Source organism: Oncorhynchus keta, chromosome 8, assembly GCF_023373465.1.
Source record: "Oncorhynchus keta strain PuntledgeMale-10-30-2019 chromosome 8, Oket_V2, whole genome shotgun sequence".
NCBI classification, from domain to species: domain Eukaryota; kingdom Metazoa; phylum Chordata; class Actinopteri; order Salmoniformes; family Salmonidae; genus Oncorhynchus; species Oncorhynchus keta.
This window is the reverse complement of record NC_068428.1, coordinates 15039455-15302789: the sequence shown is the minus strand read 5'-3', so window position 1 is coordinate 15302789 and position 263335 is coordinate 15039455. Positions and strand designations below refer to the sequence as shown.

At 42.7% G+C, this 263335-nt stretch overlaps 3 protein-coding genes across 18 annotated transcripts; all 3 read left to right on the top strand.

Moving 5' to 3' along the window:
- The first annotated feature begins 37636 nt into the window (after positions 1-37636).
- On the top strand, positions 37637-211179 carry nkain2 (sodium/potassium transporting ATPase interacting 2). 3 transcript variants are annotated; one of them, XM_035774794.2, is made up of 7 exons: positions 37640-38801; positions 119458-119595; positions 124682-124762; positions 176655-176858; positions 195774-195834; positions 206672-206753; positions 208622-211179. In XM_035774794.2, exons 1-7 carry the CDS (start codon positions 38748-38750, stop codon positions 208629-208631), a joined length of 630 nt encoding a protein of 209 aa, XP_035630687.1. In that variant the 5' UTR covers positions 37640-38747; the 3' UTR covers positions 208632-211179. The 3 variants fall into 3 exon arrangements, with proteins under 3 accessions (XP_035630689.1, XP_035630687.1, XP_035630688.1); XM_035774795.2 differs by having other exon boundaries at positions 37644-38801; positions 176658-176858; XM_035774796.2 differs by lacking the exon at positions 208622-211179 and having other exon boundaries at positions 37637-38801; positions 206672-206757.
- A 2357-nt stretch (positions 211180-213536) lies between these two features.
- Positions 213537-237962, top strand: rnf217 (ring finger protein 217). Its single transcript, XM_035774793.2, has 6 exons — positions 213537-214783; positions 229176-229397; positions 229730-229894; positions 230921-231122; positions 232325-232396; positions 233612-237962. Exons 1-6 carry the CDS (start codon positions 213872-213874, stop codon positions 233686-233688), a joined length of 1650 nt encoding a protein of 549 aa, XP_035630686.1. The 5' UTR covers positions 213537-213871; the 3' UTR covers positions 233689-237962.
- A 3910-nt stretch (positions 237963-241872) lies between these two features.
- Positions 241873-260936, top strand: tpd52l1 (tpd52 like 1). 14 transcript variants are annotated; one of them, XM_035774780.2, is made up of 11 exons: positions 241873-242084; positions 243390-243449; positions 244191-244217; positions 251642-251757; positions 252476-252624; positions 254282-254383; positions 255662-255676; positions 256241-256255; positions 256439-256477; positions 258994-259054; positions 259592-260936. In XM_035774780.2, the coding sequence occupies exons 1-11, from the start codon at positions 242066-242068 to the stop codon at positions 259721-259723; spliced, it is 735 nt and encodes a 244-aa protein (XP_035630673.1). In that variant the 5' UTR covers positions 241873-242065; the 3' UTR covers positions 259724-260936. The 14 variants fall into 14 exon arrangements, with proteins under 14 accessions (XP_035630673.1, XP_035630678.1, XP_035630681.1 ...); XM_035774785.2 differs by lacking the exon at positions 243390-243449 and having other exon boundaries at positions 241874-242084; XM_035774779.2 differs by lacking the exons at positions 241873-242084; positions 243390-243449 and adding an exon at positions 242832-242928 and having other exon boundaries at positions 259595-260936.
- Positions 260937-263335: the final 2399 nt, after the last annotated feature.

Here is a 263335-nt window from a genome sequence, read left to right as displayed (position 1 = left end):
AGAACTATAAATCATGTACTGGTAGTGATAGACCCCAACTGTATAGCCTTTTGGTATGACTTCATGCCTACAGAGATCACGCAAGTCTATCTAGGTCATTATTTTCACAGCTCAATCCGTGTTAGAGCATAATATAATATAAACTCTGTCTAATGAAAGACGGAAAAACACAAAGTACACTAAACAAACGTGACTGCTATTAAAATTGAATGCAAACATGCAACATCACATAGACAATAACCCACAAACCCAAACTGGCAAATGGCAACCTAAATAGGTTCCCCAATCAGAGACAACGATAAACAGCTGCCTCTGATTGGGAACCAATCCAGGCCACCATAGACCTACAATATGCCTAGACTAGAAACACACACCTAGACATACAAAACCCTAGATGAGACAAAAAAAACACATACCACCCTCGTCACACCCTGACCTAACCAAAATATATTTAAAAAACAAAGAATACTCAGGTCAGGGCATGACAGATGCAAACATTGCAAACATGGAAAGATAGCAGTAAACCCCCCCAAAAAATGAAAAGCTAGAAGTGAGGCTAATAATAAAATGGTGTATGAACTGATCTTGAAATTACTTTACGAGCAAACCTCTCAATGAATGATTTAGAGTGGCATATCAGGCTAATAATATAGAACTGAGAATTATATTAGCCCAGAGCTACTTTACAAGCAAACCCCTCAATGACTGATGAGCGACAGAACCAATAAGCTACCTGAACATTTGAGATCAAGCGAATACAAGTAGCGAAAGGCAGATGTGTTTAGATCTGGACGGTACAATAAAGACACTGCATCATTTCAGTGCTTTCTGTCAAGATGCATGGAATTTACTCTGAGATGCGATCGTTAAAGGACAAAGCAAAGAGCTTGCCATCGTACCATAAATATGTAAGGCACTAAAAGTCCTTCTGTTGATCAGCGTGTTATTACTAACCTAGCATTGTGCGAAGCCCCAGCAATGAGATACTCACAAGTCTTCAAGGGAAAGAAAACTACATCTAATGGCAGCTAGAAAGAGACACATTACCTTCTACTGCTGTTTAAATTGTAAGCACTGTTTACTTCCACATTCATTCGCTTTTCTGAGTTTGTGTGGATGAAGCATAATGTTAGACACACCTAACTGATCAAGTAAAATGTCATCTGGAGCTCTGCTGCTAATGTAGTCATTAATACTTAATGGCAGCAGGCCTCAAGTGCAGGAACTACTCACGTTAAATGACCATTATAGAGAAAGGGGTAAAGACAAGGTGATACAAAAGCAACTGTTGATTTACAATTGACACCACAATGACATCTAATTATGTTGTTGTGCATTAGCATAGCAGACACACCAAAAAATGCTCCAAATGTGTTGGGCCACAGTTTGGCTATGTCAAACCAAATCATTATTTTGTCCTGTCAGCTTTAAGTGGCCATCTGGATTCACGCTGCAAGAAAGCAACAACCAAGCTTAGCGCTACAGGGATAATATCTGAAAACACAAAGGGCCAACTGCGCTCTCAGACAACAATAAGGCTATGGATCTACTGTAATCATTCTGTAGAAATGACTGTGTATCACATAACACTGCAAATAAAACCAAGGGGAAGTAGGCCTTTGTTTGAAAAGCAAGCTGATTTGATGGAGTTTGCCAGAATATAAACACTTTCAACAATCAGATTGAGAGGGTTATAAAATGTGGGCTGATGCATTTTCAGCTTTATGACAATTCTTTCCAATATCTTTCAATGTACAGGCCTTTTTGAAGACTGTGCCCTACAGGTCCTCAGGCTGGAGCTCAACATATGGTTAACATACACTATATATACAAAAGTATGTGGACACATCGTCAAATTAGGTCTATCGGCTATTTCAGCCACACTCTTTGCTGACAGGTGTATAAAATCAGGCACACAGTCATGCAATCTCCATAGACAAACATTGTCAGTAGAATGGCCTTACTGAAGAGCTTGGAGACTTTGAAAGTGGCACCGTCATAGGATGCCACCTTTCCGACAAGTCAGTTCATCAAATTTCTGCCCTACTAAAGCTACCACGGTCAACTGTAAGTGCTGTTATTGTGAATTATACAACGGTTGGGTCTAATCCTGAATGCTGATTGGTTAAAAGCACATTCCAGCCGGTGTCTATTCCACAAGTTACCACAGGCTAAATCTATGATGTTAAAATACCTATTTACTCTGTTCCATCTGACTGCGCAATCCACTGTCTCATCAGCCCAGCCAGGCAATTTATAAACTTGATTTCCACTATAAAAAGCATCTAGACATTATCTCACATTTCTTTAGACTAACATTTATTTTTCAACATCGGAGATTTGTATAAACTTTGCTGTCTGTCTCTCCGATATTTGCAACATTGTTTCAATATTCAAATTCAATCTCCAGCTGTCCCATAGTAATGAACGAGTTGGGACAAGACAGACAGGCAGGCAGCGTTTCTCAGACAGTCGAAATCATGAATCAGCTGGCATCATTTTTTTGGAGATACATAAAGAAATGTCAATTCAAAAAAGGTAAAACTAAACGAAGTGCAGCTAGTTTGCAGTCTTTCCAGCTTCAGTTTGAATTGTGTTGTTAGATGTGTTGTTGGCTAGCTCCTCTGAACAACAGTGTCCTGACGAGTGAGCACATTTTCTATGCCAGGCAAGATCGTGCCTCATTAGCTCATTGTTATGGAAGTATCCAAATAAATGTCACTAGAAAACAGCTTAAACAAATGCAAATACAACTAATTTGCTGTTATTCTGGCTTTTTAATGTGACTGTAAGTTAGCGATAGTTGGCTAGCAAGCAAGCAATGGATAAGAGCATTTAGAATTAACAACTGGGTTGCATCCATAGATACAGAACAAAGAGACTGAATGACTGGGTCGCGTCTCTGGCAACCTATAGAACGAACAACCAGCCGGCTTGGGTAACAACCCTAGATTTGTGTCGGGACTATATCTTGTGGAAGGAGGAAATAGTATGAATAAATGAATATGTAAATCATTATTTAAATATGTTGGTAACCAGTTGTATAAAAGTGATAATGCCCTCGAAACCGGTGTTTGTAGGATATATTGGCATGGTTTGCCTAACAATACCAGCTTCAAGGGCATTATCACTGAAGTAGAAACCTCTAGGAACAACAATGGCTCAGCCGCAAAGTGGTAGGCCACACAAGCTCACAGAACGGAACCACCGAGTGCTGAAGCGCGTAGCACGTAAAAATCATCTGTCCTCGATTGCAATACTCACTACTGAGTTCCAAACTGCCTCTGGAAGCAATGTCAGCACTATAACTGTTAAATGACATTCTGTGCTTCCAACTTTGTGGCAACAATTTGGGGAAGGCCCTTTCCTGTTTGAGCAAGACAGTGCCCCCATGCACAAAGCAAGGTCCATACAGAAATGGTTTGTCAAGATTTGTGTGTAAGAACTTGACTGACCTACACAGATTCCTAACCTCAACCCCATCAAACACCTTGGGATGAATTGGATAGCTGACTGGCCGTGCAGTGTATTATGTCCACGGCAGGGGCTTTTATCAAGTCATGCTCAGAATACAAAGTGCACATTCACTTGATGTACGCCTGACAGAATATGGTTTCTAACGGCTACAGGTAGAAAGACTAAGCTCAGATCACATTCAAATGGGTGAGTGCGACGATCTATTCTTTGGTTTGATGTATTCTTTATTCTTGTTCCTCAGGTGACGCTTACCCAGAATAATTAATGTGCCTCATGCTTGTCTCACTCTAATGTTGTTACCTCGCTATGCAGGTCTCGTTCACAGGAGTAATCCATAAAATCCTGTCCTCGGAGCCAAGGGAATATCAATAGTGACTCAACTGGGATTTCAACCATAGCCCCCTCGGGTGCTGCCTGCTCGATCACAGCCAGTCCATCACACTAAAGGCTACAATAAAACAGCAACTCCAAATACAATTCAAGAGATTGGGATCATAAGGTTCTATTTGCATTTTTGTCAAAGTGTAGTTATTGACATAGCCTTGTTCTCTTCAATGTTCTCTACCTATATTGTACACTAAATACCCCATTTGTGTTGTTTTAAAAGGAATACAAGCTCAAATTGCTGACATCATTCAAAAGAATGAGGGTTTGGAACTTTAAAGCTTTTTGCAGATAGAAACGAAAGGTTCCAAGCTCTCGATTTGCAGATGGAAACATAGTCCCGGGCTCTCGATTTGGCAAAAAGACCCCTTTCGAAGGCCAAAAATCTATAGTCAGTGATAATTACGCATGAATACAATTATCTGGCCGGCATGGTACACCATCTCTCTCACTCTCTCTCTCCTCCTGACCAGTGCTGAGAAAGGTGACCCAGGGTTGTGCTAATTTACAGGCAGTGGACACCCCAAAAGACTGCTGATGTCAGCCACATAACGTTATAGTTACACTACAACATGCTTAGTAATAGTCTGTATGTGTCCCTGTGTTGAGATGGTATCAAATCAAATCAAATCAAATGTTATTTGTCACATACACATGGTTAGCAGATGTTAATGCGAGTGTAGCGAAATGCTTGTGCGTCTAGTTCCGACAATGCAGTGATAACCAACAAGTAATCTAACTAACAATTCCAAAACTACTGTCTTATACACAGTGTAAGGGGATAAAGAATATGTACATAAGGATATATGAATGAGTGATGGTACAGGGCAGCATACAGTAGATGGTATGGAGTACAGTATATACATATGAGATGAGTATGTAGACAAAGTAAACAAAGTGGCATAGTTAAAGTGGGGAGTGATACATGTATTACATAAGGATGCAGTCGGTGATATAGAGTACAGTATATACGTATGCATATGAGATGAATAATGTAGGGTAAGTAACATTATATAAGGTAGCATTGTTTAAAGTGGCTAGTGATATATTTACATCATTTCCCATCAATTCCCATTATTAAAGTGGCTGGAGTTGGGTCAGTGTCAATGACAGTGTGTTGGCAGCAGCCACTCAATGTTAGTGGTGGCTGTTTAACAGTCTGATGGCCTTGAGATAGAAGCTGTTTTTCAGTCTCTCGGTCCCAGCTTTGATGCACCTGTACTGACCTCGCCTTCTGGATGATAGCGGGGTGAACAGGCAGTGGCTCGGGTGGTTGATGTCCTTGATGATCTTTATGGCCTTCCTGTAACATCGGGTGGTGTAGGTGTCCTGGAGGGCAGGTAGTTTGCCCCGGTGATGCGTTGTGCAGACCTCACTACCCTCTGGAGAGCCTTACGGTTGAGGGCGGAGCAGTTGCTGTACCAGGCGGTGATACAGCCCGCCAGGATGCTCTCGATTGTGCATCTGTAGAAGTTTGTGAGTGCTTTTGGTGACAAGCCAAATTTCTTCAGCCTCCTGAGGTTGAAGAGGCGCTGCTGCGCCTTCTTCACGACGCTGTCAGTGTGAGTGGACCAATTCAGTTTGTCTGTGATGTGTATGCCGAGGGAACTTAAAACTTGCTACCCTTTCCACTACTGTTCCATCGATGTGGATAGGGGGGTGTTCCCTCTGCTGTTTCCTGAAGTCCACAATCATCTCATTAGTTTTGTTGACGTTGAGTGTGAGGTTATTTTCCTGACACCATACTCCGAGGGCCCTCACCTCCTCCCTGTAGGCCATCTCGTCGTTGTTGGTAATCAAACCTACCACTGTTGTGTCGTCCGCAAACTTGATGATTGAGTTGGAGGCGTGCGTGGCCACGCAGTCGCGTCAATTAAGGACCTCTACATTACTAGTGGTAGTACATTTAGTACATGATAGTACATTGTACGGCACCTGCACCCTTTTCTTTATTATAAAAACCAGCAGTTCAAAGGAGCCATATAAACGATGTCAGGATGTAAAACGCTGCCGGTTTTCACCCTCCTTCATGCCAAGTACCACAACTTCTCCACGGAGTTGAGAGCAGATGAGATTTTTTTAAAGTTAACTTAAAAAATGTACGTTCTTAAACCCTTACCGTGTACCTATGTTTGCCCTCTGTTTGTGCGTGCCTTTCTTTGTTTGCAGACATCCGTACTTTTTTATAAAACGTTAATCAAATACAACTATTGACTGTTTCCTCATTGCTGTTACTCTATGATGGCAACTCGGCACGAACGCGCATGTGCCAATTGAATCTCAACAAGGAAACAGTCGGGTGGATGTATTTGATTAACGTTTTATTAAAAAGTATGGATTTCAGTACACATTGAAAGGCACGCAACAACAGAAGACAAACGTATATACACAGTAAGGATTTAAATGCCAATGTTTAAGTAGCGACACATAGCGACTCAAAGGAGTTCTTCACTCAACTCCGTGGAGGAGATGAGGTACTTGGCTACCCGCCTTCCATCTCTTTGGGAGCTTTCAATGGGGAGGAAGGTTTCCCTCAGGGCAGGGAGATCCTGCTGCTGCTCAAAACATCCAGTTGCATGAAATACACTACAGTCGCAATGTAAACAAGGTTATTATTCCTGAGATGTGCAGACGTGACAACTCTGGGCTAATTGCTGAGGGTGTGCATACAGTGTTATTAATGATGTCACAAGCTGGTGATGACGAGAGGAGAGAGAGAGAGAGAGAGAGAGAGAGAGAGAGAGAGAGAGAGAGAGAGAGAGAGAGAGAGAGAGAAACAGAACCACAGATATGTGAGTAGTAACCAAGCTGTCAAACCAGGTGTAGTACCAGGCTGTTCTCATATCCCACCGGATGAGGAATGTCATTTGGGGGTGAAAACAAACCGATTTCCCCATTCATCGCTTCATGTGTGGTGTGTGTCTCCTCCATGTTCATCAGCCTCATCGCCTTGAGACAGAACATCAGGGTGGTGCTGTTAAGGAGATGGAGTATGCTGATCTCATCTCACACTGCCCTCAATGTTGCTGCTGCTGCTGCTGCCTGCAACAACACACAGGCTGGGAATAATAAGGCCATGTTAGGCTGGTTTCCACAGTCACCACGTTCTGTCTGTGGGCTGCTTCCATTTGGCCATCAGCCTGCATGTCCCAAGGGTTTATGGCTGCTGAAGTCAAACCAAACCCAGCTTTCCTATAACACCTGCTACCATCCAGATTCTCACTGAGTGGGTGATAGTGTGACTGTCGAGAGTGGCAAAGTAAACATACATTCACACATGCAGACCCACACACAAACGCATGCATGCAATATAAACGCAGTGTATCTGTATAGGCCTAACTGACCATTTCTGCCAAGGACTTGATCCAGGTAGGCCATTTAAAAGGCACTTCAATTTTAGGCATGAGTGCAGCTAGGCCCAATAATGGACCAAAAGAGCCTAACGTTACACCTTAGAGTCCAAAGGACCTTACATGTTCTGTTGAAAGGCGAATTAGCTTTGGCAGTTTTACAGGCTTTGGTTTTTCCATTTATATTTTGAGGTTGAACAGTAGCACGTGGGGCTCACCGATTGGTGTCACCTTGTTAGTCAGTATGTGTTACACCAGTGCTGGCTTGTCCATCTCGTTAGTTGGAAGGTGTTTCACCTGTGCTGACCTAGGTGATATTTAAGAGTGGCTGGCCCAGTGCTCCAGTTGTCTTGAGAGATGTGGAGGGTTAACACTTTTAGTTAGGGCTCCCTATTTGAGTTCTAGAAGAACAATCTGATGATCTTCCATATTTATGTTTTGCTCTGTTTTTTGGTTTGCTTCCTGTCGTTAAGATTGGTTTGGGTTTTTCTTTTGTTTGCTTTATCTTGGGAAAAATGTATGGTGGGTGTCTTTTAGGTACCAGTTGTTGTTGCTAGTCAACTTTCAGTGGACACCCCCATGAGTGTCTTCCAGAACCCCTCCTAAAACCCAGCCTGTTTCGTTTTGGTTCTCATTGCAGTAGAAGCTGCTGAGGGGAGGACGGCTCATAATAATGGCTGGAAAGGAGCAAATGGAATGGCATCTAACACATGGAATCCATGTTTGATGTGTTTGATGTCATTCTACTCATTACATTCCAGCCATTACCGAGAGCCCATTCTCAATTAAGGTGCCACCAACCTCGTGTGTCAGTGACACTTTGTTAGTTCCCCCTTCTGGTTGGGCGCCATTTTTTGTTCTTCTTGCCAGGGAACGTAACAGGCTGCAAAAACAGCCAAATACTCCATCTAAATGTGACTCGATTCTCAATTGCGGTATGGTTCTAGATACACAAAGCCCTCTACTTTCATATCAAATCAAAAATAATTGGACAATGTACAGTGTTAATGTTTTAATTGGTTTTAACACAGTTGCTGCTGACAGTATTTTTCAGTGACATGTTTGTGGCATTCGTCTTCCGTTTACACACAAGTGTTCGAGAGACACAGAGAGCCGATTAGCCTCTGTCTTCTGTCTGTTTCCCGTAAACAAGCACTGTAATATGGCTGTATGAGAACCATAACCCTATAAAAGATGCGTAGTGATTTAAAGTATTTTTTTCTTCTGTCTATGGTGTTAAGAATTAACAAAAATTCAGGAGAGAGGACCAGACTTGAATGCAATAGTTGCCTTGAACGCAGCTCCCTACTTAAGTGGTAATGTCCTCGGAGCTGGTGTTTTGAGGATTTATTGGCACGTGCCATTATATTCTCCAAACACTGTCTTTGAGGGTATTATCACTTTTACACAACCGGTTACCAACATATTCATATAATGATTTACATATTTTCATTAAAAACTTTAATTTTGGGGCCTCCCAAGTGGTGCAGCGGTCTAAGGCACTGTACTGTAGTGCTAGAGGTGTTACTACAGACCTGGGTTCATTCCTGGGCTGTACCAAAACCGGCCGTGGCCGGGAGTCTCATAGGATGGCACACAATTGGGCCAGCATCCATTACAGCAGTGGCTCATCCCCTCCACCAGTGACAAACTCCATCTTTGCCTACAGTCCCACTGGTCCTGTGACCGCCACCGCTGCAGTGCCTCACATTCCTCTCTGCCAGCGACAACATCTCAGCCAGCTATATGTTCCTGCTCCTCCAACTGTGGCTCTGCCCCTGTTCCTCACAGCTGTGACCTCTCAGTTCAGTGAGCCAATTGCCTCAATGTTCCAGTTTTCACTGCCCGCCCTGGCCTCCGGCTCACCAATTCCCCACGACGGCCACCCTGGCTCTTCCTCCACTTCCCGTCTATTCTCTTCCTCGCTTCGCCATTAGGTCCAATAAAGTCCCGCTGGCCATGTGACCACTGCTGATCCTCATTTTCTACCTACATCCCTTTTCATTATGTCAGATATTACTATCGTCGACAAATATATCTTCACCATCAAGCACAGTAAACTGATCAGTTTAGCAGAATCACAAGTCTACCGGTTCCAGCTATCTAACCTCAGCCCTTACCAACCACTCACCTACTTCCTACAGCTCAGACAATCTCAACATGCCTTTCTATCCGATCCACTGTTCATAACTAAATCTGGTTTCATCGCCTCACCAATGTTCCATTCCCATCTGAGACAAATACTGTCACTGTATGGCAATCATGTTGATCAATTCTCCTGACCTGCCCTTCCGAGTGGTGCCGTGGTCTAAGGCATTGCAGTGCTTGAGGCGTCACTACAGACCCAGGTTCGATCCCAGGCTGTGCCACAACCAGCCGTGCCCAGGAGTCCTATAGGGTAGCGCACAATTGGCCCAGCGTTGTCCGGGTTAGGGGAGGGTTTGGCCTGGGGGGGGGCTTTACTTGGCTCATTGCGCTCTAGCGACTCCTTGTGGCAGGCCGGGCGCCTGCAGGCTGACTTGCGGATGTCAGTTGAACACTGTTTCCTCCGACACATTGGTGCTTCCGGTTTAAGCGGGCAGGAGTTGAGAAGCTCGGTCTGGCGGGTCATGTTTCGGGAGGACGCATGACTCGACCTTCGCCTCTACTGAGCCCGTTGGGGAGTTGTAGTGATGAGACAAGATTGCAATTGAATATCATGAAAAAGGGGGTAAAATATAGAAAAAAAACTATTAATAAATTAATTGATCAGTAAATAAAAATGTGTTTGTGCATGTGAGAGTTGGGCTATATGGAAGAGATTACTGAGTAGTTTTGTTCATCAGGCTGACCCCCAGTCTTTGCTTGAAGTCACTGAGGGATGATATTCTGGCAATGTGAAGATAAGAATTCCAGAGTATGGTACCTCTTTATCTGATAGAAAATTGACTATGTGAGGTGTGGAAATGGGGAGGGTGAATGTTATTGCAGTGTCTTGAGTTGTATAGCTGTATTTCAGAATGAACCTGAAAAATTCCATTGAAGGGCTTAGGTCAACTGTCTGGAAGGTATGAGTATTAATAGACGAAGGTGCATAATTGGTGTACATTAATGTCATAAATAGACAAGGTATTGAGTTTCCTAAACAAAGATGCAGCTGGAGCTAGGTAATTACAGGAGGTAGCTAGTCTTGTACATTTATTTTGTATGAGGAGTAATTTGTGTAGATAGGAGGCATATGTACTGGCCCAGACAATATTACAGTAAATGTAGCTATAGTGTATATAGTTAGGAAGCAAGCCTGATGAACCAAACCACAAATCTTTCTGATACCAACAGATTTCATAACTTTGCTTCAGGCAAATTGATATGATCTTTCCAGGATAACTTTTCCTCAATTAAAATTCTGAGGAATCTAATGGTTGTGACTTGTTCCATTTCATTCCTACCAATTGAAATTCTGCCTCTTTTATTTTACAATATTTATTATTTATTACTTATTCTTACTAGTGAAAACAATAAAGTTGCATTTAAAAAAAAAAAACATTTTAAAGAATTTGTTTATCCGGAACTAGTCAGAAAATTTGCCTGAGTTGTCTTTATTAATAAGTGAATTAACAATTTTTTGGTGATTAAAATCAAATTGTTAACATCAGCTAAAAGAATGGGAAGTACTGTACAGTCGAAGACAGTAGCAATGTAAGTGATATAAATGAGGGATAACAAATGTCCAATTATCAAACCCTGTGGCACGTCACAGGATATTTTGGCCCTGGTAGATGCACAGCCATTTGCATAAACAAATTGTTCTCTATCATAAACATCACTATATAACCAATTATATGTATAATCATGAAAAATGTCATTTAGTTTAGAAAATCATATTTAATGATCAACCATATCAAACACTTTGGATAAATAAATACAAATGCCAAGAGTGTAATCATTGTGGTTCAGGGCTGTAGAGATTTTATCCACAAGTTGCAAAAGATGGTGTTCTTGGGGTTGTACTCATTGTTCTTCTTCCTCCAAATATGGCGAGTGGAGTTTAGACCAAAAAACTATATTTTTGTCTCATCAGACCCCATGACCTTCTCCCATTCCTCCTCTGGATCATCCAGATGGTCATTGGCAAACTTCAGATGGGCCTGGCCATGCGCTGGCTTGAGCAGGGGGACCTTGCGTGCGCTGCAGGATTTTAATCCATGACGGCGTAGTGTGTTACTAATGGTTTTCTTTGAGACTGTGGTACCAGCTCTGTTCAGGTTATTGACCAGGTCCTGCCATGAAGTTCTGGGCTGATCCCTCACCTTCCTCATGATCATTGATGCCCCACGAGGTGAGATCTTGCATGGAGCCCCAGACCGAGGGTGATTGACCGTCATCTTGAACTTCTTCCATTTTCTAATAATTGCGCCAACAGTTGTTGCCTTCTCACCAAGCTGCTTGCCTATTGTCCTGTAGCCCATCCCAGCCTTGTGCAGGTCTACAATTTTATCCCTGATAAATACTTGTTCTCCCCACTGTACCTCCATCACCTCCATTAATTCAGAAGGATCAAACTGAAGCAGAGAAGGGAAATGTCAATCAGGTTTTCTTAAATATTTATTTGACAGAGGAACCCACATTTGCAAAAAAGTTATTAAATTCATGTGACATAACATCAGGATTGCTATAGATCTTATTTTCAACAAACTATACATTGAGATGGGATAGTTGTAGATACCTTTTTCTTATTCAACAGTCGATTGATGATTTTCCAAGTTGTCTTTATATTATTTAAGGATATGTATTTTGATATCCGAAGCAGGTGAGTAAATTTGGTTCTTATAGTTTTTTGTAATTTGCAGAATACAGGAGAGAGGAGATTTGTGAGGTTTTTTTTTACTTAAGATTTTGAGACCGATTGTAAACCAATGTTTCCAGAACCCTTCTGCTGCCCTTCTTTGTGATTTCACTAAGGGAATGTCACGATTGTTGAAATGAGTGGACCAAGGTGCGTAGAGTTCTGATACTCCAGATCCTCAACTAGTCTAAAGAAGTCTAGTTTTATTGCTTCTTTAATCAGAACAACAGTTTTCAGCTGTACTAACATAATTGCAAAGGGGTTTTCTAATGATCAATTAGCCTTTTAAAATGATAAACTTGGATTAGCTCACACAATGTGCCATTGAAACACAGGAGTGATGGTTGCTGATAATGGGTCTCTGTATGCCTACAGTATGTAGATATTCCATTACAAATCAGCTGTTTCCTGCTACAATAGTCATTTACAACATTCTGAACATGTTTAGGTTATTTTAACGGACAAAAAAAATTTGCTTTTCTTTCAAAAACAAGGAAATGTCTAAGTGACCGGTAGTGTACGATAGTGTACTTCTGTTATAGTCTCCCACCATAATGATTTGATCGTTTGTTGCCTCTAAGTTCAATATATTGGTATAAATATTTGACCTGGACCATATAGATTAATGAGCCAAATCTGTTTTTCATCCACTTTAATTTTCAAAGGGATCCTGATAGATCAACATTCTTGTTAATTAATATCATCACACCTTTTCAGTTCCTTTGTCCATGACAGAAAATTATTTCACCACCCATTACTTTTTCCGTGCGTTTCGTGTAAACAGCATATGTTATATTCCTTTTTATTTTTGTCACGACTTCCGCCGAAGTCGATCCCACTCCTCGTTCAGGCGGCTTTCGGCGGTGGACGTCAGGGCCTTCTAGCCATCGCCGATCCACTTTTCATTTTCCTTTTGTTTTGTCTTTGTTTTACACACCTGGTTTAAATTCCCCAATTACTTGTTCATTATTTAACCCTCTGTTCCCCCATGTTTGTTTGTGAGTAATTGTTTATTGTATTGTGGTCCATATTTGTGACCTTGTATTTATACGACGTGTATTGTTATATTATTGAGTAAAATTGCTTTCACTACTCATATCTGCTGTCCACCAGCTACACGCAGACACATTACAATTTTAGCCATATAAAGACGGATCTTTTTTTTAAAATAATATGCTAAGCTGTTACAATTATAACTGGCTATACTTACCATAACTAGATACTATTCTCAGTCTAAATTGACCATAATACATGATAATGGAATCAGATTGAAAATGTATTGTCAAATTCCTTTCACACTAATTCTCTATTATCCTCAGTCAAAGTGGATTTTCACTAATCTACACATTGACATAGAATAGATTATTATTTTGTGCATGTTCATTTATACAGTATATTCAATATGTCTGTCCCCCCTATGCAAATAGTTTGGGTATCCATTTGATTAGCTGTTGTTTTATATACATAGCCTCAGGTCCCATAACACACAAATGAAATTCGTGGTGCTTTTAATAACCATTTTATCACCTGTTTGAAAGAATAGTTTCTGAAAATACCTATAGTTCCACTAGAGAGAGTTATTTATTCACCTCTAAACAGATAGTAGAGAATGATTCACTTCCAGGAACTCTTTTTTTTCTAATTTGAATCAGCTTTCTGCCCCTCTCATTGTTGAAACTTTGAACCACATTTTCATTTAACAATTGCTTCTGGTGCTATCTCTAAGATCTGGACGGCGGCGCATGTCCTCCTCCTCCTCCAGGGATCCTTCTGACCTAGATAACAATCGCTCAATTTCTAAACTATCTTGCCTTGCAAAAATATTAAAATCACTGGCAAATGCTCAGCTAAGAACTTTTAAAACTTAAAATTACTGTATATTCTTAATGTGCACCAGTCTAGTTTTAGACCTAGACATAGCACGGTTTAAGCAGCTACGCTTGTCTTAAAGAATGTGTTAATTTGCTTAGATCATAGGAATCACTGTGCTGCCATATTTATAGACCTAGCCAAGGCCTTTGATACTGTCGACCATCCCCTACTCATTCAAAGGTTGTCTGAAACGGGCCTCGACCAGGCGTCTTGCAAGTGGTTTGGGAACTATCTCTCAGACAGTGCACAAGTTGTGCTTTCTGATGGTGTTAAGTTACCTCGCTATTACTAAAGGTGTCCCAGAGGGGTCAATTTTGGGACCTGTCCTCTTTACTATTTATATGGGTAATAATGGTCTATCTGCAAAAACCGGACACTTATGTACACTATTCCCTTACTGCAATCAGATTTTGCTGCTTTGCAGAAAGCCCTTGTTGATTTAAAATTGGTACTAAATGCAGGACAAACTAAATGTATGTTTTCTAAATCTCGTAGAAGTATTTCAGATAGTTATACACATTTATGCATTGGATGGTTCTCTCGTCGAGCGCATTCTTGCCTATAAATATCTGGGCTTTTGGATTGACAAAAAAAAAAGACATATGGATGAGCTAGTTAAGAAGTTGAGATTTAAAGGAGGCTTCTTTTATAGAACTACATCAAGCCTCTCCCTGAACAGCAGGAAACAGGTTGTACAGGCAACGTTCCTGCCAGCTCTTGATTATGGTGACACCATTTATTAGAATGCAGCAGCCACTACTCTAAAACCTGTGGATGCAGTGGACATTAGCGCGCTTCACTTTATCACAGGTGACAGCTTTAATACTCATCACTGTATCCTTTATCAGAAGGTCGGCTGGACCTTTCTGAATTCCCATAGATCACTTCATTTCTCCCTTTTTGTTTCCAAAGTTCTCCTGCACAAGCTTCCAATATGTCTCACTTTCTCTGTTAAAGTATAAATATTTGAGGCACTATTCCTGCTCACAGGGTTGATTAACTCACAGGTCCCTCATGTCTCTACCAAGCTAGGTAAATCAGCCTTTAGTTTTAACGCCCCCCCATGTTCTGAATAATTTACCATCCTTATTACATCTTGATTCCCCGGTGCCAATTTGGCAGTTTAGAATGCTGATGAGGAATGAATTCACTTAGGTTTGTGAGCGTTTTGGTTGATTGCAATAATTTATTTGTGTTGTTGAAATGTAGTGTATTAGTTTCCTTTTTGTTGTTGCTGTTTTATTGAATCATCATGCTGATTTGTGAATTGTTTGTTCTCAGGGCGCGATTTAGAATGAGACCCTGGTCTCAAATTGGGCATCCCTGAATATGATTATTTTATTTTATTTAACCTTTATTTAACTAGGTAAGTGAGATAAAAACAAATGTATATTTAAAATGACAGCCTACCCCAGCCAAACCCTCCCCGTACCCAGACGACGCTGGGCCAATTGTGCGCCACCATATGGGACTCCTGATCACGGCTGGTTGTGATACAGTCCGGGATTGAACCCGGGTCTGTAGTAACAACCCTAGCAGTGTGATGCAGTGACTTAGACCGCTGCACAAATTGAGAGGCCCTCAACAACAACAAAAAAACATGTGCCAAAGGTGGAGACGTTAGGATTTTTATGGACAGGGCCTAACTAGACTGGCCCAATAACCACGTCTTAGAGATATCCTTTATTTGGACAGGCCACTTGCGCCAATGACGAATGCCCTAACCAGAGAAAATGTAGCCCCTCCTCCTTGGGCATTTGAGTAGATCTGAAAAAACTTGATAGGTGGAAGGCTGTAAACAATAGGGTGAATGCACCTTGAAGTAAATCTCAGCTCTGTTGAAAGTACACTCAAGAAACACTTCTATCGATAATAGCGATTCAGGAGTATCATTCAAACGGGTTAACATGCCCAACCAACATTAGACAGCTATACTGAATGCCCTTAGATCGCTGAAATAAGTAAATCAATTCAAATCAATTATGGAAATGGCCAGACTAACTGATACAAACACGGACACGGTGGCGCACCATGAATCAAGAGGTTGTGAATTAAAATCACAGGTGAGGACTGTTGAATACTAATTACTGTATAAATTAGCATGCACACTGTAGTCATGTATGTCAAAGTGTGTAAAATATGTACAATGAAAACACTATGTTTAAAAGCACTGTGTGCAAGTATCCCTAACCTTGCCGACAGACAAAAAGCTTGGAATGGATCAGTGTTTCACGAAGCAGGGCTTTGATTCACTCTGCAACAGTAGAAAGGCGTGATGTGTAGTGAAACCCTTTTTGGTTTCTGGAACATTCTTTTTGTCCCTTCAAGCGTTGTCCTGACAACTGATGAAACGTGTGTAGAACATTCATATCATACATTCTGAAAACACGGCAACCATGTTCTGTGTATGTTTGGTGGGATGTTGATCGAATATTCTCCCAACCCACAGAAAACCGGAAACATTCATGTTCATGCAGCGTTCCATGAAACATGTCGAGAACATGAATATGGTATATTCTGAGAACGTGGCAACCATGTTCTTGGCATGTTTTGTTTGACACTAAGAGATTGTTCACCTAACTAAAACCAAAACATGCTAGAAAGGTTCTCAGAAGGTTTATGCTCAATAGAATGTTCCCCTAACCAACGGAAAAACTGGTCACTCAAACATTAGGTGAACATTTCGGCTAATATTACGAAAATGTTCTCTCTCCCTAGAATTGTTAGCGAGGTAGAGGTTGCTTTATGTTTAATTTAATATAGTTTATCTTGTTTGTGTTCTTCTCGTGCTTCCACTGGCCAGTCATGTGCTCCGCTGTGGGTCCCAAAGTGCACCCGAATGAGCCAGTATTAGTGACAAAGGTGACATTGCAGCCCGCAATTCGTGCGTTCCTGCATAGGGGGTGTTCAAACTCTTTATGCTTCTATTGGTCCATTTTGAAGCTAGGACTGTACGCTACTAAGTTAGCCTTCCGTTATCACATTATAAACACCACCCTATAAATACTGATGAGGTAACGTTATAATCATTACTAACGATTATAACGTTACTTCGTGAGCACAGCATCATGTCTCTCCTTTTCCTTTACTATTAGCAAGCATGTGAAATGTCATTTGCCTGTTAACTTCATCCTATCATCATGACAGACTAAGGCAATTTCACCACACTTGCTGATTAACCTATGGGCTCACTCATGCAATAATCACTTTCCTTTATTTCAAGCAATGGGCATTAATCTAGGGGAGAATTTATATGTTAACTGCCTTGTTCAGGGGCAGAACGCCAGTTTTGTACCTTGTCAGCTCGGGATTTGAACTTGCAACCTTTCGGTTACTAGTCCAACACTCCAACCACTAGGCTACGCTGTGCTTCGGTAAAGTAGGTGGGGTTATTTCTCCTGTCTCATCCGGTGTCCTGTGTGAATTTAAGTATGCTCCCTCTAATTCTCTCTCTTTATCTCTCTTTCTCCTTCTCTCTCTCTCTTTTCTCGGAGGACCTGAGCCCTAGGACCATGCCTCAGGACTACCTGGCCTGATGACTCCTTGCTATCCCCAGTCCACCTGGTCATGCTGCTGCTCCAGTTTCAACTGTTCTGCCTGTGGCTATGGAACCCTGACCTGTTCACTGGATGTGCTACCTTGTTCCGGACCTGCTGTTTTGGACTCTCACTCTACCACACCTGCTGTTTCTAACTCTGAATGATCGGCTATGATAAGCCAACTGACATTTACTCCTGAGGTGCTGACCTTTTGCACCCTCTACAACCATTGTGATTATTATTATCTGACCCTGCTGGTCATCTATGAACATTTGAACATCTTGGCCATGTACTGTTATAATCTCCACCCAGCACAACCAGAAGAAGACTGGCCACCCCTCAGAGCCTGGTTCCTCTCTAGGTTTCTTCCTAGGTTCCGGCTTTTCTATTTAGTTTTTCCTAGCCACCATGCTTCTACATCTGCATTGCTTGCTGTTTGGGGTTTTAGGCTGGGTTTCTGTACAGCACTTTAAGACATCGGCTGATGTAAAAATGGCTTTAGAAATACATTTGATTGATTGACTGTCATGCAGATCTGTCCCAGAACTTTAAAGGGAGGACAAGCTGGGGCGAAGGACATGGTGTACTAGCTAGCTGCACGCTCCACTCGTCGGTTTTGTTTAGAATCAGGCCCAAGTGCTGCTAATTTGTGAATATTGTTGTTATGAGTAGGCCTAGTTTATGAATGCTTTAAATTAGCAATTATATATTACGGTATTGTGACCCAGTTTGCATCCTTTTACATGTGCAATTAGATTGGTCCCCTTAGATAGTGGGCAAGTTGGTAGGCTCCAGAAGACCTTCTCTCTCACTAGAATTGTTAGCTGGGTAGAGGTTTTCTGTATGTTTCATTTCATTTAGTTAAATGTTGGATCCATCAGAACTTAGTCAGATCGAGAATATAAAGGGTTCTGAGCTTTGATCAACGCTGGGAGTAGCCTAATATTTAGATGTTGACCCGTAATTGATTTTCTTTATTGTGTACTACTGTGTATATATTTAAAGAAAGATACATAAAAAATACCTAGGTCTGGACTTCGCTGACTTCATACAGTATGTAGTTAGGGCCATACACTGTACACAGTTAACAACACATTTGCGGTGTCCATCTTCAGTTCACACGCAGGTGTTTTGAGAAGAAGATAGCTAATTAGCACAGATAGTCGACTCTGTCTTCCGTTTGTTTTCTGTTACAAAATTCTCTCGTTGAGTTTAAAGATATGTTCATGTTTTGAGCAAGTGTTGGGCTCTTAACAAAACACCCCCGTCCAGAATAGGCACTTAATGTAGCATCAATGAACTCAACTCAGATATAAACCTTGAATGACACACCTGTCTCGATCAATGAGAAGATTTGAAATAGGCAAAATGGCGGCGTAAATATTATTGGATTACTTTATGGAGCATGTATTTTTATTTAAAAAAGTACATTTAATAATGGAGCATTTTCTCAATTCAAACAAAGCAACTGCAACTTGCCATATAAGTTTTGAAGACAGTCATTTTCTGGGATGGCAGGTAGCCTAGTTGTTAGAACTTTGGGCCAGTAACTGAAAGGTTGCAAGATCAAATCCAAGAGCTAACAAGGTAAGAATCTGTCGTTCTCCCCCTGAACAAGGCGGTTAACCCACTGTTCCTAGGCCGTCATTGTAAATAAGAATTTGTTCCTGTTACTCCTACCCCCTACTTTTTCGAACATTCTGTTAAAAATCGCGCAACATTTCAGCGCCCTGCTACTCATGCCAGGAATATAGTATATGCATATGATTAGTATGTGTGGATATAAAACACTCAGACGTTTATAAAACTGGTTAAATCACGGCTGTGACTATAACAGAACGTGCGTTTCATCGAAAAGCGCAGGAAAATCTGATCACTGAAAATGCGAAAATATATCCATGCGCCACTAGAACCCATTGTTGAATGTGAACCACATTAAATGGGGCCGAGGTTGCAATACCTACAGCTTCCACACGATGTCAACAGTCTTGTCATTTGCCTACGCTTTGTTTCTTGGTCAAACAGACACAAGGTAGCGCCTTTCTTCCGGTCTCCGACCGGATATTTTGGTTGAGATTTACCCGGACATTATTTCCAGACGTACAGCTATAGAATATACATCGCCTCGTGATCAATTTGATCGCTTATTAACGTTTACTAATACCTAAAGTTGCATTACAAAAGTATTTCGAAGTGTTTTGTGAAAGTTTATCGTCGACTTTTTTAATTTTAAAAAATTACGTTACGTTATAAAACGCTATTTTTTTTCTTGATCACAGTCTTCATAGATCGATATCTAGGCTATATATGGACCGATTTAATAAAAAAAAAAGACCCAATAGTGATGTTTATGGGACATCTAGGAGTGCCAACAAAGAAGATGGTCAAAGGTAATGAATGTTTTATATTTTATTTGTGCGTTTTGTGTAGCGCCGACTATGTTAATTATTTTGTTTACGTCCCCTGCGGGTCTTTTGGGGTGTTACATGCTATCAGATAATAGCCTCTCATGCTTTCGCCGAAAAGCATTTTAAAAATCTGACTTGTTGCCTGGATTCACAACGAGTGTAGCTTTAATTCAGTACCCTGCATGTGTATTTTAATGAACGTTTGAGTTTTAACGAGTGCTATTAGCATTTAGCGTAGCGCATTTGCATTTCCAGATGTCTAGATGGGACGCCTGCGTGTCGGGTAGAAGCAAGAGGTTAACTGACTTGCCTAGTTAAATTAAGTTTAAAATAATTGTTGGGTATTAACAAGTGAAGTTTGGTCAAATGTTCTGCGCTACAGCTTTACAGTACCTAGGTAATAACGCCTATCAGCCAGCTGGTACAGAAGTAATGGTCTGACTAGGCAATATTTTTTAATACACTGTAGCTAATTGAGATGGAAAAAACTGTGATGGAAAGAACTGGATGGATTAGATACGCCTAAACCACAAGGGGGCACTCGGCCACCCAATGAGGCGCTTTCTTATTAAAATATGAATTATTGCGCCACCCCACCGAAGGCATTGTTATTTAATTTAATTGGTTCATTATGTGAGTGTCTAATCAGCCCACAGCATTGCTCCTAATGGAATCACAGGTAGGCAGAGTATAGCATTATTATGCCGCTGATGCCAAATGCCAAATCCATGCATGAAGCCAATGTAGGTCACCCATATACAGGAGTTATCTTAAGTTGCCCAAGGTTATTATTAACTCTGTAACTCATCTACTTTTTGGTTTGATGTCTGTATGAAAGTGAAAGTAATGGATGGAAAGAAAATGTGGGTAGCCCACTGCCCTATTCTTTGCCTAGAAATTGTGGTCCAACCATTTTCTTTCTGTCAGTTATTTATGGACAAAGATTTTGGTAGTTGTCCATGTTTGTTTTACCATAATCTAAAGCCGGTCTCCGCAGGAGGCAGCCCCTCAATTAATAAATAAAGAATTTTCCGTCTTGGACATTAAAGACCATAAAATCACCAGGAAATTCTGTATAGCTCCCTACCTTGTCACAACACAACTGATTGTATCAAATGCATTAAGAAGGAGAGAAATTCCACAAATTAACTTTTAAGAAGGCACACCTGTTAATTGAAATGCATTCCAGGTGACTACCTCATGAAGCTGCTTGAGAGAATGCCAAGAGTGTGCAAAGGATGGCTACTTGAAGAATCTCAAATATAAAATATATTTTGAATTGTTTAACACTTTTTTGGTTACTACATGATTTCCTATGTGTTATTTAATAGTTTTGATGTCTTCACTATTATTCTACAATGTAGAAAATAATACAAATAAATAGAAATCCTTGAATGAGTAGGTGTTCTAAAACTTTTGACCGGTGGTGTATATCTGTTTGGGATTCTTGCGGTCAATTCGAGGTCAACAGATTATTTATAACTAGTTCTGGCCCCCTGACCATCCACTCAAGGAAAAATCGGCCTATGACTGAGGGTAATAGGGGTCCCCTGGCCTAAAGTGTGATGGTAAGCCTTCCCACATAACAGGCTACTTCCCATAATTAGGTGATTGGAAGTTTTCCTTCCAGTTTTCTCTTTCAAAAATAATTTTAGGCACTCTATGAAGAGCAGATAGCAGATATCTCCCACTCCATAATGATTTGGTATTGTCAATTATAATGAACCAGCAACCGTTTACTGGCACGCAAAACATAGACATAAGGTGTTGTGCAAATGTTAAGAGATTATGCAAATTCAACTGACACCTTCAGGTTTGACAATTAAACCAGCACTGCAAGCATCAGTGATACTCACACAGCATTGGAAAACAATCTGATTGCCAGGCGGCTGATTTGCTATGCAAAGCTTGTACTGGATACTTTTCTTAAAGCATTTATTTGCTCTCTGGATATTGGAATACACAGCTAACATTGTGTTTATGTGTTCTATTACAGATGGATACATGAAAAGGAAGCCTTATGGTCCACAGTAAGTAACATGTTTAGAATAGATAATACTCTACAGTGGTTCCTAAACTTTTTAGTCCCGTACCCCTTCAAACATTCAACCTCCAGCTGCGTACCCGCTCTAGCACTAGGGTCAGCGCACTCTCGAATGTTGTTTTTTTGCCATCATTGTAAACCTGCCACACACACTATACGATACATTTATTAAACACAAGAATTAGTTTTTTTCACAACCCGGTTTGTGGGAAGTGACAAAGAGCTCTCATAGTACCAGGGCACAACAAATAATAATCAATAATTTTGCTCTTTATTTTGCCATCTTACATATAAAACTTTATTTGTTCAGCAAAAATTGTGAATACCTCACCACAGGTTAATGAGAAGGGTGTGCTTGAAAGGATGCACATTACTCTGCAATGTTGGGTTGTATTGGAGAGAGTCTGTCTTACACACAGTCTGTGCTTGTATTTAGTTTTCATGCTAGTAAGGGCTGAGAATCCACTCTCACATAGGTACTGGTTGCAAAGGGCATCAGTGTCTTAACAGCCAGTTTGCCAAGGCAGGATACTCTGAGCGCAGCCCAATCCAGAAATTTGACAGTGGCTTCTGATTAAATTACATTTTCACAGAACTGCTTGTTGCAATTTCGATGAGGCTCACTTGTTCTGATATCGGTAAGGACTGGAGGCAGGGCATGAAAGGGATAATGAATCATGTTGTTTGTGTCCGTTTCGGGAAAGTACTTGCGTAATTGCGCACCCAACTCACTCAAGTGCTTCGCTATATCACATTCTACAGATGCACAATTGATAGCATCCTGGCGGGCTGTATCACCGCCTGGTACGACAACTGCTCCGCCCACAACCGTAAGGCTCTCCAGAGGGTAGTGAGATCTGCACAACGCATCACCGGGGGCAAACTACCTGCCCTCCAGGACACCTACACCACCCAATGTCACAGGAAGGCCATAAAGATCATCAAGGACAACAACCACCCGAGCCACTGCCTGTTCACCCCGCTATCATCCAGAAGGCGAGGTCAGTACAGGTGCATCAAAGCTGGGACCGAGAAACTGAAAAACAGCTTCTATCTCAAGGCCATCAGACTGTTAAACAGCCACCACTAACATTGAGTGGCTGCTGCCAACACACTGACTCAACTCCAGCCACTTTAATAATGGGAATTGATGGAAAATGATGTAAAATATATCACTAGCCACTTTAAACAATGCTACCTAATATAATGTTTACATACCCTACATTATTCATCTCATATGTATCCTTATATACTGTACTCTATATCATCTACTGCATCTTTATGTAATTCATGTATCACTAGCCACTTTAACTATGGCACTTTGTTTACATACTCATCTCATATGTATATACTGTACTCGATACCATTTACTGTATCTTGCCTATGCCGCTCTGTACCATCACTCATTCATATATCTTTATGTACATATTCTTTATCCCCTTACACTTGTGTCTATAAGGTAGTAGTTTTGAAATGGTTAGATAGATTACTTGTTGGTTATTACTGCATTGTCGGAACTAGAAGCACAAGCATTTCGCTACACTCGCATTAACATCTGCTAACCATGTGTATGTGACAAATCAAATTTGATTTGACATTGTCCATAAACTTGAGTTCATTTGCACACAAAAAATAATACAATGATGGAAAGACCTGTGTGTTGTCCTTGTGAATGTAGAAAGAGAAGAGCTACAACTTCTTAATCATAGACTCAATTTTGTTCCGCACATTTAATATAGGAGAGTCCCTGTAATCCTAGATTCAGAACATTCAGGCGAGAAAACTATGGTCAGTAAAGAAAACTTTAAGCTTGTCTCTCAATTAAAAAAAATGTGTCAATACTTTGCCCCTTGATAACCACAGCAACTTCTTGTTGTAAAAGCGTTACATGGTCGCTGCACATATCATTGCATAGTGCAGAAAATACATGAGAGTTCAGGGGGCCTTGCTTTAACAAAGTTAACCATTTTCACTGTAGTGTCCAAAATGTCTTTCAAGCAGTCAGGCAGCAAGAGCCTCTCTGTGGATGCTGCAGTGTGCCCAAGTGGCGTTGGGAGCAACTGCTTACACGCGCGTTACCACTCCACTATGTCTCCCTGTCATGGCTTTTGCGCCCTCAGTACAAAAACCAACACATCTTGACCATCAAAGTCCATTTGATGTCACAAAGCTGTCCAGTACTTTAAAATGATCCTCTCCTGTTGTCCTGGTTTTCAATGGTTTGCAGAAGAGGATGTCTTCCTTAATTGACCCCAGAAAAACGTAAAGGACATATACCAGGAGTTGTGCCAGGCCCGCCACGTCTGTTGACTCATCCAGCTGTAATGCATAGAATTCACTGGCTTGTATGCAAAGCAGTAATCGTTTCAAAACATCTCCTGCCATGTCACTGATGCGTCGTGAAACAGTGTTGTTTGACGAAGACCATGTGTAGCTCCCTTCAGTAACCACGAGCACAACCGTTCCTTGATTTTAACTGGCGGCTTTATTCTGTAGTTTTAGTCAGAATTATCACCTTCCGTGAGAACTATAAAGTAAATGAAAAATACAGTTAAGCACACTCTTACAACCTTATCTTACGAGTGAATTATTAGCTTGGTATAACTCTGAAGTTCTTACATACATAACAGTTTAACTGGCGTTATAACGGGTTCAGATTAAACACATGAATAAAGGAAAAAATACCTCATTGGCTGCTTATTACAGAAGGGAGGAAATCAAACTTCACACTTATTATTCCTAGCATGAATTCACACTTCATCATAACATACACTCTTCAACCTTTATGAACTACACCCGATGACATGAAAACTTAGCTAACGCAGCGCAGGATTGCCTTCCCTCCAAAAGTGTGTTGCTACAATAAGGATCCCCGTTACAACAGTATTAGCTACGTAGTTGACAACTACTCTAAACTGGAACTCGTCTGATGCGACACACCACAGTACACCAAGCGCTCTCTCCATGTGTGGTTCACCCAGAGCCATATCCAGGTCTTTGGCACCCTTGGCACGTTCTTCCTTGGGAATTGTGGCTATAACTTCCTTGCTGTTAGAGATAAACTTGTGCAACCAAAGTTTGCCGATGCTTTAAAGCTCTCTTGCTTCTTTCACCAGCTGGGCCGCTTCAGCTTCAGACGATACGCTCGTCAACCCATCATCAACATAAAAGTTCCTTTCTATGAACTGGATAGACTTCTCGCTGAAGCTTCCTCGTCCTTCAGCAGCAAGATGTTTGAGGCCATAGTTGGCGCAACCAGGAGATGAAGCTGCGCCGAACAAGTGGACCTTCATAAGATACACTGAGGGTTGAGACTCTAGATCTCCGTTCTCCCACCAAAGGAACCGTAGATAATCTTGGTCTTCTGCTTTCACATGAAACTGGTGGAACATGCACTCTGCGTCACACATGATTGCAACTGGACACTTACGAAAACGACAAAGGACGCCCAGCAATGTGTTTGTCAACTCTGGACCGGTAAGGAGATGATCATTCAAGGACGTCTCTCGAAACTTAGCTGAGCAGTCAAAGACGACGTGTATCTTCCCAGGCTTTTGTGGGTGATAAACCCCATGGTGCGGGATGTACCATGCTGGATGCTTGTTAATTTCCTCTTTAGAGACCTTCTCAAGTTATAGTCTCTTCCATGAATGCTGTGTAGTCCTTGTAGTACTGCTTGTCTCTCCTTGGCCTCCTTTCCAGGCACTTGAGTCGGTGAACTGCACATGTTTTATTGTTCGGCAGATTTGGTCTTTCTTCCTTAAACGGCAGCGGCATCTCATAATGTCCATTGTCCTTACGTCTGATGCCCTCTTTCATTTTCTTCAGGAACCGGATATCCTCTTGAGATATGAGGTCCTCTTCTGCAGCTCTCCCGTTGAAGTCAGATTGAAGCGTCTTGATAATGTCCAGTGTTGTGATTACCTCTCTTACATGTGTTCTACAAACATAGTGTACTTGATTTGTGAGGTTGGAAGAAGATTGAAGGCTTGGCATCACCTGTCTAACGATAACCCGATGACTCACTCCAATAGGGTCGCCATAGTCGATACATGGATTTCCATAGCCGACTATGCTCCAGCCAAGATCTGTTCTCTGAGCAAAAGGCTGATTTCCCTTACCAGACACAATTTCTCTTGGAAGGAGAGCCTGGGAGCAGTTGTAGCCAATTAAGAGACCGACATCACAGCTCTGTTGAGGAGCAATCTCCTCTGCAATGTGTTCAAGATGAGACCATGCTCTTGCAGTCTCTGGAGTAGGAATATGATCTCTGTTTGCAGGAAAAAACTCTCTCGAGTAGGTCGTTGGCAGAGGGATTTTCTTCTCCAAGTAAAACCCTCTAACCTGCAAACCAGACAGCTTCTGGCAGGGCACAATGGTATTCCTTGAAGCCATTGTAGAGAGTTTCAGTTGGACTGGCTCCTTCCTTGTATTGAGAGCCTTTGTTGTCTCTTCAAGGATAAAAGTGGTGTCGCTCTGGGTGTCAAGAAGTGCATACACAAGAACTTCATGATCTGGCTCACTTGTGGTTGACACCCATACTGGAATGATTGTGGAGGTGTGAGTGTTGTTAATGTCCCTTACGACTCTGTTAGATATGGCCTCACTTGACGCTCTTGTCCCCTTATCTCGTGGGGGCGCTGTCTTCCTATCCCTTAACCTTTCTTTAGTATGATCTTCGTGCAGGCAGGATGGATGCCTCCTCTGACACGTGTCGCAGGTGTTCCTGTTATCACAATCTTTCGATCGATGCCCAGGCCTTAAACAGCCAAAGCACAATTTATTCTCTTGAACAAACTTCTGTTGCTCTGCGGTGGGCTTATCCATGAACTTCCAGCATTTGTGGAGACTGTGACCTGACTTCTCACAGAAGACACAACTAGTAACAGTATCTTTCTCATCAGAGTTAATTGCTAATACCCTTGCTCCGGGGTTTTGAATCCTTGGCGTCTTAAGTTTCCAATTTTCACTTGGTTTCAAAGCACGAAGGGATGTTACAGGATTGCAAGCAGAATCTTGGCTTCTCTCGTGAGAAACTTCATAAACTGACTGAAGCTAGGAAAGATCTCTGTTTCTTCTAAGATGTCTGTGACCTTTCTATTCCATCTTGAAGTTAGCCAATCTGGAAGTTTAGTGAGGATCTTTTGGTTTTCATTACAGTCATTAAGCACCTCCAGGCCCTTATTCTGAGACATAGCAGCTTCACAGCTGCGAAGAAAGTCTACAAGGTCTCTAAGTTCAAGACTGTCCTTGGATCCTATCGTAGGCCATGCATTGAGCTTATCTCTGAAAGACTTGGCGATGAAGAATTTGTTTCTGTACCTTTCTTCAAGAATGGTCCAAGCAGCATGCTAGGCTGATTCTGTTCCTAACATAAAGTAACTTTCGATGGCTTTCTTGGCAGGCCCACCGACATATTTTCTTAAGTAATATATCTTCTCAGTTGTTGGTATGTTCTTCCTGTCTATCAGAGTCTGAAAAGAGACCTTCCAGTCAGTGTACAAGAGAGGTTCTCCATTGAATGTTACTGGTTCTGGTATGGGGAGGCGGCTTTCACTGATTGCTTCCGCTAGTAACCTGAACATGGTCTTGGTGCCATCTTCTTGCCACAACATGTTGTGGTGAGAGACTGTGAAATGAGCCACTTCTGTGCATGACTTCTTTCACAGATTTGCAGTTAGAGAGTAGTTCTCTCTTCTCGTCCTCTGAGTTTTCATCTTGCTCATACACTTGCATTCGCGCCTTGGCAGGATTTAGTTTCTTGAGCACTTCTAGGCGCTCTAACTCTCTACGCTTGTCTTCTAGCGTCCTTCGTCTGGCAGCATTTTCTACCTCTAACTTGACTCGCAGCCTAGCTTCTTCTAAGCTGCGTTTCACAGCCTCAGCTTCTTGCTCCGCTGTCCTCTTCTTATCTTCATCTTCGAGTCTCTGAAGCTCTTCTAGTTGGCGTTCTTGCTTAACCATTACTTCTAAAGCTGCTTGGTTAGCAGCAACTTCCGCCGCAGCCTCTTGTCTCTTGACAGATGACACGCTTGAGCGTCTGGAGTTGACGTTTGAGTTACTTTGAGACTGGGAGGAAGCACTTGAGGGCTGATAGTTGAGACTTACATTACATTTACATTTAAGTCATTTCGCAGACGCTCTTATCCAGAGCGACTTACAAATTGGTGCATTCACCTTATTACATCCAGTGGAACAGCCACTTTACAATAGTGCATCTAAATCTTTTAAGGGGGGTGAGAAGGATTACTTTATCCTATCCTAGGTATTCCTTAAAGAGGTGGGGTTTCAGGTGTCTCCGGAAGGTGGTGATTGACTCCGCTGTCCTGGCGTCGTGAGGGAGTGTGTTCCACCATTGGGGAGCCAGAGCAGCGAACAGTTTTGACTGGGCTGAGCGGGAACTGTACTTCCTCAGTGTTAGGGAGGCGAGCAGGCCAGAGGTGGATGAACGCAGTGCCCTTGTTTGGGTGTAGGGCCTGATCAGAGCCTGGAGGTACTGAGGTGCCGTTCCCCTCACAGCTCCGTAGGCAAGCACCATGGTCTTGTAGCGGATGCGAGCTTCAACTGGAAGCCAGTGGAGAGAGCGGAGGAGCGGGGTGACGTGAGAGAACTTGGGAAGGTTGAACACCAGACGGGCTGCGGCGTTCTGGATGAGTTGTAGGGGTTTAATGGCACAGGCAGGGAGCCCAGCCAACAGCGAGTTGCAGTAATCCAGACGGGAGATGACAAGTGCCTGGATTAGGACCTGCGCCGCTTCCTGTGTGAGGCAGGGTCGTACTCTGCGGATGTTGTAGAGCATGAACCTACAGGAACGGGCCACCGCCTTGATGTTAGTTGAGAACGACAGGGTGTTGTCCAGGATCACGCCAAGGTTCTTAGCGCTCTGGGAGGAGGACACAATGGAGTTGTCAACCGTGATGGCGAGATCATGGAACGGGCAGTCCTTCCCGGGACGAAGAGCAGCTCCGTCTTGCCGAGGTTCAGCTTGAGGTGGTGATCCGTCATCCACACTGATATGTCTGCCAGACATGCAGAGATGCGATTCGCCACCTGGTCATCAGAAGGGGGAAAGGAGAAGATTAATTGTGTGTCGTCTGCATAGCAATGATAGGAGAGACCATGTGAGGTTATGACAGAGCCAAGTGACTTGGTGTATAGCGAGAATAGGAGAGGGCCTAGAACAGAGCCCTGGGGACACCAGTGGTGAGAGCGCGTGGTGAGGAGACAGATTCTCGCCACGCCACCTGGTAGGAGCGACCTGTCAGGTAGGATGCAATCCAAGCGTGGGCCACGCTGGAGATGCCCAACTCGGAGAGGGTGGAGAGGAGGATCTGATGGTTCACAGTATCGAAGGCAGCCGATAGGTCTAGAAGGATGAGAGCAGAGGAGAGAGAGTTAGCTTTAGCAGTGCGGAGCGCCTCCGTGATACAGAGAAGAGCAGTCTCAGTTGAATGACTAGTCTTGAAACCTGACTGATTTGGATCAAGAAGGTCATTCTGAGAGAGATAGCGGGAGAGCTGGCCAAGGACGGCACGTTCAAGAGTTTTGGAGAGAAAAGAAAGAAGGGATACTGGTCTGTAGTTGTTGACATCGGAGGGATCGAGTGTAGGTTTTTTCAGAAGGGGTGCAACTCTCGCTCTCTTGAAGACGGAAGGGACGTAGCCAGCGGTCAGGGATGAGTTGATGAGCGAGGTGAGGTAAGGGAGAAGGTCTCCGGAAATGGTCTGGAGAAGAGAGGAGGGGATAGGGTCGAGCGGGCAGGTTGTTGGGCGGCCGGCCGTCACAAGAAGCGAGATTTCATCTGAGAGAGAGGGGAGAAAGAGGTCAGAGCACAGGGTAGGGCAGTGTGAGCAGAACCAGCGGTGTCGTTTGACTTAGCAAACGAGGATCGGATGTCGTCGACCTTCTTTTCAAAATGGTTGACGAAGTCATCTGCAGAGAGGGAGGAGAGGGGGAGGAGGATTCAGGAGGGAGGAGAAGGTGGCAAAGAGCTTCCTAGGGTTAGAGGCAGATGCTTGGAATTTAGAGTGGTAGAAAGTGGCTTTAGCAGCAGAGACAGAGGAGGAAAATGTAGAGAGGAGGGAGTGAAAGGATGCCAGGTCCGCAGGGAGGCGAGTTTTCCTCCATTTCCGCTCGGCTGCCCGGAGCCCTGTTCTGTGAGCTCGCAATGAGTCGTCGAGCCACGGAGCGGGAGGGGAGGACCGAGCCGGCCTGGAAGATAGGGGACATAGAGAGTCAAAGGATGCAGAAAGGGAGGAGCGGAGGGTTGAGGAGGCAGAATCAGGAGATAGGTTGGAGAAGGTTTGAGCAGAGGGAAGAGATGATAGGATGGAAGAGGAGAGAGTAGCGGGGGAGAGAGAGCGAAGGTTGGGACGGCGCGATACCATCCGAGTAGGGGCAGTGTGGGAAGTGTTGGATGAGAGCGAGAGGGAAAAGGATACAAGGTAGTGGTCGGAGACTTGGAGGAGTTGCAATGAGGTTAGTGGAAGAACAGCATCTAGTAAAGATGAGGTCGAGCGTATTGCCTGCCTTGTGAGTAGGGGGAAGGTGAGAGGGTGAGGTCAAAAGAGGAGAGGAGTGGAAAGAAGGAGGCAGAGAGGAATGAGTCAAAGGTAGACGTGGGGAGGTTAAAGTCGCCCAGAACTGTGAGAGGTGAGCCGTCCTCAGGAAAGGAGCTTATCAAGACATCAAGCTCATTGATGAACTCTCCGAGGGGACCTGGAGGGCGATAAATGATAAGGATGTTAAGCTTGAAAGGGCTGGTAACTGTGACAGCATGAAATTCAAAGGAGGCGATAGACAGATGGGTAAGGGGAGAAAGAGAGAATGACCACTTGGGAGAGATGAGGATCCCGGTGCCACCACCCCGCTGACCAGAAGCTCTCGGGGTGTGCGAGAACACGTGGGCGGACGAAGAGAGAGCAGTAGGAGTAGCAGTGTTATCTGTGGTGATCCATGTTTCCGTCAGTGCCAAGAAGTCGAGGGACTGGAGGGAGGCATAGGCTGAGATGAACTCTGCCTTGTTGGCCGCAGATCGGCAGTTCCAGAGGCTACCGGAGACCTGGAACTCCACGTGGGTCGTGCGCGCTGGGACCACCAGATTAGGGTGGCCGCGGCCACGCGGTGTGGAGCGTTTGTATGGTCTGTGCAGAGAGGAGAGAACAGGGATAGACAGACACATAGTTGACAGGCTACAGAAGAGGCTACGCTAATGCAAGGAGATTGGAATGACAAGTGGACTTACACGTCTCGAATGTTCAGAAAGTTAAGCTTACGTAGCAAGAATCTTATTGACTAAAATGATTAAAATGATACAGTACTGCTGAAGTAGGCTAGCTGGCAGTGGCTGCGTTGTTGACTTTGTAGGCTAGCTGGCAGTGGCTGCGTTGTTGACACTACACTAATCAAGTCGTTCCGTTGAGTGTAATAGTTTCTACAGTGCTGCTATTCGGGGCTAGCTGGCTAGCTAGCAGTGTTGATTACGTTACGTTGCGTTAAAAGAACGACAATAGCTGGCTAGCTAACCTAGAAAATCGCTCTAGACTACACAATTATCTTTGATACACAGACGGCTATGTAGCTAGCTCTGTAGCTAGCTACGATCAAACAAATCAAACTGTTGTGCTGTAATGAAATGAAACGAAAATGTGATACTACCTGAGGAGCGAAGCGGAATGCGACCGGGTTGTTGAGTGCGGAAGTTCTATTCAGTAGACGTTGGCTAGCTGTTGTCTAGCTAGCAGTGTCTCCTACGTTAAGGACGACAAATAGCTGGCTAGCTAACCTCGGTAAATTAAGATAATCACTCTAAGACTACACGCTCTAAACTACACAATTATCTTGGATACGAAGACAGCAAAGACAACTATGTAGCTAGCTAACACTACACTAATCAAGTCGTTCAGTTGAGTGTAATAGTTTCTACAGTGCTGCTATTCGGTAGACGGTGGACGTTTGCTAGCTGGCGGGCAGATAGCAGTGTAGACTACGTTAGGACGACGAAATACGAAGTTGCAATAGAAGTGCTGACTGTTTCACTTTGTTGTCCTCTTTCTTTTCCTTTTTCTTCTGTCCTTCTTTTGTCCTTATTTTGTCTTCCTTTCTTCTGTTAACTAGATATTTGTTGTTGTTATTCTTTGTACGCTAGCTAGCTTCTTCCAGGAGAGTCCCTAGCAACTGCTTAGCAACAAGTAAACAATTCTGCTAGCAATTCAGCTAGCTAAGATAACTGTACAATTTTATGAAAAATAGTTAATTTTTCAAAAGCCTGTCTTTTTTGGTTTGTTCCTTGTTTTGTCTTCTATTGAGTCTTGCAGTTTTCTCTTGATTTTTTCGATGTACTTCACTCTAAAAAAACATTTAAATCTCAATATATACAGGAGCTCATTTTTCAGCAGCTGCTCAATTTAGAACTCCGGAACTTGACTTATGTGAGAGTTCGGACATGCACAAGGAATTGCTGTCCTTCCAGTGCAACTCTATCTGGTTACTTTGACCTCATTCCCTGCCTTTTAAATGCCACCTTACAGTCTTGATAATAGACATTGTAACTGCTTCACAAGTATCAACTCTGCGTCGTATATCGTTGTCGGGAATGTCGATTTGAAGCAAATTTACATAGACAAGGTTTAGCTCTGTAGAGGTATGGCTAATCTTGTTTAAGAGGTCTTCTAGTAGGTCTTCAGAGCAACAGCCTGTCAGTGACAGTTTTGCTTCCTTTACCAGAGCCTTCCACTTCTCATAGCTGACCCTGAAACGATGTTCGAGCTGTCTCCACCTTTCATCGCGCAGTTCTCTGCCCTTTTCAGTTAACCTGCGGACCCTCTCACCTTTTCGTGGCTCTTGTTGTGCTCTCATTAGCAGCCTCTGTATCATCATTCACTGGCGAAAAAGGAAGGGAGGAAGGAAGGGAGGGAGGGAGGAAATCAAACTTCACACGTATTATTCCTGGCATGAATTCACACTTCATCCTAACATACACTCTTCAACCTTTATGAACTACACCCGATGACATGAAAACTTAGCTAACGCAGCGCAGGATTGCCTTCCCTCCAAAAGTGTGTTACGACAATAAGGATCCCCGTTACAACAGTATTAGCTACGTAGTTCCGCTTGTATTATCATTTCCCCCGCACAGCGGACACATAAACAATTCAAACAAAAGACAACGACATAACCTGTAAGTCTAACTGTCAGTTACACCATGTCTGTATAGTTTTTTTAGCTTTTCTCCCAGCATTGTCCCAGCCATATCCGCGGCAACATGAAGAATGAAGTCCTCCACAATAGTATAGGGCTTGCCTGTCCTAGCCACTCGGTAGCTCACAATATAAGACGCTTCTAGCCCCTTCTTACGAATGGTATCTGTTACTTTTATACATGTCTTACTACTCTACATTTGTCTTAATTCTCGCTCAAAAAAGTCCTGTGGCTTATTTTTCAAATTGGCAGGTTTTGTCTCTAAATGTCTACGGAAGAGTGAAGGTTTCATCAAGTTGTGAGATAGTACTTTTGCACATATACCACAGAGGCTGAGGAAAGGCACTACTACCAATATAAGTGAACCGCAAATCAATGTAGTGCTCATCATATTTGCGCCTCTTCGATGGTCCAACATCCTCCCTGTCTGTTGTTCGGTGCTTTCCCGGGTATGGGTGCAGTAGCTCTTCGGCTGCATCAGATTCACAACGCTCAGTGTCCATGCTAGCTAGGCTAACAACAAATGTAGAATTACTTATGCTATAGCATTGGATTTGCTCGTGGAAGCAGAACAACTTGTGTCGTCGACAGGTGCAGGTGTAGTACTGCTGGTAGTAGCAGTACTACCAGTAGAGCTGGTATGTGTCTCTATGGACCTGGGCCTTACTTTTTTTAACCATTTATACATTTTTGCGCAAACGGAATGAGCAGCAGCTACGTTTGGCTACATACGGACCGTTAGTGGAATTCCAGCGAGAGAGTAACGGTTAATGTGATTGGATGTTAATTATTTGACTAGGCTACCTGTATTTGACATTGTGTTGTTATTTCGCTGAACTCTAGGTGGTTTCATTTTATTTTTGGGAGTAAAATGTGGCTACTCAGGTGAGAAAAACACCTCACCCAAATGTATAGCCTCGTTGGAAAATATAAATGGATTGTTTGAAAATGTGAAGATTAAAATATATATATAATATCTATTACATTATTATGATTTATTTTAATTTGAATCACATTTAAAAATTGTATTGAACCTTTATTTAACTAGGCAAGTCAGTTAAGAACAAATTCTTATTTACAATGACGGCCTACTAGGGAACAGTGGGTTAACTGCCTTGTTCAGGGGCAGAACAACAGATTGTTGTCAGCTCGGGGATTCGATCTAGCAACCTTCCTGTTACTAGTCCAATGCTCTAACAACTAGGCTACCTGCTGCCCCAATTTTTGCGTACCCCCGACGGCGTTGCGCGTACCCGTATCCCAGTTTGGGAATACCTGTCCTACAACAATAGGATCCCTAGCCCCTATATAGAATTCGACTACACACCATAAACCTTAAAGATGGTGTGATGTGGTAGCCTACATCCTCTGGCCTGTTTGAAATGCACTAGGCTAGTTTATACGCATCCCAGATCGACCTTTTCCTAGAAGAGATTAGACGTGGTATGTCAGACATTTTCATTTTTTTATATATATTGAAAAGAAGCGATTTCATTTCAGACAAAATTCAATATAGGCCTATCAGGTCACGTGAAGCATCTGAAAGAGCCCAAAGTTGAATGCATGAAAGAGGGAGGAGAGCATGTGTTTAGTGCTTTGCTGGAGCACTTCATTCATTTTTTAAATGATCAATATTTCTATGTACAGCACTTTCAGATGCCCGCTCATCGTTCATTTCAAACACTGAAACGGTTGGCACAAGAACACCAAAGCAGAATTAAAACAAGAAAGCAATATCTGATACAAACTGCACTTTAGCCACATATCTGGCTATTAAAAAACAAAGGAGGAGATGATTCCACAGACCTCAAATAACTTTAAAGTCATAAACAAAATCAGAGAGTTAAACAGTATTTTTGCCCATGGTAATAGATTGATTTTAATGCAGTGGATTCAAGGATAATTTAAAACTGATATTTGGTTTCATTTACTGTTTTATTTTTCATTGTATTATAACTTTAGGGCGTTTAAGATGTGTATTTCTCTTTTCGAAGGACGACACCGAGGACAAAACATACAATATACATACCATGAGCCCATATGGACTGGGTACCTTTGTGTGTATGTATTCTCTGTAAGACACTGAAATAATCAAATCAATCATGCGACCAGGTGGAGCCTGATTTCCAGCAACACTGCAGCTGATTGTCAAGTATCCACACATAGTACCTGGCATCGTTCTGAGTGACAGCTGGGTCTGTGTCACTCTCCCTGAATCTCAAGTTCACTGAAGGTGAAAACCTCAATGTTGAAAGGTAGATAGCTTTATCGCACCTCTAAATTAAGTCAAAGTCAAAAAGTTCAATCAATGCTGTCTGGGCTTAGTGAGGCTTTACAAAGGTGGACAGTCACATGCTTTACTGCCAGTTAATGTAGCCATTAACACTTCTCCGGAGACACGGACTGCTTCATTAGACTGACCAAACAAGATATGATGATCTGTTACATAGAAAGGGCATTGAGGATAATGAGATGCCGCATGTTGATTATAAATCTCTATTGCACTCCACACTGCCATTTGCCACTTGGAAAAAAGGAATGCCTACATGAGAATGCTGTTCATTGACTACAGCTCAGCTCAACATCATAGTGCCCTCCAAGCTTATCACTAAACTAAGGATCCTGGAAATGAACACCTCCCTCTGCAATTGTATTCTGGACTTCCTAACAGGACACCTCTAGGTGGTGAGGGTGGGCAATAACAAATCTGTCACGCTGACCCTCAACATGGGTGCCCCTCAGGGGTGTGTGCTTAGTCCCCTTCTATACTCCCTGTTCACCCATGCATGACAACAACACCGTCATTATGTTTGCAGACGACACGACGGTGGTAGGCCTAATCTCCAACAACAATGAGGCCCAGTACATCACAGGGGCCAAACTCCCTGCCATCCAGGACCTCTATACCAGGCGGTGTCATGGGAAGGCCCTAATACTTGTCAGACTCCAGCCACCCAAGTCATATCTGCAACTGTACGGTCAGCGGTACCAGTGCACTAAGTCTGGAACCAACAGGACCCTGAACAGCTTCTACCCCCAATCCATATACTCTTAAATAGTTATTTAAATAGTTAAACAACTAGCTATATGCATTGACCGTTTTTGCTCTAACGTTTTTTGACTCATCACATACGCTGCTGCTTCTGTTTATTATCTGTCCCTTTATTCCTAGTTATATGTACATACAGTATCTACCTCAATTACCTCATGACCCTGCACATCAACTCGGTACGGGTACCCCTTGTAATAGCCAGTATATCATTACTCATTATCATTACTGTTATTATTTGTATTATTACATGTTTTACTTTTCTATTATTTCTCTATTTTCTTTCTTTCTGAATTGTTGGGAAGGGCCTGCAAATAAGCATTCCACTGTTAGTCCACACCTGTTGTTTACGAAGGATGTGATGAATAAAATTGATTTGAAAAGCCAATCCAAGCTCAGCTATCTCCATTTTTGTTGGCCTCTTTGTATACCTTACAACACTATTTCTCTTTCCCATCGGGTTGTCTCAAATTGTTTATGACAACCATTCACAGCATTTCATGTCACAGTGTTTCAGTGACAGAGCCGAAGTGTACCAGCAGCAGCCATCTGGCTGAGACAGATAAGTAGTAAACACATTCCCATCCTTCTCTATATCTCTGTATGTATCAGTTTCAGGGGTTATTCAAGGACAACGATTTTGAGATTACACTGGACGAGATATGCCAGTCTTCCATTTCTCTCTAAAAATCATTCCAAGGGGGATGTATGGATGCCACTAGTCATTACCCCTAGGATATCAGGCAGTAAATACATGATACTGTCAGTCAAGATTACCAAGATAATTAAGCCATGTCATAAACACAGTGTGTGTGTGTGTGTGTGTGTGTGTGTGTGTGTGTGTGTGTGTGTGTGTGTGTGTGTGTGTGTGTGTGTGTGTGTGTGTGTGTGTGTGTGTGTGTGTGTGTGTGTGTGTGTGTGTGTGTGTGTGTGTGTGTGTGTGTGTGTGTGTGTGTGTGTGTGTGTGTGAGAGAGAGAGAGAGAAATATATGGCAGGATGGCTGTCCTTGCCAATGTAAAGACATGCTGGGGGGAGAGTACACAATATGGGGGGAGAACAGGACATTTTTCAGTACAGTTTACTCCTTTGTGCATGTTATCAAAGGCCACTTTGGATTATATGTGATGGCTCAGTTGGTTGGAACAGCATGTCCTTGGATGAAAGTGTCTGATAAAATAAGTTGGCCTATTATTATCGCCTATATTATCACAAATGAAGGGTGGCATATGCCTATGCCATTTATTTGTCTTCGGTCAATGACCTTTTAATTTAATTGACTTTTCGTTCTGGATGACTGACTGTCCATCATTGTGGCTCTAAATCCAATCCACCTATGATTTACAGGTGATGATTCAAATTATAATCACCTCAACTCCCTGCCATTGACTCCCACTGCGAATCGGAGCAGAGGGCTAATCCAGTGTATTCAGTGATGGCCAAGCCGTCAGCTGCGCTCTATATCGCATCTCTCTGGCTCATCGTGAGAAAGGAACCCAGCCTCTTCCCTGTGGTGAATAACACTGCGTGCGGTTCATTCATTCTGGAGCGTCATATGGTGGGGCTGGCGACCGTGCAACTTGCACCGCGTCTCTCTTTCGTCTCTCTTTTTACTGGGCTGTGCTACAGACCATATATCCAGTATATGACAGTCATGCTCTGTGTGTAAGCGAAACATGTTTTATTTCCAACAGGGGACAATTATCGGTTTTGAAATCCAGGCAACTGAGGATGCACAGGGCTGCTGAGGAGGATAGTAGTAGGACTCTGTTCAGCTCCACCGGTTTCAGACAACGACGGGAATTCTCATATTCGCGGTATGCCTCCTATTGAGAGAGAGTAAAGCAGGGAAAGAAAATAACGTCTGACCACATTGGATTCTACACTGTCCCTTTGACTTTCTGTGTGAAAACTAAATGGTGCTAGTTAGTTGCACACTAGTACCCGAACAACCCGATAGTGGAGGGAGGAGCGATGAGAAGAACCCCATCGCCGTATACAACACTGGCTTGCTTTGTTTCTCAGCAAAGGACCCTTTCAGAAATAGGCTGATACTGTTAATTTCTTCAAGTGGCACTGTGTTTGCCTAATGCCGACTGGCACTTTATTCTGGACCATATACAGTATGATCGAACATTAATTGTAAACGTTTTTCAGATTCTTTAATTCTAGTTTATGGATTATCCATGGACTGATCATTCAGACGTATAATAACCAGATCAAAATACTACTAATTAAGAACTGACCGACTTTCTGAATTTTGAACATCCGGACATGTAATTCAAACTATTCCAGTATTTGTTGAAATAGGATTATCAAATTGTTGAACCAATCATAATTGTCTTCATCTATTTCTGCTTGGATACCCGTCGATTGTAATATAAACAAAAGTAAATACGGAGGGGAGTTAATGGGTATGTCAACAAGACTACAGCTTTGACTGAAAACCATCTGGAATTGTGGAATTGGACCTCCTGAAACGTACTCTGCTGTAAAGTGCGGTCACGTCATTGCAACTGCCCAGGCCAACAGCGCAGATATTTGGGGATTTGAGAGTTACAGTGACCCACGTGGAGCAGAGATCCAAAGTGGACAGTACACCATGGGTTGTTGCAGTGGCAGATGCACGCTGGCCTTTATATGTGGCATGCAATTGGTGAGTTCATGATCTTAATGATTTCATGCATAATGGATTTCTCTTAGGGCAGGCTGGTCTCATAGACTCGACGTAACATAGTATACAGGAGACTCAAATAATTATGATATGTTACCTATGGTATAGTTACATAAGGCAGAGGGTTACTTAAAGGAATACTTTGGGATTTTGGCAACGAGGCCCTTTATCTACTTCCCCAGAGGCAGATTAACTAGTGGATACAATTTGTATATTTCTGCGTCCAGTATGAAGGAAGTGAGAGGTAGTTTCACAAGCTAATAATAACTTGCATTAGCGCAATGACTTGAAGTCTATGGGTAACACTTTAAGGCAAACACGAAAGGAGAGTGGTTTATCAGGGTGGATGGGTAAGCATATAACACTATTGTCTAGCAATCCAAAGGTTGCATGTTTGAATTTCATCACAGACAACTTTAGCATTTTAGCTCATTTGCAAATTTGCAGCTGCTTATGACTTTTTAGCTACTTTTTCAACTACTTAGCATGTGAGCTAACCATTATCTGCCCTTTAACCTAACTCCTAACCCTAACCTTAACCCTAACCCCTAGCCTAGCTAACGTTATCCCCCTAGCTAACATTAGCCACAATACATTGGAATTGTTTTTGAAGAAAATTGTGTACTGGGCACATGAAGAAAATCATTAGGTGGACACAACATTTTATTTTATTTGTGTGCCTGACATGAATTTCGAATAAGTCATTTCTGTTTATTTCACGATAATCTGTGATCGTGATCATTTCAACACACTATCAAGGAGAAAAAAATGGTCCAGCGTGGGAGTCTCAAGGAAAAAAATGCCATGGCTGTTTCTTGGTCCCAGTTCGACCCCGGCAAGAGGCATATACTCGGCTAGTTCCCTCTCCAAAAAAATACAGCCACACCCTCAATAGTCCACTTCACTTGACATCAGCCACTGAATCTGATTAACTTCTCCAGGTAACTTTGGCAAAGCAGAATACAGCATCAGTTCCAGTAGCCTACATTTGAGTTGTTGATGACAGCATTATCAGCTGCATCCCATCTAATTCCACATTATTCCTGCAGCCTTCTGTAATAAAACCTCAACATGACTCAAGGCGTTAGGCATTTCTAAATGTGACTATGGAAGGGAGCCATTTACAAAAACACCCCAGCCCCTCCATTTCACCATGCTTCCCTGGCATCAGCCCCCAGTGGTACAGCTGGTAAGGAGCCTCTTGTGCGTGTAGTCAGTGAGCACCGGGAGGAGCAGTGTGAACGCAAACCTTTGTGTAATTCAACACTCCAAATGATCCTATTCCCATTCTCCTCTGAGTTGTGATGATCAAATGATCCGCTTGAACTCTGAATTGTGGATTCGGTCGTACTAGGCCACTGGCGATTTTTCCAGTTATTGATTTAGCACAGAGGAGTTGACTTTTAGGATGGCATACCCTGCCGTAGGCTGTAGTGAAGTGACCATCTAGTACCCTCATGCATCTCCCAAAAGCAACCTGGACTCAGGGGTAGCGTAACATAGTCAACGAAAATTCAGGACTCTCAAATTAGTAAAATATGTTAAGTTGGTATTAATATGTGGATGTCCATCGTAAATTCTGTATGATATGTTATGCATTACAATTCATACAAAATGGTACGAAGTATACATGATATGTATGATATGTTACAAATTCAATTGAGGTGGTTAACATTAACTAGGCTAAGGGTTAAGGTTAGGGTTAATGTTAGAGCTAGGGGATAAAATAAAATGTTATTCATCACATGCTTCGTAAACAACAGATGTAGACAAACAGTGAAATGCTTACTCACAGGCCTTTCCCAACAATGTAGAGAGAAAGAACAGAAAAAGAATATAAAAGTAAAACGTGTAATAATAAAACGTATAATAAATACACAATGAGTAACGATAACTTGGCTTTATACACAGGGTACCAGTGCATAAGTTGATGTGCAAGTGTATGAGGTAATTGAGGTAGATATGTACATATAACTAGGAATAAAGTGACAGATAATAAACAGTAACAGTTGTGTATGTGACGACAGAAAAAAGTTTGTGCAAAAAGGGTCAATGTCCAGGTAGCTATTTGATTAAAGGGATACTTTGGGATTTTGGCAATGAGGCCCTTTATCTACTCAACCAGAGTCAAATGAACTCATGGACACCATTTTTTATATCTCTGTGTCCAGTATGAAGGAAGTTAAAGGTAGTTTTGCGAGCCAATTCCATCTAGCGTTGACTGGAAATGACTCATCCGCCACCAATGTAAGTAGTTGCAACATACAGTACCAGTCAAAGTTTGGACACACCTACTCATTGCAGGGTTTTTATTTATTAGTACTATTTCCTACATTGTAGAATAATAGTGAAGACATCAAAACTATAGAATAACACATATGGAGTCAGGTAGTAACCAAAAAAGTGTTAAACAAATCTAAATATATTTGAGATTCGTCACAGTAGCCACCCTTTGCCTTGTTGACAGCTTTGCACACTCTTGGCATTCTCTCAACCAGCTTCATGAGGTAGTCACATGGATTGCATTTCAATTAACAGGTGTGCGCCTTGTTAAAAGTTCATTTGTGGAATCTCATTCCTTCTTAATGTGTTTGAGTCAATCAGTTGTGCTGTGATGGAAGGCAGGGGTGGTATACAGAAGATAGCCTTATTTGGTAAAATACCAAGTCCATATTATGGCAATAACAGCTCAAATAACAAAGAGAAACAACAGTCCATCATTACTTTAAGACATGAAGGTCAGTAAATGAAGGTCAGAACAATTCAAGAACTTTTAAAGTTTCTTCAAGTGCAGTCTCAAAAACCATCAGTGCTATGATGAAACTGGCTCTCATGAGGACCGCCACAGGAGAGGAAGATCCATAGTTACCTCTGCTGCAGAGGATAAGTTAATTAGAGTTAACTGCACCTCAGAGGAGACTGTGTGAATCAGGCCTTCATGGTCGAATTGTTTAAAAGACATCACTGCTGAAGGTACTAATAAGAAGAAGAGACTTGCTTGGGCCAAGAAACACAAGCAATGGACATTAGACCAGTGGAAATCTGTCCTTTGGTCTGATTTGTCCAAATGTGAGATTTTTGGTTCCAACCGCCATGTCTTTGTGATAGGCAGAGTAGGTGAACGGATGATCTACGCATTTGTGGTTCCCACCGTGAAGCATGGACGAGGAAATGTGATGGTGTGGGGATGCTTTGCTGGTCACAATGTCTGTAATTTATTTAGAATTCAAGGCACACTTAACTAGCATTACTACCACTGCATTCTGCAGCGATACTCCATCCCATCTGGTTTGCGCTTAGTGGGACTATCATTTTTCAACAGCACAATGATCCAACACACCTCCAGGTTGTATAAGGGTTATTTGACCAAGGTGAGTGATGGAGTGCTGCATCAGATGACCTGGTGTCCACAATCCCCTGACCTCAACCCGATTGAGATGGTTTGGACCGCAGAGTGAAGGAAAAGCAGCCAACAAGTGCTCAGCATAAGTGGGAACTCATTCAAGACTGTTGGAAAGGCATTCCTCATGAAGCTGGTTGAGAGAATGCCAAGAGTGTACAAAGCTGTCATCAAGGAAAAGGGGTGGCTACTTTGAAGAATCTCAAATATAAACAAATCAAAATATATTTTAACAATTTTTGTTTATTACATGATTGCATGTGTTATTTCATAGCTTTGATGTCATCACTATTTTTCTACAATGTAGAAACTAGTTTTTTATTTTTATATATCTGGCATGTTTAGGTGTGTCCAAACTTTTGACTGGTACTGTATATATTTGATCAAACATTGAACAAAACACAAATGGCAAAACAAACAGACCAAAAAATAAATCATGAGGAACAAGGTTTTGAAATGACTGTCTTGTATCTAGGAGTTATCAGAAAGCTCAGGAAATAATATTTAATCCCTTTTTTTATTTGGTCCTGTGACACTTGGGGTCGTAGAACAAAACAGAGAACACTACCCCTTTCCATAGTGGGGTCATATTAGTTTGTATCCCAAACCGTTCAGACTTTTTTCATGAGAAGGCCGATTTTTGGGATGTCTCCTAGTCTGACAAACAGTGCTGTAGCTCTGCCACTTTCCACCGCAGACATAGGCGGGTCCGGTGGATTGAGACACAGCCCAAGCAGATATCTCTAGCTTAAACAGACGGCTTTTGATCGGGATGTTTTTATTATTTTAATTAGATTGACATATGGGTGCATCAATCGACTCTAGGGTTTTTAAAGTAACCTAATGCCTTCATCTGTGATTGAAATGCCGGGAACACAAAAAACGTGTGGTGGAGGGGAATATTGTTTTGTGTGTATCTGTCACGAATTTCGCATATGTAATTTGTGTCTATTTCACGATAATTTGTGATAGTAGGTTGGATCATTTTGAGTGAAAAACACAAGTTAGACATGCCGACTCAGCTATGAATGGATCAGTCCATTTGGTATTTGCCCGAAATGCCAGATGGCCTGTCCACCCTTGGCCTCTTGTTTCACTACTCTTATGAGGATGTCTCTTCAATTAAAAATGGTTAATTGTTCACTTTCAAACATAGCCCTTGCCAACAACATTAAATAGTATCTGCCTGATAGTTTTCATTAAAACACTCATTGCTATACTATAGCCTACTCAGCCAAATGCAGGTTAGATTTCAAGGAACCAGATTATATTCATGGTCAAGGCAAGCTTCTTTGAGCTTCATGGTCCATTGTCATTATTTTGGAGATCAGCCTCCATATGAAACTATAGGCCCTATTATAACAAAGTGTTGCATGAGTAGGCTACTATCTCTCATTCCATGTATGTCACAATGTGTCCTATAGACTACAGTGACTCACTGTCACTTAACTGATAGTAGATGGTGGTGACCATGTCACCACCATCCACCAGCTGGTACATATGATGAATCACCCTTGCGTGATGGGTCACATGACATTTGCCAAGTCTTGTTCAGCACACCCCTTAAGAATGTGCAGATGGCTATTTTGTGTGTACAGTATGTGTGTGTGTGTGTACACATTAGTGATGCATGAGTTGACTCATATACCGCAGCCCCCGTGGTTATTTCCGCAGGGCGGGCATTTTTAGAGTCATGATGGGTGGGTGGGTTGAATAAAGAGAAAACAATACCTTTAAAAAATCCATAAATGTATCATTCTTGTGCAATTTATATTTTTTTTAAACAATTTTCTTAAATTATGTTAAGCTATCTGGCATTAGTGTGTAAGCCTATGCTTTAAGGCATAACTGTATGCGTGCCAAATAGCCTACACGCCAATTGCCAAATGCTTTTGGGAAGGGCAGAAAAAGTTAATGTTCGATCCACGGAGGCAAAAAGAACGATGTCTGAGTTTAATTCGATAAGAGAAAAGCTGTGAAATGGAGAGTTGAACAGGAAAGTCATGTTTGGGAAAGATTTGGTGAAGTGCTAAAATAGGATGATAGCAGCAGGATATGTTCTATGTTATATTTGAGCCGCTATACAACTTTGACAGTCACAAGAAGGGGACATCAAATACTGTAAGCCTATCAAATACTGTAAGCCCATGGCACGTCAAGGGAACTGTTGCCTAGTGTTCAGATGGGTTGAATGGAAAGTGAACTCTGGACACTGACTGTAGGTCTATAACCTCTCAAGTAGCCTTAATATTAACTCCTGCAGAATTAATATTTTTTTGCAGTTAAATTATAACAGGGATAAGAGTGGAAAAATATAATTGATTTCTTTTATAATAATAATAATAATAATAATAATATATGCCATTTAGCTGACGCTTTTATCCAAAACGACTTACAGTCATGTGTGCATACATTCTACGTATGGGTGGTCCCGGGAATCGAACCCACTACCCTGGCATTACAAGCGCCATGCTCTACCAACTGAGCCACAGAAGGACCACACTTTTAGCATCTTGAGAGAATGTGAACATGCAATTAGATACCATCTGTAGAGGCGCTGTCTTTATCAACATCATAAAAGCTGATCGTATTTCAACCACAAAATATGCATCGAAGCCAAACTGAAATCTTATCAGAAACGTGTTTGGTCGTTTTAACAGCTTTCTATTTCCTTTCAACCAGTCATTTGCAACTGATGTCATTTGGAAATTTTGCACTGAAAATCTTCTCAGTTTTTTTTTGTTATTGCATTTTATCCCCGGTCCCTGAAAGAAGCAGAGATGACAGAGAACATTACTGATGTTAACTAGGTTGAAGAATACATTCTATTGATTTATAACATTATTCTGGTGAGCAAGGGTTTATTTGGTCTTCTACGGCAACATATAATGACTGAAAAGAAACTGCATGTATCTAATTATAGACAAGTTACCCCCCAAAAATGATAGGCAGAAACATATAGAAATCAGGCAAACATTATTCCGCCGTCTCTGACTGTAGTCCACATCCCATTTTCTATATTAGCTGGTTAGGGTTGGGTGCGTGCCTCAGATTTTCATCTGAGGATGGGTTATTAGCAATTGTGGGCGGGTGAACAAACAGCCGACCCGAGCAGTAGTGTACATGTCTTATAGCCGGGAGGCAGTTAGAGAGACTCAGCCGAGGCGCAGTGGGCGAAGCCACCCCCTGAAGTCTGTTAATTACAACTCCCAGTCTTCCTAGCTGGAGACCTAGCATTCGGTCTGCTCTGGTCACATTGTTAGCAGACGGCTGTACTTTTACAGAACATGATAAGCCACCTCCTTTCAAAAAGGCTTTTAGGCTTCTCTTAGCACCGACTATGTTGGTTGTAGTGGAAAAAGTCTGCCTATGTGTAACTTAAAGATTATTTATACTTTTCGCATGTTCTGAAGAATAATATAGGCAGTAGGCCCCACAGACACTGTTCTGCACAATGATTGGTGTTTGAAGAAGGAGATAGTTTGAGAAGATACCACAGGACAGCTGTGTCTGAGAGCCCACACTGGAGTTGTTCTGATCGCATGTCCAGCCTCACCCACAGATACCCCTGTGATCAATGAGCTCTCATGCACACAGCGCTGGAGATAACCTTTCCCAATCCCCCTGACTGCATACAGCCAGACACAGCCTGCTTGCTCCCCAACACGGATCCATCAGTATTTCAAAGCACTGCTGCGGTGTCATAAAGCTGGAGTAGGAATGCATCCTCATCCACTGGGCCGCTTTTTAGCAGCGGCTACATTTAGTGTTTCGTTAATGCTCTGAAGCAGCAGCTGGAATTTTTAAACACTTGTGGGCATGCTCTCTAATTTCCTCCCAGAAAATGTTTCCTCCAGTCGTTAGGAAAGCCCTGTTAGGCTTATTTCATCATCTGTGCTTTTCCCTTTACCTCGAGCTGACTGCTTGACCTTGGCTGATGTCAGAACTTGTAAACAGTTTTGTAAACCATTTTATGTGTATTGATTTAGAATAGGAATTATGCACCAAAACAGTAGGCTACGTAAGTATTGCAATATTTATGCATGCGCCTTGATTAGACCATTTGAACGTAACAGTTTATCATACTCGGCCTTTCAAGCATTACCTCTCACTTAGTAGATTTGGAAACACAACACTCAAACAACCCAGAACAAATGCTCTCGTGCTCTCAAAGTGACTTCAAATGGACAATGTGTCACCCAACAATATGATCCATGCTAAATAACCATGACGAAAATCTTTTAAAAGTGTTAATAAACTCAGCTGCGTTTTTCATTTTGTTTGTGCTTCAAACCGTGTTTCAGAATGGATGTTAATTTGATGCTAATTCCCACAGAAGACTGAGCAAGGATTAAAAAGAGATTGTGCTGTTCAAGTGTATGACATTTACCAATTTATGAAAAATAAAGAAGACCTGTTAATGTTTTTTCTAATCATGACATAATGCAGGGATTATTTACCTCTTTTGATCCTGCCTTTGATCCTCTCAGATATGATTCATTTTTCATTCACTACCCCATCGCGTGCACATTGAATTGCCATATAGTTTACGGGATATTTCCTCTACCACGAGGCTATTTTTGAGAACACTCAAGTTGGCTTCACACTACATCAGTTATCACTATTAATGTCACATTGCTGGTATGTTCCAGTGAAAATAGCTTCGCATTAGTTTGTTTTCATATGTGATAGTACTTGAACACAGGGGCGTAACTTTCACTGGGGACGAGGGGGGCACATGTCTCCCCCACATTCTGAAATACATTTTTTGTCCTCCCCCGCCCAGTTTTATCATTGGTATGAGATACAAAACGAGGCAATGATGGGCTTTAGGACCATGGGGACGCCTCCAAGCAGTCGGGTAGGCTGTTTGGAATATTTATCCGGCTAGATAAAAATACATAGATATATATTATGTTCCCCCACTTCTAAAACCAAAGTTGCATCCCTGCTTGAACATATGACTAGACTCTGTCGAAGACTCTTGGGCCTTATTTTCAGTGGTATTGTTAACAAACACACCCCCATAAAGAAAATTAGAATTAAAAACAGGTTCAGCCCCTGGTTTGACCGTGATCTTGAAGAATTACACCACCTCAAGAATTGCATTTGGCGAATGGCTCGGCACACGCATACTCAGGTTGACTGGCTTTCAAATCCAATCAAACTGTATTTGCTACATGCGCCGAATACAACAAGTGTAGACTTTACCGTGTAATGCTTACTTAGCCCTTAACCAACAGTGCAGCCCTTAACCAACAGTGCAGTTCAAGAAGAAGAAAATATTTATTTAAGTAGACTAAAATAAAAAGTAACAATAAAAAGTAACACAATAAGAATAACAATAACGAGGCTATATACAGGGGGCACCGGTACCGAGTCAGTGTGCAGGGGTACAGGCTAGTTGAGGTAATCTGTACATGTAGATGGGGGTGAAGTGGCTATAGGTAACAAACAAACAGCGAGTAACAGCAGTGTACAAGGGGGGTGTCAGTGAAAATTGTCCGGAGGCAAATTTTATAAATTGTTCAGCAGCGCCTTACCGTTTGGCTTGGAGTTAGAAGCTGTTGAGGAGCCTGTAGGTCCTAGACTTGGCGCTCCGGTACCGCTTGCCATGCCGTAGCACAGAAAACAGTCTATAACTTGACTGGAGTCTCTGACAATGTTATGGGCTTTCCTCTGATACCGCCTATTATATAGGTTTTGGATGGCAGGAAGCTTGGCCCCAGTGATGTACTGGGCCGTTCGCACGACCCTCTGTTGCGTCTTACCGATGCCGAGCAGTTTACATACCAGGCGGTGATGCAACCGGTCAGTATGCTCTCGATGGTGCAGCTGTAGAACCTTTTGAGGATCTGCGGGCCCATGCCAAATCTTTTCAGTCTCCTGATGGGAAAAAGGTTTTGTCATGCCCTCTTCACGACTGTCTTGGTATGTTGCCATGATTGCCATGATAGTTCGTTGGTGATGTGGACACCAAGGAACTTGAAATTATCGACCCGCTCCACAACAGCCCCGTCGATGTTAATGGGTGCCTGTCCGGCCTGCCTTTTCCTGTAGTCCATGATCAGCTCCTCTGTCTTGCTCACATTGAGGGAGAGGTTGTTGTCCTGGCACCACACTGCTAGTTCTCTGACTTCCTCCCTATAGGCCGTCTCATCGTTGTCAGTGATCAGGCCTACCACTGTTGGGTCGTCAGCAAACTTAATGATGGTGTTGGAGTCTTGTTTGGCCACACAGTCGTGGGTGAACAGGGAATACACGAGGGGACTAAGTACAACCCCTGAGGGGCCTCAGTGTTAAGGATCAGCATGGCAGACATATTTTTGCCTACTTTTACCACCTGGGGGCGGCCCGTCAGGAAGTCCAGGATCCAGTTGCAGAGGGAGGTGTTTAGTCCCAGCGTCCTTAGCTCAGTGATGAGCTTCGTGGGCACTATGTTTTTAAAAAAAACTGAGCTGTAGTTAATGAACAGCATTCTCACATAGGTGTTCATTTTGTCCAGGTTAGAAATGGAAGTGTGCAGTGAATGTTTGTGAATGTTGATCTGTTTAAAGGTTTTGTTCACATCGGCTACCGAGAGCGTTATGGCACAGTCATCCAGAAGAGCTGGTGCTCTGTGCATGCTTCAGTGTTGCTTGCATCGAAGCGAACATAAAAGGCATTTAGCTCATCTGGTAGGTTCGCGTCACTTGGCAGCTCGCGTCTGGGTTTCCCTTTGTAGTCCGTAATAGTTTTCAAGCCCTGCCACATCCGACGAGAGGCAGAGCCGGTGTAGTAGGATTCAATCAAATTCCTGTATTGACGCTTTGCTTGTTTGAGGGCATTTCGTTCAAGTAAATGAGAAATAAGTGCACTCTTTGGCTATCTGTAAGGCCAAAGTTATTTACTTTAAGGAGCAGTTCTCTCTCTGTGGGTTTAACCCCACAAAGTTCTGGAAAACAGTTAAAGACCCAGAGAATAAATCCTCCTCTTCACAGCTGCCCATATCCTTTAATGCTCTTTAATCACCACTTCATTAAGTCAGGATTCCAATTTGACTCAGCCATGCCTCCTTTCCCGTCCAACATCTACTCATCTCCTGCCCCTTCTAAGCGACTATCCCCGATGCCTCTCCCTCTTTTTCCCCTGCCCCGCTACAAAGTTTCTCCCTGCAGACAGTCACTGACTCTGAAGTGCTAAAGGAGCCCCTGAAACTTGACCCCAATAAACATCTGGGTCAGATGGTTTAGACCCTTTCTTCTTTAAGGTTGCTGCCCCTATCATCGTCAAGCCAATCTACAACCTTTTTAACCTGTCTCTCCTTTCTGGGGAGGTTCCCATTGCTTGGAAGGCAGCCACGGTTCGTCCTTTATTTAAAGGGGGAGATAAAGCTGATCCTAACTGTTATAGGCCTGTTTCTATTTTGCCCTGTTTATCAAGTGTTGGAAAAACTTGTCAATAATCAACTGACTGTCTTTCTTGTAGTCTATAGTATTCTCTTGGGTATGCAATCTGGTTTCTGCTCAGGTTATGGATGTCTCACTGCAACCTTAAAGGTCCTCAATGACGTCGCCATTGCCCTTGATTCTAAGCAATATGGTGCTTCTATTGTTATTAACTTGTCCAAAGCTTTTGATACGGTAGACCATTCCATTCTTGTTGGCCGGCTAAGGAGTATTTGTGTCTCTGAGGGGTCTTTGGGCTGGTTCGCTAACTGCCTCTCAAAGAGTGCAGTGTATGAAGTCAGAAAAGCTGCTGTCTCAGACACTGCCTGTCAGCAAAGGAGTACCCCAAGGCTCGATCCTAGGCCCTACACTCTTCTCAATTTACATCAGCAACATAGCTCAGGCAGTAGGAAGCTCTCTCATCCATTTATATGCTGATGATATAGTCTTACACTCGGCTGGCCCCTCCCCGGGTTTTGTGTTAAATGCTCTACAGCAAAGCTTTCTTAGTGTCCAACAAGCTTTCTCTACCCCCTAAACCTTGTTCTGAACACCTCCAAAACAAAAGTCATGTGGTTTGGTAAGAAGAATGCCCCTCATCCCTCAGGTGTTATTACTGCCTCTGAGGGTTTAGAGCTTGAGGTAGTCACCTCATACATGTACTTGGGAGTATGACTGTCCTTCTCTCAGCACATCAAAGCTGCAGGCTAAAGTTAAATCTAGACTTGGTTTCCTCTATTGTAATCACTTCTCTTTCACCCCACCTGCCAAACTAACCCTGATTAGATGACCATCCTACCCAAGCTAGATTACGGAGACACACTTTATAGATCGGCAGGTAAGGGTGCTCTCGAGCGGCTAGATGTTCTTTACCATTCGACCATCAGATATGCCACGAATGCTCCTTATAGGACACATCACTGCACCCTATACTCCTCTGTAAACTGGTCATCTCTGTATACCCGTCACAAGACCCACAGGTGGATGCTTATTTATAAAACCCTCTTAGGCCTCACTCCCCCTATCTAAGATATCTACTGCAGCCCTCATCCTCACCATACAACACCTGTTCTTCCAGTCACATTATGTGAAAGGTCCCCAAAGCACACACTTCCCTGGGTCGCTCGTCTTTTCAGTTCGCTGCAGCTAGCGACTGGAACGAGCTGCAACAAACACTCAAACTGGACAGTTTTATCTCAATCTCTTAATTCAAAGACTCCTATATTTATATTGTATTTATTTGTCATTTTTAATCCCAGGCCCCCATCCCCACAAGAGGCCTTTTGCCTTTTGGTAGGCCGTCATTGTAAATCAGAATTTGTTCTTAACCAACTTGCCTAGTTAAATAAAGGTCAAATAGAAATAAAATGTAAATGAATGTTAAAATGTGAAATATGCTAGCTCCTCATCCTACCCCCTAGTGGTGTTGCCAGGTTTCTGTAGGAGCAGAGACAGCAGATCAATTTGAATAGGGTTCCTCACTGGGGTAAGTCAGCCAGGTTCCCCAGCTCTTATTGTACCATTGTTATCTGAGAGTGGTAGCTAAGCACTGCCATGGCTCATCAGCGTCGGTGTCAGGAAGGCTAGGCATTAACAATTGAAGTCAAGCTTCTGTGTTAGGCATGGAACCAATACACGAGAACACGACAACTCATCCCCCTCGTTTGTGTTGCTTCTGATGGTCTCATTGTTGTATGTTGTTCAAACAGCAGTGTGCAGCGGTGGTGCGGTGGCTGCTGGGAGAAGCAGTCTGCTGACCTGCTGGTTGCGGCTTTGGACCTTTATAAAGATAATTGGCCTTATGTTCTCTGGGTCCAGCTTTTATATCAGTGAATGTTAACTGTGTGCCCCACCCCTAGAGAAGCCTGCAGGCTGAACAAAGACAGCTGGGTAGGCTGTGAGTGTCATGAATCAAAACACTATAAATACATTTGTATTGAAAGCTGCAAACTGTCCAGAGCACTCTTCCTATACTATTCTTACATCTGATATAGCGGACATGAAAGCTGGGCTATGTTTGTAGTAATAAGATGTAATTTCCTGACTGATGTTGGCTGCTTGCAGCTGGGCTCCGTGTGGCTGCTAGATATGGGAGGTCTGAACCTCTGCTCTTGACTGAGCCGTTGCTCTCGGTGGAGGAGATGGTGAGCAGGAGACCTGCTCATTTACATACTCTCCAATTACATTAATGCACTGTACATCGTAAGTACACTATGTTTCCACGTATTATGTAAAACAATTTATATCTTTCATATCAGTGCATCATTACTACAGTATTTAGGTATTATCGTATTTTCCTTAGGGAATGATGTTCTAATTAAACTGACACTAAGTCAAAGTAAGGAAGGGAAAGAACCAACAATAGGCTAATTGAATCCAGACTAAAAAGCCTAGAGGTACAAAAACAAGGACAAAAAAAAAAAAAAGTTTAAATGCTACCCATTCAATTTTTTTCTTCTTGAATTATGTCCCAAGTGGTTATGATTCCAGAGAACAATTAGAGTGTTATTGACCAGGTTTAAATTGCATTTCTGAAAGAGCTGTAGTTAGTTAGTTCTGGGCAGTTTGCTGTGGATCATTGAAGCAGGACAGGGAAACAATTGGGAATATGTATTTAGACTGATATTGTGAACTAATTGTTTGGGAAAATAGTAAATTGACATGTATTTATTCGCCTGTCAACACATGTACACCTCTGAATAATTAATCTGGAGAAATGTATGCACTTCACATCATATGTAATGAACTCATCGTGTTGATGCTCTGTAAGGGTATCACTACTCTATCCACGACTCAAAGCCCACAGGATAAGCTATGTGATGTCACTTACCTCCACATCCTCTGCACTACCGATTTATTAAACGTATGCTATGCTAATCTGGCACAAAAGGTTTCTGCCACTAGTCAAAATGTCATATTTTTGTTAAGAGTATGCCCACTTTCAGCGATTACCATAAAACGTTCATCCTGACAACGTGATCCAAAAGCAAACATCAGGTGGTATCACTACAGAGCAGAGAGGAGATGCATCTACAGTACAAAATGGACACGGCCTCAAACATAACAGGTTTAGTGTAGAGTGTCGTTGAATTTCAAAATCAGATTGCCGATTCACTCTAGAGATGGGGAAAACGTCTGTGGAATGACTGGCATTAATGGTCCAAATTCCTCAGCTCAGGGTCCATATCTGTCTTCTGCTCTGCAGTCCCAGTCCTGCCAACAGTACACTTATATGATATTAAGGAATATGGCGCTGCAGTGGCTGCACATGAATCATTGCATTGTGTATCTGATAAGTTTGCCCTGTAATCCATTTTATACATTCAAACCTGTCATGGAGATTAGCCAAGCAAGGTTCACTGTTAGGATGTGTTTTTCTCTGCATTTCTGTTTGAATGTCTTTCATGTCTTTAGGGATAGCACCTGTTAAATCTATCCACTGGTACAGTACAGTAGGTGGTTGCTGTCATGTTTTTCTGGTTGTTTTTCTCACAATTGTAACATGGTAGGCCAGCTGGATTTATGCATTTGGCTTCCAACATAGTAAAGCTTTAAATTAGGCCCTGATAACAAAGCATTGCTGGTTCCAATTGTGGAAATAAGCATGTTGTGCGACAGCATTTTCACTAGCAAAAATCTGTCAACAGCTAAAAAGTTGCCATCAACTGGTTTGGAACATGACTTTAGGTTTCCAGCATTGACAGATGGCGGAATAAGTTGTTGGGCCAAATTCTCTCTCAATATTTACTGCCTTAGCTTGCAAAACCCCCTGCATTTATCCAAATGGAGATTTCTGTTTTGCCTGGTTTGTTTTTTATTGTTTATCCCTGAAGGTGAAAAACCTATTGTTCCAAGTGAACCAATATGCTTCTTAGCAGATCGAAGGATAATTTATTTATGTAGAAATATATGTGAGTAACTGCAGAGTGGTGCCATATGTTTCATTAGGTTGTATTGTCTTATGAGACTACTAAACTGTATCCTGATGCTATAAGTAGTACCACCACAAACCATAATATAATGCAATAACAAACCTTGATTAGATTCTAACACAGGTTATTGCAATGCATTATTTTCCTCCATGCAGTCTTATCAGATCCAGACACATCTACTCATCCTTTACACTCATATTGCTGAGGGAAACTATTACACTGTAAAAAAAAAAAAAAAAAAAAAAAAAACTCTGCTACTGTCTCCACTACCTGTTCTGATTTGATTGAATCCATCCCTTCTGCACAAATTATAGAGATTATATAATGTTAGCGGAGCGGTGGCTTGTTTCTCAGCATTGGTTTTCAGCCTCTCTAGTGACTGAGGGAATTGTCAGATAGCTGTATATTCAGTCATAAAGATGAAGGTAAAATATTGTTTGTAGCTTGAGTGATGGCAGGTACGTGTCACAGAAAGCTGCCTGTCTAGTAAGGAAATTCCTTGACGTGGGGAAGAGCAAAATGAATTATCTCCCTGTATTGCCACGGATATCTTATAAGGCAGAAACATTTAATGACTCTTCAACATGTTATAAATCATTCAAATCTTAAAAGGTAGACTTAATGAAATGACGTTGCCACTAGAGGCACCGCAGATATTGCGACGAGTGAGATGCAAGACTTTGCTCCCACACAGTCACACACAGTATCCGCTCGTGTGCATGGGTTTGCTTTACAATGTTAGAGCTTGGTATCGGGACCAAAACAGTGGGGGAGTTTAGCCTTGCGCTTCAAAGCTCTTAGTCGTTGTGGAAATTGACCCACTCTACTGTTTCCTTTCTGCACCTACCTGTATGTCATATCGCTGAGTCTACCTTTTTAACAAGACCAATACATATGAGTGCTGTGAAGGTGTGTGGGGGAAATCTCTTTACTCTTGAAAGTTTATGCCCATTGCTTTTAACCCCCAGTATTCCATTAACCTCTCCTCTTAGCCCTGTCTATCTTTTTGACAGGAGGTATGCCTTCAGTACATACAAGGACACTGAGATGAACCCATTGCTGCTGTCTGTTTGTTTGGGTAATTGTCCATTGAGCTGAAGTATAAAAAATGACAGTGTATCTTAGCAACAGAAGGTACCAGGTAAGAATTGCAGGAAGTACAATGTGTATAACTGCAGAGGTATTTAAATTGGACTCCAAACTTCTGACACCTCGACACGCTACATTTCTAAAACGTCCAGCTTTGTCTGACAACAACAGTGCGAGTTGGATAATAACTTTTGAATAAACTAAATGCAGTCTGCCAACCGAAGATGTTACTCAGGGTTTTTTGTCTCCTGCTCAATCACTTTCCAGCAATTTGTCAGCCATTTGTCAGAACCCTGTAAAACGCAATGAAAACATGTAGCTCAGTAGAGTGGATATGAGGCCACGAGGCATGTGAGAGGCAGTTGTAGAGATATGAGGGTAGGCCTGAGTGGCCACAGGTCTGAAGGCACATCAGAGGCATTCTGCGGGTTAATTATGGAAGGCCTGGGGGTCAACAGAGCTAGCCGCTGAATGGGAATGCTAGGCAAGTGGACGACTGATTAAGGCCAGGCTGAGATCAGTAAACATGGCGATGTGGATGGCAACGTCCACGGCTCTGAGGGCAGCTCGCTTTAAAGGGGGTTTAACCTCAGCGATGAGCCGTGAATGCAGGGATGTATGGCAGTCGCCATGTCTCTGTGAGGACCCGCCTGCCTGTATAATGACAGGGCTGGATTTGATAGGTTCACAGTTTTGTGGTGATTGGTTCAGTGATGCTTAAGAACAACGACAACTGACTGTTTAAGAGATGAGGAGTCTGTACCAGGTTGACATGTAAAACAATGTCGTCGATTGATACTTTTCATTGTTATTCTGACAGAAAGCTGTTATTTGGTGACAAAAAGTTAATGGAATTATTAGACTATTATTTTATTTTCACAGCTTCAAGCTCAAATTGTTGCCTATGAATTTTCTCCAGAAAGCAGTGTTTCCAAACTTTACAATCTAATAATAAACAGCTTGGTCACCATGAAATATGAATACTTGTACCCATAATGCCTCTGTTAAATCCCTAGTTGGGAGGGAAGGAGTTGTTCTCTCTGACTGCAGCGGTAAAACACTGAGTGTACAATCCCACTGAGACGAAAACAAAGATGCTTATATGAAACAAGACATGTCGGGGGAGATGAGGAAGAATCAAACCATGTACCTGTAACTTTTTGTCATTGCACCACTTTCTGTGTGTGTGCGCGCGCAAGAGGGAATAGTACTCTGCGTTCTTTGTATGAGTGAAATCATTAGTATAACTCAAGGCGTTGCTTGCTGGAACTTGGCTTGTGAGAGTTGTCACTTACTACCAAGATATTATAATGACACATGGTGATGACATTCTCAAACAACAGCCCCAGACAGCCTGGGGATGTAGTCTTGTTATCCTGCTCCTCTCACTAAGATTACAGATAATGTCTGTCTGTCTGTGACAGTACCAAGCTAGATTAGTCTTCCTCTTGTGTACCTCTGTGGTTGTTTAAAACTGATGTATGACAGCCAATCTCCAGCTGGAGATGAGGAAGCCCAAGGCCCCATGACTGCCTCTGTGTCCTTACTGTGCCCCAGAACAGAAGCAGGGCTCTTTGTGTCATGTGGCCCTCATAACGTCTGCTGTGGAAATTCTGTCAATATGGTGGTGGAGTGGTTGGCTCTGTACTGTAGCCTGCCAATTATTATGTGTTTTCCAGCACATTGGCTTCCTTCTTCTATATCGTTTTAGCTGCGATCTGTTCTCCTGCGCAGCAAGCAGATTATGTACTGTACTGTATGAATTTATTTATTTAGCCTTATTATGTTACACCTGCCCTCTATTGCTAGTCCCTCTGTAATCTGATTCTGTTCTTTTTCCTGCTGTTGAATTGTTTTAACACTGGGGCTGACCTACACACCACATACAGTGTACAATTTCAGCCAGCAACTACACTGAACAAAAATATAAATACAACACGGAACCATTTCAAAGATTTTACTGAGCTACAGTGTCACGCCCTGGTCGAAGTATTTTGTGTTTTTCTTTATGTATTTGGTCAGGCCAGGGTGTGACATGGGTTTTTGTATGTGGTGTGTAGCTTAGTGGGATTGTAGCTTATTGGGGTGTTCTAGGAGAGTCTATGGCTGTCTGAAGTGGTTCTCAATCAGAGGCAGGTGTTTATCGTTGTCTCTGATTGGGAGCCATATTTAGGCAGCCATATTCTCTGGTTGTAATTGTGGGTGATTGTCCTGAGTGTCTTGATGTCCTTAGGCTGTGTTAGTTTGCACCAGTTAAGGCTGTTTCGGTTTTCACTACGTTTATTGTTTTGTAGAGTTCTTGTTTTGGATTCGTGTTACGTTGTGTAAATAAACATGGATCACAATATACGCGCTGCAGTTTGGTCCAACTCTCCTTCACCATTAGAAAACCGTGACATACAGTTCATATAAGGAAATCAGTCAATAATTTCTAAATGAATTAGACCCTAATATTTGGATTTCAAATGACTGGGAATACAGACATGCATCTGGTCACAGATACCTTAAAAGAAAGGTAAGGGCATGGATCAGAACTTAATCAGGTTGTTGATTGTGACCTGTGGAATGTTGTCCCACTCCTTTTCAATGGCTGTCCATAGTTGCCGGACATTGGCGGGAACTGGAACACACTGTCGTACACATCGATCCAGAGCATTCCAAACGTGCTCAATTGATGACATGTCTGGTGACTGTGCAGGTCATGGAAGAACTTGGACATTTCTAGCTTCCAGGAATTGCCCACCGGAGTCAGTTACGACGCAGAACTGCAGTCAGGTCAAAACCCTGGTGAGGACGACGGCACGCAAATGAGCTGGCCTGAGACGGTTTCTGACAGTTTGTGCTGAAATTCTTTGGTTTTACAAACCCACAGCTGTTTCATCAGCTGGCCGGGTGGTTGGTCTTAGACGATCCCACAGGTGAAGAGGCCGGATGCGGAGGTCCTGGGCTGGCGTGGTTCCACACGGTCTGCGGTTGTGAGGCCGGTTGGATGCACTGCCAATGCTTATGGTAGAGAAATGAACATTCAATTCTCTGGAAACAGCTCTGGTAGACATTCCTGAAATCTGCATGCCAATTGCACACTCTCTCAAAACTTGAGACATCTGTAATATAGTGTTGTGTGACATAACTGAGAATTAAGCCTTTTGTTCGTACGGAACATTTATTTTATTTCAGCTCATGAAACATGGGTACAACGTTTTACATGTTGTGTTTATATTTTTGTTCAGATGTCCAATCCCCATACCATATTTTTATGAATGATGGAAGTGGCAGTAAAGAGTGGGCCAACTGGGCACTGTCACACCTGTCAGTGACCCCTGGCCCAGATGCAGGGCTAGGGTCTGGGATGGGGCCAGTTAATCAGGGTCAGCCATCATATCAGTTTATCTGCCAGTCACCTGGGTCACATCCTGAGTTGGCTTCACTTTAGCCCTGAGGTCCTAGTGCTGGTCGTGTCTGGACCCAATGTCTCACATATGTCCCACATAATGCCACTCTGCTTTGACATTACTTTGTAAATGGAATATCAGATGTTCATTTTATAATATCATGAGCTTACCTGGAAGTGTCCCCTTCAATTACAAATAATGTTAGGTGCTCTTTCCCAGCATTACAGTATGTGGAGGAATGATGAAATGGTTTCAGTGCTTGGCTGCTTTGAGGGCATTAATGAAGCCCCGGAATCCTGACCAGCCCCTGACTGGAAAAAACTTCTGGACATCAGAAAAGCGATTACTCACTGCAGAGTGGAATAAACTTTTTCCTTTAACCTCTCTGGGATATGTGGGACAGCCAAAGAGAGGAGTCACAAAAAGCAGAAATAGAGATAAAATTCATCACTAAACTTTGATGATCTTCATCAGATGACACTCGATAAAGTCCATCATTTATGTCCAAATACCTCCTTTTTGTTTGCGCGTTTAATACACAATCTAAACTCACAAGGCGTGGGCAAGTCCAGGCGAAAGTTCAGACGAAAATACATATTACAGTTTGTAGAAACATGTCAAACGAAGTATAGAATCAATCTTTTGGATGTTTTTATCATAAATCTTCAATAATGTTTCAACCGTAGAATTACTTTGTCTGTAAAAATGCAATGGAACGCACGTGAGTGTGCGTGATCAGCTCATGGCACTCTGCCAGAGCCCTGACTCATTCAGCTCTCATTCCCCCCTCCTTCCCAGTAGAAGCATCAAACAAGGTTCTAAAGACTGCTGGCATCTAGTGGAAGCCTTAGGAAGTGCAATATGATGCAATTGAAAAACTACAAACCTCAGATTTCCCACTTGCCATATGAGTTCCGCTATACTCACGGACATCATTCAAACAGTTTTAGAAACTTCAGGGTGTTTTCTACCCAAATCTACTAATAATATGCATATATTAGCAACTGGTCCTGAGTAGCAGGCAGTTTACTCTGGGCACCTTATTCATCCAAGCTACTCAATACTGCCCCCCAGTTCCAAAGAAGTTAACAAGTCCGATGAGAAGGATATCCTGCTTTCACTGGAACAGGCCCAGATCCACGCCTTTTGCGTGAAGAAAAGACACTGGAAAAGGGGGCGCAGAAATTCCTTTTATGCTTGCTTTGAGGCAAGCAACACTGAAGCATGCATGAGAGCACTAGCTGTTCTGGATGACTGTGTGATAACTCTCTCGGTAGCTGATGTGAACAAAACCTTTAAACAGGTCAACATTCACAAAGCCACTGGGCCAGACGGATGACCAGGACGTGTGCTCAAAGCATGCACGGTCCAACTGTCAAGTGTCTTCACTCACATGTTCAACCTCTCCCTGAACAAGTCAGTAATACCTACATGTTTCAATTAGACCACCATAGTCCCTGTACCCAAGGAAGTGAAGGTAACCTGCTTAAAGCATGCATGAGAGCACCGCCTGGTACGGCAACTGCTCCGCCCACAACCGTAAGGCTCTCCAGAGGGTAGTGAGGTCTGCACAACGCATCACCGGGGGAATGGGAAATTATGTCAAATATATCACTAGCCACTTTAAACAATGCTACCTAATATAATGTTTACATACCCTACATTATTCATCTCATATGTATACGTATATACTGTACTCTATATCATCTACTGCATCTTTATGTAATACATGTATCACTAGCCACTTTAACTATGCCACTTTGTTTACATACTCATCTCATATGTATATACTGTACTCGATACCATCTACTGCATCTTGCCTATGCCGCTCTGTACCATCACTCATTCATATATCTTTATGTACATATTCTTTATCCCCTTACACTTGTGTGTATAAGACAGTAGTTTTGGAATTGTTAGTTAGATTACTTGTTGGTTATTACTGCATTGTCGGAACTAGAAGCACAAGCATTTCGCTACACTCACATTAACATCTGCTAACCATGTGTATGTGACAAATAAAATTAGACTTTTGATTTGATTTTAAATGATTACTGCCCCGTGGCACTCACGTCAGTTGCCATGAAGTGCTTAGAAAGGCTGGTGATGGCTCACATCAACAGCATCCTCCTGGACACCCTCGATCCACTCCAATTCGCATACCGCCCCAACAGATTCACAGATGACATAATCTCAATCGCACTCCACAATGCCCTTTCTCAACTGGACAAAAGGAACACCTATGTGAGAATGCTGTTCATTGACTACAGCTTTCCCCGTCAGGAGACTGAAAAGACTTGGCATTCGTCCCAAGATCCTCATAAGGTTCTACAGCTGCACCATCGAGAGCATCCTGACCGGTTGCATCACCGCCTGGTATGGCAACTGCTCGGCATCTGACCGTAAGGTGCTACAGAGGGTCATGCGAACGGACCAGTACATCACTGGGGCCAAGCTTTCTGCCATCCTGGACCTATGTAATAGGCGGTGTCAGAGGAAAGTCCACAAAATTGTCAGAGACTCCAGTCACCCAAGTTATGGACGGTTTTCTCTGCTACCGCACAGCAAGCGGTACCGGAGCGCCAAGTCTAGGACCAACAGGCTCCTCAACAGCTTCTATTCTATCCCCAAGCCATTAGACTGCTGAACAATTCAGAAATTTCGCCACTGGACAATTTACTTTGAACCCCCCTTGTGCACTGCTGCTACTCGGTGTTTGTTTGTTACCTATGTATAGTCACATCGCATAGTCACCTAAATGTACAGACTACCTCAACTAACCTGTACCCCTACACACTGACTCGGTACCGGTGCCCCCTGTATATAGCCTCGTTACTCTTATTCTTATTGTGTTACTTCTTATTATTACTTTTTATTTTAGCCTACTTGGTAAATATTTTCTTCTTCGTGAACTGCACTGTTGGTTAAGGGCTTGTAAGTAAGCATTTCACGGTAAAGTCTACACTTGTTGTATTCGGCACATGTGGCAAAAAAAGTTTGATTTGCTTTTGATTTGATTTGATCATGCCAAGTCTTCCAAAATAAATCTACAGGGTTCCATCAAAGCAGATTTCATTGACAGGGATTTGGCTATATTTCTGCCCAGAAGTCCATCAAAGAGCTGCAGAGTCAGTCCTAGCTGTCATTGTGATGTGAGGTGATTTTTATGCAGGGGTTATGGGGATTGGAGGATTGGTTACTCCGTGCTCACTGTCACTGATCATATGCTAAATGTGCTTTAGGCCATTGCCAGGAGGCCTCGTTATCGCAGGGAGAAAATGTGATTATATTTTAGAGCACAGGACGGAAATCTTCCTCTGAATATATTAACGGCATTAGATACACTTTTCACCCAAGCAAATGAAATTAATTTGAGCCAAGCAACTGTCTTTGGGCTCCGACAGAGGTAAGAGTTACAAATTGATTGTTATTGTTTCGGAGAGGCAGAAATGCGAGGGACAGTGGCGAAACAATAAATACCGGATGACTAGGGAGTTCTGAATATAAAACAGATTTATAAAGACACGTACTTTATAATTGTCAGTATTTTGGTCTTGTTCCAACCTCTTTTTATTTTGTTTTATGATCCCATCAGACTTTTAGACTTTCTAGAACCAGTAAAAATAAGCAATTTCCACCCCAACTCAATACAGCCCCCTTGGGCCAGAGGCTGTGTTTCTGTCACATCACCCAGTTCTGTGTCCTGTGGCCAAAGTGGTCATGTGTTTAGTGTTCCTGTCATGCTCTTGCTCAAACCCCCCTCCTGCTGTGGGCTCCTGAGGCATTTTCTACCATGTGTGGCTGAGAGCCTTAGCTCACTGTGGCTGTACACTGACTGTCCAAAACATTAAGAACCCCCATCCCCCCTCCCTTTCCCCTCAGAACAGCCTAAAGGTGTCTGGAGCGTTCCACAAAGATGCTGGCCCATGTTGACTCCAATTCCTCCCACAGTTGTGTCAAGTTGGCTGGATGTCCTTTGGGTGGTGGACAATTTATGATACACACGGGAAACTGTTGAGCGTGAAAACCCCATCAGCGTTGCAGTTCTTGACGCACTCAAACCGGTGCACCAGGCAGCTACTACCATACCCTGTTCAAAGGCACTCAAATCTTTTGTTTTGCCTGTTCACCCTCTGAATGACACACATACACAATCCATGTCTCAAGAGTCTCAAGGCTTAAAAATCCTTCTTTAACCAGTCTCGTCCCCTTCATCTACACAGATTGAAGTGGATTTAACAGGTGACATCCTTAAGGGATCATACTGTAGCTTTCGCCTGGTCACTCTGTAATGTTTTGTACACTCAGTGTATATCGGCAACACAAATGCACCTGACAAACACCTCCCCTATGTTCCAGGCTGACTTCAGTCTTTTGTGATGGCAGTTTTTCTGTGGCTGCAAGCAAAGCAAGCCCAGTGGTGAAGTGATTGCTGTTGATCCATAAATATAATTTCCTGAATGCCTTTGGGTTACCATTTGCTGCATGTGTGGTAGGCTGATTGTGTTGGAAGTGAATGAGACTCTCCAACGACCGCCTACATCACATGGCTATCTGGATCACGATGGTGACCTTGGGAGAAAAGGAGCTGTCTGATGGTCAGGAATGATGGATTTCCTCATGCCTACGACACACAAACACCCACTCGCGCGCACATGCACAAACACATGCACAGGAACGCGCATGCACACTCGCACTCTGTCTCTCTCTCTCTCGATCACTCTCTTTTTCCCTCCATCTCTTTCTCTATCATATTTTATCTCCAGAGGAAAATACCCAGAGTAGAAGCTGGTGCTTGGACAAAATAATCAAAGGATTTTGATCTGAGGAAAATGTAATGCCATTCTTATTCATGCATTTCAGTTATGTACTGCCTGAGCTCTTCGATTCACCCATAAACCACAGTATTGTCTTTGTTCCCATTAACCCCACCCCACACATGCACACACCCCACAAACCCAACCACAACCATTGGCATATAATGGAGGAGAATTCATTAGTGTGTCTGGGTTGAGGATGGAGTCCAGCAGCGGAGCATTGTGGTGCTTAAAGGTGCTGAAGAGGCTAATGAGATGTGGAGGCAGTCTGGATTAAACAGCCATTCTGTTTTAATAGGAAAGGCCATTGGTATTGGCTAGAATTATTTTTTCCCTGAGCTAGCTCCATGCTAGCTGCTGCCAGTCTACAGGAAAAGAGGAATATAAATCTCAACATGCTAATAGCCTTAGCATTAGGATGGGGTTTATTAAACCCACCGAACCTTTCCCCCATGCTTCACTGTCAGAGTCATAAAGGGCATTGTTGCCCACTGAGAAGTCACGAGGAGCCGATCGATAAGCACACAGTGCATGGAGTTTTTAGAGACACTCTGGCTTACGAGGAACCTAGGATGGATCTGGCTGGGGAGAGTTGGGGCAGGAGTTCCACATGGATTGGAAAGTGTAATGGAGCCAGCGATCGCTCCTTAAGCTTCATCCGTCCTGTGGGGGCTGAGGGAGGGAGTTTAGAGCTGTGGCCATGCTGCTGAAAGGCTCAGCTCCTCTCCTATCCTGTGCTCACAGGATGCTGTGGGAATGGAATCCCAGGCAGCAAATAACTTGGCTTGGGATGAGCCCTGTAATGTGTGTGAAGACCATGATCCTGTATTAAAATATTTCTGGGTCTTTTTTCTCTTGTTATTTATTGGTGTCTCTCCTAACTAATTCAGACATCATTTGTGGTATGTTGCTTGTAAAGAAAATTAGGCGACGTTTGTATGATCTTCTTTCAAACAATACATTTCTGCCACTTTCTTGCCACATATACGTGCATCCAATGTGTAGCTGGCACCGGGGAGTGGTGGGAGTAAGAAACATTTAACTTTGACAGGTAGCCTAGTGGTTGGAGCGTTGGTCTAGTAACTGAAAGGTTGCAAGATCGGGATGGCAAGGTAAAAATATGTCGTTCTGCACCTGAACAAGGCAGTTAACCCACTGTTCCTAGGCCATCATTGAAAATAAGAATTTGTTCTTAACTGACTTGCCTAGTTAAATAAAGATCAAATAAAATAAAAAATAAATGAAATTTTCCCACCTTAGGGGAAAATTGGGGAGTTCTCATAGATCACCAGCAGAAAAAGTCTCCATTTATGAGTTGCTTATGAGTACATTTCACACTACTTTTGGATTATAATTGGATCGTAAGGCTGGAATGAATGTCCTGCTTAATATAATGTTTGTGTCATCTTTGCAAATAAACTACATGATACTTAAAAAACACTTCAACTTCAACCAGTAGAATGGCTAGCTTTGCTGCAGTCCATGTGAATGAGCGTTAGCATTCTAGCTAACAACTGCTGCATTCAGAATAGGTATTTTGCAACAATTACAACAAAATATAAACTTATCGACCGCTCAAGCAGTAATCAAAACAACATTTTAACCTTATGAGAACCCCCTAAAAGTGTTTTTGTTTAGAAGTAATAACTCTGTAAATCTAGGCTAAATGGAATAGGCACAGGTGGCAAAAAACCTTTGTTTCAAATCAAAATGTATTTGTCATGTACACAGATTAGCAGATGTTAAAGCATCAAGTAGCCCAGTGGATAGAGTGTTGGACTAGTAACCGAAAGTTTCCAAGATCAAATCCCCAAGCTGACATGGTCAAATCTGTTGTTCTGCCTATGAACAAGGCAGTTAACCCACTGTTTCAAGGCTGTCATTGAAAATAAGAATTTGTTCATAACTGACTTACCTAGTAAAATGAATACATTTTTTAAAAGCAGGTACACCGAAATAAGCTATTTTTTGCTCACCATACTTGTAAATCACTTGTAAGTAATTACCTTGTAATGTGCTTATTCTCCTGTTATGATTAATAAAAAGTTGGCTACAGTTATCAAAATGTTGTCAGATATGTTCTGGTAATTATCTGAGCTGGCAGGGCAGCTAGATAGCTAGCTAACAAGCTAGCAATGAACCAAAACATTGTCTAGTTTTTTTTAGTTGCCTGGCTTACTAAACTGACATATCCTAAATACATCTTCAAACAGATGGGTTTTTTGGTGCAATAAACAGAGCAGGTAACGTTGCTATTTGGACCAGGCTGATGCCATGTCATGCAGACTGACGTTTTTGTGTTCATACCGTTTCATAGTAAGACATTTGACGTCGGGCCACAATAGAATGTTCATGATTTAATGTCGTCTAAAGCTGGTGAGATGAAAGGCAATGTTTACACTGAGGCGTAGGCAAAAACTTGAAAGAAAATACAGAAAATAACATTATGGTGGAAATAAATGTCCTGCGTCTGTTACCGGCTAGACCTTTCAGATATAAAGAAAGGGCGAGATAAAGAAGATGGCATGGTAAAGATGGCAGGTTTTTGTCTCGGTATAAAGGGGATATCTGACGAGGACGGTTTAATTTCCTGCAAAGTGGATTGATATACCGTATTTCATAGATGGATTTCTAAAAAAAACAGCCATTAAAAAGTTTGTCTTTAACCGACTACATTTTTAAGAAAAGGAACCTCTCACTCACGCACACATGCACGCCCACATACACCCACACACCTTCTGTCTCCTATTACAATCATAGGCTGTGCATTTTTTTATGATCTGACAGAACCCCATCCATCTTATTTACTGCCAGCTAATGCAAATGAGAGGTGAATGTTATTTAATATGCTGGTTTTGCAAGACTCATCACATCCTGCTGGAGGAGGACGTTGGAGATGTCATGTATTCTTCACAGGAGTAGCAACTTCTCCTGTGACACCTATCCTAAGTGTAGGTGCTTCACAATGCCACCCCATGTCTCCAACTCTCCATGCCTCAGAGAGTGCTTCACAACGCTAGCAACTGTAATTCATTTTGTCCCCTGCCATCCTCCCATCCTGGTGCCCTTGGGATCAGTGCAGGAGTTACACATCCTTTCAGCAGATATAGCTGTTGCACTCCAACACAATGTATATATATATATATATATATATATATATATATATATATACCAAAAACAGAGAGATGACATACTGATGTATATGTATTTATATATTTATATCCCCCCTGAGGACAGTATCACATTGCAGGGTAATGGCCTTTGGGACCTGCAACAATAGTTTCCCGAGTGTGACTATTGAAGTGATCGATGCCTCCGTGTGGCCATTGATCTTACCTAAGGTTGTCTCTAATTATGCAGCGTGTCACCCTAGTATTACATTATGTTGATGAGACGTAACATAAAATCCCACCCTCGCTGTGTTTCTTTCCGATGCTAATCGCTCCATGTTCCTTGGGTGTGCTTCGTCATACATATATATATATGCATGTGAAGTGTGTTTTATACATCGCTGCATGCTGTATTTCATTCATAAATATGTATAGATGCAAATAGCCACATGCTACATGTATCTCTGATGGTACTACTGCACATCAAAAGGCTCAGCTAAATTGGGCTTTTGAAAAATCATGGCCTGTTCAGGTTAACTTACAAGTCAACAGGAAGGAGTAATGATACTGTGTGAATTACCTGGGACTTGACTTGTATAGGACAACGGCTGTGGTTGAGATGTATAACATTACAGTGAGACCGATATGCACTATTAGCTACTAAAAAAAGGGCTGAATAGGAAAATGATGGAACAAAACTTTGAATGATGATGAGAAATGAAATGGTTATAATTTGGCTTCATTTCAGTCTTTGAAGAAAAATTGGACTTGATTTCTGCTTGAATATGCAGGTGATGTATTTACAATGAGACTGTCATTTATTAGCATTGTATTCAATGGCAGTGGATCAGACACATTTCATGAAACAATGGCCATTGTGAAGAATGCATAGTGCAGATGACTCAAGAGTTAGAATTTATTTTTTATTTTATCAGAATGATAAATGACTGTCTCAGTACCTTCATTTGTATTCTGGGGTGAGTAAACCTGCAATAACTTTTCATCGTGAAATGGGACTTTTCTCTCTCGTCTATAACTTTAAGGCACCCTAAATGATATGTGGCCATACTGATAAAATACTAATACTTCACGCATAGCCCTTGATCTGTTTTAAGTGACATTACTGCACTTCAGTACAGGATTTCCCTCAAAAACCTATCCAATTAATCAGAATAGTGTTGCCTATAGGCTGCCTTTGTTTATACTGTGGGTAGATACAGGACCTCCTAGTATTGACCTTTGTTCTTTTCTAGACCCCTGACCTCTCAAAAGGAAACGCACAATGCGGTCATTTTACGTTAATCCATAGTCCATCTCAGGACCTCAATGAGCAACCTGTGATTGGAGGAATCCAGTCCAAGGCTAGAATGTGCTGGTAAAGCAAATCAGGGGATGTTATTCTTCAGCGTCCTCTCCTCCTGACAAAACTCCATTCACCTTGTGAATTATTAGCAGGCTGTTCAATAATCTATGCACGTCCTCCTGGCTAACCAGCCTAAAATCCAGGTTCAGAGGAATTCAGCTGATTTCCCCCAGTCATCCATGACTGGTGATTAAGTTGTAAAATCTAGAGGTATTCATTATTGAGCAGCATAGGTCACGGTGAGAAGCATTTTATAGATTCAGACGGCTGTCATACTGTCAGAAAAAAATGTGATGTGAGGAAATTATTGTGTTGTTAAAATGAATTATTTAAAGACCACAGAGACCCAACAGTGGCAGAATGCAGGTTGCGTTTGAAACATTCTACTGGGGGGGTAGCGTTTGTCATTTTCCAAGCTAGAGAGTGCCGAAATTTTTCCTGAGTAGAAAACGCTGCTCATGATTAATGGGACTATTGCAGTATGCCTATTTTTCTAGTAAATGTATTTACTGTATATTTAGTGTATATTACTGTGGTTTACTCAAATAATTTCCAAGGGTTGCTTGACGTTAGGCATTTCTATATGAGAGTATAATGGAGGTTATAATGTCCCTTTAGTTAGTTGATTGGTATTAAGTATTTTTGTTTAAATCAGTGCTCTAGATATGACATAAGTAGTACTGAGATACAGACCAAGAGCATCTGTATCAGTCTCTTCATCTGTTAAGCTCTCAATGAAGACATGTTGCTCCTTGTTGAGCCTGGCAGTACATCGGACCATACTTAATCATTTTTTGATATCCAATTGGTAGTTACAGTCCTGTCCCATTACTGCAACTCCCCTGCGAACTTGGGAGAGGCGAAGGAAACACGACCCTGTCAAGCCGCACTGCTTCTTGACACACTGCTCGCTTAACCGGCAAGCTAGCCACACCAATGTGTCGGAGGAAACACCGTCCAGCTGTCGACCGAAGTCAGCTTGCAGGCGCCCGGCCTGGCACAAGGAGTCGCTAGAGCGCAATAGGACAAGGAAATCCCGGGCCGGCCAAACCCTCCACTAACCCGGATGACGCTGGGCCAATTGTATGCCGCCTCACGGGTCTCCCAGTCACGGCTGGCTGTGAAACATATTCATCTCTGATGTCAATCTGTGTGGTACACAGTTGACAAAGAGCAAACACGCTGAACATTAAACCTTTGTGAACTGTGTTGGCCCGAGACATCAGCTGACTGTCAACCCCACCATTAGAGGTTTAAGGATAAAATCAATGGGGAAGCCAAGCCATATTACAACCAGTGTTTTGATAAATGCATTGTTTTCTCTATAACCCGTTAGTTCATACAACAGTGATATATATATATAAGGCTTAGACAACAAGAAGACAACAGTCACACAGTGAGCAGAATAAATTCAACCACACTTTTGTTTAATCACAAAACCGGAGAGCTTTGCTTTGTTATAGTTATAGAAAGCAAATTGATATAGAACCACAGAGAGTTACAGCAATCCGCAAAGAAAACAGGAGCTACCTCCCCTATTTCAGCACCATTACTACTTCAACATGATCAAATCAGCTATGCTTACAGTAACAAATTAAAGTTACCAAAAAACGATTTAGTCTAATCAGTGTAAGCTAAATATCATGTGGCTGTCCATGGTACTGATTTATGTGTGCAAGATGTGTGTGTGTGTGTGTGTGTGTGTGTGTGTGTGTGTGTGTGTGTGTGTGCGTGTGCGTGTGTGCGTGCGTGCGTGCGTGCGTGCGTGCGTGCGTGCGCATGTAGAAAAAAACGTGTTGACTCACCATACTCGTAGAGCAACACCATGCCATCCTTCTCTCTCTTATGTTGTCAATCATACAGTTTACACCCTTTTAGTTTTTGTTGTCCTAGACAAGGCTACCTGGTTAAAATACTTGCTTGGCTAACTTCCTTTCATTGGCAACGATGAGCCAACTAGTTAACGTTAGCCTGTGGTACTACATCTAATGTTAGCTAGCTACATATGGAAGTTCCCTAGTCTCTGGCTGGCCAGGACCACAATCAGTGGCGACCCGTCATCCAGGGCAGGTCATTTTTTGTTAATACGTATTACATATCAGTTTGCAAACAATGTATAAAAAAAATCTTTGAGATAATAAAGCCACATACAAGCATGGTCTCTTTATTGCTTTCTTGAGTAAAGCAGCTCCAAAAGGCAGGCGTTTCAGCCTAGCTCAGTGCTTTCTGTGGTGGTAGGGAAGCCAGCGGGAAAAACGGAGAGTAGGGGTTGGTAATGTTCTCTAGTTGCGCCGTGATTGGTTCAGCGTTCTGTCACTCATGGGGACACTACGCCACCAAAACATCTACGGGGAGAGCTTGAAAATGCAAGCCCCTTGGGTGTTGCCATAGAGTTACATTAGAAGTGCCCACCCAAGAAGGCTCAAGGTCATTGGCCACAGATAAAATGACGTCAAATCACGTTATATCTACCGCAGCTTTGATTGGACTGATCATGTCAACATCATACTTTCAAAATCTTAGCTAACAAGCTAGACAAGTAGTCATGTCATCATCATGAATCACGTTGACAATCTACTGGAAAATCCATTTCATATGAAGAGAAATTATCGATAAAACGTATCGGTGCTCATCGACCGTTGGACATAAACATTACATAAAAAGTTGGAAATTGCAAATTCAACAATGGGTGGTTTGGAAGGAATCAGTGGCTAACTGCAAGCGTTGCAAAGCAATCACCAACCTGATATTCAGTGAAGTGGCTCCAACTGGGAAAACAAGTTTTGTACGGTCATCCAACTCGGATTTCCAAGTCGGGAACTCAACCTAGTTTTTTTCCCCGAGTTCCCAGTTGTCTTGACAGCACCATAAATCCAGAGAATGCCAGACGTTGATGACAAAGTTTGATGCCAAAATGTGTCCATAAGGACCGCTGTGCCACCTTCCTGTTCAAGTGGGCACAGCACATCAAGGTGAGTCCAAAAATGTCTTGTATGGTGCTGCATAAATTATGTAATATGCCTGGGAGATACAGTTGAAATCGGAAATTTACATACACCTTAGCCAAATACATTTATACTCAGTTTTTCACAATTCCTGACATTTAATCCAAGTAAAAATTCCCCGTTTTAGGTCAGTTAGGATCACCACTTTATTTTAAGAATGTGACATGTCAGAATAATAGCCGAGAGAATGATTTATCACAACTTGGAAGACCCATTTAAAGGCATAGTCAACTTAGTGTATGTAAACTTCTGACCCACTGAAATTGTAATACAGTGAATTCTAAGTGTAACAATCTGTCTGTAAACAATTGTTGGAAAAATTACTTCTGTCATGCACAAAGTAGATGTCCTAACCGAACTATAGTTTGTTAGCATATTTCAACCCTCAACCCTTTGATGAGCTACTTTTGTTTGCACTCCAATATATCCCATAAAAATCACAAGTGGTCCTTTTGTTCGATCAATTCTGTCCATATATATCCAAAATGTCCATTTATAAAGCGCATTTGATCCAGAAAAAACGTCACTACAAAATATTTCAAAAGTTGCCTATAAACTTGCCAAAATATTTCAAACTACTTTTGTAATACAACTGTAGGTATTTTTAAACGTTAACAATCGATCAAATTGTAGACTGGGCAATCTGTGTTCAATACAGGAATGAAAACAAACCAGCGCTACTTTTCACGTCTTGCGCAACTCACAAAAGTGTTACCCAGGTCCTAGTTGGCCTACTTCTTCATTGCACAGAGGAATAACCTAAACCAAATTCCAAAGACTGGTGACATCCAGTGAAAGCGGTAGGAACTGAAAATAGAAAGAAAGAAATATCCCTTGGCAATGACAAATCAGGGAACAGAGAGAGGCAAACAGTTAGTCCTTGGGGTTTTGCCTGCTACAGAAGTTCTGTTATACTAACAGACATGATTCAAACAGAAACTTCAGAGTGTTTTCTATGCATATCTACAAATAATATGCATATCTTATATTCTTGGCATGAGTAGCAGGAAGTTGAAATTGGGCACGCTATTCATCCAAAAGTGAAAATTCTGCCCCCTAGCCCCAAGAGGTTTTAACAAGAAATGTTAACAAGAAATGTTTGGAGTGGTTGAAAAATTAGTTTTAATGACTCCAACCTAAGTGTATGTAAACTTCCGACTTCAACTGTATGTACAGTATACTGCAGCTAAGAAAGTAATACTAAGTGTAATTTGTGAAGTAAGCTGTTAGTAGCACATGTGCCTCACCTACGTCTGTTGCGGTGATCGTATTACCGACCCACCGGCAGTCACGAGTCATGAAAGCTCTGATGCTGCTGCTGGTTATTAGTTGCCTACCAAACTTGTTAACTCAAATCAAATTATATTTGTCACATACGTCGAATACAACAGGTGTAGTAGACCTTACCGTGAAATGCTTACTTACGAGCCCTTAACCAACAATGCAGTTCAAGAAATAGAGTTAAGAAAATATTTACTAAATAATCTAAAGTAAAAAAATTGAATATAAAAGTAACACAATAAATAACGAGTCTATATACAGGGGGTACGGGTACCGAGTCTATGTGTACAGGTTAGTCAAGGTAATTTGGAATGTGACTCAGCATAGATAATAAACAGCGAGTAGCAGCGGTGTGGAAAGAAAGGGGGGGGGGTGGGGTTGACTGGAGTCTTTGACAATTTTTTAGGACCTTCCTCTAGGACCTTCTTCTTCCTACTATATAGATCCTGGATGTCAGGAAGCTTGGCCCCAGTGATGTACTGGGCCGTACGCACTACCCTCTGTTGGTCCTTATGGCCAGATGCCATAAGGCGGTGATGCAACCGGTCAGGATGCTCTCAATGGAGAAGCTGTAGAACTTTTTGAGGATCTGGGGACCCATGCCAAGTCTTTTCAGTCTCCCGAGGGGGAAAGGTGTTGTCGTGCCCTCTTCAAAACTGTTTTGGTGTGTTTGGACCATGATAGTTCATTGGTGATGTGGACACCAAGGAACTTGAAACTCTCGACCCGCTTGAGATTGCGTTATCTGTGGATCTGTTGGGATGGTATGCGAATTGGAGTGGGTCTAGGGTTTCTGGAATGGTGGTGTTGATGTGAGCCATGACCAGCCTTTCAAAGCACTTCATGGCTACCGACGTGAGTGCTACGGGGCGGTAATCATTTAGGCAGGTTACCTTTGCTTTCTTGGGCACAGGGACTGTGGTGGTCTGTTTGAAACATGTAGGTATTACAGACTCGATCAGGAAGAGGTTGAAAATGTCAGTGAAGACACTTGCCAGTTGATACGCACATGCTTTGAGTACACGTTCTGGTAATCCGACTGGCCCCGCGGTTTTGTGAATGTTGACCTGTTTAAAGGTCTTGCTCACATCAGCTATGGAGAGCGTGATCACACTGTCGGCCGGAACGGCTCACGTCACTGGGCAGCTCACAGCTTGGTTTCCCTTTGTAGTCCATAATAGTTTTCAAGCCTTGCCACATTTGATGACCATCAGAGCCAGTGTAGTAGGATTAAAACCTAGTCCTGTATTGACGCTTTGCCTATTTGATGGTTCGTCTGAGGGCATCGCACGATTTCTTATAACCGTCTGGATTATTGTCCTGCTCCTTGAAAGCGGCAGCTGCCTGGTACTCAGCACTCTGTTGTCCCTCTAATCACTCTGACGTCAATTCAAATGTATTCAAAATTCTAATCAAACACTTGAGCTCATGTTGTGCAACATTTCTATAGGCTGCTAATAAAAATACTAGGATCCCATCAGTTTTCTATAGGCTAGGCCTACTATATTGATTTCTCAACGTTCCTAGTATTAAGCACATTGCTTATTTTTACAAATGGAGTATAGCCTACCTTGCTGGCATGAAAATAAACCATGGGGAAAAGCGTTCACTATTTTCCTTCATTCACTATCGTTTGTATTTATTTGTACCACTTTTTCTCCCCAATTGGTAATTACAGTCTTGTCTCATCGCTGCAACTCCTGTACGGACTTGGGAGAGGCGAAGGTCGAGAGCCGTGCATCCTCCGAAACACGACCCAGCCAAGCCGGACTGCTTCTTGACAAAATGCCCACTTAACCCGTACACCTGGTGACCGTGTCAGCGTGCATGCACCCAGCCTGCCACAGGATTTGCTAGAGCACGATGGGACAAGTACATCCCAGCCAGTCAAACCCTCCCCTAACCCAGGCGATGCTCGTCCAATTGTGCTGCGCCCCATGGGTCTCCCGGTAGCGGTCGGCTGTGACAGAGACTGAACTTCAACCAGGATCTCTAGTGGCACAGCTAGCACTGCAATGCAGTGCCTTAAATCACTGCGCCACTCAGGAGGCCCCCTCCTTTGGCTATTTAAGTGCATAGATGACGATACAGGTGCATGATAATGGTCCATTCTAAATCAAAACAAATGTCACACATATTATTTAGTATATTTATAGACAAGATTAATGGGGACAATATTAGCCTATCACTTGTGAATTATATATTATCCCTTGTGAATGATGCCCAGTATAAGAAGCAAAGCCTTTTTTGCAACTTTTTTCAAATCATAGTCGCACACCTCATGTCGCCTAGCCCATAGGCCCATCTGTTTTACAAAGGTTTGTATCACAACTTAAGTGACCAAATAACCTATTAAAATTAAGCACATTAATCCGCTTTACAAGGGGTGTAGAGCCTAACTGGCATATATAAGCAGCATGTGAGTTTCAAGTTTGGGGAAGATAATTTTCACCATAAAAATGCACATTTATAATAAAAGCATAACATGCATAATTGCATTTGCGGTCACTTTTGATAATGGGGTTTTCCGCTAATGGAAAATTTGCGCTTATAGCCTACTACCATGTGCGCATTGCTGCGCTTATAATGTGAGGAAATAGCCTAATAGTCAACATTTTAAGCTAAATGTTCTGATCTGTTGCAGCAGCCACATTACATAAAAACATTTTTGATGCCAGTGGTTGTATTAATTTGGGATCTATCACATCCCATAACTGTCCCAGGCTACGTTTGGAATATTTATTTCTCGCACACTATAGAATAGGTTGACTTTTATACTATGGGGGATAGTAGATTGACATATGCTTTTGCCGTTTGTTACTCATCTTGTTGGCTGACGAAAAGTAAATGTGGACAGTTCTTCCAATATCTTTAATATGCACCTCGAAATTGGATAAGGACACATGCAGTTGCGTCCCCGATGTGTCTGTCTTCACTTGTGGCCTGTGAGAAAGACCTGATCACATGACAGAGAACCATGTGAGTGATAGACGCTTCGGATTGTGCAGCACACTCAGGTAGAAGGCCACAATGCAGCACTCGGGCCACATAATGCATGTTTTTTTTTAGGGTGCATTAAGGCCACACAGGGGATGCCGCCGTGTAATTTGAGGCATTATCAAGTGCTTGTCAAATTGTGAATGAGAGACTATTCGTGTGTGTACATTCTGCTCAAAAAAAGCTAAGCAGAGCTCATGCCTTTCAAGCAACTTTTTTCAAATCATCATTAGAGTCTCATCATGCAGCCTTACAATGTATTAAAAATCAAAACATATAGCCCAACATTTGTAAAACAACTAAAGTTCCATTAATGCCTCTAAATTAAGCATTTAGGAGTACATATTAACCACTCAACACAGAATAGCCGCATGTACGCACTCCCTCAAATCTTTTGGAGAAAATATTTTATTTTGATTTTATTCAGCTCTGTTCAATTGTATTCTTTATACTATAAAATAATATAAAATAATGCCACGGAATTATAAGCAAATCTTGTCTGCTAAATGAACTAGTGTAGCCCACTGCCATTTGGCATAGCCACATCAGGATCTAACATAAGGACAACTCAGAGTATGCTATTATTTTCTTCATACAGTATCATGCTTCTTTAGACCTGTCTAAAATAAACAATACATTTATTGTGAAGGTGTAGGCTATATTACATGGATTTATTAGACCTTTTAAAATGGCTTGTAGGCTATGTGTGGAAGCCAGGAGATGCTAAATGTGTTTATGTTAATTAACGGTCAATTACCGTGAGACCAACCGATATTTGCTTGATAATCACCAGCTAATAATTTGGTCCCTTTTCCCCTCATAACTTAGCCTACTGTTCTGACTTGGTGGTGCACATGTAGCCTATAGCCTGTTTTAGCCAAGTTGTAACGGCTGTCGTCGGTGGAAGAAGGTGAGGACCAAGGTGCAGCGTGGTAAGTGTTCATGATTTTTAATATGATCAAAACTGAACACTAAACAAAATAACAATTAGGAAGAACGAACAAACGAAACAGTCCTGTCTAGTGATGACACACAAAACAGAAAATAAACCCCCATGAAACACAAGTGGAAAAAGGCCACCTAAGTATGATTCTCAATCAGAGACAACTAACGACACCTGCCTCTGATTGAGAACCATAGCAGGCCAAACTCAAAAACCAACCTAGAAAAACACACATAGACTGCCCACCCCAACTCACGCCCTGACCATACTAAAACAAAGACAAAACAAAGGAACTAAGGTCAGAACGTGATACAAATATAATCATTGAATATTGTAAGAACTTTCATTGTCTGCTTATATGCCCCCTTTATTTAGCCTACAGTTCTGACTTGGTGTACAGGGAGAATACTGTAAGAATGACCTATGTTCTGAATTCTGTCGCTGTACATTTCAAAAGTGTTGAACAAATAGTTATATTGACTACGTCTGTCCTAGCTCGCTCATTGTCTGAAACAAAATTATGGATTGCCTCATCGTCCCCATCTCAATTGTCAGTAGAAGCCACAGTCGTTTAAGCAAGTCAGCCATATAAGATATGTTTTTTTAAAGGCAGCAAATGAGGCTGAAGGAACTGTTTCGACGGGCAAGGCTCTGCTGATAGCCAGGTGTGGAAGTGGTAAGGTAAGGATTCACTCCATGGTGCTGAAAAGAAAGCTCTGCTATTGGGACAGCTTGATGTAGGCCCTAACAGTTTGTGTGCACCGTTTGTCACCGTTATAGTGCAATTAATGTATTGTTTAGTGTTAGTGTTGTGTTGTGTAGTGACATTGCTGGCATGCATCTAAAACAAACTGACCACAATGTATGTTTGATCAGAATCGCTGTTATTGGCCAGTACGAAGAATTAAGTAAAACTATGAGTCCAAATCCCTTCTCCATCCATGGCTAATGTAGGAAAGGGACAATTTTAGCTAGCTAGCTACCTAGCCACTGGACGACAACGACACAACGAGATGCAACAGTTCAAGTTTTTTCTGTAAATTACGTTTAGCTTTTGATGTGATGTGATTGGTGTGAATCCAAATCCAAATTGGTTTCCCTTGAAACTATTTTTGGGGGCACCAGGACCATTCACAGTTGAGCTAAATCAGTTTAGCTCAACTCTGATTGGCTGTTCTTTTTTTATCAAGGGAGGCCAAACGCTTGCTGGCTTCCCTTGCTTTTGAATTCAATGCTACATGCGGAAACCATGTCATACTATTTTGTCCAGACAGCATCAGATACATGGGCTATACATACTGAGACAGAGGGTCGCTTTTCGCTCGCTCTGATGCTTTCTCTGGCGAGATACATTCAGCCACTTGCAAATTGAAGGAAAATGATACAACAGAGAAACGCAAGAAAAATTATTTAAGACGTTTTCTTTAAGAAATATATTGTACATTTTTGGGGAGAAGCCTGGCTTCCCTTGGCCTCCTTGAATATATGCCACTGCAACCCCCCATCCATCCACCACTGTCCTCCATCCTACCACAGTTCAAGCCCAATGGGGCCCAGATAGTTCACTGCTCCCTCAGCCACCGCCGACAGTAGAGCCTGTCAAGATGCACTGGAACTCTGGAAATTAAAGTGTGAGAGGTGACGTGTGGCAGGAGATATTGGCTGACAGAGGAAGAGAGGGGAGAGGAGAACGTGTTGCTGTAAGGGAGGAGATTGAGACAGAATGGGAGCTGGGGATGGAGGGACGTGGAGGTCAAGCATGAGAGAAGGGGGGAGAGTGCCAGTGGAGGAAGGAGAGAGCAAGAAAGAATTAGAAAGAGGATTGGTGAGGGAGAGAAAGAGCGACGGTGAAGTGGTGTTAAGGGAGAATGAGAAGGGGAAGAACGGGGGTGTGGAGGCGACTGAGAGGCAGGATAAGCCCAGCACAGCTCAGGTATTGACGACACTTGACTGCTGGAGGGTGGCTGGAAATAAGACAAACTGTCCCTCGCTGTCAGGCCTTCAACCCTGATTGATCTGTTATCTCTTCTTGCAATTTATTTCTCACCAGGCCTGTACGTGTATGTGTGTGTGGGTGTGTGTATTCTTCTGTCTCTGTTTGGGTGTATGGGGGTCTGGCTGTGTTTTGAGGGGGGTCATTCTTTCCTTAAGCTGCAAAGGGGAGATAGTTGGCAGACACTGCGGTGCGTCTCAGTTCCAGATTAATATGTCTGGTCTTCTCTGTAAAAGGGGGGGAGTGTTAGCAAAGACCCCGATCGATCGCTTCGAAAAAGATCTGCCATGTCACACTGTCTGACAATGGCCTCCCTACTCCTCTACACAGCCCACAACACCACTGCAGATAGCTGACGTTAACAAATAGCAACATCTTCAGTAAGATCAGATCCAACAGTGTTTAATCGGCCACCACTCTAATGTTAAGTGCCCGAAACAGGGCAGGAGTGTGGAATTAACTGACAACAGCCCAAGTTTGATCGCTGTATTAAAAATTCATTAATCAATCAGAGATCCCCCCCCAACAACAAAAAACAACCAAATGTAAGCTTAGCTCAGCACAGTCTCCCATTTAAAATAATGAAGTGTTCTAAGAAATGTCTTATTATTTACTTATTTGTTTACGTAGGGAGGTGTGTGGGGGAGGAGGGGAAGTCTGAGTGATTCTGTCTGACTCTGGAAGACGATGCTGAAGTTTCTCTTTTTGTGCGGGAGCAATATCTTAAGTAGTGTGAGACTTGAAGTGGTCGAGCTTTCTCTCTCTGAGATGGATGAAAGTGGCTCATAAATTGCATTAGTGCAAAAGCACATAGAGGGACTGTGCCAGATGTCATTTGAGCTTAGAGGGTCACAAACGCTACAGTCGGTTGTGCCTGGATTTATGCATATAAGCATCCTGGGAAAATCCATTCCTTCTCTGAACCAAGTTCCTGGAAGTTTTCTTTACAGTTTTTGAAAGATATCCGTTGTTTAAGACTGTCCGCGCGTGGATAAAATAAATCAGCTTTTAATTTCTCTGAAATTGTTATGTTAAATGACTAGCTTGTCATTACTTTAAAAGGACTTTTGAATTGTAGATAACACAACAGACAGTCGCTTTCTACCCCTTTTCTCCCTTATCTTCTAAAATAACAATTATTAGGCATCAGGCTGAGGAAATAGACTGGCTACCGAGGTCACACATCAACTAAAATGAAAAGTAATCAAAAGTTGTTTCCTCTTGAAAGGAGCAGTAGGCTATGACTTTTATTAGCTGTCCTTAGTTTCACCACGGCATTGTCGCTGACAATCAGCGGGAAATAACACTGATAAGGCAGCACGTGGACTGAACACCCAATTTCTACAATTTCTACATCCATTTCAGAAATGATCAGAGAATAACCGGCAGATCTGTCAGGGTTAGAGGAGCAGATTGAAATACATGGACTCAGTCCCTTTAGGTCAGCTCAGATTGAGTTGGAAGGAAGAACACCAGGTGGATGGCCTTTCTCTCCATTTATCACTTTCTCTCTAGCATTTCTGCTTGCTAGGAAGCGGTTTTACAATGATGAATAGTTTGCATCATGGGACCACTCTCTGACCTCTCCTCCATTGGCTCTTATCATTATGGCTTGTTTACATAACACACAATCACGCATATAGCAACTCTCCCCCCTTCCACTGCTCAGATATTAAATAGTCTGAAGACAATTCTCTCACACTGAGAACAGGCGAAACACACTTTTTTGTATTTTTATAACCAGGATGTTTGTGCCCACAAATATCCTTTGAGCAGAGAAACCAACAACATCAAACGAGTGTCGTGAGACAAAATGGATGACCTTGGAATAAACATTGGCTCTGCAAGACTTCATTAGGCTATGTTCTTTTGTTCTGTGGTGGCTAGACTGTCTGTTTGTCCGTGTCACTGTTATGGAGACAAGTCTCAACACCATTATTAAGAAGACAAGTCAGAATGCTGGCTTTTAGGCTTTAAAAGCCCCAATTAGTTGTAATTACACACAGAGAACATTCAACCAGTTGGAAATCCAAGTATCAACAACAGGAAATTGTTGACATTGAAAGACAACAATTACATAGCATGTGTGGTAGTTTTAAGGGGATTTAAATTGTGTTCTTTGTTCTGCTTCAAACATGAATGGTTAAAACTACCTTCTGACTCTCTCTCAACTATTCTATTCTGCTCTCTATCTGTCTCTCATACCCCAACTCCATGACTAGGCTGTCAAGGTCTTTTAGACGGAAAGCTATCTTTGCCACCTTGCTCACCACAGATACAAATCAAACACGTGGACTTCAAAAGTTCAAAACCATCCAGTGACCACTTTAACCCCACCATCATTTTTATTAATGCTCCAGATGTAAATGGCTGATATTTTCAGGTTGCCCCTCAGCCCCTGCCCCTGGAATACAGAGCACCATGGTATCAGCCACTTCATTCTGCCGTGTTGCCATGATTTCTAAAAGGGGGAGATAAGCCAAGAGCGGCCAATTTCCTTCCCAGTATGGGAGAGGTTTATTGATGGAGTGGACTGGGCTAATGTTTTTAGCCTTCTGGGTGTCCATCTGTGAGCATTTTTCCAGTGTCATCACCACTCTGTTTAAGTAGCTCCAATGGCTTCCTCGGGCAGAATGGAGACAATACCTGCTATTTATCATGCAGAAATTCAATTTCGGCCCTGCGATTCTCCTCATAAAAGAGTTTCCAATCCATATATCAACCATTTAGTTGTCTGTTTTCATGAGCGGGAAATCATTTGTGTGCATTTTATTTATTGGGAGGGGTTCCGCCAGTGGGTAGGGGTGAGAAATAGCACGAAAACTGATTAACCAGTGAGAAAAAACAGCCAGGGCAAGACAAGAAACCCAGTTAATGCTGCACAAGAAGCAGTTTGTCTCCTATTATTCCTGCAATGGGTGTATTAGTATTCCTTTGTGCCATGTGTACGAGGGAAGAAAGGGCATATGCTTCATGCTTTACATTTGCTTTAATAATAACTTGTTCATGCTTCATCATTTAAGCCTAAAACCAGACCGCTGTTAACAAACTGCCAATTACAACAAATGAGACATGCTCAATCAAACCATCACACCACAGCCTTGTTGTCTGTTCTCTCCCCCCCCGTTCTACCCCACACACACACACACACCGCCACAGCCACATCGGGATTCACCAGCCTTACACTGGGTAATGATCACTAACAAATAGTCGCCCTATGAGGAGAAGGGATTTGTCATTTCCTCCATCTCTCCAATTTCCCTGGTTTGTGTTTTACTTCAGTTTTTGTTTTTGTTTTTGTTTTTTACCCATTTACCCATACAGCTTTGTAAATTCTACACACATTCTACATACATGGCACTTTTTAAATGTTCTATGTCTACAGTAGTTACATAGCAAGAATATAGTTTTTTGATATACATTACATCTGGATAGATACTTAAACACATACAGTATACATTATATAGAACATGAGCTTTTAAACCCCCCCTCAGCTATTCTCAGTCTCTCACCTATCTCCGTAAACCCCCCTCTTATGATATCCATGTACCATGACCACTCACTGGCCAGTGCATTAGGTACACCCCCCATTCACGAAAATGTATAGCCCCTTCCCACAGCGAGTCACGTGGCTTGCTATGTAAAGTAGGCAGACAGGCATCAAGGCATTCAGTTACTGAACGTTAGAATGGGCCAAACGGGTGACCTAAGCGACTTTGAGCGTGGTATGATCGTCGGTGCCAGGCGCGCCGGATCCAGTATCTAAGAAACAAATGCCCTCCTGGGTTTTTCCCGCTCAACAGTTTCTAGGGTTTACCAAGAACTGTGAGACAAACAAAAAACATCCAGTCAGCGGCAGTGCTGTGGGCAAAAACAGCTCATTGATAATTGTATTGTATTTTTCAACTTTGCTGTGATGGTTCACATACATTCGGAACCTTTCTAACCTTTCTCGTATCTACAGATTGCAATTTAAAGATGAATATTTCTACTAAAAGTGTTATTATAGTGTTGATTGACTATGGCTTTCCAAATCTCCCAACAGTGCTATTTGCAGGGTTCATTTTTGGTAAATGTTGTGATTTTTTTCAGCCACTCCTGAACCTTTGACCAGAAACAAGCTACGTACATAGGGCCAATTCCAGAATAAATGATCTAATGATTCTGTCTCTGAGATGGTTGTGTGCCCCATATATATAACATTCGGTTGGTGGCAAGAATTTTTCATAATCATTTAAATGTAAAAAAAAAAGTTTTGAATCAGTTCATAAACCATGTGCCATGGAATCAGCACATTACAAATCTCTTCAACTGTTTTTCAACCTGTATGGCGCCGCTGTGAACATTTCTGGTCCTCAAATGAAACTTGTATGTTTTTCTATTTATTACAATAATCTTTTTTATAAAGAGAAGACAAACAAATTCCCTATCTGCTCTCCCTTCCACGTGCCTCCATTTTTGTGGTAATGATGCAATCAGTTGGATGTAATCTTGGATAGAGCAAACATTGGTATATATCTGTTATGCACGTGAGGACCCAAAAGCGGTTTAACAAATACAGAGTCCTTTAATGTCAAAACACAGGGAAGACATAGATCCTCTTCAGATGTATATAATGGCAAAATAGACAACCCGCAGAGAGGGCGACAAATGAATCATAAAGTCCTTCTGATAATTACAGAAGAGTCCCCTTCTTAGCAGCAGAGGAGAATAGCTGGGTTAGAGTCCCCTTCTTAGCAGCAGAGGAGAATAGCTGGGTGAGCGGCGACAGACTGCTGGTCTCTCTGGGTAGGCGCGGGTCGTAGAGGACAGAGGTACCTGATCACACGTAGCATCAGATGAACAGGTAGATTCCGACAGGACGGGACAAGGGTGAAGCAAACAAGACGATAGTTTGGTTCTGGCATGAGAAACTCAAACGAGAATCTGACAAAGACAGAAGCAGGAACAGAGAGAGAAATAGAGACCTAATCAGAGGGAAAAAGGGAACAGGTGGGAAAAGGGTGAACGAGGTAGTTAGAGAAGATGAGGAACAGCTGGGGGAAGGAGAGGAAGAGAAGGTAACCTAATACGACCAGCAGAGGGAGGAGAAAGAACAGGAACAAGACATAATTTGACAATACATGACAATATCTTTGTTAAGTGCACGCGACGTACAATAACTGTCACGGACGTCCTCCTCTTCATCTGAAGAGGAGAGGCGAGATGGATCGGAGGACCAAAATGCGGCGTGGTATGTGTTCATCATTAATTTTAATAAAGAAAACACTGAACACTGAAACCCTATACAAAAACAATAAACGAAATGACAACCGTGAAGCTAATGCGAACTGCGCTGAAACAAGCAATCAACATAGACAATCACCCACAAACAAACAGTGCAACTCAGGCTACCTAAGTATGATTCTCAATCAGAGACAACTAATGACACCTGCCTCTGATTGAGAACCATACTAGGCCGAAACATAGAAATCCCCAAATCATAGAAAAACAAACATAGACTGCCCACCCCAACTCACGCCCTGACCATACTAAATAAACACAAAACAAAGGAAATAAATGTCAGGACGTGACAATAACTCCACCTTTCCCATTCAAAATATCATTAACAAAGATAATTCCTTTTTTATCAATTAGTATTCTTGAGTTTAACTGTGATATTTGTTGTAATGTTTGTTCTGTCTTTTATGGGAGATGAAACTGTAAATGCAACTGGCATTGATTGTATGGTTTATTTTAGTAAAGGACGATATTTTGAAAATGGTTCCATTTTATAATTTACAAAGTGAGAGGTTGCAATTTGGACCTGCCCGGCAGCTCCGACTTTGTTTACATAAGACAGGACGTTGTGCATTTTTTTACTTGACAAATACTGCACCAAGCACCTTAGTTAGATGTACAATTCTGCAACAAAAACATCCCCGGCAAAAACGTCCAAATTAATTACAGATTTCTTAAGTTATCGTAGATTCATTCTGGGGATTGTGAGGAAGTGAAATAGGCTTCCATGTCTACAGTGTCTCATGGGGGACAAACATTATTAACCAAACATGGAATCGGTCAGGAAACACACTTCCAAGACTGAAATCTCGTTCTTCAAATAAGCAACAGAAAAACACACTTGCCAATCGGCGTTTTCAGTGGCTCTTTAAAAATGATTGGTTCAAGTACTTGTCTTATATTGTCTCCAATGTATCATCCATTTAAAAAAAGCCTGTCTGATCAGGATGAATTACATCAGACAACATCTTTTTAATTGTATGCGGTAAGCACTTTGCTAGGATTTTTGCATCACACACTGAGTACATAACACTGAGTATATTGAAAAAGGTTTGATATAGCTCAACTGGTATGCCATTCCAGCCCTGGAGTTTTCCCTGGCTTTAATTGCATCAAGTTGTTCCTCCTCTGCAATATTTCCATCATACAAATATTTCTGTATAGCTGTTAATTTTATTCTATTATTAGGAAGAAATTCCTTACAGTTAACTTTAGTTAGTGGAAATGGACTGAAAAGAGAACATACACTTAAAGTATTTTGCTTCCTCTTTCAAAAAACATTTTTCTTAATTATGGATGACTCCGTCATTTGTAGCAAGTTTCTGTAAATTGACTGGTTGGACAACATGTCAGGTCTTGCTGTAAGAGCGCTGATAGATTGGAGGATGTCCTCCAGAGGTTGTCATAACTACTCCGTAAGTTGGTGGAAGAGGTGAGAAGCATGAGCCTCCTAAATTTTGTCAATGTACCCAGAGGAGGATGGAAGCGAGCTGTCCTCTGGATACACCATGGTGCTATCCTACAGAGTGCTGCTGAGGCAATTGTATACATGTTTTAATTAATTATTTGGTCACATGGGAATATATTTAGTATAGTTTAGGATAACTTTTTTGAATGTTTAACAATAAAAATACAAAATAAATGAAATTCCCTGAGGAGGATGGTCTCCCCATCCTCCTCCGAGGAGCCTCCACTGATCTCACTAGGTCAGGATTTTAAGCCTCCATATGTTCACTAGTTCTAATGTATCCTTGATATTCAGAAATACCCTAAGTGCACGAGGGTGATCATTTGTAGTGTGATTTTCTTTGCTGTCAATTGGGGTACATATTATAATCTCCCACTATATGAAGATTCATTTTTTGGTTTGTGAGCTCGGTAGATTATTATATTTATATTAGAGGAATTGTGAATCATCATTATTTGGACTGTGTAGATTAATGAGTCAAATATGTTTATGGTCCAAAAGCATATTTAAATGGATCCACCTTCCTTAAGGATCTGTTTGGACAGTTTGCATATTTGGATCAATCTTTATACTATTAATATCACCCATTTTGAGTTTCTTTGGCCATTTATTTGTATTTGTATTTTTTTTTCACCTTTATTTAACCAGGTAGGCTAGTTGAGAACAAGTTCTCATTTACAACTGCGACTTGGCCAAGATGAAGCAAAGCAGTGCGACAGAAACAACAACACAGAGTTACACATGGAATAAACAAGCGTACAGTCAATAACACAATAGAAAAAAAAGAAAGTCTATATAGTGTGTGCAAATGGCATGAGGAGGTAAGGCAATAAATAGGCCATAGTAGCAAAGTAATTACAATTTAGCAGATTAACACTGGAGCGATAGATGAGCAGATGATGATGAGCTATTTACAGATGGACTATGTACAGCTGCAGCGATCGGTTAGCTGCTCAGATAGCTGATGTTTCAAGTTAGAGAGGGAAATGTAAGTCTCCAGCTTCAGCGATTTTTGCAATTTGTTCCAGTCATTGGCAGCAAAGAACTGAAAGGAAAGGCGGCCAAATGAGGTGTTGACTTTGGGGATGACCAGTGACCATATACCTGCTGGAGCGTGTGCTACGGGTGGGTGTTGTTATCGTGACCAGTGAGCTGAGATAAGGTGGAGATTTACCTAGCATAGACTTATAGATCACCTGGAGTCAGTGGGTCTGGCGATAAATATGTAGCGAGGGCCAGCCGACAAGAGCATACAGGTCGCAATAGTGGGTGGTATAAGGTGCTTTGGTAACAAAATGGATGGCACTGTGATAGACTACATCCAATTTCCTGAGTAGAGTATTGGAAGCTATTTTGTAGATGACATCACCGAAGTCGAGGATTGGTAGAATAGTCAGTTTTACGAGGGTAAGTTTGGCGGCTTGAGTGAAGGAGGCTTTGTTGCGAAATAGAAAGCCGATTCTATATTTGATTTGACATGACATAAATATATTCCTTCCTCCCAGTCCTTTTTCCACAATACAATGGATATTATATTTTTTCTCTTTTCGCCAGGTAAAAAAAAAAAGTGATCTGCTAAGCCATTACAATTACAACTCGCGATACCTATTTCCACACTTATCATAATAATACACAAGTTTCAGTTATACTTACCATAATATATGTTTGTCAACTTGTATTTTGGCCGCCATTGATGATTAAATGTCAATATAGCTGCACCATAATATTTGCACTGTTAAGCACACTAAGCAACTTGTGAGAACCTCCAATTGTCCTCCACCTGCTAAAACCTCCCCTCATATCTGGGAGGACTGTTGTCCTTGATACCATCAGACAACCTCCCTGACCCATGACGTGACTTTGCGTCCTAAGCACACCTTTGACCCCCGATTGGCGTAGCCCAGAGGGAAACATGGGCTGTCCCAGGACAACCTAATTCATTACTGCCACCCTTCACTCGCCCATTCAAAGGCAAATAGGTCTATTGCCTGTCTATGAGGGGGCTTTTTGAAATAATAACTAGCCATATAACATTTGAACATTTGAACTTCTGGCGCCGACAGAGATGGCCGCCTCGCTTCGCGTTCCTAGGAAACTATGCAGTTTTTTGTTTTTTTTACGTGTTATTTCTTACATTAGTACCCCAGGTCATCTTAGGTTTCATTACATACAGTCGTGAAGAACTACTGAATATAAGTATAAGATCAGCGTCAACTCACCATCAGTACGACCAAGAATATGATTTTCGCGACGCGGATCCTGTGTTCTGCCTTTCAAACAGGACAACGGAATGGATCCCATGCGGCGACCCAAAAAAACAACTCCGAAAAAGCGGGAAACGAGGCGGTCTTCTGGTCAGACTCCGGAGACGGGCACATCGTGCACCACTCCCTAGCATTCTTCTCGCCAATGTCCAGTCTCTTGACAACAAGGTTGATGAAATCCGAGCAAGGGTAGCATTCCAGAGGGACATCAGAGACTGTAACGTTCTTTGCTTCACAGAAACATGGCTCACTGGAGAGACGCAATCGGAGGCGGTGCAGCCAGCGGGTTTCTCCACGCATCGCGCCGACAGAAACAAATATCTTTCTGGTAAGAAGAGGGGCGGAGGCGTATGCCTTATGGCTAACGAGACATCGTGTGATGAAAGAAACATACAGGAACTCAAATCCTTCTGTTCACCTGATTTAGAATTCCTCACAATCAAATGTCGACCACATTATCTACCAAGAGAATTCTCTTCGATTATAATCACAGCCGTATATACCCCCCCAGCAGACACATCGATGGCTCTGAACGAACTTTATTTGACTCTTTGCAAACTGGAATCCATTTATCCGGAGGCTATCGATTGCGCAACCAGGGGTGGAAAAACCTTGGATCATTGTTATTCTAACTTCTGCGACGCATATAAGGCCCTGCCCCGCCCTCCTTTCTGAAAAGCTGACCACGACTCCATTTTGTTGTTCCCTGCCTACAGACAGAAACTAAAAAAAGAAGCTCCCACGCTGAGGTCTGTCCAACGCTGGTCCGACCAAGCTGACTCAACACTCCAAGACTGCTTCCATCACGTGGACTGGGATATGTTTCGTATTGCGTCAGATAACAACATTGACGAATACACTGATTCGGTGTGCGAGTTCATTAGAACGTGCGTTGAAGATGTCGTTCCCATAGCAACGATTAAAACATTCCCTAACCAGAAACCGTGGATTGATGGCAGCATTCGTGTGAAACTGAAAGCGCGAACCACTGCTTTTAATCAGGGCAAGGTGACTGGTAACATGACCGAATACAAACAGTGCAGCTATTCCCTCAAGGCTATCAAACAAGCTAAGCGTCAGTACAGAGACAAAGTAGAATCTCAATTCAACGGCACACACACAAGAGGCATGTGGCAGGGTCTACAGTCAATCACGGACTACAAGAAGAAAACCAGCCCAGTCACGGACCAGGATGTATTGCTCCCACACAGACTAAATCACTTTTCTTCCCGCTTTGAGGACAATAGAGTGCCACTGACACGGCCTGCAATGGAAACATGCGGACTCTCCTTCACTGCAGCTGAGGTGAGTAAGACATTTAAACGTGTTAACCCTCGCAAGGCTGCAGGCCCAGACGGCATCCCCAGCCGCGTCTTCAGAGCATGCGCAGACCAGTTGGCCGGTGTGTTTACGGACATATTCAATCAATCCACATACCAGTCTGCTGCTCCCACATGCTTCAAGAGGGCCACCATTGTTCCTGTTCCCAATAAAGCTAAGGTAACTGAGCTAAACAACTACCGCCCCGTAGCACTCACTTCCGTCATCATGAAGTGCTTTGAGAGACTAGTCAAGGACCATATCACCTCCACCCTACCTGACACCCTAGACCCACTCCAATTTGCTTACCGCCCAAATAGGTCCACAGACGATGCAATCTCAACCACACTGCACACTGCCCTAACCCATCTGGACAAGAGGAATACCTATGTGAGAATGCTGTTCATCGACTACAGCTCGGCATTCAACACCATAGTACACTCCAAGCTTGTCATCAAGCTCGAGACCCTGGGTCTCGACCCCGCCCTGTGCAACTGGGTACTGGACTTCCTGACGGGCCGCCCCCAGGTGGTGAGTGTAGGCAACTACATCTCCACCCCACTGATCCCCAACACTGGGGCCCCACAAGGGTGCGTTCTGAGCCCTCTCCTGTACTCCCTGTTCACCCACGACTGCGTGGCCACGCACCCGTCCAACTCAATCATCAAGTTTGCGGACGACACAACAGTGGTAGGCTTGATTACCAACAACGACGAGACGGCCTACAGGGAGGAGGTGAGGGCCCTTGGAGTGTGGTGTCAGGAAAATAACCTCACACTCAACGTCAACAAAACTAAGGAGATGAATGTGGACTTCAGGAAACAGCAGAGGGAACACCCCCCTATCCACATCGATGGAACAGTAGTGGAGAGGGTAGCAAGTTTTAAGTTCCTCGGCATACACATCACAGACAAACTGAATTGGTCCACTCACACAGACAGCATTGTGAAGAAGGCGCAGCAGCGCCTCTTCATCCTCAGGAGGCTGAAGAAATTTGGCTTGTCACCAAAAGCACTCACAAACTTCTACAGATGCACAATCGAGAGCATCCTGGCGGGCTGTATCACCGCCTGGTACGGCAACTGCTCCGCCCACAACCGTAAGGCTCTCCAGAGGGTAGTGAGGTCTGCACAACGCATCACCGGGGGCAAACTACCTGCCCTCCAGGACACCTACACCACCCGATGTTACAGGAAGGCCATAAAGATCATCAAGGACAACAACCACCCGAGCCACTGCCTGTTCACCCCGCTATCATCCAGAAGGCGAGGTCAGTACAGGAGCATCAAAGCTGGGACCGAGAGACTGAAAAACAGCTTCTATCTCAAGGCCATCAGACTGTTAAACAGCCACCACTAACATTGAGTGCCAACACACTGACACTGACACTGACTCAACTCCAGCCACTTTAATAATGGGAATTTATGGGAAATTATGTCAAATATATCACTAGCTACTTTAAACAATGCTACCTTATATAATGTTACATACCCTACATTATTCATCTCATATGCATACGTATATACTGTACTCTATATCATCTACTGCATCCTTATGTTATACATGTATCACTAGCAACTTTTACTATGCCACTTTGTTTACATACTCATCTCATATGTATATACTGTACTCGATACCATCTATTGTATCTTGCCTATGCTGCTCTGTGCCATCACACATTCATATATCTTTATGTACATATTCTTTATCCCCTTACACTGTGTATAAGACAGTAGTTTTGGAATTGTTAGTTAGATTACTTGTTGGTTATTACTGCATTGTCGGAACTAGAAGCACAAGCATTTCGCTACACTCGCATTAACATCTGCTAACCATGTCTATGTGACAAATAAAATGAGATTTGATTTGATTTGATTTGAGATAAAAACGGGAGAAAAAAACAAACAAAAAAGAAAATTGAAATGAGAAAATATGAAAATAAGAAAAAAGAAAAAAGAGACACCAGAAAGAGTAAAGTAGTACTGCGGCCAACATAATGCTAACGTCAGAGCACATTGATCGAATCTTTGGATCCTTTAGCCAGTAAGAAAAGGTAAAAGGGTACAGCACAATATTATAGACTCATATTGGCGCCGGAGGAGATGGCTGCTCTAATCAATTGTGCTATTGCATGTATTTTGTACATAATGTTTCTGCCACCATGTCTTATAACTAAAAAGAGCTTCTCGATATCAGCACAGCGATTACTCAACCCGTACGGGAGGAATACTTTTTCTTTAACGAGTCAGACGGGAAGGATTTACAGTTGAAGTCAGAAGTTTACATACACTTAGGTTGGAGTCATTAAAACTCGTTTTTCAACCACTCCACAAATTTCTTGTTAATTATTAACAAACTATAGTTTTGGCAAGTCGGTTAGGTCATCTACTTTGTGCATGACACAAGTAATTTTTCCAACAATTGTTTACAGACAGATTATTTCACTCATAATTCACTGTATCACAATTCCAGTGGGTCAGGTTTACATACACTAAGTTGACTGTGCCTTTAAACAGTTTGGAAAATTCCAGAAAATTTTGTCATGGATTTAGAATATTCTGAAAGGCTAATTGACATCATTTGAGTCAGTTGGAGGTGTACCTGTAGATGTATTTCAAGGCCTATCTTCAAACTCAGTGCCTCTTTGCTTGACATCATGGGAAAATCAAAAGAAATCAGCCAAGAACCAGAAAAAAAATTGTAGACCTCCACAAGTCTGGTTCATCCTTGGGAGCAATTTCCAAACTCCTGAAGGTACCACGTTCATCTGTACAAACAATAGTACGCAAGTATAAACAACATGGGACCACACAGCCGTCATACAGCTCAGGAAGGAGACACGTTAAGTCTCCTGGAGATGAACGTACCTTGGTGTGGAAAGTGCAAATCAATCCCAGAACAACAGCAAAGGACCTTGTGAAGATGCGGGAGGAAACCAGTACAAAAGTATCTATATCCACAGTAAAACGAGTCCTATATCGACATAACCTGAAAGGCCGCTCAGCAAGGAAGAAGCCACTGCTCCAAAACCGCCATAAAAAAGCCAGACTACGCTTTGCAACTGCACATGGGGACAAAGATCATACTTTTTGGAGAAATGTCCTGTGGTCTGAAACAAAAATAGAACTGTTTGGCTATAATGACCATCGTTATGTTTGGAGGACAAAGGGGGATGCTTGCAAGCCGAAGAACATCATCCCAACCAGCTTTGCTGCAGGAGGGACTGGTGCACTTCACAAAATAGATGGCATCATGAGGTAGGAAAAGTATGTGGATATATTGAAGCAACTTCTCAAGACATCAGTCAGGAAGTTATGGGTCTTCCAAATGGATAATGACCCCAAGCATACTTCCAAAGTTGTGTTAAAGGACAACAAAGTCAAGGTATTGGAGTGGCCATCACAAAGCCCTGACCTCAATCCTATAGAAACTTTGTGGGCAGAACTGAAAAAGCGTGTGCGAGCAAGGAGGCCTACAAACCTGACTCAGTTACACCAGCTCTGTCAAAAGGAATGGGACAAAATTCACTCAACTTATTGTGTGAAGCTTGTGGTAGGCAACCTGAAACGTTTGACCCAAGTTAAACAATTTAAAGGCAAATAAATCATAAATCATTCTCTCTACTATTATTCTGACATTTTACATTCTTAAAATAAAGTGGTGATCCTAACTGACCTAAGACAGGGTATTTTTACTCGGATTAAATGTCAAGAATTGTGAAAAACTGAGCTTAAATGTATTTGGCTAAGGTGTATGTAAACATCCTTCTTCAACTGTGCATGGTGCATGAAATCTAAGGAAGTCTAAGTGGTTTTGCTTGCCTGAGGTAAAGTATCTCATAATAAGCTGTAGACCATACTATTTACCAAGAGAGTTTTCATCTATATTCTTCATAGCGGTCTTTCTACCACCACAAACCGATGCTGGCACTAAGGCGAAACTCAATGGGCTGTTTACAGCCATAAGCAAACAGAAAAACACTCATCCAGAGGCGGCTTTAATGCAGGGAAACTTAAATCAGTTTTACCTAATTTCTACCAGCATGTAACATGTGCAACCAGAGGGGGAAAAACTCTAGACCACCTTTACTCCACACACGAAGACGCATTCAAAGCTCTCCTTCGCCCTCCATTTGGCAAATCTGACCATAATTCTATCCTTCTGATTCCTGCTTACAAGCAAAAACTAAAGCAGGAAGCACCAGTGACTCGGTCAATAGAAAAGTGGTCAGATGAAGCAGATACTAAGCTACAGGACTGTTTTGCTAGCACAAACTGGAATTTGTTCCGGGATTCTTCTGATTGCATTGAAGAGTACACCACCTCTGTCACCAGCTTGAGGATGTCGTCCCCACAGTGACTGTACATACATACCCCAACCAGAAGCCATGGATTACAGGCAACATTCGCACTGTGCTAAAGGCTAGAGCTTCTGCTTTCAAGGAACGGGACTCTAACCCAGAAGCTTATAAGAAATCCCACTATGCCCTTAGACGAACCATCAAACAGGTAAAGCATCAATACATGACAAAGATGGATTCGTACTACACCGGCCCTGATGATCGTTGGATGTGTCAGGGCATGCAAACTATTACAGGCTACAAAGAGAAGCACAGCCGAGAGCTGCCCAGTGACATGAGCCTACCAGACGAGCTAAATAACTTCTATGCTCGCTTCGAGGCAAGTAACACTGAAACATGCATGAGAGCATCAGCTGTTCCGGACGACTGTATGATCATGCTCTCCGCAGCGGATGTGAGTAAGACCTTTAAACAGGTCAACATTCACAAGGCTCCAGGGTCAGACGGATTACCAGGACGTATACTCCGAGCATGCGCTGACCAATTGGTAGGTGTCTTCACTGATATTTTCAACCTGTCCCGGACTGAGTCTATAATACCAACATGTTTCAAGCAGACCACCATAGTCCCTGTGTCCAAGAACACTAAGGTAACCTGCCTAAATGACTACCGACCCGTAGCACTCATGTCTGTAGCCATGAAGTGCTTTGAAAGGCTGGTTATGGCTCACATCAACACCATTATCCCAGAAACCCTAGACCCACTCTGATTTGTATACTGCCCCAACAGATCCACATATGACGCAACCTCTGTTGCACTCAACACTGCCCTTTCCCACCTGGACAAAAGGAACACCCACTGTATGTGAGAATGCTATTCATTGACTACAGCTCAGCGTTCAACACCGTAGTGGCCCCAAAGGTCATCACCTGGGACTACACCCCTGCAACTGGATCCTGGACTTCCTGACGGGCTGTCCCAAGGTGTTAAGGGTAGGTAACAACACATCTTCCACGCTGATCCTCAACACGGCGGCCCCTCATGGATGCTTGTTCACTCAAGACTCCCTGTTCACTCATGACTGCATGGCCAGGCACAACTCCACCACCATCATAAAGTTTGCTGATGACACAACAGTGGTAGGGCCAATCACCGGCAATGAGGAGATAGGGAGGAGGTCAGAGACCTGACCATGTGGTGCCATTACAACAACCTCTCCCTCAACATGATCAAGACAAAGGAGATGATTGTGGAACACAGGAAAAGGAGGACCGAGCACATCCCCATTCTCATCAACGGGACTGTAGTGGAGAAGGTGGAGAGCTTCAAGTTCCTTAGTGTCCACATCATCAACACACTATCATGGTCCAAACACACTAAGACAGTCGTGAAGAGGGCACGACAATGCCTATTCCCCCTCAGGAGACTGAAAAGATTTGGCATGGGTCCTCCAGATACTCAAAAGTTTCTACAGCTCCACCATCGAGAGCATCCTGACTGGTTGCATCACTGCTTGGTATGGCAACTGCTTGGCCTCTGATCTCAAGGCACAACAAAGGGTAGGTGTGTACGGCCCAGTACATCAATGGGGCCAAGCTTTTTGCCATCCAGGACCTCAATACCAGGCGGTGTCAGAGGAAGGCCCTAATAATTGTCAAAGACTCCAGCCACCCTAGTCATAGACACCCTAGTCATAGACCGCACGGCAAGCGGTACCTGAGTGCCAAGTCTAGGTCCAAAAGGCTTCTTAAAAACTTCTACCCCCAAGCCATAAGACTCCTGAACACCTGGTCACAGGGCTACCCAGACCCCTCTTTGACGCTGCTACTCTCTGTTTATTATCTATGCATAGTCACTTTAACTCTACCTACATGTACATATTACCTCAATTACCTCTCCTTACAGGAGATTGAATCTGTACCGGTATCCCCTGTATTTAGCCTCTCTGTTGTTATTTTACTGCTGCTGTTTAATTATTTGTTACTTTTATTTTTTACTTAACATTTATTTTTGATAAAACTGCATTGTTTGTTGAGGGGTTGTAAGTAAGCATTTCACTCTAAGGTCTATATACCTGTTGTATTCGGCACATTGTGGCAAAAGCTGTAAGCTGTAAGGCTGTCAGCCTAGTCGGTTTTGTTCATTGGATCCAATTGTTCGCAAAAGGAAAGAAAGAAATTGAAAATGAGAACCATCATTATAGGCTACATAATATCACAAGAACAGTTCCTAATGTCCCTTACATGCGCTTTGCCTATTGGCAGAGACATGTCTCATGTAGTCCTTGTTATGTCCTCTACAATTTTAATAGCCGCTAATGACTGCGAGTGGATATCCATTTTACACATCGCTACCCATGAAGAGAAGTTGAACTTATAACATAAGTTTAACTTGTAATCAACCCTGACACAGTTCTATCTAGTGCGAGTAAACATGTACACATACCTTTTCTCCACACTCACATATTTTAAGGTATGTTTATAAGGTACACCCTTCTAGTACCGGGTCAGACTCGCTTTTGCCTTCAAAACAGCCTGAATTCTTCGGGGCATTCTACAAGCTGTCAGAAATATTCCACAGGGATGTTGGTCCATGCTGATGAGGTGGCATCACGCAGTTTTTGCAGATTGGACGGCGGTACACTGATGAATTCGGCTATAATCAGTTTAACACAGTGTTAACCTGACAACCCAGTGCTAGCTGAGTCAACAGACCCTGTTGACCAACACCTAACTCCTTTACCGGTGTGTATGGGAACAATAATATGTCCTTTGCATTTTTGAAAGAGATTTATGGTGTAAATGGTGTCAAAAAGATCATGAAACCAATTGATACGGGATAGGTCTACTCCAGCAGAGAACCTAGACAGGTTATTAATCCTCCACATCTATCAATCCTTTATCCTATCCTAGCCCCACATTACATCAGTCAAACATTTTTTTTCTTCAAATCTATTCGTACTTCAGTTTGTTTGACACTAGTATTTATAATGAGCAGCGTTGTTACCGTAGTCTCCCAGCACTGCTGAGAGGCGTGACCTCCAGACCCCTTCACTTACTGTTCCATGATGAACATGCACAGAACCCCAAATCAGCAGCAGCCCAATGTTTTTATAGTGTCCTGCATTTCTTTCCCTTTGGGTGCGGCCCATACTGGTCTAGTACAGTACTCTCCAATATGCTGCGGTTCCCTCGTTTCCATGTCGCCCAGGACTGGGACACACCCACATGTGTTGGGGTAGACTCTGGTGCTGGGGGTGCATATATGTGTTGAGGTAGACTCCAGCTGGTGAGGCCAAGCATGTGGCCTCGTCAAGGTCTGTTTCGCGTATGTTTGACAGTAATTAATTGAGCTGGGTTCAATGCTAGTAGCACTACTTCTGGAATGCAGTCTCCCTGGTGCTAGTTAATATAGATTTCTTCTGCATAGTCTGACTTTGACAAAGCCACAGATTTGTTTGAATGCCAAGAAAGTTAATATGATCTAATAGAGTCGTGCCAAAATGAATTGAGCTCTGCAGTTTGTCTTAGATGCATTTTCTACGGCTTGTAAAGAATAACCATGGATATTTTTGATGAATTCTAATAGTGTATTTGATTCCAAAGTCATTTCTACTGTCAGATCTGGTGCTTGGGTACAATAGAGAGGCAGGGAAAGTGCAGTGGAGCTATTTAACATATCCATATTCTTTGCCAGGCGGTGAAATTCCCAAATTGAAGTTATACGGTTTGAAGTTGTTTTCTGCGCTGTCAGTCTCACTGCTGATTGGTCTGGCACAATTCTGGCTATCAGTAGTCAGGTGTCTATCTGGATTATAAATGTGTAATGTCAGCGCGGCGCTATTTGCTCTTGCTGCAGCAACACAACAGAAGTGGTTTCCACCACTCTTCCGCAGACAGCTAGGTGAGCTCACCCCCCTGTTTTCTTCTCCCTGTGGTTCAATGCCTGGCTACAGTGTCAGCACAATTAGGAAGGTCACTCCACACACAGTCATTACAATCAATGTCACTCAAGGTAAAGAAAGGTTCACTGTTTACTTAGTTCTTGCATCTGCTTCGGGACCGTTTAATTTATTAATCGATTTAAAAAAAAAATTGTGCAGCATTTCCAGTGTATTTATTACAGGCTTTTTAATGTTGGCATCTTGCCTGTTGCATTAGAGAGTTTGTGTGTGTGTCTGCGTGTGCATCTGTGCCTGTTAAGAGCCTATTCCGTTACGCCTCCTGAGACTGTCTAATCAGTTGGAAAACAAACCGGGTTTTATTACTGTCTTTTTGTTTTTATTTTGATGCATAATCATCTCTCTGTCTCCAATCTCATTTGGATTCTCATTGCCTCAGAAGTCCGATGTCTGTAGTCAAAGCAGCGCTCTGAGTAAAGGCAGATAAGAAGCTACCACATGTCCTTCCCCGTAGGGCAAAGGGAAGGATAGAGGAGAGGAGGATAGAGGAAGGAGAAACAAAAAAGGTTTGGTGCTCCTTCTTCCCACTCCATGGCAGTCAGGTTTAGTGTCTTCTTTGCTGTACACTGTTGATTTGAATGGAAAAAGGAATTTGGCAGAAGCACCATTCATCCTGTAGTGTGTGCTCTTGTTACAGAATAACTTTACGTCCGTCCCCTCGCCCATACCCGGGCGCGAACCAGGGACCTTCTGCACACATCGACAACAGTCACCCACGAAGCATCGTTACCCATCGCTCCACAAAAGCCGCGGCCCTTGCAGAGCAAGGGGAACTACTACTTCAAGGTCTCAGAGCAAGTGACGTAACCGATTGAAACGCTATTTAGCGCGCACCGCTAACTAAGCTAGCCGTTTCACATCCGTTACACTCTCATTATAAACACCTCCTATGATCATGAGTAGAGTGTTTCTTGAGCACCTGCTCCGTCATACTCATTTTCCACCTGCTTTGAAAAAGAATAACCATTCAAATTAGTCATGGGGATCAATGTGAGCTCCCTCCATCGTCCCCATGCCGTACCCCCTCTTGTGACTTAATTAGAAAGATGACAGAGCTTGCTTCGACTGAACACCACAACGCCTCTCCATTATGGACTACTTTTACACGCACCAGATAGGAAGGAGGTAAACAGCAATGAAATCAGGGGGAAATGCCAGTTCTTAAGATGATGAGATTATATTTGTGACATTTAAATGCCAGGGTTTTAGGGAAGTGAAAAAAAGCTTTCTCTGAATATTAAACAGTTCTGTTGAAATTAGATGGGGAATGCAGGCGGGTTTTTTTGTAATAGAAGAATGAGGGTATTGTGTGGTGAAGAAACGTTGGTGCCAAACACAAAGCTTTTTAGCTGATTAAAGGGGATGGATAGGGGATGAGACGTGAGGGACTATAGGTCTGTTCCTGGTGCTTCATTGGCCCTGATACCCACTCAGCCAAGGAAAACGGAGACACAAGTGATGTGTTGCTATCATTGTGACATCATCTCAGAGCCTCGATAAAAGTCTCTTCATCCATGATATTACGGGAGTAATGATGATAATGCAGTCCTCCACCTTGATAAGCCGAGCCAACGGATGTTTAAATGGGGACATAGTGATTTGCTTGAATGCAATTTGTTGATTCTGGGCCTCCTGGTGCATTTGAACTAAATATGAGGTTTGACAGCCGTCTGCGTTGACTCACGTTTATTGTATAAAATAAGTTGATTGGCTACACATTCTTATTCACAACGAGGACCAGGGATAGTAGATGGGTTGAAGACGTTATCCTCATGGAGTCAAATAAAAGCAGTCTGGAGATACAGTAGCTGTAATGTTGATAAATGATATCATGAGTTACTGGTTTGAATTACATGATTAGCACAAGCAGACTGGCACTTTTCTGGGTTCTGCTAGGCCAGCTGTAATTAATTCAAATGAAACCAGAGCCCGGACTTTGTGTTCTTATTCTAGAAGGTAGCCTATTACATGGCTTCATTTGACAGTTCCGACCTGACTTTCCTTAGTTTCTTTACATCATCTGACACTAATGGAATTATGTATATATTCTCCAGGTGTACTTTACACAGTAAGCATGTTTGGAAGAGATCTGAACACTTCTATGTTCATAAGCCTTTGGGGGAAGTATCATTTCCTAGGGAGGTACTTAGAATAGCTACTATTATGACTTGCTACATGACCATTATATTCAACGGTAAATTGCTCTGAATGAATGTTGGCCATTAGAGTGATACAGCATAGGTAGATGGAAGAGATCAGTTCAAAACGATTTGATCTATTTTCATATTGGAGACTAAGTAAAAGACGTGGACACTTGAATCAGTAATCATTTCAGTAATTGGGAAAACAAAAACAACAGTAAAACAAATAGTCAGAAATGGATATCCCTGATGTGTGCTACCGCTAGTAAACTATCTTCCCTCTTGCCCTGCCCTGAGAGGCTAAAATTGCCTCTACATTTGCCAGGGCTTAATACTGTATCTGATCGATGACGTGGGCAGATAATTGATTGATGGATCAGGCAATCAGCTGTCCTCTGCTGTGGACTGCAGGATGATGCAGGCGATCAATTCTCCTTCCAGTGGACAGATATCATTAAGGCTCAGGAAGTTTCAATAACAGTCCTTGCTGGATCCTCCTGCCCAGTTCACAGCCTAGATAGGATATATATTTGACCTAGGAATGGCCAGTTAACTCTGCTAAAGTCAAGATATAAAGGCTGTTTTATGGAAGCTCAGGGACAGAGTATTACATTTCCCAGCTCTCAGGCCCAGAAAACCCTTCTTTTTTAAAATTAAAGGCACCAAACTCCAAGTATTTTGATAATTAAAGATGAACGCAATTTTTCTCATCTTTTCTCGTCCCTCCTTAATCCATTGTGCAGCAGAATTTGATCACTGGCTTTGAAAAGGTCACAGAATCATCGGGAAATTGCAGTAAATCCATTTGGCTGGCTGTGCTGGGAGCTGAGCAGACATAGTATCCACTCCTTTATGACGAAGAATGTTGGCTGGATAGATATCAGACTGTTGTTGCCCTTTGTGTGTTGCTGCTATCAACGTGTGACTTATAATGGCTTAGCTCTTCTCCTGGGGTCCATGCTCCCAGAGCAAGTGTAAACCTACTGCTCTTTGTAAGACTGCGTCTTTACAGATATTTCAATGAGAGAACCGTATGAGTTCAAACACTTACGGAAACTCTGCAGAATAGTTGAATCCGACTTTCCCCCCCACAGTCTCAGTAATTGGATATATTGTTGTATGTAACAGCATGAAACGTGTCAGAAAAGCTAGTCTCTACCCCCTCAGTCAGAATTGGAGCTCTTTCTTTTAATTCCCACTCCTCTCAGAGTGACTGCCAGTGCCCTCTGTCATGTTCAGGATCAAAGAGACCTGTGAGTGGCATAGCTCTCCTGAGTAATGGACAAACACTCTGCATCCAGTGGTGAGCACATCCTGGTGCAATTCCATCCGAATTATTTGAAATTAACTTTCCGTCTGTCATTCTCTTCATCAGGAAAGAAACTACCAGTTTCCCTTTCCAGAAGTGCATGTCATGACTCATAGCTTTTATACCACTCTATATATTAATGTGTCAGGGGAGAGAGGCAAGCTCTTAAGTAAATGTAAATTATAACTAGCCACAGAGTCAGAGTCGCCCACTAACTTTGGCCAGGGCCTCTAATGGTCTTGGTCTCCTTATGGTCTGGCTGGGTTTGTCTCTTGGTAATGGCCATAGACAGCCAGGAGGTCTGGAACACTGATGCGTATCCTGCCTCTCTAGGGCCTGTCGTTGCATGGCTGCCTGCATCACCACCACCATGGCTCCCACTGACTACCTAGCCTTGACGGCTGGGTAGGAGTTGGGAAGGGGATTTTACCCTCCCCCTCGACCCCCTGCTGTGACTGGAATGAATGGATGGTGCTGGTCCGATCAACACATGTTCCTCTCCAGAGGGGGCCTGGCTGTCACTGGGGATTGTGACAGCTTGACCTCGGTAATACTGGGTCTGTTCAACATGTTTGGGTTGGAGAGGAGAGATTTACATAAGAAGTAGAACAGAACCTAATGAATATTCAAGCCTTTGTCCCCGCTGCACTCATCTCAGTGACCCAAAAGAAATTCATATAGGCTTCGAAGAATTGCTTTGTTTGGCTGGAGTGTTGTGTTGAATCATGTTTACTTCGATCAATTTAACACATAGAGTATGAAGTGACATTGAGCAAAGTTTAACATAGAAATCTTAATATCCTTTGTTGTTGCACCAGTCATCCTATAATTAATTACAATATATGTTTAAACTTCCCACACCGAAGCCTCATGCCCATAGGGGACACAATGGCATGTGCTACCTCAGATTTGTCCTGTTAAAAAAAATCATATGTTAAACTAATTACTAAACTTCATGTTTTATAATAATTGTTTGTAAAAATATCTGTCAGCGCTATTTTATGGAGGGGACCCACTGACTGGATCACCCCCCTATTCCTATTCTCCCTAGTAAGTGGTTCCTTCCAAGGTGCACCACAGAGAAAATATATGCTAGGCAGGACGCTAGATACTCTAGTGCAGGTATTCCCAAAGTGGGGTACGTACGCAAAATGCCGTCAGGGGTACGCCAAATAAAAATGTGATTCACATTTTAAAATATATATATACTCTACCGTTCAACAGTTTGGCGTCACTTATAAATGTCCTTATTTTTCAAAGAAAAGCACATTTTTGGTCCATTAAAATATCATCAAATTGGTCAGAAGTACAGTGTAGACATTGTTAATGTTGTAAATGACTGTTGTAGCTGGAAACGTCAGCCTTTTTATGGAAATCATACATAAGCATAGGCCCATTATCAGCAACCATCACTCCTGTGTTCCAATGGCACGTTGTGTTAGCTAATCCAAGTTTATCATTTTAAAAGGCAAATTGATCATTAGTAATTATGTTAGCACAGCTGAGAACTGTTGTCCCGATTTAAAGAAGAAATCAAACTGGCCTTCTTTAGACTAGTTGAGTATCTGGAGCAACAGCATTTGTGGGTTTGATTACAGGCTCAAAATAACCAGAAACAAATAACTTTCTTCTGAAACTCGTCAGTCTATTCTGGTTCTGAGAAATGAAGGCTATTTCATGTGAGAAATTGGCAAGAAACTGAAGATCTCGTACAACGCTGTGTACTACTCCCTTCACAGAACAGTGCAAACTAGCTCTAACCAGAATAGAAAGAGGAGTGGGAGAATCCGGTGCACAACTGAGCAAGAGGACAAGTACATTAAAGTGTCTAGTTTGAGAAACAGACACCTCACAAGTCCTCAACTGGCAGCTTCATTAAATAGTACCCGCATAACACCAGTCTCAACGTCAACAGTGAAGCGACGACTCTGGAATGCTGACCTTCTAGGGAGAGCTATACATATGGATGAGGTTTTTCTCGCCTGAGTAGTTTCATTTCACTGCCAAAAGTAAAATTAAACCATCTAGTATTCAGAGAAATAACAACACAATGTCAAATACAGGTGCCTAGTCAAATAATTAACATCAACTAACATTAAGCGTTACACGGAACCCAAACCAGCTGCGCATGTGCGCCATCGTGCACTAACGTGCATACATTTATTTTGTCCCCCTACACCAAACGCGATCATGACACGCAGGTTAAAATATCAAAACAAACTCTGAACCAATGACATTAATTTGGGGACAGGTCGAAAAGCATTAAACATGTATGGCAATTTAGCAAGTTAGCTTTCACTTGCTAGCTAATTTGTCCTATTTAGCTAGCTTGCTGTTGCTAGCTAATTTGTCCTGGGATATAAACATTGAGTTGTTATTTTACCTGAAATGCACAAGGTCCTCTACTCTGACAATTAATCCACACCTAAAACGGTCAACCAAATCGTTTCTAGTCATCTCTCCTCCTCCCAGGCTTTTTCATCTTTGAACTTATATGGTTATTGGCATCTACACTTTCATAGTATTACCACGACAACCGGCAAAACATTTCGTCTTTCAATCACCCATGTGGGTATAACCAATGAGGAGATGGCACATATAAACCAATGAGGGGTAGGAGTTGGGAAGGGGATTTAGTAGTACTGCTACTAGTGTCGACGACACAAGTTGTTCTGCTTCCACGAGCACATCCAATACTAGCATCAGTCATTCTAAATTTGTTGCTAGCCCAGCTAGCATGGGCACTGAGAGTTGTGAATCTGATGCAGCCGAAGAGCTACTGTTCCCTTATCCGGGAAAGCACCGAACCACAGACTGGGATGTTGGACCATCGAAGAGGAGCAAATATGATGAGAACTACATTGATTTGGGGTTCACTTATATTGGGAGTAGTGCCTTTCCTCAGCCACAGTGTGTTATATGTGCAAAAGTACTATCTCACAACTTGATGAAACCTTCACTCTTGTGCAGACATTTAGAAACAAACATGCCAATTTGAAAAATAAGCCAAGGGACTTTTTTGAGCGAGAATTAAGACGACTTTCGAGTAGTAAGACATGTATAAGGAGTAAGACAAAACAAAGGAGATGGTCGTGGATGTCAGGAAACAGCTGAGTGTGCACCCAAATATCTACATCGACAGGGTGCAGTGGAGAAGGTGGAAACCTTCAAGTTCCTTGGCGTACACATCACTGACAAACTGAAATGAACCACCCACACAGACAGTGTGGTGAAAAAGGTGCAACAGACCTCAGAAGGCTAAAGAAAATTGGCTTGTCACCAAAACCCTCACAAACCGTTACAGATGCATAATTGAAAGCATCCTGTCGGGCTGTATCGCCTCCTGGTACGGCAACTGCACCGCCCGCAACCGCAAGGCTCTCCAGAGGGTGGTGCTGTCTGCCCAATGCATTACCAGGGGCAAACTACCCACCCTCCAGGACACCTACAGCACCCGATGTCACAGGAAGGCCAAAAACATCATCAAGGACATCAACCACTCGAGTCACTGCCGGTTCACCCCGCTATCATCCATAAGGCGAGGTCAGCACAGGTGCATCAAAGCCCCCTATTCTGGAAAACAGCTTCTATCTCAAGGCCATCAGACATTTAAACAGCCACCACTAGCACATTAGAGACTGCTGCCAATAGGCATAGACTATAAATATCTGGATACTTTAAGGAATGGAACACTAGTCACTTTAATCATGTTTACATATCTTGCATTACTCATCTCATAAGTATATACTGTATTCTATACTATTCTGCTGTATCTTAGTCCGTTCCTCTCTGACATCGCTCGTATATAGTCTTAATTCATTCCTACTTAGATTTGTGTGTATTGGGTATATGTTGTGTAATTTCAAATCACATCAAATTGTATTAGTCACATGCGCCAAGTACAACAGGTGTAGGTAGACCTTATAGTGCTTTCTACAATGCTTTCTAATGAGCCCCTAACCAATAATGCTGTTTTTTTTAAATATGGATAAGAATAAGAAATAAATTAACAAGTAATTAAAGAGCAGCAGTAAAATAACAATAGCGAGACTATATACAGGGGGGTACCAGTACAGAGTCAATGTGTGGGGGCACCGGTTAGTTGAGGTAATATGTACATGTAGGTACGGTTATTAAAGTGACTATGCATAAATGATAACAACAGAGAGTAGCAGTGGTGTAAAAGAGGGGGGGTCTTATGGCTTGTTCTGGGTAGCCATTTAATTAAGTGTTCAAGAGTCTTATGGCTTGGGGGTAGAGGTGCCCCTGTGTTGAGGATCAGCATGGCGGATGTGCTGTTATCTACCCTTACCACCTGGGGGCGGCCCATCAGGAAGTCCAGGACCCAGTTGCAGAGGGAGGTGTTCAATCCCAGGGTCCTTAGCTTATTGATGAGCTTTGAGGCCACTATGGTGTTGAACGTTGAGCTGTTGTCAATGAATAGCATTCTCACATAGGTGTTCCTTTTGTCCAGGTGGGAAAGGGAAGTGTGGAGTGCAACAGAGATTGCATCCTCTGTGGATCTGTAGGGGCGGTATGCAAATTGGAGTGGGTCCAGGGTTTCTGGGATAATGGTGTTGATGTGAGCCAAGACCAGCCTTTTGAAGATTTTCATGGCTACAGACGTGAGTGCTACTGGTCGGTCGTCATTTAGGCAGATTATCTTAGTGTTCTTGGGCACATGCACTATGGTGGTCTGCTTAAAACATGTTGGTATTACAGACTCGGACAGGGAAAGGTTGAAAAGGTCAGTGAAGACACTTGCCAGTTGGTCAGTGCATGCTCGCAGTACAGGTCCTGGTAATCCATTTGGCCCTCGGCCTTGTGAATGATGACCTGTTTAAAGGTCTTACTCACATCGGCTGCTGAGAGCATGATCACACAGTCTTCCAGAACAGCTGGTGCTCTCATGCATGTTTCAGTGTTATTTGCCTCGAAGCGAGCATAGAAGTTATTTAGCTCGTCTGGTAGGCCCGTGTCACTGGGCAGCTCTCGGCTGTGCTTCCCTTTGTAGTCTGTAATGGTTTGCAAGCCCTGACACATCCGACGAGTGTCAGAGCTGTTGTAGTACGATTCGATCTTAGTCCTCTTTTGACGCTTTATCTGTTTGATGGTTCATCTGAGGGCATAGTGGTATTTCTTATAAGCTTGCGGGTTAGAGACCCGCTCCTTGAAAGCAGCAACTCTAGCCTTTAGCAAAATGTGGATGTTGCCTGTAATCCATGGCTCCTGGTTGTGGTATGTACGGTCACTGTGAGTACGACGTTATTGATGCACTTATTGATGAAGCCAATGACTGATGTGGTGTTCTCCTCAATGCCATCGGGGGAATTCCAGAACATATTCCAGTCTGTGTTAGCAAAACAGGCCTGTAGCTTAACATCTGCTTCATCTGACCACTTTTTTATTGATCTAGTCACTGGTGCTTTCTGCTTTAATTTTCGCTTGTAAGCAGGAATCAGAAGGATATAATTATGATCAGATTTGCCAAATGGAGGGCGAGGGAGAGCTTTGTATGTGTCTTTGTGTATGGAGTAATGGTGGTCCGGAGTTTTTTTCCCCTCTGGTTGCACATTTAACATGCTGATAGAAATTTGCTGAAACCGGCATCCTGCCGGTGCAGCGTATTACCAGCCAGCTGTATGTTGGTAGTGTCGTTCAGCCACTTCTCCGTGAAGCATAAGATATTAGTTTTGAATGTCCCGTTGGTAGTTTAATCTTCCGTGTAGGTCATCTATTTTTTTGCCCAAAGATTGCACGTTTGCTAGCAGAATGGAAGCAAGTGGGGGTTTATTCGATAGCCTACAAATTCTCAGAAGCAAAAAAAGAAGTTACAAACAAACAAAAATAAGTTATAAACTAACAAAAAAACACAATCTGTTGGGGGAATGTAAAACGTCTGCCTTCTCCGGCGCCATTTTATCTTTGTTAGATATTACATGTTAGACATTACTGCACTGTCGGAGCAAGAAGCACAAGCATTTCGCTACACCCACAATAACATCTGCTCATCACGTGTATGTGACCAATAACATTTGATTTGATTTGAAATGATTTAAGACTGAGACTCTCTCCAATACAATTCAGCATTGCAGAGTTATTTTCCTTTCAAGCACACCCTTCTCATTAACCTGTGGTGAGTTATTCACGATGTTTGATGAACAAATAAGGTTTCATATCTAAAATGGCTAAATAAAGAGCAGAAGTATTGATTATTATTACATTATTATTTGTGCACGGGTCCTATAAAAGCTCTTTGTCACTTCCCACAAGCCGGGGTTGTGACAATAACTCACAATAAATATATGTGTATAGTGTGTTTGTGGCAGGCTTACAAGGATAGCAAAAATAAACATTTGAGAGTGTGCTGACCCTGGTGCTAGAGGGGGTACACAGCTGGCAGTTGAATGTTTGAAGGGGTATGGGACTATAAAAAGTTTGGGAACCACTGCTCTGGTGGATGAGTGTAGAGTGACACACAGCATTTGATTTCATCATAGCTGCCGGTGATGGGCAGGACTCACAGGAGGTATGTTTGTAAATTAATTTGATCAAGCTATGTCGCCTATTGATTCCTTCTTGATGCAAAAAACAACAACATATTTAGTTTCTTTGTAATACTAGCCACTTACCCATTTAATGAAGTTGGCTTTAGCTAGCCAGCTAGATAGGTTCCCAATCTCCCAACCTCATAACATAGCTTGTCTATCTCCCCCCCCTATCTTAGCTGGCATGTCTGCTGGCAAGGTTGCTAGACTTTAGAAAAGCAAACAATTACTAAATGTACTGAATAATCATCCTACTAATCTTTTACACAGATTTTAGCAGAGATGCAGAGAAGCATATGTATTATCTTTAAAAAGATAACCTCTAGTCATTAGGATACAGACAGCTCAAGAGGTGTGCTTAAAACCTCTTAAGGATTAGCTGCTTTTTTTCAATTTTCTCCAAGAATTACATACCCAAATCGAACTGCCTTTAACTCAGGCCCTAAATCACGGATATGCATATTCTTGGTACCATTTGAAAGGAAACACTTTGAGGTTTATGGAAATGTGAAAGGAATGTATGAGAATATAACACAATAGATCTGGTTAAAGATAATACAAAGGAACAACCAACCGTTCTTTTGTATTTTTTTGTACCATCATCTTTGAAATACAAGAGAAAGGCCATAATGTATTATCTAGCCCAGGTGTAATTTAGATGTTGGCCACTAGATGGCATCAGTGTATGTGCAAAGTTTTAGACTGATCCAATGAACCATTGCATTTTGGTTAAAAAATATGTATCAAGACTGCCCAAATGTGCCTAATTTGTTTATTAATAACTTTTCATGTTCAAAATTGTGCACTCTCCTCAAACAATAGCATGGTATTATTTCACTGTAATATATAATGTAAATTGGACAGTGCAGTTAGATTAACAAGAATTTAAGCTTTCTGCCAATATCAGATATGTCCATGTCCTGGGAAATTTTCTTGTTACTTACAACCTCATGCTAATCGCGTTAGCCCACTTTAGCCCCACCGTCCCGTGGAAGGGAAATGCTTAAAATATGCTTAAAAATACTTGGCTTAAATGTAATCTGGCATTTTATGATAATATAATGAGTTGTGTGTATTAATTATGATGCCATGAGTGCCAGTCATGCAGCCATCATTTTAGAGGGAGCGCAATGTACTTGAGGATGGAGGGCAGTGGGGGGGGGCATCACCCCCATCAATCCTCATAATCTTTGTGCCCCCTCTAAAATAATGGGTGCATGACACCACTGTTCCCACATGACAACATATGCTATAAAATGAAGTGAATACCTTACTCCAAACCATATATATTCAAACCCAATAGTGAACCTAAGGTTAGTGTCAGCACCTTGCCAGTAGCCACACAGCAGGTTGTTTATGAAAGAAAACATTTCAGAGGGGTCTCGGGGCCTGATTGTTGATGCTGCTTTAGTTACAAAAGCAATGAGAGGAACAATACCAGACAGCATGCACGAGTGCTTCCAGACTGATGGAATTCATTTGAATGCGCCTGGCGGGTACAATGTGACTATATTCCTAGGCCTTGGATCAGGTACATCTAGCCTTTCTCCTCAGAGCCTGTGGAAATGAAGAGCAGAACGAATAGGCTAGGTTGTCTGGGATGACTTTATCAATGAAATTCATATCTCCAGCTGTTCAAGTCCAGTGCACTTTAATCAACAAATGCATTTTGGGTTTCCAGGGGGGCTTATATGGGGCACATATTAGTATTGTCTAGTGTCTGCCCCCCCATTGATTTGTATGCATTTTTGTGTGTCATTTGATGCAATTCAACACATGGTGTATCCTTTTTTTTGTACGGTATATTACTATTTTTTTGCAAACAGCCTCTCAATCTGAACTAGTCTCTGAATCGGTGTCTTGAGAGTAAGTCATGGCAGACCCAGTATCTCTCACACTGAGACTTCTAGTTAACAGGTTTCTTGAGCGTGTAATATTTCCCATTAAATTTATTGAGAGGATTTTGGAGTCTTTCAGCCAGTATGTTGCAGGTGTTTGGGATACCAGGACACCGATACAGCCCTGCCACAGAGAGTAAAACTGTCAACAAACAGAAATATCTCTGGATGGCCGCAAAAGATCTTTCAGGGGGCAGGTGCTCCAACTCATGATATATGGTTGACTGGCTAGTGGCTTGTGTGGATATTTTAGTATATGTTGGTTAGCTAGAGAGTAGACAACCTGTGTTGCTGCTGCCCTGGCCCCCATGTGCAACTCCCGCCCGAAGAAGGGATGGAGTTGGGTCAGAGGGTCGTTGATGCAGAACCCTCCTCTCTATGTCTTTCTGTCTCTCTGCTGCGCGTATCAGCCACGTGTATCAGCCACGTGTATCAGCCAACCAGACTGAATATTGATGATGATGAAAATCAAGTGTTTTCAAGTGCTGCTCAAATGTTATTCTGCTGTGGCTGTCCTGCTGATATTCAAACTAGGTAGCTAACTACACACACTCGACCCGTGACCGCATCTCAAGCCATGCATATTTGGATACCGAGTGTTCGCACTCTCCGTACAGGGCAGACTGGGACCCGGGCGCTCGCAAGCTCCGTACAGGGCAGACCAACAGGCACAACGGACAGGTGGGGGTGGCTAACTTGACAACGTCACGACAACTTGCGGGCATTGGGTTTAGAACACCATCACCCAAAAGGGAACTGAGCGAGCGGGAGGGCAAAGGGGCATGTGTTTGGCACAAGTAGATTCCTATCTGTGCACCTGCATGCTCCAAGTAGTAATGCAGTCATCAGAGCAGATGTCCTCCGAAAGCTTTTAATGAGTTTGAGAATACCGTATTCCCCAAAATGCTCTCCAGCCAGATAAATAAATAAAAACGGCCAATTACTATGTATAAAAACCAAGATGACAGTTTAAGGTCATCCCATTTCTGTAAAACCCTATTAATATCTTGTTATGAGGAATATAACTTTAAAGCTATTAAACCAGACCACATGATTTCGTTTTGCCCTCCAGAGTTTTTCTGATTAGCATTCTGTAGCTGTGTGTAATGTTTTTTCAAGAAGCAGAAATTCACCATGAATCATTTCAACTTCTGTCATAGTAATTGTGCATCGAATTGGTGACCTTGCCGGCCAGTTATTGCCTACAATATTTCCCTCCTCCTCACTCAGTGTCTATGGAAGTTGATAGTAGCCACTTGCTGCATAGAGTGTTAAGGTGCACCTTCCAGCCATGTTGGCAACACTGAGGTCTATTCCTGGTCTATTCAGGCCCCACTGACACTTCACCATGGCTCCTTAAAATGCAAATTAATATTGAAATGAATTATCCTCATTAACACTTATCCACATCCTGATGAGTTTTACTCCGACTCTGTCCCCTTCCTCCCGAAGCTATTCTCGCTCATGTCATTAATGCTCTCCCCAATGGTTCTCAAGAAGCCCAGTGTGGCAAATGAGTGCTCGTCATCAGTCCTCAGGGGCTCCTCAATGGCTGATATTATTAATAAGGCTCTCAGGCAGGCACAGTTTGGAATGAAATACCCTCACAATGATTCTCTGGCCCTGCCAGATCATTAGGGACTCAAGGATCATAGCTCCTCCAATCATTTCTATTTGGTGCCAAAATCATAAAGGGGAAAATTAAAGTGAATTTATGGCCAGAGAGCACAATAGAGCACAAAAACCTGGCATGGGTTTTAGGGATCGTACATATATTCCCATCACCTCTAGTGGAGAGAAAAACGTCCGGTATATGTACGTTTGTATGTCGCTTCTGATTCTCAGTATGTTGGTTACAGTTCTTCTTAGTAATGGTTATGTGATATAGTTTGTGGACTGGTGGAGGGCCCTTACCCTAGGAGTTGTCGACGTGATATCCATTGTTGTTACAATAGAAAGGTTACAGAGGTGGGAAGAGGGAAGAAAGAGAGCTGCTGCTTCCTCTCATTCCATAGCTAAATGTCTGTTTGATGTCATATGGAGCTGTTCAGCCCACTTAAGCATGTATAACAGTTCTGTAAACAATACGGTACGGTATGTCCTGTAGGACATTAGCTGCATTTGTCTCCTTACTGACAAGCAGCACATTCAGTTTGAGATGGCTGTCGTGTTGTTTAAATGCTTACTTCAGCACAGAAAGCATTTAGTGTTGATGGAGCTGATGCATTTTGAATGACTGTTATTTGTATCATTTCTATTATGTAATGCAGAATGAATTCAATTATATTTTTGAGTCCGTTTTGTTTAATTGCTTGTTGGTTCAATCACAACAGCATTGTATGTCTCTAATTACTTATTCATTGTAATGTTCCCGTGTACACTGAGTGTACAGAACACTAAGGACATCTGCTTTTTCCATGACATAGACTGACCAGGTGAAATCTGGGATTCCTTATTGATGTCACCTGTTAAATCCACTTCAATCAGTGTAGATTGAAGGGGAGAAGACAGGTTAAATAATTATTCTTAAGCCTTGAGATAATATAGACATGGAGTGTGTATGTGTGCCATTCAGAGGGCGAATAGGCAAGACAAAATATTTTAGTGCCTTTGAACGGAGTATTGTAGTACGTGCCATGTGCACCAGTTTGTGTCAAGAACTGCAACGCTGCTGAGTTTTTCACTCTCAACAGTTTCTGTGTATATCAAGAATGGTCCACCACTCAAAGAACATCCAGTCAACTTGACACAACTGTGGGAAGTATTGACGTCAACATGGGCCAGCATCCCTGTGGAACGCCTTCGACACCCACAATTAATTTAGGTTGTTCTGAGGGCATATTCAATATTAGGACAGTGTCATTAATGTCTTGTAAACTCAGTGTATCTCCGCAAGTACTGGTTCATATTTCATTATCCATAGTGCCCCAAGCTGTTCAGGAGACACTTTTTGTACTCAGTTGAATGTGTAGACTAGTTTCACATCACTGCATTCCTCACTGTCCTGTGTCAATACCCTCCGCCCCATCTCCATGTGGCCTGTCATATGTCTAAGGGCCTGCATTTGTCACTTTTACAGCCCCTATAGATCTGAGTCTTCTATCACTGAAGACTCTACATGTAGCCTACATTCACAGAGGCGTCTTCAATGGGAACATACAGCACATGACTAGAATACGATGACTGGCACATATATCTGTAGATTAGAACGCACAAAATACCCTAATGTGTGTCTTATTTGCCCTTTATTATATTTGTATTTTTTTGTAGAACAATATCATATATACAACAGTATGTGGACACCCCTTCAAATTAGTGGATTTGGCTATTTCAGCCACACCCGTTGCTGACAGGTGTATAAAATCGAGCACACAGCCATGCATTCTCCATAGACAAACATTGGCAGTAGAATGGCCTTACTGAAGAGCTCAGTGACTTTCAACGTGGCACTGTCACAGGATGCCACCTTTCCAACAAGTCAGTTTGTCAAGTTTCTGCCCTGCTAGAACTGCCCCGGTCAACTGTAAGTGCTGTTATTGTGAAGTGGAAACGTCTTGGAGCAATAACGTCTCAGCCGCGAAGTGGTAGGGCACACAAGATCACAAAATAGGACTGCTGAATGCCAAAGAGAGAAGAGCGTAAAAATCGTCTGTCCTCGGTTGCAACACTCAATACTGAGTTCCAAACTGCCTCTGGAAGCATGATCAGCACAAGAACTGTTAGTCGGGAGCTTCATGAAATGGGTTTCCATGGCCAAGCAGCACCACACAAGCCTAATATCGCCATGTGCAATGCATAGCGTCTGCTGGAGTGGTGTAAAGCTTACCACCATTGGACTCTGGAGCAGTGGAAACACGTTCTCTGGAGTGATAATTCACGCTTTACCATCTGGCAGTCCGACGGACGAATCTGGGTTTGGTGAATGCTAGGACACTGCTACCTGCCCCAATGCATAGTGCCAACTGTAAAGTTTGCTGGAGGAGGAATTATGGTCTGGGGCTGTTTTTCATGGTTCAAGCTAGGAACCTTAGTTCCAGTGAAGGGAAATCTTAATGCTACAACGATTCTGTGCTTCCAACATTGTGGAAACAGTTTGGGGAAGACCCTTTCCTGTTTCAGCATGACAATGCCCATGTGCACAAAGCATGGTACATACAGAAAGGGATTGCCGAGATCGGTGTGGAAGAACTGGACTGGCCTGCACAGAGCCCTGACCTCAACCACATCGAAAACTTTTGGTATGAATTGGGACACCGACTGCAAGCCAGGCCTAATCTCCCAGCATCAGTGCCCGACCTCACTAATGGTCTTTTGGCTGAATGGAAGCAAGTCCCTGCAGCAATGTTCCAACATCTAGTGGAAAACCTTCCAAGAAGAGTGGAGGCTGTCATAGCAGCAAAATGGGGACCAACTCCATATGAATACCCACGATTTTGGAATTAGATGTTTGACAAGCTGTTGTCCACATACTTTTGGCCATGTAGTGTACGTTTTGAATGTATTTTTGGTAATTATCATCCTTATTTCTCACCATCACGAACTGGTAAAAATACCCCAAATAATAAAATGCATTAAAGAAAAAATCCAGTGATGTGCTTTTGACAAATTATTAATGGCCATGTGCATTTTCTCTCACTACTGCATACCTTTTCATGAAGGTATGAAAATACGTAGGCTAATTTAATGATCAAGTCATTTTGAAGCACACACGAACTAAAGGGCTGCTCTTCGCCACTGACATCTAGTTGCCTGAAAGGTACAAATGAAGGACTGTCAATACGCTCCCATTGTACAGACGATGCTGTAAGCTTAATGGTCTATGAAGTTGGGGGACATCTCAGCTTTATCTGTGTCAGTGAATTGTTTTCAGGGATATCATTAGTCTGTATCACTGGGATATATGTATATTCTGTAGTGGCAGAATGCTTTTTCCCATGGAACATATAAAAAGTTGTGGTGATCCAAACAGTATATGATTATGCCAGCACGTGTGAATACAAACACGTCTACGGCTTGTTGTGTCCTTAATTTGATTTGACAATGCATAGTTGTTCAGTCTTTTCCGTGGTAGGATCTTCCAAGCCTCTAAAAGCCTTTTGTTGTGTATATGAAACTTTAACTTTACACCGACTTCATCAGCATCATCACTTTTCATGTACTCACAAAGGTACAGTTCATAAAACCACAGGAAAAGAAGAAACAAAATCATCATGGGCGTATTGATTGATTCTCAGATATGTTCCTCTCAGTTGAAGTCTTGTTGTTCCTCAAGTTCAACTGTGTTAGAATGGTAGATCTTCTCATCAAGTGTAACAGTGCAGAAGGTGACTACTGCTACGGCAGAACAAAGGGAGCTGAATTAATATGTGCATATCTCAGGCTCTGAATGCTTGTCATTGTATTCAGCAGAGAAGGATGGTGTTCCCCAAGGAGTTGTACTGGGTACACCTTTATTGTCAGAATGCTTTCATCACCCCATATATATCCCTCTACCATCTCTGGGTGCTTCATATTTAGTGATTCCACTTCCACCAAAGCTGCGTCTTTTATCTCTTCCCTCTTCCCTGAAGGAAGTTGTGATAATGCATACATTTTTCATGACTTATGATTTCACAATTATTCTGTCATCTGACACATGCACATGATGTTGGTGAATATTTCATGAAACTTTTGCATATATTATTAGTTTTTTTTTTCCATTTAATAAAAAACAAAATTAACCTGGGAGCGATAATAAATTCACACCAAAATGTCAGCATTTATGAAGTATGTTGCTATTGTTTGATATTTTATTTAGTAAAATAAAATAAAACGTATGTATATTTTTTACTTGTTTATATTGGCAAAGGGTGTTCTGATTTATTATTTATCAGATTAGATATAGCGTTAAGATCGTCTCATGAATATCATGTCTAACTGTTTATGCACAAGTGGTGTAGCCTATCGCTGAGAAATCTGCATATTCATTTTGATCATACAATTCTCATTAAGTGTTTTCTTTCCATCCAAGAGTGTTTTGAGAGGCAGCCCTACCCACTGCAGATGTGAGTGACTTGTTTCAAACCTTTTTAAATGATATATTGAATATATTTTGAATACATTTCTTTTCTCACTTTCACAGTGAATAAATTATGAAACCATCTCAAGCATGGGATTGGGTTGATATACAGAAGGAAGAGATTTATCCAGTAGCCTACTGACTGCAGGGACATAAATGAACTGACATGTATACACTGAGTGTACAAAACATTAAGGACACCTGCTCTTTCCATGACATAGACTTACCAGGTGAATCCAGGTTTAAGCTATGATCTCTTATTGATGTCACTTATTAAATCTACTACAATCAGTGTAGAAAAAGGGGAAGAGACAGGTTAGAGACGGATTTTTAAGCCTTGACTGAAACTCAATATTAAGAAGGTGTTCTTCATTTTGTGTACACGTAGTGTGTGCTACAGTACAATTTTCCGTTTCAGACTAAGATTATTATTAGAGCCTCTGACTCCTACTGTACATTAATCGAAAGGTAAATAACCTTATAATATCTCTGCTTGTTTATCAATTGCTGCATAGCAGAACGCCCATCGTGCCATCGATAAGTGTTGATGCTATGAACAAATCAAATGAGTTTCACTCCCCCAGGTTCTAAAAACCTGAGCATTTGTAGGTGGATTTGTAGCCGTAGTGACGGACAATGGTGACGCCCTCATCTGTGATTCTGCATGAGAGGGAGCCCCTAGCCCAGGCTTCACATTACCTCCCCACACTCCGGGGCTAATGTGCTCTGGTCAGAGCCGCTGTGTGTCGTACAGCCTCCCGAGCCTTGTCTGAATGCAACATGAGGCTGCATCTCTATTCATGCTGCCACCACTGATTGATAGGCTTTTCTCTCTCTCTCTCTCTCTCTCTCTCTCTCTCTCTCTCTCTCTCTCTCTCTCTCTCTCTCTCTCTCTCTCTCTCTCTCTCTCTCTCTCTCTCTCTCTCAGTGATTAGAGGCAGCTCATGTCTCCTCCACATAAGGAGGGGAAAAAAGAAAAACCCTATGCTTTGACGAAGCCAGGAGGATAAACTTCCATTTCAATCAGCAGTTGTAGAGTTGGAGTGTGTACTTCTTTTACCGTAATCATCCTTGTGTTGTACCTCAGTAATGAGGTTCTCTCCAACTCTTTTCAGGAGGGTAAAATGAAGGTGTTATGTAAAACAGCCTCACCAAACAGAATTATCAACTGAATTCTCTGTGTAGGAGGAGCTGATCTTTCCCGGCAGTAAAAAAACCAAAACTATTTTACCATGAGTGAAGAAACCCCAATAGCAGTATAATGACAGATCTGTACAGTTTAATGGTTTACTAATAGCATTTTTCAAAGTCGTATTACTGTTGTAGGGCCTACAGATTGCCCTTGCGGATGTTTTTAGTTCGATAAAGGGTTATAACTTACTGAGAAATTCCTTCTCTTGAGATCTGACATGTTATTTGGATCCCCTCTGTTATTTCCCTGGTGAATAGGGTCATTCTTCTGCCCAGCTCAATAATTGGTTCCCCCAAATGTATGTTTATAATTACTCATGTATGGATAATTGCTTGATAAATATTTCACTCTGTGCACAGCTGCTTGAGAGAGCTGTTTACATGTGTGATGATAAAAGGAGGCTCGGTTACAACATTAATGACTAGGGAGGCCCTCTGACTTCAACAATAGCCTGAGGTGTGTCTCTCTGTGTCAGGCAGTAAGCAAAACCCTACAGCTTCTCTCTCACCATTGGACAGGGTCTGTGATACTGAGGCAGCTGAGCTCTTTGGGTCTTTTGGAGTTCCTCCAATAATACCAGGCACTCCCAACTGCATAGTCAGAGAACAGCATTTATCAGGCAGCTTTGACATTGAGACATTATCAGGTAACTAATGCTAGGGGTTACGATTCACCAATGGCTGTTATTCGCGTTGAGGCCTATGAATGCGCTGTGGAAGCACGGCATGTTTAATTGCAGGCTATATACCATGTTTCCTTGTTGTTTACCCTTCTAATCCAGGCGGCAGGATGCTTTTGAGCTGCCATATGGGCTCCCTTCAGGACTCTCTGGGCTCCCTGCTTTAGTTGCGGATATGGTGAGGTGCAGGCAGCTTTTCAGGAGGGCTTCTCATTCTCCAATGCCATGGAAATGCCATGGAGTGCTGCTAATTAACACCATTTATTTTCTTTGTGCCTTTTTCTGTTCAGCAGAAACATGTTAACAATGCCTCTGAGAGGAGGACCTGATGTGTGTAATGTTAGACAGGAAGGAGCTTTGATAAGAGGGCTTGGCAGGGTGGAGGAGATAGCGTTGCAGGGTGGTAGTGGTGTGGAGGAGCTAGCTTTGCAGGGTGGTAGGGGCGTGGAGGAGATAGCGTTGCAGGGTGGTAGGGGCTTGGAGGAGCTAGCGTTGCAGGGTGGTAGTAGTGTGGAGGAGCTAGCATTGCAGGGTATTAGGTGAGATGGAGGAGCTAGTGTTGCAGGGTGGTAGTGGTGTGGAGGAGCTGGTGTTGCAGGGTGGTAGTGGTGTGGAGGAGTTAGCGTTGCAGGGTGGTAGCGGTGTGGAGGAGCTAGTGTTGCAGGGTGGTAGTGGCGTGGAGGAGCTAACGTTACAGGGTGGTAGGGGCTTGGAGGAGCTAGCGTTGCAGGGTGGTAGTGGCGTGGAGGAGCTAACGTTGCAGGGTGGTAGTGGTGTGGAGAGGCTAGTGTTGTAGGGTGGTAGTGGTGTGGAGGAGCTATTGTTGCAGGGTGGTAGTGGCATGGAGGAGCTAGTGTTGCAGGGTGGTAGTGGTGTGGAGGAGATAGCGTTGCATTGTGGTAGTGGCGTGGAGGAGATAGCGTTGCAGGGTGGTAGTGGTGTGGAGAGGCTAGTGTTGCATGGTGGTAGTGGTGTGGAGGAGCTAGCGTTGCAGGGTATTAGTGACGTGGAGGAGCTAGTGTTGCAGGGTATTAGTGACGTGGAGGAGCTAGCGTTGCAGGGTATTCGTGACGTGGAGGAGCTAGTGTTGCAGGGTGGTAGTGGTGTGGAGGAGCTATTGTTGCAGGGTGGTAGTGGCATGGAAGAGCTAGCGTGGCTCCCTGACTCTGACTTGCTCTGTTCTGACTGTATGTTGTGTGGTTTTGGATTAGGGAACTAATTTACTGGGGAAACAGATGGAAAAATACCAGTTTTCCTTTCATTCCAGTGATACATGAAATGACGGTATAGTAATTATGGAGGCTGGCCCAGATAAACATACAGTAGGTGTCAGGAACCGCTTGGCATACCACACGATTGAAAGGGAAAGGGGGATACCTAGTCAGTTGTGCAACTGAATGTATTCAACTGAGATGTGTCTTCCGCATTTAACCCAACCCCTCTGAATCAGAGAGGTGCAGGGGGCTGCCTTAATCGACATCCACGGCGCCCAGGGAACAGTGAGTTAACTGCCTTGCTCAGGGGCAGAATGGCAGATTTGCACCTTGTCAGCTCGGGGATTTGATCCAGCCTTCCAGTTACTGGCCCAATGCACTAACCACTAGGCTACCTGCCGCCTCACCTAACAGTGGTGGAATACATGCACTTCGTTTGGTTATATTTTCAAAACAAAATGTGCATAATTTATCAGTTCCTGCTGGATGAGTAACAGTTGTGCCGGCACTATTTCAATAAAGGTCCTGTACATGGAGAGACATGTCATTCCCTGAGCAATAGTTCTCATAAACAAAGCATTAAAGAGGATCATTACGTGTCATACAATGGAACAAGGTAGGCTGAGCTCTATAGTTATAGCTGGCATGCATAGGGAATCATTTCAATAAAATGTAAAAAAATATATATATAAAACAATGCCAAGCTTAGGCTCTGTTTAGCAGGCAATTATCCTGAAAATACTATCATTTATTTACGAACTCTTCTGGGAGCAGTGAGTTTGTGAGTTATTGTTTGTACCTGGAATGACATTTGAATCCTGTCATTTGGACCCAACAGTGCATTCGGATTAATGTATGATCTATGAGCCGTACTCATACAGTACCCAGATGTATAGTGACTAGCTAGGTTGCCAGAGACCGACAGACAGACAGACAGAATGGGGCAGGAGCAGCGTTGTGAGCTGGTCAGCCCTGGGCTGGACTGAGCCATGGACAGACTGGATTTAATAGACAGAAACTTGGTGTTTTGACGACTTGAAAGTACATTTATGAAGTATTGCCTAGCGGGATCGGGGAATGTATCACTGAGCACTCACAGGGGAAGTTAATTTAGTTGTGGCATCTGTTGTGATAGTCAAAGCTCATCAACAGTCAGTCGAAGGAACACTAGCGAGGAATTCCAGTCAGGAAAATACTGCCTGTGCAAGTGCACGGAGTTCTTTAATACAGGCGGTGGTTCGTTAAACTGAGATCTCACAAATATTTAAAGGCCATTTTCTATCCGTTCACACGGAATTTACAGCGAGGGCAATCCAATTATCCCACAGGCATTTTGTTTTACTCCGCCAACTGTAAAAAATGGAGTGCGCAGACATAGCTTTATTAGTAAGGACTATAAAATAAGAAGATCGTTAGTTGCAGATATGAAGTTGAGTTTAAAGCTTCCTGTAGTTGTTGGGATTTGGGAACCATTAGCGTCAGTGCTATGAAGCGCTATCTAGCTCTGACACTGTTGGGACACTCTGTTATCCTTCCCCTTACCGCAGCCCTTTGAAGTGCCATGGCTGATAGTCGTATCAACACTGGTGTCATGTCCAATCAGACACTGAGACCCAAACGGTCTGGGCAGAGGGGTCTAGCCTTGCCAGCTTCAATTTCTCGCAGAGGCCAACATCGAGGTGGGTGGGGACACGACACTGAGGAACTCTGCCCCTCTCGGGCAATTCGAGACAGCTGCGTGATGGGGAGGAGGAGAGAAAAGATGCCGGTGTCACGACCCCTTGGTGTGGTGTTCAAGCAGATTTCCCTGTCCTCCCTCCCTTCCAGCACAAATGTTGAAATATATCACTCCAGCACATCTCTCAGGGCTCTGATACCCTCCAGCAGATCAGCAATAAAAAGTTGACATGGCCCACAACTGTACACAGGCATCTTTAATAATAATATATGCCATTTAGCAGACGCTTTTATCCAAAGCGACTTACCTTTATTTCACTAGGCAAGTCAGTTCAGAACAAATTCTTATTTACAATGACGGCCTAGGAACAGTGGGTTAACTGCCATGTTCAGGGGCAGAATGACAGATTTTTACCTTGTCAGCTCAGGGATTCAATCAAGCAACCTTTAGTTTACTGGGACAAGATGCTAAGCACTAGACTACCTGCAGCCCCAAATCTTGTAGCAAACCTCATGCAAAGATGACATCGATTTTGTCTGATACTAAAGTTAATTTCATTTCTCTCCATTTCCCTTACAGATCAGCATATTGGAACGACAAATATTTGACTTCCTTGGGTACCAGTGGGCTCCCATCCTCACAAACTTTGTGCACATCATCACAGTCATCTTGGGCCTCTTTGGGACTGTACAGTTCAGACCAAGATACGTGACCGGGGTGAGTTATATCTTCCTTGATTTCCTATGGAGTCATACATTAATATCTTGGGATATTAATCTTGGGATAAGTGGTTTTATGGAAAGTGGCGTTATGAAGCAATTCATATATCTTACATGTTACCTATTTGATTGACAAAAGGTAATATTACATGTTCATATTTATTGATTGCATTTATATTTATAGTGAACAATAATACTGTACATAGTCTTGTAACTGATATGATGTCAAGGCCTATGAACTTTGACCTACACAGTATACAAATAAAGAGAGCAGGAATACATATTAATTCAAGACTCTCCTACCTGAAATAAGTCTCAAACCATACATGTAAACTCAGCAAAAAAAAAGAAAAGTCCTCGCACTGTCAACTGCATTTATTTTCAGAAAACTTAACATGTGTAAATATTTGTATGAACATAACAAGATTTAACAACTGAGACAAAAACTGAACATGTGTCTAACAGAAATTGAATAATGTGTCCCTGAACAAAGGGGGGGTCATTAAGTACTGCAGTGCATCTCCTCCTCATGGACTGCACCAGATTTGCCAGTTCTTCCAATGGGATTGAGATCCGGGCTCTTCGCTGGCCATTCCTGTCTTGCAGGAAATCATGCACAGAACGAGCAGTATGTCTGGTGGCATTGTCTTGCTGGAGGGTCATGTCAGGATGATCCTGCAGGAAGTGTACCACATGAGGGAGGAGGATGTCTTCCCTGTAACGCACAGCGTTGAGATTGCCTGCAATGACAACAAGCTCAGTCCGATGATGCTTTGACACACCACCCCAGGCCATGATGGACTCTCCAGCTACAATTCAATCCCTGCGACTCGTCAGTGAAGAGCACTTTTTGCCAGTCCTGTCTGATCCAGAGACAGTGGGTTTGTGCCCATAGGCGACGTTGTTGCCAGTGATGTCTGGTGAGGACCTGCCTTACAACAGGCCTACAAGCCCTCAGTCCAGCCTCTCTCAGCCTAATGCGGACAGTCTGAGCCCTGAAGGAAGGATTGTGCATTCCTGGTGTAACTCGGGCAGTTGTTATTGCCACCCTGTAGCTGTCCCGCAGGTGTGATGTTCGGATGTACTGATCCTGTGCAGGTGTTGTTATACGACGTCTGGCACTGTGAGGATGATCAGATGTCCGTCCTGTCGCCCTGTAGCGCTGTCTTAGGCGTCTCACGGTACGGACATTGCAATTTATTGCCCTGGTCACATCTGCAGTCCTCATGCCTCCTTGCAGAATGCCTAAGACACGTTCACGCAGATGAGCAGGGACCCTGGGCATCTTTCTTTTGGTGTTTTTCAGAGTCAGTAGAAAGGCCTCTTTAGTGTCCTAAGTTTTCATAACTGTGACCTTAATTGCCTACCGTCTGTAAGCTGTTAGTGTCTTAACGACCGTTCCACAGGTGCATGTTCATTAATTGTTTATGGTTCATTGAACAAGCATGGGAAAGAGTGTTTAAACCCTTTAAAATGAAGTACGTGAAGTTATTTGGATTTGTACAAATGATCTTTGAAAGACAGGGTCCTGATAAAGGGACGTTTCTTTTTTGCTGAGTTTATATTATGGAGACTTAAAACCCAGGCATTTTGACTTGTCCGTCAGCCGTCAGAGAGCTGCTGTCATACAGCAGATAGATTACCTTGACAGCCCCCCCTCCTCACCCACTCCTCCCCTGAAGAAATGGAGCCTCAACCCACTATCAGCCTCAGCTATCAAAGTCTATGCCTGTAAAGATAAATGGCTTACTGTCCAATATTACTCTTGCTTATATCCGTTTTGGTAATGCTGTCAGAGCAGATGAATTTTTATTCTAATTTAACATGGCTCTTGCCAGTAGCTGGAGAAAGGCCAAATTAGGTTCCACTACACTCACCCATTTTCTGTATCTAATGTCTTGACAACATGTCAGATTATAGAGGCGGTAAAACCTTCCTCCGTGGCGGCTCTCCCCCTCTGTCAATGGTCTGGTGAATTAGGCCTGGAAACATATACACTTGTGCCCTAACACATTCATGGATTTGCCCCCTACTGCTCCCTCCAACCTCCACCCCCCTGGGTTTAGAGACCATCACCAGCTCACGTACCAGTTTGGATTATGGCCCTAATTGAAGTCAATGGCTTGGCCTAGTCCTGCTCCACCTCACAGACGTGGGAGAATCATTATGCCGCCACACGTCTACTTCAAGAGACATGTCAGCCAGACAGCTGCACTCCAGTTGGGAGGAAGGCATGTAGTATTGACCTTCAACCCTCCCCTCGGGCGTTTCAGCTGATTCACTGTATAAATTGTACGTACAGCATGTGCCAGCCGACATTACCTGTGACAGCTTGCAGTGGTATCTCCCCCTCTCTCATCCTCTCCCCCTCTGAGGCCATCTTGGGTGAGAGTCAGTCATTCCCAACACATTACCAAGGAGTCCCCATGACTACGGGAGAGGATAGACCCCCCCTCGCATTTACTGAGGCCCGGTCCAATATTGGGATAGACCCATCCCCCTCCCATCTACTGAGGCCCGGTCCAATGTTGGGACAGTCCCCATACTACAGGGGTTCCCAAACCTTTCTGGGCCCCACAACCCCATTTTGATTTCAAAGAATGTTTGTGACCCCACCATGTAAAAAAAAGTGATCAGTGTAAAAAAAAAAGTAATCACCGGTCAATGTTAACTTTTTAAAATGGGTCTATTGCAGTCTATTACAAATCAGTCCGACAGTACTTTTGACAGTATTTCAATCTGAAGGAAGTATGGTTTGAAGTGACTGAAATGCATTAGAAAATATATTGTTCAGAAGATCATCCGACAATAATTTTGTATGATTTTCTGTGTAGAAACGATCATCATTGATGATGTTATTTCCCCCCCAGTCTGATTTAGTGCCTGGTCTTGTCCACTCTGTTCTAATGAGTCCTGCATGGCTTGTGGGTATTGCAGTGGGAAACAGAAGTCTTGTCTTTTCAGTGATGGGGATCATAATATTTTGGAGCTTAAACCATTCAAAAGATAGTGCCACGTTTGTAGGAAGAAACTGCATCTAGCAGCTACCGGAGGTTAATGACTTAACCCCGGTTCTATGAAGCGGAAATTTTATATTGCGACCCCATTTTCAAATCAGGCGACCCCATATGGGGTCACGACCCCTAGTTTGGGAAACACTGCCATACTGTATCCCTTTCTGTAAATGTTCCTCTTTAGCTACAGTTCTCTATCCATAATATTGCATATCTCCATACCTCCTTGATCCATCAGGTTGTACATTCATGATGATTATGATGCCTTTTCACTGAAATCACAGAAACCTGCATGATATCAACAAAGATATTTGATCTTACAGTCAGTTAAGAACACATTCTTATTTACAATGATGGCCTTGGAACAGTGGGTTAACTGCCTTGTTCAGTGGCAGAATGACAGATTTTTACCTTGTCAGCTCTGGATTCGATCTAGCAACTTTTCGGTTACTGGTCCAACACTCTAACCACTAGGCTACCTGCCACCCCACTTGTGTCAGCTATGGCTCCTGTAGTGATATGTGTCCTCGATCATGTGCATTTAACAGATAAGTGGATGCATATATTTGCGGTGGCGTAAAGTGCTTAAGTATTCATACTTTAAAGTACTACTTAAGTCGTTTTTGGGAGTATCTGTACTTTACTTTACTATTTATATTTTAACAATTTTTACTTTTACTTCACTACATTCCTAAAGAAAATAATGTACTTTTTACACTGTACATTTTCCTTGACACCCAGAAGACCTTGTTAAATTTTTAATGCATAGCAGGACAGGAAAATCATCCAATTCACGCACCTCTGATCTGGCAGACTCACCAAACACATCATTTGTAAATTATGTCTTAAGTATATTTGATCAATAACATTTACTTTTGATACTTAAGTATATATAGAACCAAATACTTTTAGACTTTTTGTTTTTATTTGTTTTTATTTGTTTTTATTTAACCTTTATTTAACCAGGCAAGTCAGTTAAGAACACATTCTTATTTACAATGACGGCCTGGGAACAGTGGGTTAACTGCCTGTTCAGGGCCAGAACAACAGATTTGTACCTTGTCAGCTCAGGGGTTTGAACTCGCAACCTTCCGGTTACCACTAGGCTACCCTGCCGCACTGGGTAACTTTTACTTTTACTTGAGTAACTTTCTACTAAGGTATCGGGTACTTTTCCCACCACTGTATAGTTGGATGAGCTTTCTACATGTAATGAAATTGAGTTCCCATTTCCAATGGCCCAGTATTTTATTCTGGATCACCTGTCTGCTTTAAAATAGGATCAGATAAGCATCCTTTTATCTGAAGATCTCTCCTCTGCTCTGCTTATCAGACTTCACAGTTCTTCTTCTCCCAGAAAGTCGCTTCTCCCATTTTAATCGGGGGGAAAAAACATGTGTTGTGATAATGATTTCCCATGCTTCAAAATAGCCTGCTTCGGAAAAAAGTACATGATATGTCGATAGATGCGCCGTGTCTTAGATCAGGGGTGTCAAACTCATTTTGCCCCCAACTTTCTTGTGAGTGTCCTTTCAGACATTTGGACAGTACTGGGAGCTAAATGAGGACATACTGAACTGTAACATCATGTTTTGTGTTCTTTAGTGCCAATTGGACATTGAGTTGTTTCATTTTGACACATTTCAAAACGCTTTGATAAGCCTCCATCCCTATCTCTAAGGAGCCTCTACGCCTCAGCCCTCCCACACACAACACACACACACACAACACAAAACACACACACAACACACAACACACACACACGCAACACACACAAACACACACACACCTTCAATACCGAGAAGAGGTACTAAATGTTTGGCTCTGGCATGATTCAGATGTGTGGAGGCAGATTCTGTGTGAAGACATACCCAGCAGATAATTAATTACAAAGAAACACTATGATCCTGGCTGTGGAAACCCAGATACTAAGGAGAATCAAAATATGCATTTGTTTTTGGCGTGTTATTCTGAGCTTGACATTGCTTGTGGTGTTCTAATACTGTGATACTGTTTGTTCAGTGGTGTGTGCTTCTTCTCTCCCCCTCCTCTCTCTCTCCTCTCCCATAGTATGCAGTGTGGCTGGTTCTCTGGGTGACCTGGAACATCTTCATCATCTGTTTCTACCTGGAAGTGGGGGACCTCTCCAAGGTAATGTGACCTGCTGAGAGCTCTACAGAGCTGGAGAAACTTTTATTATTACCTGCCAGACGACAGAGGCCATGGATAATATGTCTTTAATGGTCTTTTTCGCATGCCATTTAATCACGCGTTACACATTACTTCGCTGTTTCTGAAAGAGATAGTTGCGAGTCTTTCTGGGTAAGTCTCTTAAAAGCTTTCCACACCTGGATTGTGCAACAATTGCCCATTATTATTTTCAAAATTCTTCAAGGTCTAGGATTTTGCCTGTGCTTAGCCCCATTGCGCAAATTATTTTCCTGAAAAACTCCCCAGTCCTTAACTGCAACAAGCATAACCGTAACATGATGAAGCCACCACCATGCTTGAAAATATGGAGAGTGGTACTTAGTGAGTTGTATTGGATTTGCCCCAAACATAACACTTTGTATTCAGTACAAAATGTTAATTACTTTCCCACAGTATTACTTTAGTGCCGTGTTGCAAACAGAATATATGTTTTGGAATATTTGTATTATGTACTGGCTTCCTTCTTTTCACTCTGTCATTTAGGTTAGTATTGTGGAGTAACTACAATGTTGTTGATCTATCCTCAGTTTTCACAGCCATTAAACTGTTTTAAAGTCACCATTGGCCTCAATGGTGAAATTCCTGAGAGGTTTCCTTCCTCTCCGTCAACTGAGTTAGGAAGGACTATATGTATTTTAATCAATGCAAAAATTTGGGCTGTAACACAATAAAATGTGGAAAAAGTCAAGAGGTGTGAATAATTTCTGAAGGCCTTGAAAATACGGTGTGGTTTGACGAGAACGCTGACATTTTTCCAAGGCAGATATACCCGGCCCGAGACTGACAGCTGTAGATGCATCCATTCATGCATAATGTGTATAAGTGTAGGCATAATGACAATCGCCAAATGTCCTTACACTTTTCGGTTCTTGAACAGATGTTTATTTTTATTAATCAAATGGCGGGTGCATAGAACACTGTTTGGCTGCTGGAATTCATTTGTGAGTAGACAATCGTGCGTTTTGACAATCAGATGAAAGATCATGACTGGTTGTGTTTATTCCACAGTATAAGGTAATACATTTGAGTTAAGTTCAGATACATCTTTACTACTAGGCCCACAAGAGATCCTATTGAATTAATAGCGATTCTATATGTAATTCTATGATTAGGCCCATCCAAAAAATTCATACACGAGGTCCCGTACAGGGAAAACAAATACATCTACTTTCACCCCTGGTTCAAAGAAGTAAGGTAATACCGCAATATAGATGCAAATGTGTCTTCTCTCTCTCCCTCCACCTCTCGGTCCCTCTCTCTCTCTCTCCCTCTCTCCCTCCACCTCTCGGTCCCTCTCTCTCTCTCTCTCTCTCTCCCTCCACCTCTCGGTCCCTCTCTCTCTCTCTCTCTCCTCCACCACCTCGGTCCCCTCTCTCTCTCTCTCTCTCCCTCCACCACTCGGTCCCTCTCTCTCTCTCTCTCTCTCTCCCTCCACCTCTCGGTCCCTCTCTCTCTCTCTCCCTCTCTCCCTCCACCTCTCGGTCCATCTCTCTCTCTCTCCCTCCACCTCTCGGTCCCTCTCTCTCTCTCTCCCTCCACCTCTCGGTCCCTCTCTCTCTCTCTCTCCACCTCTCGCTCCCTCTCTCTCTCTCTCCCTCCCCCTCTCGGTCCCCTCTCTCTCTCTCTCTCTCTCTCTCTCTCTCTCTCTCTCTCTCTCTCCCTCCCCCTCTCGGTCCCTCTCTCTCTCTCTCTCTCCCTCCACCTCTCGGTCCCTCTCTCTCTCTCTCTCCCTCCACCTCTCGGTCCCTCTCTCTCTCTTTCCCTCCACCTCTCGTTCCCTCTCTCTCTCTCCCTCCACCTCTCGGTCCCTCCCTCTCTCTCTCTCTCTCTCCCTCCACCTCTCGGTCCTCTCTCTCTCTCTCTCCTCCCTCCACCTCTCGGTCCCTCTCTCTCTCTCTCCCTCCACCTCTCGGTCCCTCTCTCTCTCTCCCTCCACCTCTCGGTCCCTCTCTCTCTCTCTCTCCTCCACCTCTCGGTCCCTCTCTCTCTCTCTCTCTCTCCCTCCACCTCTCGGTCCCTCTCTCTCTCTCCCTCCACCTCTCGGTCCCTCTCTCTCTCTCCCTCCACCTCTCGGTCCCTCTCTCTCTCTCTCTCTCTCTCCCTCTCAATCTCTTCGGTCCCCCATGCTCAAACTTTCTAGTTTCAACTGGGAATTTATTCCATAATCTGTCATCTGTTCATGTTTGTATGAGAAAATTGGAGAGGATGTAATTAAAATGTCAAAATGTTTAATATTGTACCCAATTAAAAGGCAAACCAGCCGTGTACCTTGATTATGACATTTCATCAGGTGCTTTCATCTACTATGTTTTCATTTGGAAAATGAAACTGAAATGACTAATCCCTTAATGTTGACCACTGACTGAGCGCTTCTCATGACCAGATATTACCAGAGCTGTGGACATGAGTCAAGTAGAGACGTGAAGATTATATTGCTGTAGCTTTTGGTCACAAATGTGGCCACATGACATGCCATTGTTGTATCACCATTGATAAGGATTATTGTAGTGTTATTGGTCAAGCTAATTTGCCGGTAAGGTAGTTGTAGTTCAGTATATATCCCCATAGAAAGGAAAGAGAACAGGTGTGGGTATTTTGTCACACCATTTGGTTTTGTGTTTATCTGTGAGGAAGTCTCTTGGAAATGTCTGTACATTTCTTAGCCGATCGTGCTTCCTTGTTGCTCTGTCGTTACTGTTTAATCTTATCTGGGATCTATGGCAACAGATGGAGCTCTCACTTAGTCTCACAGTCTTCACTCTCCTATAGCCTGTGCCAAAATGGCTTCCTTCCTCCTCAATTGCCTTTGGAGGATTTGACAGTTTCACCTCAGAGATATCTTAGCATGTTTGAAAAGCATCAGGGAATGGCATCTGTTGCATTATAGTTTTATTAACAGTCAATGTCATTAACAGCTGGAAAATGACATGGGTTTGGGGCTATATACACTTTGACAAACTCAGTCCCGGTATATCTGCATAGCACATTGCCTTTTTCTCAGTGAGTTCTCCCTGCTGCATTTCAGCACTGCTTTTTTATGTCTTCTAACTTGCCTGAAATAAATCTCTTAAAGAGAGAATGTTCATTGGCTTCCTCCACAATTCACCAGCATCAGTTCCCACGAGTGGCCTTGTCACTTTTTTTCCTAGGGAGAAGAGGCACTGAGGCATCAGCTCATCGCTCCTCATCGTTTTGCCTGACTGACGAAAAGGGCATCTGCGGCTTTGTAGTTCTGAGTGTGATTCCACTGCATGTTCTACACGGTGGTTCTTTTCAGGTACTTTAATTAGTAACAGTAAAGTGATAGTGTGTTAGTTAGTGTGATTTATTTGGCTCACGTTTAGGCGCCTCATGATTTATTAATGTAGGTGTAATGTGTTTAACCAGGAGAGAATCCACTGAGACCCACCAAGGCAGGAAGATCACACACAGAAACAAATTAAGATAAATAAATGGTACAAATCCCTGCGTATTCTTTTCATTACGTGTGGCAATCCTCCTTACAGGTCTCAACTCGCTCAATCAGCTATGGGGGACTTGTCTAGGAGAAAGCCAATCGTCTATCAGGAGAGTGATTGACATAGAAATAATATGTGACTTGAGAGAGAATAAACAACAACAGTATTTTTTGTAGCTCGGGATTGGGCCTGTAGAGAGGAAGTGTCACCATGTTTCTTTTACATTCATGGCAAATGTCTCAAACGGCAAACTGGGCACTCTTAAGAGTGCTCCCTTTCTGGATTGTTTTTGTGCTTTAATATGTGAGGGGTTAAAATATGGGTTAAAAGTGGCAAAATCTTTGGCCTGTTCACCAATTCCATTGGCATGCCCAGAGATATTCTGGGAATTGAATGTGCAGGCCATTGGCAGAGGACTGTTGGCACTGACAAGAAGTGACAGGGTAGAGCATGGGAGAGTGGGTAGAGTGGGCGTAGAGAGCCATGGAGCTCCAGTCTGAGCCTCAACCTGAGCCCAGGCACAGTAAATAAAACGGTGTCCCAGCCATGGCAGCCGACAGCCTTCTAGCTTCAAGGCAAATAGTCACACAGTCTGGCAGAAAGGAGGATGAGAGCTGATGCAATAAGAGCTGCTCACAAACGTCCCTCCCAATCTGGGACAGACAGATACACCTGGCCCACCTGGCCCAAAAACGGATAACGTCTCCTGTCAGCCAGGAATCTAATCCAGGCTGGAACAACCTGACATTTGCATAAACAAATAACTCCATTGAAATGGAGCTTTCTGACATCTTAGTATGGGATTCATGCCAAATATTGCGTGCCAAAGTTCTCCATATCAACACTGATCATGACCTCTGTATTTTAGCCTTAAGGCCTGAACAATATTGCTGGCTACATTATGCACAGTGCTAAGCAATGGTTCAAGGTTCAAATCAAAGCAAAGGTTAAATGGAGGATGTATGTTAGATTTGGCACCGATGTCTTCCCAGTTCAGTTGAATTAATGATACCTTTTTACTGTTTGTAAGAAGTTCCTATTGTGCTATGTCATGATGTTGATATATTTGCAGCCCTATGAAATATTGCTATGGTTGTAAGTGGCATGGCAGAGCCTCAGTAAATCCTTACATTGGCAGGTTATCTGTGTCTTTTTCCTTGGAGCAACTTTAAAAGCATGCAACTGGCCTACTTCCTGTCTGCACACTCTTCATAGTCTTCATATACAGGAAAATGCTGGTATTCTGATAAAGTGTCAGGTCTGGGAGGAATAGTGATTTATAGTCAATTTCACTGGAGAGGAGGGACAAGGCTGGCCTGTCAGCACCGGGCCCTCAGAACAAATGAGTTACAGTGCTTGTGCTAGCTCAATAAGGCTATTATTTCCCATCACCACCTATCACAGACTCTGAGAGCCGTCTAGTTTAGGAATAGGCTGGCCGGAGGAGCTTGACAGGGGAGCCGGACACTAGAACTCCAGACGCTACATGAATCACGGACACTCCCATAGAGTAGCCTACATCCCTTACTAACTTTGAACTTCTCACAAAACATAAGGGAACTATTTTGTTATAAAATAAAGGGAAGTTAGAAAAGGGTGTTAATAGTTACAGGTGAGGTAATGCAGGCCTGTCACCAGAAACTGTTTGCTTTAGTCCTAGATAGGTAATTACTCATGTTATACCCTTTGGCAGTGCACTGACCCCGAATCACCCAACTTAAAATATCCAGTATTTTAACTGAACCCGCTGGAGCAGTCCGAGCACTCCAATTTCCAGCACACATAACATTGGTGACTATGTATTAGGTTATTATGAGCCATGTTTCTGTCTCATAGACCCTTGATAGAACCCGAGTCTATTTCAAGAGGCTAACAGTGAAATGCTTACTTGCGGGCCCTTCCCAACAAGAGAACGAAAATAGAGAAATAGTAGAAAAGTAATAACACATAATAATAAAAGTCATAATAAATACACAATGAGTAACGATAACTTGGCTGTATACACAGGGTTTTATAGCCTTTTAAGGGTTATATCTATATATTGGCTTTCCTATTATTTGAATCGATCTGGCCTGGGCTGAATAAGTTATTAAAAGTACCCGAAGCCTGCCTCTTATTGAGCTGTTTATAGTTGGGGTGCCGTCATGGCCCTGTCAGGGTTTAATGTGCTGCTGTTAAGAGTTCACAACTCAGTGTCGGAATCATTTAACAAACCTCAAACCATTTAACAAACGTGTCTTCTCCTGGGTGATTAAAGGCCAAACCAACGACATGGACGTCACTTGATTGAGCTCAAATGAATTTGATCCACTCCTTGATTTCACTGAGACTCATTGATTCAATTTGGTGAAACAATATATTTGGACCAATCTAGCATGTACGTACACAAAGGCATAGCAGACGTGAAGATGTCAGAATGTGTTGATTGTATTGACCATTACCGGATCAATGCGTTAGAAGACAGACTGGGAACTAGCCACAAAGTTAATAACCGGACTAAATGCAGAGTAAAAGGCAAGGCATGCTCCAGATGCCTCCCTGATGAATGCTGAAGTCTGCAGAGTGCTCTCAGTGTCATTACAGATGACAATAAAAGTCCCCCCTCCAGTGTGCTATTCAGATTAGAATGACACTAATGCAGTGCTCCGACCATGAGGGTGCTTGGAGAGGCTTGCAGATGCTTTGCCACTGACTTGGCTGTATGTAAATGCTTCATTCTCCACCCCACCTCTGCCACTAGCCAATATGCCATAGTATACAGTGGCTTGTGAAAGTATTCACCCCGCTAGGCATTTTTCCTATTTTAACCTGGAATTAAAATGGATTTGTTAGGGGTTCGTATCATTTGATTTACACAACAACATGCCTACCATTTTGAAGATGCAAATTAGTTTTTTTTATCGTGAAATAAGACATTAAACAGAATACTTGAGTATGCATAACTATTCACCCCCAAAGTCAATACTTTGTAGAGCCACCTTTTGCAGAAATAACAGCTGCAAGTCTCTTGGGGTATCGCTATATAAGCTTGGCACATCTAGCCACTGGAATTTTTGCCCATTCTTCAAGACAAAACTGCTCCAGCTCCTTCAAGTTGGATGGGTTCTGCTAGTGTACAGCAATCTTTAAGTCATACCACAGATTCTCAATTGGATTGAGGTCTGGGCTTTGACTCTGCCATTCCAAGACATTTAAATGTTTCCTCTTAAACCACTCAAGTGTTGCTTTAGCAGTTTGCTTAGGGTCATTGTCCTGCTGGAAGGTGAACCTCCCAGTCTCAAATCTCTTGAAGACTGAAACAGTTTTCCCTCAAGAATTTCCCTGTATTTAGCGCCATCCATCATCCCTTCAATTCTGACCAGTTTTCCAGTCCCTGCAGTTGAAAAACATCCCCACAGGATGATGCTGCCACCTCCATGTTTCACTGGGGGGATGGTGTTCTCGGGGTGGTGAGAGGTGTTCGGTTTGCGTCAGACATAGCGTTTTCCTTAATGGCCAAAAAGCGAAATTTTAGTCTAATCTGACCAGAGTACCTTCTCCCACATGCCTTTTGGCGAACACCAAACGTGTTTGCTTAATTTTTTCTTTAAGCAATGGCTTTTTTTCTGGCCACTCTTCCGTAACGCCCAGCTCTGTGGAGTGTACTGCTTAAAGTGGTCCTATGGACAGATACTTCAATCTCCTCTTTGGAGCTTTGCTGCTCCTTCTGGGTTATCTTTGGTCTCTTTGTTGCCTCTCTGATTAATGCCCTCCTTGCCTTGCCTTTGGTCTCCTTGCCTAGGGAATTTTGGTGGGCGGCCCTCTCTTGGCAGGTTTGTTGTGGTGCCATATTCTTTCCATTTTTTAATAATGGATTTAATGGTGCTCCGTGGGATGTTCAAAGTTTCTGATATTTTTTTATAACTCAACCCTGATCTGTACTTCTCCACAACTTTGTCCCTGACCTGTTTGGAGAGTTCCTTGGTCTTCATGGTGCCGCTTGCTTGGTGGTGCCCTGTGCTTAGCGGTGTTGCAGACTCTGGTTCCTTTCAGAACAGATGTATATATACTGAGATCATGTGACACTTAGATTGCACACAGGTGAACTTAATTATGGACTTAATTATGGTGGACTTAATTATTGACTTAATTAATTGTGGACATCATTTTGTGACTTCTGAAGGTAATTGGTTGCACCAGATATTATTTAGGGGTTTCATAGCAAAGGGGGTGAATACATATGCACACACCACTTTTCAGTTTTTAATTTAGATTTTTTTTTAAAACAAGTTATTTCATTTTACTTCACCAATTTGGACTATTTTGTGTATGCCCATTACATGAAATCCAAATAAAAAAAACATTTAAATTACAGGTTGTAATACAACAAAATAGGAAAAACACAAAGGGGGATGAATACTTTTGCAAGGCACTATATATGAATCAGTGTTAAGAAATTAACCGCACAAACTTCCCCTATATCAATGTTCACATTTCAGTCATGTGACAAAAGTGAATACTTGAGCTTGTGTGTCAAAGAAAAATGGACATTAAAACTGTAATTTTGCCAGTACATTGTTTTGCTATAATCCAGGGGATTTACTTGAGTTAAAATTCCCTTTCAACAAGCAAGAAGTTTATCCCATCAATCATTTCTCCGTGGGAGGCCAGTGTGTTTGTCCCACTGCTCCATCTGTGAGGGAATGTGTCACCAGCAATGTCAATCAGTGGAAACAAACAAGCAAACAGACAGACAGACTCAAAATGCCACACTCTCTCTTTTAATGCCTATGGTTGTACAGTCTGTGACGCACTCACATGGATTCATATGACTGTAGAAAAGACATAGAACTGTAGATATGACACATATGATACAGATCCCATGGAATAGAAATAGACTATTGTCAGCTGTCTGCAAGTGGTCACCTTAATGAAAAATGATGTGCCAGTGTGTAATGGATGCAGGGATAATCAGAAACATAATACTTTTCCCATTCACCTGAGAGAAGGAGCCATCATCTGGGTGAGAGAGGTTAGAGAGATAAATGTGCTGATCAGCGTGGTGTGGTGCCGGCAGGGAAAGGGGTGATTTGTCCAAAGTGCCGCGATTGGCAGGGCTTGACCAGCAGGTCAGGTGGGAAGAAACTAGTCATATCCAACGGCATCGCAGCACAGGCAGGGACCAGGAGATTGCCGTCTCGGTAGAGATAATGCAGAGCAGGAACAAGCCTACAGGCTTCACTCAAAGCCAAGATGGGGCGAATAGCGCTGCAGCATCCCACAATACATCACTCCACTTACGGGTCTGGGACCTTCGTGGATGATGGGGGAGCATTTAAAGTAGGGTGCTTCTGTTGGGAGAATACATAGCCTGTAAGGTTATCGTTGTTGATATGTTTGCAATGTTAAGGTCTGATATCAGCCACTTTGTCTTCAACCGGTCATTGAGTGACTGGGTCGAGTATCCAGCGTCAAGGCCAATGACTTGCTAAAAGCAGTGATATAGGGCTCTGAGGTAATAGTGCTCTCAAATGTTGCATGCTGGGAGAAAAAACATTTTCATCCCTTAACCGTCTTTTTAATCTCCGGAAGAAAACGGCAAAAAGCATAAGCAGTAACCTGTCCAATAGTGCCATGAGGATCAAAAAACGATTTGGAATTTGGCATGGTGATATGAGATCAGTACTGCCTAAAGCTATATGAAGTGTCAACAGGCTTTTTCAGTCCCTTGGTACCATAGCAGCCTTCAATAGTCTGCTTTGAAAATGTGTCCTTATGATATCTTATGGTCGAAATAAACACGGCAACCCAGAGACGCCCAGCGCAGCCATCTTTAATTCCTTTGTATTGATATCTGTCTGATGGCGGTGACCTGAACACCGAAGGGACATATCAAATATTCAAATCTAATTAAAAGCACCTGACCTTTTAATCTCACCTAGAGGTTGAAAATCATGAGCTGTTCCGATGCCGTGTTAGTACAAACATAATTAAACACAAGCTTTTAGAATTTACAATCAGAGCTCTTGAATTATGATGACCCTTCCATTTGAAGGTCAACAAGTGGAGGAGTAACAGACGAACCAAGGGGGATAATTCAGACATAATGAGAGAGAGAGTACTGTAGTTAGATGACCGAGTCAGGGACTCAGGTAACCTGCAAGCTCAGACATGATTTAGAACAGACGGTTCCTTCTTACTGAATGTCCACACTCTCTCCGTCACAGATGAGCAAAGACGGCCGCTAGTAGGAACACTTACACAAGGTTCACTACAACAGTCAACCTCATCAAACACTGTGAAGCCGATAGTTTGTCACACCTCATTGGTGCCTTATGTTGGTCATTATCGCCAAACTGTGCTGGAGGTAATAGTGAAAGAGTATCTGTAGTATCCATGCTACTGTAGCTTGATGACTTGATGAATCAAGCAGTATGTGGATCAGAGTAAGTGTGTGTCAGGAAAAGAGAGATAGAGGACTGTGTTGCTGTCATATCTTTTTTTCTCTCTCTCTCTCTCTCTCTCTCTCTCTCTCTCTCTCTCTCTCTCTCTCTCTCTCTTTCTCTATCTCTCTTTTTTTTCTTTTTTTCTTTCTTTCTTTCTTTCCTTCTTTCTTTCTTTCTTTCCTTCTTTGTTTCTTTGTTTCTTTGTTTCTTTCTTATTGGCATGGCAAACATATGTTTACAGTGCCTTGCGAAAGTATTCGGCCCCCTTGAACTTTGCGGCCATTTGCCACATTTCAGGCTTCAAACATAAAGATATAAAACTGTATTTTTTTGTGAGGAATCAACAACAAGTGGGACACAATCATGAAGTGGAACGACATTTATTGGATATTTCAAACTTTTTTAACTAATCAAAAACTGAAAAATTGGGCGTGCAAAATTATTCAGCCCCTTTACTTTCAGTGCAGCAAACTCTCTCCAGAAGTTCACTGAGGATCTCTGAATGATCCAATGTTGACCTAAATGACTAATGATGATAAATACAATCCACCTGTGTGTAACCAAGTCTCCGTATAAATGCACCTGCACTGTGATAGTCTCAGAGGTCCGTTAAAAGCGCAGAGAGCATCATGAAGAACAAGGAACACACCAGGCAGGTTCGAGATACTGTTGTGAAGAAGTTTAAAGCCGGATTTGGGTACAAAAAGATTTCCCAAGCTTTAAACATCCCAAGGAGCACTGTGCAAGCGATAATATTGAAATGGAAGGAGTATCAGACCACTGCAAATCTACCAAGACCTGGCCATCCCTCTAAACTTTCAGCTCATACAAGGAGAAGACTGATCAGAGATGCAGCCAAGACCCCATGATCACTCTGGATGAACTGCAGAGATCTACAGCTGAGGTGGGAGACTCTGTCCATAGGACAACAATCAGTCGTATATTGCACAAATCTGGCCGTTATGGAAGGGTGGCAAGAAGAAAGCCATTTCTTAAAGATATCCATAAAAGTGTCGTTTAAAGTTTGCCACAAGCCACCTGGGAGACACACCAAACATGTGGAAGAAGGTGCTCTGGTCAGATGAAACCAAAATTGAACTTTTTGGCAACAATGCAAAACGTTATGTTTGGCGTAAAAGCAACACCCTGAACACAACATCCCCACTGTCAAACATGGTGGTGGCAGCATCATGGTTTGGGCCTGCTTTTCTTCAGCAGGGACGGGGAAGATGGTTAAAATTGATGGGAAGATGGATGGAGCCAAATACAGGACCATTCTGGAAGAAAACCTGATGGAGTCTGCAAAAGACCTGAGACTGGGACGGAGATTTGTCTTCCAACAAGACAATGATCCAAAACATAAAGCAAAATCTACAATGGAATGGTTCAAAAATAAACATATCCAGGTGTTAGAATGGCCAAGTCAAAGTCCAGACCTGAATCCAATCGAGAATCTGTGGAAAGAACTGAAAACTGCTGTTCACAAATGCTCTCCATCCAACCTCACTGAGCTCGAGCTATTTTGCAAGGAGGAATGGGAAAAAATATCAGTCTCTCGATGTGCAAAACTGATAGAGACATACCCCAAGCGACTTACAGCTGTAATCGCAGCAAAAGGTGGCGCTACAAAGTATTAACTTAAGGGGGCTGAATAATTTTGCACGCCCAATTTTTCAGTTTTTGATTCGTTAAAAAAGTTTGAAATATCCAATAAATGTTGTTCCACTTCATGATTGTGTCCCACTTGTTGTTGATTCTTCACAAAAGAATATAGTTTTATATCTTTATGTTTGAAGCCTGAAATGTGGCAAAAGGTCGCAAATTTCAAGGGGGCCGAATACTTTCGCAAGGCACTGTACATGTCATATTATGTCTATATACAGTGTTGTAGTGATGTGCAAATTGTTAAAAATAAAAAATAAATCAACATAAATATTGTATTTGTTCTTCACTGGTTGACCTTTTCTTGTGGCAAGTCACAAATCTTTCTGCTGTGACGGCATGCTGGTATTTCACCCGATATGTATGGGAGTTTATCAAAATTGGATTTGTTTTCAAATTCTTTGTGGGTCTGTGTAATCTGAGGGAAATATGTGTCTCTAATATGGTCATACATTTGGCAGGAAGTGCAGCTCAGTTTCCACCTAATTTTGTGGTCTGCACATAGCTCTATTGAGAGCCAGGTCTGCCTTTGGCGGCCTTTCTCAATAGCAAGGCCACGTATGCTCACTGAGTCTGTACATAGTCAATAGCATTCTAGTTTGCTCAATTTTTTTGTAAATTCTTTCCAATGTGTCAAGTAATTATCTTTCTGTTTTATCATGGTTTGGTTGGGTCTAATTGTGTTACTGTCTTGAGGCTCGGTGGGGGTCTGTTTGTGTTTGTGAACAGAGCCCCAGGACCAGCTTGCTTAGGGGGCTCTTCTCCAGGTTCATTTCTCTGTAGGTGATGGCTTTGTTATGGAAGGTTTGGGAGTCGCTTCCTTTAAGGTGGTTGTAGAATTTAACGGCTCTTTTCTGGATTTTGATCATTAGCGGGTATCGGCCTAATTCTGCGGTCTCTCTCTCTCTCTCTCTCTCTCTCTCTCTCTCTCTGAGATGCATCTCTCTCTCTCTCTCTCTCTCTCTCTCTCTCTGAGATGCATCTCCCTTTCTTTCTCTCTCTCTCTCTCTCTCTCTCTCTCTCTCTCTCTCTCTCTCTCTCTCTCTCTCTCTCTCTCTCTCTCTCTCTCTCTCTCTCTCTCTCTCTCTCTCTCTCTCTCTCTCTCTCTCTCTCTCTCTCTCTTTCTCTCTCTCTCTCTCAGCACCATTACACAAATAGCAATTAGTTCACTGCCTGTTCTGTTGTAACATCAGGCCTATTCCAAAGGTCAATCTTTATTGCTAATTGCTCTGAAGAAAATTGCACTTTTTTCTCACCCACTCACCCAAGACACCATCAAATTACTTTAATCAAAGAAAGAAATACATATGTACAGTCGGGCAAAAAAGTATTTAGTCAGCCAACAATTGTGCAAGTTCTCCCACTTAAAAAGATGAGAGAGGCCTGTAATTTTCATCATAGGTACACTTCAACTATGACAGACAAAATCAGAAAAAAAATCCACAAAATCACATTGTAGGATTTTTAATGAATTCATTTGCAAATTATGGTGGAAAATAAGTACTTGGTCACCTACAAACAAGCAAGATTTCTGGCTCTCACAGACCTGTAACTTCTTCTTTAAGAGTCTCCTCTGTCCTCCACCCGTTACGTTTATTAATGGCACCTGTTTGAACTTGTTATCAGTATAAAAGACACCTGTTAATTACACCTGAATCTGCAATAGGCAGCTTGGTTTGAAGAAATCAACTGTGGGAGCAATTATTAGGAAATGGAAGACATACAAGACCACTGATAATCTCCCTCGATCAGGGGCTCCACGCAAGATCTCACCCCGTGGCGTCAAAATGATCACAAGAATGGTGAGCAAAAATCCCAGAACCACACGGGGGGACCTAGTGAATAACCTGCAGAGAGCTGGGACTCAAAGCCTACCATCAGTACGCCGCCAGGGACTTTGATGACTTAAAGTACATGCTGAGTTTTGCATCCAGAAGAAGATTGGGAGAATGGCATATGGTCAGATGAAACCAAAATATAACTTTTTGGTAAAAACTCAACTCATCGTGTTTGGATGACAAAGAATGCTGAGTTGCATCCAAAGAACACCATACCTACTGTGAAGCATGGGGGTGGAAACATCATGCTTTGGGGCTGTTTTTCTGCAAAGGGACCAGGACGACTGATCCGTGTAAAGGAAAGAATGAATGGGGCCATGTATCATGAGATTTTGAGTGAAAACCTCCTTCCATCAGCAAGGGCATTGAAGATGAAACGTGGTTGGGTCTTTCAGCATGACAATGATCCCAAACACACCGCCCAGGCAACGAAGGAGTGCCTTCGTAAGAAGCATTTCAAGGTCCTGGAGTGGCCTAGCCAGTCTCCAGATCTCAACCCCATAGAAAATCTTTGGAGGGAGTTGAAAGTCTGTGTTGCTCAGCAACAGCCCCAAAACATCACTGCTCTAGAGGAGATCTGCATGGAGGAATGGGCCAAAATACCAGCAACAGTGTGTGAAAACCTTGTGAAGACTTACAGAAAACGTTTGACCTCTGTCATTGCCAACAAAGGGTATATAACAAAGTATTGAGATAAACTTTTATTATTGACCAAATACTTATTTTCCACCATAATTTGCAAATATATATTTTTTAAATCCTACAATGTGATTTTCTGGAGAAAAAAAATCTAATTTTGTCTGTCATTGTTGAAGTGTACCTATGATGAAAATTACAGGCCTCTCTCATCTTTTTAAGTGGGAGAACCTGCACAATTGGTGGCTGACTAAATACTTTTTTGCCCCACTGCATACAATAAAATATATAGGGGAATGGAAATGATGCAGACAATTACATTGAAGGAATGCAGACAATTACATTTGAAGGAATGCAGACAATTACATTGAATGAAGCTACAATCCATGTGCATTATTAAATCTGATCTAATGTACCCCCTGTTTGTTGCTTAGCCTTGCATTGGTGTGCGATTCTATAGGGTGTCCACACGCTTTGGTGATGAAATTTCTCTTTCTTATGTTATAAAATATATTTTTACCGAGACAAATAATATAATTCACATTCTAAATTGTGTAAAGGGTCTTTCTCTAACATATCATTAACATTATATCACAAAAGTTGGATTTCTGGACCTAATACATACGATAATAAGCACTGAGCTCTGTTGACATACATTAGAGGGGAAGGTTTTACATTTTGTTGTCATCGTCTCAAAAGTTGTCTCCACGGGTCGCAAAAAGCAAAATGAGCATGACACGAGCTGAATTACATGTAAATGGTTTTGAAAATGAAAAGCTTGGTACACACACTCAGTGCTCCGTTGACATTTCACAGACAGTTGTTTTTGTGAGAAATCCTCAACAACAACAAAAAGAATTTCGAATGAATATGAAAAGTCATATTGTGCACAAGTCTACTAAATACTATATGTCTCCAAATCGATGTCCATGTTACCGCTATATTGTTTTTTCTTGTCCTGCAGACTTGAGAAGAAAGATGACGAGTTCAACAGGAAAGTGAGCCTTAATTCTTGCACAGAATCCAGCCCAGCTGATGCAATGCAATCTTCCTGATTTTGGCCACCATTGATTTAGTCACTCTCTTTCTGGCCACCATTGATTTAGTCACTCTCTTTCTGGCCACCATTGATTTAGTCACTCTCTTTCTGGCCACCATTGATTTAGTCACTCTCTTTCTGGCCACCATTGATTTAGTCACTCTCTTTCTGGCCACCATTGATTTAGTCACTCTCTTTCTGGCCACCATTGATTTAGTCACTCTCTTTCTGGCCACCATTGATTTAGTCACTCTCTTTCTGGCCACCATTGATTTAGTCACTCTCTTTCTGGCCACCATTGATTTAGTCACTCTCTTTCTGGCCACCATTGATTTAGTCTGGCCACCTCTCTTTCTGGCCACCATTGATTTAGTCACTCTCTTTCTGGCCACTCTCTTTCTGGCCACCATTGATTTAGTCACTCTCTTTCTGGCCACCATTGATTTAGTCACTCTTTCTGGCCACCATTGATTTAGTTTCATTGATTTAGTTCTGGCCACCATTGATTTAGTCACTCTCTTTCTGGCCACCATTGATTTAGTCACTCTCTTTCTGGCCACCATTGATTTAGTCACTCTCTTTCTGGCCACCATTGATTTAGTCACTCTCTTTCTGGCCACCCACTCTCTTTTGATTTAGTCACTCTCTTTCTGGCCACCATTGATTTAGTCACTCTCTTTCTGGCCACCATTGATTTAGTCACTCTCTTTCTGGCCACCATTGATTTAGTCACTCTCTTTCTGGCCACCATTGATTTAGTCACTCTCTTTCTGGCCACCATTGATTTAGTCACTCTCTTTCATTGATTTAGGCCACCATTGATTTAGTCACTCTCTTTCTCTCTTTCTGGCCACCATTGATTTAGTCACTCTCTTTCTGGCCACCATTGATTTAGTCACTCTCTTTCTGGCCACCATTGATTTAGTCACTCTCTTTCTGGCCACCATTGATTTAGTCACTCTCTTTCTGGCCACCATTGATTTAGTCACTCTCTTTCTGGCCACCATTGATTTAGTCACTCTCTTTCTGGCCACCATTGATTTAGTCACTCTCTTTCTGACCACCATTGATTTAGTCACTCTCTTTCTGGCCACCATTGATTTAGTCACTCTCTTTCTGGCCACCATTGATTTAGTCTCTTTCTGGCCACCATTGATTTAGTCACTCTCTTTCTGACCACCATTGATTTAGTCACTCTCTTTCTGGCCACCATTGATTTAGTCACTTCTTTCTGGCCACCATTGATTTAGTCTTTCTGGCCACCATTGATTTAGTCACTCTCTTTCTGACCACCATTGATTTAGTCACTCTCTTTCTGGCCACCATTGATTTAGTCACTCTCTTTCTGGCCACCATTGATTTAGTCACTCTCTTTCTGGCCACCATTGATTTAGTCACTCTCTTTCTGGCCACCATTGATTTAGTCACTCTCTTTCTGGCCGTCCTACAAGGATAAAAACTCCAATATACTTTAGAACGTATTATGATACATGAGGTTTGGACCATTGGTTTTCTTCAAGGATTACACAATGAACATATTATTTTACCCGTCGCTCAAAAGATGCATTTCGTATTGGACACCCTGCATCCTGTAGCAATAGGGAACATGTAGTTGTTATTCTGTGAGCCTGTTTGATCATTTTGCACCACAGTTTCTCAAATTGAATAATACATGAAACTATAAAAGCTTTTGATAATGTGCAGTGCACAGTATGCATAGCATTTCCTACGGTTCAACTATATCATAATAATAGATATAATTTCTAAAGCTGCCTTGACTCGGCTGCATGTATCATTCTCCCTGAATGAATGACCTTCGCCATAAATACAATTCTCTATCCTCAAGTGGACAGCACATTGTAAAGACAGCGCCTGCGGCTACTGTTCCAGAGAACGATTGCGCGGGAATGCATGAACAAACAACAAAACCAAACGGACACAAAATAAATTAAACCTCTTTCAGCTGTTCATATCTCGCTCATAAATCTACCTTAGCACATTCTCTGTAAGAGTGTTCGGTTCTGAACACTGGGGGCCTACTGGAGAGAAGTGAGGAGGAGTGTAACAGAGACCCATTTAAATGTGACTGCTTACGCCTTATTTAAAGATCACTTCCAGCCTGTGTTCCCGAAGAGGGAAATGAAACACGGCAAATCGAACCTTTAGACAAATCATTTGGGATATTGTAATTGAAGTGAGAATATGACAATATCGCCATTGTCTGTGAGGGGAATGGATTGGTAAAAGAGCAATTTGAGAGGGATGAACGATGAAAGTGTTCATTTCCTCCTTCCTATTTCACACATGTCTATGTCTTTTACAGTGTTCTGCCTCTGCCCTCAAAATGCAGTGTCCTTCATCAGTCATCTCAATCCCCAGGAGACACTGGCCAACATTCGAATAAATTGGTGTGAAGTCCCCCTCATTCGCTGATCATAGACATAGGGAAAGGTTTTGCATCTACAGTATGGACAGCGTGCATGAATATTACTAGTCATGACAGTTGCCATACCTATTGTGAGAGTCCTAGGGATAATAATCATGGCTGTAAGCACAGACAACCCATATATCTGCATCATGTTCATGTTAATTTGATGTCTGTCTGATGATATTTTCTTGTTTGATAGCTTCTTACTATCCGGAAGTAGGTCAGTCAGAAATAGACATTGGTGTGTCTGGCTGGTTCCGTCTACTGATCTGTGTCAGTAGCATTTCATTGAGACGTCTGTCAGAAATTGGGTTTGTGAGAGATTCTGATACAGCGCAGTTGTCACATTCTGACTTTAGTTCTTTTGTTATGTCTTTGTTTTAGTATGGTCAGGGCGTGAATTGGGTGGGTTGTCTATGTTCTTTTTTCTATGATTTGGCATTTCTGTGTTTGGCCTGGTATGGTTCTCAATCAGAGGCAGCTGTCAATCGTTGTCCCTGATTGAGAACCATACCTAGGTAGCCTGGTTTCACAGCAGTCCTTGGCGGTGCTGGAGGTTGGCACTGTCTGCTGTCATTTAGATAAGATGTGTTAACCGGGCTGTGGTTATTGTTTATCCACCTACATACTCTTAACCATGGTTGGTGGCATCTTAATTGGGGAGGACGGGCTCGTGGTATTGGCTGGAGGGGAATGAGTGGAATGGTATCAAACACATGGTTTCATGCCGTTCCATTCGCGCCGTTCCAGCCATTATTATGAGCTGTCCTCCCCTCAGCAGCCTCCACTAACACACATGTATCCTAGTGCAATAGGCTATTCTTTAGGTCTCTTCTGTGCTGCGACACAGATTCCAAGATATTGTGTAATCGCATATTTTTTTTCGTTCGCTAGCCGAGTCATTCATTCCATGAAATGTAGTCTGAGACATAATAAGCCAAGCTGCGTTTTTCAGTTATTATTTTTTCCCCTGCACCCAGTGCCGCCTTACGAATAATTATGTATTTATTTTGTGTTGTATAGCACTCCCTTTTCATCACTGCCTGGGCTTTTGTCTCCATAGATTTAATGAAAGGCTTAATGACACTGAGCTCTCCCCCGGCGCGGCGTGTCTCAGAACTCCCTTTGATTCCCTGCTCCTGGCATATGTTTAGAATTAGCTTATAATAGAGAATACTAAACTGAAAGGATTCTGCCTTTACTTTCCCCAGCTGTTGCGGGTGCTTGTGTTGATGAAGGTCAAGGGTGATTGTCCATTGGGTCACCACGCACCTCCTGTCATGTCAGGCTTCATCAGAGTACTGTGACATCAGGGGGTCAGAAGCAGGGGAAGCAAGGGGGGGGTCATTGAGAGATTGCTTATTTCACGGGTCAATCTGAGGCTTTTGTCTAAGAGAGCCTTTGTGTGACTACTAACTGTGTTAGCCAGGGGCTCTCAGGGCTGCCTCTCAGGCCTGTCTGAGGACCATGCTCCTAGTTGCCTCCTGGCCAAGAATAGTAGGGATAGCGTATTTCTGGAGGGGACCTGAGCAGGTATTGTCACGGGGATGACAGCCGTTAAAGATCAGTGAGCCAGCTGAGCCAGCTGAGCCAGGAGCTCTCCTGAACCCAGACCTGCTCTCTCCTGTACATATAATTGCAGCTAGGACCGAAATCAAAAGGGTCTCAACTGCTCTGATAAGCATGTAGGAACTAACCCAGGGTCAGTGAGGGCTCACCTGTCTATTCCCAGCTACACACAGGGCACAAGGAAGACCATGTTTTATCTATTATAATGAGGCTTGTATGTATTTCTGTTGTTAGTCTCCTTGCCTGTTTTCCAAAGTTACCATAGTCTGCGCAAATGAGAGACAGCCAACAACGAAATGGATGTGTCGTTCATTAGCATAGCCTCGTCACTGTGCACACACAAGGTATGGCATTGTGGCTCAGCTGTGGATACTCTGCGTTTAAACTCAAGGATGGAAAATAATCACCCTGTAATTCCCAAACAGGGAGTGGAATATAGCAGGCATTGGAAATGAAGCGGCTAATGATGAGAAACAGTCATTCCGGAGGCAGCGGTGTATCATGTGGAAAGGATCTGAGGCAATACTGCTCCCTGTTAGGCTCTTCAATATCCACTATCCAAACGTCTCACATTTTAAAAAGGAACACACCCACTGAGTTGAATAATAAATAGTATTTAACTGCATTTAACGGTTGATCAGGTTCGTGAGGGGAGAGGTCCTTTCTGTGCTGCTGTAAAATGTACTGCCAGTCCGAGATAAACACTATCAGTGTGTGGGCTTGGGCTTTTAGCTTCCTAGAAATCAGCTGTACCTTGTAGTTACTGTAATGGTTCCTAAAGATAGGCAGGGACTCCATGTTCCTGTAACGACAGCTTGGTATGATCAAGCTCCAGTAGTAATGAAGTGAAACTACTCTCACCATCAACCCTCTGTCCTTGGAGATTGATTAGTGTTGTTATTTTGATGTTCTGTAATTAGCCGTGTCGGTCCGATTATGGATGAGAATCAGTCTGACATTTGGAGAAGATCAGCTGCTAATTTCTTATTGACACAGTCACTGAGTCACAGACACAGCAGCGCAGTAGAGACTGTTGGATTCACCAGGGGGCCATTAACCTAGTTTGTTTTCTTAGTTACATCAGTTAGGTCTAAATAGGTGAACAGTGCTCATTGATGTTGCGGTGTATACCAAGATGGCTGACCATAAAGTAGCTTGTGCCAGCTGTCCACATCTCTTTAAACAAGAATGGATGCACAATAGAACGGCCTGAGTCAAAGGTAATGAGAATCCCCAGATCCCTTTCTTGGAGAACTCGCAGTCAGATGATTGTACCTCTTCTTTCTCAGAATACATCCCCACGCCCCCATCCTCCTCACTCTCTTCATCACTTTAGGAATCAAGCTTGGGTAGGCATCGCAGCCCTACCGCAGACTGCCACACAAATAAGAATCCTGAAAAGCCTGTCAGTTGTTGGCCTGTACAGAATGCATTTTTTAAAATCCATATGTGGCTGTCGTGCTGTTGGTTTCAAGGCTCTGATGTTGCTGCTGCCGCGGCTGGCTACACAAACGAACAAAGACACATGAAGACACAACCTGTCGTCAGTATGATAGCTTTGTTCAGTTTCCATTACTCTCTCTGTCTCCCTCTCCCTGTCTACTATTTTACTACTATATATCCTACCCTTCCTCTCTCCTCCTCCCTTCACTCATCCATTCCCCTCATTCCGAGGAACAATTAACCTCCCGCGAGGTGTGGTGGAACCCAGCTGCCTCCCTCTCTCCTCCTCTCCCTTCACCTCGCCTCTCCTCCGTCAAGGGAGTGGACCGACATGAACAAGAGAGGGAGCACCTATTCCTCCTCTCCGTGCTAGCTGGCTGTGTGCGAGATCTACACCTCTCTACCTCCTATGGAGCTCTCCTATGGATTCTTACGTAATGGCCATATGGCCCCATATGAGAGATGGGCGAGCTGGATCAGTTATGCCTTATCTCATGGCTCCCTCCCCCTGACTGAAATGTCAACACCACCACCTAAATGTCTGATTTGGTGTACGTCATCACAATGGTGAAGGACTTGGATATGTCGGTGCCCCCCTGTTTGCCTTTTAGAAAAAAACAGGTAAATATATACAGCCCATCTCAGACACAAACACACGATTATGGAGGTTCTGAAACTGAATAAGGCGCTTGACAGCTCCAAGATTTTCAAGAGACTTGTACACGAGTAAGATGTCGTCCTCCTTAATGGAATGAGGCATTAGTTGTGTGTGCTAGATGCCTGATAAAGGCATTTCCTCATACATAGTTATAGCATGTTTCTCCCTGAGCCATTCTCATGATAGCATCCCCATATAGTATTTTAGAGGGGTCAAACCATTTGCAAAGGAGACACGTGGGAATCACATGCTCTCATGACACAAGGGGATCTACTGCAAAGACATCTATTGCCATTTGTTTGTCACTATTAGTCACTTGACTCACACATGCCCAAGATGCAACCATTCAAATGTTATTGTCTCCATTTTCCATCTCTTCCCTGAATAGAAGGGTACAGTATTGAAACTGACAGATGGAACAGGAAAATGTAAAAAAAAAAACATTTTTTTTGAATGCCAGTCTTCTTCTTCCATTTTTCTGGAAGGTGTGTACACACACACACACACACACACACACACACACACACACACACACACACACACACACACACACACACACACACACACACACACACACACACACACACACACACACACACACACACACACGCAGTAACCACACACACATTCTGGCATAATGACACCTCAGTATGCTAAGCCTGTCCAGGAGTGTTCCAGGAGGTGCTGGAGGATTCACAGGATTTGGAATTCCAATGAAATGTAAATTACCTTGCTGTGGGGAGGAGCTGCATGATGTCTCAGTTCACTCTCTGTGATCAGCTTTTTATTCCCCTCCAAAAAAGTGGCCAGCCAGCAGCTTTGGTCAGAGCACCTCCTATCATTAGTGTTTCTTTATACGACTGCCTTTGTATCACTTTAAAGGAAAAAAACTCCTTTAAGCATTGTGGAATACTGGCAAAGGGGGACACATGGGAAATTAGAAAGACGGTCCATGACTGTCTGATCATGGTACAGACTTGGTGCTTGGCTCTGCTCGGCTCGGCAGACCCTTAGCTAAACGTGTGCTGCTCAGACACATCCAAAGATCTGGGATTAGTCTGGGATATTTGTTACCAGATGTTTACCCTCTTGTGAAATTCATGAAGCTATTAATTAAACTCACATGCTCTGATAAATATGAATGAATTAGCACTGGCTTAACTTAGATTACAGGGCTCTTGGCGTGTGGACTGGAATTGCTCAATGGACGACATTAGAATTCAGCACCACCTTTGTAACACTACTGTTTGAGTAAGATAAATTGATATCATCTCTTTACAGCTTACAATAAGAACCCTGTTCATCCACAGAAAACAGGTCATGAGTATCTACAGGTAACTGGCAAAATAAAGGAAACACCAACATGAAGTGTGCTAATAGGGCTTCAATGCACCTTGGCATAGATTCAAGTGTCTGGAACTCTATTGGGGGGGATGCGACACCATTCTTCCACAATTCTTTGGTGTTTTGTTGATGGTGGTGGAAAACACTGTCTCAGACTCCACTCCAGAATCTCCTATAAGTGTTCCACACACACACACACACACACACACACACACACACACACACACACACACACACACACACACACACACACACACACACACACACACACACACACACACACACACACACACACACACACACACACACACACACCCTTTGAACCCCCTATGCTCCTTTGAAACTCCTCTTTCAAAGTCACTGAGATCTCTTCTCGCCATGGTAGCCGAAATAATGTGCAACTGGGCATTTTTATACATGACCCTAGGCATGATGGGATGTTCATTGCTTAGTTAACTCAGGAACCACACCTGTGTGGAAGCACCTGCTAACAGTCTGATGGTCTTGAGATAGAAGCTGTTTTTCAGCCTCTCGGCCCCAGTTTTGATGCACCTGTACTGACCTCGCCTTCTGGATGATAGCGGGGTGAACATGCAGTGGCTCGGGTGGTTGTTGTCCTTTATGATCTTTTTGGCCTTCCTGTGACATCGGGTGGTGTAGGTGTCGTGGAGGGCAGGTAGTTTGCCCCCAGCGATGCGTTGTGCAGACCCCACTACCCTCTGGAGAGCCTTGCGGTTGTGGGCGGAGCAGTTGCCGTACCAGGCGGTGATACAGCCCGACAGGATGCTCTCGATTGTGCTTCTGTAAAAGTTTGTGAGTGTTTTTGGTGGCAAGCCAAATTTCTTCAGCCTCCTAAGGTTGAAGAGGCGCTGTTGCACCTTCTTCACCACGCTGTGTGGGTGGACCATTTCAGTTTGTCCGTGATGTGTACACCGAGGAACTTAACATTTTCCACCTTCTCCACTACTGTCCCGTCGATGTGGATAGGGGGGTTCTCCCTCTGTTTCCCGAAGTCCACGATCATCTCCTTTGTTTTGTTGACGTTGAGTGTGAGGCTATTTTCCTGACACCACACTCTGAGGGCCCTCACCTCCTGTAGGCCGTCTCGTTGTTGTTGGTAATCAAGCCTACCACTGTAGTGTCGTCTGCAAACTGGATGATTGAGTGGGAGGCGTGCATGGCCACGCAGCCATGGGTAAACACGGAGTACAGGAGAGGGCTGACAACGCACCCTTGTGGGGCCCCAGTGTTGAGGATCAACGGGGCAGTGATTCTATGATCAATGATTCTACTCGCTCTGGATAAGAGCGTCTGCTAAATGACTTAAATGTAATGTAAATGTAATAGTTCATTGTTAGGAAATCAGTCAATTGAAAAAAATCTATGGATTTCACATGACTGCGCTGGGGCGCAGCCATGGGTGGACCTGTGAGGGCATAGGCCCACCCACTGGAGAGCCAGGCACAGCCAATCAGAAAGATTTTTTCAGACAGAAGTACTTCTCAGTTTCATCAGCTGTCTGGGTGGCTGGTTCCAGACAATCCCGCAGGTGAAGAAGCCAAATGTGGAGGTTGTGGACTGGCTTGGTTACACGTTGTGAGGCTGGTTGGACGTACTGCCAAATTCTCTAAAACGATACGTTGGAGGCAGCTTCTGGTAGAGAAATGAACATTCAAGTCTCTGGCAACAGCTCTAGTGGACATTCCTGCAGTCAGCATGCCAATTGCACACTCCCTCAAAAAAATCTGGCATTGTGTTGTGTGACAAAACTGCACATTTTACAGTGGCCTTTTATTGTCCCGAGATTTATTGTCCCTAGGTGCTCCTGTGTAATGATCATGCTGTTTAATCAGCTTATTGATATGCCACACCTGTCAGGTGGATGGATGATTTTGGCAAAGGAGAAATGCTCACTAACATGGTTGTGAACAAATTTGTGCCCAACATTTGAGAGAAATACGTTTTTTTGTCCATATGGAAGATTTCTGGGATCTTTTATTTCAGCTTGTGAAACATAGGACCAACACTTCACATGATGTGTTTATATTTTTGGGGAGCTGATGCCCTGAAAGTGGCCGCACAGTCCAATGCTCCTCTGTTTGCTTCAAGCAGCAAACAGAATTGTTTGTCATTGTGTTATTTCCAGCCGGTTGGCTTTGTTTGATGAGCCTGGGCTCCTGTCACTTTGGCTGGGGTGCAAATGGTCCTACCACACTCCCCTGCCTCCCAATGTAGCAGCTCTGACCTGCTGGCTGCCAGGGCCAGGCTCCACTGTGGGGGCTCACGTTAGCCCCAACACCACCCCACAATCCAGCAGCCGCTTCCCATTCCCCAATACGCTTACCCAGCAGATATCCACTCCCCTCTCTCACATTTGATCTTGCTCATTCATTTGTGTCCTTGTAGGGAGGGAGTCGGGTGTATGGATGGATGGATGAATTTGGGTGTATGGGGGTTTTGTGCTGTTGGGCTGTCAGCCTGCTGGGGGTGTTCCCATTCTCTTCCCCCAGCAGCCCCTGCACCTGCTCTATGGGAGAGAATTGGGGAAGTAGCGAGACAATACTAGCCCCAGGCTTCTCTGGCCCTGGAGCCTTACCCTAGCTACCATACAACTCGATCCCATTACGTATAGGTCAAAAATGTTATTATAGTGATAGTAGACCCATTTCATAACAATTTTCCAAAGGTCTTTTCCTCAGTATTGTAATTTTGATGTAGGTTGGGATGGTTATTAGTGGTGTGTGTGTAGTGATTACAGGTGAAACATTCTGTAGTTCTACTCTCCATTTGCTTCCATTATGCTAGTGGCTATAGGCTACTATATAAAGATCACATTTCTTAATTTAAGAGCTAGCTAAGAATTACTTATTTTGCATATCTAACTTCGCCGTTTTAATGGGGAATGTGCTACATGCCTTCAGAGTAAATGGATTTCATTCCACCAATCTGAAACCCAACATTACTTTTAAGTAATGTGGCTCCAAACAGCAGTGAGAGGAGCAGATGCCCTGAGAATCATCTCTCTATGAGTTATCCTTTTCCACTTAATGAACTGTGGACCAGGGGCGGCTGTACACACACACACACACACACACACACACACACACACACACACACACACACACACACACACACACACACACACACACACACACACACACACACACACACACACACACACACACACACACACATGCAAATGCACACACTGCACACATACACGCACACACCCACCCACACATACACACACACATGCAGTACACACACACACACGCACAATTCATCTCTGACTGTTCCATTCTCTCTGCTCAATTTGAAATGAACACATGCTGCATACATCAATTGGATGGCTTTCATATGCAGTTGTTTCTGCATGTATGTGCATGGCATGTGTGATGAGAGAAATGCTACACCACAGTGTGTGCCACAAACAGTATTTGTAATTGTACTACTGTAATGAGGAGTTGTTCATTTCTCTCAGGGTGGGGCTGTGTTTTGCTTTGTGTGCACACCGGAGATGTGAGGGTTCAAGTCAGGTTCATAGTCATTCATCGATCCATCATCTCTTTGAAAACACCACTCATGAATTGGGCTCGCGTCCAAACGGGGAATAGAAAAGCTTTTACCTCAATTGAATAAGGCAGCTTTTGATTAATGCAGTTTAACAAATGATGATGCCAGACTTGATAGTTGTGGTTTTATTTCATTATATATCTCTTGCTGAAGCAGACCCATTATACTGAGAAAATAATTGCCAACATTAGTCAAATTAAGTTTCCACCAAAGGTACATAACAAAAGCCATGGCTGCCAGACTCTAATCTAGTGGTTAATGTCTATAATTTACATACAAACAGTTACAAACCACAGCATAGCATCCAATGCTAGCTGATTTGACTCATTATACAGTATTGTATGAATACAATGCAGTACAACACAGTATATGGTCAAATGTTGTTGTTGGTCTTCAATCATCCAGCTGCTCATTTTCACTTCAGGGATGAATGTTCCCCATTCACTTACAGGTTCCTAGTTGCATTGTATGCTCAATAAGATGATTGGCATTTAAACTATGTGAATCATGTATTTTAATGAGTGCTTATATTAATAAGCAACGGGTATACACTGAGTGTACAAAACATTAGGAACACCTTCCTAATATTGAGTTGCACGCCCTTTTGCCCTCAGAACAGCCTCAATTGGTCCGGGCATGGACTCTACAAGGTGTCAAAAGAATCCCACAGGGATGCTGGCCCATGTTGACGACATTGCTTCCTACAGTTGTGTCAAGTTGGCTGGATGTTCTTTGGGTGGTGGACCATTCTTGATACACACGGGGAACTGTTGAGTGTGAAAACCCCAGCGTCATTTTAGTTCTTGACACACTCAAATCTGTGCGCCTGGCACCTACTACCATTCGCCGTTTAAAGACACTTAAATATTTTGTCTTGCCCATTCACCCTCTGAATGGCACACCAACACAACCCATGCCTCAATTGTCTCAAGGCTTAAAAATCCTTCTTTAACCTGTCTCCTCCCCTTCATCTACACTGAGTGAAGTGGATTTAACAGTTGACATCAATAAGGGATCATAGATTTCACATTGTATTTGTCACATGCGCCGAATACAACACCATACCGTGAAATGATTAGTTACGAGCCCTGAACCAACAATGCTGTTCAAGAAATAGAGTTTAAATAAAAAATACAAAAAAGATACAAAAATGAAAGTAACACAATAAAAGAACAGTAACAAGGCTTTATACAGGGGGTACCGGTACCGAGTCAATGTGCTGGGGTACAGGTTAGTCCAGGTCTTTTGTACATGTAGGTAGGGGTAAAGTGACTATGTATAGATAATAAACAGCGAGTAGCAGCAGTGTACAATACAAAGGGGCTGTATAGTCCATGTGACCATTTGATTAATTGTTCAGCAGTCTTATGGCTTGGGGGTAGAAGCTGTTAAGGAGCCTTTTGGACCTAGACATGGCGCTCCGGTACCGCTTGCCGTGCGGTAGCAGAGAGAACAGAGAGACATTTTTTGGGGGGCTTTCCTCTGACATCGCCTAGTATATATGTACTGGATGGCAGAACGCTCGGCACCAGCGATGTACTGGGCCGTACGCACTACCCTCTGATTACTGATTACTTGGTCCCCTGGTTAGTCTATGTCACAGAAAGAGCCGGTGTTCCTAATGTTTTGTACGCTCAGTGTATTATTCAGTTGTCAGTCCTGGAGCATCTTGCAGTGTGTTGTTTGCGTTCATGTTCATGTGTATTGGTTGTGTCCGTCATAGATGAAGGTAAAGGCCTAATGACTCTAGCAATGATAGCATCTTTGGTGGTTACAAGATGAGAGGTTCTGAATAATTAAACGAACACGGTGGGCCCATCTTTCTCAATTGCTAACTCGGTTGAAAGTACAAATTTCTTTTCTTTTTTTAAATAACAGAGATATCAAAACATATGATTTTATTTCACGTTCACACCTACACTAATAAAGCATAATATGCTAAGCGTTTCTCCTTCTCTTCTTAACAACATGCAACTTCCCAATGATGAATGTACACTACTTTTAGATATGGAAAGAGGTATATTGGGGTGCTAAAGGCAGTAGCACTGCTTGGTTGAGAAGATCAAAAAGGAGGAGAAATGGTAGATAGATGGGTCCTTTAGAATGTCCAATAGAATGAGTGTGTTTTCGGCCATCACATGTCGTCACCCAACATCCCATTACGACAGTGTTGCGTAAAATCAACATTCATCTTTTAATTGCTTTTATTTGGCCCAAACTTAATCAAGCTAATGAAGCCCGCCCTCTAATCAACACTTGTGATTGTCTTGATGAGATGCCTATCTTCCATCATGATCATTTACATAATTTCCCCATCGCCATCTCCAGCAGCAGAGATCGACTCAGAGTCCTGCCTCGGTCTTCAGTCTATAGGTGGAGCATCATCAGTAGTAGAGATCTCATTTACTGATTGGTTGATGCAACTGTGAGCAGAACCGACACTAGACAGCCAAACAATCTTTCACAACAATGGGCCTGTGGCCTGCCATGGCAACAGTCACCTTCTAGACTACACTGAGACTACACTGAGCTCCATGGATTATGGCAGCGTTAGTTGCAGAGTGTACTGTTTATTCATTTAAAACGTCACAATGTTTTTCACTGACCGAAATACCCTCGTCATCCTATCATAATTCCCAGCATTGCTGGAGTGCGTTGTGCCTTTAATCTGTTGTTCTATTTTTGGGCCAGCATTATGAGAAAACAACACCGTAAGAAACCAGGCTAAACTATCTCTGTGTTCGAGGTGCAAACTGAGCCCAGTCCCCTTGTGTTCGTGCTCTTTTTGATAAGCTTGGTCATTCGAGGGAATATTTTTTGTGTCAGCAGCCTTCATCCCTTGATACACCTGAAAGTCATTTCAAATCAAATCAAATCAAATCCAATTGTATTTGTCACATACACATGGTTAGCAGATGTTAATGCGAGTGTAGCGAAATGCTTGTGCTTCTAGTTCCGACAATGCAGTAATAACCAACAAGTAATCTAACTAACAATTCCAAAACAACTGTCTTATACACACAAGTGTAAGGGGATAAAGAATATGTACATAAAGATATACGAATGAGTGATGGTACAGAGCGGCATAGGCAAGATACAGTAGATGGTATCGAGTACAGTATATACATATGAGATGAGCATGTAAACAAAGTGGCATAGTTAAAGTGGCTAGTGATACATATATTACATAAAGATGCAGTAGATGATATAGAGTACAGTATATACGTAGACATATGAGATGAATAATGTTTGCGACGTCACGCCCGCGTCCCTTCTTGCTGTCATAGCTAGTTTGTGTCAATGATACCCACACCTCTTCCAGTGGAGCTGGGAAGCGGGAATCAATCATAAATAGCTGTGTAAGTAATGGATCAGTCGTATCTGTTGGGTAGATACGACTGACGATGACAGTGTGTACGGTCATATTTGTTCCAGGTGAGATCACCAGTTCTGGTTGAGGCTTGGCGGATCTTCTGACCGTCTTGATAATGTGTCACGATTGATTCCTGATGGGTTTTCATACCCACCATCGCCAGAGCCCTCTTGCAAAACACCTATATTTTACAGTTGCCAATGTAGCGCTTAACATAATCAGACCGCAAATCATCATGGCTCTTTAGGAGAGCCTTATTAAAATATTGCTTTGAAGCAGTTTGTACAATTTAAATTGTTCCAGAATCCATTAATATTTACCAAGAGGTTTCTTTTCCTTAAAAAAAAAGAAAAAAACACCCAAGTGCTGCGGGTCTGAATTAATAAGCTAGCTTTGCTAATGATTCATTTAGCTAAGCTACAAAAAAAATGTATCAAGCAGAAACTGTTAAGGATGAACGACATTATCTTATGACACTCATATCTCCAGACATCACAGAGGTGGGTGAGGATTTACAGTCAATGGATGAATCCTAATGAGAGACGGATCAGCCGCCTTATTATGGGTTAAGGTGGCGAGAGAGAGAGAGAGAGAGAGAGAGAGAGAGAGAGAGAGAGAGAGAGATGAGTACGAAAAAAGTATTAAAATGTATGCACTCAATACTGTAAGTCGCTCTGGATAAGAGTGTCTGCTAAATGACTATGTAATATGTAACTACAGGTAAACACAGAGGACCTATTGGATGAATAAGCTTGTATTCTAGTGGAATGATATCGACTTGAGCTCTGAATGGCGATAAGCTCATTATGATCGTGTGATATAAAAAATACCGTTATGATCATATAGCCTACCTCAATTTTATAAATATAATTTAAACAAATGGTCTGAACAACAATGGCAATTCAAGCAAAGCCAATATGCAGTGATAATGTATTGGCCCTACAGCTTACTGCACAAACCTCATTGCTACAGTACTGTTTTTAAACAGGTTAATGTTGCATAGGCTTGTGTTTTTAAAGTCATGTTAAAAGATCCCGACTTGCATTTTGACTCAGAAAAGGTTGGTTACCCTGGTGTAGGGGAGGAGAATAATTTTGAAACCTTTGAGGTTCATTGAGACATGGATTGTGTAGGTGTGCCATTCAGAGGGTGGATGGGCATCCGGCCAACTTGACACAACTGTGGCAAGCATTGGAGTCAACATGGGCCAGCATCCCTGTGGAACACTTTCGACACCTTGTAGTCCATGTACCGACAAATTGAAGCTGCTCTAAGGACAAAAGGGGGTGCAACTCAATAGTTGGAAGGTATTCCTAATGTTTTGTACACTCAGTGCATGTTTCTTGTCATATCCCTCCACCCACATAACCTATCCAAGGCTATCCATAGACTCATTCTGTCTGGAGGGCCATAGGCCCCAGGCTGCCATCCATCTGGGTGCCAGCTTGAGCCCAGTGAAGTGTGGCTGCTTCCCCCAGCCAAGGTGTCCCATCACACTCCAGTGAAACCAGGGCCCAGTTGAGTTGTTCTGCCCTCGTCTATCTGCCCAGGGCCCTAAATCAGGGAGGCAAAGCCTTCAGTGCACCGCCAGATCGTCCCAGGACCAATAAAGGAAGGAGGAACTGGCGTTTGTCACAAACCCCCCAGATGTGATGTGATATCCACTTGAGCCAGGTTCCATGTCTAATTAATCTTTCTGGTGAAGAAATCCACTAAGTTAGGAGCTTAAGGGCCCCTTCTTGAATTTGATGTGGTTTTCTACAACTAAACTCTAATGTGGATGGATATCATTTTCTCCATCTCTCTCTGGATGAAAGCCGTGCCTATCCTCCCCTTTGTGATTGTTCTTTGTTCTGCATGTCCAAAGTGGATGGTCTAGTGGTCCAGGGGTCCTGTTATTTGAGCTGGTGCCAGGCAGAGGGAGACGAGGGCCCACTGACCCCTGACCCTCCCCCTGTTGCCCCTTGACTCTGGCCCTGGCAGCTGCTGACACTGGAACTGTCACGGCAGATTTCCTCCGAAGAGGTGAAACAAGGATCGGACCAATACGCAGTGTGGTAGGTGTCCATGGTTTTTAATAAGAAAAACTAAACATGAACACAGAATACAAAATAATAAAGTGAACTGGCAATGAAACAGTCCTGTGTGGCACAAACACTGACACAGAAAACAACCACAAAATACCCAAAGAATATGGCTGCCTAAATATGGTTCCCAATCAGAGACAACGATAGACAGCTGCCTGTCACGAATCCCGTTTCCTGAGTCTGTTTTTTGCCTGTGTTCTGTCCTGGAGTGTTTTTTTCCGGCGTCCTGGAACGCACCCTGTCTGGTTGCCGGGCAATGTAGCCAGTTGGGAGTTCTGATTACCCGCACCTGTATCCCATCAGCTATCTGCACACCTGGTCCTGATCATCATCTCTCCTCTTCATAAGCCCGGACCTGACATCCATTCCCTGCCGGATCGTTAGCCATGAAGAGTATGTTGTGCCATAGTATCAGCCTCAAGTTGGATATAATTTGTTTTGTTGTTTTTTACGTATTGCTTGCCTTAAACTTACCTCCGTTTGTTCTGTCTTCAGTTACTCACCCGGATCATTTACCCCATTCCCCCCTGGTCGTCGGAGGATTCCGCTACCCCATTGGATTCACCTATTTACTCCCATCAACTCACCACCGCTGCCCGCTACGCCACCTGGATATATCTACCCATTCACATTCACTTGTAAATAAATACTCACCTTCTTCCTACTCTCCTTGTGCTGGTCTGCTTCTGGGTTCGATTTTGAAAGAACGTGACACTGCCGCTAATTGAGAACCAATATAGACAACCATAGATATACAATTTACCTAGACAGGACACAGCCCCATAAACATACAAACACATAAAACCCCCATGTCACACCCTGACCTAACCAAAATAATAAAGAAAACAAAGATAACTAAGGCCAGGGCGCGACAGGAACAAGCTCTCCAGAAGAGAGAACCCTTCTGTCTAACACTCGTTCCAGCCAAGCCAACAGTCTCTGATTGTTGTAGAGGAGATAAAGGACACTCTCGCTAAAGGACACAAGCCGATAACATAGTACACTGCTTGTTCTCTCAAGTATGACTGGCCACGTTGAGGCAGCACAACATCTCATTCCGAACTGAACGGAAGACTCCCATTGTCTCCCAGCAGTGTCCTTGTATATTTATAGAGCACTGGTTTGTGGTATGTGAAAAGAAAATGTTTCTCAGAAATCAACGGGTTGTTTATCTCTCTGTTGGGTTTTCCTCTCCACACACACACGTCCGAATGCTTTTCTCTGCTGCCAGTGTGGCAACCATCTGCAGGTGCGATTCAAATGGAGCGTGTCTTATTGAACAGCCATACCTCCTCCACCTCTGGCAACCATTCAGTATGAGGGTCCTGCAGCCAGCCAACAGAAAGGTATAGTGGACCCTGCAGAGAACCAGAGACTAATGTCTAGAGCCTACCCAAACCAAAGCTATTCCAGAGTTCATCCTATCATCTGAATGGTGTTACGACACTGGGGTTCTGGCATTTTCAGTTCAATCTTGCAATGGTCAGTTATAAGATGGAGGAAAGGCATCTGAAGGTGATTGCCATGTGTCCCATTATATTGAAATGGACTCTCGTCTGAAGATAATTTGCTGTGTGACGCGGAATAAGCCACAGAATGAGTCCAAATTGTCTTATTTCCTTCTTGCCGAGGTTTATTGGGTTGTCACAGCGTTGTATGCCGTGACTTTTCAATGTTTTCCTTCTCTCCAATTTTCAGCTGTTACACCACAAACATTGGCTTTGGCACAGCCTGTTGTTGGTTGGGCACTCTGTTGTCATATGCCGTGTTACTTGCAGTTCTCTCTGCAATCAGCGCTTTCAGGCAGGTAGGAGAACACTGCCATTTGGCTTTCAATCTCTGTTTGACTTTTTTGTATGATCCACTCTATTGCCAATGCACTGTTATAGCTTGCCACTTGCACTTTTGGGTCTATTCTATTTGCTCCATTGTACAGGGAAAATGTAATTATGCAGCTCAAGTATCTATTTGACCCAGATCTGCTGGTGGTCAACTAAAAGCTATCAGAGTACAGGAGATGCCAGCAGATCTTGTCGCGATGTGAATGTTCTGGGGTCTCTAAACCATGAGGAACTCACTCTGTGCACCTGATTATTATATATGACAGGAGGCAGCAGGCCCAGACTGAGCTCAGCTACAGCAGTAATGACAGCACCAGGGAAGCATTGCTTAAAGAAATCCCCACTGGACTGCCCATTTAACCTGCTGTAGCAAAACTGCAAAACCTCCCCTTCCCCATCTCTCTCTCTCTCTCTCTCTCTCTCTCTCTCTCTCTCTCTCTCCCTCTTTCTCTTCTTCTCTCTCTCTCTCTCTCTCTCTCTCTTCTCTCTCTCTCGCTCTCTCTCTCTCTCTCTCTCTCTCTCTCTCTCTCGCTCTCTCTCTCTCTCTCTCTTCTCTCTCTCTCTCTCTCTCTCTCTCTCCCTCTTTCTCTTCTTCTCTCTCTCTCTCTCTCTCTCTCTCTCTCTCTCTCTCTCTCTCTCTCTCTCTCTCTCTCTCTCTCTCTCTCTCTCTCTCTCTCTCTCTCTCTCTCTCTCGCTCTCTCGCTCTCTCGCTCTCTCTCTTCTTCTCTCTCTCTCTCCCTCTCTCTCTGCTGTTTGCTTGATTGCCTTCTGTCTAAAATGATTCTGTTATTTGTCTCTGTGGAGTTTCTCCATTACCTTTAATGATCCATTTGCTCTCCTTTTCCCCTGAATGCCTGAATCACCAGATTCCAAGGATATGGGACTTCAGACCTCGAAGATGAAAAAAGGATCCTATGATTTTTATGAGTTGTTTTCTGCCAATAGTGTGTGCTGTGTCATCATTTGAGTTGACAAGGTATCTGTGAATAACGATTCTTCCTCTTGTTCTTCCGCTGTTTTTCAACATCTGTTTTTGTAGCTGTTAGCACACGTTGTGGAGCTGTAGTGTTATTACAACAACTGCATATTGCTCTTGTCTTTTCAGATAAGCACGTGCATGTCTCAGAGGCCTCTTTCTCTGTTGGCCATATGGGCTGTTTGTGAGAGGTGGTGCATACATCATTTGATAGAACTGAACAATCTAATTTGTTGCGCGTGCCTCCTCCATCCTCGGCACAGAAGGTGCTGTCCACACCTCCTCCCGATGGTGGCTAGCCACATGTGACGCACTCGCACCGCACACATGGCATGGCTCATCTGTGACTGTGTGTGATGACGGCAGTCTTTGATGTCATGGAGAAATCCGTCCCCCGCTTGCCACCCCCTCCTCTGTGAGGACACAGACTCCATGTGTCGCCCAGGTTACAGTAGCAGACGACAAGAATGGGAAACAGACTTTCAACTGAAGGATGACGGCCAGGTTCTTACACCAATCCACCTTCTGCACACTTATCCCCTCATCACTGTCTTTGTCTCATTCTGCTCCTCTCTCCTTAATCCATCTCTCTCAAACGCTTCATAATCTCTCTCTCTCTCTTTATTTATCTGATCTCATTCTCCTCATCCTCTCTCCCTCTCACTCTCTTTCTCTCCCTCTCATTCTATCTCTCTCACAGTCTCTCTCCCTCTCACTCCCACTCCCACTCGCCCTCTCACTCCCACTCTCCCTCTCACTCACTGTCTCTCACTGTCTCTCTCTCTCTCGCCCTTTCACTCTGTCTCTCTCTCTCGCCCTTTCACTCTGTCTCTCTCTCTCCCTCTCCCTCTATCCCTCTCTATCTCTCTGTCTCTGTCCTTCTCTCCCTCTCTCCCTCTCCCTCTCCCTCTCCCTCTCCCTCTCACTCTCTTTCTCTCCCTCTCTTTCTCTCCCTCTCATTCTCTCTCTCTCACAGTCTCTCTCCCTCTCACTCTCACTCCCACTCCCACTCGCCCTCTCACTCTCTCTCTCTCTCTCTCTCTCTCTCTCTCTCTCTCTCTCTCTCTCTCTCTCCCACTCCCCTCTCTCTCTCTCTCTCTCTCTCTCTCTCTCTCTCTCTCTCTCTCTCTCTCTCTCTCTCTCTCTCTCTCTCTCTCTCTCTTTCGGGGGAACTCGTCCTATTTTCCCGTGAGTGGAGGTGCCGCTCCATTGCCGCTTGATTGGCTGCTACCTTTGATCTTCTCCTCTCCTTTGTTTAGATCCTGCGTTGACTCCGTCTCTCTATGGATATAAAGGGAGGGGTTGTGTCACACATAATGTGGCCCTGTCTCGCCCACATTTCATTCAGAAAGGCTATATGAACCATTGCCAAATACATTTCCTGTTAGAAGTTCGATTTCAACTTTCCTGAATGGGTTACCAGTATATTGATTACAGGTCTTGTATAGCCATGGCCTCTCAAAGAAATGTTTCTATCACATTGAGCCGCATGAACCATTACTTTAATTCTCACTCCAGTGTATTTTCCCTCCACATTGAATACAGTCAAGAGTTTAACACACAACCCCATTGTGATGAAATATCTTATTGTTGTGCTACAGTCAGTAAATTGCTTTTAAACCTCCCTCCCTGTTCAGTGAAGAAATCAAATTGTAGTGAAACAATCTGATTCAGACATTGGAGCAGCAATTCCACACCCTTTCTGGTCCTCTTATCGAAATACAGTAATTCATTATGTAGACTTTGTGCCTGTGAAAAGTGGTTGTAATTGGATTTTTAGAATAGAGGGACTCTTGCATAGTGTGGGCATCGATTTGATATTTTTTATATGAATACGAGAGGCGTTCAGTTACAACATTTTAATTATTCTTTTTTTATTTAACCTTTATTTAACTCGGAAAGCCAGTTAATTTATTTACAATGACGGCCTACACCGGCCAAACCCAGACGACGCTGGGCCAATTGTGCGCCGTCCTATGGGAGTCCCAATCAAGGCTGGTTGTGATACAACCCGGATACACTATTCCTTCTAGTATAGAATTTTTTTCATAACGATTTAACATTTTCAACAGCAAATTATTGTGAATAATGAAGAAACATTTGACTAATCCTTACATACACTTCACATAAAGAGTTTAATCGTGAGCCATAGATGGGAGCAATATGATTTATCTGCTCACAGTCACTTCCTAAAGCATTGCGACAGGGGTTAGAAAGCCCAGGCTCATTTAACAGGAATTCTAGTGGAAGTTAAAGCAGGCAGGCAAGCTCCAACCCCCCAAACCCCCTGACTGTGCCAGCCAGCGCATCCCTGTCACAGAGCAAACCACTACATCAAGCTCAACCTGCTCAAAAGGAGATCTTCTGAGCACTGCAGAGCCAGAGGAGTCTGCCTGGGAATATCAATGATTTCCCCAACCCGGGTAATAAATGGAGGAGACACACAACCCCGATGCGTTATGTATAAGAAGTGAATTACCACTCTAATATCCAGGCCGGTGAGCGGATCAATAAGATGCCAGAGGGGCTGATGAACAGCTACCTAGCGCCTGGGCTGGTCCAGAGGCCTCCTCTGCTATGCTCGGCTATTCCCCCCTGTGTTATTTAATGGTCACGTGGTGTAGCCAGCCGTGCTGCAGGAGGATAGCTTCATCTGGAAGAAGAAAGAGCTGCTTGTCCTGTCTTCTCTATCCTCTCTGCTTTCATTCACATTGATGTTATGGTGAGAAGGCATGTGTCCGTGTGATGCCAAACACTCAAAGGACTGCGTTTGCAGTATTCACTCATGTTAACAATCGTCCATTTGTTAATGGAAGCCATGTTCTGCCGTACATCGCTCATACAAAGGAGGAATTTCACTGCAGCGGATAAACAGGATGGGATAGAGGTCTGGTGATTAGCCTTGGTGTCTTTGGAACAGTATGGCAGCGTCTGCCATTATTTTAATCGCACCAAATTAATTCACTTCTGTGCTAAATGAGCTAATTTCATGGTCCTGTGAACAGACAAAACTCCTCAACTGGCAGGAATTGTCTGTTGTGCAGCAGCTGGAGACGGATCACAATAGAGACCCTATGACGTAGACGATGTTTACAGGAGAGCTCATATTAAACTCTGGTCAGTATGAACCATGCAGACATTCGAGTGGGTTCATTAAGTTTTACTACCTTTCCTAGACAGTGGTTTGTTAACCGTGGCTGGGCTGATGCTAGCCTATACTGGACTCCTACAGCCCAGCTCTGAGATTACTCAGTGGCTTCATCTCAGTCACACTTAGCAACGGCTCAGACGCACAGTGCCGCTGTCACACTCCACTGCGCAATTAGCATAATCCTCGGGAACTCTGGGTGTCAGAAATGAACAACGCCCATGGCTGTGGTTGTTACTTACATTCCTCTCTCCCTCGGACTGAGCACATCCATATCCGCAGCCTCTCTTTATGTACGCCAAACCCTCTTTTATTAATCTGGGGTTTGGAGGCAGGACTGCTCCGGATGGAGCCAGAAGCTTTAGTATCAGAGGTTTTGTGTTGAGTTTGGATCTCTGGTTTAGTGGTTGACAGTTAGACAGTTCAGTATAGATTGTTAGTGTTCAGTATAGATGGTTAGTGTTCAGTATAGATGGTTAGTGTTCAGTATAGATAGTTATTTAAGCACAAATGCAAGAGGGGGTGTGGTATATGGCCAGTATACCATGGCTAAGGGCTGTTCTTAGCACGACGCAACGTGGAGTGCCTGAACACAGCCCTTAGCCATGGTATATTGGCCATATACCACAAACCCCTGAGGTGCCTTATTGCTATTTTAAACTGGTGACCAACGTAATTAAAATAAATGTTTTGTCATACACATGGTATGTGGACTGATATACCACGTCTGTCAACCAATCAGTATTCAGGGCTCGAACCACCCAGTTTATAATGTTCATTATACCATAGCATTGTTGAATACTCGTTTCTGATTGGTTAGAAATACATTCTAGAATGGTAAAACCAGATAAAAGGGACAGTTGGAAAAGATATATGGACAGTTGGGAAATATATCGGGACACCTTGTAATCATGACGCAATAAGCTTCTACACATGCAGACTGTACTTGCTACAAAGTTACAGAGAGTTAAAACAACAACCACAGAATCAGAAATTGGATACATTGGAAATGCAGGTTCAACAAGGGAAAAAACGTAGCTAGCTAGTTAGCATTGATTTATTTTTGCAGAGACATATTTCTTTGGAGCATCTGATGACCTAACGTGGTGAGTGATGAACATGAATTTCACTTCTCCCCACTGTTGCCGTCATGACGCAAGTGGCGCTATGCTGTCAAATCCTCCCACAAGTTTCTAGTCTGACCTGCTATTTTCAGCAACTGATATTTTTTTATTTGCTTGTCATATTGGCAGGCTTGCTAGCAACAAACTATTTAGCTAGCTTCTAGGCTGGTGTTTGATATGCAATGCGATCCCCTTGTAATGAACAGTGTCAAGTGTTCTAACAAGAAGGCAAACTATTCTAACTAAGCTAGGCAGTATCGGGCATTATCAGCTCATTGTTATGGACGTATCCAAATGAATGTGAATAGAAAACAGATGCTTTGCTATTATTCTGGCCGCAGAGGTCGTGACTGTGTTAGCCGTACCTAGCTAGCTGGCAAGCAAGCGATACGAATGTTGTCAGCGAGCATGGCAACGGAGCATAAAGAAAGTCGCGTCCATAAATATCGAACCAATCGAATACATTATTGGGTCGTGTCTCTATCAACCAAACGATGATAAAGTCTGAATTTGCTTATTTAAATGAATATATATATATTTTAAAATGTATTTATACCAGTAAATGTGTGCTTATAGTATTGTTTTATTTGGAAACTGTGGTATGAGCAGGATAAACAGCTTAAACAAATGCAATGGAATAGACTTTGCTGTTATTCTGGTTGCAGAGGTCGTGACTCTGTAGCCATAGCTAGCTGGCTAGCTAGCAGCAAGCAAGGGATAAGAACGTTGCTATGGAACATGGCAACGGAACATAAAGAACAAACGACTGGGTTGCATACATAAATATCAAACTAATCGAACGAACGACTGGGTCGCTCGCGTCTCAAGCAACCAAAAGATGAGAAAGTATGAATTTGCTTCTAAAATTTTTATATCAACATCTACTGGTAAATGTGTGTTTTCATATAGTTTTATTTGGCAACTGTGATATAATTGGGATAAGTGCCTCCGTTCTGTGTATGACCTTGGAAAATGAACTGTTGTCCATTATTTCCAAGGTAGTGTACAGACGTTGGCGTTTATCCCTTACGTATAGATGGTTATTGTTCCGTATTGATGGTTATTGTTCAGTACAGATGGTTATTGTTCAGCATAGGGGGTTATTGTTCAGTATTGGTGGATATTGATCAATATAACTTAGATAGTTATTGTGGTCATGACTGTCCGGTGAGGATCATAATTGGTCAGATCAGCTTGGCAATGGCTGACAATAACTAGACCCTCTCCCACCCGCAAAGAGGGGGAAGGCGGGCACTGGGTCGTTTTGACACCTCCATTTGACACGCAAATTAAGCAGGAGAGGACTCACTCGACCCTCCAGTTTTGGATAAAGGAATGTCCCTTTGTCTCCAGAGACTTTTCCCCACACAAAACGTCCAAAAAGTGGATAATGGAACAATAACTTGAACATAAAGAATGTGGGGAATGGTCAGTGGGGAGATATAGAAAACTAATGTCATATTGTTTTTAATTTTGTGATGTCATTAAAAAAGCTGTATGGACAAAATACTGTAAGCACTGTAAGTTTTCATCCAATACATTGTGCATAGGAAAGGAAACATTATGAAAGTATTTTTGTTAAGATAGGAATGGGATTTTAGGAGTCATAAGAGATATCTTCTAATCATATCCTTTGCACATTAAGTAGCTATGCCCTGAGTGAAGTCAGAGAGCTTGTCAGCATGATGGAACACCCATTTTGAGTGCATAAAGGCTTGGAAGAGCCAGGACCAGGAAACATGAAGCAGAGAGCTGCACGTTTGGAATGGTTGACACTTTGAACAGAACACAAGGTGAATAAATAAACTCACCTTCCTTTGGACCAGAGAGACGAAGAGCTGCAGCTCATGTCCATCGTGGTCCGAATCCTGAATGCCAACACGAGGAGGAAGAGGCGAGAAGCTCAGCTCAGACAATCACTGGTACAGCGAAGTAGCTGTTCTGAGGAATGAATACCCATAGAGACCAGATAACTACGAAGAATGACATTGTGACCTCTTGTGGACAATTAAAGCTTTACACCCACAGGAGACCCCACCAAAACCCTTTCCAAGAAGGCTTGGTTCTGACAAAGATAAACAACGAACAAAGGCGTTGTGTGTGTTTGTGTGTGTGTGTGTGTGTGTTCTGTGTTATTATTTAGTTAGCTAGTAAATAAATAAATAATTGTTGCACTGATTAATGAGCAGGGCTGGGGTTTTCGCAGATCCAAGAAGGTTACGACTGGTCAGAATGATGATTTGAAAAGAGGTAATGATTACTGTTTATCGATGAAATAGGTAAAGATCTTATAGAGTTTAATTCAGAAGATGGTAACTCTCTAAACAACTACTTCCGTGGTGCCCCAAATCCTAATGAGTTAATTGTTACATGATTCATTTAATTGGGTAACAATTAAACATTGTAAGTGGATTAAAAAATAACAGTTGTCAGATTAATTAAAGTAAAGTCACAACATTGTCCAGTATATATTCTTATTGTTCAGTATAGATGTTATTGTTCAGTATAGATGTTATTGTTCAGTATAGATGGTTATTGTTCAGTATAGGTAGTTATTGTTCAGTATAGATAGTTATTGTTCAGTATAGATGGTTATTGTTCAGTATAGATGGTTATTGTTTGGTAAAGATACTTATTGTTTCGGTATAGATGGTTATTGTTCAGTACAGATGTTATTGTTCAGTATAGATGGTTATTGTTCAGTATAGATGGTTATTGTTCAGTATAGATGGTTATTGTTCAGTATAGATGGTTATTGTTCAGTATAGATGGTTATTGTTCAGTATAGATGGTTATTGTTCAGTATAGATGGTTATTGTTCAGTATAGATGGTTATTGTTCAGTATAGATGGTTATTGTTCAGTATAGATGTTTATTGTTCAGTATAGATGTTATTGTTCGGTATAGAGAGTTATTGCTCAGTATAGATGGTTATTGTTCAGTATATATGGTTATCGTTCGGTATAGATGGTTATTGTTCGGTATAGATGGTTATTGTTCGGTATAGATGGTTATTGTTCGGTATAGATGGTTATTGTTCGGAATAGATGTTTATTGTTCAGTATAGATGGTTATTGTTCAGTATAGAGAGTTATTGTTCGGTATAGAGAGTTATTGTTCAGTATAGATGGTTATTGTTCAGTGTAGATGGTTATTGTTCGGTATAGAGAGTTATTGTTCAGTATAGAGAGTTATTGTTCAGTATAGATGGTTATTGTTCAGTATAGATGGTTATTGTTCAGTATAGATGGTTATTGTTCAGTATAGAGAGTTATTGTTCGGTATAGAGAGTTATTGTTCAGTATAGATGGTTATTGTTCAGTGTAGATGGTTATTGTTCGGTATAGAGAGTTATTGTTCAGTATAGAGAGTTATTGTTCAGTATAGATGGTTATTGTTCAGTATAGATGGTTATTGTTCAGTGTAGATGGTTATTGTTCGGTATAGAGAGTTATTGTTCAGTATAGATGGTTATTGTTCAGTGTAGATGGTTATTGTTCGGTATAGAGAGTTATTGTTCAGTATAGATGGTTATTGTTCAGTATAGATGGTGAGTGCTGACCCCCTGATGTGTTTGTTCTGACACATTCCTCCACAGGCAATTAGAGACACTGGCCTTTAGACAGGGGACCAGCTGCACTTCTGCCTCTTACCAGCCTCTCCCTGCCCAATTCCATGGCCTCTGCAGCAGTAATTGCTAGACACCATCTGAAATGCCAAATGAAATAACTTTGGAAGATTAGGACCAATGTCCAGTTCAACATCTGTCATGACTGAGACAGCCAGGGGTGTATCATTCTGTTCTAATTAGCGTAGACAAATTCAAATCAAATGAAATCCAATTGTATTGGTCAAATGCGCCGAATACAAGTGGTGTACACTTTAGAGTGAAATGCTTACTTAGGAGCCGATTCCTAACAGGGCAGGGTTAAACAGTAACCCGATGAAAACAATAAGGATACCAGTACCGAGTCAACGTGCAGGGGTACGAGGTAATTTAGGACATACAGTATACAAGTGGGTAGGGGTAAAAGTGACTGGGCAATCAGGATATATAATAAACCAAGTAGCAGCAACTTAAAGTGCATTCAGTAAATACCCCATGATTTTCTCCACATATTGTTATGTTACCAGCCTTAATTTTAAATGGATTCAATATTTTTTTCCCTCATCAATCTACAATAGCCCATAATGACAAAGCAAAAACAGGTTTTTAGACATTTTTTAAATGTATTAGAAAATAATATAGAATATCACATTTACATAAGTATTCAGACCCTTTACTCACTACTTTGTTGAAGCAACTTTGGCAGCGATTACAGCCTTGAGTCTTCTTGGGTATGATGCTACAAGTTTGGCACACTTGTATTTGGGGAGTTTCTCCCATTCTTCTCTGAAGATCCTCCCAAGCTCTGTCAAGTTGGATGGGGAGCGTTGCTGCACAGCTATTTTCAGGTCTCTCCAGAGATGTTCGAGGCTCTGGCTGGGCCACTCAAGGACATTAGAGGCTTGTCCCGAAGCCACTCTTGCATTGTCATGGCTGTGTGCTTAGGGTTGTTGTCCTGTTGGAAGGTGAACCTTTGCCACATTCTGAAGTCCTGAGCGCTCTGGAGTAGGTTTTCTCTCTGTACTTTGCTCCGTTCATCTTTCCCTTGTCCTCCCAGTCCCTGCCACTGAAACACATCCCCAGAACATGATGCCGTCACCACCATGCTTCACCGTAGGGAAGATAATCTTGTTTCTCTGGTTTGAGTCCTTTAGGTGCCTTTTGCCAAACTCCAAGTGGGCTGTCATGTACCTTTTATTGAGGAGTGGCATCTGTGGGGCCACTCCACCATAAAGGCCTGATTGGTGGAGAGCTGCAGAGATGGTTGTACTTCTGGAAGGTTCTCCCATCTCCACAAACAAACTCTGGAGCTCTGTCAGAGTGACCATCGGGTTCAAGGTCACCTCCCTGACCCAGGCCCTTCTCCCCCGATTGCTCATTTTGCACTAGGAAGGGTCTTGGTAGTTCCAAAATTCATTGATTTAAGAATGATGGAGGCCTCTGTGTTCTTGGGGACCTTCAATGCTGTAGACATTTTTTGGTACCCTTCCAAAGATCTTTGCCTCAACAAAATCCTGTCTCGGAGCTTTAAGGACAGATCCTTCGACCTCATGGCCTGGTTTTTGCTCTGACGTGCACTGTCAACCTTATATAGACAGTTGTTTGCCTTTCCAAATTTGTATTTGTATTTTTTTATTTCACCTTTATTTAACCAGGTAGGCCAGTTGAGAACAAGTCCTTGCCAAGATAAAGCAAAGCATTGCGACACAAACAACAACACAGAGTTACACATGGAATAAACAAAAGTACAGTCAATAGCACAATAGAAAAAGTCTATATACAGTGTGTGCAAATGGCGTGAGGACGTAAGGCAATAAATAGGCCATAGTAGAGAAGTAATTACAATTTAGCAAATTAACACTGGAGTGATAGATGTGCAAGTAGAAATACTGGTGTGCAAAAGAGAAAAAAGTAAATAAAAACAATATGGGGATGAGGTAGGTAGATTGGATGGGCTATAATTGGTAAACTGCTCAGATAGCTGATGCTTAAAGTTAGTGAGGGAGATATGTCTCCAACTTCAGCTATTTTTGCAATTTGTTCCAGTCATTGGCAGCGAACTGGAGAACTGGAAGGAAAGGCGACAAAAAAGGTGTTGGCTTTGGGGATGACCAGTGACATGACCTCCTGGAGCGCGTGGTACACCTGGGTGTTTTTATGGTGACCAGTGAGCTGAGATAAGGTGGAGCTTTACCTAGCTTTACCTAGACTTATAGATGAATATGTAGCGAGGGCCAGCTGACGAGAGCATACAGGTTGCAGTGGTGGGTGTTATATGGGGCTTTGGTGACAAAACGGATGGCACTGTGATAGACTGCATCCAGTTTGCTGACTAGAGTGTTGGAGGCTGTTTTGTAAATGACATCGCCAAAGTCGAGGATCGATAGGATAGTCAGTTTTAAAAGGGTATGTTTGGCAGCGTGAGTGAAGGTGGCTTTGTTGCGAAATAGGAAGCCGATTCTAGATTTAATTTTGGATTGGAGATGTTTAATATGAGTCTGGAAGGAATTGAAGCTTTGAAGCATTGAAGCTCGTTTGGAGGTTTGTTAACACAGTGTCCAAAGAAGGGCCAGATGTATACAGAATGGTGTCGTCTGCGTAGAGGTGGATCAGGGAATCACCCGCAGCAAGAGTGACATTGTTGATATATACAGAGAAAATAGTCGGCCCAAGAATTGAACCCTGTGGCACCCCCATAGAGACTGCCAGAGGTCCGGACAACAGGCCCTCCGATTTGACACACTGAACTCTATCTGAGAAGTAGGTGAACCAGGCGAAGCAGTCATTTGAGAAACCAAGGCTGTTGAGTCTGCCGACAAAAATAAGGTGATTGACAGAGTCAAAAGCCTTGGCCAGGTTGATGAAGACGGCTGCACAGGACTGTCTTTTATCGATGACGGTTATGATATCGTTTAGTACCTTGAACCTGGCTGGGGTGCACCCGTGATCAGCTCGGAAACCGGATTGCACAGCGGAGAAGGTACGGTGCGATTCGAAATGGTCAGTGTTCTGTTTGTTAACTTAAAATCACGTCCAATCAATTGAATTTACCACAGGTGGACTCCAATCAAGTTGTGGAAACAGCTCAAGGATAATCAATGGAAACAGCTCAATTTATGTTGTCCATTTTAGAATTTGGCTGTAACAAAATGTGGAAAAAGTCAGGGGGTCTGAAAACTTTCCGAATGCACTGTGTGTGAAAGTGTGTGTGTGTATGGCGTCTATATGCATCTGTAGAGTGTGTAGGTAGAGTCTAATGAGTGTGCATACAGCCAGTGCAATGGAGTCAGTGCAAAACAACTAAGATAAATAAATGATAATAAAGGGTCAATGTAAATAATCCTGGTAGCCATTTGATTAACTGTTCATCAGTCTTATGGCTAGAAGCTATTCAGGTGCCTTTTGAGAAAAAGGATACCTAGTCAGTTGCACAACTGAATGCATTTAACCAAAATGTGTCTTCTGCATTTAACCCAACCCATCTGAATCAGAGAGGTGCGGGGGGCTGCCTTAATCGACATCCACGCCATCGGATAGAACAGCTGATTTTTTTTCACCTTGCCGGCTTGGGGTTTCGAACCAGTAACCTTTCAGTTACCGACCCAACCAGCAGTGAGAATGCAGTGAGAATGCCAACTGGCAGGAGTCTTCAGCAATTTTTAGGGTCTTCTTCTGACGTGCATCATATAGAGGTCCTGGATGGCAGGGAGTTCGACACCAGTGATGTACTGGGCCGTACCCACTACCCTCTGTAGCGCCTTGTGGTCGGATGCCGAGCAGTTGTCATAGCAAGCGGTGATGCAGCCAGTCAAGATGCTCTTAATGCTGCAGCTGTAGAACTTTTTGAGGATCTGAGGACCCATGACAAATCTATTCAGCCTCCTGAGGGGGAAGAGTTGTTGTCGTGCCCTCTTCACGACTGTATTGGTGTGTTAGAACCATGACAAGTCCTTAGTGATGTGGACACTGAGGAACTTTGTTGGTGATCAGGCCTACCACCGTTGTGTTGTCAGCAATAGGGTGTACAAGAGGGGAATGAGCACACACCCCTGAGGGGCCCCCATGTTGAGGGTCAGCGTTGCAGATGTGTTGTTGCCTACCCTCACCACCTGGGGGCCGGCCTGTCAGGAAGTCCAGGATCCAGTTGCAGAGGGAGGTATTCAGTCCCAGGGTCCTTAGCTTAGTGATGAGCTTGGAGGGCACTATGGAGTTAAATGCTGAACTGTAGTCAATGAACAGCATTCTCACGTAGGTGTTCCTTTTATCCAGGTGGGAAAGGGTAGTATGAAGTGCAATAGAGATTGCGCCATCTGTGGATCTGTTGAGGCGAAATGTGAATTGGAGTGTGTCCAGGGTTTCTGGGATGATGGTGTTGATGTGAGCCATAACCAGCATTTCATGTCATTTAGACAGGTTACTTTGGTGTTCTTAGGCACATGGACTATGGTGGTTTGCTTAAACATGTACTGTAGGTATTACAGACTGAGTCAGAGAGAGGCCAGCTTGTCAGCGCATGCTCTGAGTACTCGTTCTGGTAATCCTTCTGTGAATGTTAACCTGTTTAAAGTTCTCACATCGGCTACGGAGAGCGCGATCATACAGTCGTCCGGAACGCTTTGACGCTTTGCCTGTCTGATTGTTTTCGTCCGGTGGGGGGGGTTGCGTGATTTCATATAAGCATTCGGATTAGTGCGGATGTTGCCTGTAATCCAATCCACAGCTTCTGGTTGGGATATGTACCTATGGTCACTGTGGGGACAACCCCTCAATGTCATCGGATTAATCCCGGAACAGTCTGTGCTAGCGAAACATCCGTTTCATCTGACCACTTCCATATTGAGCGTGCCACTGGTACTTCCTATTTGAGTCTTTGCTTGTAAGCAGGAATCAGAGTTATGGTCCGATTTGCCAAATGGAGGGCGGGGGAGAGCTTTGTATGCGTCTCTGTGTGTGGTAGAAATGAGGTGAAATGGATTTCCGTTTTCCTGCATTAAAATCACCAGCCACAATTATTTTTGAATTGAATCATTATTTAACTAGGCAAGTCAGTCAAGAACAAATTCTTATTTACAATGATGACCAACTGGGGAACAGTAGCTTAACTGCCTGGTTCAGGGGCAGAACAACAGAATTTGACCTTGTCAGCTCAGGGATTTAATCCAGCAACCTTTCAGTTACTGGCCCAACGCTTTAACTACTAGGCTACCTTCCACCCCACTAAATTATATGTCAAGTAATGTAACTGCATGTTAGTGTGGTCTCTTTCATTTTGTGAAATGGGAGGATATGAAAGGATAACTGGATTCCTTGAATAGTGTTTATAATAATGTAAGATGTTTGACAGTGTGTGTGTGTGTAGCTCTGCTTTAAGTGTATCTGTGGACACAGTACACTTCACTATTCCATCCTCATTAGCCACCAAGCCTCAGTATTTTTAAAGTTCACACTGAACTAATGCGTCTTTCCCATGGTGCAATTAATGTTGCGTGAAAGCCACTTGACACCTACTAAGAGTCTTTGTTTTAAATATCAACTTTCTCTGAATATGACTCATTTTAATCGGCAGGAAACACACGTGTTCTGTTGCTTAGCAAGACAATTATTTCCCAATCTAATTCAGTGTATTCTGTTGGTTCTCCTTGTACCATATACAATTGCACAATCAGCCTCGTCGTAGTAATCAGCCATTGGTTCAGCATGTACTTGTCAAAGGAAATTCCAAGAAAATACTGGAAATACCCTTCTGATTACTTCAACTCGTTCGCTGATGATAGGTATTGATCTTGATCCTTTCCAAATACCTTCAGATTGCTTTCTCTCAATGTCATTCTCCAGTTCTGATTACAGTCACCCCTCGAACATTCCTACAAAAAGCATACTAAACTCTGTGCAGCACTTGCCTCTGCATACTTCCACGAGTGCAAGGAATTCAATTCAAAGACACACCCAGGGTTGTTTAGTGGTATTTGAATGCACACTTCGATAGGCATTCAACTGTAAATCAGCATATTGTGAAAGGAGAGAGAGGACACTCTTCCTTCCTGTTAGTGTTGTCAGGACACTCTTCCTTCCTGTTAGTGTTGTCAGGACACTCTTCCTTCCTGTTAGTGTTGTCAGGACACTCTTCCTTCCTGTTAGTGTTGTTAGGACACTCTTCCTTCCTGTTAGTGTTGTCAGGACACTCTTCCTTCCTGTTAGTGTTGTCAGGACACTCTTCCTTCCTGTTAGTGTTGTTAGGACAGTCTTCCTTCCTGTTAGTGTTGTCAGGACACTCTTCCTTCCTGTTAGTGTTGTCAGGACACTCTTCCTTCCTGTTAGTGTTGTCAGGACACTCTTCCTCTCAGGACACTCTTCCTTCCTGTTAGTGTTGTTAGGACACTCTTCCTTCCTGTTAGTGTTGTCAGGACACTCTTCCTTCCTGTTAGTGTTGTTAGGACACTCTTCCTTCCTGTTAGTGTTGTCAGGACACTCTTCCTTCCTGTTAGTGTTGTTAGGACACTCTTCCTTCCTGTTAGTGTTGTCAGGACACTCTTCCTTCCTGTTAGTGTTGTCAGGACACTCTTCCTTCCTGTTAGTGTTGTCAGGACACTCTTCCTTCCTGTTAGTGTTGTCAGGACAGTCTTCCAGTTAAACTCCTCTAGAACTTGGATTGAAGTCTTTAAATACAGAAAAGCTGCTCTCTTGATCTCTTCCTGTGCACTGCAGGGAATGTTGCACCCCTGATACCATGGAAAGAATGATAAATGCTCCTACTCCTTTAAAGTGGAACATCTGGATGTCTTTCATAGCTGGCTGTTGTGCTTAACAGTGTGACTGTCCCTCTTTTGTGTTCAAACAACCAAATCCCCCCAACCAGGGCTAGTTAAGCATATATATATTTTTTAGACCTTGAAAGTAGTGTTGCAGGAATGTACTGGTGGTGTCTAAAATATATCTACAGAATAACTCACTCAAATGCCACTCTCATAAAAGTGTACCCATCCAATATGTAGGCCTTTGTAGCGTCAGTGCTTTTTAATGCTCAATCAATGTAATATTTCGAAAGGTTGTCGCCAATTTGAATTGAATTAATTTTGTTTTTCGAGGGATTCTCTGGCTGATGAAACAGCAAGAGAGTACAAAGCCCTACAAATGGAAGCCACGGGGACGTAGAGAGCAAAGTAAAGCCTCCGTGCAACTCCCGTAATACTCCTCTTCGTTCCCTTCAGATGTGAGACAGATACTGCATATGGCTGATTCTCAATTATTGCACCTTTTTCTCTGGCGACTTAGTTTCTTCTACTTTGTTGTCAGGGATGTGTTAGCCTATCCTTTTGCAGTCATCAAGTATGGACAACAACCGTTGGGGAAAGCCCAGTCATCATCACCTTACTATTTAGGAGGAGTAATAACAATCAGTCGACTCTCAGTCACACCCAACACTCACGCTGTCCTTGTACTGGTTCCAGATGATGCTGAACCACACTGCCAGTCAGTCAGAGGGTAGTGGAGAGGTGTTTGGCTGGTAGTAAGGAAGGCAGCCCTGTACTACTGCATATGGAACAGTGATGAGCTGAGCTGAACACTCGCCACTCATTCTATCCCGCAACTTGACTGATGATGGATGCTGTTCAGCCACACGACTGACATTCATTACAGCAGATACAGAGGCAGGGAGACACAGAGGTAGACAGCTGCAACCCCCCCCATCTCTTTCTATTCACGTCTAGCAGTCTTTATGTTCCACTTGTCTGTCTCCATACGAGGAGGCATGAGACCACACCTGTCGTACGGCATGAGGCACCGAGCCGGTCCGCTCTCGGTACTAGGGGACAGGTAGAGGTGTGCTAGTCCAGCTAGCGTGCTTAGGACGACTGTACATAAGATTGCACGTTAGAGCAGGCTGTTGTTCTATCACAGGTCAGATACTCTGTAAGTTACAAGCATTTCCTTCATGTGTTTGTTTGTCCTTTATGTGGGTTTTCAGGTAATTACAATCTGAAATAGTTGAGCAGTCTGGCACTAGACCTACCAGATAAGGCCTTGAGTTTCTGATTGTATTAGAGAGCCTGTTGCATCAATACCCACTCCTCAATGAAACAAACTGTGGGTATGTTGTTTGGCAAGGCTCCAGCCAAACGTCTCCCACTGATGCGTATTTCAAGATGAATTAAAAGCAGTTTACCACAACACCCACATCCTGCTGTGGACAAACACTGGCGCCATTTGTTGAGGCAGAGGAGTGATAGATCTTGATATGGCCTTTAAACAACAGGCAATAATGCCACTGACACCAATCCCCCAGATGACTCATTCCCTTCTGCAGGAGAGAAGAAAAGTAGGAGCTGGTTGACAAGTGTTGGTAGGATGAAAGTGAATTGGGTGGTGTTACTTGGTTTTGTAAGTGAGAGGGAATGTTTGTCTCCATGCCAAATACCAAGGTTTTATGCTAAAATAACTGATATACTGCAGAGCGGGCAATACTACAGCTAAGGCTGGAAGGCACACTTGTCTGATTTAAGCAGTACTCTTAAATGTGAGTCGAAATGTCAAAATGCAGGTCTTTAGGGAGAGTTTAGCACAGGCTGATAATGTGTGCATCGAATACATTCAGTCATGTGTTCGTAGGTGTGAGAACAGGGTAGAGGCTTGAAAGCTAGTAGGACCATTTCTGGGATGGATCTTGTCGACATTTTGTTCTCTCTTCATTCGCACGCACACTTCCCTCTCAGTACCAACTCGAATTATCCTCTGCTTGATGACTCAAATGACCCGGGGTTTCACAATTACTTTTTGTATACCGGAGTTTGGGTCGCTAGCACTGGAAATGGCACAGAAAAACCCGATCCCTAATAGCCATTTCTTCCGTCACTTGATTGTAGAATTAATGGCATGCAAAAGCTGAATGCATGTTGGCTCAGTTTTACCCTCTGTACACTCTTGTTCTGCTCAGAATTAATAGCCTTCCCGAGATGCCGGGAAAGAGGCAGAATAAATAATTGTGTTGCAAATTGTTAAGCAAAGCTTTTAACTTAACCGAAAACATTACCAAAGCAGCACTAGCTCAATGCTTTTTCCACTCTAGAATGGTTAGTTGATTCTTTAAAACAAATTTCGTAATAGGCTTATTAATGAAAGTAAAATACACATTGCATTAAATTAGAATCTCAATCCCCTGTAGGCAATGCAGCCTTTTTAAAGAGTTGGGAAGTGGTAGCGTAGAGAAGTCACAGAGGGGAGGTTTTTCACCCTTTTAGCCATTGTTCCATGCCAACGAACACATTTTAGCTTGATTAGAATATTGTGGAGCGCTGGGTGTTTGACCTACGTTGTTAAATCACTGCCAGACTGACTGAGGTGTAATCGTGCTTAAGCTTGAGCACGTAATTGCACTGACTCCACTATGGCTGGGGAAGGCGTCGGTAGTAGCTGAACACCTACAACAGAAAATCCATTGTAGATATACTCAAAACGTACTCGACTATCTAGCATTTCTACATAAAATAGCTCAATATGAATGTCACCTCAATATTAATGTTGTCCCCTTTCCACATAAACACCTGATCTACAGTACAGTATTACCTATATATACGGTATTTCAACCCCCCCTCTCCTTTCTGCCAGCAGGACAGTGACCTGATCATGACCTTCAACATGTCCATGCACCGGTCCTGGTGGATGGAGAATGGTCCAGGCTGCAGAGTGACCCCGGTCACCCCTCCTCCGTCCTGGGCCCCGGAGGACCACCGCTACATCAGCATCGCAGGTTGTCTGCTGGAGTACCAGTATGTGGAGGTGGCCCATAGCTCCCTGCAGATCCTTCTGGCTGTAAGTATATTAGACCTCTGTAAGTATAGTAGACCTCTGTAAGTATAGTAGGTCTCTGTAGGTATAGTAGACCTCTGTAAGTATAGTAGGTCTCGGTAAGTATAGTAGGCCTCTGTAAGTATAGTAGGTCTCTGTAAGTATAGTCGGTCTCTGTAAGTATAGTCGGTCTCTGTAAGTATAGTTGGCCTCTGTAAGTATAGTAGACCTCTGTAAGTATTGTAGGCCTCTGTAAGTACAGTAGACCTCTGTAAGTATAGTAGGTCTCTGTAAGTATAGTCGGTCTCTGTAAGTATAGTAGGCCTCTGTAAGTATAGTAGACCTCTGTAAGTATAGTAGGCCTCTGTAAGTATAGTAGGCCTCTGTAAGTATAGTAGACCTCTGTAAGTATAGTAGGCCTCTGTAAGTATTGTAGGCCTCTGTAAGTATATTAGGCCTCTGTAAGTATAGTAGGCCTCTGTAAGTATAGTAGACCTCTGTAAGTATAGTAGGCCTCTGTAAGTATAGTAGGCCTCTGTAAGTATAGTAGGCCTCTGTAAGTATAGTAGGCCTCTGTAAGTATAGTAGGCCTCTGTAAGTATAGTAGGCCTCTGTAAGTATTGTAGGCCTCTGTAAGTATATTACACCTCTGTAAGTATAGTAGGTCTCTGTAAGTATAGTAGGTCTCTGTAAGTATAGTAGGCCTCTGTAAGTATATTACACCTCTGTAAGTATAGTAGGTCTCTATAAGTATAGTAGGCCTCTGTAAGTATAGTAGGCCTCTGTAAGTATAGTAGGCCTCTGTAAGTATTGTAGGCCTCTGTAAGTATATTACACCTCTGTAAGTATAGTAGGTCTCTGTAAGTATAGTAGGTCTCTGTAAGTATAGTAGGCCTCTGTAAGTACAGTAGACCTCTGTAAGTATAGTAGGCCTCTGTAGGTATAGTAGGCCTCTGTAAGTATAGTAGGCCACCAGAACAGCTTCAATGTGCCTTGGCATAGATTCTACAAGTGTCTGGAACTCTGGAGTGATGCCACACGATTCTTCCACAAGAAGTTCCATCGTTTTGTGTTTTGTTGATGGTGGTGGAAAACGCTGCGCGGCTCTAGAATCTCCCATAAGTGTTCAATCTGGTGACTGAGACACACACAAACACTCCCTTTAAACCCCCTATGCTCCTTTTGAGACCCCCCTTTCAAAGTCACTGAGATCTCTTCTTCTAGCCATGGTAGCCAAAATAATGGGCAACTGGGCATTTTTATACATGACCCTAAGCATGATGGGATGTTAATTGCTTAATTAACTCAGGAACCACACCTGTGAGAAAGAACCTGCTTTCAAAATACTTAGTATCCCTCATCTACTCAAGTGTTTCCATTATTTTGGCAGTTACCTGTATGTAGACCTAGTCTGGCTGCTAGTCTACCCGCTACACTCCCTCTCATCTCAGCAGGGGGACGGGTTGGAGCCTAGGCTCTGGGCATGTGGGACTCTTTTTGTTGGAGTTGGAAGACTGTACACTGACCTTGTTTCACATGAAGAGGCTTTTATATTTGGGCTATGATGATGATACCCCTGTGAACCACGATATTTTGCACAGAAATGTTCATATTGTTTTCAGTTTAGTTAGGCTGTCTACCTGTGATATGAGGTAATGGATGAAGAAGTTAATCGTATGCCTGTGCACAGTCATCAATGCTGAGACATGCCAATGGGATGTGAAACACACATTATTTTGTCTCGTATTACTAGCTGCCTACTACTGTAGTGACTAATGGCCTTGCAGCAATATTATAAGGCAGAAAATTGTCAAAGGGAAAAACAACTCTTCATCTTTCTAAAAGTGCAGGCTTAGGCCTGGCGGCAGCTTTTAGGGGCTTGGCACTGGGCCATCCCAGGGGGTGGCAGAGGAAACGCAATTCCCTTATTGACGATTGGTTTTCCCTCCATTCCCCTCCAGAGAGTGTGTGTGTGTGTGTGTGTGTGTGTGTGTGTGTGTGTGTGTGTGTGTGTGTGTGTGTGTGTGTGTGTGTGTGTGTGTGTGTGTGTGTGTGTGTGTGTGTGTGTGTGTGTGTGTGTGTGTGTGTGTGTGTGTGTGTGTGTGTGTGTGTGTGTGCAGGGAAAACTGTCCCCAGTGTATCTTTCTTCCCCTCTCTCGCTCCCGCCACTTGTGATTATAGTCCTCAGGCTCTCAGTGTGAGCAGGAGATTCCCACAATGCACCAGGATATTTCAGAATGACTTAATGTACGGCGTGTAATGAGGGGAATGTTGATGTAACAGAGCAGGGTGTTGTTGCTGTGTCAGTGATCATGTCGAGGGTTCCACATAGATAGATCCCAGGAGAACACATTCTCTCCAGCCAGTTTGTGAAAGACAACCACCCGATACTTTACCTTTCCTGGAGTTAGAACTATTCTTCAACTCTGTCAGACACTGTGCCACCTATTTTGGATTTGATTTCAGGGATACTTCTCAGGTATTATACGCATCTCAATGTATTTTACTCTGCACAATGGAAACCTTTCGGTCATAACCTGAACACTTAAGTTGTTTTTGATTGAAAACAACCCGTGAGATGGTGGATGATCATTGTTCCCTTTGTATGATCTGTCTACTGTAGGGACTATTGCACTCACCAAACAAGGTTTGTGCATCGAGTCTACAGTATATTCCATCACATGTTCAGCGAGTCTCTCTTGCAGTACAGTAGAATAGATACATGAACACAATTCCAAACCCCAGTGAGAAATATGCTTAGAGCCTGTCAGGTATTATGTAGAAAATGATTGGAATTATTGCAAGTTCAATAACGCTTAGTCTCCTAAACACAGGAGCTGGTTCAGTAGCATGGTGTCAAGAGAATGTTGGGTGTCAGGATCAATATGACAATGATTGAATTAAGTTCTCCCTGAAACATCGAAGGGCCCAGACGGGTGTCGGTGTCAGCAAAACCTTTGAGCTGCATGAGCGGGGGGGGCTTCTTCATTACTACACAGCCTGCATGGAGCCCGATGATAATACAATGGTTTGATACTTCTTTCTGATATTCAGGTGCCGTCTTTTAATGTTGCCGACATCCCTTTTGCATAGACTAGAAACACGTTTCTGTGAGGATAAAATGAGAGTCGCTGCACCGTTTTCATTTCAAAGGCTAAAATATGCTTGGAGAGACACCAAATCCATGAAAAGTTTTATGCCAAAGCTACTGGCCCGAAGTCTGTTATGTACTGTTATATAAAGTAAAACCTGGACCTGAGTGGTTCAGAGCACTAGCTTCTGTAGTGGAGGCATTTGGGAAGTGGTGTGTCGTGCTTTGTCATTATGGCTGATAGCTGTGAGCCAAAGTCTACAGCCATTCAATCTGCAGACCTGGCCACAGTGTCCAGTATCTACTGGACATTATACAAACCATGGAGCTAGAAACTAGACCACAGCATTACACATACCGGTATTCCCATAATAACTGTGCCATGCTGCCATAATGCATTTGTATTGTAAGCTGCTGTTGTCTTTGCGTAGCTTTTTACTAGCTTAGTGGAACACATTGGGCTGAATCTAGAATCAATTTGCTAAATTACCTCCGATACTCCATTCACGCGGAGTACCCTCTGTAAGCGGCTTTCATTGCACTGGAGGTCTTAGCGACGGACATCATAATTGGGCGAAGAAACATTCCGAGGCACAATTGCATCCCAAACACAGTTTTCCTATCTCAGAGGTTCAACGTGGATGGAAGACTGTTTAATTGTGTCTGGCAGCACGAGGCAACAATGTCAATTTTCCCCAGCACCTCTTTAATGGATAAGGGATGGCTTTTGTTTCCTCGCGTGAGAATCTCAGGGAAAGAAATGACTGGTTCATTATCTTTCCCCCAAAATGAATGAGTGGCTCTTTGATCTGCTAACTGCGCAGACAACCGCCGTCTCTCTTCTCCTCCTCTCCTATTCTCTCCTTCCCCCTCTGCCAGACAAGAACACAATTGATCCACAACTTTTGGTTGTCCCTCTTCTTTCATTGAAGTACAGTCATTTGATAGGGTACAAAGTACCCAAGTAATAATGTCTTATCTCATATGTATTAATGAAAATAACCTGGGAGGTTAATCTAATTCAGTAATATCTATGAAAATGGTCCGCAGTGAAAGGGCCTCCCTGTGTGAACCACAATGATGACAATAAAGAGATAATTATAAGGATTACAGAGGAAGCATTTTCCCTGTCATCCACGCACCCACCAACTTCTTTTTTTAGGCAGCTTCCTTGGCTCCGAACAGAAGACGATCGCTAAGTCCCACTGTTATTCTGCTGCTCTCTTTTCTAGCGTCAGGGCAACAGAGCAGCACCTTCCGTTAATGAGGTTTCTCTCAAAGCGGAGAATGGATGTAGGGGCCTCATCCGTTCATTTACAACCGGCCTAGACATTAGTATGGCGGTACGCGTCATTACGCCATAAGGAAGCCTCCGTCTCAAAGTAATTAAATAGTGCGTGGTACTAAGAAGCCTGCCTTGGATGGGACTGAGGAAGGGGTTGATCTTTTTATGTTACTCCTCCCCTCTCCTCCAGTCCTCCCTGTCTTTGTTGTCTGAGTGAAGCTGTCTTTGTTTTGCTGTCAACATCAGACAGGCGGGCAAGTAGCTACGGCCGATAAATAAGATGTTAATTGGCGCAGTGACCCTTTACCAAAGTAGTGTAATAAAGACAGCCCAAGCAGTTTGCAGTGGGGTCACTGTGACACTGTCAACCTGAGACTGCTGGGCTTGGTGGCACTTAGCTGAAGGACCATATGGTATTTTCAGCTCTTGGGTTGCGAGGTTCGGCCCGAAACTGTGATGTCTCACTGTTCTTTTGCCACATCCCATCTGCAATTACACTCGGTTCCCACCACCATAGGATGTCATTATCTATGGAGAATGTGTTAATGTTCTGAGCTAGTCGGTGGAAAAATATCAGTTCAAGACATTCTTGATTGGGTTCCTTGTGGGATAAATTTGTCTCGGTAGCACAGTGGTGCACCATGCTGTGGTAGGTAAGGTTGCTCTGGGAGTGTAATCACACAGCTCTGTGTGGGAGTTGAACCACTGATTATGGTTCACACTCTAGGTGATTAACGTCCTCCGTCTCACCTTCAGCAACGTACCGTGGCGAGGTCCAGCCATGTTGCTTTGCACCATCGTCTGCTGCATGAACCTATTAGTGTAATGCAACACTGGATGAGAAGAGCCCCAGCGCACTCTCCCATGGTTGAAAATAACACTCACACCTACCTACTGTTACTGTACAGAAGCAGTTAACCATAAAAATGTACAGTACACTGACATATACTGTGTAGGTCTCATGCCATCCAACCTCTTTTTTTCACTGGTGTTGCTACTGTGATGCTTTTTCTTTTGTCTATAAGAATGGCTGCTTGTCAGTTATTATCTGCAGTCAACCTCTGGGAGATGACGAGTGCAGCCAGGAAGACGTTGATGTGTTGCCAGGCAGATTTCTCTGTTCTTCCTTCGCACTGGGAGAGAGCAGAGGAGAGGAGTACAGTGGTGTCGGGGCCAGGCGGTGCACAGAGCCACAGAGCAGAGATACAGCACACGCCACCAGGGTCCAGTGGAGAGCCTGGGGGACGGGGGGGGGACGGGGACGGGGGACACGGACGGGGGGACAGAGAGAGGCGGCCATTTCATATGGCTGGATAAGCGGCTAAATGAGCTGTGTCCGGTACACAGTAGCATGGCTGACGCCTCAGAGCCCCGGGGCCAGATTCTCTAAGAACAGCCAGCCAGTCGACCCGAGGAGAGCCATGAATCAGAATAGCTTCCATGTTCATTCTAACAAAACTGTTTGATGAGGAATGATGAAGGTATGACTAACTGTTCTATTCAAAGCATGTGCACAGACTGTGTTTGGACAAGGACATGGTTTAATGCAAAAGTAATTGAAGTAACCCTGATATGAACTGTCAGAGTCAGTGCCAGTGCTACTGTATTGCTGCTACTAATAGTTGCACATTTATATGCAGTAAAGTCACAGCTCTATGGAGTCGTAAGGGGACTCGGTCTGTAGAAAAGGAGCCAACTTTGCCATTGACGGGTGCCTCCGATGACAGGTGCCATAGGGCTGCAGTATATGTAGCAGGCTGAACTCCTGGCTAGCACCACTTACTGTCAACCCTTAGCTTTACAATTGTGTTCAGGCCCCCCATATCCAGCAAGACATTTCATAGACTCACACATAGACACACACACACACACACACACACACACTGGGAGGAATAATGTTTTCTTACTGGAGGAGGCAGCTGTTGGAGTCCACAGCCCCTCCACTCCTCCATCACATCCTCCAACCTGTACAGACACACAACAGGCGTCCTGTGCCCAGGGCAAGAATACGCTTTAATAAATGAGACTATTAACACGGTTAATAGTGATGGTGATGTGCTTTATGAGAATATTTTCAATGACACTTGTAATGAATAATAATTACATCTGATGGTACTATTGCTTTTTCCTTGGTTAGGGATTCCGAGTGGGTCTTTGAATGTGAGTGTAATTGTTTAGAGAAGAGCTATGGCCCGGGTCCATTAGCTAGAAGATTAAAGGGACGCACGGCATAACCGTAAGTTTCCTATTTTCACCTATCATTCAGGCACTGTGAAAGCCCCTTTGTGTAGTATTTGCCTGGTTAATGGTAAATGCACTTCGTGATATTATTTACCCTTCTCTGAATTTAGCCTGATGAAGTGGGAGAATTATCATAAACCCTATGTGTTTAAACAATGTCATCTCTGCTTTGCTGCTGTGATCTATTATGGGAGTAGTGGAAATACCTTGTGTGTTTTATTCTCCATATGATCCCACCATTTTAATTTCCATTTATCTTCCTGTTGTTTGGCATTTCTGTCATGATGGGATGAAAATTGCTCTCTCTCCCTGTCTCTCTGTCTTCAGACATTCATTTCTATTTTCTACCTGAACCCCTCTGTCACGGATCCCTTGGGAACTGTGTCATTACGCACACCTGGTCCCCATTCCCACTGATTGTAATTGTATAAATGTGCCCTTTGGTTTCCATTGGGCTGTCGATTATTGTTACAATGTCAGTTGGTCCTGTGAGTACCTGTACTGTGTTGTTTTGGCTTTCGTGCCACTTGTATTGTGCAGATGATTACGGGTTTGTGCGCTTGGGTTATTTATTGTTTTGTATACGTGTTTGTTTGGTCTTCGTCCCCGTGCCTTTACGTGGCACGATGTAATTTGGGTCAATAAAAAACCCTATTACGCATTCCTGCGTCTGTCTCCCGATCCCTTTATACCAACGTGACACTCTCCCACTGCCTTCAATGTTCATTTCAATGGCTATTGTTCAAAAAAGATAACAGAATGGAAAGATGCGTATCTTTAGAGAAATCACTATTGAAGACCCGGTGACTGGACTCTCTGGGAAATATGAAGCAAACACTAAGCCAATTTGGTCATAAGTAATTTTAAGAGGATTGGAGGAGGTATCGGTTATGGCGAAGGAATCTGCTCCTCTGATGCACCGACGATGGAAAAACACTTTGCTTTTCCTCATCCAAGTCTTTCAATGTCGAATTAAACAAAAAAGCAAAGTCCACATTGATAGATGAATCCAATTCATTAAGCCAGGATAGGTGCTTCGCTCCAATTTCCGCTTCTTTCGACAATCAATTTCTCTTCGCCAAAGACTACACGTGTTTCACGCCTGTGCATGTATCGAAAACAATTTTTTAGCTATCAGTTCTGTGAATAGTGAATGTCTGTAATAAAATGGATCAGTTTTGACAGTGGCCAACACCTTGAGGGAAGTGAATCAATTGGCCTCGTTAAATGTTAGGCCCTAAAGGCACACAGAGACCATGGCCGCACGGAATTGCGATCTTCGACTAATTGTTGTGTTGAAACAGAGTCATTCTCGGCAAATCATTCACGAGACATCTGTCAGTCTGGCTCACAACGTTATCACTAAGACTTCAGTATCAATCTCAGGCCCCTTTCCCCATGTCTGTCTCTCTTCTTATTCGAAGCTTGTTTCTCTTTGTGTCTCTTCGTTCTCCACTCTCTGTGAGATGGGCTTGTTGTTGTGGCTGAATGAGTAACGGCGTGGGCCTGTGTTGAGTGACAGGGGAGCTGATATTGTCGGGATCTCTGAAGTGTCGGAGCATCTCATCTGATAAGCCAGAGAGCGAGAGCGAGAGCGAGATCAACGGCGAGGGAGGGCGAAACCGGGCGCCTATTTTTCAAATGTCAGAAACGACATGGGACGCCGCTTGATGAGACCCTGTGAGCTGCGAGCAGTGTTTCATTCAGCTGCTTTAATTGCGGGAGCCTTTTGCTCCCAACGCCGACGATGTCCCATATCACAGAGCTGGAGATGATCAGTCTCCCTCCACACCACTGAGGTGATTGTTACCAGTGGACAAAAAAGGCGAGCTAGCACTGCACTGACGCTGCAGGGGCTGGGGCTGTGGCTCGGGCTGGGGCTGGGGCTGGGCCCCCCCCCGACACACACAGACAAGACGACAGTGTCTGAAATGCGTAGAAATGTTGGTCTTAAAGACCTCAACTGCCATCCAATTTTTCAATCTTAAAGTTTTGTCCGTGGTACAGCGTTGTAGTGACACACTGACACTGTGTTAGTAGCATCCTACAGCCTCGGTCACGAAACAACATTGTCAGAGTAATAAGAAATAGCTGTCTATCATTGTGACGTGTAGGATACACTGTAGAGACGTTCAGCTCAGCCGCGTATGTCTTGACAAGGGGCAGATTAATTGTAAGCTCTCCGCTTTCACAATAGGTATACATTGTGTTTGGCTAAAGAGCAAACAGCCTCGGTGTATGAAAAATGGCGACGACAGTGTGCTGACACATGTTCTTAATGTGTTGAATTATGTTGAGATATTCAGCTAGTGTTAAGAAGGCGTTTGACCCTGCCTCTGTCACACACTTCCTGTGTTATCCCTCCAGTGCGTAACACAAGTCCTGCTCTCACTTCCATCTCTTCTCTTCCCACCGTGTTGATCTTTCAATCCGTTGTCTATCACAGCGTTTGTCAGGAGAGCACCTTTCACTTCAATCCGTTATGCCTCGTCAGGGAAAGAAAATATCTCTGACGTGCTATAAAATGGCCATTACTCACTCCGTGAGGGCTTTGGGAGGTCACAAAACCAATTATCAGGAAGTCACGCAGGCCGTACACCAAGTGACTTATGACCTCCCAATTTTTCACCATGACCCTCATATTTAGGAGAAAATCTATAAATAAAACATCTATAAATAAAATCTATCAACCTTCACATGGGTGCATCAGACTTTACCATTAGAATTATACCGATATTGAGCATCTCCGACTACCTTGCAAAGAATTTGTTTGCGTTCCCCTCTTTGCATAGAGGTCAAAACTACCATCAGCTTTACCATCTTCTTGGCAGACCGATATTAGCTGGCTTGCCATTAATTTGGACAGTTGACGCTTAGAATACAAAGCAAGCATCTACTCAAGGCTATCAGGGCTCAGTACATTACAAAGGCTAGTTTGGCTTGGTATTCAAACAGTATTTTGGCCTAGATCAATGGGGAGATGTCTGAATGCATTATAGTAAACAAAGAGCAATTATGCTCCTAGCTCAGAGTTGGCTTTTACAGCAAGCAATCAATCCCTGGACAATGGATATGGGAGCTAAGGGCCACATAATGAATGATTATCAAGTGAAGGAAAGTATCTCTGCAAAGCCAATAAGGTTAGCCAATAAGACCAGAACCAATTAAGCAGAGTTGTCTATGTTGAGATGCTTTGCCTGCGGTAAAACACATTAGGGTCACTTCCATCAATTTAATACTGTAGTCGTGTGTGGGTATGAGTGGAAGCAGCATCAATATAGATAGAAGGATATGGAATGTACCTTTAATGGTCTACTCGAGACCCATACCTGTAACCCTGACCGGTGACAATGAGAACAAATAGTCCTTTCCTGTGTGGGTAGTGTTACCAAGCAGTGCAAACCCAGTAAAGGTCATTCCACCTTAACCTTCTGTCAGTCAACATGCGTGCAACATCCATGTCACGTAACCAGCCTATTGAACAGAGTCGAAGGGTTCTCGTTTCAATCTTGACTCTTTGTCAACAGGAGTGCACAGCGAATAGAAATATGCGATAATGGAAGCGATTTCTCAATTCAATCCGGCCATGGCATGTTAGCCTGGCTGGTGGGACTTTAAACATGTCTCTCTCTGAGGTATAAAGGAAATGGGAAACTGTAAGAGGGAAATAATGGTCAAACACTTCACAAGCATCTCTGTGTGTTTGAGGAGAGAGGAGAGTGAGAGGGAAGCACCACCCATGTGTTTATTGTGCTGCAACATTGCTATGTCAAAAAGTGACTCATTCTCCTCTATGGTTAAGTGCCTTCTCAATTGTGAAAGTGGAAAATTGGGTCTGATGAATGTCGTTGAGGAATCACAGAAGAAGACTTCTGTCTCATTTCTGATCATTTGGTACCACTGGGACAATGCAACAGCTATCCTGGAGTAAAAGAGCTCTCTCAGTACAATGCATTGATTTATCTCTTTGGATTCCCTAGAAATATCAGGGTAGCCATACAGCGCATATAATATTGTTAAAGATCATTATCAATGATTTCTTCAGGGAATGACTTAATACATGTGACCTTTCAGTAGAGTTGATGTGTTTAAACCACCTACTCTTTCAACATTCAGTGATTCTGCTAAATGTGCATATGTCATAATTACATTACCAGGTTTGGGCAAGAGATTCAGACTAATGTTGAATAATCCTTCATATTCATGTTTTTTTTTATCTAGCGGCTTAAAATTGATTGCCTGTTGCTTAGTCATTTTACTTTCATTTGCATTGTGCTAGTTTTCCAAAGCTTTGCATTTGGCTAATGATTTGTCTGGGGTACAGGGCAAGATACATTTTCTGCCACATAGAGCCATGTGTACTTACCGTCGGGCTTCTTTGAGAGTAAAAAGGTGAATATTTTAGGGCTTCCGGAACATTTTCAATGTGACAGAATGATCGGGTTTTTTGGAATCTCTCCTTACTTTGTGAAATATCTTCTTACTTCAAATATGTCATGTTTCAATTTCTCAAAACTCTTTCAGGCCAGTTTCTTTTCTATTCATCCTCTCGTCTTCTTTCTGGCAAACTGCGGACAATGATTCAAGAAGTTAACTCGTTAGAGAGCATGAATGATTCAGCAAGAAAAATTGTCTCACTTATTATTGGAGAGGTTTGACATTTTTAGCATCCTCATTTGAATTTTCACTTTTTCAATTACAAGTGTTTGATTATTGAAACCACTCGTATTGATTACAAAATGTATTTCTAATCACACAAATGAGGAAAGGAGTGTGTCTGTTTCCCAAATGGCACCCTATTCCCTATAGTCCATAACTTTTGATCAGGGGCTGGTCAAAAGTAGTGCACTATATATGGAATAGGGTGCTCTCCTCCTTCATTATGTACAATGATTTACACTACAGCCTATGGTATATAAATCTTTCCTTTGACCATTTTTCCTCCTCTCCTCTTACAAAATGATGCCCACCAGCCGAAGACTCAATAGAGAAGTCAATGAGCTTGGCCCTTGGCCATGATTAAGGAAGTAAACGGTTAATTTAGCTACCTAACAAGACCAACGCCTATGTGGAACTCACACAGCACAAGCTCAGGAGGTCTTTGCTGTGGAGCCTCTCCTCCTTCTGTAGGGAGACTAATTCAGATGAAGAGCACGGTAGGTCGCCCAAGGAGGATTAGAATGAAGAGAACTGAATTGCTTTCTGCTCTAAGGTTGGCAGATTATTGAAGACACAGAGGTTTATTTTAATTACACCCAAAGAATGGGCCCAGCTCACAGCTGAAAGTCTGAAAGTTCTGTCTACATTAAATGGAACCTAATGAATTCTTCGATATCTTATTTTTTAACGATTCAAAAATTCACTGTCAAACAATGATACACTGATGTGTCAATATATAAAAAGTTACACTAGGAGACATTCACTTGGGAATGCATTATTGAATGTAGTCTTACATTAGAATAACAGTAGCATTACTGGGTTATTTTTTAAATTTAACTAGGCAAGTCAGTTAAGAACAAACTCTTATTTACAACGACAGCCTACCGGGAACAGTGGATTAACTGCCTTGTTCAGGGGCAGGAGGACAGATTTGTATCTTGTCAGCTCGGGGATTTGATTCAGCAACCTTTCGGGTTACTGGCCCAACGCTCTAACCACTAGGCTACCTGCCGCCCATTTCTTACTGCATACTGTGCAGATTAAACTGTCTTTGATGGTTGTGAATGTGTGAGGGGTAATACTTTGCCATCATTGAATTATCATGAATCCTGAATACATTGCTCAGGGCCCATTTTCCAAATGTTCTCCAGTCTTTTTCCTTCTCGGTATGGGGTTAAATACTAGGGAAACATTTCAGCGAGGCTTTCACAAGTCCACAACCTGCTTGTGCAGTATTACCCACAGTGTATGCAGTACCTCATTTAGAGTGATGCATCAGCTTGCCATCCACAGCATCTACCCCCAACCGCTCTGATATGTGGCCAACAGAAAGCACCATTTTATAGGAACTGCTGAAATGCCATTTGGCTTTATTGTGATGAGTAATAAAACACACATTGAACCTTTAGCGTACTCTGTAAATGCCCCAAAATATATACAATCAGCATTTCCCTGAGCCAGGTCTGGTTTTACAAGAGTCTGTATGGCAGCAGTTGTCCTATTTAAAAGGTTTAATGGAGTCAATGTACTTAGATGTTTGCCCTTGATGTGTTGTAGCTTGCTTCCATTTCCTGGGGATGCAACCCCAGTAAAAAGCTAAGGTTCCACTGAAAGTCTGTTTGCTGGTGCAAGCTGTGAGATGTGGCTGCAAATAACCAGTTGTTGGCATGGTACGCAGCTCTGCCCCGTCTATAAACGCTAAGGAGCAAAGTCACCCGCAGCGAGCCAAGGAACACAGGAGGATGGGGTCAAGGACATGTGAATTACCTTTTGCACAAAGTGAGCCGCTCACAGTTTGAAATGGGAGTCTACACTGAGACAGAAATAGGTTGAGTGATGCCACATCAGCACCTGAAAATGGATTAAACTACAGGATTGTGCCCACTTTTTATGAGGAAATAGGTTAGCTGGGAAATGTCCTCCACATCAATAATTGTATGAAGGACCTTTGAAGTTATATTTTCCCTGCCGATCTCTAACATGGTTGGGTGAAGTAAAATATCTGATTATAATACTATAGATAGTCAGATGTGAGGTGTTGGAAGTGAGATGCAGGGGTAGGTGAAAAGCCAAGATCCAGGATTTCAACACATGCAGTAGCATGCTCACATCTGTAGACTTTGTATAGCAGTGGAAGCTGCTGAGGGGAGGAAAAAATTGTTGGAAAAATTGTCCAACACTTGTTTCCTGGCAATTTTACTTTTTAATTTTACAATTTACAGACAAAAATGTATTGTGTCCTACCGACGTGCCAAAACTATAGTTGTGAGGTGTTGGAAGTGAGATGCAGGGGTAGGGGTAGGTATTTTACACCATTTTAAATAAATACTTCTTGTTAATCCCATCACAGTGTCCGATTTCAAAAAGGCTTTACGACGAAAACAAACCAAATGATTATGTTAGGTGAGTGCCTAGTCACAGAAAAACACCGCCATTTTTCCAGCCAAAGACAGGAGTCACAAAAAGCAGAAATAGAGATAAATGAATCACTAACCTTTGATGATCTTCATCAGATGACACTCATAGGACTTCATGTTACACAATACATGTATGTTTTGTTTGATAAAGTTCATATTTATATAAAGAAACTCAGTATACATTGACACGTTATGTTTAGTAGTTCCAAAACATCCAGTGATTTTGCAGAGAGCCACATCAATTTACAGAAATACTCATAATAAACATTGATAAAAGACACAACTATTATGCATGAAATTATAGATACACTTCTCCTTAATGCAACCACTGTGTCAGATTTCAAAAAAGCTTTACCGAAAAAGCACACCATGCAATAATCTGAGTACAGCACTCAGAGACCAAAACAACCCAAACAGATATCAGCCATGTTGTGTAGTCAACAGAAGTCAGAAATAGCATTATAAAAATAACTTACCTTGAATGATCTTCATCAGAATGCACTCCCAGGAATCCCAGTTCCACAATAAATGTTTGATTTGTTCGATAATGTCCATCATTTATGTCCAAATACCTCCTTTTTCTTCACGCGTTTAGCCCAATAATCCAAAGTCAAAAGGTTCCGTTACAGTCCGTAGAAACATGTCAAACGATATATAGAATCAATTATTAGGATGTTTTTAACATAAATCTTCAATAATGTTCCTTTGTCTGTTGAATTGCAATGGAACTCAAGCGAACTATCACGTGAATGCGTGTGGTCAGCTCATGCCTCTCTGGCAGACCTCTGACTCATTCCCCTCTCAATCGCCCCCACTTCACAGTAGAAGCATCAAACAAGGTTTTAGAAACTTTAGAGTGTCAAATCTACTAATAATATGCATAAATTAGCAACTGGGCCTGAGTAGCAGACAGTTTACTCTGGGCACCTTATTCATCCAAGCTACTCAATACTGCCCCCAGCCATAACAAGTTAACAAGAAATTTGTGGAGTGGTTGAAAAACAAGTTTTAATGACTCCAACCTAAGTGTATGTAAACTTCCGAATTCAACTGTGTACACAACTGTATACATAAGATTTTTCCAACAATTGTTTACAGACAGATTATTTAACTTATAATTCACTGTATCACAATTCCAGTGGGTCAGAAGTTTACATACACTAAGTTAACTGTGCCTTTAAACAGCTTGGAAAATTCCCAAAAAATGATGTCATGGCATTAGAAGCTTCTGATAGGGTAAAATCAAAAGAAATCAGCCAAGACCTCAGAAAAAAAATTGTAGACCTCCACAAGTCTGGTTCATCCTTGGGAGCAATTTCCAAACGCCTGAAGGTAACACGTTCATCTGTACAAACAATAGTACGCAAGTATAAACACCATGGGACCACGCAGCCGTCATACCGCTCAGGAAGGAGACGCGTTCTGTCTCCAAGAGATGAACATACTTTGGTGCGAAAAGTGCAAATCAATCCTAGCAAAGGACCTTGTGAAGCAAAGGACCTTGTGAAGATGCTGGAGGAAACAGGTACAAAAGTATCTATATCCACAGTAAAAACGAGTCCTATATCGACATAACCTGAAAGGCCGCTCAGCAAGGAAGAAGCCACTGCTCCAAAACCGTCATAAAAAAGCCAGACTACGGTTTGCAACTGCACATGGGGACAAAGATCTAACTTTTTGGAGAAATGTCCTCTGGTCTGATGAAACAAAAATAGAACTGTTTGGCCATAATGACCATCGTTATGTTTGGAGATAAAAAGGGGTAGGCTTGCAAGCCAAAGAACAACATCCCAACCGTGAAGCACGGGGTTGTGGGGCTTTGATGCAGGAGGGACTGGTGCACTTCACAAAATAAATGGCATCATGAGGTAGGCAAATTATGTGGATATATTGAAGAAACATCTCAAGACATCGGTCAGGAAGTTAAAGCTTGGTCGCAAATGGGACTTTCAAATGGACAACAACCCCAAGCATACTTCCAAAGTTGTGGCAAAATGGCTTAAGGACAACAAAGTCAAGGTATTGGAGTGGCCATCACAAAGCCCTGACCTCAATCCCATAGAAAATTTGTGGGCAGAACTTGCTTGAGTGTGCGAGCAAGGAGGCATACAAACCTGACTCAGTTACACCAGCTCTGTCTGGAGAAATGGGCCAAAATTCACTCAACTTATTGTGGGAAGCTTGTGGAAGGCTCCCCAAAACGTTTGGCCCAAGTTGAACAATTTAAAGGCAATGCTACCAAATACTAATTGAGCGTATGTAAACTTCTGACCTACTGGGAATGTGATGAAAGGAATAAAAGCTGAAATAAATAATTTGCTCTACTATTATTCTGACATATCACATTCTTAAAATACAGTGGTGATCCTAACTGACCTAAGACTGGGAACTTTTACTAGGATTAAATGTCAGAATTGTGAAAAACTGAGTTGAAATGTATTTGGCCAAGTGTATGTGAACTTCCTACTTCAAATGTAGATTGATGCTTCTTATTGTGCATGTTATAAACAACATTTTTTATGATTAAAGATTGTACTATGATTAAATATTGTATGATAATCATTACAAATCATCTGAAAATCAGTCTGAAATTGAATATTTCACCTGTTGTTCATGTCCATATAGCCTAAGACAATATGGTAAAGTACTGTTATTCCTTATTCCTTTTTTATAAATTTTTCCGCTCGCTTGCCTCACTTTTCTGGGGGGAAAATACGTTAAACAGTGAATCAATTTTGTCTGGCCTTATCTAGTTTCCAAAATGCAATAGCCATAGTATGAATTTGATTTCTAACAACCAATATGAAACCCTTTTTTTTCTGTCAAAATATTTCTAATGCTGGAGAATGTTTCTAGTCAATTTCTCCGTGGCTGAATTGGTGCATTCAGAATGAATGGGACCGTTTTGAAACCACTCTCCTATTACAGTACATTGCATTGTCATGCCAGTTGGATTTTACAAGTGCTGCACATAGATTGAAAGTGTCCTCTGCCTCAACACTCCTTGACCTTTGAGCAGTGATGTGCATGTGATCCATGCATGCAACAGCACCCTCCAACTATAATAAGGCCAACATGCGATCGCTATCGCACCCGTGCAAAACATGCCACTCATTCAGTGTCGTGGCTATCAGCTGCACAACATAGGAGACTATTCATTTATAAGACTCCTGATTCAATCAGCCTTTGAACAGTAATGCAATCAGTCATATTCAAAGTCAACTGGACAAAGCTGCTTTTTTGAAAGTGATGCTTATGAAGCTATGTAGTAGAGACGTGTGTCTGACTCCCACCCAGACAATAGAGAATGGCGGTGTTGTGTGTCTGTGTTTATTCTGAGGAGACGCGGCTTCATAATACTTGCGGTGAGATCAATCATGCTCCCAGACTTATTCTCAATTATTAATGGTTTCCTCAGTAACTCTGCATGTATTATTCAGATGTATAGAATCTAATTTTAACCTACCATCGGGAGTCATCGTCACAGTGGTATTTCCTACGGAGTAGAACGTTTTGTGTATAAAGGAGCCTTTATCATAAGAATACCCTTCTCTATTTACAGGAGACAAATTAGGTTTACGCCCTGTGACACGGTTCAAAATGAGATGCCATTGGGTAATCAGAGGAGCTTTGTGTGTGTGTGTGTGTGTGTGTGTGTGTGTGTGTGTGTGTGTGTGTGTGTGTGTGTGTGTGTGTGTGTGTGTGTGTGTGTGTGTGTGTGTGTGTGTGTGTGTGTGTGTGTGTGTGTGTGTGTGTGTGTGTCTTGTGTTTCTGTCTGATAATAACGCCCATGCGACAAACAAAAAACAGCTCCTTTGTCTCACCTTCTCAGTGCTCCTAATGGGTAAAGTGTGCAGTGTATTGTGTGAGTGGCGGGGCCCGGATCGTGTGTGGCATGTGTCCTTCACATCAGGGCACAGTATTATGCAAATGGCCCAGTCTGGAGATGTATTGCATCTGTGTGAGTGTTGGCCTGTGCTCCCAGCCAGCTACAGAGACAGAGCAGGGGGAGAGGGGGAGGAAGGGAGCGCCACATTATTTAGAGTAAATGAGGGCAAGACCTTGAAATATTCCTGGAATTTTAAATCTGTGGTTGCTCAGATTTATAACTGTGTCTGTTTATCGGGCAAGGCGGGGTAGAAATGAAATACAAAATAGCTTATTATGTCTTTATGCATTTTAGTTCAATGATCTGATTAAACGATAAACACAGATTATAAAGAAAGCCATGCTGGCTAAACTCTCCATCATGGTAGGGGCCACTATGATGAATCTCAATGTACACACTGCTGGTTGCATGCCAGCGTGACCCTTAGACTCCAGACAGCGCCTGAATATGAGGACGGCACACCCATTATCCACATGGGTATCTATAGTGCTGTCTCGTGCATGGCCTCCTGTCTCATTGAATCCTCTGTTACATTGAGAATGTCCATTCCTCTCCACTTACACGCTGACCTCAGCCTGACCCCCAGCATCTGTATCGCGCAATCCAATCAGAGGCCTCCAATTCCTGGTCTATGAAATTACAGGCCTAAGGAAGAGTGGGGAAAGAAAGTAATATGGTTGTGTTGTTCTGAGGTGTGTTAGTGCCAAGAGCAGGGATATCTACTATACTACTATGTTGTACTTTGGCTAAGCCATCAATGACATTTCCTATGTTCGCCTGGCTTTCTATTGTTAAACTTAATCCACTAAATCATTATATTAGGTGACTCATTTTAAACACAGACTTATTAAGAACCGCCAAGCCCACATGATTAGCCCCCGACCATTTAAGAAAAACTTTTTGGGGGGTGGAATGTCTCTTAATAAACAATGTTTTTCCATTGGCGATGCAGGGTTTATTTTTTCTCTCTTTTTCCGTTGTCGTCTCTCTTCCTCTCTATGTGACCCGTTTCCTAGAGCAGGTTGATGCATTATATGTTGTACTAACACCTGTTCCCTCAACACAGATAGCGTTAGATGGTATTAGATTAGATGCTAACACCTGTTTCCTCAGCACAGAATGTTTTCCACTTGGAGATGCTCTTCTGATCTCTATCTTGTTCCCATTTTGTATCACTGGTGGCTCATCTTTTCCCACCAATATTATTTTGTAGCTCTCTGCAGCTCTTGAAGGCATGGACATAAAAATCTATGTTTCCTCCACTAATTGTGCTATTCTAATTAGTCTCTTTCTCACTGTGAAATGTCACAACTCACAACTGCAGACTAACTTAACTTTCTTCATTTCTCTTTTGCAGCTTGTTGGGTTCATCTATGCCTGTTATGTGGTGAAGCTCATCTCAGAAGAGGAAGACAGCTGTGAGTATTGCCTTTCAACGAATATTGTAGATCTAGGAGAAATATACCTGATTCCTACGGGTCACACATTTAAAGGCGATTATAATTTCCCTTTGCTTGTTATAATGATGACTCAGTGCCATCTCACCTCATGTGCCTCAGTTGCCCCGTTCACGTCATGTCGGAAACTCAGAGTTAAATCTCAAATGAATACAAGTTATTTGTGTATTGTTTGATTCTGATAATTCCCAAGTGGGAAACTCGGGTGTCATGTTTCTACAAAGAGTATCAAGTCGCACATTTCAGAGTTTCCGACATGACATGAATGTGGCAAGTGAAACGCACACCTTTGATTCATAAGCTTTACCTGACCAATCACATAACTCCAGTTACTGATGTTTTGCTACAACAGTACTAATGAGCCATTTTCCTGGACTCGCTCCATGATATAATATATAACTAGTTATTTTACGTCCAGGTAAATATATACAGTATGTCTGGCTCAAGGCTGACCTCTCTGTATTCCTGCATTGACAGAGTACTTCATTTACTCTAATAACCGAGCATTGGCATGGACATTACTCTTCTGGTAGGATCTTTAGATTTAGCCAAGTTTAATGCTCCAGCAAATGTTTACATTTAAAAGTCCAATTGCCTTGCCCCAAGATGCATAAATTATTTCCTTTGGCCACTGCCTCTTTTTCACAAGATTAGAAAGCAAAACATATATTGGGACAGGAATTGCTTTTTGTGTTATCGTCATTTAGAAATGAATATTGATTGCGCCAAGACATGTGCTAGTTCTCCTTGTTACCCGTCTTGATTTGGAAACATAGTATGTGCTGGAAAGAATGCATTTGCCAACCACCCCGGCATCCTAGATCAATACCATTTAGTTTTTAGCAATCTCTCTTGCATTCTCTCCATTTGCAACATTTGTCACCAAGCAGCAGCCATAAAGAGAAAGAAGGAACGAGAGGGGATAGAGAGCGAGAAAGAGAGGGGGGTCCGAGAGCGGGGGGTCACATGAGGCGATAGTACATGATTGCACACTGTACATGCCTTCTCTATCGTTTTAGAACATTTTTGACTAAAGTACCGTTCAAAATGTTGGGGTCACTTAGAAATGTCCATGTTTCTGAAAGAAAAGCACATTTTTTTGTCCATTAAAAGAACGTCAAATTGATCAGAAATACAGTGTTGACATTGTTAATGTTGTAAATGACTATTGTAGCTGGAAATGGCAATTGTTGTATGGAATATCTACATAGGTGTACAGAGGTCCATTATCAGCAACCATCACTCCTGTGTTCCAATGGCATGTTGTGTTAGCTAATCCAAGTTTATCATTTTAAAAGGCTAATTGATCATTAGAAAACCCTTTTGCAATTATGTTAGCACAGCTGAAAACTGTTGTCCTGATTAAAGAAGCAATAAAACTGGCCTTCTTTAGACTAGTTGAGTATCTGGAGCATCAGCATTTGTGGGTTCGATTACAGGCTCAAAATGGCCAGAAACAAATAACTTTCTTCTGAAACTCGTCAGTCTATTCTTGTTCTGAGAAATGAAGGCTATTCCATGCGAGAAATTGCCAAGAAACTGAAGATCTTGTCCAACGCTGTGTACTACTCCCTTCACAGAACAGCACAAACTGGCCCTAACCAGAATAGAAAGAGGAGTGGGAGGCCCCGGTGCACAACTGAGCAAGAGGAAAAGTACATTAGTGTCTAGTTCGAGAAACAGACTCCTCACAAGGACTCAACTGGCAGCTTCATTAAAAAATACACGCAAAACACCAGTCTCAACGTCAACAGTAGAGAGATGACTCCGGGATGCTGGCTTTCTAGGCAGAATTCCTCTGTCCAGTGTATGTTATTTTGCCCATCTTAATCTTTTATTGTTATTGGCCAGTCTGAGATATGGCTTTTTCTTTGCAACTCTGCCTAGGAGGCCCGGAGTCCCGGAGTCGCCTCGCCACTGTTGACGTTGAGACTGGTGTTTTGTGGGTACTATTTAATGAAGCTGCCAGTTGAGGACTTGTGAGATGTCTGTTTCTCAAACTAGACACTCTAATGTACCTATCTTCTTGCTCAGCTGTGCCCTGGAGCCTCCCACTCCTCTTTCTATTCTAGTTAAAGCCAGTTTGTGCTGTTCTGTGAAGGGAGTAGTACACAGCATTGTACGAGATCTTCAGTTTCTTGGCCATTTCTCGCATGGAATAGCCTTAATTTCTCCGAACAAGAATAGACTGACGAGTTTCAGAAGAAAGTTCTTTGTTTCTGGCCATTTTGAGCCTGTAATTGAACCCACAAATGCTGATGCTTCTTTAATCAGGACAACAGTTTTCAGCTGTACTAACATAATTGCAAAAGGGCTTTTTAAACTTGGATTAGCTAACACAACGTGCCATTCGGAACACAGGAGTGATGGTTGCTGATAATGTCCTCTGTACGCCTATGTAGATATTCCATAAAGAAATCCCCCGTTTCCAGCTACAATAGTCCTTTACAACATTAACAATGTCTACACTGTATTTCTGATCAATTTGACGTTATAAAACAATTACATTTCTAAGTGACCCCAAACTTTTGAACAGTAGTGAATATTACCTTGAGTTTCATAATCACAGTTATTCATTTAAGATTGGATGCAGCATGCCTTTATTAAGAGTGCCCGGCTCCCCTAGGTCCTCCCCTAGGTCAGTACACTAACAACACTTTTAGTGTACTGACATTATACCTGCCTGCTGGTTAGTGTTGTCGCAACCCAACATACAGTACCGCTCACCAGCAATAGGGATTCATATACAACGTTTCAGTGGTGGTAGAAGAAGGCTTTGCCTCTGATAGCTGTGTGATCACCTTCAATATGCACACAGTACACTGAACATGGGAGCTGTTATGAGAGATATTACTAAGAGTGTGCGCGGTTTGGTTGCTCTCTCAAGCCAGAAAAAGACTGAGTCAAATAAGTGATGTGGCACTTAGTAGGCTATTTCCTCTATATTTAGCATGGGTATCTGAGTGTAAAAAAAATGCAGCATTTCTCCTGGCTCTGCTGGAGCCCCTGTACAGGGAGCCAACACTAGGCAGGCAGGAGTACTAAACCATGACCACAACCAAACGTGAGTCTCTCAGCTAGCTGAGATTGCCTATCAGACCATGTCTCTCTCTCTCTCTCTAAAGAGTATCCCCAGACATAGCTTTCCCATCTTTAGAGCCCAAATGTCACTGCCCAGAATGGGGAGTACCTCAATCTGGCATATTATATAGCCCATCCTGGATAAGTAAAGGATTCCCTCAGGCATTGTTATGATAAAAGTAATTTTGGTCCCAATTAAGAGACAATTATATTTTCCACTCAATAATGGCAGTGAGAAACATGCCATTCAGGGGAAATTAAGCTCAAATTGGAATTTACCCTTGACAATCTCGTTGATGTATTTGATGTGTTCCGGAGTTGGAATTTAAAGAACCTGGGAAAAGCCCATGAAGTATAATACTCCATTTGCAGTGGTGGTGGTGATCATTTCAGTCATATAGCTGTGTTTAATTTGGCCAAACACAGAGGAATAATATTGTTCATATCCTCCAGTGAATGAGAATGGTATTGATAGTTTGATCCCTGAAGCATGAGGAAACACTAATCTGGGAGCCGTATTGGCCATTACAGCTCTAATTAATATAGTACATGAAGCACCTCAGCGAAGGTAATGAACAGCTAAAACCAATCAACACGCTCACTCCGTAATTACAACTACTATCAAGGGTAATGTCCCAGGGTCCATTTAAAAGAAAGGATTGTATTTTAAATTATTTTGCCTCCAAGAGAGGAAAGAGGGAGAAAAGATGAGAGAGGGGGAATCAAGATGCAGCTAGCAGTGTGTTCAAGGTGCTGTAAATACTTTTTTTGCATTAACAACAAGGAAATTAGGTTACAGCTTCCTCTATGGGATTTGCAATCAGGTTCAGTGTACCAGAAAGGTGGAATGTCATGTTGATTGGCCCTCGGCGGCATTTCATTTGCCACTGCTTTGTCATAACAACTTGTTGTGAGTACTTAAGACAAAGCAATTTGGAGACGTAGATCAAGTTGTGCTGACTGCAATTCTCAACAATGCTGCCATTAAACCTTCCCCTATAGCTAAAGCCTACTGAATAAAGCCCAATCAATATGTGGCTATGTCTTTGGGGGAAGTGGTGCCTGTATATCTCTGACTGCTGCTAGTGTTTTACTGGCATCTTTCAGGGCTTTTTGTATAGATATGAGCTACTAATAATCCACCTTAGCTATTAGCATCTGTTTTAGTGTGTTTCGTCATCAAGTGAGCACTATTTGTCATATTAGCATGGTAAATATAAGTAGCTGCAGGCATTTAACATTATTCCCTCCAGCAAAAGGAAAATATTAAAATAGCTTTTCATTAGACACATAATGGTTCAGTCAGTCGGTCACTCAGTGTAACATTCTAACAGTCTTATATATTCACCTGAAGAAAACTGAAATCACGCCCAATGATCCAATGGGCCAATGGATGCCGAGCCCGCCCTCAGAAGCCCCACCTTCCTGGCTATAATCCCGGGGCACGCATTCATTTCCTCAATGCTTCGCTCTTCAGCTCCTCTGGAGGAAGAGCGTATCATGTAATTTGCTAACTTTTGAAGCACACGAAGACTACAAAATTCAGCTCCGACTTTGGTCTGTTAGTAGGGAGAGAGTACTCGTCCCAATAGATGTTACGAATTTTGACTCTTCTTATCGGTTTTTGTTTTTGTTAAAAACCCATTACTTTCTCCACTGCTTGTGTAGACAGTTCTTCCTTGCTTTAGTAAGATTGCCAGTGGTAAGAGTAAATTCAAAAAGGCTAACCAGCCGAGTTGGAACCTCCGACTGTGCCCCAGGGCATGTGGTTTCACAATGACAATTAGTGTTAAAATTAGTGCTTTCCTGTTTAAATGGAGTGGAAACACGCTCAGGAGGTCTTGGCTCGGACCAGTTCGTGTGACCATTGTCTCCTCCTGGCTTCATCTTCCATTGGGCATTGGGCTGACATTGTGAGAAAGATTGGGGCTCCTGATGAAGGGTTTCCAGTGAAGCGACCTCGGGAATGAGGTTGTCTGAGGCCGGGAGAGAGCAGCAGCGGTGGTCGGAGTTGATAGGGCTGTCATCACAGCCAAGTGAAGATCATTCCAGTTTCTCTGTCATTGATCAGATTCCCGGGGATGGTATACTGTACTATCCCTGGCTGGTTCTGGAGGGTGTTCAGAGTGTGAATCGAATGACATCAATCTGGGGCAGCCTAAAGCTTTTGGATTCGGCCGGTGAGAGTGAACCATTGGTGCTTAATACGCCTTTGATGGAGCTGTGTCGTAGGGCGGCAGATCACCCGGGGGTGGATTGGCCGGCTTCTCCCCCACAGCAGAGTTCCTCTAGGTTTGGAGGAAGGTATCTACCTCCTGTTCCTGCAGCTGTGAAGCATCGCTTACCCCTGCTTACCCCTGAGCTGAAGGCGACCCGGGATTCCCCTCTACCGGGTTATGGGGAGTTCATGAATGTACAGCGTATGGAGTAGGCGGGGCACGTTTGCACACCGCTGATGGATGCAAAGCTGGCAACTTACTTACCTCCATGGACTAACAAAGGGGCTAATCCTAGCACGGTACTTCCAAATAAACAGTCCCAGTTCTCGGGGGATCAGCTGGACAAAGTATACCAGGCCTAGGGTGTGGCAGCCCGGTTGTTGAATGTGGTCACAGTGCTGCAGATGTTCTTTATCATATCGATTTGTTGCAAGAGCTGAATAAGACTATGGAGGCGGGAATCCCTGAAGGATCTTTATCGAAATGCATGCTACGGCTAATTTTGTACATCTGTCCTGCTGTACTATCCTGTCTGTAGGGGAAGTGTGGGGGTGACAGTGGTGGCTCAGCGACACCTCCAGTTGACATTGTCCAGGATTCCTGAGAGGGACATGCAGATGTATTTGGATGAGCCAGTTTCGCAAACAAGGTTGTTTGGCTCGACTATGGCGTTCTTACAGAAAACAGGACGCAGCTCTACGTGTCCTTTTCCCACGAAAATCCTTCACAGGGGTGACGGGGCCCTCCTCACCAAGCATTTATAGTGGCAACAGTGCTCCCAAGTGGCTCATTTAATGGGGGCAAGTTACTAGTTGCCAAAGTCCCCGAACCTGGTGTGCGCTGGATGTCAGAACGGCAGTATCACGAAAGCACATTGTTTCAACCCAAAGTTCCTTGGTGTTCAGGGGTATCAAGAGGGCGGTATCATCCAGGTGAGGGCATAATAAGAACAGTTCCTTCCCCACATTCAGACACATGGTTGTCAAGAGTGGTGGATTCGAAAACAAATTATCCCAGTCCTCAGGGTGGAGCTCTGCCTCTTCAGGACATCATGTATGGGAGACTGGCAGCGTGCTCTGTCCAGTGGCGGCCTACGCAGTTTCACAGTAGGTGATGAGGACGGTGGCTAGGGGTTACGGACAGCAGTTTGCTGTGCGTCCTCTTCCTTTTCTTGGCATCATCATGTCAATGGTCCCCGGGGTCCTAGCGCCTGCCTAAAGAGTGGAGATTTCCTCTCTTCTTCAAAACCATATATTTGGATGGTCCCCGTGTCAGAAGTACAGAGCGGTTGGTGCAGCCGTTGGAACGCGGCAAACCTTCCTGGACTTGCGGTTTCATTTTGAGGGTGGGCTCTCTTTCGGGCTCTCCCTATCACCCCGCACCTTTTCTATGGTGGTGGAGGCTGCTTTGGCACCGGTGTGGTGCCAAGGGATCAGAGTATTGGCCTATCTGGACGATTGGCAGGTCTTGGCGGAGTCAAGGGAACAGGTGGAGCTCCACACTGCTGTGCTGGTTTCCCATATTCAATCTCTCGGGTTCATAGTGAATTACAAGAAAAGTTGTTTGACTTCGGCTCAGTGCGTTCATTTTTTGGGTCTCAATCTGGACTCTGTTCTGAATCATGCGTTTTTGTCCCAAAAGAGGAGGGACGCATTCCGGCTCGGTCTGGCACGATTTCAGCTGGGGCACTCGATGCCTTTTCACTTGTGCCTGCAGTTATTGGCTCTGATGGCCTCTAAGATAGCTGGGGTGCCTCTGGGACTTCTGTTGATGCGTCTGTTTCAGCGCTGTCTGAGTGCTACACGCCTGGACGCAACTTGCCATTGCCATCGGTGGCTCAAGGTATCCCTGTCGTGCCTAAGGGCGTTGACTCCTTGCAGTGGGTTCTCATGGGCCGGATATTGTCCGCAAACACTTCGTACTCAAACCTTTTTTATAGTTGTTTATTAACCATTATTCTACCAGGTATATTGACAGAAAACATAGTGTACTACTTTCTCTAGTACACTTAAGGCTCGGAAGAGTTGCAGGGGAGAGGAGAAGAGATAAAGGTGCTTTGAAAGCTAGGAAAAAAAATTGTAGCTTGCAACATTACATTTTTTTTTAAAGCAGCTCTCATGCTAGAAAAGGTTGAAGACCCCTGGTAAAGGCCATGGCATTGACCTTGGACCTAGCTTTGATCCTGGATGCTCTGTGTGGGCCTCCGTTTGAACCATTGGAGTCTGTGGACCTGAAGGTCCTTTCCTACAAGACTGCCCTGCTCATGGCATTGGCGTTGGCCAAGCGCGTTGGTGATCTTGACGTGCTATCAGTACACCCGTCCTGTTTGGAGTTTGCGGTTGGCGACTCCAAAGCTGTGTTACATCCTAATGCAGCTTTTGCTCCCAAGGTTATGGCTATATCTAACAGGTCCCTGGCTTTTGAGCTGTTCCCTTTCTCATCTCCTCCATTTGCTCCCAGTGAACAACGGAGGTTGCATGGCCTGTGTCCGGTGCGCTTTACACATGTATATGGATGGGATCCTGGATGTCGTTTGTAACCAGCTTTTTGTCAATTTTCCTAATCCAGCTCAGGGTAGGGCACTTTCTTGGATTGTCTCCCTGGCATTTGACAGCAAAGGACAAGGGAAAAGGATCGCCTAGTGATGTGCATGCTCACTCCACTATGGGTTTGATCCGGGGCATCCCCACATACCTTAGTGAGGTTTTATCACTTGAATGTAACTGCTCCCAGTGTGGCTCATAGTGTTCCTATGGCTGGGTCCGGGAGTGGGTGTTAGGCAGTGTGCAGGTTGCGCATTTATCCGGGTTACCACAGTTCCCTGCGGGTTTGAGCCTTGGGCTGCCTTGGGGTGCGGCAGAGTGTAAAGTGCGCATTATCAGGGTTACCATAGTTTTCTGTGTGTTTGAGCCTTTGGCTGTCGTGGCGGCGTGGGAGTACACAGTTTCCAGGTTACTGCAGGTTTCCTGTGTGTTTGAGCCTCAGGCTGCCGTGGTTCATTGGCTCTGATCAATGCTATGCAGCGCGTGTGCCCTTTGGACTTGACCTGTAGTGGCAGATTGTCATTGTGCATAGCCAAGTTGCAGCTGGTTCTGGTTCCCGATATAAGGCTCTGACAGTTCATGCTTCTCAGGTACCTATTAGGTAAAAAGGTGGCTTCTGTAACCAGTGGTGGACTTAATGATTTGGAGGCCCCAGGCAGAGACCAGTTTTATGGGTTTTATAGGAAAGACATGAAATTTAACTGTGAAAATGTATTACCTTTTAATATGCCATGAACACAACCACTCATAATTTTTTCATCTGATTATCAAAAAGTAAGTTACCTTCGCACTTTTATCCAAAATAATTACAGCATCCAAACAGTGCACTTTGCACCCGCCAACTTTTCTTCAATTGGCAAGTGGCTAAAACTATCTTACGGGAGAAAGCATCCAAGCAAACGAAAAAACGTACTATGCCGTACTCTTGTTGGCCAGACAGCATAATATACATGGGCTACACATACAGTGCCTTCAGAAACGATTCATACCCCTTGACTTTTTCCAAATTTGGTGGGTTACAGCCTGAAATTTAAATGGATTCAAATGAGATTTTTGTCACTGGCCTACACACAACACTCCCACACAACACACACTACACACAACACTGTATCAAAACTCCCAGTCACTACAAAGATACAGCCGTCCTTCCTAACTCAGTTCCTTACTCAGAAACCTGTTCGCAATAAGCCACTAAAGTAAAACTGCAAAAAGGTATGCTTGTCATCGGCAAGGTCTGGGGAGTTGTTTATGATACAAATAAATGGTATACAGCTAAAGCACAGGCGGAATCCTAACGGGAAATCTGGTTCAGTCTGCTTTCCAAAAGACACTGGGAGACAAATTCACCTTTCTGCTTTCTGCACTTTAAACACAAGGCCAAATATACACGGGTGTTGCTTACCAAGACGACCAAGATGACACAAGTCAAGGGGTATGAATACTTTCTGAAGGCACTGTACATGTCCTCTGCCTTGATGACGATGGCAGTATTATCAGCAGCACCTATCTTTTTACTAAAGAAATATGTTCACTTCGGCAATTCTTCTGTAAAAATGTAATCTTTCTTTATTTTCTCTGCCTTGCTCTGGAAGCGCCTCATTGCTGCTACTTAATTTCAATGAAGGTCACGTTTGAAATCGTATCGCGTGAAACAATGCACAGAAACTGTGTCAGGGTGGAATAGTCCATTATTTTGAACCAGTCAAGGTGAAATAGTACATTGTTAAGAACCAGTCCGTGGGTGATTAATGACGTTTCTACCAGTATGATAAAAACTTGGATAATATTAATATTGATATGAAACACATGTACACTATATGTATGGAAATAAATTATTGGCAGGGGTTGGGGTACTCGAAACAGAGCATGGGTGGGATCTCAATTGGAGAAATTATATATTTTTGTAAAAGTTTAGAAGTAAAAAAATATATAAATTATGCCCAGCTTATGAGGCCTCTTGATGATTTGAGGCCTGAGGCTAATGCCTCTTCTGCCTAATGGTAAATCCGCCACTGTCTGTAACCCCTTTTTAGAGCTGGTGTAATCTGTGTGTGCTTGGGCTGCCGTGGGTCTCCTTGTTTGGTACCCTCTGAGCCGTTGACTCCCTCCTTCAGGGAATAGTAGTTATACTCATAACTGTACATTTTCCTGTGGTTATATATGAACATTTACTCTGCAGAACAATATTGATACAATACAATACTTAAGTGCTAAAGCTACATTTACTGGGACTTTTTTTCTCAAGAGGATGTAGTGCAAGCCTTTATTGTTCCTTAGCCTTTTATTGAAATTTGCCTGATTGAGATGTGGCCAGTCTATCTCCAGATTTTAAATTGGGCACGTTCTGTCTTACCTCTGCAGGTCCTCTGATAAGCCTGATCACAGTACAGAGGTTAATGCCTACAATAAAGGCCAACAAGGATTTAGAGATTTTGGTGAACGTCCCCTAAAATGTACCATTAGAATGATGATAATGCCCGACCTTCCATCTCTTCCTATTCAAGGCGCTGGGGGGGAGGAGAGCTCATCAGGAAATGTATTTGGCTTATCTCAGTGTTTCAATTGTCTTAAAAGACTGAGATGCATAAAGACATCGGATCGTTATCGCGCTTTAGCACCTCCGTCTTTTTGGTTGAGGCCCAGATGCCTAGACCTGCAGGCCGGTCTCTGTGGAAGGCTGGGCTTTAATCCTGTCCAGTTTGTTATTCTGTGTGATCTGCTAATCCAACAGGCCATGCTCCCCGAGCATTGCTCCACCGCAGATATCGCCCCTAACCGGCCCTTAGACGGTCCGGACACTGATCATCCACTGCCTGGGATTATCACAAAGACACAAGCACGCACACGCTTATTTAGAGACACAGACGCGCGCGCACACACACACACACACGCATGCCTTTGTTTGATCTCACAGTAACCAGATGTCCTCCTTTTCTCCTTTATTTCTGTGTCCAGTTGATTTTATAGGAGGGTTCGACTCCTATGGTTATCAAGGGCCTCAGAAGACATCCCATTTGCAACTACAACCCATGTACATGTAAGTGCACTGTAGCTACATCTCTTCACACCTCCTATTACAGTCCTTCAGAAATGTTTTCCCCTGACTGTGGCTTATCTGGGTGCCAAGTTCACTATATTGTCACACTTCAGTCTATAAACTGGACGAATAGGACAAGGCTGAGGACATTAGAACGCCAGGCAGAGAGGAGTCTCATATATAAATAATGCTAGTGTCAATACAGCTTAGGCAATAGCTTGGGTCAACAATGAGGGAGGGACTGTTTGTATCTGGACTCCTGAAAGGTTGGGATTGTCTTGAGAGTAAATGAGGAGAGGAACACGGGATGTTCAGTCTTTGAGAGACTTGAAAGGATTTCCCTACTTGACACTGAATGGATCAGAGATTTTGTTTTATAATCCTGTGTACAGTGCAGGCTGGTCAACATATAATACACGGGAAATAGACAGTAATCCACTCCTACAGTATACAGAGTTATCCTCGAAAGCGGGTCTCAGAGGTACATTGAACATAAATGTGGATATACAATGCACAGGAGGTTGGTGGCACCTTATTGGGGAGGACCGGCTCGCGATAATGACTGGAGAGGAATTAGTGGAATGGTAACAAATACATCAAACACATGGTTTCCAGAATTTTTTTTAAAAAATCACATTTCTCTGGGGGTCACATGAAGCATATTTTTGGGGATATGCTGTGCTGTGCTCATGGCCTTGTGTGCCAGATGAGCTCCACAGTGGCAGGAACAGAACAGCCTGGGTATCCCCTGCCTGCCTCTCTCTGTGGAGCACAGGCCTCAGCTGACTGGCCCAGCTACGTAACACTAATCGTAGGGGGAGAACCACTGTGAAGCAGTGCCAGGATTTAGAGCAGGGTGCTGACATGTCTACTAGTGAGGAGAGGGGGTTGGTGGGAATAGGTAGGGAGGAAGAGAGGGGAGTAACAGCCTCTTGCCCAGCCCAATGCCTACATTTGGTCATTCAGGGGTGACTACAATGGAGTGTCTCCTAAATCTTAACCTGCTGTCTGTCACTCTCAGACAGCAATGAATGGAAACACAGGGAGGGGAGGGGACAATGAAGTGCACAGAGGGTGTGTGGACATGTCCATTGTCTAATGTGAATGGAATAGGATGTGTTGTATCTGGCCCATTGTTCAAATCAGTATTGTGTCATCTGTTATTAGCTGCTGGTTGTACAAGGTCAGCTGAGTTCAGGTGGGAGTCCTCCGTCATTTAAGGGAGTAGGGTTTAGACTTGCACTCAAGGAAACACTTCAATCCTTCGCCAACATGACTCAGTTGTGTCATGAATGTTCTGCCTATACTTCTCTATAATAACTGGGCAGATAGGTGGCTAATTCCAGGGTAAATCACTTTGCCATCATCACATCAGACAAGAACCATCATTTTATGATAATAATTTCCTGTATTGCTCAGGGAAAGTGTGTAACTGTCGGTAGGTCAGCATTTAACACATATGGCACACATTATGGACATATGGATTCATTTGTAACACAGGAGAATGGAGAAAAAAAACAAAAATGTCATTAAGAGCCATTCTGTGGTTTTATGACACCCAATAGGGAAGACAATATAGATTATAAATCATTTGCGCCAAGATAATGATATGGTAGATGTGCTACACATCATCTTCAATAGTCAATCAGTCTTCACAGCTGATGCCCGTTAACAATTGTTCTTATTGGATGTAACAACTGTGAATTACCAAGGTCTTTAGAGAATAGTGGCAGGTGTAATGATTCATGCTTCTTTTTTTTCGTGATGTGCTTGTTTTAGCATGAACATACAATATGAACTTGTATTTGAATTTGTCTGTGGCAATGTGCTTTCTTGGCACTGACTCATTTTTCTCTTTCTCTTCACAGGTCAAAGTAACAAGGACAGCTGCCTTATGAACCAATCAAATAGAGAGCTACAGTTCTAACTTATTGTCTCATTTCGTAAATGTCTTAAAATAATACAGTGTCTTACAAACTGTGTGGAGAACGTGAGATTCGACACTTTAACCTCAAAGACTCCGACAAACACACTGGATTTTCTTTGTCTCTGCTCAGCCTCTCTGCTCAGTGGTGGAGTCAGTCTGGGTCTGGACTAGGGGCCAGGCAGGTGCAAGAGCGCCCTCCTGTGGCTCTGTTGACCTTACAGGACGCATATCTCTCCATACTGGTTCTTGCTTTCTTTATGACAGCTGAATAACTGTTATATTGAGGGAACAAATTGCTTTGATGCCCCTGGACAGTGTTCAAAAGGACCAAGATTCCGGACAAAGGGAAACAGTTGGACGTGTGCCAAGTTCTGAGAGCACTAGCTAAGTGGTGCCTGTGTTCCGACCAACTTGATTAGAAATACGCTCTGCTTAAGGAATGTTCAATAATCACTATGGCTTTAGTCATCACAAGTAGTTTTATAGCTCCCTTATGAAGAGTTGATTAGAATCAATGTACACGTGAAACCATGTGTTTACAATACATACACTTTGGGCCGTTGGAATTCGATCTGAGTTGGGTAATTGAATGGGACAAAACTTTGACGGGATTGAAAAAGCAATCAGTTGTTGTTTCTTACGATGGATGTATTTGCCTTGAATGTGCCAAGAACAAGGCATTAAAGATGAGTTAGACAAGGTATTGGATGCTATCGAGAGATACATATTTTTGGAGCTCGTCTCGGGGACATCAGTTCAAAAGTTCATTCGGGGATAACACAATATTTGTTTTGCATGAGGTGTCAAAATCTGTTGCATATTTAATCTCTGAAAGCACTGGACCTCATCCCAGACTAGGTAGAGGTGACAGTTGGCCTTTCTGCAGATGTCTTTTCTCTGTAAGGTTATGTGAATTTTGTGCTTTTTTAAGACAGTGTGGAGACATGAGTCTAATGACAAAGAGAAAACAAAATATAACTTCTTTCAATTCTAGAATTTTTTTTAACATGTGACAGTGTTTACTCTTTTATAGTTGACTAACAATATATTATAGAGAGCTTGGAACTAGAAGGTTTTATCTGCATTTTTTAAATCAAAATTGAGTTATTGACATAGCCTTGTTCTCTTCAATGTTCTCTACAAATATATAAATACCCCAATTCATGTTGTTAAGTTCCAAAGAATACAATAGAAAAATAGCTGACACTATTCAAAGCAATGAGGGTTCGTAACTATAAAGCCAATTATCTTACAATAATCTTTTTGCAGATAGAACCTTGTAGTCCCAAGCTCTTGTTATGTTGTGTATAAGTGGGCCTTTCTTTTACTCCTAACTGTATAAAGTGTCAAGGGAAACCTTGGGAACAATATCTTGCTGATAGTGGTGTGGTGTGAGGACTTGAAGGAGGTGTGTGGTAGAGTTTGTGCTGTGGCTGAAACGTTGTGCTTTTGTCTAGTGGACAGCGTGGGAACCCCCTGAACCAACCAGGACTGCCTCAGTTCTTTCATCGTCGTCTTAGCCTCATCATACTGTAACTGTTCTACTGGAGGGAGCCTTCTTCCCGTGAGCAAAACAATTTGTATATATCCCACCATGCATAAATCCTTCTGCTCTGTAGACCTTAACTCTATATCATGGGACCTATCTCTGTTTTCTATTTCAATAGTGTGAATCTGTTGGCTCTTCTGGAAATGAATGAGGTAATACTAACAGGTCTTCCAAGTGACTGAATATTGAAATGGAAGCTTTTATTTCCCCCTCTGTTGTGATCTATGATGATAATTTTGTAAATATCACCTCGAAATACATAAATGCCTAAAATGCTGTTCTAAACTCAGGCAAGTTTTAGCTTCCAACATACACTTACTATTTGTGTTTGAACATGACCAAATGGTAACAGCCAATAGAAAACCTGAAGACACAAAGATTCCAAAGCTAAACATTATCCTCTTCTTCATAACATTTGTGTCTGGGACAGTATGGTATTGATATTCAACTGGGTAAAAGCAATATGGTCTCTAGTATGCTTCCATTCATTATAAGTCCCAGATAAGAGTAAGTTGTGTTTTATCAGTGGGTTAATCTAATATGATTGGATAGTGGATGTACTGCAGTGACACTGGTGGTTACCAACATAGTTACTTACTGCTGCAATTGTCCATCACCCCTTGATTACAGAGATTATTCAAAGTTGTAAATATAACAGACATTCTCAACCAGGGTAACGTTTTTGACAAGATGTTGTATAGATCTGAATTAGAAATAAAATCATTAGATTGCATCTTGCTGTACTGTATTCTAAGTTCCTACATTCAAAGGGAGCTGTATATAATACTGTTGCAGGCACTCAATTGCTCATCATAGAGGCTTTCCTGAACACACCATTGGTTGTTTTGCTTGGGTTCAGTGCTCACTTCTACTTCCCAATAGATTTAGCAATTTATATTTATGTTACTTTCAAATTGACTGTAAATATAATAAAATCTAACTGTGGAAAAGTCCAATCAATTTTCTCATTTGATTTCCGAGTACTTTCACTTCCTGCAATGCCTGATGTAATCACTGACATCCTACTTTCTAATCTCTCATCTGAACAGCGAGATGTGCTGATACAATAATGGTTTGGAGTGCCTAGCAACAGCCTGTACAGCCGGAAGGTATCATTCATTACAATTGTCTACAGTATGTGAGGCAAACTGTTGCCAGCCTCAGCCCATCCGTTCTCAACACTGCAGACATAACGGGGGAGGGTGTGAAGCTAACCTGATGCTGCCATCTATCATTTATTTGTTCCTCTATTTTACTAAATGCTCCACTCTCGTATACAATGTTTAAAAGACCCATGTACTTGCCCTGTGCCAAGTATAATGCTCTGGCAGGAGGCTATTGATTAAAACCTTTGAAGCAAGCACATGTGGCTACCTGTGGATGTAAAGATTTTCCTCTCCTATTCATATGTCTGCAGGTTTACCTTCCACCTGCCTGAGTTTTCTATGAAATATCCCTTTATGAAAGATAGCAAGGCATGAAACTCATTGTTACCTGAAACCTATACAGCTTTCTATAGTAAACAAAGCTTGCCCTCTGGGAGAAGAGGAAATACTCTGCCAACTCCTCACTGGAAATTGGATCTTTAACCAATGAGGCAATTGGAAAGAGAATAATATCCTGATATGATACAGGAGCTGAGCTGTGGTCGGGGGAGAAATCAATCCTTGACACTGTTGCATTTTTATCTGATCTTTGTGTGTGTTTGTGTCTAAATATACACCAATTATGGAAAGGAGACTGTCTGTACTTGGAAACCACCGCGGTAATGCTCACAGAGCAATGGTCCCAACACACACAGAGCTGGCTGGAAGTTCACTGAACGCTCACTCTCTCGCATACAAAATGAAATGTCAAAGACTCACCAATATTCACAGCCATCTGTTCAAGAGAAAATGCAAAGTAGTCTGTTTTAAAGCCTCCATCAGAGTCACACTGCAGCCGGGCTCCAAGCTGACCAAAGAGGTGCCATCATGTGACAGATTGTTTTATCAGAGAGTCATGTGAGACCTACCAGTGTTAGAAAATGATGAATACGGGGGGGGGAAGCATATAGGCTCCTATGCTAAATAGTACTGAGAACATCAGGGACATCTTTAGAGCTCTTTTTCTGATGACATAGGCATTCCTACCCATTAGTGTCTGTCTCCTCTTTGCCTCCGTCAATCATTCTGTCTGGGCCTCCTGCCACAGGAACCATGTGTAGTTGAGAAGTGTATATGATATAATGAGGTTGGGAAGCCTCAGAGCGAGTAATGACTGATCATGAGCCATATCACAGTATTACTTTGTTTCATTGCTTTTCCCAGTGAGGAGGATTTCAGAGTCTAAGTGAGCATCTCTGCTATATTTTGAAAGTAAAATATGCCATATAAAAAAATTGTATTTGCAACATTAACAAGCATGCTCATAAACAGTTTAATACACAGTAAACGGTTTAATGTTCACATATTAATGATACTACCTATCAAGAGGTTATCTTGATGAACCTAGTTTTGATACCAATATGGTATTAGTCATTTTACTACCAAGCTAACATATCCACATGTTTACAGTTGGCTTCTTAAATACAATATTAGCTCTATGTGTGAAAGTTGTTTGTCTTAGCTGAATTTCTCCCTCTCTACACTGTATATTAAACATGCATATATAAAACGCAGCCCCAAGGGTCCATTTGGCATTGGAAAAAATCGACTCATTTGACCACAGGGTTGATTCAGCACGTATCCATTAGCCCTGGTGGCCTAATATGAAGGTAATTTAGCCCTGAAGCCTTTCTGAAGAAAACTGTACAGTCTGCACATATGCTTGTCTTTTTTACGTTTTCTATATCGACTTGCAAACCAGATTTCCTCTGTCGCAGTTACATATCCTAAATGCAAATTCCCCAGTTGTGATGTTGTGTTATAGACTATACTACCCTCTTCTGTTGACTGTTGATGTTGTCAGTGTGCCACTGGACCACACATGTATTGCTGATGATTATTTCATTGGCCAATACATAAATGGAATAAATATATTCAATTGTGAAATGAAGTGCCATCACTTTTCCATTTTGAATTGTGATATTGAAAGCGTCTAGTAGCCTGAATTGGCAAGTGTCATGGTAGAAGGTATTATAATCTGACCAAATATGGATATTATAATTGGAATGCCGTAATTTTCTCCAACTTTTGGGGTATTCCTCAATTTGTGGAATCAAAATGTTGTCCTTTATGATTTATGGCATCAGGTGCGTCCATAGATTGATTAGGTGCGCCCTTTGTGCACAATTGCGCATAAATTACAGATCATACAGTGCCAGATTGCTTGTACCTTGGTTGGAGGTAGCCTGTCGCTGGGCAGACAAGGATCCCCCAGACTGCACTATCAAAGTCATATAAAACCAAAACGTAATAGGTGGATATGTATGAAACCTTCTTGCTTATTTTTCATTGACAAATGCGCTGCCGTTTGCCACAGCCAAAGAGCTGGATGTTTGGATGAAGTCAAACAGCTACCACGTTACGGATTTATTTTCTCCCACACGCAGACCCGGAAGCAGAAATACAGACTTGGGCTTTGTTTTGTTTTGTTAGTATCTGGACTGGAGTTGGAGGGGAAGCGACAACGTGTGCATGGTCGGGAAGTTATACCTTGGGAATGGAAGATGAACACATTTCTCTCAATGTTTACAAGTGTACAATGCCTAGTTTTGTCAGCAGTTATGACGAAGAGACAGTTTGCAATCCATCAGAAGTGTTTGATAAAGTTGAGACATCAGGCACAGATTTTATTCAAGATGCATGGGAAACAAAGATCCGAGTACAAGACGGGGCATCGGAGACGCACAAACACAGACCTGAGAGAACGAGTTGTAAAGAAAATGTTGAAGGATACAGTTTCAGAAAACCGACTGCAGTGGATATTTTGAGGAATTTCGGGACGACGAGATCCCCCCCGAATTCCAATAACAATTCAGCAGATGACCAAAAAGAGCCAGAGGATGCCGTGGTAGAAATTGTTTTAAATGAACGAACTGATTGTGTGGACCTTGAAAAGTCAAGTGGTAGTGAAACGAAGGGTGGAGAAGAGCAAATCGCAGATCACACAGAGGGATTAACGTCATCCGATTTGGATGAAGTCGATGTAACAGATTCTGACGAGATTTGTGAAAGTAGCAGGGCTGACGACGATGTCGTACAGTTGAAGGAACATGTTTACTGTACGGTATACTGTATTGCAAACGATAACTACAGGAAACCGGCTGACAATGCCGGAGAACACCAATATAATGGGGCGATAACTCCGTCAACATCAAACGTCGCCACAGAGCCATCCACGGATTTGCAGCAGCAGAGCGATTTGGAACTAGGCCACCCCTCTGTCCCGGAGCCATACACCCTATCGAACCTGATTGATCCTAGAACTCTGAACAACTTTTACAACGGGGATTACAATGTATCAATTGTCTTGACCTGTCGCATCTGTCTGGACGACAAGCACATAAAGCCGCTACATTGTTGCAAGAAGGCTGTCTGCGAGGAATGCCTGAAGAGATACATCAGTTCACAGGTATAAACCTGGCATCACAGTTCACTGAAGGCTGTCTCCAGCGTCACATGTTTTCTATGTCAAGCCGTTTGGATGAAGTGTGTGTGTGTGTGTGTGTGTGTGTGTGTGTGTGTGTGTGTGTGTGTGTGTGTGTGTGTGTGTGTGTGTGTGTGTGCGTTCAATAGACACAGGATAAATCCGCAACCCTTTTGATTTAAACGAAACCTTCCATACATAGTTGCCCATTGTAGAGGTGCTAAGAGAAGGGTATATTTTGGGCCTGAATGCCAAAACATTCAAGAGATAAGGTGCTCAAAGGTGACCCATTTTGCATACCCCACTATAACCATGAGACACCCATGTCTTCCTCACTGGAAAAGATAAACGGTTGAGATTGACATAATTTAAAAGCTTTACTGTTGTCAACATTTTATAATAACTGGAAAAAACTTAGTTTTAGTTTTTTTAAATGCATTTTTTGAACCTTTTAATGTAATCAAATCTAATGTTATCTAAAAACGCATAAAAGGCGATTTGTTTTCTTCATATTTGTATATATTGTAGCTTTGACCCTATTTTACATCATCTGAGGTGTTTGTGTTGTTCCTGCCATCGGTTGAGACACAACATGCTCTTGAGTACACGGTGGGTGTCATGTTTTGGCTGATAAATATACTCAAATAGTCCTCAAATAAACATTTCAACATTCAAATCGTACCACAAAGACGGTTGGAGATCCACACATGTTGTTTTAAATTATACTATCAATCCCCCATAGGAAACTTATTGAAATCACACACCATTTAGCCCAAGGGCTGTTGGCTAGAGCGAAGTAGCCAAGACCAGTGTAGGCACATTTGCTATTTAACGCAACAGTTTTTGTGGAAAAAAAAACTATTGGTAGAGTTGAAAATGCGATAGATACACATTAAACTTTACATTTTTATTCGTTACATGAAAACGGAAGGGAAGCATTACATTTTATGTGCACTACGTCATAACGCACTGCTTTTTATCTGCATAAAGTCTGGTAGAAACACACCACTGGTGGGAAAAATGCACATATTCTCTTCATGCGGAAATTATAATATTCCCAAGCCAATTTGATGGAAATGTAGCTAGTGACACAGAACGAGATAGGGCCTATACATATTCAAACGAGGCCTACCTGTTGTGATTATTGTGGGTTTTCACAACACAAATGTATGTTTACCCTCATTGGATTAACTTTGGGATCATTTGAGACACTCCCTAGCTCATTGGCATGTCAATAGCTTATCCAGGTGCAGTATGTAGTGGTATGTAGACATTTGGCTGCCTGTGTCGTACTGTATACCCAATGGGAGCGTTGGTCCATGTGCTCAGACTAGTTACCACGAGGAGGAACACCTGCTGGGGCAGTCAGCTGGGAGAGTGCTGGGGTCTAGTATTACACTGTACACCATGTGCTCAACTACCTGAGATAGACCCAGTCAAAATAGTCTGTCTCCGCTGCAGCCTGGAAGAGAGACAAGTAATTGGGATGTAGGTTAGTATAGTGATAAATTAACACGTTTAACAAGTTTCCATCTTAGTATTAGTGTTATGCCTATCTGTCAGTATTTTGCTGGGCTTCTTGGGGAGAAGGGATGGAAGGAATATCCCATTGTGTTGTAACTGTGCTGCCTGCCTCAGCCATTGTTTTCCTTGTTTAGGGAAGCCATGTGCTTCCTGCTTGCTGAACCTACTGGCTCCTCATGTAAGGAACAATCTGCGACAGTGCTGTGCTCTGGAATTCAACAGGATAACTAGGCCCAACTATGTGCTACTGAGTGTAAAGTGAAGGGATATGTTAGGCATTCCCCAGAGAATGTATCCGTGTCCCTGTCTATCCTTGAATAAAGTGTGGGATGACTGTGTGGGATGACTATGGTATACAAAGTTTCTATGGACGGCTAACACAGAACCTGTGTGTGATGTCTGTGGGTGGTTTGCACAGATATGGAGGATGTAGAAAAAACAAGAAATTGACTAAAGAAATTGCAACATCAGTGAAGGCACTGACTGACTGCCTTCAAAATGAATTTGTTGGCTGAGTGCTGTGGGTGTGCTGTCTATCCTCACGGCTGATGGCAGCAGCAGAGGAAGGGTTAGAGATTGTAATGTGTGGCTGTAATTGATAGCCTAATCCAGGGGTTCCCCAGTGTTTTTCACAACCCCGCGATGTAAAAAACATAATAATAATAATAATAATTAAAGTGATGTGATCAACGGACAATGTTTACTTTAATAATTGTGGCTATGAGAGTCTATTACAAATCAGTCTGACAGTACATTTGACCGTATTTCAATCTGAAAGTATGGTTTGAAGTGACTGAAATGCATCAGAAAAGTATTGGGAAATTCAGAAGATAATCAGGCAATAATGTTGTATTATCTTCTGTGTAGAAAATATGTTCATTTTCCACAGTCTGATTTAGTGCCTGCCCATTGGGCAAAGATTTAATTTCAACCCCAAACATCTGTGTTGACGTTGAATCAATGTGCAAAAATGGATTGGATTTGCAAAGAGTCATTAGCGTAGCCCAAATTTGAACATAAATCCAATGACATGGTGACATTTGTTGTTGATTTCACATTGAATTTGTTTGTTGACAACTCAACCAAATGCATACAACAAAAAAATCATAAACGCAACATGTAACAATTTCCACAATTTTACTAACTTACAGTTCATATAAGGAAATCAGTACATCAAAAATACATTCATTACGCCATCGTTTATGGATTTCACATGACAGCCATGGGTGGGCCTGGGAGGGCATAGGCCACCCAGTGGTCTGAGGCCACCCACTGGGGAACCAGGCCCAGCGAAGCAGAATTAGTTTTTCCCCACAAAAGGGCTTTAATACAGACAGTAATACTCCTCAGTTTCATCAGCTGTCTGGGTGGCTGGTCTCAGACGATCCCGCAGGGTAAGAAACTGGATGTCGAGGTTCTGTGCTGGCGTGGTTATGGTCGTGAGGCCAGTTGAGCGTACTTCCAAATTCTCTGAAATGACATTGGAGGTGGCTTATGGTAGAGAAATTAACATTCAGTTCTCGGGGAACTGCTCTGGAGGACGTTCCTGCAGTCAGAATGCCGATTGCACACTCTCTCAACACTTTAGACATCTGTGGCATTGTGTTGTGTGACACAACTGCACATTTTAGAGTGGCCTTTGATTGTCCCCAGCACAAGATGCACCTGTGTAATGATCATACTGTTGAATCAGCTTCTTGATATGCCACACCTGTCAGGTTGATGGATTATATTGGCAAAGGAGAAATGCTCTCTAAAAGGGATGTAAATAAATTTGTGCACACAATATGAGGGAAATACGTTTTTTTGTGCATATGGAAAAAATATCTGTGATCTTTTATTTCAGCTCATGAGGTAAGGGACCAGCACTTTACATGTTGCATTTATATTTTTGTTCAATGTAAATCAAAACTACATGTTGTGCTGGGTGATCTAGTACTCTCTGTTCTAATGGGTCCTGTGCTTGTTGGCATTGTAGAGTGAAACAGGACACACGTACACGTTCCAGAGTGTCTTATCTTTCAGTAATAGGGTCCTAATATTTTGTAGCTTCAACCGTTCAAAAGATACAGCCTCATTTGTAGGAAGAAAGCAGACCTCTAGCGGCTACTGGAGGTTACTGCCGTAACCCTGGTTCTATGAACAAAGTGTGATTATTATTATTTTTTATTTTTTTCAGGGTTTCAAATCAGGCGACCCCACATGTGGCCGCGACCCCTAGCTTGGAAAACACTGGCCTAATCACAGAGCTCTGTCCCTGTAGCACCTAATGAAATCCCGTTGCTCTTCCACGAGAGGCTGTGTGCCGCTGTTTGTTCTCTCTGAAGACGATGTCAGTTGGCCACCAAGACGGATCTTGTTATTGTCGTCTATGTAGCATCAGATTGCAGACTGTTCCTTGACTCAAATCCAATTTAGTCCTTGACTCATCAAGGTCAGGATAGGGACTGATACAGCACAAGAGCATTTCCATGTAAAAGACCCCTCAGCGCCAACATACGAAGTTCATAGGAGCATGTCAAATGAAAGCTGAGAGTCTATTTTTGGGGAAATGAAAGCATAGATACATTTTTTCAACCATTTTCCATAAGAAAATGTTGGCATAAGCAAAGGCTTCGATTTTTGGATAAACAGAAGGAAAGGGGGGTTTTAGAAAACGTCTTCCAGAAAATGTCTTAAAAGGTATCAGAAATACATCAAAACACAATGATGTTGACGTAAAGACCCTACCAACTAATATCAACACTTATATTTAGTTTTGGAGAAATTGTTTACCTTCTGTAAGTTTTAGAAATGTTGCCTTGTGCCTTGAATTTTTGCATTGTAATTTCATAAAATGTTCATGATACAGTATTTCTGCACTAGTAGTGGGAGGATAGTGTTTCACAGTATTACTTACCCGCAAGTGTTGTGATTAGCTGTTATATTCGCCTATTGATTTCTCCTGCTGGTGCGGCATCTGTTGTCAAAATGGGAAAGCTGTTTTGACTTTGTGGTTATCTGGTGGAAATCGGGTAAAACGGCCAATGTTGAAAAAATTCTACACTGTTTGTTCAGTTTTTGTGTATTTGAGAAAGCAAACACTTAATATGGTAGTGAATCATTGTACCTTCTAAATCTCTGTGAAATATATTTTCAATAACAAGGCTCAAGCACGAGTCTCCCCCATGTTACAGGGGAGATTTCTTTTTAATGCTGCCTAGTGCTATTGCAATTCACCTAGCTTCCACATACTGTAGGGGAGAAATTCTAGGTGTAGCACCTTTTAAGATATTTTCTCATTTCACTCCCTCATGAGGAGGGAGGATAATGAAGTTCACAGAAGTAAAAAGTGATAGTAGACCTACCAATTAGTTATAGTGATTTTACTGATATCAAATTTGTTTATGAATTATTAAGAGATTAAAACTCGTTTCTGTTACCACGTCGGTAGCAGAAATACTGCAACTAAATTAGCCTCAATGGGAAATTATAATAGTCACAAACCACAGTGGGGTCACCTGCTACTGTTGTCCCTTCCACTTGCATACTGTTGTGTTCAGCTCATAACTGTTTTCTTTCTTTTGTCTGGCAGTCAAACCAAGTGTCTTCGTCTGGACAACCCCTCTCTATCTCTCTCTCTCTGCCTTTCTCTGAACCTACCATGTTTCACAAGTTTGGACAGTACAATACATTACTGAGTACAGCACAGTACAGTACAGTGAGCAGAGCACAGCAGTACAATAGAGTACATGAAGGAAAAGTAGAGTAGAGAACACTATGTTGTACTCTACTATACTGAACTATACTCTACTTTACTGTACTATTCTGTGCTCTGCTTTGCTGTGCTGTGATGTCCAAACTGTAATTCCGTTACCGGGTGTAAATCCATTTCACTTACTGTAGTTCAATAACCAAAATACATTTTGTTCAAACTCAAGGTAAACTCAAGTATGTCATAGCTGACACCCAATTCTTTCTGCAGACATCTTTCAATCTTAATTCGGAGCAGATATTTACAGTACCTTCATTAAATTATTCAACACCCCTTGACTTTTTCCACATTTTGTTGTTTTACAGGCTGAATTTTAAAATGGATTAAATTGAGATGTTGTGTCATTGGCCTAGAACACGCAATACCCTACAATGTCAAAGTGGGATTATGTTTTAGAAATGTTTACTAATTAATTCAAAGTGAAAGCGGAATCGTCTTGGGTCAATAAGTATTCAACCCCTTTGTTATGGCAAGGAAGTTCAGGAGTAAGAATTTCACCAACAAGTCACATAATAAGTTGCATGGACTCACTCTGTGTGCAATAATAGTGTTTAACATGATTTTTGAATGACTACCTCATCTCTGTACCCCACACATACAATTATCTGTAAGGTCCCTCAGTCAAGCAGTGAATTTCAGACACAGATTCAATCGCAAAGACCAGGGAGTTTTTCCACTGCCTCGCAAAGAAAGGCACTTATTGGTAGATGGGTAAAAATACTAGAAAGCAGACAATGCATATCCCTTTGAGCATGATGAGGTTATTAATTACACTTTGGATGGTGTATCAATACACCCAGTCACTAGAAAGATACAGGCGTCCTTCCGAACTCAGTTGCCGGAGAGGAAGGAAACTGCTCATGGATTTCACCATGAAGCCAATGGTTCACAACAGTTAATGGCTGTGATAGGAGAAAACTGAGGATGGATCAACAACATACTCCACAATACTAATACTAACCTAAATGACAGAGTGAAAAGAAGGATGCCTGTACAGAATAAAATATATTCCAAAATGTGCATCCTGTATGCAATAAGGCTCTAAAGTAAAACTGCAAAAAATGTGGCAAATAAGTGATGTCCTGAATACAAAGTGTAATGTTTGGGGCAAATCCAACACAACACATCACTGAGTACCACTCTTCAAATTTTCAAGAATGGCAGTGGCTGCATCATGTTATGGGTATGCTTGTCATTGACAAGGACTAGGGAGCTTTTTAGGATAAAAATAAATGGAATAGAGATAAGCACAGGCCAAATCCTAGAGGAAAACCTGGTTCAGTCTACTTTCCAAAAGACACTGGGAGACATTCACCTTTCAGCAGGACAATAACCTAAATCAAAAGACCAAATATATAGTGGAGTTGCTTACCAAGACAACATTGAATGTTCCTGAGTTGCTTACTTACAGTTTTGACTTAAATCGTCGTGAAAATCTATGGCAAGAAAAAGGCTGTCTAGCAATGATCAACAGCCAACTTGAAAGAGCTTGAAGATTAAAAAAATAACAATAATGCAAAATATTGTACAATCCAGGTGTGCAAAGCTCTTAGAGACTTATCCAGAAAGACTCACAGCTGTAATCGCTGCCAAAGGTGATTCTAGCATGTATTGAGTCAGGGGTGTGAATACTTTAAATTAGTTATTTCTGTATTTCATGTTCAATACATTTGCAAAAATGTATCAAAACATGTTTTCCCTTTGTCATTATGGGATATTGTGTGTAGATGGATGATGGAAAAAAGTAATACATTTTGAATTCAGGTTGTAATTCAACAAAATTAACAAAAAGTCCAAGTGGTATGAATACTTTCTAAAGGCACTGTAACAGAGTTTTTGGAAAACGTGGTCACATAACAAACCTTAAAGAGATTTTACAGTAATTATGTTACTAAAGTGTACATCTGCACAGTTCTTCCACCAAATTAGCCTCTACATTTTTCAGTGGAAATTGTTCAAAGTAGTCCCGTGTGCATGGAGTTGTATGGTTTGTTAAACATAGAAATTCGTGGTTTTTTGTTTGGCATACATTTTAATTGAGAGAAGAAAAAAAACTGTGTCAAAGAGTAATTCCGTTACCGTGGAATTCCTCCATGTTCACATGGGCTTCTTTAGGGTTGAATTGGCAAATTCAATTGTTTCCAGGCTGTAATGAGCAGGCTGAGGGTTTCAGGGGCAGCAGCACAGTCATTCTGTCCAACCATAGTTTATGTGGTTTGCTGCTGCTACTGCTCACAGTGATATTATTATGCTATAATAGCTGTATAATTCAAAATGTGCCCAATTGATTAGGCACTGTGTGGACATTGTTGTGTCTAATGGATGTAATTGGGGAATGACAGGGCCCTTTGTTCTACTGTTAGGGTTTGTCTTGCGTTCTTTGGCTTGGCTTTGGCAGTTATGAATCTGCTAGTGCTAACCTGTAAAACCTGCCTGTTGAAATGGTTCTCCTGCGCCAAACAAAGTGTAATATCTGTTACAGTACATTAACACGTTAAACACAGTAACTTCAACTGCTTCATAAAGTGGCAGTGTCTGTCATGCCTATTGCTTTTCAGTGCATTAAACCTTGATTTAGAGGATTTGCTGTTGGCTCTCTTAGGCTCAAATGCTCTCAGACTTGTGCACTGGTTTCTAAGCGTTTCCAGTGACCTGCGGACAGTACATTCTATGATTCAAAGAGTTTTAGGCATTCCTTGCTTTGTGTGAGTTCTATGGATCCTATCCTACAGTTTAGGCCTAGTTGCTCTCCAAAACGTGTCCAATAATTGGTCAAAGTTTTCTGTCTCAACCGATGTGGGCTTGATGTACACGCCTACCAGCTCTTGAGTCCTACAGTGTCTTTTCTTCTCCCTTTGGAGGAGTTCTGATAGCTGCTTTGCCTGCAATGATTAAAACTGTCATTGCTTTTAATATCTGTATTCGTATTCCTGTTAGGGTGACGTCTGGTCTGATGATAAAAGCCTCTATGTCTTATAGTCTGATTATAATAGGCTGTGTGAGGGGCCTCCCAAGTGGTGCAGTGGTCTAAGGTACTGCATCGCAGTGCTAGCTGTACCACTAGAGATTCTCGGTTCGAGTCCAGTCCGGGAAACCCATGGGGCGGCGCACAATTGTCCCAGCGTCGTCCGCGTTAGGGGAGGGTTTGGCCGGCATCGCACACTAGCAACTCCTGTGGCGGTCCGTGCGCAGTGCACGCTGACACGGTCGCCAGGTGTACATTGTTTCCTCTGACACATTGGTGCGGCTGGCTTCCGCGTTAAGCGGGCGTTGTGTTAAGAAGCAGTGCGGCTTGGTTGGGTCATGTTTCGGAGGACGCATGGCTCTCGACCCTCACCTCTCCCGAGTCCGTACGGGTGTTGTAGCGATGAGACAAGACTGTAACTACCAATTGGATACCACGAAATTGCTCTCAATTCATGTGATGCTGCCAGATCAAAGGGATGGAAATACAAATAGTTCAATCTCCTCACCATGTCTTGGGTGTAAAAAGGCACTGCATTTTAAAAAGCCTAATTGAAATGGCTAATTCTTCATATAATCGAGCCACAAGCGTATCATCAGTTCCTCCTTGCTTTCTGAGCCCTGTCACAGCCGAGCCATGTATTGTCTACTTCCGACTCGTTTTTCCCCTTTTGGTTGATTACAACATATTATTACTTCCTATTTCCTTTGATTAAGGGACTCGTTGTTATTGGCTCGCCATCTTTATACTGTAGAGGAAACTCCTATCAGGCTTAGTCTGTCTAATTGTGTTAAATAAACATGCCTCAATGAATCTCAATGAGAAGAGGCTGATAAGTAGTTGTGTGCCGGTCAGTCTTTGACGATTGCAATGTTCTGACCTTCTGCCAAGATCCAGGAAGGACGTTATCCTGCCCTCTAGATCCGGTGTGGTGCCACGTGTCTCAATCCTGTCCCTCACATTGGCTCAGAGGCGTTACATACATGAGCTTGGCATACCACTGGTTTGTCATCCCTGTCAGAGAATATGAAGACTTTCCTCTCAGTACATATCAAAGTATTGCAGATGCTGCAAGACACATTGTAATTCGCTTGTCTTTCTGCATGGTTACGTAATAGTATCCCTAACATCTTATTATGACGAACACGGACAGTATAATACTGGTAGGGACGTGACTGATTCTCCAAAGCTGTGTTCAAACCGACGCTGAACGTTTGAGTATCTGTAGATTCACGTCAGCATCGCAAATCGTTTCATGAGCATAGCTGAAGTGTGACATAGCATAAGGAAGTATAGAAGGGGCCACCCTAGGTAGTATTCATTGTGTTGCTTCTTGCTGCCCATTGTCACGTTGCTACCAGTCTTATCTTGTGCCACTCCTCTACCAAAGCTGGTTCCACCGGCTCAGACTGAACACCATGGACAGGTGTGTGTGTGTGTGTGTGTGTGTGCGTGCGTGCGTGCGTGCGTGCGTGCGTGCGAGCAATGGACAGTGAGAAAGAGACCTCTAGCCTGGGGGGTCGCCTGAGGACAGAAGCATAATAAAGTTAATCTGCACCTCTGGTCATTAGTGAAATCAGGGCTAAAATTAGGCCTAATAAAGGGATGGAAACGCACTCCCGGAGATCGCTCATTATTATCCCTGCTAGACTGTGGTGGACTACAGTTTCTCCTCTGCTCACATGTGTTTGGCTCTGAAGCAGCAGGGCAGCTTTACTAGGCTCCCGAGTGGCGCAACGGTCTCTAGCACTGCATCTCAGTGCTAGAGGCATCCAGGCTGTATCACAACCAGTCGTGATTGGGAGTCCTATAGGGCGGTGCACAATTGGCCCAGCGATGAACTAAGGACACGCATCTGGCTCTATTACAGGGGAAGTTGGAAGTTTACATGCACTTAGTTTGGAGTCACTCCACAAATGTCTTATTAACAAACTTTCATTTTATCAAGTCGGTTAGGATATCTACTTTGTGCATGACACAAGTAATTTTTCCAACAATTGTTTACAGACAGATTATTTCACTCATAATTCCCTGTATCACAATTCCAGTGGGTCAGAAGTTAACATACACTAAGTTGACTGTGCCTTTAAACAGATTGGAAAATTCCAGAAAAAGATGTCATGGCTTTAGAAGCTTCTGATAGGCTAATTGACATCATTTTAGTCAATTGGAGGTGTACCTGTCGATGTATTTCAAGGCCTAACCTCAAACTCTGTGCCTCTTTGCTTGACATTATGGGAAAATCAAAAGAAATCAGCCAAGACCTCAGAAAAAAATTGTAGACCTCCACAAGTCTGATTCATCCTTGGGAGCAATTTCCAAACACCTGAAGGTAACACGTTCATCTGTACAAACAATAGTACGCAAGTATAAACACCATGGGACCAATCAGCCGTCATATCGCTCAGGAAGGAGACACGTTCTGTCTCCTAGAGATTAACGTAAAAGTGCAAATCAATCCTAGAACAACAGCAAAGGACCTTGTGAAGATGCTGGAGGAAACCGGTACAAAATTATCTACATCCACAGTAAAACAAGTCCTATATCGACATAACCTGAAAGGCCGCTCAGCAAGGAAGAAGCCACTGCTCCAAAACCGCCATAAAAAAGCCAGACTAGGGTTTGCAATTGCACAGTGGGACAAAGATCGTACTTTTGGAGAAATGTCCTCTGGTCTGATGAAACAAAAATAGAACTGTTTGGCCATAATGACCATTGTTATGTTTGGAAGAAAAGGGGGAGGCTTGCAAGCCGAAGAACATCATCCCAACCGTGAAGCACGGGGTTGCGGGGCTTTGATGCAGGAGGGACTGGTGCACTTCACGAAATAGATGGCATCGTGAGGTAGAAATATTATGTGGATATATTGAAGAAACATCTCAAGACATCAGTCAGGAAGTTAAAGCTTGGTCGCAAATGGGTCTTCCAAATGGACAACGACCCCAAGCATACTTCAAAAGTTGTGGCAAAATGGCTTAAGGACAACAAAGTCAAGGTATTGGAGTGGCCATCACAAAGCCCTGACCTCAACCCCATAGAAAATTTGTGGGCAGAACTAAAATAGCGTGTGTGAGCAAGGAGGCCTACAAACCTGACTCAGTTACACCAGCCAATGGGCCAAAATTCACCCAATTTATTGTGGGAAGCTTGTGGAAGGGTACCCGAAACTTTTGACCAAAGTTAAACAATTTAAAGGCAATGCTGGGAATGTGATGAAATAAATAAAAGCTGAAATAATCATTCTCTCTACTATTATTCTGACATTTCACATTCTTAAAATGAAGTGGTGATCCCAACTGACCTAAGACAGGGAATTTTTACAACGATTAAATGTCAGGAATTGTGAAAAACTGAGTTTAGATGTATTTGGCTAAGGTGTATGTAAACTTCCGACTTCAACTGTATTTGAAGAATTTAGCCATTTAAATTAGGCTTTTTGGCCGGGGTAGGCCGTCATTGTAAAATATACTTTGTTCTTAACTGACTTGCCTAGTTTAATAAAGGTTAAATCAAATAAAAAATTAAAAAACAGCACTAGACCACTAATGGTATGCCCTGGTGAAATCCAGGGGCACACTGCTCTTGGAGGGGAAGGTAGATGTAATAGGCCTATATATTTTTCACACCTTGACACTGCTCTAGTGTCCCTGCCGTGTTGGCTGACAGGGTCACTGTCCTGTGGCCTGGTTGATGGGTGTAGAGTTGGGCTCCAGGGTCGCCCAGGAGACACCCTAGTCACTGGGCACTACCTTCACAGGTGGCGACTCTCTTACTGACTGTCTCGTCTCATCAGCATCACAGCCTAGCTCGTCCTAAGCCTGTGACCTTGTCTGTGCAGGTTTAGCCACAACACAAACTTCACAACAATACACTTCCTTTTATTTTATTTACACACACAGTAGTTATTAGTGATGGGGGGGGGAAATATTGATACAGTCACATTTTTCAATATTATTTTTCAACAATATTATATTAACTTTGGCTCAAGGTATTGATTTGTAAAACAAAAAACGCTACTGTAGGTAGCGTTAGCTAGCGCTAGTCGGTCAAAACTCCAGTATGTTTTATCCTATAGCTCGTTCTCCATCTTCTTTTTTAAATAGTGAGCCAACATGTCAAATCACAATACATATTGTATCGGCACCTAAGTATCATTATAATATCGTATCGTGAGGTCCCTGGTAATTCTCAGCCCTAGAAGATACGTAAATATCATGCTGGTGCCCATACAGGGTTAGTTACATTAGGCCAGACATATTATTAGAGGAACCAAGCCTGTAATGAATAAATACACGTATTACATTTTTAGCTAATACAGGTTATTTTGCCCAGACCAGTCAGCTGGACTAAAGTCAAATGAAGGTCCCCACTCCACAGGAGTTGGCTGACTTCATAGTTCCGGGAAAGAACAGTGTATTATTGATATCCCACTGTTTCACCAGATTATCATCTCAGTTGCACTGTGACTCCTCTTTCTTGGAGAGTTTTCGATCAGCTATCTCTAAAGAACAGTCTGTGTTTTGTTCTCACTTTAGGCCTACCTAGTTCTGACCACCAACCTCTCATGTGAGCTCATTGGGCAACAATGGCTGAGCTGCTGCTGCGGTGCACTTAGCAACCCCAGAGCAGAACAGAGTAGACAGCCTGGCCCTGAGGAACTGAGCTGAGTGCAGGGCCAGTAACAGCCCATAGGACCAGAGGTCAGACTGTCATAGTGTTAGGAGCCTGCTCAGTCTGCTGGGCATTACCCCAGAGGTATGCTGTGTCACTCTCTAGTCCAGGGGTAGGCAACTAAATTCAGCCGTGGACCGGTTTTTGTCAGAACAGATGGTCGGGGGGGCTTGGAGCATAATTATAATAGTTTGTACACTCCAATTTGCCACAAATAGGGCCAAAAAGAGATTTGAAAATAACAATATTTTCCTAACTTGATTACATTGAGACATGATCACATTTTTTTAAATATATATATATTTGTGGGAATACTTGGGAACAGATTTCCTAAATTAAGCAAATTTTTCGCTGGATTCCTGGTGATTTTACAGTGTATTTTGACAAACATTTAAAAAAACATTGTTTTTAAAACTTGTGTGTCAGTTTTGGCCCACCTGTTGCTGACCCCCTGCTCTAGTGTCTGCTTAGTCTACTGTATGTACTACAGGCCTAGCCAGCAGAGGATTAGTTAGATCAGAGCAGCAATACTGTGTACTAATCCTCTGGGAGGCCTGGACCTGGCCTGCCCTTCTGTCTGTACCATGCCTTCGGTGGTAGTGGGGTGGGGGCTAAGACTCTCACTGAGACCTTGTACTAGGGCCCTTCTTCCTCTGTTGTTTTCTACAGCCTTCCAGATTCACCCAGGAAGTCCCAGTCTGACACCACGTCAACGTGAACAATGTGGGCGGAATGAGACCTTATTGATACCAGAAATCTCTCCTCGCTCCCTGCTCTACTCCTGCCTCTGGGAACCAGTGGAGGTCACAGAGGAATGAGAAAGCACCCCCCCCCCCCCCCCCCCATTCACACACTCACACACACAGTATTTCTATTATAAGGGTATTATGGTAACAATTAACTTTGCCTTATGTCAGTTAGCCTACAGTACCTGCCAGGCCATGTACAATGAGTGTATAAAACATTAGGTACACCTGCGCTTTCCATGACAGACTGACCAGGTGAAAGCTATGATCCCTTATAGATGTCACCTGTTAAATCCACTCCAGTCGGTGTAGATTGAAGGGAAGGAGACCGATTGTAAAGAAGGATTTTGAAGCCTTGAGACATGGATTGTGTATCATTCAGAGGGTGAATGAATGTAAGTGCCTTTGAACAGGGTATTGTAGTGGGTGCCAGGTGCACCGGTTTGAGTGTGTCAAGAACCGCAACACTGCTGTATTGTATGTAATTGTATTGCTTTGTCTACCCTTCATCTTCATAACACATTACACAATCCAGTAGCTTCATGTATTGACAATATTTGATTACCGGATCTAAGGCCAATGGCGATGTGTTTTCATGTAACGTATGACCACTGACCATTCGGTAGACGATCCTAATTTGTCATACAGCATTCTTTAGTGTAGATCATGAACCACATCTCTCTTCATTGATCTGTGTAATGTCTATGTCTGCCCCAGGTCAGGGTGGGCAGAGCGGACATCGTGTGCCCCATCACGGAGTGCAGTGGTTACCTGGAGGAGAGCCTGGTGGTGTCCCACCTGGGCAGCGAGGAAGTGGCTAAATACAAGTACTTCCTGGAGTTGAGCCGGGTCGACTCCAGCACCAAACCCTGTCCCCAGTGCAGCCAGTTCACCTCGCTGAAAGGACGCACCCCCAGCAAGGCAGACCACAAATACAAGGTGAGAGAGAGGGACTATACTGTTCTGAGATCAGATATTATACAGAAGGACTGAGCCCAAGTAAAAGGTGAGTACAGGGCCTCTGCTGTTTCTAGCACGAACCCTGATATTATACAGTAATAATAAGAAAATATCTGAATAACATGTCTTTCTGAAGAATGCATATAATCTGACCTTGTGTACTGCTTTGGGAAACGCTTGGGTTCCTTAAATCATTGACAAAGTGCATCATTGTGCATAATTAATGATGGAGGCTTTAGTCTGTGCAGACAGGCACATCTATGCACTGTATGCCGTGCATCTAGCCGATCACATGTCTATGCCCTCTGCAGATCCAGTGCACCAAGTGTCAGTTTGTGTGGTGTTTCAAGTGCCAAGCCCCATGGCACGACGGTTTGAAGTGCCGGGACTACAGGAAGGGGGACAAGCTGCTGCGTCACTGGGCCAGCGTCATCGAGCACGGCCAGAGGAACGCCCAGAAGTGCCCCCGCTGCAAAGTGAGTGATAAGGCCAGGAGAATTTACAAAAATGGCAAACCTTGCTCCTTGAGGGAGATTTAGGTCGACAGTTTTGCAGAAAAACAATGGTCCTTAAAGGGTGTTCACTTGACTAGGAAGGTGGTGTTTAAAGTGAGCAAACACAGCAAGCCCCGTATCTCAGAAAAACCTGCTAATTGTGTTTAAAGAATCTCAAGAGAGGACCGACAATTCTCCAGCCCTTTATGTCTACATTAGGTGATTAGAGATGTGCTTTTCAGGTGTTCTCCAGCCATGACAGTGTCCTCAGTGCATGTTCTCTCTCTCTCTCTCTCTCTCTCTCTCTCTCTCTCTCTCTCTCTCTCTCTCTCTCTCTCTCTCTCTCTCTCTCTCTCTCTCTCAGAGCTTCAGACACAGGGTTAGGAAAGAGAGAGACAGAGAGATATTGTTGTTGTCTTTGTCTCCCTAGTCCACTTGTAACGATGGCTAGAAATGAAGCATTCCAGGAAGTCATAAGACTGAGCCTGAGGGCAGAAAGTCCATACCAAATTAGATTTAGTGGGCCACATCAGCTCTTTGTTTCATGAACAGTGATGGGCCTTTTGGAGAGCAACAACAGCAAACACAACACAGGACTGCTGATTCTTCAAGGTGTTGGGATCCATCACTGATGTGTAGGCTGCGAGCTGGCTGTCTGTCCATGGCAGCACTCTCCTCTCAATGTACTGTCAGTCGGCATGAGTCAGGGAGAGGGGTTGAGTGAGGCTCAGATATCAGGACAAAATGTTTCATTATTTTTCCTTAAAACAAGCCAAAACACTTTGTCCACCACACAGATTGAAGTATAGGCTAAAGCCTGTGTTTTATATTCTGAAAAGATCTTCGATGAACTAACTGATAGTCTCGTAATTGCTACATATTCTCAAGAGTTATTAATTTGTGCAGAAGTTAGGATCTCACTTGAGACGAACAACGACTTCTAAAGGCTTTATAGATGGAGCATTCATGAAGTCATATGTCACTCCCCGATGATGTCACGCTCCCCAGATCCACATCCAGAGGACGGAGGGCTGCGATCACATGAACTGCACCCAGTGCAGCACCAACTTCTGCTATCGCTGTGGGGAGAAGTACCGCCACCTGCGATTCTTCGGGGATCACACGTCCAACCTCAGCGTGTTCGGCTGCAAGTACCGCTACCTTCCTGAGAAGCCCCACCTCCGCCGGCTGGTCCGGGGGTCCGTGTGTGGTGAGTCTACCCAGCCTCAGCCCGGGCCCCAGAGGCCCTTAAAGCCTTCATAGAAGGGACACATTGGGATTCACTAAGTTATTAACCATTACCTTTTATGGTTATTATTATTAGGTGATCAAGCAATCAGTAGCCTCTGAAAATCTGGCATATAGAAAATATAGACCCTCTAGTGCTGATTTAAAAAGATGCTCTGATTAGCAATTGTAATTTTTTGGCCTTATGCCTGACTGCTGAATGTAGTTATGACACTTCCCGTGACTTTCCTCCTTTGTCTCTGTGATCAGACTCAGAGAGATAGATAGGCAGGCGGGGGCGACGAGGAAACTTCAATTACCATGTGGGTGGCCTTTCATCCTCTTAATCAAATCCCGCTGCTTATGAATAATTCACACAATAATGAAGACGATCAAAACGGCATGTACTAGCTTGTTGCTGCTGATATGACTCTTTCATAAACCCGTTTTCGCTATACAATTACTGCCTCTGCTAAAAGTTTGCATTGTTGTCACGGCTCTGAAGTCAGAACAATACCGGCGTACTATAGTAGCAACCACAGAGGTTTGCATGACCCTTATCAGCAGAACGTCCTTATCTGAGGTTACGCGTGTCTCTGTGACCCTGCCTGCCGTCTCTGAATAGTAAACAGCTCTCCCGAGAGATGCAGTAGCTTTCTAAGAGGTGTTCTGACTGCAACTCGGTGTCTGTCGTATCCCCAGGGGCTCAGGCAGTGTGGCGTGTAGTGACATGCGGGGCCTCAGCTGTTGCTCCCCGAGTGGGGTTAGCTAAAGTTAGTCAGAGGCTGCAGGTTGCCAATGGAAACATCTGACACACGGTTGATTGTGGGCTAATGTGGCCTTCAGAGGGGCTCTAACACCCCTCTCTACCTTCTTTTAAGGCACTGCTCACACAACTCACATTCTATTGTTTTCACAGCCTTGACAATGTTTCCCCCATATGCAGGCGCAATACTAGAAACAACTATCTTTGTTTTTATTAGGAAGACCCCCTCCGCACCCCCCCCGTAATTGTGCAGGATCCTATTTCAACCAATGTTTGATAGCCTGTTGAAAATGTTGATGTGCTGTCTACGAGGCTGCTATTCCAAACTCCCCTGTCCTCCTCATGCATTTTCATGTGTGTACTTGTCCTGACCCGTTATGAACACCTGTGTTGTCTCTTCTGTCTTCCTGCAATTCCAGTAAGTAAAGTGGTGGTGGCCCCTGTTGTCATAGTCCTGGTGATGGTGGTTGGAGCTTTATCCCTGGTCGTAGGTAAGCACTGTTACATCCTGTTCTAATCCTCAAGAGAACTTGACACATTAGATAACCAGTGGTGCTTTAGATATAATCTATAATGTGTTACTTTCTCTTGGGTCAGGTAGGTACATGTAGTGTGACTCGGCTTGTTCAGTGGCTGTGGTGTGCTGGCGAGGGCCACCTGTGTCTTGGTGTAAACAGATAGAAGCAGCTAAGTGTCTGCTTGTTCAGATAGCTCTGCGACACTGGGCGGTGGGAGGATGACACGCTGATATAAAGCTGTTGACAGTCACTTGTTAATCCGGCAAAATTTGAAATGTCGTTATTTACGTTGGATAAAAGTCAACACTCTAAGCTATATCACACAGTGCAGTTGAGGAACATTGGGAAAGTAATTCTGCTTTGAAAGTTGATGAACTTGTTATCCCACCTTTGAGAAAATGGTCCTTGAATGTTTTGCTACACCTACTGGAGATCTTATTATTTATTGCTTTATTTGTCACATGCACAGGATACAGAAGGTGTAAATGGTACAGTGAAATGGTTACTTGCATAGTAGCAATATCAAAATAGAAAGCTTCCAGATCAAAAATATTGTACACTGAACAAAAATATCAAATGTAAAGTGTTGGTCCCATGTTTCAGGATCCCAGAAATGTTCCATACGCCCAAAAAGCTTATTTCCCTCAAATGCTGTGCACAAATTAGTTTACATCCTTGTTAGTGAGCATACCTTTGCCAAGATAATCCATCCACCTGACAGGTGTGGCATATCAAGAAGTGGATTAAAGGGAAAAGGGGATACCTTGTTAGTTGTACAACTGAATGCAATGAAATGTATCTTCTGCATTTAACCCAACTCCTCTGAATCAGAGAGGTGCGGAGGGCTGCCTTAATCAACATCCACATCTTCAGCGCCCGGGAACAGTGGTTTAACTTCCTTGCTCAGGGCAGAGCGACAGATTTTTACCTTGTCAGCTTGGGGATTTGATACCGGCTACCTTTCGGGTTACTGTCCCAACGCTCCTACCCACCAGACTACCTGCCCCCCCTTCCAAGCATTATAATTACACAGGTGCACCTTGTGCTGGGGACAATAAAAGGCCACTTCCTTGTGGGAATTGTCACATCATTTGCATGCATTAACTGTCAGTCATTTCACTGAGTTTACTGCTCGCTCTATATATTAACCTGCCTGTTCTCTCCTGCTCTGCTCCGCTCTCTTCTCAGGCCTCGTGGCCTTCCCTATCTACTACATCTGTAAGAAGAGACGGAAGCGCACCCAGGGGACAGGCCGCTGGCTCTGAGCTGAGGACCATGACAGTGTGGTCAGGACCCTGCTCCAGAGGTGTGGCCCAGCGAGGGGACACAGGGTTGGGGGAGGGGTCCTTCCAACACGCCCCACTAGTTTCTAGCCCCAGCCTGAGAAGAACCATGCTTTAGAGTGGGCTCCTCTCTCTCCTTTATGTCCACCACAAAACTGTCTGTGGCTCCTCCTCCAGCCTGTGGATCTGAAGGCTCACAGAGCACGCAGAGCAGTCTACTACTGTTCCCTCCCACTAGTGACCAGGATTGCTGAGGAAAGGCCAACTGACAGGCAGGTACAGCCTCTGGTATCAAGAAGCCACTCAATTTCTTTTAGAAAAGTTTGAGGTTATTTATTGAATGGTTTTTAGTACTGTTGTTTGGTTTTGTTTTTTTGTCTGGGCTGATATAGCATGGATAGTGAAACAAAAACACATTGGATAGAATGGGAAAGAGTCCCTCAAGGTATGTGGGTGAGTTTAGCACCATTCTATTGGTTACGCGTACAGTAGAATGCCTTTTGCGCACCCTGAGAACCTGCAAATATCAGGGATTGTATTGTGGTGCAAACATAGATAGTTACATCACATCAAACAATTGATTTCTCATTGTTAAGGACCAATCCCTAACGGTTTCCTGTAAGTGAGATTCCGGCTCCATTCAGCCGCTTCCGCCCCTGCCAACCTCGGAGTGCTGTGCCCACACACACACACACACACACACACACTGGTATTTGCATCGTCAACAAAATGCATTTAAGTCTTTTTCATTGTAGAAAACAATGGGGACAGCACTGTTGAAATAACTTCTGTTTGATGCCTAGTAATCATTTATCAATAATCTCATCCATACTTGCAAAGTAGGGTTTTTACCCTATCTCTGTTTAACTAAGTGTTCCATTGTCCTAAATGATCCAGACAAATGTGGTCCAATTTAACGAATGGGAGAAGTCTTGAGTGTTCACAGACAATAACCGAAAAGTGCCGCAATATATTTATATGTTTTGAAAATGTACATTGGATACATTTTCTGCCTCCTTCAATGGTCAAAATCAGATGTTTTCTGTGAGAATAGATCTAAAAACACATTTAAAACATATCTGTGGAGGACGGAACAATGGACAGACAGACCGTAAGAACCGTAAATGATCCAGAAGTCATGGTTTTGTTATTTACCTTGAGGAGCCTATTTAAGGAACTCACTTTCAAACTCACTAGATTGCTTGCAACAACCACTTTCCCATAGTCTTCCATTATTTAAATCTAGTTAAAGTGTCGTACATGCTATTTGTATATGAATGTGTCCATGAAGTTCATACTAGTCATGTCAGGGGTTTTTGTTCACATCAAATGTGTGGCTTGTAATCCCGGTGTCTTGACATCATTAATAATTAACTATCGTCCATTCTCCATTTTAATATAAAACACTGATTACAATAGGGAATGGTAATTAACCTAACACCAAGTCAATTTGTGCACAACATCATCACAGGAAAAACAGTCGTGTTTGTAACACAGATGACAATCAAGTATCTCTTAGACTTAAAAAAAAAAAGTGGCCTTTGATGTAAGTACCCTTTTGAAAGCCACACAATAGACCTGGAGCTGTGCCAGGGGAATGGTGGATTTTATGAATCTTAAAAGGATGTAACTTGGCAACATTGGGCCTGTCCAACATCTTCCCCCCCTATCCCCCCAAATCCCCAACCTTCTCACTGTGGGCGCTGTATATATCAGACATTCAGCTCTGCATTGATTATTATTGTGTTATTAATGACACAGACTATGATGATGATGATGATGATGATGATGATGATGATGATGATGATGATGATGATGATGGAGATCGATGAATGCTCGGTCACTACTTACCGTGTGGACTTCAGTTACCACAATGTCAAAGATCATGGACAGAATTTGAACTCTATTAGGCTTTTGTAATTAATCTCAGGGAGCATTCAGTTACCATTCTCCACGGCTGTCTTTCCCTGCATGCTCCTGTAGCTGCCACTCTACTCTGTGATCAAAACCTGTCACACATATTGTTTGTTTTTACATGGTTTTAAAGATGTATCTTACCTGACGCCAGATATAATTTTGACCATTTTTCTCACCAAGTCATCACCTGGATAATACAGTTGAAGTCAGAAGTTTACATACACTTAGGCTGGAGTCATTAAAACACATTTTTCAACCACTCCACAAATTGCTATACAAACTATAGTTTTGGAAAGTTGGTTAGGACATCTACTTCGTGAATGTCACAAGTAATTTTTCCAACAATTGTTTACAGACAGATTATTTCACTTATACTTCACAGTATCACAATTCCAGTGGGTCAGAAGTTTACATACACTAAGTTGACTGTGCCTTTATATAGCTTGGAAAATTCCAGAAAATGATGTCACAACTTTAGAAGCTTCTGATAGGCTAATTGACATAATTTAAGTCAATTGGATGTGTACCTGTGGATGTATTTCAAGGCCTACCTTCAAACTCAGTGCCTCTTTGCTTAACATCATGGAAAAATCAAAAGAAATCAGCCAAGACCCCAGAAATTATTTTGTAGACCTCCACAAGTCTGGTTCATCCTTGGGAGCAATTTCCAAACGCCAGAAGGTACCACGTTCATCTGTACAAACAATAGTACGCAAGTATAAACACCATGGGACCATGCAGCCATCGTACCGCTCAGGAAGGAGACGCGTTCTGTCTCCTAGAGATGAACATACTTTGGTGCGAAAAGTGCAAATCAACCCCAGAACAACAGCAAAGGACCTTGTGAAGATGCTGGAGGAAACAGGTACAAAAGTATCTATATCCACAGTAAAACGAGTCCTATATTGACATAACCTGAAAGGCCGCTCAGCAAGGATGAAACCACTGCTCCAAAACCGCCATAAAAAGCCAGAATAGGGTTACAACTGCACATGGGGACAAAAATCATACTTTTTGGAGAAATGTCCTCTGGTCTGATGAAACAAAAATAGAACTGTTTGGCCATAATGACCATCGTTATGTTTGGAGGAAAAAGGGGGAGGCTTGCAAGCTGAACAACACCATCCCAACCGTGAAGCATGGGTGTGGCAGCATCATGTTGTGGGGGTGCTTTGCTGCAGGAGGGACTGGTGCACTTCACAAAATAGATGGCATCATGAGGTTGGAAAATTATGTGGATATATTGATGCAACATCTCAAGACATCAGTCAGGAAGTTGAAGCTTGGGTCTTCCAAATGGACAATGACCCCAAACATACTTCCAAAGTTGTGGCAAAATGGCTTAAGGACAACAAAGTCAAGGTATTGGAGTGGCCATCACAAAGCCCTGACCTCAATCCTCTGTAAAATTTGTGGGCAAAACTGAAAAAGCATGTGCGAGCAACGAGGCCTACAAACCTGACTCAGTTACACCAGCTCTGTCAGGAGGAATGGGACAATATTCGCCCACAATAAATTTATTGTGGGAAGCTTGTGGAAGGCTACCCGAAACGTTTGACCCAAGTTAAACAATTTAACAGCAATGCTACCAAATACTAATTGAATATATGTCAACTTCTGACCTACTGGGAATGTGATGAAAGAAATAAAAGCTGAATTAAATGATTCTCTCCTATTATTCGGACATTTCACATTCTTAAAATAAAGTGGTGATCCTAACTGACCTAAGACGGGGCATTTTTACTAGGATTAAATGTCAGGAAGTGTGAAACACTGAGTTTAAATGTAGTTGGCTAAGGTGTATGTAAACTTCCAACTTCAACTGTATATTAAGATGTCATTGTTTGATGCCACTTTTAGTGTATACATGTTACATTTTAATCTGACATCGGATTGGGTAGGTGGAGGATCCACCTCTGACGTCTGAACTCGCCAGGGGGCTTATCGGCGGGCTGAAGCCCCTATTCGTGCCATTGTGGCCTGGTTACCATAACAATATGACTGGTGCCTTTACAAAGATCATTGATATAGGCTTGACGGTCTCATCTCTGCTCCAAAAACGTCTGTAGCTTGCACAACTGAAATGGTAAATTTCTCCTGATCTACCCATAGTAGATGTCAATTATCTAGTAGTTTAAAGCTACAACAACACCAATAGTCGTTTTTCATGTATTGGTTGGTTTATGAAAATCAAATGCACAGATTTGTATTCTACTTTTGTTTGTGGTTCTTCTGTGCTGCTGCACCACTATCTTCACAGTTCATGTCATTCACGTTTAGCTGTTTGTGTCAGATGTAATTGTGGAGTCATTAAAAAGTGATGGTTAAAACGCCAAAAACATATGTCCTTTTTTTGTGTGAACAATTGTTTTTATTGGATCACGTCAAAGGCAATACAATCAACAAATGAACCTTGGGGAATTGGACACGATGCAGACAATTACATTGATTGAAGCTACGATAAGCTATAGATATGCAATATTAAAGCTGATCTACCTCCTAAAGAAAAGAGTTATAATAATCCACCTTCTTCCTGTATTAAGCCAGGTAAACCAATTGATGGCTCAACAAAAAACACTGTCTTGCACTTACCAACTGTGATGTATAGTTTTTAAAAGATCTCTGGCCCTTCCCTCCCTGACCAAACCCCATTCCATCCATCCACAAAGATGTCCTATTCAGAAGTTGTTTTTACAGAAACATTATCACCTTTTATTTCCGTTAGTGCTTGCCCCCTCTGAGAGTAGCCTACACCACACCAGCCCGGCCAAGCTGTTTTGTTATCTGTCCTGTCCACTCTATCTTCCCTGGATGGACAGACACAGGAGAAGTCCCAAATGGCACCCTATTCCCTTTATAGTGCACCACTTTTGACCAGGGCCTATAGTCGACCACTACAGTATATAGGGTGGCATTTGGGATGCACATGCAGCTCCCCAACCGTCATGTGACCTAACCGGGGCCAGTGCTTACTCAGCAATACATACTCTGGGATCAGCTGACCTTCCAGCTGTGGTGGCCACTGAGAAAGTGAGTCATGACTTCTAGCTGGTTATGGACCCACAGGTCAAGAGGAGGATTCCTGGGGGATGGGGAAGTAGTTATAACAGGGCCTTCAAACAGCCAAGCTCTGTGGCTGTGGACTCAGCTCCCAGCTGGTTCCTTCCTTCCAATCGGGATCATCTGATTTATTGTGTGTGATTAGAATGCTGTGAACAGCTGTGTAAATATACAGCACTCCATATCAAACAAATTCAACAACACAGAGGCTCAGCAGAGCTGAAAAAGCTATGAAATATACAACACATTTAATGAGAATTGCCTGTAGTTAGTGGTTATGCTTTAGCAATATTACATACAGTAGTAATATAGGCTTTTGTTGATGTTCTGCCCGATGCAAGGGCCTCATGTCACAATAATAAACCAATGTGATCTGAATAATTGTTAATCATAATGAAAATTCCATTCAGTCAATTGAATATCCTGCCTCCTGTTTCATTCTGTAATGTGGCCTTGATGTCTGTCTGTGGGACTGTTTCCTCATGGTGTGGGGCTGTGCTCCTCTGTCTTCATACTAGCTGACACAGACATCCTGTTGACAGAGCTAAGACAGAATAAGACTTGGCAGAGCTGCAGAGGGGAGCTCAGCTACCAGTACTAGTACATACCACACTGATTCCTGGTACAGCATGAAATAAAGCACACCCATATTAAAACTCCCAGTGAATTACAGAATTTCATATGGTGTTTTGATAAGACAGGGAAACATTTAATCTTTAAAATCCATTTGAAATTACTTTCACGGAAAGATTACAGCTTCAGAATGCAAGGTTTTTCAAAAACACATCAGAGCTGAAAAGAGCAGCTGCTGCTTTGAGGGAGATGTGTTCAGTGCTGTTTCTAGGCATAAGCGGTATAATCGGCTTTTTTGTTTGTTTTGGAAGTAAGTCGGGGTCTCAACTTTGTAGATACACTATACAGTATATACAAAAGTATGTGGACACCCCTTCAATTTAGTGGATTCAGCAATTTTAGCCACACCCATTGCTGACAGGTGTATAAAATCGAGCACACAGCCATGCAATCTCCATAGACAAAAATGGCAGTAGAATGGCCTTACTGAAGAGCTCAGTGACTTTCAATGTGGCACCGTCATAGGATGCCACTGTTCAGAAAGTCAGTTCGTCAAATTTCTGGCCTGCTAGAGCTCCCCGGTCAACTGTAAGGGCTGTTACTGTGAAGTGGACATGTCTAGGAGCAACAACGGCTCAGCCACAAAGTGGTAGGTCACATAAGCTCACAGAATGGGACTGCCAAGTGCTGAAGTGTGTAGCGAGTAAAAATTGCCTGTCCTTGGTTGCAACACTCACTACCGAGTTCCAGGAAGCAATGTCAGCAAAATAACTGTTCGTCGGGAGCTTCATGAAATGGATTTCCATGACCAAGCAGCCACTCATAAGCCTAAAATCGCCATGCTCAATCCCAAGCATCGGCTGGAGTGGTGTGAAGTTCACTGCCATTGGACTCTGGAGCAGTTGAAACGCGTTCTCTGGAGTGATGAATCAGGCTTCACCATCTGGTAGTCCGATGGACAAATCTGGGTTTGACGGATGCCAGGAGAAAGCTACCTGCCCTTATGAATAGTGCCAACTGTAAAATTTGGTGGAGGAGGAATAATGGTCTGGGAATATTTTTCATGGTTCGGACTAGGCCCCTTAGTTCCAATGCAGTGAAATATTAATGTGACAGCGTTCAATGACATTATAGACAATTCTGTTCTTTCAATTTTGGGGAAGGCCATTTCCTGTTACAGCATGACAATGCCCCCGTGCACAAAGTGAGGTCCATACAGAAATTGTTTTCGAGATCGGTGTGGAATAACTTGACTGGCCTGCACAAAGCCCTGACCTCAACCCCATGGAACACCTTTGGGAAGAATTGGATCTCCAACTGCGAGCCAGGCCTAATCAGTGCCCAGCCTCACTAATCCTGTTGTGGCTTAATGGAAGCATGTCCCCACATCAATGTTCCAACATCTAGTGGAAAACCTTCTCAGGAGAGTGGAGGCTGTTAATAGCAGCAAAGGGGGACCAACTCCATATTAATGCCCATGATTTTGGAATGAGATGTTCAACGAGCAGGTGTCCACATACTTTACTTTTGGTCATGTAGTGTAGATCATAAAATACACAACTTGCAATTTCAGAATGTGGTAGTGCATCAGCAGCTATGCCAGTCACTGACAGTCACTCAATTAGCCCATGTCAGCAAACATTTTATAGATTGCTAGGTAAGTTAGTCTAGCCAGCTATCTAAACCTTATAGTAATCAAGGCACGTGCCCAGGGGTCCTGACACCTAGGGTGCCCCCATTGATTTTGTTAGTTACTCTCACTCAGATATCATCTGAACCTGGCATAAGTCATGGCAAAACATGTAGAATTGCAGGAAATTAGCAGGCCAAAGTCCAAATTGGCTGTATTGTAAAAATGTATGAAAAAAAAGAATGAATGATCAAGAGTTCCAGTTGAAGATGAATGGTGCATTGCATCTGAAAGACTGATATCTTGAGAGTCTTATCTTCTATCAAATGTTTTGCTTCTTAGAAAGTGAATATATTCAGCATAATTTTGAAAAGTATAAATTAAATGTCTACTGATACATTTTTACCTGGCCATAATTGTAAATAAATAAAATACAATATTTTTGGTTTTTGAAAATATATTTCACAGCGATTTAGATGGTACAATGATTCTCAACACTTGCTTGTTTTGTCACATAAACTGAAATTAGGCAAACTATTAACATTTTAGCAACCAGGAAATGGCAAAGTAATTGTTGAATCTGTTTAATCAAAATTCATGTCTATCATCTCATGTAACTAATTTACTACAGGAGATGTATTTACCCTGCTCTGACAGACGAGGGTGTAAATTGGTCAGATATTCTCAAAGCCTAGAATCACAAAGTATCAGCAGGTGGCGTCGTTGCATTCTGTAATGAAACTACCCAAACTAGCCTAAATAAGTAACTTGGATACATTACACTTTCACTTCACCGGAAACATTGGGTAATCATGTATTTAAGTGTACATGAAACTGACAGTATTTTAAGATTACATTTGAGATTTTCTGTCAAGAAATATAGTTCAACATATTGCATATTTGGCATCATCAGTCTAAATCATGTGCCTAGTTCGACACGAAAGAGTATTTGAACTCTGAAGACGTCACAACGCTGTTTCAGTAATTGAGCGCACAGCCATTGGTGTATGTTGGAAGCCCCGCCAATGGAGGCGGTGCCGTAATTGTTAGTGAAGGAACTGGCGTAAACATTGGCGTCTGACAGTGCAGCAGTGAGCTGCTGTATCTACGTTAAAGCGTTGTTTCAGAAGAACAATTCATATTTACTTCAAGTAAGCCAACTGCATCACACTGCTTCGAATGGAGACCAGACAACAGGGTGAGTGAGCGTTCAAGCTCTTGAAAAATGTATAATAATATGTTACACATTATGGATTTTTGTTGTTGCATTTATTCAATTGTGTATTTAGCCTATTTGTTATTTACAGGATGAACGAAAACTGTTGTTACTGAATTCATAGTTGATAGCCTTAATCTTAATTTAAAAATATATATAAATAACCTTATTAAACAGTTTAACTTTAATATGTGATGATAGTCTTGGTAGGTGACATTAAGTGTAAACTTTTAATAAATTCTACCTCAAAAGACAAAATTGTATCAATAGAGTAGCCATTTTCGACCAGTTATCACATGACGCATCTACTTAATGGAGCACGTGGTTAACGTTTCATTTCTGTCCAATAGAGAGCATTAGTAATGCCATCTTTTTTAGGCACTAAACCCCCTGCCATGGTTCATTGGACAAAGCCTATAGGGGAAATGAATGCTGTTTTGGGATAAACGCCGAAAACAAGGTCTGTGGTAAACACAGGTTTAGGAGATCTTATACGGTTTTTTTCAATGAGATGGTCTTCATTTTTCTTCACTTTTTTATTGTTTTTAAATTTTTGAAGCATTTATGTCATTTAATGAAGCACATAAAGGCTTACTAATTCACAAAGATAATTTTAACTGACAGATATTGTTATATCATAGAACAAAACATATAAGATCTCCTAAGCCTGTGTTAACCTCAGACCTTATTTTCTACATTTATCCCACAACCCTATTCTTTCCCCGGTTCATTTTCTCCATAGGAATGGCTGAAAGAACCAGAGGTAACATATTTTCCGGTTTTAGGACTACAAGGTGGCGAGCTCTATGTGTAACATTGCAACATGGTAATAAAACATCATGTTCATTTGGATGTAGTATTGCTCTGTCCTTCTGTTAGGTTCAAATATATTTTGCAAACCATGACTGGCTCAAGGCCACTTATTTTCCCTTTCCACCGTGACCACCTGACCAAATAATTGAAATCTTGTGACCATAGATATTCTGCTTTGAAGAGACTTTCTTTGTAGTTGGCCCTATTATCCAAATAGCAAGATGTCTGTCTTAACTTGTGCACACTAGATTATCAGTTGAACACTGGCTATTATAATCAACTTTCTGGTTCAAACAAGGTATACACATTGTTTTTTATCAACCTCAGGTTATCAGGTTACAGTCAGCCTGAATGAACACTGTAACCTACACTATACACCAATTGTGTGTGTGCGCTCCTGTGTTTATGTGTAACTCACTATTTTGTATTTCACCCCATTCATTGCCTAATGGACATCAAATGCATCGTCATCAGAGTTGTACTCTAGTGTACTGAGCGACTCTAGTGTACTGAGCGATGGTGAAGGGGAATGGGGTAAGACCTCATATTCAGATGAGTGGGTTATGCCCAGTGGGTTTGTGGTGCATCTGCAACCTGAAGGTGACAGGCCTTTGATCTGTAGACTAGACTACTTCCCCTGTTATTGGTAGTATTACAGTAGCTGTAGTATTTCTGGCCCACGTTGGAACAGTAAATCTGTGCAGCATCAATTGCATATTTTTTATACTTTCAGGATTGTAATAGCATGTGCCGATAAATAGAATGATTTGGATTTATATCCATTAATTTGTCTTGATGCTGCACAATTGAACCAGAAAATAGGCCAATGTCCTCTTGATATGTTTCTTGGCTCCGTAGATGGACACACCCCCATTTTAGAATACTCCAGTTCTCTTGCAATCAGTTGCATGCTGTGTTTGAGCTGAATGTTTTAGGTCTTGTGGTGTTTCCAATTACTAAATGTTCCCTGTACGCATAGAACCTCAAAGGATCTGTAAATGAATTGCCTAACAACGGTCAACTTCATCAGGCAAAGCATGAAACGCCTCTGATTTTGAACTTTTTAAAAATCTGCGTATGTGATAGAAATGTTTTGGGACATTTGTTTTACAGCATTTCTTCTCTTGGTATGAACATGTTATAGGCATGGAGTATATTTTTATAACTTGTGATTTCCCCGGACAAAGTAGCATAGGCCTATCTATTTTGATCAATTATTACTAATTTCATTAAAGGAATGTAATCTTTCCCCCTTGTTTCTGCTACCAAATGAAGAGAGAGGACAAGGACATCTCAGGACAGGTATGCTTGCTTCTCTGTTTAGCTGACTGCCCTTCACAGATATGTTCACGTGATGTGGAAGTATACAGTATCCCTGATTCATTTTTAAATATGTCTCTTTATTGTGAGGGAATGAATGAATGAATGAATGATTGACTCACTTTCACCACACTTTGGCCCCTCCACAAATTGGACAAAAACACCCCTGACAGTGTTTATTCCAACGATGCGTTTGAGAGCAAACATTTGATGAAGTTGCAGTCAAAGGACTATCTGAAATGGGATCTTTGACTTCGCTAGATATCGCACTGCTTAATTCTGCCGTGGCTGAGGTGAAGGACTTTGGTAAATCTAGTTGGATAATCCAAGGGGAAAATCCCACTGATTACTACAGCCAGGCCAGAAATGACGTAACAGGCCAAGATGACGGCCTAAAATGGAAGCAAAAATGGGAACTAATTTCCAGATAACTTAATCTGTTTATTTACTAAATGCTACATTTTATTTACCATGGTTATGAGCGATCTCGTTATTGGTAAGTGGACTGGGGATCATTTCCAGTAACATTTCCAGTTGTGTTTGCTGCCTGCTGAGTCTGACACACTTTGTTAAGCTTATAGGATTTGCTTCCTCAGTCAGTACAGAATGCAGGTCATTTTACTGCATGAGTCAACTCATTGAACATCGTCGCGTTAGAGGGGTGATAATAGTCCATAATGAGATGAGTGCTACTATGTACAAGGCGAGAGAGGATCAGTAAATGTGTCATCAAAATGGAAGACAACCTGCTTTTCTTCTGAGAGACACCCACTGTGATGTCATCACTTATAGCCAGAAAGTTTACCTTGGATGACAGAGACTTTAGCACGGCTAGAGCAGCCACAGTGTGAGAGGCAGGCCTCTCTGTTCGCATTTAGGTTACTCTCAGGTCTCCACGCAGATGACTGATTTTGTGTGAACAACCCTAGGCTAGCCGTCACTGCTAACGACTGTATCTGTGGATAAGGGTTGTAGAGTAAAAACAATGATCCCTTTGAGAACCTAGCATGTGAAAAAGAGTGTATTTCTCCAGCTCTGGCCCCTGTGCTGCTGAGTATGATGAGTGTGAATTGGGTGCGGATGAGTTGTCACGCCACAGTCACTGAGCCGCGGGGCTCCTACTTTCAGGACAACGTCGTGGGCGAGACTCGGCAAATGCCTCCAGACCAGCTGACCCGGACTCGGAATGTGACAATGCCATTTTTTGGATGGGGCCTCAGATTATCTGAAATATATTCCCAAATCAGAGAGAGAAAACGAGGATGGGTGTCCTTTTGAGAGTTAATGTAGTGTTACTGAACCCCTACTGATTGTGGTGTGGTTCTGTGTTTATTCCTTGGCCAGAGTCTCTCGCTCTCTCTCTCTCTCCCTCAGTCATGTATGTGATGGTTAATTGAATCAGACTTGAGGCGTGGGAGGTGCGGGGCCGGGGTGAGGTTTAGAGTCATCGGTGTACCAATAATATGATGTCCAGGTGACATGTTGTCAAAAAGGAAAGTCACGAGCCCATCAACCCACTCTTAATAAAAAATAAAAAACTTTATTTAACTAGGCAAGCCAGTTAAGAACAAATTCTTATTTACATTTACATTTAAGTCATTTAGCAGACGCTCTTATCCAGAGCGACTTACAAATTGGTGCATACACCTTATGACATCCAGTGGAACCGCCACGTTACAATAGTGCATCTAAATCTTTTTAGGGGGGTGAGAAGGATTACTTACCCTATCCTAGGTATTCCTTGAAGAGGTGGGGTTTCAGGTGTCTCCGGAAGGTGGTGATTGACTCCGCTGTCCTGGCGTCGTGAGGGAGTTTGTTCCACCATTGGGGGGCCAGAGCAGCGAACAGTTTTGACTGGGCTGAGCGGGAACTGTACTTCCTCAGTGGTAGGGAGGCGAGCAGGCCAGAGGTGGATGAACGCAGTGCCCTTGTTTGGGTGTAGGGCCTGATCAGAGCCTGGAGGTACTGAGGTGCCGTTCCCCTCACAGCTCCGTAGGCAAGCACCATGGTCTTGTAGCGGATGCGAGCTTCAACTGGAAGCCAGTGGAGAGAGCGGAGGAGCGGGGTGACGTGAGAGAACTTGGGAAGGTTGAACACCAGACGGGCTGCGGCGTTCTGGATGAGTTGTAGGGGTTTAATGGCACAGGCAGGGAGCCCAGCCAACAGCGAGTTGCAGTAATCAAGACGGGAGATGACAAGTGCCTGGATTAGGACCTGCGCCGCTTCCTGTGTGAGGCAGGGTCGTACTCTGCGGATGTTGTAGAGCATGAACCTACAGGAACGGGACACCGCCTTGATGTTAGTTGAGAACGACAGGGTGTTGTCCAGGATCACGCCAAGGTTCTTAGCGCTCTGGGAGGAGGACACAATGGAGTTGTCAACCGTGATGGCGAGATCATGGAACGGGCAGTCCTTCCCCGGGAGGAAGAGGAGCTCCGTCTTGCTGAGGTTCAGCTTGAGGTGGTGATCCGTCATCCACACTGATATGTCTGCCAGACATGCAGAGATGCGATTCGCCACCTGGTCATCAGAAGGGGGAAAGGAGAAGATTAATTGTGTGTCGTCTGCATAGCAATGATAGGAGAGACCATGTGAGGTTATGACAGAGCCAAGTGACTTGGTGTATAGCGAGAATAAGAGAGGGCCTAGAACAGAGCCCTGGGGACACCAGTGGTGAGAGCGCGTGGTGAGGAGACAGATTCTCGCCACGCCACCTGGTAGGAGCGACCTGTCAGGTAGGACGCAATCCAAGCGTGGGCCGCGCCGGAGATGCCCAACTCGGAGAGGGTGGAGAGGAGGATCTGATGGTTCACAGTATCGAAGGCAGCCGATAGGTCTAGAAGGATGAGAGCAGAGGAGAGAGAGTTAGCTTTAGCGTGCGGAGCGCCTCCGTGATGCAGAGAAGAGCAGTCTCAGTTGAATGACTAGTCTTGAAACCTGACTGATTTGGATCAAGAAGGTCATTCTGAGAGAGATAGCGGTAGAGCTGGCCAAGGACGGCACGCTCAAGAGTTTTGGAGAGAAAAGAGAGAAGGGATACTGGTCTGTAGTTGTTGACATCGGAGGGATCGAGTGTAGGTTTTTTCAGAAGGGGTGCAACTCTCGCTCTCTTGAAGACGGAAGGGACGTAGCCAGCGGTCAGGGATGAGCGAGGTGAGGTAAGGGAGAAGGTCTCCGGAAATGGTCTGGAGAAGAGAGGAGGGGATAGGGTCAAGCGGGCAGGTTGTTGGTCGGCAGCGGGCAGGTTGTTGGTCTTATTTTCAATGACTGCCTAGGAATAGTGGGTTAACTGCCTGTTCAGGGGCAGAGCAACAGATTTGTACCTTGTCAGCTCGGGGATTTGAACTTGCAACCTTACTAGTCCAACGCTCTAACCACGAGGCTACCCTGCCGCCCCAGTCAAGCCTGCATGGTTTCCTGTTAATGCTCTTTGATATTGATTACCATATAGATTTTTTAATGAACCTGAGCCAATGTTAATGTATCATAGGGACCTCTTTCAGTGCCCCAGGAACAATACTGATGGATGGAACCTCACATTGGCAACACAAACAACATCACTTTTGTACGAGGGTGTGTATACTGTCTGTGGTCCTCTAAGGTAAAGACGGGGATTGTTTGCTCAATTAAATGAGTCAGCCCGGTGTTGAAGGATTGAAGTGTCTTAAGGACAACACAAGGATTCAATCAATGATGATGATTGGGCTTGCTCGTCTGCATGGGAAGTTGCTAGGCAATGCACTCTTAACCCATCACAGTGAAAACATAGAAACAGTTGTTCAAACTGAACTTGTCCCATTCTAGAGAAATAGGATAAAGTCGTAGAGTAATTAACTTTTACATTTGAGTCATTTAGCAGACGCTCCTATCCAGAGTGACTTACAATTAGTCCATTCATCTTAAGATAGCCAGGTGAGACAACCACATATCACAATCGTAGTAAGTACACTTTTCCTCAATAAAATAGCTATCAACACTGTGCAAGTAGGAAAAGACAAGTCCAGGCTATTATTATTATTATTATCATTATTATTATTATTAAAATACGTCTACTATTAGAGTCACTGAGGCCTGGCAAGATGACAATAGAGAAGAGTGATGAAGAGTGCTAGAATGTATACTGTGTACATGGTGGGGCTCCAAGCGAAGGGATCCTCTCTAAAGGCTTCTGATGAGAAAGTGATTGGGTTATGTGGCCAAACTGCATCACAAGCTCTGTGCCACGCCACTCCAATCATCTGCTGATGTAATGAGAGGCCAGGCCTCAAAGATGTGACTCCTGCTTGTTTGTTGTCCTCTGTGTCTTGACAAAAACATCCCCTACCTACGGTCATCTTAGGACGCTGGTCCCTGCTCAGTAACATCTCTTAGGTTTAGATGTTATATTTAAGCAATAATGGGGAGGGGTAAATGTTTTGTTATACCTGTTTATTACGGTCTAATATACCACGGGTGTTAGCCAATCAGCATTCAGGGCTCGAACCACCAAGTTTATAATATGTTATTATGTCCTGGCTTTATGTTGCTGGTGATTGAAATAGTATCATAAACTCAGAGCCTTTCACCCAGTTGTATTACTGTAGCCTAGTATAGAATTTTAAAGCCAGAGTCTCTTTACTGTAATATTATATTATGCAGTTATAAGAGACTAATGGTTGTGGGGACAGACATTTGAAGTTACACAAAATTAGGCAGAAATTGGGTAAAGCTATACTCCCAATTTGAGTTCGAATTCACTTTATTAATGGCTGATTTAATCTGCTGAGGGTACACCATGCCGGGGCTTTGGCCATTACTTCATCAGTCAGATATTGATCAGACACTCAGTGCTTCACATACCAGGAAGTTGTTTGTCTGTTTTAGCTTGTATTGTAACTGGAAACGCACAAACGCATACACACACACACACACATATATTGTCATGTAATTAGATCACCATTAGGTTCCATAAGCAATAGATATTCCCCCTGAATATTTTTTTTTATATATAAAATCATACAAGAAAAGAAAACGATGTAATAAAAAAACAATAAGCAATAGATTTGTGCTCCTATTTAGTCATACACATTGATTAATGAATGTTTTAAGTAGAGACAACATACAGGACGGTTACTCTCGCAGACAACTGGTGGCCTTATGGAAGGGGATAAGCATTACTTTTCTTTAAACTATCCAGAATATATCTTAGCTTTACATGCATAAAAATAAACAGAGGATTGGAAATGGAAGCTCGAGTGTAGATAATTACAGTCGGTGTCTCGAAAGGTGGTTGTTAAACGTGTGGGAATATTGCCATTGTCACAGTGATGGAGGTTGGCGTTCAGGTTAAATCTGTCCGTACTGTGGTCGTGTTACGATGGCAACAGATTGGGGGTTATGTCTTGCCGTAGCCTGAATCATCTCTTCGAGTTAGACGATTTGAATGGGTGCCTGAGTTTCTTCTGTTATTTGCAAAAACATACTTTATGTGATTGTCTCTCCACTAATACAGTGAGTGTACAAAACATTAGGAACACCTCCTCTTTCCATGACAGACTGACCAGGGGGAAGGTATAATCCCTTATTGATGTCACTTGTTAAATCCACTTCAATCAGTGTCGATGAAGGGGAGGAGACAAGTTAAAGGATTTGTAAGCTTTGAGACATGGATTGTGTATGTGTGCCATTCAGAGGGTGAATGGGCAAGACAAAATATTTAAGTGTGTCAAGAACTGCAGAGCTGTTGGGTTTTTCACACTTAACAGTTTCCCGTGTGTATTAAGAATGGTTCACCACCCAAATGACATCCAGCCTACTTAACACAACTGTTGGAAGCAATGGAGTCAACATGGGCCAACATCCCTGTGGAGACTTTTCGAGACCATGCCTGACAAATTGAGTTTTTTCTGGGGGCAAAAGGGGGTGCAACTCAATATTAGGAAAATGTTTGTACACTCAGTGTATATGTACAGTACCAGTCAAAGATTTGGACACACCTACTCATTCAAGGTTTTTTTCCTTTATTTTTATTATTTTCTAAATTGTAGAATAATAGTTTTGATGTCTTCACTATGAAATAACACACATGGAATCATGTAATAACCAAAAAAGGGTTAAACAAATCTAAATATATTTTATATTTGAGATTCTTCAATGTAGCCACCCTTTGCTTTGATGCCAGATTTGCACACTCTTGGTATTCTTTCAACCAGCTTCACCTGGAATGCTTTTCCAACAGTCTTGAAGGAGTTCAAACATATGCTGAGCACTTGTTGGCTGCTTTTCCTTCACTCTGCGGTCCAACTCTCATCCCAAACCATCTCAGTTGGGTTGAGATCAGGTGATTGTGGAGGCCAGGTCATCTGATGCAGCACTCCATTACTCTCCTTCTTGGTCAAATAGCCCTTACCCAGCCTGGAGGTGTGTTGGGTCATTGTCTTGTTAAAAAACAAATGGGGTGATGTATCGCTGCAGAATGCTGTGGTAGCCATGCTGGTTAAGTGTGCCTTGAATTCTAAATAAATCACAGACAGTCACCAGCAAAGCACCATCACACCTCCTCCATGCTTCACGGTGGGAACCACATATGCGGAGATCATCCTTTGACCTACTCTGCGTCTCACAAATACACGGCGGTTGGAACCAAATATCTCAAATTTGGACTCATCAGACCAAAGGACATATTTCCACCGGTCCAATGTCCTTTGCTCGTGTTTCTTGACCCAAGCAAGTCTCCTTCTTATTGGTGTCCTTTTAGTATTTGTTTCTTTGCAGGAATTCAACCATGAAGGCCTGATTCACACAGTCTCCTCTGAGCAGTTGATGTTGAGATGTGTCTGTTACTTGAACTCTGAAGCATTTATTTGGGCTGCAATGTCTGAGGCTGGTAACTCTAATGAACTTATCCTATGCAGCAGAGGTAACTCTGGGTCTTCCTTTCCTGTGGTGGTCCACATGAGAGCCAGTTTCATCAGAGCGCTTGATGGTTTTTGCGACTACACTTGAAGAAACTTTAAAAGGTGTCTTCAAGTAATGATGGACTGTCGTTTGTTTCTCTTTGCTTATTTGAGCTGTTCTTGCCATAATATTGACTTGGTCTTTTACCAAATAGTCCTATCTTCTCTATACCACCCCTTCCTTGTCACAGCACAACTGATTAACTCAAATGCCTTAATTAGGAAATAAAATCCTCAAACTAACTTTTAACATGGCACACCCGTTAATTTAAATGCATTCCAGGTGACTACCTCATGAAGCTGGTGGAGAGAATGGTTACTACATGATTCCATATGTGTTATTTCATAGTTGTGCTTTCTTCACTATTATTCTACAATATAAAGAATAACCCTTGACTGAGTGGTACTGTAAGTAAGAACACTTCAGACTTTTGGGGGTTGTTTTGTGTTTAATCGTTTATCTCTCCTCAGGTTTGCTGGACCCAGAGCCTCTAACAGAAGTAGATGAAGAAATGGTGTCGGAAGTGGACCTCTACAACACTGTGACCGATGAGGAGAGGGAGGAAATATTGAGTGAACTCACTAAGGTAGTCCCTCTCGTCAGCACTTTTCACCGCTCTGTTTTTCAATGTTTAGCTTGGCATGTTGATCGAGTTGGATTCAGGAAGCGCTGTCTTGGAGATGGATACATTCTGTTCAACCTTAGAGGGGAGAGATGGTTAAGAAGTTGGTACACTGATCTCTCTCACATAGGGAAACTGTGTTGGACCATGGGAGAGAGATATATTAACTGGAAATAGGAGCGGAAGTAGAGGGCATTATGAGTTATGTAAATCTTGGCAGCTCTTGCAGCAGAGCTTTTTTGCATAATATGAGTCGGCATCAATTAGGATTTGGGTTTACAGTTGTTACTCTTCATCACTGTTGTTTCCCCTGGTGTTGACCTCAGGCCAAATACACTATGCTGTGTTTTAAGGAAGAGCCAGTGTTCTGTACTTCAGTTCCCTCAATTTACCACCATATTATTATAATTATTATTATAGTTATATTACCAACACGTATATGTAGCTGAAATTGCCTTTTATAGCCATTTGTAGTATAGTAAGCTTCATCCAAGAAATATACTTTATTTGCTGATAAGGAGTGGGATATAACACATTTTGTCCATGTGTTACCTTATTTGCTTTATGGATAATTCATTTGGAATACTTAAGCCCTAGGGGAAATTAGCATCACTCTCTTACTCTATCTCTCATGTCTTTATTTCTCTCTCTCTCTCCTCTCTTTCTATGTTTATGCCTCCAGTTAGAGGAAGAAATCTCCACCCTGAGGCAAGTGTTGGCCTCCAAAGAGAAACACCACTCAGACCTCAAAGCCAAACTGGGGATAACACCACTCAGTGAGCTCAAACAGAACTTCAACAGGAGCTGGTATGACATGCAGACTTCCACTGCGTGAGTACCCAACATCGTTCGCTGTGTGTATTACGCTTGAGTGGCAGGTATCAAATATGTTACACGCCGGCGTGCATAAAGCCAGGGGGAGGGAGAATCTCAACTAGACTCCTATTGTTGCCATCCAAAGGCTGTCTCAGTGACAGTGCCTACGTTTGGCATTTGGGAAGGAAAGCGAGAAATAGCACTCGCGCCCTCTAGATGTTTTGCTCCTGTCACCAGAGATTGTCTTTATGGGCGTCACAGAGTGATGAATGTATGGATCCGGTTTGATCGGGCTCATTGAGGCAGATAATGACAGGGAGCAAGCGGCCTAATGGTGATGTGACATCTAAAGCTGCACAGTGCTGGCTGCCTGGCCCAGGACACATCTATCCACGGGGGCAAGCCAGTAAAAACAAGCAGCAGCTTCAGGCTCATATAGGTCAGTACTGTGTATATATAGCCATTTTCAGTGAACAGCTATACAATAGGCCTAGATTTCAGTCCTCCGTCTCTGCCTGCGTCTACAGACTGGCCTTGTATGTCCCTAGCTATTCAGTTACCAGAGTCACGCTTTAACTAGGCGCTCAAATGGGCAGAGCACCCTTCTCCAATCACCGTTACCATGGTGAGGGGGAACTGCAAACCGCTAGGGTCAAGCAGATCTGGTGGTGCTGAGAGATCATTGGCTGGAGGGAGAGGAGAAGAATGGGCCTCCACTGTGTAAATGCCACGACACACTTCCTCAATCTCCAGTCTCGACACCAATGCAAAACCAAGGCAACAGGGCCAAGTGTAAAGGAGGTGAGCAACTCCGTCATAACGGCCGAGCTATATCTATTGTCAGTGTGGTTTGTTGTTGGCATCAGTTGATGTTAGGTGACAATATTTCTCTTTCTCTCTCTGGCTTCTTCTCTCTTTTCTTTTCCCTCTCCTCTCTCTCTCTAGTCTTTTTCACTTCAGGCGCCACACTAGTTAGACTCAGTACCTAAGTGAGCTGGCGGACCACATTCTTCTTAGAATTACCTCCCACAGCAAAAGCGTTAGCCAGATTAACGCATTGCACTTAATGCATCTTACAAATGCAGTAAGCTCTTTGTCTTGAAATAGAAGGACTCAAATCCGATAAGGTGATGGCATGGGCTGGTGCTCAGGGAAGTGCAGGAGTTTCTTAGGTTTCCATGCAGTCTGTGTGTAATGCACTGAAAGGTAATCGGGCTCTAGGGGCTGGGGATGTGAGAGGTTGGAAGCCAGGCACTCTGCAGGCAAGCAGGCTTTTAGAACTAGAAAATAAAGAGGAAAATCAATGGCTTCTCTTTGTAGGCCAGTGCCCTAACAGTGGTATAAGCTGTACAAATAATCAAAGTGATGCGCTCCTCTGTTTCCCAGAGATTTTGCAGCATCAATAGGAGTTAAAGCATGGGGAAACACTGAGTCTTTGTTATCTGTGCCATGCTTCCCTCATCCTGTTTTTATAGATGTATGAATCCCTGACTGATTGTGATACTGAGCTGGAGTATCAGTTGCACCCTGGCTCCGGCTCTGACTATGAAACTAATCCGTGTGTGTGGAGTGAACAGTGCTCCGGACAGGGACAAGAAGAGAACCGGTGTGGCTGTCCTGTGGTGTCCTGTCTGTTTTTGATCATCACTGTCTTGTCTTTTCATTTGTCCAGGTACAAAAAGACGTCGGAGACGTTGAGCACGGCAGGGCAGAAAACGTCAGCAGCTTTCACCACATTGGGAACAGCCATCAGCAGGAAGTTTGGGGATATGAGGTACGGTGTCACTGGTGCCTATAGCAACCACACAACAACATCTTTCATATCCAATCAACTGAAGCCTTACACTATGACTACATCTTTTAGCCTACAGCTATTGAGACAGAATACAAGGTGGCCTCCAGTCAGAATGACCACCCTCCTCCCTCATCTTCACTTTTCTGCAGCCAGTCTGTCGTGTGCCCATTCCTAATTGTTGCTGGGGTTGACCCAGACAGTCTGTTGCAGGGGGCATGTTTATGTTGCATAAGCCCAGAGTAAGCAGCTTTCTGCAGGCCAGATTGGATGCGGGCCTGGAGTGGGGGGGGTCAGTAACCCTCTGGGTGTCTGCTGACCACTCTCTGCCTTGAAGACCCAGAGTTCTGACTGGGCAGGGTGGCACAATGGAGATTCATTGCTGGCCTGTATGCTGGCTTTGCAGGGGCACACTCAGCCACTGGGGAGCTATCATATCATAGACAGCTGGCCCCGGGTTCACTAGTAATACAATACTCAGACTAGCCATGACAAAGAAAAACTGTGATTTACTGTTATGTCTGTCCATGTCATTTAGTGTGTATTGAAGACGTGTCAGAGTCTTTGTTTTGTTATTTTAATGTCGTCATCATTATTGCATGATAATAACAAAATACTCACCACCGCAGGTTTATAAAAGTGTATTAACCAACCAACGTTATGTATAAAATCACGTTGAACAATGATCCAGAGAGACAAATAGATATTCCTTTGTGTATTGCAGCATGTTTGGCCTTGAGTTAATGTATCCCAGAAGGTATGCCACCTAGTGTGCATGTGTGTGTGCATGCAAATGAGTTTGTCCCTGTGTGGACTATTCGTGTGAATTGAAAATACAGTAGAACACGTTATTTTCATGAACCCTGTTCACTATGTTGCCCAGTGAAATAAATATTTAGCTATTAGGAACCATGGAGAGCAAGGTACAGTATGTTTCCTGGGGGTGAAGTTTGCTGTGGGCTTTACTTGGGTGATAATGACTAATGCATAGTGTATACAGTAATGTAAGGATACAGTATATACAGTATATGGCATGATAACCAGAGCTTTGATGATTTAATGATTGGTTAACTGTGTGTTTGAAGTGTGTGCCAGCGCTGGATCTTTGAATTAGTCTTTTCTTGAATAGAAGTTCAATGAAACTCTGTCGTGATTCCAAAATGAAGTAGCCTGATGTAAAGTGTTGGTAGGACGCTCGATAATGTCAGGACAAATGTCTTAAATGTCTTTGTTTCTTCATCCTTTTCTATGCATCCAAAGATCAAATTCACTTGGGTAAGAAATTGTGTTATTGGTTGTATTATACCTCTGATTTAGAGTCAGATATGCGTGTTAGCAGTGACTGCACTGAAACTAGTCAGAAGATGGACAAAGGCCATTGCTTACATAAATATGAGTGGGATTTAAGATATAATGGTAAGAAGATGACTACCAACTGAATGGGATCAATTCCAGGGATCCCTTGATTTGATTAGTCAGAAACACAGTTAGTTCCAGTGCAGTCACATCATAACCTAGTGTGAATGTGTATACACGCAAACCTCATAGTGAACTCCTCAGATCTGTAGCACACTGACCAGTAGGCATGCATGACTTTGACTGTTGTTGACCATAGCATGTTTTACTTGTGGGCGGCTCAGTATAGTTACAGTTTTTAGATAATTTGTCTTTCTCTTTTGTACCTTCTGTGGATATAGCATTGCTAGTTCTCTGTAGAAGTTGTTAGTCATATACACATGAATGAGTCATCGATACGATATGACAGAGTTGTCTAAGAACATATATCATATTACAATATAAGCCATTAGATTCCTCTAAAATATCTCTATTTTTTTTAAGGCAATCAGATGATGGGTAAATCTACATTATAGAAATGCCTAGAAAGTTGCCCTGCTGAATTACTGTAGACTAGAGGGAGTGCTTGCTGTGTGTGTGTGAGTGCGTACATGTGTGATTGCGTGTGTGATTTCCGCTGTCTGTAAATTCATGTTAATGATTTAACTCCTCTCTTACCTGGGCCATGCTCTCTTGGGACAGCTACTCTATCCGCCACTCAATGAGCATGCCTGTTATGAGGTAATTGTGTGTAGCCTACTTTGTGTGTAGTGATAGACTTAACCCTCCACTAGATCCCAGTCCTTAGCCACCCACCCATTCTCGTTGTCTTAAGGCTGAGCGTTTGTAAGCATTGTGAGTAGAATTGGTATTGGTTCAGAATTTATAGGTGAAGCAGGCTTGCATTGTAACATTGGCATATCCTGCTGCAATCATCAGGAGAAGATTCATGCATTTCTAGCTATCTGACCTGTTTATCCAAAGATAAATGTGTGGAATCGTAACACTAGAAAAAGTGACCTTTCTATAACACTGATGAGCATACAGGACTTCTCCCAGTGTTTTGTTAACAGAGCACTGTAAATACAGACCGCTTTAGCAGAGCACTGTAAATACAGACCGCTTTAGCAGAGCACTGTAAATACAGACCGCTTTAACAGAGCACTGTAAATACAGACCGCTTTAGCAGAGCACTGTAAATACAGACCGCTTTAGCAGAGCACTGTAAATACAGACCGCTTTAACAGAGCACTGTAAATACAGACCGCTTTAACAGAGCACTGTAAATACAGACCGCTTTAGCAGAGCACTGTAAATACAGACCGCTTTAGCAGAGCACTGTAAATACAGACCGCTTTAGCAGAGCACTGTAAATACAGACCGCTTTAGCAGAGCACTGTAAATACAGACCGCTTTAACAGAGCACTGTAAATACAGACCGCTTTAGCAGAGCACTGTAAATACAGACCGCTTTAGCAGAGCACTGTAAATACAGACCGCTTTAGCAGAGCACTGTAAATACAGACCGCTTTAGCAGAGCACTGTAAATACAGACCGCTTTAGCAGAGCACTGTAAATACAGACCGCTTTAGCAGAGCACTGTAAATACAGACCGCTTTAGCAGAGCACTGTAAATACAGACCGCTTTAGCAGAGCACTGTAAATACAGACCGCTTTAGCAGAGCACTGTAAATACAGACCGCTTTAACAGAGCACTGTAAATACAGACCGCTTTAACAGAGCACTGTAAATACAGACCGCTTTAGCAGAGCACTGTAAATACAGACCGCTTTAATAGAGCACTGTAAATACAGACCGCTTTAGCAGAGCACTGTAAATACAGACCGCTTTAGCAGAGCACTGTAAATGCAGACCGCTTTAGCAGAGCACTGTAAATGCAGACCGCTTTAGCAGAGCACTGTAAATACAGACCGCTTTAGCAGAGCACTGTAAATACAGACCGCTTTAGCAGAGCACTGTAAATGCAGACCGCTTTAGCAGAGCACTGTAAATGCAGACCGCTTTAGCAGAGCACTGTAAATGCAGACCGCTTTAGCAGAGCACTGTAAATGCAGACCGCTTTAATAGAGCACTGTAAATACAGACCGCTTTAATAGAGCACTGTAAATACAGACCGCTTTAATAGAGCACTGTAAATACAGACCGCTTTAGCAGAGCACTGTAATTACAGAACGCTTTAGCAGAGCACTGTAATTACAGAACGCTTTAGCAGAGCACTGTTATTACAGAACGCTTTAGCAGAGCACTGTTATTACAGAACGCTTTAGCAGAGCACTGTTATTACAGAACGCTTTAGCAGAGCACTGTTATTACAGAACGCTTTAGCAGAGCACTGTTATTACAGAACGCTTTAGCAGAGCACTGTTATTACAGAACGCTTTAGCAGAGCACTGTTATTACAGAACGCTTTAGCAGAGCACTGTTATTACAGAACGCTTTAGCAGAGCACTGTTATTACAGAACGCTTTAGCAGAGCACTGTTATTACAGAACGCTTTAGCAGAGCACTGTTATTACAGAACGCTTTAGCAGAGCACTGTTATTACAGAACGCTTTAGCAGAGCACTGTTATTACAGAACGCTTTAGCAGAGCACTGTTATTACAGACAGCTTTAGGAGAGCACTTGTAAATACAGACAGCTTTAGGGGAGCACTTGTAAATACAGACCGCTTTAGGAGAGCACTTGTAAATACAGACCTCTTTAGCAGAGCACTTGTAAATACAGACCGCTTTAGCAGAGCACTTGTAAATACAGACCGCTTTAGAAGAGCACTTGTAAATACAGACCGCTTTAGAAGAGCACTTGTAAATACAGACCGCTTTAGAAGAGCACTTGTAAATACAGACCGCTTTAGAAGAGCACTTGTAAATACAGACCGCTTTAGAAGAGCACTTGTAAATACAGACCGCTTTAGAAGAGCACTTGTAAATACAGACCGCTTTAGAAGAGCACTTGTAAATACTGACCGCTTTAGCAGAGCACTTGTAAATACTGACCGCTTTAGAAGAGCACTTGTAAATACAGACCGCTTTAGAAGAGCACTTGTAAATACAGACCGCTTTAGCAGAGCACTTGTAAATACTGACCGCTTTAGCAGAGCACTTGTAAATACAGGAAGCTTTAAGTGTACACAAAAGTACAGGTACAGTATGGTGGCTCAGATAGATATAAACATACATGTTGTATACTAAAGTAATAGTATTGCATGAAACTGAACTGCTTTTCATCCCATTAGGAACTCTCCCAGTTTCAAGTCCTTTGAGGAGAAGGTTGAAAGCACCGTTTCCAACATAAAGGTAATGTGAGATATAACACATGTTGCTGTCAAAGCAGTGACGGCGATTTACGTAATGTTGAAGTCAGGCCGGGATTCAATCCGAGCGTGCTTTGTCCGCAATGCGCGTATTAAAGGCAATGTTCCCAGGTTTGCAGAGGAACACATTCACAGTGAACGCTGCATGTCTCGGCTCAATCTGAATTGACCTTTAAATGGCACGATTGCGGACAAAACAATCGGATTGAATCCCGGCCTAAGTAAACTCAATATAAGGGAGTAAACATTATGGAGGTCTTTCTTGTTAAACTTCACTTCCTTTAGCTCAGGAAAACTTGGCTATTTTTACAGCTCAGCTAATTGAGGTTAAACACTACCCTCAGGAGAACAATTGCTCCACTTTGAATGTGCGCATTTGAGCCTGATGTCGTAATCTCTGGTGTTTCTAACAACCCTGCTGAAAGTTCAAACAGATTCTCGACAATAGCCTATATTAAAATGTTGTTTTGTGTGTGTGCGTTTGTGTGCCTATGCATTTGGGGTTGTTTTGGATTTGGAGCAGACCAAGGTAGGAAGCCAAGGAGGTGGAGGGAGTTTTGAGGAGGTGTTGTCTTCAGCTGCCCACGCCAGTGCCCAAGAAACCCCCAGCAACAACCTGTCTGAGAGCAGTGATCATGAGCGGACCTGCTAGACCAGAGCCTGAAACAACCTCCCAAACCAGGATTAGCACTCTACTGCCCCTCACTGGCCCAGAGGCCACATTACATTACCTGATGAGGAGAGCATGACAAACAGTAGGCCTATCTATCCAAAGCCACATCAAGTACCAACACAAATGTGTATTATCTAATGGCTTCTTAGCCTTTGTGTTTCCAATCTGTAAAGCACTCCTGCCCTTGATATTTTATTACTATGAATACAGCTATTACCTTTTGTATTTTAATAAAAATAAATGTGTTACATTTATATCAATGTATTTGATAAACAAAAAGTAGTGACTTTTTTCCCAGTACTAAAACAACATTTTCATGATGACACCTACTTTCCAAGAGTGGACAGTCACATAAAACTATTGGGGGAGGGAATTATATTTTAAACTAATACTTGAAATTGCAAGTACTGGATTTGTAGGCCTATACTGCACTGTAATGGGGACCAAAGTAAGGCCTCGTGCTGAAAATCTACTGAATACACTGTCATCCCGATGAATCACACTAATATCTCCTTTATTCCAACTGTGCACTGTTTGCACTTGAGCCTTGATGGGGTCTCCTAAATCCGGACCTAAATTATACTTATCACAGCAGTCAGGCAGTGTAGATGCTTTGACACACTGTGGGATTATATGTCTATTTTTAAATGTGGTTATTTCTTCTGTTTATTACTGCTAATCTTCAATAATGGACCAAACAGCTGGTTTTCTATTTACAGAATTCACTTTTGTCATATGATTTTCTCCTTGTGTTTATTGTTCAAGTTGATTTTTCTCGGTTGCTGTGGTTTTTAACTTAATTGTGACTAGACGTTTGTCAGACATTTAGGTGATAATGTTTTCAGACATTTTGACTACGTTTTGTCAACAGCAGAGTTGCCCTCTCCTGAATGTGACTGCTGTAATACCCAAAGGTTAATAACAGTTGTTATAGTCCCAGTGCAGTCCTGTGAAGCTCGGTAGATAGAGCATGGCGGTTGCAATGCCAGGGTTGTGGATTCGATTCTCACGGGGGACTAGTATTGGGGGGGGGAGTATGAAAATGTATGCATTCACTACTGTAAGTATGATTTAAATGTAGTCTAGCAACTTCTGCTTTTTTTAAACAAAACTGTATCCCAGTAAGATTATAACACACTATGAATAAACTGTTTTTTGCAGTATGACTATTAAACAATTTGTTGCAAACCAATCTAAGGCCGTTTGTCGTATGTTATGACATTGAAATAAATACCATAACTTAAATTACATGCTACTAATCTACTAAAACAAAACACTCAAGAACACATCAATTGTATTAAGACAGCCCAAACACATTTTGAAATGTACTGTAATTGACAAATAGCATCCCATTGACTCAAGTACTTAAACTAATGCCTTTGTACGGAACATGTGAGACGCTATTTTCGGCTAGCGTTAAGGCAGCACTAGTGTCAAACGCACGTTAGGTCGTCATGTAAAAACTGGCCACTGGCATTATCCAGACCTATTTAAGACCAACCAAAATCTGGTTTTAACGGTAACACAGTTGGTTATGGCATGAATTTTGACAGCGGAAACGCAGCCTATCCAGCCGTGCCGCACATTTCCCATATGTGCATGGAACAAGATGTGATTTGGTGCCTGTATACTTAATAGTTAGAAACAAACACTAATGTTTGTTCCCCATTTTCTTTTATTAAAAAGAAAGCATAGCCTCCCCTCTCAATGAAGGCTGTTTTCTTTTTGTCCTGCCCAATGTAATCAAGTAAGACCGTCCAAAAATGCTGTGTTTGGCTGGTGAGACGGCTTGGAATAAATCTTAATCGCCAAAGCTTTATTAAATTATCAAATTCGATAAGAGCAAAACAGTGAGCTGACTTTCCCTTTTTACGCTACATGACAAAAAGTATGTGGACACCTGCTCGTCAAACATCTAATTCCCAAATCAAGGGCATTAATATGGAGTTGGTCCTCCCTTTGCTGCTATAACAGCCTCCACTCTTCTGGGAAGACTTTCCACTAGGAACATTGCTGCCGGGACTTGCTTCCATTCAGCCACAAGTGCATTAGTTAGGTCGGCACTGATGTTGGGTGATTAGGTCTGGCTCGCAGTCGGCATTCCAGTTCATCCCAAAGGTGTTCGATGGGGTTGAGTTCAAGGCGCTGTGCAGGCCAGTCAAGTTCCTCCACACCGATCTCGACAAACCATTTCTGTATGGACTTCGCTTTGTGCATGGGGGCATTGTCATGCTGAAACAAGAAAGGTCTTTCCCCAAACTGTTTCCACAAAGTTGGAAGCACAGAATTGTCTAGAATGTAATTGTATGCTGCTGTAGTGTTAAGATTCCCCTTCACTGGAACTAAGAGGCCTAGGTCGAACCATGAAAAACAGCCCCAGGCCATTATTCCTACTCCACCAAACTTTACAGTTGACACTTTACTACTGCCAGACCAGCGATCATGAGTCATGATGGGCAGACAAATTCCATGTGACCATTTAGTCACAGTAATTAGGCTTCTCCAAGCTCTGATGGTCATTAGTAGCCCACCAAACGTGCTAACTGCCAGCACTCTATTGTCACTCTTATCACTCTGACATCAATGCAAATGTCATCCAAAATCAAATAAAACCCTTCATGTTGTGCAACATTTCAAATCAAATTTTATTTGTCATGTGCTCCGAATACAACAGACCTTACAGTGAAACGTTTACTTACAGGCCCTAACCAACAGTGCAATTTTTAAGTAAAAAATAGGTATTAGGTGAACAATAGATAAGTAAGGAAATAAAACACAACAGTAAAAAGACAGTGAATAATAACAGTAGCGAGGCTATAGTCAGGCACCGGTTGGCGGGCTAATTGAGGTATTATGTACATGAATGTATAGTTAAAGGGACTATGCATATATGGTAAACAGAGAGTAGCAGCAGTGTAATGAGGGGTTGGGGGGGAGCACAATGCAAATAGTCCAGGTAGCCATTTGATTACCTGTTCAGGAGTCTTATGTCTTGGATAAAAGCTGTTGAGAAGCCTTTTGGTCCTAGACTTGGCACTCCGGTACCACTTGCCATGTGGTAATAGAGTCTTTGACAATTTTTAGGGCCTTCCTTCCGCCGAGCAGTTGCCATATACCGGGCAGTGATGCAACCAGTCAGGAAGCTCTCAATGTTGCAGCTGTAGAACCTTTTGAGGATCTGAGGACGCATGCCAAATCTTTTTACTTTTTTAGGAATCCTGAGGGTAGAGTTGTGGTCGGATTACCAAATGGATTGCGAGGGAGAGCTTTGTATGCGTCTCTGTGTGTGGAGTACAGGTGATTTAGAATTTCTTTCCCTCTGGTTGCACATTTAACATGTTGATAGAGATTTGGTAGAACTGATTTAAGTTTCCCTGCATTAAAGTCTCCAGCCACTAGGAGCGCTGCCTCTGGGTGAGTGGTTTCCTGTTTGCGTATTTCCTTATACAGCTGACTGAGTGCAGTCTTAGTGCCAGCAATGTCTGTGGTGGTAAATAAACAGCCACGAAAAGTATAGCTGAGAACTCTCTAGGCAAGTAGTGTGGCCTGCAATTTATCACAATATACTCTACTTCAGACTTACATTTACAT

Coding starts and splice junctions, on each gene's coding strand:
- nkain2 (XM_035774794.2), top strand. CDS start 38,748: ATGGGTTGTTGCAGTGGCAGATGCACGCTGGCCTTTATATGTGGCATG. Junction 124,763..176,654: donor AAGTGGGGGACCTCTCCAAG/GTAATGTGACCT, acceptor CCTTTCTGCCAG/CAGGACAGTGACCTGATCAT. Junction 195,835..206,671: donor CTCAGAAGAGGAAGACAGCT/GTGAGTATTGCC, acceptor TTCTGTGTCCAG/TTGATTTTATAGGAGGGTTC.
- rnf217 (XM_035774793.2), top strand. CDS start 213,872: ATGGAAGATGAACACATTTCTCTCAATGTTTACAAGTGTACAATGCCT. Junction 229,895..230,920: donor AGAAGTGCCCCCGCTGCAAA/GTGAGTGATAAG, acceptor CACGCTCCCCAG/ATCCACATCCAGAGGACGGA. Junction 232,397..233,611: donor AGCTTTATCCCTGGTCGTAG/GTAAGCACTGTT, acceptor CTCTCTTCTCAG/GCCTCGTGGCCTTCCCTATC.
- tpd52l1 (XM_035774777.2), top strand. CDS start 242,847: ATGGCTGAAAGAACCAGAGGTAACATATTTTCCGGTTTTAGGACTACA. Junction 244,218..251,641: donor ACAAGGACATCTCAGGACAG/GTATGCTTGCTT, acceptor ATCTCTCCTCAG/GTTTGCTGGACCCAGAGCCT. Junction 252,625..254,281: donor GACATGCAGACTTCCACTGC/GTGAGTACCCAA, acceptor TCATTTGTCCAG/GTACAAAAAGACGTCGGAGA.